At 41.4% G+C, this 288,358-nt stretch overlaps 3 protein-coding genes, 1 long non-coding RNA gene and 2 pseudogenes across 8 annotated transcripts; 1 reads left to right on the top strand and 5 right to left on the bottom strand.

Annotated features, from left to right (window-relative positions):
• Positions 1-38,556: 38,556 nt before the first annotated feature.
• On the bottom strand, positions 38,557-97,008 carry TRMT11 (tRNA methyltransferase 11 homolog). 3 transcript variants are annotated; one of them, XM_040965192.1, is made up of 14 exons: positions 96,903-96,992; positions 88,879-88,886; positions 88,060-88,081; positions 84,887-84,960; positions 82,083-82,164; positions 81,898-81,990; positions 81,530-81,664; positions 80,684-80,840; positions 71,854-71,934; positions 69,036-69,200; positions 67,077-67,149; positions 66,834-66,965; positions 57,497-57,617; positions 38,557-39,109 (listed from the first exon to the last, which is right to left on the bottom strand). In XM_040965192.1, the coding sequence occupies exons 1-14, from the start codon at positions 96,972-96,974 to the stop codon at positions 38,978-38,980; spliced, it is 1,347 nt and encodes a 448-aa protein (XP_040821126.1). In that variant the 5' UTR covers positions 96,975-96,992; the 3' UTR covers positions 38,557-38,977. The 3 variants fall into 3 exon arrangements, with proteins under 3 accessions (XP_040821126.1, XP_040821125.1, XP_040821127.1); XM_040965191.1 differs by lacking the exon at positions 88,879-88,886 and having other exon boundaries at positions 88,060-88,125; positions 96,903-97,008; XM_040965193.1 differs by lacking the exons at positions 38,557-39,109; positions 88,879-88,886 and adding an exon at positions 51,177-52,178 and having other exon boundaries at positions 88,060-88,125.
• Positions 97,009-101,703: 4,695 nt separating this feature from the next.
• HINT3 (histidine triad nucleotide binding protein 3) lies at positions 101,704-118,261 on the bottom strand. Its single transcript, XM_040965332.1, has 5 exons — positions 118,053-118,261; positions 111,654-111,771; positions 107,156-107,225; positions 105,317-105,443; positions 101,704-104,297 (listed from the first exon to the last, which is right to left on the bottom strand). Exons 1-5 carry the CDS (start codon positions 118,197-118,199, stop codon positions 104,265-104,267), a joined length of 495 nt encoding a protein of 164 aa, XP_040821266.1. The 5' UTR covers positions 118,200-118,261; the 3' UTR covers positions 101,704-104,264.
• A 1,146-nt stretch (positions 118,262-119,407) lies between these two features.
• LOC121146252 lies at positions 119,408-119,909 on the bottom strand (annotated as a pseudogene).
• A 22,898-nt stretch (positions 119,910-142,807) lies between these two features.
• On the bottom strand, positions 142,808-284,839 carry NCOA7 (nuclear receptor coactivator 7). 3 transcript variants are annotated; one of them, XM_040965697.1, is made up of 16 exons: positions 284,719-284,839; positions 262,688-262,797; positions 214,957-215,177; positions 200,435-200,514; positions 199,332-199,439; positions 194,476-194,589; positions 193,804-193,929; positions 188,755-188,939; positions 183,679-184,691; positions 182,971-183,139; positions 163,321-163,468; positions 153,004-153,129; positions 150,159-150,311; positions 146,033-146,128; positions 145,583-145,656; positions 142,808-144,908 (listed from the first exon to the last, which is right to left on the bottom strand). In XM_040965697.1, exons 2-16 carry the CDS (start codon positions 262,735-262,737, stop codon positions 144,773-144,775), a joined length of 2,799 nt encoding a protein of 932 aa, XP_040821631.1. In that variant the 5' UTR covers positions 262,738-262,797; positions 284,719-284,839; the 3' UTR covers positions 142,808-144,772. The 3 variants fall into 3 exon arrangements, with proteins under 3 accessions (XP_040821631.1, XP_040821630.1, XP_040821632.1); XM_040965696.1 differs by lacking the exon at positions 284,719-284,839 and adding an exon at positions 281,015-281,764 and having other exon boundaries at positions 183,679-184,724; XM_040965698.1 differs by lacking the exons at positions 163,321-163,468; positions 182,971-183,139; positions 183,679-184,691; ... (6 more) ...; positions 262,688-262,797; positions 284,719-284,839 and adding an exon at positions 154,818-155,216.
• LOC121146297 lies at positions 161,632-162,201 on the top strand (annotated as a pseudogene).
• On the bottom strand, positions 215,745-237,591 carry LOC121146298. The gene is made up of 3 exons (XR_005882172.1): positions 237,579-237,591; positions 234,979-234,983; positions 215,745-216,050 (listed from the first exon to the last, which is right to left on the bottom strand). It is a non-coding gene; the product is annotated as an uncharacterized LOC121146298 (long non-coding RNA).
• Positions 284,840-288,358: the final 3,519 nt, after the last annotated feature.

Genomic DNA, 288,358 nt, shown 5'->3' with positions numbered 1-288,358 from the left:
GCACCCACATGGGAGCTGGAAGAGGCTCCTGGCTCCCAGCTTCAGATCAGTCCAGTTCTGGCCATCACAGCCATTTGTGGGGTGAACCAATAGACATAATATTTCTGTGTGTGTGTCTCTCCCTGTCTCCCTCTCCAACTTTGACTTTCAAGTAAAATACATACATCTGTAACAGAAAAAAGTCTAAGCCAAGACTGCTTAACAGATGTTGTGTTCTGAGTATGCAGACCACTGTCAATTCAAACTTTCAACTGAAATGTCCAATCCTCACTTGTCACTTTCTTATGTGTTTATATGTTGAAGGAAAAAATCATCCCTACCAAGAAGAAAGAAAATCTATTACAAAACATCTTTTTAAAAAAGGAAACCTCATTCCTCAAGGTTCCCACCTTGAAGCATCCAATAACAATCTTTTATGCAGCCAGTAAGAGCAAAATTAATTTACCTTATTACCTGAGATCATTTTATGGGGAGGGATTTGGGGAACTTTTCCTTGGCCTTCTTATTTATCTCATTGAATTCTCCTGGACAATAATCATTCCTGTACATGCGCTGCCTTTCTGATGAAAGAAGACTTCTGCTCTCCAGATTAAGATTTCCAGTAAACGCTGAAAGAATCAGATGAAAGAAATGACAGAAGAAAGCAACGGGACTTGCTGGAGCCTCTTATCTCCCTCAGATGTCCACATGTCTTGTTTGATTTCCTAGTCACACTCTTCAAAGCCCAGATGTTGCCTATCTCAAATAGAGCAGGTAGGATGATGTGGTGATGACAACGCTAGAGCAAAGTCACTCTTCAGTTCAACATCAGACAGCTAAATGGCCGTTAGTTTTAAATTTAAAAATTGGCCCCAGCTGTACCAATTTCTTTTGGCTCCTTATTTAGAATATTAAATGAAGATGCATAATTAATCAGCCCACTAGAAGGAAAGTAAGCTAGTGTCATGTGATTTAGAGACCGAGGTTACGATGGTTTGGGTCACCAGAAAGTTATTGCATATCTTCTTTCAGACTTGTTTGGTGAAGTGTTAGGTTAAATAGGGCAACTTTGCCAAATCCCCCAAACACTCCACAGAGCTTGAATCTGCCTTTAGTTTCTATATCTTTATCGTGTCATAGCCAGAAAAAAACATTACGCAGATGTATTTGAGATATTTGCTGAACATTCTATCAACAAATAGTCTGAGTTTGATAGACATGTTAGAAATAGAGTTTTTTCTTGGTATTCTTGAAGACAATTTTTATATTTGCACTCCACAAATGGAAAGGATTAACTGTCAAGATTTAATCCATTTGGGGCCTGGTGAGGTAGCCTAGTGGTTACAGACCTCCATAGGCACCAGTTCTAATCCCAGCTGCACCACTTCCCATCCAGCTCCCCGCCTGTGGCCTCAGAAAGCCTTGAAACCCTGCAGCCATGTGGGAGACCCGGAAGAAGCTCTTGGCTCCTGGCTTTGGAGTGGCTCTGCTCTGGCTATATTGGCCACCTGGGGAGTGAACCAGCAGATGCATGATCTTTGTATCTCCTTCTCTCTATATATCTGCCTTTCCAATTAAAATAAATAAATCTTTTTTAAAATATTTAATCAATTTTAACTAAGAGAATAATCTCAAATTACTTATTATAAAGACATTACTAATGGTTGAACTAGGAGTAAGAGATAACTAAAGAACAGTAAATCTTTGCTTAGATGAACTCTGCATCACAAAAGTAGCAATTTTGCTATGTGAGTGTACAAGCTATAACTGTCAGTACCTTCTTATACGAATCATAGCTGTTCACATGTAAAACCAAAGGGACATAGGAAAGATTATTACAAGCTCTTTTCTTATAGCTGAGTATTACAGAAACCCAAGTGAACCTAACTTCAAACTAAAGGATGACCTGACGTGATGGCATAACTTGGGAAGTTAAGATCAAAACCAGCATTGCTTGATTCAAGTGTTCTTTCAATTCCATTCAGAAACTATCTCCTCTTGGCTCAATAGTCTTCTGGTTTGACATCAATTTCAAAAACATATTGGTATTATTTTGCCACAGCTCCTGGCATGACATGCCTATGCAGTTCCTGATGTTCAAAGAAGGACCCTTTTGATTCACAGATCTGTCTCTGATTGATCAGATATAGACATATGTCCAGCCCTGGATGAAAGGGAAAAGTTAAACCTTGTGAACTGAAGTTGGGAGACAGATAATTCTCCTGCCTCCTACTATAGCAGACAATAGATGTGCCCCACATATTGCCCTTCATTACCCTATTAATCTTAGCACCACGCTAAGCAGTCAGAAAATGATGTGTGACATTATAATACCAAGAATATTGTGGCAAAGCAAGTAGTGCTCACCAACAAAATGAGTGCATGTAAAATACATTTTTAGCTTTCCTGAAGCTGTATGTGACTAGATCTGTACAATACACTGAACCACAGTGACATGCGCCACTTCTTGACTAAGCAAGGTGCTTAAGAACAACATTATTTTTCCATCTTCTACCTTCACAGTACAAGAGATTTGGGAGGTCCTGTGATCCAGCTTGGATGGCTACAAGGCAAGGGAGAACTCCCTCAGAAACTGGACTTCACACAGGCAAAAAATATAAATGTAGGAGCCAGTGCAGTGGTGGAGCAAGCTAATCCTCCAGCCTGTGGCACCAGTATCCCATATGAGCACCAGTTCAGATCCCAGCTGCTCCACTTCCAATCCAATCTGTGCTTATGTCCTGGGAAATCAGTGGAGGATAATCCAAATCTGGGACTCTGTACCCACCCACATAGAGAACCCGAAGAAGAACCTGGCTCCCAAGCTTTGGATTAGATCAACTCTGGCCACTGCTGCCATTTGGGGAATGAGCCAGCAGATGGAGGACTACCTCTCCTCTCTATATAAAATCTGCCTTTCAATAAAAACAATCAAATCTTTAAGGACAAATAAAATGATAGATAAATGTGATGCATCAATGAGTATGATTTTCCTGTTGCAGCAGCTCAGGGCAATTACACTAACTGAAATACTCCTGTTTTTTCACAGCTCCTGCAAGAAAAATGAGAACAAATACAGATTTACTTAAGGATTTTTCCATAGTCATTTCCTCTCTGCCTTTGCAACATGGAAATGTGGAAGTCTTCTTTAATAAGAGAGTAAAATCAGTTTTTCAAAATGCCTTGCATATGTCTCCATAATTAATTTGTTAGCAAATATGTGTTTATTTTTTTACTGAAACTTAATTAACATTTAGGACTTGGCAACCAAAACCTGACTCCCTAAATAACATGTTCTGCAAATGTTAAAATGTTTTTCAGTCTTTATGAGAATTATTTTAAAATGTGATATTTCCATCAGCCATTTTTAATTAAACATCTTTTGCCAATGTAACACAACCATAGATAGCAATGATTTTCTGTACTTTAATAAATGAAGAAATAGACTGAATGAGAACTGCCCTTTGGATTTCTGTGACAGCTGTTCTTGAAAATAATTTGTTAAATATTTGCTCTTTTTTTAAAAATCTGAAGTCTGGGGCTGTTAGGAATCAGCTCATTGGAGATTCTGGCTCATTACATTCTTATTTATCTATAATACATTGAAATAATAAGTTGAGATATTGCCATATTATGTGCGCCTTTTTGTTCATTCAGAAGGCATGTAAAGGCATGCATATGTAAAAATATGTAAGGACACATACAAAATTAATTATTGAGAAAAAAGCAAAGAATGATGCATATTTTATACTAAACACATATAAAAACTGACATTGCTCAAGTATCAAAGGAATAAAATAACTCCCAGGCTTTAGTTCTTTTTTCTCTCCATTTAATGGCCCTCCTGTTAATTTTTCTTAGCTATAGGTAGTATTCAAAATATTTTAGCTTAGATCTCCCCAATCCTACCTAAAAAAGTCTATAACCTATGCATGCAGCAAACATCAGACTGCTACTATAAGAAAGAAAGTTTGTGTCCTGAAGTGAAAGGGATGGGACTGTGACAAAGCACAGGTTACTGGCGGTTGTGGTGAGGACCAAGTGCTACAATAGGAGCACAGAAGGAAGACACAACTGTCTTACCCCCAGGGACAACCTTGCTGAAAGCTTCAGCACGGAGGTCAGGGCTGATTTCTTTGAATTGGCTGATTTCATTCTTTTTGTCACCAAGCATGTTATGGGATCTATTTGGAGACACTGCAGATTATGAATCATTTTTTCAAAAAGACACGCCTTATCACTGACCATGTTCAACCCTATGTCTCATAGGGATAACTCATAGGGAGATGCATGGATGTGGTTTAAAATCACCTGTTTTCCAGCAGTTCATCTCAGGAAGCTGAGATACTACATTTTACATGGCTGTCATGGCAGACCGTCAGAAAACAGAGGAAAGCCATCGAGACAGCAGGTGGTAACACACAGGATGACCTGATGGACTCACTATGAACAACACTGCTCCTACCACACGTGCGGTTCAGGAGGTGTACCCTCTTCTCTTTCAGTGTACAATGGACTTTTGGAAAACCTAATGTGGCTGGGTTGGTGTAGATCTGCCACCACTAAGAACACACCACTTACAGATGATATTTTCTTGAGAGTGGCTCAGTAACACATTCAGTGAAAGGTGGTATATGTGTATAAGAAGAGTGCATATTTCATTCATTTCTCCGTGACAAAATGATTCCTTGGAAAACCACAAGAGATTTCATAACACATTCATTTTACATTGAGTCATTGTTATTCCCTTATCAATCTGCATCAAGCCACCAGATATTTTGTTTTCTTTTTGTTCACATATGTCCTTCGCGTTCTAAAACTCCTTAGGCAGAACAGGTTTCTTAGTGAAGATACTTATAGGGAGATCATCAACTCATATTAGTGCTGTGTTTTGGCTAACTCTTCTTCCAATCCAGCTAATGTGCATAATAGCTGAAGGAAATTTGAATGGCGAGTACCGATCATTCATGTAAGTGACATGAAAGGAGTTTCTGGTTCCTGGCTTTGATCTGCCCCAGCCCTGGATGTTGTAGGCACGTTTGGTGTGAACCAGCAAATGGAATTTTCTCTCTCTCATTTGTGTGCATCTCACTGTCACCTTACCTCTTCAAACTTTACAAATGAAATATATATATGCATATATATTCCTTCTATATATACATATGTTATATATAACATTCATGAAAGTTACTGTAATTGCAAGGATGAAATGGGAACTATTTTATACTTGTATCATATGACTTGCTCAATTACTAGGCATATTCATCACAGCTCTTTGCTTGCAGCCACTTGTGCCACAACCTCCAGCGAGTTGCAGGTCTGGGTTCTTATGTTAGATTTCCACAAAGAACTCCATAGTCCCAGCTCCTGGCTCACCACTCTCCACCTCCTGTGATCCCGTGCTGAGGCTGCACTGTTGTCAGTACAACCTTTCTCCCACTTCCGGTTGGAGCAGGTCCCAGGAATAGGGAGACACCAGGTGTCCTATATAGCTAGGTTGTTGGTGGTGTTGATCTTGCCAGAACCTATTGGCCATTAAGAGTGGGTGCCACATGAACCTATTTTGACCCGTACAATGCCATAGTCGATATTATTTTCCTGTGGGACCAGTGCAATCCAATGAACTCAGTGAGTTCTCACGAGGTCAGCACATGAGCAGTTCACTGTTGTCTCCTGCAGTCCTAAAGCTTTTGCCACAGTGTAAAAAATGGCACATGATGTGCCCCTACTATAGTTCTTGATCTGCTGGCCATCAGGTCTGAAAGCTACCCAGACCTGTCTTGGGTGGAACTTGTAGAATGCCACGTTGCTGCAGCTCACTGAGTCAAAAATGAGTTCACTCCTAGCTAAGTTTATGCTCAGTTCTTTCCTTTGCCTTTACCTCCTCGGGCAAAATGGTGCCCAGTTTGGCTCTAGGGGGCTGACTGGGCTGTGCAATCCACCCTATTCTCGCACTACCCGTCTGAGATCTGCTGCTCTGTCTCTGCTCCTGGTCAAATCAAACAGTCCAGCAGGATGGACAGTTCTTTGTCTGGGTTCACCACCCAAGATCCCAGTGAAAGTCCCTTCCCATCTGGTTGCTTGTGGAGTTCAGCTGCAGGTGGAATTCAGATCACCATTAGCTGAATGCTGCTGGGGCATCAGTCACTGCAACACCACACCATTGTTTTCGCTGCTTTCCTGTATCTGACAGTCTCCAGGTACCCCTCTGCTGTTGTTCTGTCCTCTCCTATTTTCTGGAATGTGTCCTCTCTGCTTCATCCTGATTAAATGTTTCTCTGTCCATTTAAACATGTCCTTACCCTATTCTGCCATCTTGATTATCTCTTTCATGTACTCTTTGAAATACAGAAAATAAAAAAGGGTCACATAATTTGTCAGAGGACTCCATTTGTCAACTAAAAAATCACTTATCCTAACATCCAAAAATTAAGAATTGGGTTATCAATATGCATTTGGTGTGTTAAGTTCAATGATTCTGATCCTATCTTACCAGAAAATATCATTCAATAGTCTTCATGAGCAGGGGGAAACTCCTGGAGAATACTCATTCATATAGACTCAAGCGGTACTCAGCTAGGGCTCAAAGTGTGTCTGCCTTGATAAAAGTTGCATTTCGATTTCCTTTGAGACCTATTGATGACTACACAGTAAATACTTCTATGGGACCACAGAGCTAACAAGCTACTGCTTGCAATCCTTGTCAGGGGAGCCAATGCTCTTCATGTAAGACTCCCCGTGCTAGAAACCCAAAAGTCCTGTTATTATCTGCAGCTTTGGTAAAGTCCAAGGAAAACTGAAGAAGGTTGTTCGTTTATTTACAACGTCTGATGCAGTCTTAAGTCACATTGCGATGGAATGCATGTTTGTGTCACCCCCCCAAATCCACATGTTGATGCCTACATCCTAAATGTGATGGTACTTGTAAGTGGGCTTTTTGAGGATAATTAATTCATAAGAGTAGCTCTCTCACGAATAGAATAAAGGATCCTTTTCATGAGGAAATTGAAAAAGCTGATTTCTGCCATCTGCTATGTGAAAACACAAAGAGAAGAGAGCCAAATGCAACCAGAAAGAGGGCCCTCACCAAAACTAAAGACATAAAGCTGTGTTGATTAAACTACCCAGCCTATGGTTACAAAAACCTAAACTTGGCTAGGACAGATACTAAATGCAACATTTCTGATTATTTTTATCTATCCAAAGGCTACTATTTCATGATTGAGCTTTAGCGACCAAGCTTAAATTTAGTTGATGCTTCAATTCAATAAGCATTTATTAATTACCTACCATTCTGAAGACTTTCTGTTAGGTGCTAGGGAGTGCACACACAAAAACACAGGCTTGCAATTTTCACATAAACCCAGTTTCAAACTATGGGGTCTAAAGAAAAGATCAGGCCACACTGTGCTCTGTCCAATGTGGTGCTTGTACTTGCATCAGAGGACCGGATTCTGAGGCACGTACTGCAAGGACCCTATGGTGAGGAACAGCATTGAGTCACCTGCAGAGCTCAGAGACAGAAAATCTCCACAAAGGTTTCAAGCAAACTGATCCTACCCACAATGTAAACAACCGTTTTATTAGCTGGAATCCCAATAACTGCTGTTCGATATCTCACACTGTAGGTTCCAAAGCCAGCATTGACAAAGTAACTCTAGATGACAGAAGACTCCAAGGAGCCTTCAGGTTACTTAGGCCGACTATCGGAAGTGTGTAGATCCCACCGAGCTATGGCTATAACAGACTCTCAAAATTTGGTGGCACCAGCAACTTTATCAACTGAGAAAGGGTTAGAAATACAAATGCCATGCCCAGTGTGGTGGCTTGGTAGGTGAAACCTCACCTTATATTTACCAGGATCCCATGTGTGCGCAGGTTCATGTCCTAGCTGCTCTACTTCCCTTCCAGCTCCCTGCCTGTATTCTGGGAAAGCAGTAGAGGATGGCCCAAAGTCTTGGGACCCTGCATTAATGTGGGAGACCCACAAGAAGCCCCTGGCTCCTGGCTTTGGATTGGCTCAGTTCTGGCCATTGTGGCCATAAGAAGTGAACCAGCAGACAGAAGATCTTTTTTTTCTGTCTCTCCTTCTCTCTGTAGATCAGATTCCAATAAAAATAAGTAAGTCTTTCAAAAGTGTAAACCTCAAGTATCATCCAACACCCACTAAATCAGGAACTCTACAACCTGTATTGTAATAAATTCTTCAGATGATTTTGACACTTACTGAAGTATAGACTCTTGATATACCATGGCATGGGAAGATTTTAGCTCAGCCTCGACTTTCTGAACCTGATCTGATGCTAATCTCCATAGTGAAGGCCAGTGACAATGTGTCTCTAATTCTGTATTCTCCTCCCTAACCCTTGGAAGTGTTTCATTTTAATTTCTGAGACAGAGAAAAATACAAAAACATTTTCCCCTCTCTAATGAGTATGCCAGCTTTTATTCTGAGAACCAGGCCTGCATTGAATTATCTGAAAAGATTGCAAAGATCTTCAGTATTCTACCAACATATGGCAAGTATGTCAATGCTTTATTTATTTATTTTTGGCTCTGCTTTACTGTGATTAAGTTACAGAAAACAATTCATAGCTTCTGTGGTTCTGAGCTGTGTGGACTTAGAAGATATCTATTACAAATGTCATAAATTCAAAGCCATTTGGTAAAATAAGATTTCAAGCAAGGACACAAATGTCAATGGCCCAAGTGGCTTACGATTAACACATGACATTGACTTTCCATAGTTTTTAAAGCTAATTAGGAAGATTTAGCAGCATCCAAAGGAAGTTCCCCCAGAGGAAACAGGGCTGCATGCAGTGATTAATGATAACCAGTTTCCACTCACAGTGGAAAACTACTAAACTCCCAAAATCCATGTATGGGCAAGGAGAATGACTGCTTTATTCTGGGGAAAAAAGAAAAGAAAAAAGAACTGATCAGAACTGAGGACAAAAATCAGGTCATACACGACACTTATTTGCCTACTTTCTCAACACATCTTTCATGATTAACTCTAATCGACTCACTCCAATCCCTCACTTGCCTTCTAGTTTCTTCTTCTACAATTCAAATCGCTGTGGTCCGTAAGACATAACATTCTGATGAATTACTATAGTATTTGGAAGGCAAGCCAGGCGGATTCTTCATTTAGTAGGTGTGTGGCATTGAGCAAGGGCTTAATGCCTGTAAACCTGTTTCCCATTTGTAAACATGTGGTAAGTAGTACTAGTAATACCATAGAATTGTTTTAAAGAGCAAATGAAATAACACATGGAAGATGCTTAGCACAATGCTTAAGTAAATGTTGAATAAACAGCATTATTATGTTGTCATTATTGTTGAAATTTGGTTTCTGTGTGACAGTGTCACAAACTAGAATGACAGTTCCTGGAGAACAGCTAGTAGGTCCCTTTAGGAGACCTTCTAGTAGGAAGGTGCTTAAGTCATCACTTGAGATACCTGCATTCCAGACCAAAATGCTTGGTTTACGTCCTCTTACACTTCTGAGCCAGCTTTCTGTTCATGTGTTCCCTGGAAGACAGCAGATGTTGGCCAAGTACTCAGAACACATTCACACACAAGCAGAGATTTGATTTGAGCTCCCAGGTCCTGGCTTCAGTCAGGCTTAGCACTGGCTAGTACAGGCCCTTGAGGAATAAATCTGTGGGAGGCAGCCACCTGTCCATCTATCTCTATGTTTCCCTGAACTCCTCTCTGCCCTTCAAAGAAGGAAAATACATTTTTTTTCGTAAAAAGAAAAGAGGATAAAAGGAGGGATTAGTTAAAAGTTTTCAAAATTATCCGATGGGGCTGATTGGTACAGTTACCTATATAATTTCATTTTCTTACTTAAATTTTCTGATCTGTATTCTGCTATCCCCCTCCTTTAGGATGAATGTAACATCTGAAAGTCCTTTTTTAATTCAAATTTGAGAAAGAGAATGGGAGCTAACACCAGGTACACGAGAGGGTGTAAGAGAAGGAAAACCACAGAGAGGAGTTATGGTCAAATGGCATGCATCCAGAGTTCTCTGAATTCTGAGCATGGTGAACCAGGGTCTTGATTCTAATATGGGAATTCCAGAGAGAAGGCCAAAGACATGGAATTACTCCAACCTTTACTGGAAAGTTCTTTTCCTTCGCTGCCTCCAGATATCAGTCTCTCTCGCATTTAGCTTGGGAGAACTGAGAAAAGGAAAGATCCATGGCTACCATTGAACGTCATCCATGCTTTTGGCTTTGACTGATTTATATGGTCCTGTGTTTATAGGAGCCTTTAATTGCCCCAGACACTTCACACAGGAATGATTGGAAAGTAACTACATCCCAACTAACCCCTCCATTGGACTTGTCAAATGTGAAGGTGATTCTAACAGTGCATTACCAACAGATCCTTCTTCATTTCAGTGAAACTAACAAGAAACCTCCTTCCTCTCATAGGAGCCACAGATAGCGCAAAAGCCAACCTCTCACTTCATGTCTATAAAATGACAGCCTCCAGCAACAATAGGGAAATTGTTCTTTAGAAATCTTCAATAACCAGGGAAGATGATGCTCCTGAATGCTGACAGAAACAAGATGACAAGTCCCAGACACAAGGACACTGCTGGCAGCAGCCGATGCAGTTGCCACTAATAAGCTGTCAACAAGGAGAGCTTGGATAACCAACAGCCTTGCAGGTTAATGATGGTCTCCAAGTTCTGGGCTGGACAAAGGTGTAATCCACTAAACCACTGATGCCAAATATAATTCCATGTTGAGGTTTTGTGGTTGTATTTGAGGATTTTACTGCATTGAAGAAAAGGAAAACTAAGAACAAAGACATCTAATGGTTGATTAATTTGGGGATATTTTCAGAATTCTCCTGGTGACCATAAAGTTAAAGCAAGGCATGGCCAATGGATGTGGAGGAGCCATAATGATCAGCAGGACCAGGGCTAAGCCAGGAGCCTGAAACTCCAGCCAGCTCTCCAAAATGGATGCTGGGGCCCATGCGCTCATGCCACCTTCTACTACTTCCAAGGTGCTGGACTACTTCCATGGAGTTGGACTGTTGGTGCAGCAGGTGGAACTCAAATGCTGGCCCATATGGGTATCCGTAATGCAGGCGGTAGTTAAACTCACTGTATGACAGTGACAGTCTCTTTCATTAAAATTAAATTCTAACAGACATTTGGCGGGGGTGGCAGGGAGGAGGAAGAAATTCACAAAGTAATTTAAAATTTTTGAAGGAAAAACAAAGTGAAGAACAATAACAATACCCTTAAATTTCAGGAAAAACACAGGTAGGAAAGAAAAGATAGAATGACTTGTTTTTAAAGGGATAAAACATTAAATTACATTCTAACATTACAGATGCTTTAAGGGGGAAGATTAGCCAATTGAGCCACTGCACCAGGTCCAATATACATGCATTTATGTATTGAACTTTGTGTGTCATATTTTTCTTTTTTTAAAGATTTATTTTTATTATTTTTTTTATTGGAAAGGTGGATATACAGAGAGGAGAGACAGAGAGGAAGATCTTCCGTCCGATGATTCACTCCCCAAGTGAGCGCAACGGCCGATGCTATGCCGATCCGAAGCCAGGAGCCTCTTCTGGGTCTCCCACATGGGTGCAGGGTCCCAAAGCTTTTTGGGCTGTCCTCGACTGCCTTCCCGGGCCACAGGCAGGGAGCTGGAAGGGAAGCGGGGCTGCCGGGATTAGAACTGGCGCCCATATGGGATCCTGGGCGTGCAAGGGAGGACCTTAACCACTGTGCCACCGTGCCGGGCCCAGTGTGTCATATTTTTCAAAACAATATTTACAAACTAAGAAGAAAGCTGGGAAGGAAGTTGCTAGGTTGTCTCCCAGCACTCCAGGCATTAACCACACACTCATGTTTCTGAGAGGAGCTGAGCATAACCCATGCCCTGGTCATTTGGGCAGATGGCATTCCAGCAAGTCTTATTTCTTGGCATATATGCCTGGCACACTGCCCCTCCCTCAGGGAAGGTCTACCAACCCCCTGTGGTTACCACCACGTCTAAGCAAGACAGGGCAGGGTTCTGACTGCGTGACTGTAAACATTATGGACTATGTGTGCTTCACCCTCCCAAATTCATAACCTGAAACTCCAAGCCCTACATGGGACAGGATTATAATGCGGAAGAAAGTGTGATCAAGATCATGAGCGTGAAGTCCCCATGGTGGGACAGGCTATTATGCTCTCTCTCCTGCTTATGGCAAGGAACACAAGAAAAACCATGTGAGGACACAGACCAGAAGAGCACCCTCACCGTAAGCCCTGCTCTGTTAGTACCCTCCTTCCAAGCACCCGGCCTGTAAAAGTGTGACAAGTCACGGTTTGTTGCTCAGAGCACTCAGCCTGTGGTGGTCCTGCATAACTGAGCCGATCCACCCAGGCTCACACATGGACAGCCCAGATCTGAAATTCCTCACTGTCAGGCAAGGGCAGGAAGAGGGGCCCAAAGCATGTGCTGGGCTGTACCTCACCCCTGGGCCTAGGGGCAATCACCAGCTTAGGTGCTGAGCCACAAAATGAGTTTTTCCCAGAGGGTTTCCTTGTTCACCTATTTCACATTCTGGGCCTGATCGTGGCAGTTTCTTCTAGCTCGCAAGCAAGAGCCTGAAACCTTAGTCTGTTTCCTTAAGAAGTCTATGCTTATCTAAATGGCTGTGCAGGCCCCAACACTGTCCCATGTCAGCAGGACCATCCCAACTGTATATATCTGAGCATCTGTCTGAGTTTGCCCTTTTGTGATCATGATAATTAGACAGCACAGGCACTATGCCCTGCCTCACACAGGTAAGGATCAGCTGCAGAGTAATCAAACAACTTGCCCTCTGCTGCACAGCTTAACCAAAACAGTAACATACTGTCACCTATTCAGTATAATCCACTGAGTCTTTACTGGCTACCAGGCACTGTCCCTGCTGCCTGATGGCATGGCCACACCATGGCTCTTCTCACAGGCCATAGGACTCTGCTTCCACTCCCACCGTGGGTGCTCATGCCCACGAGAGAAGAACAAGATCATGTGATCACTTGGCTCCTCCCATTACACCACTCCGGCTAACAAAGTCTCATCATAACAGGTAGTTTTGTTGTGCTGTTTATGAAATAACTTTTTATAAAGGCCATCATTCAGTTGTTTGGGTTTTCAGCACTCCTTCTCAGAATAAATGGTTTATATTTTTGCAGCTGGAGACCATCAGTGACCTGGGCCTGTAGAAGCCCCTGCATCCCTTGAGTCTCCCCTTTGGTGTCCCTTCTGTCCTTCACTGGAGGTTGCAGCCTCATACACATTGGCTGATGAGAATCTTGGGGATTAATCTGAGTGCTCCCAGACATACAGCATGCGCCCTGATGCTTCCTGGGGTCAGCCTTCACTTCCTAAACAGAAAGCAGTTTCTGTTCTAGTATCAAGGACTTACGGTGAGAGAGCTTTTATAGTTACTTTCAAATGTACTAACAAATATACAAAGCAAGAACTTTAAACAAATGATCAGGAGAAGGAGCAAGAGATAAAAACTCCTTTTAGGAAGCACAATCTACCCTCCCACTGATTTTTTTCATTTTTTATTATTTCGTGATCCGTTCCATAGGCTCTAGAATTTCCTTTATCCACATCTTTTTTAAGACTTATTTTTATTTATTTGAAAGTCACAGAAAGATGTAGGGAAGACATAGAGAGCCAAATATTTCATTTCCTGGTTCAATTTGCAAGAGGCTGTAATGACCGGGCCCTAGCCAGATGGAAGCAAGGAGCCAGGAGCTGCATTTGGGTTTCCCACAGTGGTATAGGAGCCAAAGGACATGGGTCGTTCTTCACTACTTTTTTAGGTACACTCACAGGGAGCTGAGTCAAAGGTGGAGAACCTGACACCTACATCGGATACCAGCATTGCAGGAAGTGGCTTAACTCATTATACCACAATGCTGGACACCAATGCCTTCTTTCTTTTTTCATTTTTTTTATTATAATTTATGATTCAGTTTCATAGACCCTTGGATTTCCCCTACCTCCTCCTCAAATCCTCTCCACACACACACACACACACACACACTGAGTTCTCCCATATCATTATAACAGCACAGTTCTTCATAAGCAGTCATAAGTCTATCATTATGAGCTGGCAGAGAGTCCAGCATCCCACTGTCAAGACACATTCAACAGTTTCACTGGGCGTCCGTCCTCGATCTGGAAGTAGAGATGCACACTTTGCCATATCCTCACATCTGGACATGACAGTCTCCACTACACAGTCAGTAAAATCCCCCGCACCAAGTGAAAAGCCACAACAAAATCAACAACAGGAAGCAAAACAGAAATTTACAATGCCATGAATTAAACAAACCTGCCCTACAAATGATACTTTAAGATGTTCTCTTGACAGAGAAGAGGAATAGCACCCATCAGAACCAAAGACAAATGTGAAGAACATTCCAATAAAAGAACAGAAGACTAAACCAATGAACAACTCATTGCTAAATGACAGGACCAAATTACCACCTATTTATGTTAACCTGAGTGTAAATGGCTTACACTAATCAATCGAATGTCATAGATTAGTAGACTGGAATAAAAACACAAAACCCATCCACTTGATGCCTACAGGAGATACACCTTACCAACAAAGATCAGTGGAAACTGTATCACATGAAATTGGTGTTTTTGTTTTTAGTTTCATTTCTTCAAAACACTTTTTTTCTTATTAAATTCTTCAGAGACTCATAGATCATACAGTAGCATCATTTTGTTCAAGAAGGTTCTTGATTACCATTTTCTCTTCTTCAGTGACACATTGTTATTCAGCAGCATGTTATTTAACTTCATGGCATTGTAAGTTTCTATTTTTTCTTCCTGTTGTTTTTGTTTTGTGGCTTTTCATTTAACAGGTTGTATAGTAATGAGGACTATCATTATCCAGTGCCATGCTGTTTACCTTCATGCCATTATAAATTTCCATTTTGCTTCCTGTTATTTTGTTGTAGCTCTCTCCCCTTCTTAGATCCCTTTCCCCCCACTGATGTCCTCTATATTATTATGATAATATAGTCTTTCATAAGCAGTCATAAGTCCATCATTCTGCTATTGAAATGGATACTGGCATTACAGGCACGGACAATGGCAGAGAGCCCAGCATCCTATTGTCAAGATATAGCTAACAGGGCCCGGCGCAGTGGCACAAGTGGTTAAGGTCCTCGCCTTGCATGCCCAGGATCCCATATGTTCTATCTCAGCAGCCCCGCTTCCCTTCCAGCTCCCTGCCTGTGGCCTTGGGACCCTGCACCCATGTGGGAGACCCGGAAGAGTCTCCTGGCTTCGGATTGGCATAGCATCAACCGTTGTGCTCACTTGCGGAGTGAATCATCGGACGGAAGATCTTCCTCTCTGTCTCTCCTCTCTGTATATCCGCCTTTCCAATAAAAAAAAAAATAAGAAGAATAAATCTTTAAAAAAAAAAAGATATAGCTAACAGTTTCATTGGGAGTCCATCTTTGATTTGGAAGTAGAGATCCATACTGCATTGTATCTTCACTTCTGGTTTTGCTACATCTCATGGATTTCAAGATTTTTGTATCTATTTTTATTTCTTCAAAGCTTTTTACTCTTATTAGATTGTTCACTGACTCATAGGTCATACAGTACTCTCCCACTTTTAAGGAAATATTGACCTTTAGGGAAGGATAACAGTAACCACCAATTTGAAGGGACAAGTGATCCATAAGGTCCGCTCCTTTTCCCATGTATCTGGGCTAATGGGCATGATTTTTTGGCCTACAGAAACCATGTTTCTGACTTGCTATTTGTTCTCAAAATAGAATTTACACTTTATGGTTTATGAAGTGCTTTCTCTTGCCAGAAGCCATCATGGCTTATTGAATACAGTTTCAAAAGACCATCTTTAATCTTTCAGCATGAGTTTCCCTAGACATCGAAGACAAGTCAATTTTTTTCTCTGAGAATGTCTTCCAGCTTCAGGATGCAGGCCAATCAAGAAATGCAATCGCCCAACTCATTCTGTAATGATTCCTCTATACTCAATTACAGAGACCCCAAATTCTGGGGCCACCCAGCAGCTGTGTATTAAAGTTACCCCACTTCCCGTTTTTGAGACTAGAAGTGTTAATTCCTATGAAAGGCTTTACAAGTTCTTCTAAAGGGTCTACAAAGCCCTGGTCTAATCTGTCATTTCAGATGGCACAAAGGCAGATTTTTCAGACAAGCTGCACTCAAATACACCAGCAGTCAAAGGTCCCAGATGCCTGTAGGTGTCCTTTCTCCTTTTGCTCATGCTCCCATGCTCACCTTTGCTCAGTCAGTGCCAGCACCCAGACATCTCCACCCGTTCCTCCCTCACTTCCCTTAGCTTTACAAATCCCCCACATCTCCTGACCTCCTCTCCAAAACTGTGCATGTCTCATTCTTCCTAACCCATATAGTGAAGATCATCAGCATGACACCTTCAGGAATATAAAATCAAACAATGTCCTAAGACACAGCCATGTCAGTGGCAGGGTCTTCATTCCCCAAAAGTGTCCCTTGGCCCACCCATCTGATCAGATTCCACATCACATTTCTCAGTCCTCTGCCTAGATTCCTGGTCTCCGTCCTTGAACAGACAAATGAAACATTCTAGTCCCGGACCTAGAAAGTTCATACCCCCATGTTTCCTTCGGCTTGGAGAGATTTACAACATCATCAAGGGTAAGAACTCAGAGTGGACACCCTTGCCACCCAAAGCCTGGCCCAAGGACCAGGGGAATCCAATTGCATTTCCAAGGAGGGGAATAGAGCACCTCGGGTCCCACCACCCACTTGTGTTTTCATGAGATCCCTGCAGGCTGTGTCTGCACATTCAAATTTGAGAGGCTCTGATCTAACAGACAGCAATGCCTGTTAGAATATAAAATTTATATAAATCCCTAACTGGAGGACATCTTTATAAAAATCAAACAGAACTACAAAAGACATCTTTTCTTAATTTAAGTTCTATTGAATTCAGTTAATTAAAAATAAATGCTAGTAAGACTTTTTCAAAATTCTCAGGAAATTTTGATATTTGTATACTTCTATTTGTCACAAGTGTTAGTCTAGATATCCAAATGATAACATATTTCCCATATCAATTTGCACCCAAAGCCTACTGAATCTCTACCATACTTTGATTTATTTGAAAGAATGACAAAGAAGGAGAGATGGAGATAGAAATGGATGAAGGGGAAAGAGTAAAAAAGACAGAGAGATCTTCCGTCCACTGCTTTATTTCCCAAATCGTCATAACCACCACCACTAGACCAGACCTATGGGTGACAGAGATCCAATTACTTGGGCCACCAACTGCTGCCTTCCCAGGCACGTTGGCAGGAAACTGGATCAGAAGCCAAATATCTGGGACTCAGATCAGCACTATAATATAGAATGTCAGTGTCATAAGGCAGTGGATTAATCTGATATGCCACAACACTGGCCCCTAAAAATCAATAAAACAAAAACCACCCAGAGATAACCACTGTAGGACGTTAGAATTATTTATTAACATGTGCCAGAAATTACAAAAGTATTCACATGGTACACATCTTTTGTCTATTATGAACAATGTTGAACAAATATTAATCTGTAGTATCACTTAATGTCTGAAGAATACTGATTATTTAGGATGTTAAATTAGTGAATGTTTCATCAGAGTCCAGTTCCATTTCTTTCCAAACGCTTATTGGAAACCTTATTGGAAATTATGTGTCAGTTATCTTTGGCGCTTGACCCAACTGATTTTTTTAAGGCTGTATTTTTAATTCATTGAAATAAATGTTATCACCATTAGTGGATTAAATCCATGTCTTCCATTTGGGTATAGGGAGTTATTACGACTGCCTTTCAGGGTATTCATTAACAGGAAACTGGAGTCAACAGAGCTAAGGATTGAACCCAGGTACTCTGAAATGATATGCAGACATCTTAAGCATAGGCCATATCCCTGCTCCATGGGGTTAATTTTAACTCATTTCAGAGGCACCAAGAAACCTTGAAGATTAAATTCATGTGTCTATATAATCTAAAACAGATACACTGAGACTATGCTGGAAGCTGCTACCAAAGGAAAATATGGACTGTCTGAACTTGGTGAATATTGATCTCCATTAGCCTTTTCACTGATACACAGATACACCAAAAAACCATAACAAAGTAAGGAAGAAAAATTACAAGAAATATTTGAACAATCTTAAAATCATTTCTACCTGACTACAAAACACAATTCATGCATTGAAACACAGAGCAAAGATATAATGATTCAGAAGTACCTTCCCTCAGAAAATTACTTTTTCAAAACATGAAAACATATTTAGAAGCTTTACTCAACTGGAATTCTTTGTTTTGAAGCAAGGGAAAAGGAAGAGCCAGTGTTGTGGCATGGTGGGTGTAGCCAACACCTGTGATGCTAGCATCCCGTATGAACAAAGGCTCAAGCACCTACTGTTTCACTTGCAATCCAGCTCCCTGTTAATACACCTAAAAGAACAGATGATGGGCAAGAACTTGAATCTCTGCATTCATATGGGAGACCCATATGGAATTCCAGGCTCCTGGTTTTGAACTGGTGCAACCGCTGTCATTGCAGCCATTTTGGGGAGTGAACCAATGGATGGAAGTACTCTCTTTTTCTCTCTCTCTCTGTCTTTCTCCCTGCAACATTGCATAATGCCAGCATCCCATATGGGTGTCAGTTCATGTTCCAGGTATTCTACTTCCAATCCAGCTCCTTGAGTGTGGGCTGGGAAGATGACTGAATGCTTTGGTCCTCTGCATCCACATGAGAGACCCAGAAGCTCCTGGCTTTTGGTTTCACATTGGCTCAGTTCCATCTGGTATGGACATTTGGGAAGTGAATCACCAGATGAAAAGTTGCATTTTCTTCTCTCTGCAACTCTGCCTTTTAAAAAAATTAAAGAAAAAAAATTTTTTTAAGAACACAGAATGGCATCAGAACAAAAAACTAAACAGCCAGATCTAGGTAAGACAGTGACCCAAAGTTTCCCACCTGGGTAACAACTGTTCCTCTGGATATTGTGAAGAAATGAGTATCAGTCTCAGTCGAAGAGCAACTGACTGGCCGGTCACATGCAAATTGTTGGCCAAGGGGAGAAGAGGACTTTGGTTGACAATCCCACCCAGCAATCTGCAGGCTTCAAACAAGAAAGGTGCCATTACCAACTGATGAAGAAGTATCTGAGCAAGCAACATCAACAGCTTTCATAATAGCCATTATTTTCTTCCAAAATTTATTTATTTATATGAAATGCAGATATATATGTGTGAAGAGAGAGGGTTCAATCTCAGCTGCCCTCAATGACCAGGGCTGGACCAGGCTGAGGCCAGGAGCAAGGAACATCACCAGGGTCTCCCACATGGTGACAAGCACACCAACAGCCCTGCCATCTTCAGCTGCTTTCCCAGTATATTAGCATGGAGCTGATCAGCATGAAGCAGAGTAACCAGTATCTAAACCACTGCTCTACTGCACAACATAGGCCTGTCTCTGTCACTATTTTCTAAAATTCCCATAGATTAACCACGGCTTAAGGAAACAGAAAGGATGTCAACATAGTCCTGTGTCAAACTGAATTGGTTACAGGTGACAAAAGCTGAAAGAATTGACGTATACTTAGTTCTGAGAATTGTCAAACAAGAAGAAAGGAAAGAAAGCAAGCCTGTAAATTCAAAACAGTGATTTACTGATAGGCCCAACAAATGGTTTCAGAGAAGGCAGGCCATTTTAGCTTAAATAAACAAACGATTAACCTTGATAACAAAAGTTTAAGATCTGTGTTAATGACTTCAGTCATCTTTCTTCTGTTAGCAGACAGTAATTGTAACATACAAATGGTATCATGTTTTGAGTTTGGGACTGTGCCATTCACAGAAACAAGCTAGGGCTCTTGCTCAATTTTGGCAGGTCCAGGAGACAGCCTGAGATTCTGCGTTTGTATCAAGCTTAGAGCAGTGATAATGATGATGATTGTGGTGGTGGTGGTGGTGGCAGTGGTGGTGGTTCACAAACACTGATCTGAATAGCAAAATGCTAAAAGAGCAAGCCTCCCCAACACCAAACAATTCAGGCCCCTTGCACCTGTGCTGCTGCTTTCCATGGAAGTTCCTCATTCAGCCACTGTGTTTTCTCCCATCCCTTCCAGGAGCAAGAAAATACTTTTTTGGCAGTTCTTAGGACAGATTGGTTAAAAAAAAAAAAAAAAAAGGTTGGGCTTGACCACTACTTGAGCTTTGCAGATTTCACTTATCCAAGGGACTGTACATCCCTTGTGCACATTCCTGAGCACAACAATGACACCAGGCATCTTTCCTGTCATCTGCAAGCAGAAAACAAGCAGTCTATGATGCTTCTCCAAGTCTGGAGAGATCCAGAAACCTGATCTATGGATTGATCCACAGTCCTTCCCCTGTCTGTCAGCAGAATTGGGGGATTCATCTCCCAATCAAAAGGGAAAAAGAGAAACTTGGAAACGAATCTGCTGTGGGTCTGTTGGCCAGAGCCCAGGCCCTGCCCTTACCTCTAGCAGTGACTGGCCACATCCTGTGAGCAGGGCCAACCCAGACTCGCTAGGTGCAGTGATGCTTTTGATCAGCACCCTGTCACAGAGGCACCGATGGACACAGCTGCTGCTGAATGACCTATTCTGTCTGGAGGGAGGCAGAGTTGACAATGCTCTTGGAGCACACTTGATCTAACTTGCTTGAAGGAGAGATGGGGGAGGGGAACTGTACAGTCCCTCTGGCATTTCACTTCTCTCAATGGACAGCTTGAGCCCAACAGTCAGTGATAAGATAAACGTAAAAGAAACACAAGATGCCAAGTTCTGAAGTGAAACATTATTTTTAGAGGCAGTAGGTAATGGAGTAGCACAATCGCTCCAGTTTTGCATGGGTTTGACCCAAGGCTCTGAAGAAGCACAATGGCACTTCAAACAGTCTACAAAAAAGGGAAATTTAAAGATGTTTACTTTGGTGCAAAAGTCCTCAAATCCACGTAGCTTTTCATCAGTAATCATTTTCCTTAAACTTTTCTGAAATATCCTCATAAAAACCCTGCAACCAGGTCTAAGCTAAGTCTACATCATGAAGAAGATAAAGATAGAACCTCAGAAGGGAAAAGCCACAATATTTTGAAATGCATCCTTAGGGTTTATCTGATCTTTCTCTGGTTCTTGATTGCCTTTGTCGATTTGTTTTCATTAGAACTGCCAGAGTGTGTGGGACTAAAGTGCATGCCGTGGTGCACAGAACAGTAGGTGCCCACATCTCCACTAAACACAATTCCTTCTTCCCTCCCTAGCGGGAACTTCTCTGAGTATTTTCTCTGAGCTATTTTGAACAAGTCAATAAGCAGTGCATGCCAATGGAAGCCTCAGTTTCCACACAGACACTGTGAACAGATACCAAGAGCAGTAAGATACTGGCCAGGATCCTTATCCCGCGGAAACCTACATGCTGGAGGAGATGGAAACTAAGAGCTATGGTAGAACGCAAAGGTCAGAGGCACACAACTCATCAGTCTGGGTTCAAATCCCACCTCCAGCACTACCTACCATGGGACCAGCACAGACTGCTTCACCTCTACAAAGTTTAGTTTTCTTGTTGGTGAAAGAAAATAACTCCTGCTGCACAAAATGGCCAACTAAAATTACATGGAAAGCTCTTGCGATAGGTTCATATATTGAAGATATTTAGTGTACACTAGGAATCAGCCTTGCATTTATTGTTGTCGACTGAATTCCCTGACAGCCTCAGCCTTCTGTCTAGTATATTACCATGCATTCTGCTGTTGATGAAGAGTGTCCTAGAAATTCCTTTCAGTGAAGTGATGCCTGCTCCCATTGTACTGACAGAGGAATAGCCTGAACAATATGATTTACTCTTTGTTTATATCATTCAAGGGAATTTTTACTGGCCAGGATCTTACAAAGGAACAAAACTTAAATGTCTAGCAACTAACCAACTTGAAGTAGAGCTATTATTGGTCCCATCTTTGGCCATCAACAGAGATAGTGTGCCAGTAAAAGAGCAAATAGCCATTCTTCAAGTCATTTTCCAGGCACATATGAACTAAAGGCACAGACCTGAGGCTGGTTCCTGAGTCTGCCCAAGGTATAGCATTGGAATCCACCAGCTTAGTTGCCTGCCTGCACCTCATCTTGGAGATAGCAATGAAGAAATGGAGCTGCCCAGCTAAGCTTGTCGATTCTTGTCTTCCCATCAGCAGAAATGCTCTCTAAAAGAAAGACAGGGAAGACGAATTAGACAATGAAGAGATCATCTGTTAGGCCACTCTGTGTGACTAAGGTTCCTTGTATCTACTGCTGAAGCCACTGAAATCACCTCACATGAGGATGATGGTTTTGGCTGACTGAAGGCCAGGGTGTGGATGATATGTTCAGTGTTTACTGGTGACTAATTGCTGCCCTGGTGGAAGCATCCTAACCATTTTAATCAAAACCAAGGCCATTACAAAGCACCTGATGTTAGTAAGCTTTAAAAAATTTATTGGGCCTAGGGCCCAGCACGGTGGCGCAGTGGTTAAGGTCCTCCCTTGCACGCCCCAGGATCCCATATGGGCGCCGGTTCTATCCCGGCAGCCCCGCTTCCCTTCCAGCTCCCTGCCTGTGGCCTGGGAAAGCAGTCGAGGATGGCCCAAAGCTTTGGGACCCTGCACCTGCGTGGGAGACCTGGAGGAGTCTCCCGGCTTCGGATCGGCATAGCATTGGCCGCTGCGCTCACTTAGGGAGTGACTCATTGGACGGAAGATCTTCCTCTCTGTCTCTCTTCTCTGAATATCCACCTTTCCAATAAAAAAAAAAATTATTGGGCCTGGCACAATGGCTCAATAACTAAAATCCTCACCATGCACATGCTGCAATCCCAAAAGCACTGGTACATGTCTCGGCTGCTCCACTTCCCATCCAGCTACCAACTTGTGGCCTGGGAAAGCAATAGAGGACTGCCCAAGGCCCTGGGACCCTGCATTTGCATTGGAGACCTAGAAGAAGCTTCTGGCTCCTGGCCTCATATTAGCTCTGCTCTGGCCATTTTAGCCACTTGGGGAGTGAACCAGCAGAGAGATGGTCTTTCTCTCTGTCTCTCCTTTCTCTGTAAATCTCCCTTTCCAATAAAAATATATAAATCTTCAAAAATTTTTATTTAACAAACTTGTTCAATAGTCAATATGATCCTCTAATAACTACAGTGCTGAGAAATCTGATTTATATTCAACATAAATCAAAAAATCAATAACCCCTTTCAATCAGTGCCTCTCCAAGCTTCTCCAGGGATCACCTAGCAGAATCAGTACATCCACTCAGATACCCACCCCATATGTACTTCACCAAAACATGTTCTTCACAAAATGAGACTTTTTCTCTAACTCAGAAGATAATTAACTTCAAAGATAATATATAAGAACTCTACTCTTGGCACCAGAAAGTCAAGGTGACCATGAAACCATCATAAGATGAAACCACCTCTGGAGTAACTTACATGTTCCAAGGGCCTAGGGACAAAAAGGCAAGGAAAGAACACAGCCACAAGGACTTCCTAACTTCACACTCTTCCGGAAACCCTGGGGCCTGACGTAGGTTGACTTGAAAAGAAACAAATGATATTCAAAACGAGTTGTTCTTTATGAATCTTCTGTGAATAAATGCCACTTTAAAAGTTAGAGGTCTATAAAAGACATTATATGGTCAGCAAACCTTTGATATGTTTGCAACAGAGTTCACTGAACAGAAGGACACAGGCTGCTTCCACAGTTACCATGCCAAGCAGAGGCAGTGGGAGCCTATCAGTGCTAGCATTAGACATAGCTGTTCTGGGGCCAGGTGCAGGCACCCAGAAGTGAAAGCCTGTGTTATCTCCATTCTTTGCTTCCTATCTTCTGGGGATAAAAAGGGCTCCAGCACCAGGCTATCAGGCCAGTTCCCCTTCACACACGCACATTCAACTGCGCATCACAGTCTGCATTCCTTCCCCAAGTACAACTTCCTCTGAAGTAAATGGCAGGCTCTGCCTCAAGGAGGAGAGTGATGTCAGTCCTGAATAACAGGACTGCGTTTTCTCCCAGCTCACATGCTTTGGCCATATCTTTACTTGATTGGAAACCACTCTACACACCAGAAAAGAATCAAGCAGACCAGGAAATAAAGCTCAGCTGACCCCAAGGTGGCTGACCAGACGGCTAGAAAAGGAGTTGCCTTTTTTTCTTTGCTGCTTAGGTATGGTCCTAGGAGAGGTCATTGCTTCTGGCTAGGCGACAGGAGAATTCAAGAGAAGAACTGAAAGCACACAAAAAAATAAATCTGCCTTTCATGTTTCCTTGTTGGGCACACAGCTTTGCGGTGGGAGCTGTGAAATCAAGGGAAAGGTCTGCTTCATGCTGGACAGCCCAGTTCCTTTCCTCGTCTGATGATTTAGCCTCTGAATTTTCCTTCCTTGGTTTCTATAGCCCTTAAAGAGGCTATAGTGCATTCCTACACATTACCTCATAGATTCTTATTCTGTGAAGAAAGAAAGCAAAAGGGAAATGATGGTTTGGTTTAAACAAGGAAAAGCAAGATAACTTCAAGGTTATGCTAGTAGGAGTGGTATGTGCCATCCAACCCCTGGTGCTTTATTCTTGCATTGCTCCACAGAAGTGTCGCAAGTAAGGCTTCACATTGGGACTACCCTGTACTGGCAGACGTGAAGCCAAACCGTCTGTGACAATGGTTGCCTGAGTGGCCCAAGGGGCAGGGGCGGGGAAGAGAAATACTTCATTGGGTATATACTTTTGAACCCTTTCGAGTGTTAAACCATGCACATTTATTGCCTATTCAAACTTTTTAAATTAAAATTTTTAAAACAGACTGGGGAACTTTATGGAACACTGAGGAAGCATGAAAGAGATGGCTGTGGAACTTTATAGGAGGAAATATGAACATTCAAAGAACACAACATAGGCATGCAAAGAAATAACACACGCTAAATTTTTCAATTCCCTTAAGATTGAACATAGCACCTCCGCCACCTCCTCCACTCTTTCCACCTCCATCAGCATCTCTTCCAGAGAACAGTGTATCAAAGTGATTCCATCTTGACATTTTATTGATCGTTTTTGCTTATTCCAGAGTCTGAGATTTAGGATAAATAGAATTTTTCAGTAACAACAGTAATTAGTTCAAAGACTATGGATAGCTTTTTAGCCTGAGATGAGACATACACCTTTAAATCATCTTTGTGCAGGAAGGGGTAGGTGGCTGGCACGTATAAGGTACACAGGAAATGGTAAAGAGGCAGTGGGAGAGCCGGGGGCAGCTGAGCAGCTGGGATGATTGTCTCATAAGAACTAGCAGATTCCATCCTGCCCTCCCTTTTGCCCTTAGTGATAATGGCCTTTAGAAGTCCCCAGCATATGGTCTTTCAAAAAAGGCTGGCTGCTCTTAGTGGGCAACTTCAAGGAAATGGGCATGAGAAGTGTTAGGGTTCTGAGAAGTTCCCAGTTCTTCCAGGCAGGGCTCAGAACCCAGCACAACGGGCCCTAAGGCCACAGTTCTGAAAGCAGCAACAGGCCTGGACTCACAATGCATTTTTTATTTATGACAGATTCCTTGAGGTTGATCAGTAAAACATCTTTACTGCCTATTGCAAGGATTTCAAAATCCTGACACTTCAACAGCTCATTTGTCTTGGAGGAGAGAAGCAGCTCCTTGAAACAGTGTTTGTATTTTCCCTTAGAGATAAGAGCAAACATGAGCTGGCAACTCCCAAGCTTTTTTTCATTGGCTGCTCTTCAGCAGGCCTGCCCTGTCGAGGCTGTGTGACAAGTGAAATCAATAAAAATCATCTCCTGTGTTGCAGGGCGCCAAGTTGAGCCTGCGCCTGGGCTTGGGAGCTCATATCTGGCAGTGAGAGTCAAGAGGTCTGCTACAGTTGTCTTCCCTCTTACCCTTGGTAACCGAGAGCCCATGGAGGCTTTACAGAAGAAGCTAAGTCTCCAAGGGGGTGATTGCTTTGCTTCTGGCAGTCATTAGCAAGTGATCCAACCCCGTCAGAAGAGGTCATTTCCCAAGATCTGGAGCAGGGCTGAAGCCATGAATCCCCTCCTGCTAGGAGCCCTTTGTCAAGTATGACAACCCAAGCCATCCTATTGAATGAAGGGAAATCTTTGGAGGAGCCTTGGCAACACCAGGGGTTGGGAACTCCCAAGGAGCAAGACTCTCCCAGGATGGGGGCCAGCACCCACAGCCAGGCCTTGGTGCCTTATGCCAGGGCCCTCGTGACCTCTCTAGCCTCATTTCTCCTCTTCACCCAATGCCTTTCACTCCAGGGCTCAGTAGCCCTGGAACTGTTACCCAGATGTGCTTTTGTCAGCTGCTGTTCTTTCTTCGTGGAATCCTCTCTAGCTCTCCTGACATCATCTGGCAACTTCCAGAACTTCTTTAAGTTTGGCAGAGGTCATCCCCCTTCCCTGACCCCATGCTATTACCAACTTATGTTGGAATTTGAAATAGAGGTTCTGTTACTATTTAGCCCAACAGGTTAGAAGACAATTACCTGTGAGAAAATGGCTTGTTCCCTGCAGTTCCTAAGAGCAGGGGGCAGGCTATGTCATGCAAGGCCATCCAGGGAACCCCTGGTGTCAGTCAGGAAGCAGCAGAGGTGAGGGAAAAATGTAGGAAAAGGCCTTCTTGTAATGAAAGAAGAGCCAAAGCAGAATAAGCAGGCACAGTATTAGCAAGTTTGAACAATGTCAATTATGGGGTGAAGGGGCCATCCCTGATTGCTCAAATCTGATGCTAGAATGACTAGGCCAGGGAAAAGATGGCTCAGAGTGTTAGACCTGGCTGGAGGACATGGTACAATGTGGAGGCTCTGCACTGTTAGTTTGCTTATGAAAGACCTTCAGAGAAAGCAAACCCTTTACTCTGTCTAGAAATTGACAGACCCTGGGAAGGGCAGGGTCTGCAATGCCTCAGGTGGTAAGATACTAAAAGCACCTGGCCGATGCAGTACCCCCGTGAGAGGAGTTAGGTAATTAGGTCCTTATCCTGGGATTTCTATGTGCAAAGCCAACTGAGCCAACTATGTATATTTTAGTTGACTATTACTTCATCTCTCACCAGTCTCACCTCCAGTCCATACGCCCACCAAGGAAAGGACTGTGTCTTACTGATCATTCAGAGTGGCAGATCAACAATGGGCTTCAAGGTCCAGCCGCAGATCCCAATACAGGAAGTGACAGCCCCAGGACTGAGCATCCTGGCCCTCCTACGCCAAAGGAGTGCAGGCCATGTCTTCCCCAGAGCCTGACTCACGACACATCACAGTTTTGTTCTTTTGCCTCAGGCGCCTGCTTAGAGTCATAAAAAGTCCTCACTCCGGGTTCACGTTGGAGGAAAAAAAAATCAAGGTTCTGCTCTTCTCAGGTTCTTGATCTCGTTCTCTAAAGTGAATAAAAAACCAAGCTAAATGTGCAAGATCAAAACCAAATTCCTACTCATTTCTTCCTCTCCAAAAGATAAGATGGTGGAGTTAAGTGTCAAGGGACCGACCTCACGACATTTCTGGCAGCATTTCAGTGTGAAGCTTTTAACTCGTCAGTTTAATCCAAATTAGTAGGAGCTTTTGGCTGGTCCACAGCTAGAAAGAGGTTGTCACAGACTCTGCCAAGTGCACAAGGGGGTCAGAGGGAAATTGGAATTTTTTTTGGCCCAACATTTTTTAATAAATGAAAAAACAAATAAAACTCCAGATTTAATTAAAGTTTTCCCCATATTCTGGCCTAACCCTGTAGTCTTTATGTTGTTACCCGAAAGGTATTCTTTGGTTAAATAAGAGAGAAAGGGAGGGGAAGTGTTTTTATAAAAAGGAGAGGAGAGGAAACCCTTTTGAGGGTTTTTTTTTTCCATTTCCTGAGTCTAACCAGCGGTGGCCTGCGTATGTGTTTAGGTTTTTCTTGGAGGTAATCGACAACAGCGTCTATAAGCTTGCCTCTGTGATATGACCCACTAACTTCCACAACAAATGGAGTGCATCCATCCACCCACTTCGAGCAGAAGCACATCATCCCGAAGCCAGTAGGGTTCTCAGCAGTCTGAGTGGTGCACCGGAGTCATTTCATCTTGTTAGTAATTCTAGTATAAGTTTCTTGTAATAAACTTAGAATTGCCTGATCCAGTCTCATGAGTATTGGATCATGTCAATTCTCTTTGCCAAATACACATATCATGCAGGAGGGGAAATGCCACAGACCTTACAGCTGAATTTAACTGCTTATTTGGCCCTTGCAAAGGTTCTTCTGCTCCTCACATAAGCAGTCATTGATTATCTGGCTTTAGGCTTACACACTCAGCAGCCTGTCATGCAGTTCTTCCTGCTTGAGCCATAGGCTTTACAGGGTCAGATCGCCCAGGCCTTAGCTTATCCTTTTCCACTATCTCCGCGGTGCCACCCACTGAGTTCCCCAGTTGGAGTTCCAGACATCATCCCTGACTCCTCCTTGTGCTTGTTTGTTCCGTTGTTAAGCCTTTCTTCAGTCAGTCCCCACTACACTGCTGTTCTCTCACCTGGACTCCTGCGTCAGCTTCTGACTGCTAATCCAGCTTCTGTTCTTATCACCCTCTGCTCCAAACCACTACACAACGACAGTGAGACCACAGCTGAGATATGGCATCCCCAGCGATAATCCAGAGGTAGCAGTGCCCCCGCCAACCTGGGGTAAGAGCAAAGTCCAGGGTATTCAAGCAGCAATGCAACATCTTTCCTGCCCCACATTCTACCTTACTTTGCTGCTTTGCCATCCACACTGCACCAGCTCTGAACGGCATGTGTGTCTGCACACAGTGCTGTTTCTAGGCATGGCTACTCTACCTCCTGTATCCTTACCACCTCCTTATCTTTCTATGACTTAAACTGACAAACTCCTCTATACCCTCATGATTTACTTTACAAGTACTCATTAACTTGAACTAATGCTTTTTTATGCAGTTTTCAAGAATAATGTTACCTTACTACAACCAAAAAAATATCCAATATTTCTAAGGCAATTCAGGCCACTTTTTCTAGAAACCATTCCCTGCACCCCAAAGTTAGCCTCACCTACATATGCCCACATGATTCCCTCTATAGTCATTGCATTGTGAGGATTCTCCATCCCCACAACCACTGAAGGGCCCGAGGCTCAACACATGATCTGACTCTGTAGTGCCAGTGTGGTTTCTACCATAGCAGTGCAGACCCCTGTTTGAGTAGCATGTCTTCTATGTGACCTGTTGTTCCATTCCCACTGCTGGTTCAGAGTCTCAGCTGCACTATCCACTTACCTCCTGGCCTGCATCTCACTGCCAGGCTCACCTTTCTAAAACATCACTACATGTTCTCAAATCTGTAGTCCATGCCTACCTTCCACAGTCTATGGTCAATAATTCAAATTCCTTTGAAGGGTAGTAAAAGTCTTTTCTAGTCTGACCCAACTTAGCCTTTTCAAAACTTGCTCCCACATCCTATACATGAGCCTTTCATCAATGAGCCTGATGTAGCCTGATGTAGCAACCATCCCCTGAGCTGGACTTGTACATCCCACATCTGGATTTTCCTGACACTACTCATATTGCTCACATTCACACAGTTACCCTGAAATGTACTTCTTCCCTCCATTAAACTAAACTCTTCTTTTAACCTCTAACAGTTCAGCTTAAGCATTACACTTTTTGTGACACATTTATTAAATATCCTGCTTTGTTGAAAATTCCCCTCCCTGCAAACTTCATTGAGGCCTCTCCTGGCATTTAATTCATCCTGCCATGTTCTAATGTGTCTCATCTCCTCATCTGGATTGTAAATTCTTTGGGATTATTTGAAATCATGTGTGGTACCACTGCTGACATCAAGCAAGCGCCATCAAACATTAAAACATGCATGCCAGGAAAAGGAAGAGCAGAACAACTAGTTCAGTAGTACATTTGTCATTAAAAGAACACACCAACCCTTTTTGGAATCTAAAGCAACCTGTACAGAGAGGCCTAGGATGTGAATATGATTTCGATGCATCTTTAAGGATTCATGTTTTTGCAACATTGGTCCTCACTGTGGTGATGTTGTGAATCTGTAAGAGGCAGGGCTGGACACAAGGCAATGAGGCTTTGGAGCATAGAGCGGGTAGTTACAGAAGAACAAGTCTGTCCCCTACATACCCTTTGGGCTTCCTATATCACGTGGCTTCTCCTTTTCACATGCAACCCTATCTGCCATTGTGCCCACTAACCATGATGCAGTGCAGTCAGAATGACCTCACCAGAGACTGTACTGATGGGATGTTCAGGCTCAAACTTAGCTTCCAAAACTATGAGCCAGTTTTCTGTATAAAGAATTCAGTCTCTATGTTTTGTTACAGCAAGGGAAAATGGACTGAAACAGAAAGAAAAGTACAGATAAAGATAGGTCAAGCACACCGAGTTAAAGTGGTCTTTTATTTAATTTTCATTTTTTAATTATTTTGTAAGATTCAGTGTGATTTGTAGATAAAATTCTAAGAATATAATGGCACCAGACTGTTTACAGCTCTCTCATGCATACTCCATTGGGAAACTTCCTGGCCTGAGATTCAAGCTACTAATAACCAACTGTCATGAATTGAAATCCCTTTTTCTTTAAAGACTTGGGTATTTGATAAAGAACAAAACACTGCTCTAATGTAGAGTTAACTTTGGTTTAATGTGCTAAGCCTTTCTGAGGAAGCTTGGTAAAAGATTGCCAGAGAAAACATATAACAAAAGTAGAGCAAAATTTCTAAAGCTAAAATTTCCAGATGTCTGTGGATGTAGAAAGTATGGAAACTCTATCAACTATCCTGAGTACTGGTCTATGGTTGAGTGGCTTTTGCAATAAAAAGGTATACCATGGTCATACCAAATGATACAGAAGGGCTAACACATGACACATATTAATTTCATTGGCAAAAGTGGTGTGGTTGGAGTCAACTGATGGGACTAGAATAGCAACACTGTAACCTAAGAAAGTGTCCATAGCAGTGACGCACAACCAATAGCTCAGGGAAGGGCAGGAACAAGGGGCAAGGAGAAATCAATCTGCCAGGAGCAGGAGAAGGCAACACCCTACACAGTGTGGTCTTCCTTAACACAAGGCAACGAAGTCAACTCTTGGCAGGAAATCTGGCACCAAATGGTAGCTTTCGCACCACAAGCAGAGTGCTTTACTTTGCACACCGTCTGTTAACAGTGAATGTGCTGCCAAGTCTGGTACAATAATCACTCCAGGTACTGAGATGGCAATCTAGATGCTGCTACCTCGATCTACAGTTTGGTTCTGCTAGTTCTCATCAGACAATAAGTCTTCTCAATGAGGATCTACATTAATGACTCAAACAGTTCCACCAGCTGCAATGATGTTTCTACTGTTTAAAAGTCCCAAGGAAGGGTGTCTTTAACTACACAGGCAGTTTTCCAATTGGCAGACAAAACCACACATTGTTAGAAACACCTTAACAGTCACTAAAGATGTAACAGTGTTTATCAAGGAAGGTACTGGCCAGAGCTATGAGTTCTGCCCACTAACCAAACTAACTATACCTATGTTTGGTTCTGCATACCTGGCACTGAGGGTGAACCACCATGGTAGCCCACTGAAACACCACTGTTTTTAGCTTAGGCAATTTATCTAAAAGGAAGTAAAAGAATCTCCTACATGCAACCTAAATACATTCTTAAACTCCCTCACAGTAAGCTTTCTGAATTGAGGATGCCATTGAGCCAGTGGCTTGGTTTAGGGCAAGGATTGAGGGATACAGTTTTCCTCAAAGGGATAACTACCATTTTTTCACGTAAACTGAAGATACCTTGGGCACGCAGTGTGGAGCAGGCTAAGCCTGTTGTATTCTTGCATGTAACAATTGTATTTGATAGGGCCCAGTACAATAGCTTGTCTTGCACACACCAGGATCCCATATGAATGCCAGTTCTAATCCCAGCAGCCCCACTTCCCATCCATCTCCCTGCTTGTGGCTTGGGAAAGCAGTTGAAGATGGCCCAAAGCCTTGGGACCCTGCACCCATGTGGGAGACCCAGAAGAATCTCCAAACTCCTGACTTCCGATCAGCTAAGCTCAGGCCATTACGACAACTTAGGGAGTCCAGAAGATCTTCCTCTCTGTCTTTCCTTCTCTCTGTATATGACTTTTCAATAAAAAAAAAAAGCTATTTGACAGAAGAGGCTTGTTGGCTCCTCCTCCATTGGTAACCATCAGTCTGATTAATCAACCCCAAATGGGATAATCCAGCTAGATGGTTCAGTTATGATAAGAGCTCAGTAGCATTCTAACAGTTGTTTTTCAGAAGGATGTGCCTAGAAGGGCATACTTGGTTAGTCCAGGTGTCTAAATGTTCTAATGTACTCTGGTTAGAGGCAGAAAAACCATCAGTTACGGAAGATTTTGTAGGTCAAAGGAACAAGTCTGCATGATCCTTTTGGCTATAGGATGCCATTCGACACTTACAAGACAGAAATATTCAAGCACATTGGTTGTCCATTCCCATAAACACTACACATGGAAAGAACAATATACTGAATTGGTTCCAAAGGTCATAATCAGAAGGTCATGTTAGCTTTCCATTTGCAACTCAAACCCATTGACTGAATTTAAATGCCCCCTTTTCTTCCAGGATGGGTAAGGCACTGTATTCAACAGCATCATTAGTTTGAGTTCTTGTTCGCACTAAACTATCCCATACTAGCTTATTGGGGTGAGTATATATCAGCATTGGTCCTCCTTTGGGATAAAGAGACCACAGACCTATCAACAATTTCTCCTTGAAGAAGCTTATGTCAGGAATAGCTACAGTGGGTTAAGTCACTTGGGACAATCATACTTCATACTTCAAGTGCCTGGTTAACTCTGAGCTACTCCATCTCTGATCCAGCTTCACACCAACATGCCTGGGAGGCAAGAGATAACGGCCCAACTATGTGGGTTCCTATCACCCACACAGGAGAACTATATGAAGTTCCTGGCTCCTGACTCTACCGTAACCTAGTTTTGGTTGTTGTGGGCATTTAGGGAACAAACTAGTAGGTGGAAGATTTTTGTTTGTATCTGTATCTACCTACTCTTCTGTCACCCTGTTTTTCAAATAAACTTTAGGAGTAGTAGGGAAGGGAAAATGAGGCAGGCATGGGATGAGGATTTTCAAACCACAGTATACCAAGGCTCAGTATCTATTTCAGCTTTGTGTAGGTCAGCTCTTTTAATATAAAAGGCTGACTATTGCTTTGCTTGCTGGGTAATGAGTAACCAATTTCTTTTATGAGACATGTGATCTTGGTCTACCTAAAGCAAGATCATCTGACAAGATCTATTTTTCGCTGTGGTGGCCCCTCTCACCCACCAGCCATGGACACACTGCTTTCAGACTGGAGCCAATAGTTCTGTGCCTTTTGGCTGACTCAAACAAACCAGCAACAACAAAAAGTTGTTCATATTAATCAGGAGCATCTGCTCCATTACTCAGAAATATCTCTCAAATTCTCACACAATTTTCACATAGAAAGTAGAACAGCTTTCTAAAGTGGTGGGGCCCACCGCAAGAATTTATCCAGAATTTGGCGGGGCGGGGAGATGTGTCAGTTTTTAAATATACATTAGGCCACTTTGTATGTTTCTATCAGCAATATGAACTCAGTCTAGCGAAGACCAAATAGTAGTCAATACTTCATTTCTGCCCATTTCCAGTATTATTTTCTGGAAGCCAAAGCTCCCCAAAAAGTAACCAAGACTCACTGGAAACTTAAACCTTTTTTCATCATCTATGAATGGGTCTGGTTGGCACGATAGTCCAATGGCAGTGCCCGGGATACACTACAGTTCGGCTAAACAAGCATTATGCGCCCTGTCATTGTATCTCCTAAGCAAAACAATTCGCCCAGCTTCTGCCTACAGAGGTCACAAACTTTGCTGTTTTGTGTGTGGTATGGGTATAGGTCTGTGTGACTATTATCCAGTCCACCCAAGACAGACATCAGTACTGCAACAGTGGCACACAGGCACCTGAAATTAATGGATACATGGCTAAGAAAACTTCTCTCCCCTTTCCAGAAAAGTTACCAAAACCAAAAACTCCATCTGGGTAGCTGTGTTTGAATCTACATCCTTTCTTGTCAGTAACATCAATCCCTCCTCATTAATAGAGCAGTTGAAGACTGTCTTACTAATTTAATGACAAAGCTGGTCAACTTGTCTGCTAGTTATTTCTATGGACTTGCTTCAATTTCTCTGATGGGCCACAAAGCCCTCATCCTCTTTCAGATGAGATTGAGCATGTTCAAGGTGGCATGGCCATAGACCCTCATCATCTTTCAGAAAGCTATGTCTCAACAGCCTATGCTCATTATCAAAGCTATCCCCATCTCAGATCTTACTCTTTTGAAATCTAAGCTAGTTTCACAGTGACAAGTTATGTCACAAAAACATTACTTATAGAATAGTAAACAGCATGAAAATCAGCTAGCTATTTTGATAAGTTCTCCCTTCTACTCAATTCTCAGAGAGGTGACAAGGGTAAGTCCACATGGATACACAAACACACAGTGAGTTGAAGGAACCCTAAGCTTAGAAAATCCAAACCTTTTATAATGAACAACAAGCATGTCTCTTGCTCTATCAGGAGGACAGTGTCTTTTAAGGCTGCATGCAAACTTGACTTCTGTTCTAAGAATTGGAAGGAAGGAGGAGGAGAGGAAAGGGTAAACATAATACTTATCACTATATCTTCAAAAGGATACTTTAGGATGCAGAAACTTAAGTGTCTCACTTACAGAGATAGAAGACACATATGAAGAATTTTCTTAACAGGTAGACAATCGTATCACCAACTTCTTCTGGTTTTGCTAAAGCACTCAGATTTGGGATAAAGCACACAGCCCACAATGTATATACAAATGTTAACGGACTCCTACAAGTTTCAAATTTCACCAATAGCAGCTCTGACCATTGGACTCCTAACACTGACTTGCAACACACTGCATAAAACACTTTGGCAGACCATTCCAACAGCATACAGCGCCATTTTTATTTTCATATTCTGTTGAGACTTTTTATTTTAATTTAGTCAACTTGAATCTTAAGACCAGCTAATCCTCATTTCTGGATGTCAGTCAAACAGTGTTCTTCTGATAAACCCTCAAGAGATTCAGGGAACCATGATTAAAGAAGAGATTTCAAAGTCACAGAGGTCAAAATAGATTCCTTTTTTGGCAATTCAGCTGGCATGATTGCAACATGATTATCTCATCAAGAACTTTCAAATTCTAGAACAAAAATATACAAAGCAAGTCCTAATATCCCAGAAACACCAGGGCTCATCACAGGCTTACAAGTTACATAAGGGGAGCTGGCTTATCTGAACACTCATCTATTAAACCCCATTTCGTTCCACAACACAGGCTTCTTAAGAGACTGCCATGACAATTGAAAATCCATCCGCTTAAGAACCTGACTACGATGGCTTATGAGCGAAGGGTAAGAGCCAAATTCCAGGTTGGCCACAGTTATGTCTAAATGTCAATGCACTTATCCCACACAGTGAAACATGTGAACAACCTGAGGCAGACCTCTTTTAAGGCAAAGGGTCAGGTTCCCTCGTCAGTGATCGTATCCCAAAGGACAGCCAGAAATGTGCTGTGTCTATGATTCTATGGCTTGATAGAATCACAGATATGTTTATCATTCCATTATGATTCTTTACACTCTAGACCTTATGTTCTGAAACCACTCTGTTTTAGAGAAGAGCTCAGTGTTTTAGGAAAGCACAAACACCATCAGTCTAGTGTTATTGTGTCCATGTGTATGTTCTGGATTAAGGCACTTTTTTTGTTTGGATTACAAACCACATTACTTGATAAATATCTGAGAAAAATGGGAGTGGGTGAGTTGGATATGAAAGTTGACTTCACTTATTCTATGAATACAATCCTTCTAAGAAAAAAAAAAGCCTTGCAAGTGTTTAGTTTTCTAAATAACTCTGTAATGGAGCAAAACCATATTCTTGCAAAAAAGAGCCAAGGTTTTATTTTGGTGTAATTTATTCTCTTTTGGTCAAACAGGTCAACAATAAGGTCATCAATTTCCTTGGCAACACCCACCTCCATTCCTATCCCCACACTGCATTAGTGAAATAATTTATGTACTGCTTTATCTACAAAGGATTTTTTTCCTAATAGAACTTTTAACATCATCTCAGTATCATTATGCTTTTTCAAGGGAGATTTATTAAAATGGTAGGGAAAGATGACCATTTCCCTAAAAAAATCACCTTCGATTTTCAACAAAGAAAACATTGTTTTATTCCAACATCTCTTTGGATAAGCAATACTTGATAATATATCCAACGTAAGATGTCAACAGTTCTTCTAGCACCAAATGACTAAGACCTTGTTTTAAAGAGCCAGGTTTGCTTACATTGGCATCTAGATAACATAGCTTTAACATCTAATTTCCTGATGTTAAAACTCTGCTCCTTTAATTTATATTATGAATATAACACATACCATCTTAAAAGCTATATAAATGTCTCCAAATTTTAATGTATATTTTTTCAGTCAAATAACCAGCAAAATGCATCTTGTGAAGTTAATTCATAATCCATTTTTCCCTACCAAACTTGAAGTGAGGCCTTGTCATTGTAATCACTATGTTTCTCAAACATGTAGGGAGTCTCAACATATTAAGTGACTTCTCCCAACAACAAGAGCAAAACAGTGGCAACACTGACTTACCTCCCAGAATTTAAACAGTCTGAAAATGTTTTATTGCTTAATCCTTTTATTTAAAGAGTTAGTCATAAGGAAGTTGGTGGCAGGCTGGCCCAAATCTGGATTACCCTGGGCAGGAAGTGGCTGGGAAAATTGTAACAGATTTTAAACTTTTTTTAATCTGCTGGCCACCTTGGCTAAACACACCAAGAACCACCTACTCCACTATTCCCTCCCAGATATACCAGTAAAAAAAGAAAAAAGAAAAAATGAATATGTACTTACCAGAATGGACAGGAATGAAGCCCTTCTGGCAAACTAACACCAAGGCAATCATTTGGATTTTATGGATAAGTCATATTTGCCAAAAACAAAATTACAGATTATGTCATATTATAAATACTAGAGAGACCAATGCAGGACCACCTAGGGTTTGCTCCCAGATTATACTTTAAGTTCAAACTACAGGACATCTGAAACACAGGCAATGTTGGTAGGTGATATCCCTGCTGGTAAGCTCCAAGAAACACACAGGCTCACATAGAAGCAAAGTAATCCTGAAAATGATCTGCTATGACTTACGCGGAAAGTAATAAGACCTCAATGCCAAAAAATAAAGGCTCTCTCTTTAGAAAGGGGAAATTTAGTGATTGGGCTCCTTTTCCATTTGAGTATCAACTTCACAACAATGATAGAAATTCACACTGCAAGCCTTTGACATTTTAGAAATGAGAAACTGAACTACTGATAAATATGAAAATAAGCCTCACAATAAGATTTAAAGCTCAGAAGAACTCAACTAATAGACATTTTTGGATTATGTTGGATAATTTCTAAGGACAAAGTGACTACAGATTTTTAGAACTATTGGGTCTAACTTTCTGACAAACCAAAAAGGGCTAAAATCTCATATTCCAACTAAGTAACAAGCTTGAAACTCACCCCCCATATAACCTCCAAAAAATTTTTAAATAAGTTGGTTTATGAAATACTGAAAGCAAATTGTCCTTGAATACTTTTTGATTTTCCCCAGTGTGCCACAAATCATATCCAGAAACCCAAACAAAACAATCACTGAAATGTTTGAGATCTGCTGCTGAAATCCAGAGCTTCAAGACTAGAGGGAGAAAGAGGCAAAAAAAAAGCCTGACCCCGGAGTCTTCTGAGCTCCAAAGACATGCAAGTTAATATTGTGAATTCATAAAAGCCAGCAGTAACACTAAAATAATACTAATAACATAAATAAAAATAGTCTGGTTAAACGGAGAGGCTGCACTTACTGCCACCCTGCTGAGGTACATCTGACCACCAAAAACAGGAAAGCTATTAGCATCCGGAATTAACGGGTAGAGTGGTTTTCAAACAAGATATTTTCATAATGGACACAATGCGAACTCAGCAAACTTTCTACTTGAAGAAAAATATAGCTTCTATTTCAAAGAGCACTGATTAGACCTAATACCATTAAGGAACCATCAGGGACTTGCGTTGTTACCGCTTTTAACTATCAGTTACTTTCTAAACCAGAAATTGTGGGTAGTTAACTTGACCGGCAGTCAAGGTTCAAGAATGCAGGAGCAAATCCAAGGTACAGAGGAGCTTCAGATGTGGACAGCCCTTCAGGAGTTTGGAATCTTCAAGATTGTCAGGTCCTAGCTCCTTTCAACACCACTATTATCGCTGTTATTACTTATTGTCTGGAACGCTGAACAAAATATCATGTCTGTCCCCCCACCCCCGGAAAGCACTGAACACCACATGATTTTTAAAAATCTCAGTAAGGTTTATTATTGGCAATGTAAATCAAATACAATAAAAACCCAAATTCATTTACTTCATGAATAAATTCTATCACTAATTATCTTGAAAACCGGCTGATATATGTAAAAAGTCAACAATATTAATTTCCTTTATAAATTGTCAAAAATACGACTATTTTGAATTTAACTACATTAATACTTAAAAGTACAAATATAAATTAAAATCCAAAAGATCTTACAATGCATACAACAAAATATTCAAAAACAACAATATTTTTGAAAGAGTTGCTTGCTTGGCAGCATTCGAATACACACTACAGGATTCTAAAACAGTACAGGTTTTCTGGACTCCACAGGAGAGTCCACATTCAGATTGTCTTTCCTATCAACACCTTAGTCCTTCTTCAGTCCAAATCTTCATGTTCACTCCTGACTTGTTTTTTCTTCCTTGGTAATTCTTTTCGTCACTCCACTGAAATACTTTTCACGGAAAGAATTATGGCCTTGATACAGGAGAAAATGCTCACTTAGCAGATGTGAATACTGGTCTCGGTTCTGGAAGATTGGAAAACACAAAAATAAAATAGCTGTTTGGATTTATTTTTCAAGTTAGCAGACACATTACTCTAAGCAAAATTCCACTGTCAGGTGCACATTTGCTATAATTTAAGCTGGAAATTCACCATCACTTTTCATCTGCAACAAGCACGGATGTTCATATCGTTTTGTCACCTTGGCGGCTCCCCCACAACAATCCCTTCTCCCCACCATCTAACGCTGACCCGAGGTCAAACATTTTCACTACCCAGAGAAGGCAGAGAGAATCAGGGCAAGATGGCACAGTCAAGATCAACTTTTGATTCTTAGCAAGTACTAAAATCATTTGTGGCCACTTCTAAGAATTATCAAGCAGGGAAGCTTTTGTGCAAGGAAAAGCTGTCTTCCAACAAATTAATTCATCTCTATCATGTCACATGGACACATAAAACTTTTTATGGGTTATAGCCACATTCAGTTAATAATCATACATTTCTGGTCACTCTAAATACAGCAGTAGGTGAACACACACTCTGAAGCGTCACAGGCAAACACAAACTAACGCTCAGTCCAGCATTCAGTGGATGGTAGAGATACCGATCTGTGCTAGAATGCCACAGATATTTTGGATTAGAAATCTGAAGGACAGACAGATTTTTTATTTTTTATCGAAATACCAGTTTGTCAGCCACATTTACTAACCATTCCGAACTGTGGAAAAAAAAAAAACTAACTAGACATAAAATTTCATTTTCTATATATTTTTGTAAAGTCATGTACAACAACATAAGGATTTATGGATTTTGCAAACAAGTATTGAGACCCAATCAGAAAATATAAAACCTAATATTTTATCCTGATTTCAGCATAGTAAGTGACTTTTTATTCTCCTGGAATACTCTCCTGATGTTACACAGGAGGTTTTCCATTTCTAATATCTTTAATACTCTTGCTTTGCACAGTGAAAAAAAGTGACAGACATATATGTAATGAGCTATAATGACCCTCAAACTATTTTTTGTATTTTCACCTATTCCTATCAGAAAAAGTGTTCATCATTTGCTTTGTACCTTAACACCAATAAAAGCTGCCAGACACAGCCAAAATAAATGTATGTTGACTCATCTGCTTATTTAGACACAAGTTTGCCACACATATTCTTAAAAAAGTATATAAACATCTAAATTATTAAAAATATTAAACATTCCCAAATTCATTTTATGGCATTAAGCATATTATATTTTCTGATTCCTGCAAGAACATGAAAACACCCCAAGGTTACTAACTTCAGGTCACATATAATCTCTAAAAAAATAAACTTTATGTACTTAATCTGTTGGCATTAAACTAGAGAGTGCTAAATGAAAGTATTTGCTGAATATTTCTTATGAGCCCAAAAGCATACTAAGCAATTTATATACATTATGAACTACTATTACCATTATTACTATTATTACTATTATTATCATTATTTTGCTATTAATACCATTTTAAAGATAAGGAATTATTTAAGAGAACAGGCCCAGGGTACCCAATTGGTAAGGGCAGAACTGAGTGTGGACACAGGTCTGTTCAACCCCAGGACTGTGTTCTTCCCTATAATGCAAAACAGCTTTTTCAGGCCAGTATATTCTTCCTCAACTCCAGATGTGGGGTAGCTCCTTGAATGAACACATAGTAGAACAAAACTTGGACGATCAAATTGCCTACCAAGAAACAGCTGGATATGAAGCATTAGTGGAAAGGATGCATTTCAGTGACATACAATTTTCATACAGGAGCACAGGGATGCTAAGGAGACTACAACCCCAGGAGGACCGTCCCCAAGACAACAGCAATGCAAAACAATGTGCTCACATCTACCCCAACGTGTTCATTTCAACGCTTATCAGAAGTCTGATAAGCACTGAGGGCACAGGAAAGGATGGGGCCTGTCATTAACCACTGCAGGCATTCATTGTGAATCGTATTCCTACATCAAATAGGGTCACAGGAAGAGCCATCCAGCTGCGTGAGCTTGTAATTACAGAATTGCTACACACTCAGAAGCCATGTCCAGAGGCGCTCATTTGGCATCAGCTCCCACCCAGTCACCAAAATCAGAAACTGGGTCAAGTCCCTCTTCTCACATTTGCTCAAAACTGATCTACTTCGCTCCACCTACACTTTCCTCATTTCACTTCTTTCGCTATTTCCAGCTGCCCTGCCTTCAGTGGTCCCTTCTCCAAGCTATTCTCCATACTGTAACTAAACCAAATCTAGTAAAATGCAAATGTGACATGCCAGTCCCCTGACTGAAGCCCAACTGAGTTCAAATTTTCCCCAATGTTCATTTTTTCCTGGCCCAGGGCAGTCATGTGGCGAATATACCACTGGAAGGAAGACACACACACACATACACACACACCCAAACACACACCCTTTCTCCCTCTTTATTGTTTTGATCCAAAGCAAGAAACCAAGGCAAGGTGAAGTGAGGGAAGAGAAAAGAGGGAAGAGGAGGGGAAAGAAGAGAGGAATGAAAACACCCATGATATTCTTTATCTGAAGAGTTTAGAACCACCAATTTCTTAGAACATAATAAATGCAACACAAGTCCAAAGCTCTAGAGACACGGCATCAGAAACATGTACCATTGGGAAAGCTTAGAAGTACCACTAATCCTAGAACTGTACCTTTGGGAGGAGTGGGGAGTATGGGTAGAATCCTATTTTCTTTATTTCCCCAGGACGTGGAGAAGAATGTGTGTGAAGGATTGGGATCCTGTGCTGGAATGCCCCCTTTCATAAGAAAGTGACCTGCCAAACAGAGCATTTGTTAAGAAAAACTCTTGGCTAAACCAAAAGCTTCCGATCCATTGTGCAGCCAGGGATCTGGCAAGCGCCCTGCCACCACCTTCGGCATAAGCTCTGCTTCAGCATGCGCCAGACACGCAGGGTCCTGCTACTATTTTCATTGAAGAGGGAAAGCCATGGTTCCCCAAATGTTCCTCAGCAAACTTTCAGTAATCTGATCTAACACACATCATCTCATACACAGCTCCATCCACATAAATGATATGCACTTAGGAACAATACCCTCTTAAAATACACTTAGTTCATATCTGATTTACTCTACATACATGCAGGATTTAGAATCTGCTACCTCAATGTTGAGGAAAACAAGCTTAACATGTTTCTCTTTTCACTCTACCTTTAGTTTGCCAGAGCTCACACTTGAGACGATGATACTCAACTCTACATATTTTTCATCTCCTCTTCACTACCCTTCTGTATTCACATTCCCTACTCATTTCAACCAGGAATATCAACAGATTTTTTTTTTCAACTCAGTATCTCCAAACCCTAAGTGTTTACTTAAGGAGAGAAGAGTAACTTTAAGAAAAACCATCTTCAATCTCTGAGTACGTCAAGCTTCCCCCACATGACTCCTAGTTTCTCTAACATCTTCCACTTTATCTACCACCATCAATCACACCACCTATGTATCATAAAACTTGAGTTCTGCCCAACTTTAGTAAGAAATACCTGCTGAAAAATAAAAATAACACAAAGAATTAGATAATGCCAAAACAGAAAATTAAAACAAAAGGGTTACAGGTCACCTTTCCCAAACTGCTTAGCTATTGGTAATAATTAAGGAGATGCGAATAAAATATATCAAGATTGATTATTCTTATCATTAAAAAATCAAGACTGTTTCTTTAGAAATATTCCTGCATGTTACCAATGGGTTTTTAATGGAAATATACAGCATTTATATTTATCATTTATCCTCATGAGACTATTAGCAATTGTAAATATCACAAAAATTACAAGATCCAGTTTAACAAAGGAAATACATATATGTTTTACATAATTATTAGATTGCATTCACCTTGTCATCTAAATTCTGTAGATAAGGAAACGTGGTTGGGAGAGCTAAAGTTACTTGGCAGAAGTCACACAACTAACAGGCAGCACTACCAGAACCACAGCCTAAATCGGATTTCAGAGCTTGTGCCATTTCCACCTTCCTTTTCTCTCTTTTTAAAGTAGAAATTGCATCAAAAACAATTGTTAGAGTTAATTTCCCACATGGTAGATTAGGGGGTCCTGCAAAATTCAGTGCGACACTGAGAGGACATTCACGCTGGACAGCAACGCTATGGTAGCACATACTGCAGATCTTAACTTTTAGACAGAACCCCTGTAAGCACTGTCCCACCTAACCAATTTTCTGTCCTATCAGTACTGTTTAATTCTAAATAGAAACCATTCCAGGAGGATTAACACATTTCCCAATGAAACCTAAGGAAGCCTTACAAATCTGATTCACTTTTATGTGTATACTACCCTCTGCTGGCCAGATTCAGCAACTCTTCTTTTTCATAATGTCTGGTATGGACACAAAGTGTTCGGCAGGGCACATCACACACCTGTAAGTCAGAAACGCTGCTTCCCCAGATGTTTGCAAGTCCTAGATTCACACAGACCAACCTGACCAGCATGGCCTCTCTCACTAGCGAGCATGAACATTTATTCATACTTTCGTCTTTTCAACAATGAGATGGCAATATACAAATAAAGATGCACATTTGTGATTCCAGGGTGTGTTACTAGCACTTGGGCCAATTAGCCCTGCAAAATTACTCTGTGGGCCAAGAAAGAAGTAGCATATACAACTTTTACTCTGGAGTGTAATAAGTTCTAACACTTAAAACTAACACTTGGGATAAAATGTAAGACACCCTGGGTTTCACCAGGAAAATGTGTGCATGTTTCTCACACTGAGCATCACAAACCACTCAGACTTTTATAGATGCTTCACTGAGGATGAGTTAAAATTATCTACCTAATTACTGCCATTATCTTTTATCATCTACTCCTGAAACAATGGGAAGGTGTTTTAATTTTCCATAATATTTTGATTCAGTAGTATTTTTGGTTTGCTTCTCATGAGGAATGAAGCCTAGAGATGAGGATTGAAATGGCTATGTCACACTAGTTTTTGAAGAATAATGTCAGGGTGATGGTAACATTCGATGAAATTTGAGCAAGACTTTCGGCTAGCTGTAACGATCTTCTCTTTCTTTTCCTTCAAATTGATGATCTAAATGGTGCATAGTATAACTGCTTTCCTTCTAAGAGGGCCCCAAATAATCATCGCAACAGTTAGTATTCATTTGATAAACATTTATTGCATGGTGAGCAAAACAGGGTCAGTGAACTCACACAGCCTTAGCACTGATGGGGAGACAGATGTTAAGCTATACCCAGCTGAGCCCAGACAAATAAGCTGTTTTGAGACAGGAGGTGACATCTAGGTGTAGATGTGCAGAGAAAGCTCAAGAATGGCCTCCCTATGGAAGTGAGATTTATCTGAAACATCTAAGATGAATTAAATTCATGCAAAGAAAGGAAGAAAACCACATTCCAGGTACAGAAAGCACGGTGTGACCTTTGAGAGAAAACAGAGCGGAGTCCATCCTGGAACCTAAAAGAAGATCCACATGGTGAAGGTGCCATGTACCAAGGGGATAGGGGTACAAAGCAAAACTGGGGAAGGGCCATGGACACACTGGGCTGGGCTATGGGCTAGGAAAAGGACTCTGTCTTTGAACCTAAATTTTACAGAAAGTCACAGGAGAATTTCATTATTTCCTTAGGCTCTGATAGATACCCTGGGCACTTACAGGAAATGGGAGAGAGAAATGCAGACGCAGCAGGGAAACCAGCTGGAAGAATCCTGTAGGAGCCCAAGAGAGCAGCACCACACCATGGTCCTTAGGATTTAGAAATTAAAAGGCATACAAAAATCTGCTATCCTGTCAGTGGTCACAGGCCAGAGTTCTGAAAAGTTTCCCTCGGCCTTACTATCCATTAATTCACTTGGACCTACAAAGTCTACCTTCCCTGAAAACTCCCACTTCCACGTTCCTTGGCTACGGTCTCATCCTCTTTGCATGGCTACTCCAGGAGTTGTATTGCCAATGTCAGATTATCTGTCCATGACTCAAATCCCCCTCCAAGTCAGAGAAAACTTGACCTTCATCAGTCATGAACTTTGGTCTCTCTCCTAACACACTTCATGGGCTTGTGCCCACCTGTGGGATGAACTTGCTATATACAGGGTTCTTCAAGACAGAGAATCCCCTCAGTTTCCTGGTTGTCTCCAGTCAGGCAGGTTTCTCGTGTGCACTACATCCCTGCCAGGCCTCTGCACCCGCTGAAGGTTCATGTCTTGCCTATCAAGGGACTGTCTCTCGGGTACGTATGCTCTAATGTTCACACAAGGCCAATGACTGCCACGGAATGCAACATGCTGGTGCAATGGCTTGTCTGCCCATTCTGATGTTCAAATTTGCTCAGATAAGGACTAAGCCTTATCCATCTGTGTAGTGAACACTAGATACAAATGATTCCAATAGAGCACATACTGAGTGAGGGAAGTCATGGATTTCCCCTTAGGGAATGTGCAATGAAGGCAGGAGGCAAAAATACAAAGGAGAAGTACACGGATGTAAAAACTGTGAATGACAGTACTCTCCCTTTCCGTTTCTTATACTACCTTTTCTAAAGTTTCAGCAGTTCTAAACCTCATACATTCATTCTTATTTACTCACCCTCAGGAAAAACACAGCCCTGTCTCAGCGGTAACATCACTCATTAGGTACTTGCTTAAGCCTAACATCTCATTTTTCAAACCCCTCCTGACCATGCTCAGACTAAGCCAAAATCCTTTCCTGGTGTCCTTTACAGCATGTGTTAACTTTATGGAATCCCCAAACCTTTAGTGAAGCTACCTAAGGCTAATCACCAATTTATAAAATTGCTGTTCGTCACAAATAAGGGATCTCCCCTTTCTAGGCAATGGAGTCCTAGAACTCTGCAGTCATGCGGCATGACACCAAATGGCTTCTTTTTAATTGTAGGTCAGATTTAAGCTGTCCTTTAGCTCACTGACAGTTCCTGATAATGAGATAATGATTTCTTCCACCTCACCAGTATTAACCTTAAGTCATTTATATTCTCCAAGTGACAGCAGTTTATATAAAACAGCAGTTTCATTGCAAACACTTGAATACAAATGGTTTACAAAACTTAAATCTGAGATAAGTGGAAACCCCAATGCTGTTGCCACAACAAAGGCCACCAACCTGGTGGTACTCATCTGGTGCTATCAGGAAAGACATCCAGACTCATAAACAGACTAAGCTGCAATCTATACTCCTAAAATAAGGTGTGAGGAAGAAGGCAAAGGGATGCAAGAGAAAAAACAGCACTTGGTTGACTTTCTCATAATCAGCAAAGTGGAATGAAATGTAAAGGACAGTGTTAACCAGAATGGCCTCAGTTCAGCCTCAGGGTAATTACCCATGTCTGGGTTTGTTTAAAAATCCTGCTCTTCTTATCAAAGTTCCCCACTGTTTTACATCTGGTATTGGACAGTAGCTATAGAAACCACTTGTGCTAAAGTTACACAACTATAAACAGCACTAGGCCATTTCCAAACCAAGGACAAGCAGGTCAAAAGTCTGGCATCCAATACGATTAAGAAAAACTTCTAGTACTATCCTCAATGGGAAATAGGTGAGAAATCTTTCTTTAAAGTAAGTTTTTACATACAATCTATTCTTTAAAAAAATATTGCATTACTTTGAAAACATTAATTGCCTAAAGGTCTATGGAAATATTTTAACATATATTTAAATCTTCATCTCTAGAGTTCTAAGTATGAGTGACAATTAACAATTGAACTTTGACATCTAGCATCCAACACATAATTTCTTAATTATAAAAAGGGCATTGTGAATATTCATACATAAGTAAGAATTAGCACTTTCTACATGATATCTACTAAAATCCACATAAAAGTAGAATCTCAAATATTACAAATAAACAGTGTAAAAATTAATAACTTCCATGCTGTATCTATTTCTTTAAATGGAAAAGATTCTTCCTTAAGCAATGAAAGATGTGTAACAGATTAAAACATGTACAAATATGTGCTTGCACACACTAATTCGGAGACCATTCTTCTCAAAGGTAAGTCTTTTAAATTTCCATAGTCCATTAAAAGAAACAGAAAAAAGCAATGTCATTATGTAAAGTTCAAAAACAAGCAAACTCAATTTGTTTAGGGATGAATGTAACAGTGCTAATATTACAAGGCAAGGCAAATTCCTGTTAACATCCTGGGAGGCGGTAGATGACGGTGTGATTTCCTGGGTCCCTGGCACCCACATGGGAAATCTGAATGGGTTTCTGGGCTCTTGGCTTTGGCCTGGCTCAGTCCTCAGTTGTGGGCATCTGGAAGTAAATCAGCAAGTAGATAAGGTCTATGTATCTATCTATCTATCTGGTTTTCAAATAAAAAGTTTTAGAAGTATCATAATGGTGGTTGCACCTGCAAAGGGAGGTATTTCTGAACAGAAGTGTTGCGTGGCATTATTCTGTCATCTTCATCTTGATGATGACTGAACAAACACGCATTTTGTAACTATTTGCTAAATGGTATTTTCATGTTTTAGGCAAAAAACAACATATGAAAAACTCAGGATTGGAATATTGCAAGGCCAGAGAATAAGAAGCAGATACAATGTCATGTTTGAAGTTGAAAAACACTGAACTGAAAAGACAGTTCTCAAATTACCATGGGTAAAATCCAGAAAAATAATTTAAAAAGTATAAAATGAAAAATATGTCCTTCTTTCAAGAATTACTAAAGAAGCACCAGAGGATAATACTGAGTCTACCTTGAGATTTCCCATTTCCTTAAACTTACACGTTAGGATCTCTGATTATTATTTACATTTTATAAATGACCTATGCCTATGATTCTATAACACCTGTACTTTAAAGACTGTTTTACTATCACAGCTTAAAAACACGAGCATTAGAGCCAGACCACGTGCTCTCGCGGCTTCAGGGAACTGCTTGTTTCTGCAAATAAAACAGTCACTAACCAGCACTCTGAGATGCAAGATTCAAAGATCTTAATTCATTGCCTTTCCCAGAAATGGTGAAGAACAGATCTTTTCCTTTTTCTTGGTACATCAGACACAATCATTCAAAAAAAAAAATTTGTTTGGCAAAATAATTTGAAATGTATTTTATTTACCAAAAAAGAAAAAGTGAAATTATGACCCCCTCTAACACTGAAATTGAAGAAAAAGGAAACACTATCAGCAAGAGCAAATTCCTTTGGAACTGTTCTAGTCCAGGTTTTTCAAAGACCTCAAACTACAACAATATTTGCAGACAACGCAATCCGCTCCCATCTGACTTCCTTTAAAAAATACATTTTTAAATGTTACTGTCCCATGCTACATTTTGACAGTCATGAATCCTGGTTAGTGTTAAGACCTAGCCGGGGCTTATGTCCAAGTGCCACAATTTACTCTGACTTGGTATCATTCTGTCTCATTTTTCCTTTAAACAAATGAGGTGTCACCTACACCTTACCAAAGGATACTTCTAATTTCTAATCTTTCAAAGGTATAATAAAAAAGCAAATCTACAATAATAGCAAGAGATAGGCAACCATCACAAAATATTTTGGGAGGTAAATCTAATCAAGAAGCTGCCTATGAAAAATATAGTATATACTATATTATACACTATATATATATGCTATATATACTATATTATATACTATATGTGCTATATATAGTATATGCTATATAACATATACATACTATATATGCTATAGTATATAGTATAGTATATATACAGCATATATATAGTATGTGTGTGTGTATATATATATATACTATATATACTATATAATGACGATAAAAACATTCTAATACAAGAAGCTGCATAGCATAAAAACTTTAAAGTTTCCTCTACTTCAGGGCATCCATAAGCCATGTTCTCAGGTGACCACAGAGTATATTCTCTCCTTTCCTTGTTTAAGAAACATTGTTATAACAGCAATGATTGCTTCTCTTTTTTCAGCTTCAAGACATTTCAGTTCTTTATTAAAACACTCAATTCGGGGCATACTTCATTCTGATATACAACTCGTCTTCTTCGTGTTACTAGACTGTCACTCAGCCCAAAACAAAAAAATCACATAAACTTTCATTATTTGCCACTTGACCTATTATTCCATCATTAATTCAACTGAGCCATACAAAATGACAACTGATCTATATGGCAGCAATTAGTCTAAATTGATATCATATGATATCTAGAGCTAAACATGCCTATACGTTAGTACTTCATAAATGACTAAAAGTTTATAGTAGCACATCAGGTAAACAAGTCACAAAGCAGGGAAATATCATTGCAATGTAATGGGCTACTTGTGACACACACATCTCCACCTGCTCCACTTTCAGTTCAGCCTCCTGCTTTCGTGCAAGAAAAAACAGCAGGTGATGGCCCAAATATTGGAACATGTGTCACTCACATGGGATACACTCTGCCATTCAAATAGACAAATCAATGATAAAAACATAAACAGTGCGCAGGTGGTTCCTTTGATACAATATTAACTTAAAATAGTTTTTTATATTTAAACCATTATCTATTAGAGAGCAGATTGCAATACATGAAAATTGTTTTAATTTCAAGGAGGACCCAGCACAATAGTTCATGGCTAACTCCTCACCTTGCAAGTGCTGAGATCCCATATAGGCATCAGTTCGTATCCCAGCAGCTCCACTTTCCATCCAGCGCCCTGCTTGTCGACTGGGAAAGCAGTAGAGGGTGGCTGAAAGCCTTGGGACACTGAACCTACATGGGAGATGCAGAAGCTTCTGGCTCCTGATGGGTTCAGCTCTATCCATTGCAGCAATTTGGGGAGTAAAACAATGGATGAAAGATCTTCATATCCTTCTTTCTGATAATAGATAAGTATATGATATATGTATATATATATATATATTTTTTTTTTTAAGAAAATCTTGAGAAATGTTACTCAGGGTGTGCTCCCATCTATCCACGAAGATTCTGGTAGAAAAGGTTATGTAAGGTGACGTTCATTTAACACAAAACAACTATAGTCTGATCTGCTCCAGAGAGCTCTAGTGATAAGCATTTTTATCCCATGAATTTTATCATTTTATAAAGATTTATTTATTTGTTTTGAAGCCAGCATTACACACACACACACACACACCTCCCTTCCATCCACTGGTTCCCCAGATGACTGCAATGGTCAAGAACAGACCAAGCTGAAGCCAGGAACCAAGAACTTCATTTGGATCTCCCATGTGGGTAGTAAGGACCCAAACTCTTGGGTCATATCTTCTGCTGCTTCTCCCAAGTCCTTAGTAGGAAACTGGATTGGACACCAGAACACAACAGTGCCCCTGAGGGACGCTGGCATTGCAGGCCATGACTTTATCTGCTATGTACCCTTGCCAGCCTGTATCTTACAAATTGCATAAGAAAATGAAAATTATAGGAGCAACCACTGTGATCACAATCCTACACAGCAACATAACTATATACTCTGTCAAGAGAAAAACTAAGTGGTAGTAAAATAAAGTGACACTCTATGGCAACTCCATGAGCAACACTAGCTAACCAGAACTAGACAAAAAGAGAAAATCTTTAAAAGCAACTAGTCATAGCCACTGGATAGTGTTTACCTTTTCATCTTGGCATATTCTAAAGACAGAAAAATGTACCAGAAGGGAAGTTCCATGATGCAGAGAAAAGGCACAGAATTTCCAGTGCAAACAGGGATTTCACCCTCAACTCTGCCACTTGGGTAAACTGGGACAAGCCTAGACCACCCCCACCTCAACTCTAATGTGGACAAACCAGTAAGAGCAAATGGTTAGGAAAGTTTTTTGAGCAACAAAGCACCATAAAGGCGCTAGTTTTGAGGCCAGCATTATGGCAGAGTGGATAAAGCAGCCAACTTCAACACCAGAGTCTCATTACTGTGCTGGCTCATGTTCTCTCTATTCCACTTCCGATCCAACTCCCAGCTATTGGCTGGGAAAGCAGCAAAAGATAGCCCCTGTGCTTAAATTTCTGCACTCAAGTGTGAGACTTATAAGAAGCTTCTGGCTCCTGGCTTAGGTTGTGGCCATTAAGAAAGCAAGCCAGCAGATGCAATATCTTTTTCTTTTAAAAAAAAAAAAAGTGCTACTTTTCACTCGGCTCGCAGAATCCCTCACCAGGAAATAAAAGTGGCTCTTCCTCTCAGGTATCTTCATGATTTTAACATATTAATCAACAATTTTCTTTAGCACTTATGCAAAGGTAAGCAAGTCTAAAAACTACAGCCAGAAACATAAAGATACAAAGTCTTATGAAATATCCATATTCTCTAGACACGTTAGTTATAACCTAGTTTTACATTTAAAAGGGGGAGATGGAGAATATAACAATATTATATGGTGGGCCTGGAGTTATACTGAAGTTAAAGCTAACAAATGAGAAATCAAGTACGAAGAGGCACAGTATGTAAAAGTGTAAAAATCCAAAATTAATAGTCTTCCACTGCCAAAGTCAACAGTGCTGCACAAGCCTGTGAATAATTTGTTAGACGCCTGTGAGAACTGTTTGACAATTTTATGTCATCACTTGTATTATAAAAGACTGGGATCTTGCTACAATTATATAAACTCCTCCCCACACAAACAGAAGGTAGAAATGAAGTAATTAATTATAACCCATACATGATTAATCTGACAAAGAATTTTTGGTTATAGTAAATTCTACACTAGTTAAACCCGATTAAATTTCATCATAGAAGAAAATGAAGGTCATCACAAAATGACTCAGACATTCAGCTTTTCCTGATTGTTTTTTAGCCCCTACTAATTAAAATATACAGTGACAGAGAAACTTCAGTCCATTGCTTCACTTCCAAAACGATGCAACAGTCATGTCTGAACCAGAACCAAATCCAGAAGAAGCCAGAAACTCCCTCCTGGACTACCGCATGAGTGGCAGAGGTCCAAGTACTCATACCAGCTTCCCTTGCCTTCCTAGGTACCTGAGCAGGAAGCTAGCTCAGAGGATCAGAAACAGAACAGTCAGAATTTGGGACAGCCCTATGGGACGTCAGCTTTGTAAGCAGTGACTTATGCTGTGGCACAAGGGCATCCCTTCTCTTTGTGTGTCTGTTTTTAATGAATCTGAAATGGAAAGGAGGATGTATAAAAGAACACCTAACAAAACTTGGAACTACCTAAAAAGGTTTAAAAATTCAATTGGATATCCCCACCCTCCTTCTATTGTCATATTAATAGAGGAATAAAATTCTCAAAAACCTACGTTTCCATAAGACATAAATAAATTTGTTTAGAGAAATATTGTAAATCAGGGTGGGGAGTTTGTACTAAATAAATTAGGAACTCAAGAGAAAGCAAATATGGAATTAGCCCATGATGTATCTTGATTTTCCAGTTTTTCCAATAAAATAGCACTAGCTGATTTATTACATGGTCCTATTAATCATGAAAGAACTTGTTCCTATATTTCTTGTTTCCATTTTTTTTTCTTTACAATTTACATGGGTTACACAATAAAGAATGCTGATGTCATTTACTTTGTTTTCTAATATCAAGATTTAAATTATAAAATCTTTGGGTAATACTTTTACTTCTTACATGTATTAGTTTTGCAGTAACAAATATTACTTAGTGTAATTATTATTATGAACCCTAATGTTTACATTAAATGCTATGATTTCTGAGAGTTGAAATATTACTATTTGAATTACCTAGTATCTCACTTCCTCTTGTATATATGTGTGCATTTATGTACATTATATATACATGATATATACATGATGTTCATATATATATGAAAATTAACTGACATGAAGAGGAGAAAAGAAGTATATTCTAACATGATTGTGCTTCAAAAAATTGACAGAGATGCATTACTTGGTGTACAGTAATACATGTTATATTCACCGAATTATACCCGCTATATAATAATATACCCGCTATATAATAATATACCCTTTTCCCTTCATGATCCTCACCATGAATCCTACATTAGGTCATATTAATATTCCTGATTTCAAACAGTATGCTATATATGGAATAGCTACTTATGAAACAAATACAATAAAATGTTAACAATTTTTTAAATAAAGTATTAAAATTTTTAGAGGTAAGCTTATTATTTTAGTGCAAAAAAACTTTTGAAAGCTATGCACATGAAGGGTCTCCTGAAAGTTTATGAAATATACAACTTATGAAAAAACTGAATGGATTCCAAATTTTATATCATAATAAACTGACCTTTAATTCAATTTTCCATGAACTTTTAGAAGTACCCTTGTCTGAAACAAGTCTTCTATTCCACAAGATAAATACAGGCAATGGTTAACATTACAATGTATGTTCTTCACTAAAATCCTTATGTCGAAGTTATAGCCTCTAGCATGTCAATATTTGAAGACAGGGCTTTTAAAGAGGTAATCATGATGAAATAAGACCATATGAGGGAGAGGTCCTAATCTAATAGGACTAGTTTCCTGACAAAAGGAAAAGACATTGACAAACAGATACACCAAGGGAAAGCCACGTGAAGACTCAGGCGGAGTGCATGCTCTGCAATCCAGCAAAGAAGGGCTCCCCGGAATCAACTCCCGCCAGCACCTGCATCTGGCACGGCCAGCCCCCAGAACTGTGAGACAATACTCTCTCCTGTTTCATCACCCAACCTGTGGTATTGCTACAGCAACCCAAAGAGACCAGCACAGTTAGTAAACTGAACAATAGATAAAGCAGGAAAAAGTCAAAATGCTGTGCAGGGGGCAAGCGTTCAGCCTAGCAGCTAAGACGTAGTGGCATGGCCATGTTCCACGCTAGAGTGTCTGGATTTGATTCCCAGCTCTGGCTCACACCTCCAGCTTTCTGCTGGCTCTGAGCAGCAAATCAGCAGGCAGAAATTCTATCTGTCTCTGTCTCTCTTCACCATACCTCCTCTTCTAAAATGCTTCATAAGCACATTAAAATTATTTTAAATTGTTAAAACTTATTATTTATTTGAAAGGCATAGAAAGAGAGACAATACTCAGAGATTTTCCTTTTCTGGTTCACTCCTTAAATGCCCATAAGAGCCAAACGATGGTCCAGGCCAAAGCCAGGAGATCAGAATACAAGCCGAGTTACCCACACAGATGGCGAAATCTCAACTGCTTCAGTCATCACCTGATACCTTCCAAGTATATGCAGAAGCATAAGCTAGAAACGGAGTTTAGACTCAAGCCCAGATACTGCAGTATAGAATGCAAATGTTCCAAACAGTATCTTACCACTGTATCAAGCATCTACCCTTACACTTACTTTAACTTTAAAAAATTGTATACTGAAGGCATGCAATGAACCTAACACTTAAGATGCCTTCATCCCATATCGAAGCATGCAGGTTTGATGCCTGTCTCCAGCTCCTAACACAAACCCTGTGAAGTAGCAATGATGGTTCAGGTGATTGGATTCCCACTGCCCAGAGGAGGGGTCTGAATATCATTTCTGGCTCCCACCTTTGTGAAAGGTGTGTGGGGAGTAAAGAAGCAGACAGAGTGCTCTCAAATTTAAATTGTACATATTTATTAATTCTTCATATAAAATCAAGATCTATAAAAATTCCCAATGTTGCCTTTTATGAAATGATGCCATAACTTAAGTACATAAAGTAATCTGAGTACACAAATATCAATTGTGATAACTTTTTCTCTAACCTATATCCAATTGGGGTTCTTTCATAACAACTCACCTGTATTTCTAAAGCATATAACTTAGTTTGTTACAGAAATGACAACTTTATTCTTACACTCATATCTCACTAGTTGAACCAGTATTTAATCAGAGTACATCTTGTTATAACAAATACAACTAGTATCAATGGCTCTAGCAGCACCATATACAGAGACAATTCAGTTGGCAGGCAGGGGTGGAATCACAGAGTTAGAACAAATTATCACATTAGCTAAAACATTAGCTAAAAAGTAGACAACAAATTACAGGTATTAGTCAGTGTATTTCAGAGCAGCAATGGCCAGTACTGTTTAAGAAACTAAGTTTGCAATGGATGTTAGGTAAGAAAGTCTTTACAATATACATGAATAAATATTGGTTATTTCAAAGCACCATTTCGGAAGGTGTCACTGTAGCAAATTATTTGGAAACCACTCCTGGAGTTTCCAAATCTATAATATTTACAGGTAAGCCAACATCCTTGGAAAAAGGATTTAATTTCTAAGAAAAAAAAAAAAAGCTTTTACCAAATAAGTAAACTGTGGTATAAAATGTAAACAGAAATGCCCAATTACATCATGTGAAGAAAAAAAAACTTACTATGAAGTAAAATCATTACTTAATATGAATATCTTTATTTAAAAGTATATCTAGTTGAACGAAGACAAAAATAGAACTCAAACATTCCATGTCATTTGAATTAAACTTCTAATATTTTTGCTTTAAAAATGACTACCACACTCTCACTTTAGCTACATTACACATACCAATACATCTATGTATATGTGTATATACACAATGGATACCATACGCTGTAGATATCAATCAACTACTTACACCCATGCACAGCAGAGCTTTTGGAAGCACCCTGATCTTTTTTATTATTCTTATTTCCCATTTTAGAATTGTGCAGGCATAGAGCTTCCTTCCTTTCCACACCGCATCCCCTTCTCTCTGCTTCCCATCCACCCGCCCACTGTCGCCTGAGTTTTGTAGTAAAACAGTCTATCAGGTATATCCTTGACTTCAACTTTCTGCTGTTTACGTGGGTCATGACACTGTTGGTACAGGCAACGGTAGTTGTCTACGTATATTTAGAAGTTTCACTAGGAGTCTAATTTTCAGTAGCAGAGATGCACTCTGAATTTTCTTGGATTCCTGGTACTCTGCTCTCCACTACAACCTTCATTTGTAAAATTGCAAGTGTGTGTGTGTATTTATCTTTACTTTTTGTTTTATATTTTCAAACGAGGTTGTCTTATATGATATTTGTCCTTTTGGAATTTGCTCATATCACTGGACATAATGGTCTCCAATTGGGACCATTTGGGGAAGCATCCTGATCTTACAGCCAAATTATTCATGGAACTTCTGATCATTACTAAGTGATATAACAGGTTCACTAAAACATTTTGCAAAATGAAATGACAAAAATGCAATATTTTAGGAAGAATCATTAAACAAATAAGGGTTAGAAGTGTATGGGAGGGGCCCAGCGGTGTGGCCTAGTGGCTAAAGTCCTCACCTTGAACGCCCCGGGATCTCATCTGGGTACTGGTTCTGATCCCAGCAGCTCCACTTCCCATCGAGCTCCCTGCTTGTGGCCTGGGAAGGCAGTCGAGGACAAGGACGGCACAAAGCCTTGGGACCCTGCACCCGTGTGGGATACCTGGAAGAAATTCCTGGATCCTGGCTTCAGATCAGCCTAGCATCAGCCGTTGACTCACTTGGAGAATGAAAAATCAGACAGAAGATCTTCCTCTCTGTCTCTCCTCCTCTCTGTATATCTGACTTTCCAATAAATAAATGAATCTTAAAAAAAAAAAAAGTGTATGGGAGAAATCATTTAAGTCAGTTTCACTGACAGCTGCTAGCATAAGCCAGGTATAAGGTAATATGACTTTAAATTAAAGGCAAATGGAAGTAACAGTGAAAGACAAAAAGAACCAAGTAAAATTACATATGTATGAAACACTAACAAATAGTTATTTTCATTACTATGAAAGAATCCTTAAGCTAAGGATTTGATGAAAACAAGTCAATTGCAGAGTATAGAGATAAGAATTGTAAAATCTTCAAATACTACCACCCTGCAATTTATAGCAAGGATGGGACCCATCTCAGTTTCGAGGACATATGGGAGAGCTTCCCAAGTCAGCTGAAATAGAGACCAAACAACATTCTGTAGACTCAAGTAAGCTCCACGATGAAGCATTATTCATCACTTCCGGACCTGATAGATGCATTACCTCTTCCTCTCAACTGTAAATGGGAGAGAGTGAGACAGGCACACACACACACAGCACCTGCTGATCCATAATAGGTGAGGGAGAAACTTCCTTTCTTCTCAAATAAAGTAACATTTTCTCTTCTTTACAGTCTGCAACCAAGTAGATTCTGCTTTGGGAGAAAAATGCTAACACACTGCTGATTTACTGACAGTCGTTTAGCTGAAGGAATGCTCTGCTCTGTAACTGAACTAGCAACAGCAGTGTCAAGTCAAGCTTGAGAGGTTCAGGCCAACTACTACCTCTGCTGAGTTTGTGCATCCTACTCTTCCCTCCAGCTCCAATCCCAAACAAATGTCACAAATCTCTTCAACTTCCTCTCTTCCAATACTCAACTGTAGGTTTTCAAAAGTCAAAAACTAACACTTTGAAACTCAATCACAGGAAAATTACTTAGAAATCTCTACCTTGGAATATTTCAGAATTTATGCTGAAAATACAAGGACAACCTACCTCATATTCCTTCACCTTCTCCATTGTGATCAAGCGCCTTGACGTGTGACTGGAAAGCTTCTGCTCACAGTTACTAATAAGTGTGAGGCAGGGGTGACAGGGCACCATGTCTTCTGTGTACCTGAAAAGAGAAGCTGTGTTAGAACTCTCGCCCACGCAGCCCAGACACAGGGCTATCCAGCATGCTGTGGGCCATCCTCCCATTACATGCTGTACCATTCATTCTATACATGCTAACCATCCATGAAGCCCACATCTATCTATATTTTTAAAATGCAAAATATTCTAATATAATGACGTCCAAAAGAAGTTTTGGGTTTTTTTTAGCTAAAGCAAAAGAAAAAAATGCAAATTTGTCTTGATGAAGACTACTCAAAATTTAAACCACAAAAAATAAGGTGACAACTGCACACCACACAGTTCCACAGGAGCAGATGAGGCATACAAAAGAACATGCTCCAACAACCCTTCGACATGACTGTCTTCCCAAAATATAAAGTCCAGGAGCATATGTACTTTTTCCCATGAAATGAAGTGCCCTGCAAAGTTTTAATGGCATCTTGAGACTTTTATTAAGCTTGCAAATACAGCACTAAAGCTATATAATAACATATAAATATAAAATTATACAAATAAAATACAACTAAAAAAAATCAGTTCTCTAATGACATTAACCAGGAGATAAAACTGACAACAGTAACAAGTCTATACAGCACGTATCCTATACATGAATACAAATGATGAGATGATATCAGGAAAGCAGAATAGTCAGGTACAATAATGAAGAACCAGAGCAGAAGAAACAGGAGGCAGACTTAGGGCAAACAGCTGTGGAGTAGAAAGTGGAAGAACGGGGCCAGGGAGGGCACTCATTAGATAAAACTACCTTGAAGAACATCGCGATGGGCAGTTCTTACTGTTCCTTTGCAAAGCCTTGTGCCCTTCTGGATACTATCTGCACATGTTTATTACTAGTTTATCCTGAAGCTCTCATCTAAAATGGGAAGTGTGATCAGTACCTCATCTACAGGTCTGGGACCTGAGCCAGCTGGTCTAGGGCATCCACTGCACTTAACTGCCACTCTGACTTCTCTAGTGCCCTTGGACCTTCCCCAAGCTCTTGCTCATTACCTCAAGCACATGTTCAAAGCCATCACCACCCACTTAACCAGAGCATCCACAATGTACTTGACCTCATTATCAGTGAAAAGAATTCTCTTGAAGGCATTCTCTGCCTTCTTCCCTGGAGTTTTCACAAGTAGTGACCATTGCAGACATCATCTAATAATTTTAATGTTCATTAGTAAGAAATGTACTTCTTTTGAACAGCAGTCAACTTCAAGTTTGGAATTTTTCTACAAAGCATAAATGAAGAAATATATTCTATCCCATCACTGAGACTAAAATAAAAAGTGAACACATAGAGGATGTAGTTTTGACCTTAAACTTAACAGCAGGGCCTGTGAATAACTGAAATATCTGTTAAACTTAGTAATTTAGTAAATTTAATAATTTTTAAAGGGAAAAAAAATATTCTTTATTTCGTGGTGGGATCGCCTTAAGCATTTTTATTTAAAATGTCACTTAAATATGTAAAGACATAAATTATATACAAATCCCTTATGCCTGTAAGCCTTATGTAACTATAAAGCTAAAAACAAATTTATAAAGCTAATCTAAAAGTATAAAGCCAATATAATTTTATTGAGCATTTGTAACATGAATGATGTTAAAATGCTCAAACTACGTTACCAGCATTTATCTGGCTTAACCACAAAATTTGTAAGCGTTACATTATCTTTCCATTTCATCTTTGATCTTGGGCATGAAGGAGCATCATTTGGATCAATGTACCTGAACTTGACTATAATGTGCAATTTTTATTTTTAATTTATTTTTTAATAATGAATACATGGTTTATCAGGGTAGGAAGGATCCAGGTTTAGGGAAAATTGGGTAAATTCACTGCTTCCAAATTTGCTACTTCTTCCAGTTGTTCCTGGGGGGAGGGGAGAAACAAATGGGAAATCCACTCATGACTTTACACGTGTCCCAGTACCTAGGGATGAGGAATTACTACCTCATATCAGCCCAGAATCTCAATGTGGACATATTTCAAGGGTTCTGTCCAAGTGGCTTGGACAGTTCAGAAACGCTGCGAATTTCACCGATCCAAGGATGATGTCATCCTCCCAATGTCCATTGGTTCCATTCACCGAGATTTTTTGCTGTCATCATTTGTTTGGGGTAGTTGTCCAGTTAGTTTCGTTCTTCTGTTACAACACCAAATGTGTTGCCATTCTCCTTTTATAATAGGACCTACATCTACTGCTCTACCTTTTTCATTAAGTAGGGCATATTCTTGCAGGCAAATCCTAATACCTGAGCAGCTGACCCAAGCATCACCAGATCCCCCACCCCTGGGGCTTACAAACTTGACATCCACCAAGCAGGCGGGCCCCAGGGCCCAGGACAGGAGACCCAAGTCCCACCAAATCCCCCACCTCTGGGGCTCATGAACTTGACACCCATCTAGTATGCAGGCCCTGGGACCCAGGTCAGGAGTCCCAACCCCCTCCACAGCTCCCCCACCCCCAGGATTCACAACACCAACACCCACCTACAAGGCGGATCCTAGGGTCTGGGCCAATTGACCACACACCACCAGCTCCCCTGTCCCCAGGGCTCAGTAACCCAGCCCCCACCACACAGGTGGGTCCCATGACCTGAGCCAAGCTACCTGAGCTCTGTCACATTTCCCAATCCCTGGGACTCAAGTACCCAGCCCTCACTGGGACCAGACTGGCATGACTCACCTCACCTCAGCATCCGCAGTCTTAATGTGCAGCCTGCCCTAACATAGCCTGCCCCCTCTTCCAGCTCCTGTTGGTGGGTGCTGCAGCCTGTCCCAGCCCAGCCTGAATTCTGTCCCAGTCCTAATGTGAACTGGCTGGTGTTGAGGCCCAATCTGGCTCCTGCCCTGGTTTCAGATCTGCCAGTGGGTATTATGTGCTGGCCCAAACTGGTCTGTCCCTAGATCTGACCCACACGTATGCCTGTGGGTACTATAATTTGCCAAGGTCTGGGCTGCTCCTTGCCTTTCTTCTTGCGCTCACCTGCAGGGGCTGCATCACAATGATTCCATTCTCCATTCTTCTCCTCCCAATGGCAGTTCTCACGCACATCAGCGGGTCACTGGCCCAGGTTGACTTTGTCCACCTCCTGTTCTGGCAAGAACAGTGGCCTTGCCCAAACAGCCACACCCATTCTGGTTCTTGTTGTTGGTTGCTGCAGTCCAGCACTACCTGGTCCACACCTAGACACAGCTTTCACATAGTTCAGCGGGAGTCAAGACCTAGTCTGGCCTATTCTACACCCAATCTGGCTCTCACAGTACCAGTGGGGGCTGCAATCAAGCCTAATCTGCTGCTCCAGCATCCCAGTGCACACCCACACCTGTGCAGTCTGTAGGCATGTACAGCCACACCTGCTGCTCTCAATCCTACTCTCATTCTCAGCTGTGAAAACCCCAACCCAGCTGGGGCACCCCCTTAACTCCCCAGCAAAGCCTAAACCCACCCGCAGACCCACTACTCTCACTCTTGTTCTCCCCTCCAACTTTGGCGTCAGTGCCCTACATATATACACAAGTCATGGACTTATCAATGAAAGTTCCTAACCTGGGCATAAAAACCACAGGTCATCTCCCACTGACACCTGTGCGATCCAATCATCCCTCTGTACATCAAGACCCTCTAACCGTGACAGTGAGTCCACAGGCGGCCCAAGGGGCTTCACCCAGTGCCTTTGGGGTCTGGGCCACCAACAATAGGCACCCGTGCAAGGTCAAAAAACCTAAGCTCCAGGATGAGGTGGTCCTGGAGGCCTGCTGAGCTCCCCTCCCTCTGCCAGGGGTCCAGTGTGCTCAGCTATACGTAGCTGTGCCAAGTGATTTTTATTTTTATAATTGAATCATACAACAGAATTTGCCTAAGAAATTAATTCAATACTAGGATTGAACACACACTGATTACACCAAAAACACAAAAATCTTAAAATTATCAGTATAAACGTACAATTTTCTATTAAACTTCTACTTATTCCTGATTCAATGAAAAGGTATATTTTCCAATATAACATAGCCAAACTAATCCTAAACTGCTTAATGTAGAAGATTATTATTTCAGAATTGCAGATAATATTAGATCAAATTTACTGATATTGTAATTTTTACAAGAGGAAAGATTGCAGATGACTCATACTGAAAAGTAAAAACCGTCGATTTCCCTAGCATAAACTAGAAATTACATTCATTAATAAGTCAACACAAATGATTAGTAATTCATCAAAAAACCACTTTACTAACGGAGGGAGAAGACAGAGAAGTCTAGTAGTAAACACCAGAGGTCCCAGCAATAACATCATGAAGCCAGATGTGAAGGAAGCCAACAGCAGAGCAGTGTTCCCAGGGCTGCCAGGCACTGAGTTCACGGGAATCTACCTTTTGGCAAAGCATCCAAGGCAAAAAAAATAATAAAAACTTTTTTTTCTACTTTTAAAAAATCTCCTTTAGTTATATGTATTTACAAATTCTAACTTGTTCAAAACTAATAAAATACAGAAATCACTGAAGAAACAGTCAGTTACTACTTCTAACGGTTTTTTTTTTTAAAGATTTATTTTTATTTTTATTGGAAAGGCGGATATACAGAGAGGAGAGACAGAGAGGAAGATCTTCCGTCCGATGATTCACTCCCCCAGCGGCCGCAACGGTCAATGCTATGCCAATCCGAAGCCAGGAGCCTCTTCCAGGTCCCCCATGTAGGTGCAGGGTCCCAAGTCTTTGGGCCGTCCTCGACTGCCTTCCCGGGCCACAGGCAGGGAGCTGGATGGGAAGCAGGGCTGCCGGGATTAGAACTGGCGCCCATATGGGATCCCGGGCGTGTAAGGCGAGGACTTTAACCACTGTGCCACTGCACCGGGCCCCTGAAGGTTTTTTTTAAAGGAATAAATAAAAGAACTCCAAAAGAAACTCTTGACCACTAGAACTTCAACTGCAATTGAACTAAGAACTACAAAATAGTGAATATGCTAGAAGTGAACAAAAATTAATCGTATTTCTAAGGCACACAGGAGCTAGTTTAAGAGATCTTCATGGATCAAATCTGGAAAAACAGCAAAAAATAAGAAATAAATTACAACCCAATGGATAATTCAGGAATCCATGACTTCACACTACTACAAATAAATAGGATATAAGTGAAAGTTCTTCATGCAGTGCCATCTTGTAAATGGTGAAGAAATAATAGAACAGAAAAATCATTTGGCAACCACCACAGTGGTGGCTGTCAACAGTGGAATTGTAAATGTGAGTAGCAGATGATGAACAACAAGATCCTGGTATACTCACAGGCTGTTTCCCATGTAATACTCATCAAAGAGGAAAAGGATGACTCAGAGTGAAGACACCTAACAGAGAACATCATGATCAGAAGATCAAGATTAGGACCCGGCACGATGGTGCAGTGGTTAAGGTCCTCGCCTTGCACGCCCGGAATCCCATATGGGCACCAGTTCTAATCCCGGCAGCCCCGCTTCCCTTCCAGCTCCCTGCCTGTGGCCCGGGAAAGCAGTCGAGGACGGCCCAAAGCTTTGGGACCCTGCACCTGCATGGGAGACCCCAAAGAAGCTCCTGGCTTCGGATTGGCTCAGCTCCGGCCGTTGCGGCTGCCGGGGAGTGAATCATCGGACGGAAGATCTTCCTCTCTGTCTCTCCTCTCTGTATATCCGCCTTTCCAATAAAAATAAAAAAAGAAATCTTTAAAAAAAAAAAAGAAGATCAAGATTAGCATAACCAGTAGATATAATCCATGTATTGCTCCAAAATGTGCCTCAAGGTGATCAGCTTTGTGGTATTCCTGCCAAGAATGCTTCACCTCAGTCTGGTCATAAAGGAACCATTAATCAACCCTGATCAAGGGTCAACTCTATAAAACTGCTGAGGACATAAAGGACAAGGAAAGAGTAAGGAAATATTTCATACTGAAATAGATGGACAAAACAAGACACATTAACACAGCGACTGATCCTGGATGTACTGCTACTGTTAACCTGAATGGGGCTGGTGACGTGGACAGCAATGCCGTTATCAACACTGATTTTCAGAGATGATGACCATGGAAGGGTACTTCCTTACACTGAGAAGTGCAATGGAGTATAAAGGACGGAAAGGACATCATTGCGGCAGCTTCTCTCCCAGAGTTACAAAGAGCGTTATTGGTAAGGGGTAAGAGAAGGAGGAAGAACACGAGGAGATTACATTAATATTTGGGGTAAACAATCTGGATGAGGACAGAGATGCAAGTTTTTGGGTACTGTATTTTTTGAGTACCCAATTTTTATAAATTTGAAATTATTCCCAAATAAATATCAACCCTAAAAGCTATTAAGACAAGGGCCCGGCGCGGTGGCGCAAGTGGTTAAGTCCTCGCCTAGCACGCCCGGGATCCCATATGGGCGCCGGTTCTAATCCCGGCAGCCCCGCTTCCCTTCCAGCTCCCTGCCTGTGGCCTGGGAAAGCAGTCGAGGACGGCCCAAAGCTTTGGGAACCTGCACCCGCGTGGGAGACCCGGAAGAGGCTCCTGGCTTCGGATCGGCATAGTATCGACCCGTTGCGGCTCACTTGGGGAGTGAATCATCGGACGGAAGATCTTCCTCTCTGTCTCTCCTCTCTGTATATCCGCCTTTCCAATAAAAAAAAATAATAAAAATAAATCTTAAAAAAAAAAAGCTATTAAGACAAAAAACAAGTAGCTTGCTACCAGAACCCGGTTTGTCTAAAAGACTGCTTTTGTATTGAAAAATACAATTAAGTTCTGCGAAATATTAATAAAATCTGACATGATACATATCAAAAATAGAGCAGGATGTTGAATAAGGAAAACTACAGCTAATTAGCATACAGTATGAGAAGAAGTTGTTTCGTTCTTTGGAATTAACTGTCCTCACTTCTAAAATGAAGAGGTTAAATGACATTATCAATGGCAGCCAAAAAAAACCCAATGTGGCATGAACACGTACCATTATCAGCTGATAAACAGATACAAGAATAAAGCTAGGCAATGGTATTTCTAAAACAACATTTGTAAAACAAATTTTAAAAAGTTTCCAATTGCCAGGAGCCTACTCAGAACCATGAAAATAAAGATAAGCCACCACTAATCCAAAATGGTTTTTTTATAATTGTTTTGTAAATATAGTAAGAAATAACCAAATTTTAAGATTGAAAACTATCTTACATATCTGAAGATCTCACATATTCAAAGACCCTGTCTTCCAATGATGATGTATACAGCTCCATTCCTATTTAATAATTACTAATAACATTCAACTCAGTTACATTAAACATAATTAGGGCTTAAAAAACATGTGTACTGGTGGGTAAAGCCCCCACCTGCAAAGCTAACATCCTATATGAGTGTAGGTTCCAGTTCTGGCTGCTCCACTTCTGATCCAGCTCCCTGCTAAGGCACCTACGAAAGCAGTGAAAGATGGCCCAAATGTTTGGGTCTGTGCCACCCACATGAGAGACCTGAATGAAGTTCCTGGCTCCAGCCTCCTGGCTTTGGACTTATTCGTCTCCAGCCGTTGTGGCCTCTTGGGGAGTGACCAGCAGATAGAAGATCATCTGCTCTTTCTCTCCTCTCTCGCTTTGTCAAGTACATGAATAAATATTCAAAACTAAATAAATAAAACAAAGCGCAACACACACAAAAAAAATAAAAATAATAATGTGTATTTTTGCCTAAGTCTTAGCCATTAAAAAGATTTATTGTGGGCCCGGTGTGGTGGCCTAGTAGCTAAAGTACATGCCTTGAACGTGCCAGGAGCCCACAGGGGTGTCAGGACCCCATAGGAACACCAGTTCGAATCCCAGCAGCACCACTCCCCATCTTGCTCCCTGCTTGTGGCCAGGGAATGCAGCAGAGGATGGCCCAAAGCATTGGCATTCTACACCCATGTGGTAGACCCAGAAGAGGCTCCTGGTTCCTGGCTTCATATCGGCGCAGCTCTGGCCATTGCAGTCACTTGGGGAGTAAACCATGGGACAGAGGGTCTTCCTCTCTGTCTTTCCTCCTTTCTATATATATCTGACTTTGCAATAAAAATAAAATCTTTAAATAAAAATGATCTATTGTATCACACGTTGTCATGACAGTAAGGTACCAGGAAAGGTGCTAAGTACAGGAGTTGGAAAATCTTTCCTACAAATGGGTCACAGAATATTTTAGATTCATAGAAACTTATGGGTTATACATGTTTCTCTAGCATATTTTTTTTTGTGTTTTAGCAACTCTGAAAAACTGGGGACAACATAGCTCAGCAAGTGAAGCCAGAACCTGTGCTGCCAGCATCCCACATAGGAGCATCAGTTCTGCTGCTGATCCAGCTCGCTGCTAATGTGCCTGGGACAGCAGCAGCAGATGACTCAGATAGGAGCCTTTGCCACCCATGGGCAGATCTGGATTGAGTTCCAGGCTCCAGGCTTCTGCTCGCCTCACACAGATGTGGCACTTGAGGAATGAATGTACAAAATCTCTTTGTCTCTTTCTCTGTTACTCTGCCTTTCAAATAACAGATGAGTACAGCTCTGGTCATTGTGGCAACTCTGCCTTCCAAACAAAATAAATTAAAAAAAATATATGAAGACAAGTCTAGCTCAGACACCTTAGAAAAACAGGCAGAACGGACCCACCATGGTAGCTTAGTGGCTAAAGTTCTCACCTGCATGCTGGGATCACATATGGATGCCAGTTCTAATCCGGGCAGCCACACTTCCCATCCAGCTCCCTGCTTGTGGCCTGGGAAAGTAGTCGAGGACGGCCCAAAGCTTTGGGAGCCTACACCCACATGGGAGTCCTGGAAGAGGCTCTTTCGGATCGGCACATCTCCGGCCGTTGCAGCCACTTGGGGAGTGAATCAATAGATGAAAGATCTTCCTCTCTGTCTCTCCTCCTCTCTGTATATCTGACTTTGCAATAAAAATAAAATAAATCTTAAAAAAATAAATAAAAGAAAAGAAGAAATACAGGCAGAGGCCTATATCTGGTCCACACACTCAGGGTTTGCCAGTGCCTGAAACAAAATACAATAGTCAAAGCAATTCAAACAGTAGGAGGAAGGGTGTATTTTCCTAGATAACTATTGGCAGACAAAGGCTACAAATACACATTACATAGGATACCCTTATTGCAATTAGAGGTAAAGAAAAAATTGTACTAGGTATGCAAATGTCAGAGAAAATGAATGAATTAAAACCAGAATTAAGATTACATACTCCGGTGTATACACTGGTAACCAATAGACTAGTCTTCCACCTAATACGAGGGTCTCAGCCGCAAAGTTTAACAGGTCAAAAAACATATCACTGAGATGGTAACTCAACGAAACAGGAACGTGGCTTTCTGGACTGTACAAAGACAAAATTAAAAAATCAGTAAAGAATTGTAAGATCGTATGAGTTAACTAGAAACATGAGTCTTCTGAAAGTAGTAAAACATTACATCTAAATTCTACTTACCATTTTTCTATTCCCTTTGGTATTTCCTTCTGTGAACCTGTTCTTCTGGTAGATTCTCTGATACCATATGGTGCTGAAGAGAAACAGGTAATATAGATAATCAAAAGTCACCAAATGACCAATGAAGGACAAGTAGACATAATGTGACTCCAAATGAGACATTCTGAAGACACAACATCAACCGTGCATTATTGCAACATGAGAATTTGTGTTTTCAAAAATGTCATTGTCAGAAAAGAAAGACAAAGGCTGGGCAAGTGTTACAAATTAAGGAAGCTGAAAAGATACCCTCACTAAATGAAACACCTGGGTCCTACCCTAGGGTAGGTATAATGGCCATTACTGGATCAATTGACACAACTATAGGATAAAATGTAACTTGAATTATTTCCTAAAATTGATAAAGGGCTCAGGCTCGCTAAGATTGTCTCTGTTCTTTTCTTAGGAAATACACACAGAAGGACAGGAATACAGGGCTACAACATCTGCTACTTAATCAGGAGAAAAAACTATGCATTTTATACACATACGCCAAGTGGAACAGCAAAATGTTAATATAAACTCACCCAACTATCTTAAATTATACTCAATGCCAGCATAGTATCTTAAAAATTTTCCTTTTGTTAGCATAGAAAGCAGCTATGCTACCAAAGAACTCAGGAGGGTTCAGACAGAGGGCTTAACTTCGACACTATTTACAGACTTACTGCCAAATACCAGAAAAAGCAGATCTATTCTTAGCTCAACTGCCTAACAAACCAAAATCTCACGAGGCATGGAAAATAAGTGCTCATGAACATTCCGGAAGCTCAGTGAGTTCACCAGTCCTGTGGCTTACAGCAACTCCGAATTTATTATACCTCTGCAAAGGAAATCTAAGGTTAAAAAAAAAAACCCCTACAAAACATGGAGAAATGTATGATACCTGAAATTTTACAGGACTTCTTTAGGTTTTACCTACCTACCTATCTGAAAAGCAGAGTGAAACCAAGAGGTGGGAAAAGAGCAAGCAACAAAGAGGTAACTTTCATCTGCTAGCTCACTCTGAAAAAACCTGCAGTAGCTGGAGGCTGGGCAGGCTGAAGGCAGGAATCAGGAACTCTAGCTCTCTCCCCTGTGTGTAGTAAGAACTCAAGTACCTGAGGAATCATCTGGTACATTAACAGGAAGTTGGATCTGAAGTAAAGGCAGGACTCAAACTCAGGCGCTACAATACAGGACTTAGGTATCTAAAGCAGCAAGTTGGGCCTGGCATTATAGTCTATTAGCTAAGTCCTTGCTTTGAATGTGCCAACATCCTATTCAAGCACTGGTTCTAATCCTGGCTGCCCTGCTTCCCACCCAACTCCCTGCTTGTGGCCTAGAAAAGCAGTCAAGGATGGTTCAAAGTCTTGGGACCCTGCACCCACATGGGAGACATGGAAGAAGCACCTGGCTCCTGGCTTCAGGCTGGCTAAGCTAGAGCCATTGCGGCCGCTTAGGGAGTGAATCAATGGACGGAAGATCTTTCTCTCTGTCTGTCCTCCTCCCTGTATATCTGACTTTCTAATAATAATAATAAAGCAGGTTAACCCAGTCAACCCAGGTTAACCCATCTTGCCCCACTATTCAAAGAAGTGATCATTGTGAATGACATTTTAGATTCAACTGATACACTAACGAACATTTATAGTTTATTAAAACAAATATAAGCCTCAACAAGCAAGCTAGAAGAGAAAATGGATACCAAGTTCATATATAAGTATATAAAAGAGGATAGCAACATCACACAGTAAAACCTTAACTACAAAATTGGAACCATGTCCAACATTAACAGATTTCTACTTTTTCCTAGGTGATGCTGTTAGGAGGGGGAGGACTACTAGCGCAAATTAGCATTTTGTCCATGTAGTGATAGATGTAAATGACTTTAGGAAACAGAATCTACCCAAATTTTCCATTGAAAAAAAAAAAGCTTACGATCAGTGATGATTGCATCAAAATACGTGCCCTTCCTCCAGGAAGGTTTAGACGCATCTGAAACCAGCACATCAAGGTAGTATTTCTCTAAGCCATACTGACGAAGATTTGCTCTAATGTTTTCATCTGGTCCTCTCCATTTCTGGTTTTTCCTACTAGCCTTTCCTGAAGACAAAGGAAAAGGAAGAAAGTATCAGATAATTCAACATCATTCTTATCTTCTGGAGTTTAACTCAATGTAATGTTTTAACTTATGCTAATCCATGGTTCCCAAATAATTCGTTTTCACATAAAATATTAATGTATGCACATAAATAAAATGTTTTTATTTCAACTTAGTATAAAAGCAGATTTGAACAGTAAAATGTACTGATAGGTAACTGGCCTTATTTCATCACCTTTCAAGTAAAATTGTTTTATACATATTCAGTAGTTTTTTTTACAAAGATGTCTTTATTTGAAAGGCAGGGTTATAGAGATAAAGAGGAAGACACACAGAGATATTTTCTAGACATTACTTCACTCCTCAAATGGCCTGTTTGGTGGAATGAGCACCTCAACAGAAAGACATTTAAGGAACAGTTGAAGGCCAGAATACACTTGATAGAATTCCAAATATAAGCTTAGGATGAATCTGTAAGAATAAGAGACATTTCTGCTAAGTTATATATGTTCATTGCATCCTCTATAGTTACACATACATATCTTTACACCTTTCTGTACTATGCACTGTGATCTACTTCACAATAAAAACAAAAGTTAAAAATGGAAACCATAGCATGACTCAACTACATGAAATGTAGAAGTCACAAAGAGGTGCAGAGAAAAGCAGTTAGGTCACCACAGCAAAAATAAGCACAGGGCCTTCATTAAACTGAGCTGGAAACATCAAGAAAGTCCTACAGATTCAAGCTGTGTAGCAAAGCAAAAGTTTCATGAGAGTCAAAGTTGCCAACTCACAGAAGCCTCATCATGTGATTTTTAACAGAACAGCAGACATGAGAACAGGAATACAATGGGCAGAATAGGTGCTGAGAGATAATGAAGAGTGGACACCAACTAAACATTAGATTCTTGAAAAGGAGGAAGAAATCAGCGGCAGCAAGTGGGCCCATTTAAGACTGGTGGAAATGGTTTTGTATTTTTAAACAGAAGAAACTTGAGACTCCTGCACAAAATAGCAGAGATCAGAGGCAAAGGAAACAGGGAACACACAGCAGTATCTTGGATAAGTACCGAAGAAACTCCACCTCAATCAGAAGTCTATGCCAATAGACCAAAGATTATAGCATAACTTCCTAAATATAACTTTCACAAATAAAAATTCAAATAAATTTTATAGGACAATTTCTTTGAAGCAGAGTCATTGCTTCTCCTAAAAGCAATTGGGGATAATTCTTCTTAGCAGTTTGTCTACTCTAGCATATTGCTCTAACATTCTTGTCAGCATGGTTGTGTAAACTTAATAAAATATAACTCATTTTCCTTCTAGTAACTTCCACTAAGTTTTTATAGCCAGAATAGGAAATAAGGTAGAACATCAGAGCAATACCTCAAATTTCTTCAGCAAAAGAAAATAAAGAATAATAAATTCTCACCTATGCAATAACACAATCAGTGTGGAACAAAAAAAAAAAAAAAGAGTTCTCCAAAGGCCAACTGATCAAGTTACAATAATGAAGAACAACACAAACACAAGCAATCTCAAAGTCATCCATGAATCTTGAAACTCTTCACGCCTTTCAGCCAAAAGAACCTTTTTGCAGTTTGATGCAACTCCATCCACTCACAGGTCACTAGCAAAGCTTTTAGAATTTATCACCTCACAGGCAAAGCAGATACTTGCGTCACGTGCCCCTCAGTGCAAGGCAGAATCTTTCAAGTTACTGTTACCGTTAATGTATTTTAAAGATGTCTTGGCCAGTTATAAAAATTAGAACACACCTATGATATCAGAAACTAGATACGAATGCAGTCTACTCCATGTGATCACTGGATAAATGGTGATAATCCTACATGTAAACTGTTTTATCGACACACACATGCTGGTTTACAAAATGGCTAGTCTTGCCCTTCTGCTTCTTCTCTCCCAACCCTTGAGTTCACAAATGCATAATTTGCTCTTTTTTTTTTAACTCTCTTACTAGGTCTACAAATACTTTTGAGACAGTATCTTTACCTTTTTTTAAAAAAGATTTATTTATTTTTATTCAAAAGTCAAATTTACAGAGAGAAGGAGGAAAGGCAGATAGCAAGATCTTCATGTTCCCCAAGTGGCCACAACGGCTGGAGCTGAGCCAAGCTGAAGCCAGGAGCCTGGAGCTTCTTCTGGGTCTCCCACGCGGGTGCAGGGTCCCAAGGCTTTGGGCCGTCCTCGACTGCTTTCCCAGGCCACAAGCAGGAAGGTGGATGGGAAGTGGAGCGGCTTGGATGCAAACTGGCACCCATGTGGGATTCCAGCGCATGCAAGGCAAGACTTTAGCCATTAAGCTCATATGCTGGACCCAATATCTTTTTCTTATTCACCCCTGCGCTCCCCAAGATCACACTGCACACAGAAGATCATGTCATTAAAAAATAAATAAATAAAAACATATATCCAGAGGGAAAAATGGGAAGTATTGGCATACTCCTCAGTCTAAATTGTGAAATACATAAAATTTGCTATGTTATAAAAAAGCAGACGCACAATACAATATCAAGTATTATTATACCATAATCTTGTATGTGAACATTAAAGTAATGTCACATAAAAATTACTCAAAGGCACATCTGGTATAACAGCAAAGACAATCCGATGTCTAAGATCTCTACTCACCCAAACCATGAACTGTGTTGTAGTCTATGTCAGTCCCACACACATATGCACCAAAATGAGCAGATGCTATCAGGAGGCCACCTGAAATGTCATACAAGTGTCTGTTAACTAGAAAGTCCCAGATTCTTATTTTGTATACTATTCAATTTGATCCGGAGTCTTGCAGCGGCTGCAGGGAGAGTACCATGAAATAACCCGCACTTTCCAATATTCGGCAAGCTTTAGTAATGAAAAAGAAAACCCCTAAGGTTATCCTCATGAAACAAGTCACAAAGCAAGAAACGTATGCATACATTCCTTTCAACAGCATTATTTAGGAAGCACTATCTTTTGTGATGAAAAGTATGTTAAGACATATTCATCATATTTCAAGAGGTCAGCACCGATGCAACTTGTTCCTTTCTTAAAAATGAGAATATAGGGGCAGACATTTGGCATAGCAGCCATGTCACCACTTGGAACATCTGCACCATATCAGAATATCCCGTCGTCTGATTTAATCCAGCTTCCTGTTATCGTGCATCCTGGGAGGATTCAAACACTGGGATCCCTCCCGGACCCTCATTTGGAAAACTCAGATTGAATTCTGGGCTCCTGGTTTCAATCTGGCTTAGCCCTGTCCACTGTGGGTATGTAGAAAGTGAAGGAGCAAACGCAAGATCTCATCAAAATAAAACAAAAACTAGTTCACGTTAAAAATACTGAATGAAAACTTAAGGATTTTTTACATAAATAATCTAAATTTAAATTATATCCTATTTTATATCCTATTTTAATAACTCTGGTAACAAATCTAACTATTACCTCTTGCTTTAAATCATAAATGTAAACATATTTACCGCCATTATCAAGTATACATAAAAACAGTACAACTATTTTTCCTACATAATTAGTGTGAAATCAATGTAAGAACAAATGCGCCAATAAAATTTGACTAAAATAAGGAATGTAACAGAATCAGTTCACAAATGAAGGAAATTACTAAAAATCATGAAAGTAATGAAACTCTAATTTGAAACTTTTAAGAAAAAAACTTCATAACGTTACACAGACTTTTAATGTTTGTACTTCTCATTAAATGTCACTGTTTCAAAATATTCAAAATAAAATACTTGCCAGGCTTGCCTAAACAGCTACACAGTCGAAAGCTCTAGCATCAGTCAAGCTGACCTCAGAAAGCTGTTTTTGGACCTCAGAGCATGCACACAGCTGAAAGAGGCAAAAAGAACTAGGGCTTTCTCCCTTACATTCTTCTGAAACATGTGGAATTAAGATGAGCAATGCCAACCGAGGCTCAAGACTACAAATGAAAGGTGTTCTTCCCATAAGTCCACAAAACACAGTCTGGTAAGGTACTTAAAAACATTTTTTTCACGAAGGCCCAGCGCAGTAGCCTAGTGGCTAAAGTCCTCACCTCACACGCATTGGGATCCCATATGAATGCCAGTTCTAATCCCAGCAGCCCCACTTCCCATCCAGCTTCCTGCTTGTAGCCTGGGAAGGCAGTTGAGGAAAGCCCAAAGCCTTGGGACCCTGCACCCGCGTGGGAGACCCAGAAGAGGCTCTGGACTCCTAGCTTCAGATTGGCTCAGTTCCAGCCATTGCAGCTGCTTGGGAGTGAAATCAATGGATGAAAGATCTTCCTCTCTGTCTTTCCTTCTCTCTGAAAATCTGACTTTCTGATAAAAATAAAATAAATCTTAAAAAAAAATTTTTTTTTCATGAAAATGACTAATTTTTGTATAAGGTGCTTGTGAATCCAAATCCTTGGTTCTCCTAAACTGACTATAAAAGTACTTACAGAGACTTGCAGTAGACGAAGCCCCATGTCTCTCAGAACAGCCCAGGCTTAGGGGAAAGCAGTGCGTGTGAGGACACGGAATACTCAGAAAATCTCTTCACCCAAATCACAAGGAATTGCTTCAATTCTGCCGGCGGAGGCAGATACTCACCTAGAAGAACTAGTTGTCAAAGGGAACAGAAAAGCTTTCCTGTGCTTCCTTAAACAGAACCTGATCCACTGGGATAGAGTGAGTTTTGAGAGGACCCAATTTACAGTACACTGCTGAAAGGAGACGAATAATCTGTTAGACTGCATGACTCCATGCCTTCTATGCTTTCAATTATTTAAGGTAAAATTATAATAAATTAGCCACTGTGAACTGTTCGTTGGGTAATCACTATGTATCACAAAACTACTCTTTAGGTTAGATGGAAGCATTTTTTAAATTTAGTTATATCTCAGGTACCGTTTTTGAGGAATGTTATTTGGTGGAAGAAGGATGCTAAGCCAGAGAGTGAAGTGCTGGAAAAGCACATAACAGCACACTATGTGATCTAGAAACTGACTCAATCTCTCATCACTTAAATATTATCCACTCTAAGATTAGGGTAGCATCTTATAAAGCAAAATATTTTATTCTACAGCGTGAAAACTAATGCTTCACCTTCAGACAGGTAGGAAAGCTTTGCAAATGGAAACGGTTTTGCTGAGAAAAAAAATCAGGAATAAATACTATATGTAAGTTATCCTGTTCTTAAAAAAAATTCTCTCAATCATTTATACTACCCATGTGAGCAAGGACAGAAGCTCTAAAAATAGAAGTCACAGTAAAAATGTGAGACTCAAGAAAATGAGAATTATGAAGAGGTATAGCAACAACGAGAAGCAAAAAATACCATGCAAACAAAGAGAACTACTTTCTCTTTCTACCCTCCCAGAACTAAAATGATCAGTTTCCCAACAGCAGGTGTCTGCATCTATTTGTGTGCAATGACAAAATTCCAGAAGTATCTATAGCCCCTCTCTCCTATGGGGTACCTTCCGACAGATGAGGACAGAAGCACACTGCCACCTCAGCCTTCTCAGTTTGGAGCAGCTGACTCAATTGAAAGCAAGGATGAAAAAGAACGAGAGCCATGTCTGCCAAGTTCTGTGCTATCTATAACAATCCACATATATGTGTGCTAGTTATTTACACTAAACAGGAAATAATGACTATAATTTTAGCCACAATTTCATTGCCTATTGTCATAATTTGACCCACTGTTGCAAATTCTGAATAACTTGGAAATTAAGACAAAGCAAAGACCAGAAACTGAGTTAATGCCCACATTCTTCATCACCATATATTAGTATAATCTCTCATCTTTCACCAGAAAGGCATCACATTTCTTGACAAAGTAATAACCCAGAATTAATAATGATGTTCATGACAGTTCACTGGACACTGTGTCCCAGGAGCTTCCTAGAAATAGCATATTATCACCTCACCTAATCCTCACAAGGTACTTACTAGGACCATTCTGCCAGTGTGGAAACTGAGATGCAAGCAAGTTAAGAACCATGCCCAAAGCCACAGAGTAACTGAGAAAGATTTAAACCTTGTGCTTTTGGTGCTTTTCCTTTGAGTTTGGAACCAAAAGAAGTAAACAAACATTAGCTTACCAAATAGAGAAATAAAACAACAGGTAGGAAGTAAACACATTATACCAGCAAAGCTATATACTCAGGTACAACACTCACTCAGGTGTACAACACTCACACATTCTGTTTTTCAGACACAGGGCTGCACCATGCCAGGAGTTCACTGGATTAATGCATAAACATACCAGAACAGCAGCACCTCCTGCTTACAGAGAGCTGATCCAATGGTATGTATTGCCCTTTTGGACAAATTACAATACAACCTTCAGAAAGTCTAAATAAAATGAGAATTGACATCTTTCCTAAAACACGAAGGAAAGTGAGTTTCTGCAGCTCCCAATGTCATTACCAACAACAGTAGCAAATTTCAAAATAAAAAAGGAAAGGTAATTATTTAGGCAGGAGGAAATTCGCAGGTTCCCGGAGGTTTCTCTACCCTAGTCTATGTACTTGATAAAATCATAACTTACAGGACTCACAGGGTGGCCGCACCTCGAAAACAACACACATTTCCAATTTTGCATCATTAAAATGGAAAAGAAATTAGTTATGCTTGAATTTTATAGTTGTTAACTGGTTCAACACAGTTTGTACAGTCTGAGAATAAAATGATACTCACTTTCTCCCTCATTTCCTTCCCTGGTCTCCCTCCCACCTCCCTTCCCTGCACCTTTCATTTGCATTGCAGTCAAAGGCTTAAACTTTTAAATTTTATCTATTTATTTGAAAGTATCACAGAAAGAGAAAGAGAAAGAGAGAGAGAGAGAGAAAGAGAAGAGAGAGGAGAGAGATCTTCCACTCTCTGGTTCACTACCCAAAGGGCCTCAAGGACAGGAGCTGCAAGCTTCTTCTGAGCTTCAACAGGGACAGTAGGGACCCCAATACTTGGGCCTCCTCCAGTGCGCCTCTCAATCCATTAGCAGGAAACTGGATTGAAAGTGGAATCACCAGGACTAGAACTGAAGCAATTACAGGATTCCAGAGTCTCTGGCAGAGGCCTTGCCAGCCATGCCATAACCCCAGTCTCAGGCTTAAATTTTAAAAAGATAAATTAATAATACTAAAAAGGACAGTGAAAGAAAACACATCATTAAACCCTTTGTGAAAACCTACAGCCACGGAGGGCACAGGCAGCCTCTTTTTTCAATGCTTCAAAAGGGATCTCCCAACCATGAGGCAAAAAGCAAACTGTTCTTAAGAACTGTATCTATCCACAAATTACTGGCTATGAACAATTTCAAAAAAGTATTACAACCAGACAGATATCTTAAAGCTATGCATCACATTATACAAATGTACATTTTTGCATAAAATTTGAAAAGATCTTCTAATTATCCAGTAATTGTTCTATAAGAAATGATCTACTGTAAGGAACTGCAGTAGGACAAACAGGATGTCCTTCTCAAGCCCAAGAAGGTCAGTGCCCCTGCACTGCTCTGAAGTCAACATTTCATAATATATCCAGTCTTATCAAGGGAAGGAAACTACCTAGACTGAAAGCTCTATTTATGCATTGGCCTATGTGTTTTGTATATTTTTTGAATATTTACTCTTATTTGAAAGGAAGATTTTGAACAAAGAGAAAGTCTTTCACCCACTGGTTCACTCCCCAGATATCTACATCAGCCAGAGCACTGAGCTGACCCTAAGCTGGGAGCCAGAACCTTCTTCTGAATCTTCCACACGGGTGCAGGATCCAAAAGACTTGAGCCGTCCTCCATCATTTCCCCATACTGTTGCAGAGAGTTAGATTTGAAGTAGAGCAGCGGGGACACAAACTAGCGTCCATATAGGATGCTGGTGCCACAGGACATCCTGTGTGTCACCTGCTGTGTAACCATTCGGCCCCCTGCTTTATTAGATTAATATATTAGTTAATAAATCACTGTTTTATATTAATGTATATATCTCAAGAAGCTCTCTTATCACAGAAAGCTGTTAAAATTCAAGATCAAAGCTAAGGATTAATAAAGGTACCACATTTGCAAAAAAGATTAACTCACATCATACAGGTGAATAAACTGCACATAGACTATACATAACAGTTGAAGAGTAAACCTACAAGCAGAAGAGAATACAAATGAATTCCTCTAAATTGGGTATAAGGAAATCTTTATTTATTTATGTATTTATTTATTTACCTTTATTTTATTTTTATTGGAAAGGCAAATCAGATTTATAGAAATGGAGATTCAGAAAGATCTTCCATCCACTGGTTCACTCCCCAAATGGCCACAACAAATAAAGCTGAGTTGATCTGAAGCCAGGTGCCTTTTCTGGGTCTCCCACATGAGCGCAGGGTCCCAAGGCTTTGGGTTGTCCTCTACTGCTTTCCCAGGCCACAGGCAGGGAGCTGGATGGAAAGTGGAGCAGCCGGGACACGAACCAGCACCCATACAGGATGCCGGTACATGCAAGGTGAGATCATTTAGCCATTGAGCCATCATGCCAGGGTAAGAAAATTTTTTAAATGGCAAAAAAAGTAATGGCTTTTTTGCTTTTGTAAATCAAAAGATAAATGTCAAGTAAGGAGAAAAATTTTTGTAACACACAGCACAGAGAGAGGGGACTAATCTTTAGCAAAGGAACAGGGCGGAGTCTCCATCGCAGCACAGTATGTTAGCCTCCACTTGTAATGCAAGCATTCTAGATCAGATCTGAGTTCTGGCTGCTCGGCTTCCTACCCAGCTTCTTGCTAACGTGCATGGGAAAGCAGTGACAATGGGGCACTCTAACCATGCAGCCCCTGGCTACCGGCTCCTGGCTTCAGCCTAGTTTAATCCTGACTCTTGTGGCTGTTTGGGGGGTGAACTAGTACATCTCTTCCTCTATCATTCTGTCTTTTGTGCAAATAAAAAATATATATATTTTTTAAAGATTTATTTTTATTATTTTTTTATTGGAAAGGTGGATATACAGAGAGGAGAGACAGAGAGGAAGATCTTCCATCCGATGATTCACTCCCCAAGTGAGCGCAACGGGCCGATACTATGCCGATCCGAAGCCAGGAGCCTCTTCCGGGTCTCCCACGCGGGTGCAGGGTCCCAAGGCTTTGGGCCGTCCTCGACTGCTTTCCCAGGCCACAGGCAGGGAGCTGGAAGGGAAGCGGGGCTGCCGGGATTAGAACCGGCGCCCATATGGGATCCCGGGCGTGCAAGGCGAGGACCTTAACCACTTGCGCCACCGCGCCGGGCCCAAAAAATATTTTTTTAAAGACAGAGCACTAAGAACCCTTTATTAAACCAGGCAAAAGACATGAAAGAAAATTCAAAAAAGATTATAAAAATTTCCCTCAAAGCACAAAGTTACTAGACTGTTTTGTAACAAAATAGAACTGAGGCATAAATTCAAAGAGGTATGTTTAAAATCCAAAAGCTAAACAATATAGTCTACTGGTGCAATTATTAGAGAACAGGGACCCACCTATATTGCTATCCAAAATACATAACAGCATAATGGAGAAGAATTTGGCAGTATCTTACAAAGCCAGATGTATCCTCTTCTGCCCAGAATGCTACTTCTAGGAATTTACCCTAGCTCTGTCTCAACAATATTACAGAGGTTATTCACTACAAGATATCAGAAAGTACCAATGTTCAAATACAAAACTTCAAATAAGTACACTACATGCACCTATGGGACAAACTGAAGAAAGAAAATAAAAACAGTATGCTTCAACTGACAGAAATACAGGTTGAGTAAATGTGTTGATAGTGATAGGAACCCAAATTTCTCACTGTGCAATAAAGTGCGCATAAACATGGAATAGCGACAAGCAAGAAAAAACTCTGTAAGGATACATCAAAACTTTTACTGTTACGTGCAAACCCACAATTTCTAAGATATGCAAAAATATGTATACACACCATATGTAGGAATATTTGTGCATGTATTTACAATCCTTGTAATAAGAGTTTGAGGAACTATTCACCTGGGTAACCAGACAAGAGAAACAGTTCGTGAATAGTTAGCTTTCTGATCTGAATTGAAAAAACAAACAATGTCAACAAATCCCAAGAATCTAGCTAAAAATAACTGAGCATGTGCAAATGTCTAAGAACTAATCTAATGGAAGTGATGGATTTAGATAAGGAACAGTGTTCACAGGGTCATACTGTGTCTCTTCACATATTGTTCAATAACAATAAGGGGTAAAAAGTATCACAGAGTGGGAAAATCAAACACAACCCAGACTGGCTGATCAAAATATTTCCAGTGGGGGTAAAGAGTCACATTGTGATATTCCGCCCTAAGATGTACACAAAATTATTGATGCAGCACTCCACCCAGGAATGTACAATCTACAGATTACCAGTAGAAAACATCAATAAACCACAAATGAAGAGCATGGAGATTGGCTGGTGAGTTAACAGTAATAAACAGAAAACAAGTCATCCATCAGTGACAAATCTTTTGACCCTTGATACTACCTCTTCCTGATCCTAAGGAGTTACACTCCTCAAGCTAGTTTATGGCATAAAGTTGGCTGGCAGATCCTAATGCAGAACTTGAGAGCATGAGTTCTTGAGCTGGACGAGTCAGAACCATCTCACCCTTGCACACTGCAAAAGTTCACATAAGGGTCACTTAAGCTGCCTGTGCAACATCTGTGAGAGGATTTTTTTAAGTCTCCATTTTAGTTGTAAAATATTAGACAGCAGAATTACAGTACATAGCTTGGTTCTTGCCAAACATTAGCTTTATACTAGCACAGATCACAGAACCACAATGGGTTGAGCCAAGACAAACCTAACCATGAGTTCTGTCTGGGAATAGGTAAGATGAAGAAAAGTGCAGCAGAGCAGGAAAATGTCTTCCCAGAATCAAAAGCAAGCTTGATGTTTTCAACTGGCAACAAGTTGGTTGAAGCCTTTCCAATTAAGGAGATACACAACCAGGTCACAGCCCCAGCAGCCAGATTCTAACCCAATGGTAGTCACTGCTCCTATTTTCACATTTCCTAACAAAGATCCACAAACCAAATCGAAGATACAGTTTTTACCCCATCTAAATTTATATTTTTCAGTTTAAGAAGAGGATCTTTGTTATGTTGTCTTTCAGCTATTCCTTCCTGCCAAAAGTTTTCCTATTTAAGTAAATTGGATAGTTTTACCACATTTGTAGAATGCACAGTATTGCAAGGTTTTCTGCTGAAAAAATATTAGATGTTTCCCTTTATTGGTTTGTTTGGAATGAAACACAAAAATTATGTCACCACAGTTTTGAAGTGACAGAACAATGAAATACTGGCTATTCCACAAAGATGTGGTTATCTCTTCAGCCATTATCCAATGACAATTGCAACATTATTCTGTCCAAGAAATCTTTTAGCAGAAACATTAGCACAGCTTTTATTAACATAAATAACCGATCTACAGTAGTTCATAGGTAAAATGAAAATACCTGTTCCAACAAATGGATCAAAGACAATATCATTTTCTTTCACTTTTCCATGATTGGCCATGATGAATGATAACCCAGCATCCATGCTTGTATTTCCAATAAAATGTCTCTTTTTGACACTGTATGATTCAATAAGCTCTCTCTGTCCATCTGCAATCTAGATCAGATTTTTTTTAATTAGGACAACCATACAGAACAAACTTAAGACAATCATTCACAATCAAACCAGTGTCTTGCTGATATGAACTTCTCTTTATATTGTTCTAAACTTGATCTACAAAAATAATGTAATCAAGTAGATATGGACAGATATTTCTGTTTAATGTTTTCCCCACTTACTGTGTCTTTTCAGACAAAAAGTAAGTTAAACTTGAATGTAATTATCACCTTTTTCTGCCCCTAACAGTAGCCTGTTAAGTAAGCCTCGACATACTCACTGTCGGCCTCCAGGCACTCACTGGGCAGAACTGCCTTACAGTGATGTCATTTCTTTGTAAGAGGGAAGTCCTAGAATGGAACTTCAGAAATGAAACCTGCCAACCATCACAGCACTCTGCCTTCCCTCCCATTTATTAAAACAAGCAAACAAAAAACCCAGGTTTTCTGGCAAGTCTTGTTTTAACATGCCTTTCTCCCCTGGTCCTGACATCTAACCAGTCTCTTGCACTTCACAGGAGTCCCTGTTGGGGATGGGAAGAGAGGAAAGGACCACCAATTTTAGTCCACATAATAGCTCTGACGTTTCATCTGCTTTAAAATTCTAAATATAAAGAATCAAACACAAAGGTCAAACTCTTAGTTTTTAAAGGAAACAAACTGAGATAGGTACAAAGAATACTTGCTTACCCATCTACCAAAATAAATATTCTGGGGAGTCTCAGGGATACAGTTTGGATCCAAGCCATAATCCTCCAAAACAGAGAATACATGCTGTGGCTTCTTCAAATCCACTTTTCCTTCAAATGGCAGAAATTCAAGTGCCTTAAAAAAACAATAATGCAAATGTCCTACAGAAATTCACAAGAAAAACCAGCTGATCTAATAACATCTATTTGGAAGTCTGGTATCTGTATTAAATAATGTAAAACATGAAAAGCACTCAGCACAATATGCACAAAGAAAGTACTTAGCACACTGTGCTACATATCATCAATGGCTACACTATAATAATCCTAAAGGGTGGGAAGAAGGGTTATTTTGCTAAATTCACTTACATCTATTCGCTTGATTTTTTCTTCTTGTGTCAATGTTTTATTAAATGTGTGAATCTTTATTTTATAAGTAGAGTCTGAATGTAGAAATGGAATCTAAAATAAAAACAAATAAATTTTTCTAAGTTTAGTTGTTTTCCTACAGAATATGCACATATGCCTACATAAAACCATGTTTCACTACGCACCATCTTCTCCACTGGGTAATTTTTAAGAGAACTGTACAGCTCCTCAGGAGATTTTCCATGACCCCAAAGTTCAAATATAGACCTAGGAAATAAATGATTGGTACTAACCTCAGTAATAAACTTAGTTCATGCAGTAATATGTAACAGCCATCTTACCAGTTCTTTATATCTGCCCCACTAGAAGCACTGACTATGCGCATTTCTGAGCAACAACTGACAAATAAGTGTGTGTATAGATACAGAAGTCTAACACAAGCACACTTAAACTTTACAAGAAAGGAGGAAAATTCAATTCGAATTTTCCTAAGTCTTCATGATTCTATTTATAGTTTTCACTTCATGTATTTGAGACAGAGCTTCCATCCATGATTTACTCCCCAGATGCTCACATTGACTGGGGCCAGACGCAGGAGCCAGGAGTGCAGGCCTTCCAAGTGAGTGGCAAAAGCCCAGTTCTGTGAGTGGTCACTGCTGCTGCCCAAGCTCTACGTCAGGAGCAGGCTGGATTCAAACTGAGGCACTCCGACGTGTGACGCAGGCATCTTAACTCCAGGTTAAACTCAGGTACACCCATCACAATTTTATACAAAAACAAACAATGTAACATACATATATGTACAAAACTACATATATTAGTGAAACAAGCAAAAAGCTGCAGAAAATTCAAATTTCCCATGTCCTCTGCATAACAACAGTGAAAAAGAACCATGCAAAATGTTCCTGTTAACCTATTAAGTGGTAACATTTAGTAACTTATTCAAAATGTTGAGATCTAACAAGATAATACACAAGAGTCTGCTCTACTCTTCCTTCTTTTTGTAGTACGGCCAAATACTTCATGCCAAAAATAAGCTTGTTAAAATTTACGGCTGGGTCTGGCACTATAGCTTAATGGCCAAATCCTAACTCTGCAACTGTTGGGATCCAATATGGGCACCAGTTCATATCCCAGATGCTCCATTTCCCATCTAGCTTCCTGCCTGTGACCTGGGAAAGCAGCAGAGAACGGCCAAAAGCCTTGGGACCGTGTGCCATGTGAAAGAACTGGAAGAAGCTCCTGGCTCCTGACTTCGGATTGGCTCAGCTCTGGCCATGGCGGCCACTGGGGGAGTAAACCAGAGGGCAAAAGTCCTTTCTCCTTGTTTCTCCTTTTCTCTGTGAATCTGCCTTTCCAATAAAAATAAATAAATCATTTTTAAAAAATCATTTTTTAAAAATTTACTGCCATTCCCTATTCCTCCGCAGGAAATTTTGAATTTAAGTTAGTTTTAAATCAGAGCTTATCAAATTTATTTTCATTTTATTACAATAAGATTGCAAATATTATCTTTGAAAAAATAAATGCCTCCTTGCTTTCTAGTAAGTTCACAGGCAGAATACAGTTACGATAGCACGCTTAGTCATCACTTCAGCTACATGAAATACTCAAGGAAAAGGCAACTGACAAAAGTTAAATATTAGGATTAATTTTACTATTAATCAGATATGTATCAGAATAATAATGTACAAACTCTTAGTGTTCAAATTGCTGTTTTATTGTTTAAATTATTTTAGTTATTTGAGAGGCAGAGAAAGAGAGAAAGCTCCCCTTCTAATGGTTTAACCCCTAAACACTCCCAATAGTCAGGTGCCTGAGGCCAGGAGCCATGAATTCATGCTTCATACACCAGGAGCAGAAAATCAACCCTTGAGCCATCACCCACTGCCTCCATGGTCTACGTAAGCAGGAAATCACAGGCAGGAGCTAGAGCCACAAGTCAAAGCCAACCTCTCCAACATGAAGCTTTAGTATTCCAACCACTGCCTTAAATACTAGGCCAAATACCTAGGCTCATGTAGCTATTTTAAACCAAAAATGATATAATTTTCAGATTCAGACGTCACAAATGGCCATTAGGCTAAGTTAAACTAGTAATTATTCAAGCTGTGTTCTTTAAATTATATTTTTATTTTCCAGCTATTTTAATTAATAAACAAGGCTCACTAACAAGCCTCAGTTCAGACTAGATTTAGCATTGTGGGCGACTGCTCAGTAAGATGATGTGAAACAACTATGAGGCCATGCATGGCCAATCCGTAATGCAACAATTACAAAGCATGCCACTAAGCATTGCTAGCCATGTCAACAAAAAGCTTCAAATTGCCATTAAATATGATTTCTAAGTTTTTTAAAAAATGCTTTTAGCAACCTAACAAAATGGAGAAAAAAGGCAACTAAATGACAAACTAAGCTGTTTCATATTTAACATGTTAGTGAAAAAACATGCTCAATTTTCAAAGGAAAGGAATAAAATGTCAATGACAAAATTTACAAATAATCAAAATAAACAATGAAAAATGTGATTATATTCATTTATAACAAGATATGATTGTCAGAATTCCTTTCTCTAATAAATAAAATGTATTTCATGGCAATTCCCACATTTTGTCACTTTATATTTCACCAATCGGTTTATTCAACCATCATATAAGGCACAGATTTAGATGTCTTGGTTATAATTAAGTGTGACATCATCAATCTTATGTAACATCTTAAACTATAATTCTGCTTAACACAGAACTATTTAAAAACAAAACAAAAGTTTTTACATTTCTCCCTCAGACTCTCACGCTGGTTCAGCAGGTATTTTCTCCTCTGTTCTTTCACTGTCCTCCAGTGGAAAAGCCCAGAACTACAAGCTAATCTCAGCGCTTCCTCCATGAAGGCTCCTTTTTTCTTCCAACACCGAAACAACAGTAAGACAAGGCACCCAGGAAATGTGAGGTGTACACGCATGCAGGAGAGCACGGAAAGTTTCTCTTACTTGGCGCACACTGTCCGCTTCATTAAGTTTCTTGCAATATCCTCAGAGGAAATGTTAAGGATCCAAAACGGAGACTGAAAGAAACAATACCCAACATATCTGAGTGGTTACACTGACTAAACTTCAATCAGTTAATATGAACAAATTCTTACTTGCTACCTTCATGTAAGGATACTTGATCTGAATACAACCAAGATAAAAAAACACTCCATTACTTAGGTTTTACAGGTAACATGTTAGGATAATAGAGTACAGTATCAGATCATTTTTATAAGTGACCCTCACAACTGACAACTACCAGTAAATAAAATCCAAGCTTATTCGATTTTAAGGTTAATTTTGCATCTTCCCTTTATGTAGTATGATATTATACAAAGTTTAATCTCAAAACTTCTTATTGTTACTAATCATTCTTATAAGACAATTATTATTATTATTGTTTACTTTCAAGTAATGCCCATACTCCTTAGTTACTAAATGATCTCTCTTCTTCTGGTAGCTGTAGCCACCTGAGGGGCCGGAGAGGGCAGCTTTGAAATAACTCTAATGGAAAGTCAGAGGGGACATTACTAAATTATCATTGACCTTTATTATTTTTATCACACAGTCTAAGGAAAAAAATCTTCTCAGGAGTTTTCCCAAGCCCCTATCAAACACAACATTACAGGTGCTGATGAATCCTTTGCCGGAACTCAACACAACCTAAACAGAACCCGAGTGCAGTCCACAACTCAACTCTCACCCAACTAGCAACACCACCTTCCTGCTTTGCTCTTCTCCTCCACAAGTGAAAGTCACTCAGGAATAAAAGTCCAACACCAGCAAACTTCCATCCTAAATTCTCTTATCTTTCCCTGGACATTCTTACCTTCCTGGTCTTCCTCCTCACATTATCCGTAATACTTTGAGAAAAAATCCAAAGAATTCAAACACGGAAAAAGATCGGCATCTTAATATTACTTGCCTTAAGAAAAACAAAAAGGCAACCTAAATGGATAACTTATGGAAGCAGCAAACAATATTGTACAACTATGTTAGTGATGAATCCTTGGGACCACAAGTGGAAAAAGTACCTCACAAAAACACTAGAGGGCAGAATGCCTAAATTACAACTTGTCAAAAAGGTTTTTGAATGATATTTTTTATTTTCTAAACTTCTTTTGCATACTGATAAAATGCTCACATAAAGCTGACAGACTCACAATTTTACACCACACACAATGTCAAAGTTTAAAAGATTCATGGAGGCCAGCACCATGGTGTGGTAGGCTAAGTCTCTGCCTGCAGTCCCAACATCCCTTATGGGTGCTAGTTCAATGCCTGGTTGCTCCATTTCCTATACTTAAGCTCCATGCTTATGACCTGGGAGAGCAGAAGAGAATAGGTCAAGTCCTTGAGCCCCTGAACCCAAAGACTCGGGAGACCTGCAAGAAGTTCCTGGCTTCTAGCTTCCAACCAGCCCACCTCTGGCCAATCCAGCCACTTGGACCAGCAGATGGAACATCTCTCTCCCATTCGCTCTCGCTCTCTTGCTCTCTCTCTCTTCTTTCTGTAATTCCACTTTTCAAATAAAAGTAAAACAAATCTTAAAATTAAATAAGAAAAGATCCATGATATAAACCTGAAATCCAACCAAATTCTAAATTTGAATCTAAATTCAAAGCTAAATTTGAGCATCCCTAACTCCAAACTCCAGGATCTGAAACATCTAAAATCTCATAGTGCTTACACGACGTTTATGTTGCAAGCAGGCAATTCCATCCCTGACCTTCTGCACGGCTCACAGGCAATAAAGGCGCCCTGAAGCACAGTGTAAAGTTACCCTCAAGCAGTGCACATTAGGTGTATGGGAAACATAAATCAACTTTGTGTCAGACTTAGCTTCAATGTCCAAACTACCTCATTATTTAAATATAGGTATTTCCAAACCACCAAAATCAAAATCTGAAACACTTTGGTCCCAAGCCTTTCATCTGACGGACACTCAATTTCTATACATCACCAAGAGAAGACAATCATTTTTTTCAGTGAAAAGACAAATTTACAAATTATGGCATAATTTTGAATTAAAACGAATGTCATCGGAAGAACAGCCAGGAGCTCAGTCCTCAGAAACAGAAGTACAGTAAACTTCCTTCGGGACTCGGGAGAGGAGCTTTCTCTGGTCCTTACTTAGTTCCAACTTTGAATCTCCACCCTTCCAGCAATGACCATCAGGGTTGCTCTGGAGCACCCCAAAAATTAGATCAGATAGATAGAGACCAATAAGGAAAGCTTAGAACAGACAGGAAACAGTCAGCTTGGACTCACATCTACTTTACTAGATGGGACACAAAGATCAGTTACTCCTCACTAAGGTAGTGAAGATTTCTCTGCACACCCCTCCTAAAACTGTTCTGAGCCTCAATCGTTAACATATGGCTTGTTAGACGTATAAGCCTGTTTGGACTATCCTAAAATTCACCAAGTTCAGTAAAAATCACACTTCAATACTATAAACTGCTAAATATAAACATGAAAACAGACACAAAACAGCTGAAGAGTACCCTATAACCATTTTAAGGTATATAGCACCTGGTTCTGTATAAACCAAAATTGAAATGTCAATGAAGCAGTCACAGGATGTGGTTAAGAACTTGCATTTTCTAACATACTGGTCACTCAATACCATGTCAATTAACTGCATGATGTTATAAATTGTTGTTAAAGTTGTGTAGTGGCTTTTCACTGGAGCGGATAATATTCTGCCAGCTCTACTTTCAGACCAGGGCTGGTTTCCCAATGAAACTGTTGAATTTATCTGGACAATAAGATGCTGGACTCCCTGCATGGTCCATGGCCACAATGAAGGAATCATGACTGGTTATGAACTGCACTACTGTAACAATATGGAGGAATCCAACACGGGGGGAGGGCTTTTTAGAGGGGTTGGGGGAACCCAGAGCCTATGAAACAGTGTCATAAAATGAAATTAAAAAAAAAAATGAAAATAAGTAAACAATAGGAATAAATATAAATTTCCAGCACCACAATTTTCTCAAATCACATTATTCCATTCTTTCTGGACAGAGCAAGTAATCACACAAATACAAATCTAAGATGGCCATTTATTCTCAAACACAAGGTTCTACCTATAAGTGTACCATATTGGGTTTAGTAAAAATCCAACTTACCTTCCCATAAGTTTCCTGACTGCTGGAGAAGTGGCCACCAAAAAGTGAAAGCAAAGACTTTATTTCCTATATTGAAAAGATCACAAAAGGAACACATTTTAACACAAGGAACCCAGCCTACTAGAAAGGCAGACCTAATATGATTTTTTTAAAAAGATTTATTTATTTTTATTGGAAAGGCAGATATTCAGAGAAGAGAGCTAGAGAGGAAGATCTTCCATCTGATGATTCACTCCCCCAAGTGGCCGCAATGGCTGGAGCTGAACCAATCCAAAGCCAGGAACCAGGAGCTTCTTCCGGGTCTCCCACGCGGGTGCAGGGTCCCAAAGCTTTGGGCCGTCCTCGACTGCTTTCCCAGGCCACAAGCAGGGAGCTGGATAGGAAGCAGGGCTGCTGGGATTAGCACCAGCGCCCATATGGGATCCCGGTACGTGCAAGGCAAGGACTTTAATCACTACGCTATCACATCGGGCCATAATATGATTTTAAAAATAAACAGAGTGGGCTGATAAGTTACTTGGGCCATTTACACTTCAACAGATAATTTTAACTCAGAGTCCCCCCCCCCCAAAAAAAAGAATGCTATTGTAACAACACAATCAAGTAATTTCTGAAAAATCCAAGCAACAGGAACATTGTTAAAAGGCTTAATCAGGAATTGCCCCAATTTTCAAAAAGAAAGAAACAATTTCAAATGAACAAATCTGACAATTATTTAAAATGCAATATTTAAAACAATTTTGGGATGTTTGTTAAACTAAGAAACATTACTGTGGATTCATGAAGCACAAGTTAATTTAGTTTCCTTTCTGAAGAGACCTACAGAACTAGAAAGAGAACCAACAAAACAGTTACTTCAAAGACACCATGCATAAAGTATTGCCATCAGTTGAATTAACACATACACATTCTTTAAAGCAATCACCATACTGATAAACACAGAATGACTCTACAAATTCTATGATTTGTGTCACTAATAAAGAATTCCCTTAAATAAAAGCAGCAAGTCAGTAGTCCGTGTGTTGAATGAAGCTTAGTAGAGCTCAGAGCCAGAGAGCCACAGTGCCACTGCCATGATCCTCCTGGTGCACTGCTACACCTGCTGCAAGGTCATGGGCAAGATGTGGGTACCCTAGCTGGAGCCACTGAGGGCCGAGTACCCCGAAGGGGACACCCTGGATGCCCTGGTCCTGAAGCACTACTGCTGCCGGTGCACACTGCTGCCGGTGCACGCTGCTGTTCCATGTGGACCTGATCAAGAAACTGCTCAACTACGCACCCCAAGAGAAGTGACCCTCCCCACCCCCGCCTGGCCCCCTGCTGCCTCCGGTCAGAGCCATCCATGTCCTGCCTGGAGCTCTCCCCGTGGTGGGTAAGGGGACACTGGTTCCCCATGGCCAGTGAGTCCCCTGAGTCACATGCTGCTCAATAAAATATTTGTAGAAACGTGTCTGCCTAACAGTCTTTAAGTGGACTAAGTCAGTGAGTGGAGTCTGCAGAGATTTCATCGTGACTGGAGTGGAAAGACTGGCAGCAATAGAAAACTGCTGAACTATCAAAACCACTTGAGCAGAACCCTTGGAGTATGCCCCACATCAGGAACCCTGGGCTCGTTGGGAAGCTGGGTGTGGCTTCTCCCCTTCTCTCTCACCCACTTTCCTCTAGCCCTTGGCCCTTCGTACCCTAATCAAAGATGTAAAAATTATCAAAAATAAAATGTATACAATTTTTTAAAAGAGAAAAAAAAAATAAAAGCAGCAGACCTTCACTCCAGCATGGAGGACATATAACAGCTGCTGCCACTCTCCTCCCAGCCAGAAGGCAAACTGTAACATCAGGGGCACAGTGGGCCACAAGCATCCTGGGGTCAGAATGTGACCCAAATCGACACCAATGGAGCAGCAGCTAGTTCTATTCTTATCATTGCTCTGCTTATGCAATAAACCACTGTCTCAAAACTTAGTATTTAAAAGGCTGGATTCAGTCTAGTCATACAGACAGACCAAGAATTAGCACAGACTATAAGTAATCAATAAAGGAACAGCTATTTTGCAGTGTGGATAACACACATCTCAATAGATGACATCACGAGTCTTGGGTGTCAGAGTAAGGCTTTTCTGATTTCCCAAATACTAGCTGAGTCACTGTCATGGTTCTAATACACTTTGAAGGAGCCCATCGAAGGTTAGGCCCCAGTGTGGTGGGATCAAGAGGTGGTGAAAGCTTTAAGAACTGGAGCTTCGTGACAAAAAGCTAGAGCTGCCCTCCTCTTGCCCTCCTGGTCTTACCCCAGGATCTCCTGCCCACACACTGCCACTGCCGTGAGGGCATCCATCACCAGGGTCCTCACCAGAGACAAAGCAGGTGCATCCCCGACCCTCCCAGCTTAACTCTCAGCCTGCAAAACTGTGGACTAAGGAAGCCTCTATTCTTTGTAAGTTCCCACAATGGCAAACAGATTCAGTGTTTTTTATATGAGAAATTTAACTCCTTTGACTCCAATTCCCTCATGTAACTTTCTGAGGTGAGAGAAGAACACAGGACCTAGACTATTAGCAAGGGAATGAGGATGATCACGCCTCAGATACACTGACTCCGCAGTCTGGCAGCACACAAGATGGGCAGAGATCTAATACAGTAAAAAAAATATATGAGGTTGAAGTTTCATGGTCTCATGGGATTTGGTGTTCATTCTATAGTAAAGTACACTGGGAAATTAACATTCCATTTACAACACCTGACTAAATCAAGCTGAATCATCCAAACTCATTGATCTGAATACACTGTAATAAACCAGCAATAGTAAGTTAGCCTCCACCTGAGGTGCCAGCATCCCATGTGGGTATCAGTTAATGTCCCAACAGTTCCACTTTTTGTCCAACAGCTCTCCTGGGCCTGTACCAGTCAGGCAAGAGACATGGGCACGTGGGCTTCAGTATAGGGCCCAGTCCCAGCCACTGTATCCAGCTAAAAAGTGATCCATTGGGTGTAAAATAACATCTTCTGTCTCTCCCTATCTCTCTGTAACTCTGTCTTTCTCTCACAAAAAAAAAAAGAAAGAAAAATGTTTTTTTAAAACAAATAAATAAAATAATTCAAATTTCTTATTTGAAAGGAAAACATTAAGAAATTAACTTACCTATTTGGGAAACAGCAAATGTAAGATTTTTATTCATTGGGTAGGGCTGGCGTCATGGCATAGTAGCTTAAGCATCTACCTATGGCACCAGCATCCTACATGGGTGTTGGTGTGTGTCCTGGCTACTCCATTTCCAATCAGTTTCTGCTAATGGCCCAAGTCTGTGGGCCCCCGCATCCATGTGAGACACCCAGGAGACGCTCCTGGCTCCTCATTGGCCCAGCTCTGGCCATGATAACTATGTGGGGAGTGAAGCAGAAAATGAAACTGCTCTATCATACCCACACTCGCTTGCTCTCCCTCTGTCCTTCCCTCTCTATAACTCTGCTTTTCAAATAAAAATAATTTTTTTAAATACTTTTATTCATCTAATGGCAAATACACTTTGCAGTTGAGACTCTTTCTGTAATAAGAAAAACTTATATTGAACACTGGACATGAAAACATGGCAAGATCTGGGATGTCTTGTAGCCACTTTTTCTTCCACTGAGACTGCTTGAGAACTGGCAATAAAACCAAGGTTCTAACCTTTACTTTTAGGGGAAGGCAGCTGCCAAGTGAAACTGGCCCTGATTAATTATCAAAAGTACAACTAGGTGTCTAGCCTAGGGTCTCAAGTTCTTGCCTTGAACGCTCCGGGATCCCAGCAGCCCCACTTCCCGTCCAGCTCCCTGCTTGTGGCCTGGGAAAGCAGTCCAGGATGGCCCAAAGCCTTGGGACCCTGCACCTGCGTGGGAAAGCCAGAAGAGGTTCTGGGCTCCTGGCTTCAGATTGGCTCAGCTCCAGCCATTGCAGCTCCTTGGGGAGTGAAGCAATGGATAAAAGATCTTCCTCTCTGTCTCTCTTCCTCTCCGTATATCTGACTTCCCTTGAAGAATGTCAAACTATGTAGTTAGGAACAAGAGCCAGCTTCCTGCTGAAAACAAACAAACAAGAAATCTAGAAATGCTGGACCTCTACCTTGAAGGCACAGAAACATGACAAGAATTATCTGGCCAAGATCCAGGAGAAGACCAAAATTCCACCAGGACTCCACTTTCTCTCTGTGACACTGACCAATTCCAAAAGCAGCTATGAAGGTAAATAAGCTATCTAGAGCTTACTGGAGCTAGAGAAAAAAAAGGAATACAGTGCCAACTATGACAAGGAAGGCAGCCCGATAACCGCCAGCCAGCCACCATACCCCTGAAGGATGCATGAATCCAACGGAAACAGAGCTTAATACCTGAAAATGAGTTCATTAGACACTGGATGGCCAATGCTCCCATGTGTGCCTAGCTTCTTCCAGAGAAGCACACTCCCCCTGGCCTCAGAGAACCTCCCCAGATGAATTTTAAAATGCCACATCTGGCACGATATTCTAAGTAAGAGGTACACATGGGAAGTCCACAAATGGGAGCGCACAGATGTAAAGAGTAAATACAAGCAACAAAGTCCACAAGCATGTCAGAAATCCAGAGGAACACTGACTATATAAAAATCAACAGATCGTAAGGCAAGGAATGGAATAGCCAAACCAGAGGCCAGGGAGCTCCAGGAGTTATAGGCCAAAGCAGAGAGATGAGGAGACATCATTCAGGAATGGAGGGGAGTCAGTGCCATCTGGAGAGCCAGGGGAAGGTGAGAGAACAAAGCAGGGAACCCCACAATAGTGGATTTCAAATGCCAAGCTCAAAGTTCTATCCTTGGCACAATGAGTATGTGTAACAGGACTCAGCTTTTGCAAGACTAAACAAGCACCAGGATAAATTACTAAGAAGAAACTAAAGGGGAAGAAAAAGGTAAAATGAGCAAGCATTAGGGATATTATCCTGGAGACGTAGCCTAACCATTCCCATCTCACTGCACTGCCTTGCAACATCTGCCCATCCTCCTTGCTCCCTCTGCTTCCATTCCAGGGTCAACCAAGTGCTACTTTTTATCTGATTCTCTGGATTATCTTTCTAAAACATGCACGATACTGTCAATTCTTGTCCAGCCTCTGTGCCCAGTACTGCAGCCTCCCACACCAAGCATATCTCTGTTAGCCTTGCACCTGTATTTGTTTTTCACAGAAGTGGTTTTCAGGACTCTTCACTCACAGGACATCTCCTACATTAAGACCTCATTAAACTGTTTCTCCCTGCACGAAACTCAAAGATGTAATGCTGAATCAATGCCCCAATCTTCCCCCATAACTCCTAAGAACGATGAGTAGAGCATGGCTGAAGAAAATCCCAGCCTCATGGCAGTTACCTCATCTCCCCTTTAGCTGATTTTCAGCATGGCTGTACCACCAATATTCCTCTCTACTCAACAGTTTGTCTTGTCCCCTGGCAATTTTCATTTCTCCATTTACTGTTCCTCTATCTCTGAAAAAAAAAAATCTGGGCTCAATCATTACCTACAATACAGACCCTCAAACACACCGTCTCATGCTGATTTTTCCTTTCTCACCCTGTTTAAGGACAAACATCCCTCATAGGCTTTTAAAGCCATTCTCCCCGACTCCCTAGCCTGGAAGGATATTCAGGATTAACTTCTACATATCTCAGTCCCCCCTTAACCTCAGATCCTTCTCAATTACCTAATCTCTTACTTTCACTTCCGACACTCTAGTTGCACTCTACCCTGGGTTGGCTCACTGGTTCGATCTAGTACCCTGCTTACACCTGGGAAAGCAGTAGATGATGGCCCAGGTATCTGTGTCCCTGCCAACCACTTGGGAGACCTGTATGGACTTCCAAATTCCCAGCTTCGCCCTGGCCCAGCCAGCCATTTGGGAAGTGAGCCAGTGGATGGAAGTGCTATCTATTTCTTTCTTTCTCTCTCTCTCTCACTCACTCTGCCTTTCACATACAAAGTAAACCTTTAAAAAACAATCTAGGGCCCGGCGCGGTGGCGCAAGTGATTAAAAGTCCTCGCCTTGCACGCCCGGGATCCCATATGGGCGCCGGTTCTGATCCCCGCTTCCCTTCCAGCTCCCTGCCTGTGGCCTGGGAAAGCAGTCGAGGACGGCCCAAAGCTTTGGGAACCTGCACCCGTGTGGGAGACCCGGAAGAGGCTCCTGGCTTCGGATCGGCATAGTATCGGCCCATTGCGCTCACTTGGGGAGTGAATCATCGGACGGAAGATCTTCCTCTCTGTCTCTCCTCTCTGTATATCTGCCTTTCCAATGAAAAAATAATAAAAATAAATCTTTAAAAAAAAAAATCTAGCCTGTCTCCCTTGCCTTATTTTCTAGGGATTAGTAAACCCAAGTAACCTAGCTTTCTCCACTAATGTTCTATATAACCGCCATAGCCAAATTCACAAAGCAATTTTCATCTAATTAAAGGTATCTGTAAACACTTCCCTCTTTTCTAACCAAAAACTACATGTATTCAACAATATCTATTGATTCCTGCTTCTTAAAACTTTTCCTGATTTCTTTATTCTGACACTTGCCTGTTTTTTTCACAGCCTCCTCTTTCTTTCCCTTAAAATTCAAAATTCAAAGACACTGAACTCAGTTCATTCAGCATCTCTGGACCCTGAGTTACAACTTCACATGCACAAGATTCCCAGAAATCCACTGCCCACGTGACCACGCTCTGTGCACAGGCTCACGTCCACTGCCCCTCATCATGTCCGCTCAACACACACGCACAAACTATAAACACCTGTGCTCCCCATCCTCAGCGCTCACGTACCATATCCACCCACAATCCAGCCGTGATGATCTTTTTCTGCCACAGAACATTTTTTGTGATGAATTGTATACATCTGGGTCCATCGCCCCAAAGCCCTTGTGGGGATTAACCTACAGGAGGCCAGGTTGGCTCCTAGCTCCTTTTCCACCCCGGGAAGAAGTGCCCATGAGTGCTTGCAGGTGGGTGTGGGGTTTCAGCTGCAGGGCTTGAGGAGGGCAGGGAGGCTGATTGGAGGAGGGATGGAGCCACAGGACCCCAAGGACCTGAAAAGCTGGGTTGGTGGGTCAGGGTCTTGACATCCAGACAGGTGCCTGCTTGTGTGGGTATCCACTATGCCAGCTATGGATGACTTTAGGGTCTCCGACATCCGAGAGGATCTCCTGCTCAGGCTCGTCCAGCTCCTCTGCTGGGCCGTAGCTATACACCGGGAGCAGGTAGTGAAGCTGATCCACCCGTTTCCTCTTTTGGATGGACATACATGGCCACTGCCATCACCACTCTGACCAGGTAATGAGGAAGAAGGGGCCCAGCACATAACCACTAAGGAGCCACTGCAGGCCTGAGGAGCACTGGGTGCTGTTGTGTTCTCATGGTATGGTCAGGTCGAAGGCCTGGTGGTCCACAAGGGCAGTGGGGCTGCGGGAGGGTGCAGCCCTGGTGCTCTTACCTCCCATTACTCTCCCAGTCCATTCTCTTACTGCTTGCCCAAGGTCAACTTTTAATCCAACAAGACAATACCAGCACACCCGTAGCTACTCTCTCAGTTCCAGGTCTTCTCCCTCTCAAATCGGCTCTCCTTGCTGCTTCAAATTAATTTCAAAAAATCAGATTCTGCATTGGTTTTCCCTAATCCATGATAGCTATCACACAGGGGTCCAAACCCCTGTAACATATACGAGCAGCACGGACTCGCTGGGTTTTGACTATTGCTTACAGCTTTTGTCTACACTCCTGAGGAATTGCACGTTTTTCAATTTTTTTGATTTATTTCATTTTCTATATGCCACGTGTTGATACCTTTCCTAATGGAGTATTAAGCCTGCGACTGGGAAGAGAAGTGAAAGTTTCCATTGTAAACATTAGAAAAAGAAAAGAAAAAAAAGAGGAGGGTAGGAGAGGAATGCCAGCAGGAGGCAGAGGGGAAAGTATGACTACGCTCCTAAATTAGTATTGTGAAATGAGTGAAATATGTTCACTGCATTTTATAAACAATTTTTTAAAAATATGGTCGGTTCTCTCCTCAGACCTCCTCAATAAGTTCCACTTCCAACCTCCAGTATATTCAATGTTTTGCCTTGCTGACCCCTTCTCTAAGTCCCCACCTCTCTCCTTTATCACTCTGTCAGTAACACCAGCAGCGTGCACTGCTAACTCGCTGATTTCTCTCCAAGGCCCTGCTGACACTACATCCTTTAGCTCTCGTGCCATGCTCTCTCGGAGCCCAGAAAGAGGCCAGCATCCGAAGCTCAGGTAGATTCCACTGTCCTCCTTTCTGCGCTCACATATCCCAGTCTCCTTCCTTGCGCTTACTCAAGGCACTTACTGTATAACCCGAAGCCCTTAGCCTCAACAGTCAACTGCTGGAGGCTCGGACTGTCCTAGCTATAGTGGGGACCGGCACGTTCTCTTGGAAGGACTAAAACTCGCTGTCCCACCTCTCCCTCCTCTGTGGAGCCCCTCCACCGAGCTCGCGCCACACACAGCGACACCTGAAACAAGACCGGGACGGACGCCCTTGGGCTCAGCCAGATGAAGGGGAGGACTCCCACCTGCACCTGCCGCTCACCGGCCTCGGTGTGCGTGCAGAGAAAGGCATGGCGTGCGCAGCAAGGTCCCCGGGGTGGATTCCACACTCCTATCACACTCCTCTGCCCACTGTCTCAAGCTTCCTCCGCTGCCCAAGGACTGAGGGCGCGTGGTCCGCCCCCCACCTGGAGGCAAGCCCTAAGCCTTTGCAGCTCGCCTCCGCTCTCACCCCAACCCGCACCGTGCAGTCGGCCGGTAGGAAACTGCAAAGCGCGTTGAGCACTCACAGGAAGGCGAAACTCCAGGTGCTCCTGCGCCAACAGCAGAAGATACTTGTTCAGGTTGCAGGACAGCGCCATTTCAGCCGCCACAGTGCGCCTGCGCGCCTCGCGCGAAGTCCCACCCCCTAACTCCCTTGGGAGAACCGAGTTTCCTCTAAGGCGGAGCCTGCAGACCGGAAACGGAAGTAGAATGAGGCTGGCCGCGTCCCGTAGATTCTCGTTCCGGGCGTCGCAGGTTGCACCGACGCCGGAGTGGCGGCTGTGAGGGCTGCTGCACATCTTGGTTGCCAGAAGTAGGTATAAAATGAAAGGTCTCAGCCACAGAGAGCGCCTGTGACAGATCTGTAGACAAATGAGAGGGTGCTGTGGCGTCCCGTGTGCGCGGCGGTTCGAGTCCCTGCTGCCCCGCTTCCGATCCAGCGCCCTGCCCATGGTTTGGCCCCTTCGCGCTCGTGGAAGACTTCGTGGCATCCTGGAAAGTGAACCAGTCGAGGAAAGATCTCTGTCCCTCACTGATTAATATTTCTCTCTCTCTTTTTTTTAATGGGGATTTTCTCTTCCCAAGTATTACTAGTAAAATGTACAGTTAGTGAAAGAAAAGAGGGGAAGACGACTTCTGGACAGTTTGGGAAATAGCGTTTTCTTGGAGCAAGTTCTGTAGGATTTGGAAAGTTCACAGGGAAGCATTCTTAAAGCAGTTGACATTTAGTGTAGTTCTGAAGTCTCCAGGGCGGTCTTATATAAGCATAATTCATAAAGAGAAATTGCACTGGCTGTTCTGTGTAAACAGGACACAAGAAGTCGGAATGCTCAGGCAACAGATCAGACTTAAGCAGCTGGAATTGATTTACGAGTGACCAAGCGCCTTGGGAATAGATTTCGGCTAAGTGTGATCTCCAATCCTGGAGCAGAGGACCAACCTGAAGCCCCAGATGCTACAAATGAAGCAGGTTCCACGCATAGAAAAATTAGGCTGAGGCTTCAACCTTCCCCCCTGGTGCTAATGCTGTTGCTATACAAATACGGTACTTAAAGGTGCTTTGCCTGATGGAGCAAGTGAGTGAGTTTGCAGAAGGCAGCCTAGACTAGAGTCTGCCAAGATTCCTTCTCTGGGCCAGTCTTGGTTCTCTATTTTGCCATACATCCAAAAGTTTGCACTCTTACTTAACTCCATGCCAAACAGGACCTCGCAACACCCTCAGCCACACTGCTCTAGGCTTTGCGGCTCAGCTATTTTCATCTTTGAATGGGACCCTATTTTTTACTTTCCTTAGGTAGATCTTGGGAGTCAGGGGCAAAATAAGATGATAGCACATTTGCCTCATTTGAACCAGATTTTTAACCCTCCAAACTCCTAAGCAAGTGATTTGCAAACATCACACATTCTCAAAACGCAGCTTGCCTTTTAATGCCTGTAAAAGCGCAGTTCCCAGCACTCCCCACATCTTGATCCTATTTGCTTCTAAGAAGGCAAGTTCTACACAGTAAAAACTTCAGTAGCAAAATTGCCCTCTGACCTCCTGTCCTTTACTTTCTCCCTGTAAGGCAAGCCGCAGACAGTACAATTTCTCTTGCCCAAGACACATTAAACAAATGGGAACACCTTTACCCAAAGGCAAGCCCATAACGGCAAAACCAAAAATAAAATGCTACTCCAGCCTTTTGCTGCCTTTCTGCTTGGAGTCACCTTTGAGGTCAAATTATAAGATACCCTCACACACAATCTGAAGGAATTCTGTACCTTACCTTAGAGGAAAAAATATGGTGCAGAGAAGCTAAGAAAGCCCAATAGATTTTGTTTGGATTCTCCAATCTATTGTTCTTAAATAGCACCTTTGTCCAATAAGGCTTCTTCAGAACTATCCATGCCTAAGCAGAGAAATGGATAGTTCACCCTGGGTTGTTGAATCTTCCCTCAGTAAATTCTTACATTATGGAAGTTCATGGTTAAATAAATGTCTTCTATTAATCTACAAATTGTCTGTTCATCTCAGCAAACCGTTGGAAGGCAAAGGGAAGGATTTTCTTTCACTCCTGTTACAGTACAGTCTCAGTTCCCCTAAGAGTGATTTTCTTGAGCATACACTTTAACAGGGCACAAAGGAGAGCGTTAATTCTGTAGGGCCCCGTTTCTCACACTGGCAGCACATTGCAGTTTCTTAAGGGTTTTTGTTGTTGCTGTTTCTAAAGACTGAGTCCTGCGATCTATCCCTAAAGAGCTAAATTTTTCTTGTATTGCCTGAACATTAAGTTTAAGAGCTCCCCAGTTGCCATTTTTTTAACATGAAGCCATACTTAAGAATCCCTCGGGGCAGTTCTCAAAGTGTGATCCTGAGAGGCAAAATTAATGTCTATCACCTGGAAACCATTTAGAAATGAAAAATCATGCCCTATTCCCCAAAGCCCGCTGAATCAGAAATTCTGGGGGTGGGGTCCTACTGTTTGTTTTAAAGAAGTCTGCCAAGTGATTCTGAAGCACACTAAAAATAAATTCCTATTAGGGGTTGGGCTGATGGCCTTGGAGGCGACCCAGGGACCACAGATAGATGTCATGTTTTGTCATCACCTTTGCCCACCTGTGGGGAATCTGGGATTAGTTCGCAAGTGTTTCTCTCAGGTGAAACTGTGACAAGAATATTCCCCTGTGACAAGCTAGATTGAGAATTAATCTTGAGAGAATCTCCTTAATGGAGAAAATATCTAGAATAAGCCTGCTTGAGTTATATGGATGTTTCCTGTGAGCTACACTTGCTGGCTAGAATCAAGGCCTCAGTGAAAGTTAAACTAAGTCTAGTGAGAAAAGAAATGTGTTCCAACAATAAGGAAAGCAGAGGGAAGGAGCAATATGGCAGAAGCTCTGTGTGCTTTCCCACGGTTGTATCCACTTGGTCTAGTTCATGGGTGAACAAATGGGGAACTCAAAGAGGTTTCACACTTTAAGTTATACTGGTCACGAAGACTGCCATGAAATACCTAATGTGAGGAAAATCCAGCTAATATGTAGACCTTCAGAATGAAAGTCATCTGAAATTGGGGTCTTGATCAGGCATTAGTTTATTATGGAAATATTTTAAACAGTCAAGTCTTAAAATACAGCATTTAACAAACAGTAATATAAATCAGTCTCTGGGCTAAGCTAATGGGGGTACACAGATAAATTTTAAAACAGATTCCCCCATCTCCAAAGAGATTAAAACTCCTGGCAAGTAATAGTTCTTGGTATCTTGTCTCAATTATATATAAGTTCTATGCTAGGAGAAGAAGCAAAATACCATGAACCAAAGTTGAAGAAACTAGACTTGCTACAGTTGGCAATGGGAGGTATCAGGGAAGCCTTCACAAAGAAAGTAACATCTCAGTTGGGCTTGAAGGGTAAACATTTTCAAACTTGTGTTTGGATTAGTAGTAAAATTGCTAGCACACTGAGTATAAGTGGAACAAATAGAGTTAAACTAGCTGTTGGAGTGTGTTGCCAGCAAATGGTGAGGTTTTCTGATGCAAGTCAATTGCATGGCCAATTCAGTAATTCACTCAGTAATTTAGAGAAGACTGATGGAGACTGGGTTACAGAAAGAACAACTGCAGGCTGAGAGCCCAGCAATGAGATTCTAGCAACAGGCAGGAAATGAGCATAAGCAGCAAGGCAGAGGGTTGGGGCTTTGAGAAGCAGGTTCCTTTAAGATGACGCCTTGATGCCAAAACTTTGCGTCTAATGGTAAAGTGTTCAGGAACTGCAAACCTGAGGGAACATTCTGGCACATGTGTTTGTGTTTATGTATATGTACATGTGTTGGGAACAGACTGTAGTGTGTGAAAACAAAAGCAGTGAGCTAGAAAACAATCACAATAATCTCACTGATAACAGCCTGGAGTGGTCAGACTCCTAGCACATTGTAAGGTATTGCTTACAGTATTTACCAATAAGCTGAGAATGGATAAGAAAAGTGAGCTGATGTCACTTATTTTATAGGTTTAGAAAATACAATATTTATGTTAATTATATTTGGTTTAGGTATTGGTTTAATTATTGCATGATTATGGATCCATCTCTGCGACCTTAAATAATCATCTGGTGAGGGCTTGCTTGTCTTTGTTGGTAAAATTGGACATTTTCATTAAGTAGATATAAATGGATCAAGTCCTTGTTATTTATTTGTATTCTTAGAAAAACTGACTCACAGGCAGTTAAATTAACATGTATCAGCTTCATTTTAGTGACTGTGTACTTGTTCTGAGTACATGCTAAGAAAATAATGCGAGTTGTAGGAATCAACTTTGTTGATGACTTTTGACATGAAAATCTACATTTATGAGTGTTAACATAATCAAAACAGGGTTTTTTTAATACAAGGACGACACATCTACCTCTCAAACAGTGCACCTTTCATACATATGGTAAACAATTTATCATGCACTCTTCATTTTCATCCGTTCTTAGTATTGTCTGAAGAGACTAGCAGGACAGGAAGTGGGTACAGTGACGAAGATGCCACTTGAGACACCCAGTTCCATAACAGAGTGCCTGGCTTCACATCCAGCTGCTTCCAGTTCCACAATGCCAGCTTCCTGCTAATGTCATCCTGGGAAGCAGAAGTGATCATTCAGATAGTTGAGAACTCCCAAATCTGTGCGAGACCCAAACTGAGATTCTGGCTTGTGGCTCTAGCATGGCCCAGCCTCGACAGCTTCAGGCATTTGGGGAATGAACCAGTAAATGGAAGATCTTTCTCTTTCTACCTTTCCAATAAAATGAAAATAAATAACTGAAAAAAAAAAAAAGAATCAAGAGAGGCAATACTTGACACAGTATTTTTTCCATCTTTATTTAGATTTCTTCTAGGTCAGTACATACTCTCTGAAATAATTCATTATAATTTTCTTACAGTTCCATAACTAATATCACAACATGCATAAATAGTGCCCTCAGTACTCCATGAAACTTTTCTAAGACAGGTTTTGAATAAGTTTGGATTAATGTTATAGACAGTGAGGGAATAACCAAACACTTGGATTACTGAAGAGACTAAGTGATTTTTAATTGTAGTAATTTGGTTAGGAGTCTTCATATGAGAAGACAGACCTCTACTAATTATGTAAGTTTCCCAGGACTTTACAACCAAGAAGAACTGCTCTCGTGAGAAGATATAAGCCAATATATTTTAATCAATCAGTTGATCCATTTTTAAGAGATTCCTTAAACAGCTTGTTATTATAATTACATTGTGATATATAATTAATTATAACAAGTTCATACAGTAAAACACACAGATACTGCCTATGTTGAAATTTGCTTTTCTGAAGCTGGTCATATTTTAAGTGATTTCTAGAAATTTGTAAGTTTTTGTTGGTGCTCAGTGAACTATTTCATAAAGCTTACCGAAAAACCTATAAATCTAACTTTGATACTCTGTATCACTATCTCTGATTTCCTCTCAACCTCCGATGAACAAACTCAAATTGGGACATCCATGTCAACCGCAAAGTAAATAACAGTGGAAGCCGAGCTCGAGGCACCCAGGGCAACGTCACGTGGGCTTCTCAGCCTGCACTGACCCTGCACACACCACTGAGTTGGGTCTTGAATGCTCACATTTACTTTCCACTTTAGTGACATTACAGCCCTTAGCAATCTAAACTTAACCCACTGATTTTTGTCCCCTTTATCAGCAGTTAAAAGTAGATGGTCCTTCTCATGACTTTATTTTCTGATTTTGGTATCAGGTACATGTTAAATGCTCAATTAGTATTTGATGAATAATTAATTCAGTCAACCAACTAAATAATATAGATGTCAGATATTATTACCAAGCATTAAATGTATTTCATCTCACATAAAGTGATTTTTAATAGAAAGTTAAATACAATGAGCAGTCTTAACCTTTTTCTGGCAATGCTTTCGATCCTATTTTCATTTATGTTCACTAGCACAATGTAGGACCTGCTCTGCATTTCCATTAACTGCTGTAACTGTAGATTGGCACCAAAAGACAAATCAAGCATGCCTCATGAAATATCAACATTAACATCATGTCATTAAAATAAAATGTCTCATCAAGCACATATATCTACTTCCAAATCTGTTATTTTTCATGATAAATTAGAATAAAAAGCTAGCTATTTTTATTCCAATTTTATTTTGTTACCAAAAAAATTCCGATAAGCAACAGCTTTAACACAATTTTTCCAGCTTTAACACAATAATAGAATAACTTCATATTTCTTTCTCCTTTATTATGTTCTTACAAGTAAAACTCCATTACACTGAATTCTTTTTGCCAGATTGATTGCAGATTTCTGTTAGAAATTGTATAACTTAAGTTCCCATTTAGTCATGGTTTCATTTGCCCCAGTCATCGAAGATCCAAAAATATCACATAAGAAATTCCAGAAATAAACAATTCATAACCTTAAAATTGTGTGCTGAGCTAAGCAACACAATTAAATCTTCGGCCACCCCCTGACACTCTGCCTGGAAGGCTCTGTGCAGTGTATCCACACTGTATGTGCTACCTGTTTATTCATCACACAATCTCATTTAACAGATCAGCTGTCACCTGTCACAGCACTAATGTTCCAGTTGCCTTTGTCTTACTCGATAACAGCCCCAAAGGCAAACCACAATATTTCCACATTGTATCATTATAATTATTCTGCTTTATTATTAACTATTGGTCATTTCTTTCTGAGAACAAATTAGACTTTATCATATATATGTGCAGCTTCAGTGATTCACAGCTTTCCAGTTCCAGTTCCAGGTCTTCCACTGGTAATCTTGAATGTATACCCCATAAGTAAGGCAGGACTGCTGAATATGCATCAGATAGCTTTCAGAACTAGTTTATCAAAGATAGTAAGTTTTAGGAAGTAAACGCACCTGAAGCATGAGTAAAAAGTGGCTCAGATAACAGTTTTCATCAGTACAATCAGAGAATCTTATGTAGAATTAAATTCTTTATTTTGAAAATTTGTCAAGAAATTACCAATTTCTATCTTTCATAGTAATAAAATTCCAATAAATTATAAGTTTTTGTTAGAAATAAATCACCCACTGCAGCTGACTCATAAGAAATGAAAAATATTTGAACAATTTAAAAAACAATTTTTGCTTAAATGAACCTGCTTCAAATTGGAGTTTAACTGTAGCATGTAACACATAAAATCCTTAGTCAACATTACAACAAAGAAGTCAGCGACCAAGTAGTCATATAACTGTGTCACAGATATCAAGAAACATAATCAGTCAAGATTTACGGTGACTCAGTGCCACTCATAAAACCCGACAAACCTTACAATTGCAATTAGTCTTCCGCAGCCAGAATATTAGTTCATACTGAGCCAAGAGTTAGAACATCTTCACTGTGGAACTTGTTATGTTCTTAACTTTTCAATCAAAGAATCAGCCTGCAATGAAAAAATTAATAGCTCTAGATAAAATAGCCTGTATTAAATAGTTTTCCTAGAATTTTATAATAATAAGCCACCAAAGATAGTTATTATTTTCCTGAAATTATCTTACAAAAAATCTGAATATACTAGTTTTATAAACAATAGTACAGGTATATTGTATAAAATAAGCAGAATGTTACCTACTTGGTATTTTCATTAAACTTTTTCAATAAGAAACAAATACTAAGAGTTTTTAAAAGTAACATCGGTATATAGAAGATTTATCTTCATAGCAGTAAATGGGGGAAAAAAAGCCAATCTGAAATATTTACTGTGCAAGTCCAACTATATAACATTGTGTAAAAAGCAGAACTTTGGAGACGTCAGAAAGATCAGTGGTTCCCAGGTGGTAGAGGGAAGGGAGGCATGACAGGATGAGCTCAGAGGGTTTTCTGGACAGAGAAACTGCATGCTACTGTAACAGGAGGTACAGGCTGTTGTACAGGTCACACCATAGCTGTGTAACACTCACAGTGGACTGTGAGCTGTGAGTAGTAACAATGTATCCAGGTGGAGTTACTATAACAACTGTTCCACTGTGCAGGATGTGACAGTGCAAAAAAGGTGTTTTGTGGGGTCAGAGTTATGTGGAAATTCTATATTTTCCACATAATTTTGATATGAATCTTAATCTCTGTAGCAAGTTTTATTTTATAAAGTAAACTGAAGTTGCTGAGTTACATCATTTCAGAGACTCTTTCTCAATCATCCATTATAATCTGAAACATGATATATAAGCGACTTTAGAATTTCTTCTATATGTTATTGTTGACCTTTTTCAGTGTCTCAAAATGTACATTGATCAGTCCCACATTGAAGAGGAGTTCAAATTCCCAGGTGGAATCATTAAGAAATCTTAGAATTTTACTTATTCATGATTTTCAACTCTGAGAGCTCTAAATGCCCAGAAAATAAAAATAAAATGGACAAATGTTTTAATGTGTTTATATACCAGGTATAAAATGAATACTTACTGTAATAAACCAATAGGAATTAACTCTATAAACCAGCTTTGATAAGAAGCCAAACTGACTGACCGGTGCCAGAACATGGAGGTGCAAGTGAGAAATGGAACAGAATGGTGGCATATGGAATCCCATCCTAAAACAGAAAAATAAAAGATGATTGGCATACAAATGCTAAAGTAATTTAAAATTACTGTCCAGATTAAAGCACACAAATACTTGAGGCATCCAAAAGAGGCAACCCTAGGTGGGCAGATTAGCACCCATGTTTCACTTTAGAGTATGCACTCAGTTCCTGTTATGTTGAAATACATGGTTGCATCTACGGCCATACTACCCTGAACACGCCCGATATCATCTAAAATACATGGTTGGAAGTCTAGTTGGGCTGACTGAGGCCAAGCATGTCTGTATCAACAACCAAAGCCTATAAATATCTGCTCAAGCTAGGAGTGAGTGGGAGTGTGCGAAGAAGGTAAGGGGAGGTGCTATCCTACAGCAGCCCTCTGAGACCAACACTGCAGAGTCAGCCTCGCAGTACATCCTGCCTCCAGTTCCCGGATGAAGAGACTAGTTGCCAGAATGAGCTCAGTGGTTAATTCATTTTAAAGATGAAAAGCCAAGGTCCGAAATTTAAGACTTTCACTGGTCACAGAGTAGTAAAACTTGGAATAAAACTCTTGACTCCATGATGAGTGCTCATGCTAACAAGTATTCCTATGATTGTGAAGCGAGTGTGCAGCTTCGGGCAAAGATTCTTAGATTCCTTCAATTCCCTGTCATCACATGTGGATGACACTTCACAATTTCACAAGATTTTCACACACATGAAGTCAAGCTCTCATTTGAGTGTGCGAGTAGGCATGGCAGGCATTACCTTGGACGTTAAATGACAAAGCAACACAGCTAGCCTTAATCACAGTACACAATATTAGCATTCAGGTCTGTTTTGAATTCTGGTTAGTATGTGTTAAAAGGGTGGCCAGCAGTGTTGTGCAGTGGGTTAAGCTTACAGCACTGGCGTCCCACAGCAGAGCACTGGTTGGAGTCCTACTTGCTCCACTTCTGATCTAGTTTCCTGCTAATGGGCCTACAGGAAATAGTGCAAGATGGCATGTGTATTTGGGTTCTTGTCACTCATTTGGAGGCCAAATAGCTTTGGCCTGGCCTACAGTGAGCCAGTGGATGGAAGATTTTTTTCTCTTGCTCACTTTTGTTCTTTCTGTCTCCCTCTCCCCCTCCCTCCTCCTTGGTCTATGTGACTCTGCCTAGCAAATAAATAAATCACCACCCCAAAAAAGAACTTTTCAACATAATCTTCACTATAGCTACCTTGGTGCCTTGATACTGCTTGGGTCACACAAAGCAAAATTAGAAATTTTTAAAGAAGGAATCTATCACTTGGATTAATTAAAACAGTTCACAAATTTAACATTATATAACCTTGTTCAAACGTTGGTCCATGCCAGAGTTCACTTCAGCAGGCAGGCAATGAAGTCAAGCTAATTTTATGCTAGAAGTAGAACAGTGTGTAGTTCACACACAGATTTATTTAAGAAAATTCACTTACATGGCTTTGTAGACATGCATACATTGAGCAAAGAAAAAGCAGACTTGCTACCTCCCCTCCATTGCTTCAATCAATGTGTATGCTAAATGTGTAAGTGAAGATTTTTGGAAAATGTGAAACAGGAGAGGAAGACATTTCATTAAATTTATACTACCAATGAGTTATTTTCTCACTTTCAGGAAAACCACACTTAAAACCATGTGCTGCCTCTGCTTCCATTTTGCCATGAAGAAATACCACTTCAGAAAACATTGCCTTCTATCTGAAAGTATACCTACCTCACATCTGTGAAGTCCGTGAAATTATTCCTTTCAAGAATGGCTTTTCCAACAGCTACCATGCTCTCAACTATGAAAAGGAAAGAAATATTATGCAAGAGAAAACATAAAATTCACTACATTAAGTTAATTGGTAGAGTTCTGGCCAATAGTCTTACCAAATGGGTAAACATTTAAAGGTACATCAATAACTTTCAACTAACAATTGAAATGAAAGTTCACATTAAGCCCGAGTGCAACATAACCCCCACAAATACTACACGGAATCTGACTTTGGATAGCTACCGAGTGAGAAAATAGCCATCACACTGTGTCAGATATGAATCACATGGAGACCAAATAATTAAACAGAAATTGTCTACATCAAGAAAAGAACATGCTCATTGTAGCACTATTCCTACTAGCCAAGATATGCAATCAACTTTAGCGCCTGTCAATGCATGAATGGGTAAGAAATTATGGAGTGTTTGTGTGTACGTATGTATAAATATATAGATATGCAGATGTGGTATTTAAAAATTCAACTCATGGAAGCAGAGAATACAAAATGGTTATCAAAGATTTAGATTGAAGGGTGCAAAATTTCAGTTACGAAGAAGGAATAAATTCCAGAGATTACTGTACAACATGGTGACTATTAGTAACAACGTATCCGCTGTATTCTGGGAAAATCACGAACAGACTTGAAGTGTTCCTGCCCCCGCCACACACACACAGGGATCAAAGTAAGGCACATATTGATCAGCTCAGTCTAGTCACCTCACAGATATCCATGTTGCAAAACAACAGATTGTGTCAATCTAACTTTTTTTAAGAAAAGTTGGGAAAAAATGTTAATGTGTCTTAAAGGCTAAATTAGAGATACCCTGTCATTTAAGTCAGACCAGCCTTTACTAGCCAGACATTTCCATAATGCCTTTGGTTACAAAGTGTAGCTACCTAATCACCTTTCTTCCCTTACTGCTTTTTGGCCTGCAAAGGGGAAGAAGCCTCATCATTAGAACACTCTAACAACTGGCATCCTGAAAGCACACGGCCAAACTCAAGGATTCTTCATTCAAAAGGCAGGGAGACAGAGGAAGAGGGAAGGGAAAAAAAGGAAAGAAAGGAGGGAGCGATGAATCTTCCATCTGCTGGTTCACTCCCAAATGCTTTCAACAGCCAGGGCTAGGCCAGGCCAAAACAAGGAATTTGTTCCATCTGGGTCTCCCAAGTCCTGTAGGTGTGATGGACTCAAGTGCTTGGGCCACCGTCCGTTAGCTGGAAGGTGGATCAGAAATGCAGCAGCTAGGACATGAATCAGCTCATCAAACTAGATGCCAGGGTGACAAGCAGTTCCTTAACCCACTGTGCCACAATATTGGCCCCAAGATTGTATCTTTTTCTTTAAAATATTGTCAAGATTCTATGTAGGTGAGAAATTATATGAGTGCTTAAGAAATAATTTAACAGGGCCCGGTGGCGTGGCCTAGCGGCTAAAGTCTTCGCCTTGAACGCACCAGGATCCCATATGGGCACCGGTTCTAATCCTGGCAGCCCCACTTCCCATCCAGCTCCCTGCTTGTGGCCTGGGAAAGCAGTTGAGGACGGCCCAAAGCTTTGGGACCTTGCACCCATGTGGGATACCCGGAAGAAATTCCTGGATCCTAGCTTCGGATCTGCGCAGTACCGGCCGTTGTGCTCACCTGGGGAGTGAATCATCGGACGGAAGATCTTCCTCTCTGTCTCTCCTCCTCCATGTATATCTGACTTTCCAATAACTAAATAAATTAAAAAAAATAATTTAACAGGTAGCAGATTATATTCATATTTAATATATGCAAAAACAATTATAAAAGTGTTACCAAATTTCTTACATAGAAAATCTACATGAACTTACATGAGATTAACTTTAAATAGGCTGTGATTATTAAAGATGTGGACTAATATATCCCCAGAGTACCCACCAAAGAAAAGATAAGACTAGCAAAAAAAAAAAAAGTAACAGATAAAGTGAAATACAAAAAAATACATTTGTGGGGCTGGCACTGTGGTGTAGTAAGCTAAGCCACTGCATGCGGCACTGGCATCCCTTATAGGAGCCAGTTCATGTCCCAGCTGCTCCACGTGGCCTGGGAAAACAGTGAAGGATAGTTCAAGCCTTCAGACCCTGTACTCCCATGGAAAACTTACAAAAAGCTCCTGGATCTTGGCTTCAGATTGATCAAACTATGGGTATTGTGGCCACTGGGATCCCATATGGATGCCAGTTCATATCCCAACTGCTCCACTTCCCATTCAACTCCCTGCTTCTGGCCTAGGAAAGCAGCACATGACCCAAGGCCTTGGGACCCTCCACACATGTGGGAAGCCTAGGGCAGACTCCTGGCTCCTGGCTTCGGATCAGCTCAGCTCCCACCATTGTGGCCACTTGGAGAGTGAAGCAGCAGATGGATGATCTTTCTCCTCTACTCTATAAATCTGCCTTTCCAATAAAATTAATCTTAAAAAAAAAAAATCATCTGTATTCCCCAGCTGGATTTCAAAAAAGAAAGATACTTTAAAACATTTCAAGATATATCAGTGAAAGAAATACTGAACATGAGTGTCATAGTGCTTTTGTTTAGAAAATTTAATAATTAAGCCAAATCACTGTTAATATGCCCTAATTTTCTACAAAATACAAAGAATTGCAACTGGAATATGTAACTATGTCAATATGTTTTGGAGGGCTGAATGTCTAACAATTACTTATGCAGTTAGCAAAATATGGACCACGGAGCCAAAGAAAAATGCTAAGAAAGAATGAATAAAGCAACGCAAAAATATATTTCTGCCCTTATAAATTTATATATAAATATCATTTATTTGAATATAAAGACAAAATAAAGACACCTGAGACAAATAGAACAATAAGAAATTTGGAGTAACTAATGTTACACAGAACTAAAGTATTTTTAGGGACAAAGAGGGATGCTTTATAATAAATAAAAATTGCCAATTTATTGAGAAGACATGACCAATATAACTGGAAATACACGTAAAATCAGAACAATAAATGAATTAAAATCTATCTTCTCTATTTGATTGTTATATAGTCCTTACTTCTACCTTTTTTGTGCGTATTTTACATTAATTTCCTCAACATTTTCTAGTATCTTAAAACTAAAGTCACAGGGTTTAAACTTCCTTTTCCATTTAAGAGCACTTAAAGCTATAAATCTCCCTGATCATATTACTTTAGATCATTTTTACATTATGTTTTTGTTACCATTCCAAAATATTTTCCTTTTTATTATTTATTTATTTATTTGGAAGTCAGAGCCACAAATAAAGGCAGAGACAGATATCTTGATCAGTTGGCTCACTGCCCAGTTAGCAGCATCTCCAAGGCTGGGCCAGCTGAAGCCAGGAGCTTCACACCACTTTCCCACATGGATGACAGGAGCCCAAGTACTTTTACCATCTTCCACTATGTTTCCCAGGCCATTAGCAGGGAGCTGGATCAGAAGTGGAGCAGCCAGGACATGAACCAGAGATCCTAACACGGCAAGTGGAGGCTTCACCTAATGCCACAATCCTAGCCCCTCAAAATATTTTCTTCTTCATTTATTTAGGAATTAGTTGAAAGGTATGAATTTTAAAACATTTAAAATTTTATTTTCTAATTTAACATCATCTTCAGAGAACATAATAAGTGCCAGTCATTTGAAATGTGTTTCATTTTATTGTTGAGAATATGGTCTACCTTGGGGAATATTTACTCTCAAAAAATGTATAAATTCTGCAGTTAGGAGAATTCTAGGAATGTTTATAGTCACTGGATTTGATAGTATTATTGAGTTCCTCCAAATGCAGGTAATTCCTCTAAACTCAGATTACATAAAAATTGACTGCAACAAGACAAACATTTAGTATATAAATATAAAAATATAAAGAGGCTTATGTTCACCTTTAAAAGTTCTACCAGGGGTGGGCCAGCAATGTTAGGGTTCTGTCTATAGCAATGGCATCTGACATGGGCAGGGATTCATGTCCTGGCTGCTCCACATCCACTCCAGCTCCCTGCTAACCCACCTGACAAAGCAGCGAAAGATACACCTATATACTGGCCCCTGAACCCACATGGCTGCTGGCTTCGGCCCTGCCCACCCTCAGACAGTATGGCCATCTGGGGAGTGAACCAGCAGATTGAAGATCTCTCTCTCTCTCTCTGTGTAACTTTTCAAATTTTTTAAAGATTAAAAAAATTATTTCTAATTATATTTCTAATTCATTAGAATTATATTACTAATCCATTTTGTTTATATGAAGTGAACACATTTTATGTATTTCACAATACACATTTAGGAGCACAGTGATACATTTTTCAGAAAAAAAAATAAATAAAAATCCACCATAATTTCCCAATTGTGTAGGCTACCTTAAAGCACTGACCAAATTACTCCCAGACAGTGGTGACAAAGGCTGTCAGAGGCTGCGTGAAGCAGAGTCATGAAGAATACTGCCATCATCTTACCCAACTCTACGTGATCTTTCTTCAGCTCCTTACAATTTCCAAGATGCTTCTTTGGCACCACAAGATAATGATGAGGCGCTGCTGGCCTGATATCTCTGAAGCAAACGAGGTCCTTGTTCTAAAGGGAAACACATTCGTGTGTGAGTGAATTAAAAATAATTAATGCTATGTTAGCATTACCCATCCCACCCATCTCAACCTGCTAAGGGAAATGGTTCTGATCTCAAAACAAGGCCCTATTGGGCAGCTGCGTACACACAAGCGTTCGCTTCTTTCATGAGATATTCGGTCATTCCACAGAGCTACATACATCATTTCAGGAAAACTACTGTGAACAACTTCCATTAAAATTTCATTACCAGCAATCCCAAAGGACTTTTTCATTTCTCCATCCTCAATCTAAGCTGATGTTTTTCCACTCTTACAACATGCTTTTCAAGGTTTGACCACAGAATCACAGCAATACTGTACCCTTTTTGCATGTATTTTCTTCCAAGTGGCATTATTTTTCATTATAAGATATAATCTAGCATCTATAGACTCAGGGTTTATATATTTTTTTAAGTTCTTTAAAGCAACTATATATAAATTATTTCTAATTTTTTTACCACTTAGCATTTTTTAAAACTCTGAAATGCTCAAACTCTAATTTATGCACATGTCCAATCCGTTACACAAAGGACATCTATATCCTGGCTTACATGATTCCATACAGTAATGTGCAGGAAAATGAAGACAGCGGTGCTTAAATACTTGAATGAGCATTTCAGTTTTGAATCTCAAAAGAAAAACTGATTCTAAGTGATATATTCAGTATATTATACTAAAAGTATAAAGTTAAAACAGAAGCCAGTGTTATGGTGCTGTGGGTCAAGCTGTCCTTTGCAATACCAGCATCCCATTATCAGAGTGCAGGATTGAGTCCCAGCTGTTCTACTTCCTACCCACCTCCCTACTAATGCACCTGCGAAGGCAGCAGATGGTGGCCACATATTGAGTTCCTACGATCCACTTGGGAGACTGAGATGAAGTTCCTGGCTCCTGGTTTGGCCTGTCCAAGATCTGGCTTTTGTGGCCATTTAGGAAGTGAACAAATAGATGGAAAATTCCTCCTGGTAGAGAATATGTCTTGATCAGGATTAGCTGGAGCTACATAGTTGAATTCTGCCTCCAAATGGAATGAATGCAACTTTATATTAAAGAAGTCAGTCTCAAGGATAACAGGGGGAAAGTTCCTAAAAATCTGCTGCCTTGGGCCTGGCACTGTAGCCTAGAGGCTAAATCCTCTCCCTGCATCCACCAGGAGTCCAAATGTGCACTGATTCCTATCACGACGGCCACACTTCCCATCCAGTTCCCTGCTTGTGGTCTGGGAAGGCAGTCGGGATCAGCCGAGGACCTTGGGAACTTGCACCTACACGGGAGACCCAGGGGAGGATGCAGCCACCTGGCTTCAGATCGGCTTGGCTCCAGCCATTGCTGCTGCTTGGGGAGTGAATCGGTGGAGAGAGGATCTTCCTCTCTGCCTCTCCTCTGTCTGTGTGTCTGACTTTCCTATAAAAATAAATTTTAAAAAAATTTAAAGGAATGAAGTACATTTCTCTATATACTTTTTTTGAGGCACAGAAACTCTTTATTGCCACAGCAAGCAAGTGCAACTCGTCCCACCTCACCAACAACTTTAAGTCATAAAAATGCAGATTTCACACAATAAAATATAACTCAATTTGGTAAGAAATGGTCTCCTGGACTATACCGGCTGTGATACTGAGGTAACCAATTGACCTTGTTCAGTGAATTCACCTCTAACACAATGGAAAAATCAACTAGTTATAACATCCAATTCATATATCCAATTCAAATAAAAATATATATCATTTGCTTTAATGTGTAGCAAGTTTAATACATTAGTGTTTATAAAATAAAAAATCTATTCTACTGAAATTCTTCTTGTGCTTCTTCCTTATCGCATGGCTTGAAACACAAGAAAAGTATGGTACTTAAGGAAACCTATTTATGGATTTCAAGATGCAGCTTGTGGGTCCCTAAAAGATGGATAAATATTAGCCGGAAGACAATTGCATCTTCAAAAATTGTTACTTATTAAATCTACAAACTTGAATTGAGACACAATTAAAAGAAAAAACTACATTCCTTCCATGATATATTCCTAAGTACCAAGCAAATTAGCAAGGAACAGGAGAGTGGTGAATCCATCTTTTGTGTAGGAGCAGGAACACAGACATACCCAAGTGTATTTACACACAATGAAAGGATAAGCCAAGCATGATTCTCAAAACTTCTTGTGGAGGAAGAGACACCAAGTATACTCTGCTTTACAGATTCAATTATGAAAATGTACATAGATAGACTCATGTTTGAACTTAGAAAAAAGGATCACTCAACATTAAAACAAACTGAAGCAATGTCATATCAGAAGAGTAACAACCCAAAGAAAAGAATGATTTCAAGTGACTTTAAAACACAGAATTTTGACTATCCATTCCTGGTGACATTCACCAATGATGTGCAACCACTGTTCTCAGTATAGACCCCAGGAAGGCCTGGCCAGTGGGAGCACGCCACGCCACGCCACACCATGCCACGCCACACCACACTCAGCCAGGGAGTCGAACACAGAGGAAGCCTGCAGGACGAGGCCACACATGTATCGGCCTCCTGACAGAACAGCAGCGCATCTTGGGTATTCAGACACCTTCCACTGACAGGCACGCATTTCCCATTTTGTTCCTCAAGCTCTTCTCATTGCCACCCTCACCGGGAACCTGCTTAGTTTCTTTTTTTTTTTTTTCTTCTTCTTCTTCTAGTTATCTCTTTCCCATGACATTTTGCACAGATACGTGGTCCACTGTCCATGTCCTATACAGTGATTACATTTCTTAAGCATAAAAAAGTAAACACAGTCACTGTGTGGACAAATCAAAACATCAAACACACAAATTAAATAAAGTGACTAATTCACTTTTAACCTGATTAATCTTTAACATGTGTCTCTCATCTTCAGCCAAGAAGAAAGCTGAGACACGAGTTTGAACCACCCCGTCCTCTCCCTGTTAAACATTTTTAGACAAGCTCTCCACAACCATTAATGCCTATTTCCTACTATTTTGTTTCTTAGAATGGTGAATGCAGAAAATTTAATTTAAAAGCAGTGTCTATGAATCTAACAAATACTTGACTCTGCAAAATTTTAAGTCAGATTTGACACCTCTAAATCCTGATTTTAGATTTAGTAAAATGGGGCCTGAATGAAGAGGCAAGGCCAGGCCCCTGGGGCCACAGATCAGGGCCCAGCGGCCAGCTCCGCCCACACACGACAAGCAGACTCAGTCCTCCACCTGTGACAGCTCCTGAACTCCACGTTCTCCCCTCAGCACAGATTCCAGCCTATTACTAAAGTCACTCTTACTGTAAATTCTTGAATTACAATGAAGACAGAATCCCTGCATGTTAGTGACACCCACACAGCAAGACCCAACCCTGGGTCAACACAACCATCTGCCTTGTCTGGACCCCGACTTATGTCTGTCTCACCACTATGCGGCCCTTAAAGAAAATCCCTGGGAGCAAGCGCTGTGGCAGAGTAGGTGAAGCTGTGGCCTGTTACACCAGCATCCCACATGAGCACCAGTTCACATCCTGGCTGCTCCATTTCCAGTATATTCCCTGCTTATGCACCTAAACAATGGAAGATCACCCATGCGCTTGTGCCCATGCCACCCACAAGGAGACAGGGCTAGGGCTCCTGCTTCGGCCTTGCCCAGCCTGGCTGCTGCCGTCACCTTCCCTTCCAACCAAATAAAATATTTGCTTACTTTGAGGAAAGAGACAGAGAGAGGGAGGCAGAAATCACAAATCTGCTGCCTCCTGCCTGAGCTTTCTCAACTAGCTAGTGCTAGGCCCAGACACAAGCCAGATGCCAGAAGCTTCAGGTAGGCCTCTCGCATGGGTGCCATGCACCAGCAGGTGCTGCAGCCTGGCCCGGCCTCCTCCCAGCTTCAGCCCCTGCATGTGTCAGGTGGGTTCCTGTCAGTTGAGTTCTATGGCCCAGCTTGTCTCGGCCTCTCACAACTCCCAGCCCTCCCGTGCAAACCAGTGGGTGCTGCTGCTCTGCTTCTGACCGAGCTCCCTGCTAACCTGCCTGGGAAGGCGGCAGGCGAGGGATCAAATCCTTGAGCTTTTGCTACCCACAAAGGAGACCAGACTGAAGTTCCAGAGCCCCGGTCTCACGCAGAGCACTGCAGCAATTTATGGAGAGAACCAGTGGATGGAAAATCTGTGTCCCTCTCGCTGTAACTCTGCCTTTCAAATCAATCAATCAATAAATCGTTTTAAAAAGAAGAGAGAGAGAAAATATCCTGAACTCCATCTGACCCTCCTCCCTGCCCCGCCACCCCTGTTTGCCCAGCCCCTCTCCTGGCCTCTGGAGCAGTTTTGTCTAGCTTTCCACATCCAAACAGCTATACAGTCCTTCCTCTGCATCCTTTAAGGCTGTGCCCAATTCTCCTTACTGCCTTGCTTGCTAGATCTAGGCTCCAGGAGGCCAGAGGTTGTGGCACAGCGGGCTTTTCTGCCGTCTGCCGAAGCCTCCACTAGTACTGGCACATGGATGTGCAAACACCGAGTGAGCCCATGAGCTTCCTTCTTTCCAGCGAAAAAGCTGGACGTGAACTAGATTTATTTATTTGAAAGAGTGACAGAGAAAGAGAAGACAGGGAGATCTTCCATCTGCTGGTTCACTCCAAGTGCCCACCACAACCCAGGCTGAGCGGAGCTAATGCCAGGAGCCAGGAGTGCTCCCGAGAGGGCTGCAGAAGCTCCAGCACCCGCTCCTCGCAGGAACACTAGCAGGATGCTGGAGCAGCCAGGACGGAAACTGCCCTTCTGCCATGAGCAGCCGCTTCCCCAGCAGTCCCTGCCTGCCTGAGTCCTGCGCCCCTCCCCTGAGGGCCTCCTCCCCTCCCCTGAGGGCCTCCTCCCCTGAGGGCCTCCTCCCCTCCCCTGAGGGCCTCCGCCCCTCCCCTGAGGGCCTCCTGCCCTCGGGACTCCATCACACCACATCTCTTACACCCTGCAGTGTTTGGAAGGGCATTCCCCTGACGCCAGAGTCCTGGCGAGTTGTCTCCATGGGCTGTTCCACTCCTTGGGCCACGGGTCCGTCTCAGGCACCGGAACCACCTGTGCTCACCACCACACCGCAACTGCTCTCCTCAAGGTCCACCGCCATCACCTTGGGGACAAAACCCGTCCTGATCTCACATGGCCTGTCCACAAGCACGTACAAGGTCATCCCACCCAGCTTTGGGGGTTAGAGCTCTAGACAACTCCAACTCCGTTCATCTTGGCGCAAGTTTTGTTTTTTCTTCCCTTTGCAGGTCCTCCTCCCTTGCGCGCCTTTGGCACGGCAGTGTTTGAGCGCTCTGTGCATCCCCCCTTCCACGTCCCACTCCACAGCCTCAAGCGATTCCTATCTTGCCCAGTTCCCTCTGTAAACTCAGTTGCCGTCATCTGCACAGGAGATGCTGATCTCACCGCGGAGAGCCAGACTACGCGCCCAGTTCATCCACTTGCTTCAGCTAGCTCAGTCTCAGAAGGACCAGCGCCGGCTCCTCCGTCGCTGCTTCCCACCCCTGGCCACCAGGGCACAGCCCGAGGTCCCAATCTTAATGACCAGATGCCACCACTCTCAACAGACTCTCGCCAGAGCTCAGCTCCCACCTGTCCCCATCTCCATTCTCCCCACTCTTCGTCAGGGCTCTGACCCCAGCACTTGTACCGCTGGGGCGGGTAAGCCCGTCGTGGGAGGCTGTCCTGTGCGCGGGACAGTGACAGAAACCCTAGACACCCCTCATTCGGGGCCAGTCGCTCCCCAGCTCCCCCGCACACACCCAGTTTCCATCAGAAGTACGTCTTTGTCACGGATTCACTCCAAAAAGTTGTTTCTTTCGGGAAGAAAAATAGAACCAGTAAAATCCAGCACGTACTAGCTTATCTGTTTTAAAGCACTCGGGCAAAGTCCCGGGGCTCTGAACCGTCCCCGGTCCCTACTGCCAACATTTCAGCAGACCGCAGGGCTGATGAAGCAACACCTGGACCTCAGACCCACACAGGGCCAGTCTGACAGCTCCTCACACGTTCCAGGATTTGTTTTGTAATAGTATTCACGACAGTCATCAAAACCCGTACGGGGCGGGGATTCGTGCGGCCGACGCAGAGGCCCCCGGGGGCTGGCTGTGGCCAGGGCCCCTCGCCCCCGGCTCGTCCGGCGAGGCCCAGCAGCGGGGGCCGCGCGCCTGTCCGCCTCGCCCGGCCCGCAGACGGCTCTGCAGACCCGGCCAGGCCCGAGCCAAGTCGGCCCCGGCCGCGAGCGCCGCCCACCTCGCAGTGCAGCAGCTCCGTGTTCGCGTCCTGCTGCGCGGCGATGCGACAAAACACGCACTTGCTGTCGTAGTCCTTGGGTGCCTTCGTGGAAGACACTTGAGGTTCCGCCGTGGCCGCCGCCTCACACTCGGGAGTTGGCTCCATCCCGCTGCCGCCCGGCTGCTCGGCTGCTCGGCTGCCAAAGCGCCGCGCCCGACCGAGGACAGTTTCTCGGCCTACGCAGGTCCCGCCTCCAGCACCTCCTCGCTTTCACCACGAGGGAGCGCCCCTCGCCTGGAAATGGACGCACGGCATGTTCCATTTCCAAATGGACGCACCATGTCAGCCAACGGGTGGTGGGGCCTTGACTCCGGGAGCCACTAGGTGGCGAACGAGGGCATGTCTTAGGGTTCGCTGGCCGCGAATCTGCCTCGTTGGTTAATGACGCAAGACGTACGCTGAGATAAGGCAGAGCGTAGTGACGTCACTGGGGTACCGAGCTTAGAGCGTTGAGTATTCCGAACTCCCTGTCTTCCCTCCCACCACATTTTAATTATTTTACAGTGTGACTTTTTTTTTTTAATAAATAGGTTTTAAGACAGTGACTAATTTATAGAGGCATGTTTCAGCGTAGATCACATTTGGTACTTCCTGTATGCATTTTCAATCACAATAATTAGCGTAAACTCAAGACGTCCAAAACTTGAATTTGACATCTCTGTTTACATTTTATTATTGTTGAAGGTATCTGCTAAATCAGAATTGAGGCCTTAGGGCAGGTGTTTACCCAGACCCCAGTCCAGAACTGAGAGGCCCAAGAAAGCAGGTGCCTACTGCCCACGTGGGCATCCGGACTGAATGCCCAGCCTTGGTCCCTGCGGACATTTTAGGACAGAATTTGCAGATAGGAGAGCTTATGTGTGTGTTTGTGTCCCTCTTTGCTTCCCTCTCTCCCCACCCCCCGATTTGCATACTGTCAAAGAAAGCGCAGAAAGTCGCCTGGCAGTGCTCATAGCCAAGCAGAGTGGCTTCCTGTTGATCACTGAAATATTTCAGAAATGTGCTGCCAGTGTGCCCTGGTGCCTCACCGTGCCCAGTGCCATAACCCGTATGCTACTTGTTTTCTTGACACAAACAGAAAGAGACTTTCCTGTTGCTGCACAGCTAACTGCTAATGAGAGAATTAAGATAAAGCTTTTTCTGTTCCCAGAACCTAAGCCTTTGTAAAATAGAACTCCCTTTCTTCCCCTTTTATTTTTTATTCTTTTATACTCCGATCTTTTTTATTCTTTTATATATATTCTTTATATATATAAAGAATATTCTTTTATTCTTTTTATATATATTTTTATATATATTCTTTTTTTATTCTTTTATACTCCAAGCTGATGTGCTAATTTACGTTTTCCACCAACTCTGGGAGCTGAAACCTGCACAGACTTTGCAATCTTGCTTAGGTGCTGCCTTTGTAGGAGCCTTAGCAGCAGCCATTGCTGCCTTTTTAGACAACCGTGTAGCCTTTAGGGCCTCCTTGGCAGTGCTGATAGCTTGTTCTGGTTGAGCCTTCCTAACTTCAGGCTTCTGATTTCTCTTGGCCATGATATCAGCAAGAGATGCACCAGTGATGGCTCTCTGGAATTTGACTGCACGACGAGTGCTTTTCTTTTGAATTTCTTCTGACTGCCCCTTTTTATGTTTCCTTCAGTAGAGGACAGTCCAATTTATCTGCCGCAGATTCCTCTTGGAAAGAAACGCACACTCGCATTTTGCGTTAAGAAACTGGAAAACCTTCCCATTGGTCCCAGCGTAGCGTCTCCCGTGTCCGGGATAGATCTTGTACCCACTGAAACTGCAGAATTCAACCTTCATGGCGGCGGCTCCTGTTGAAATTTTATTTGAAAGGAGTTGAGAAACAGATACCGTCCATGCACGGTTTCACATCCCAAGCGACCGTAACTGCTGCGGCTGCGCCAACCAGCAGCAAGGAGCCTGTGAATCGACCCAGGTCTCCTCCTTTGAAGGGAATAAAAAAAGCTTGAGAGAGAAAAAGACAGAATCTTCCATCCACTTCTTCACTCCACCTAATGGCTGCAGGGGCCAAAGCTGGACCAGGTGGGAGCCAGGAGCTTCTTCCAGGAAACCCACATGGGTGCAGGCCATTAAGAGGGATTTATATCAGAGTAGAGCAGGTGGGACACAAACCAATCCCCAGTTGGGATACTGGTATCACTGGGGGCAGTTTTGTCTGCCATACCACACCTGACAAACTTTAGTTTCTACAATAACATGCCTTGTGACGTCCTGGTTGGCTTTTCCTCATTCTCCTTTGCCTGTCCTGTTGGTTGACTTTGGTCCTAGGTTCTCTTGAGTTGCACTCTTCTGATGATCTCACGTAGTCCATATATTTGCCAGTGAATTCCAAATGAAAATGTGTAGGGTAGAATTCTTTCCTGAAACGATGAGGGCTCGTCCTTGATTGCCCTGCCATAAGTTGCTACTATTTCTCAGTTGAAAATAAACCTGTTCTGTTAACTATTTAGGACAAACTTGAAATTATACCGGACGCTGCTTTTCACCCCTCATGCCCAGTTACTCAGGAGACTCTGAAAAGTGCACCCAGCGTCAGATGGTATCCCCAATAAGCCACCATTGTCCCCTATACGAATGTTTCAATAGCCCTCTACTTGAACTCTCACGTTTAAGCCCACCCTCCAAGCCCATATTACTGTTTGGTCTCAACACAGCACCTAGAAAACCAACATAATAAAGTTCCTCATGTTGCTGGGCTTCCCAAGAGCAGGCATGTGATGGGGTGGAGCGGGGTGGGGCTCGTTGGGTCGTCCCAGGGACCTGACCATATACTGTGAGAAGCCATGCTGGAATTCAGCTCCGCTACAGATGTTTATGTACCAAGAGTTTCTGCAGTTCTCAAGTCTTGGTTACCATGCTACACTCTGAGGGTCCTTGCATCCTGTCCTCTCACCCCTGTCCCCCATCATTCCCCCTTTACCTTGCTGTATTCTTTCCACCCTCTATGTGTGTCAATGTGGGTATTTAGTATTTGGTAGTAATGTGTATTTCAGTACTACAAATTTAATCAACTTTGGTCATTAGCATCTGCTTCATCCCCATGGAATGGAATATCAGCAGGAATTTTCATTTTTGTGTCTTTTTTTTTTTTCACGAATGTGTCACCAAGGACTGTATATTGAAACTTAGGTTCAGAGAACAGTCCAGGGCAGCCCCAACATTTTTAGTCTAAAAACTGCAAGGCTGAAGCTGTCGCTCACCTTGGGGGAAGAGCAAGTAACTAGGGAAAGTCAGGTATTTGGATCTGGGTTCATTTGAGATATTATTTTCATCTGTTTAGGCTAAGCTTACTAATAGCAATTCCAAAATTGGCAATACTTTGAAGCAATAAGGTTTATTTCTTGTGCCCATCTGTGTCCATTATAGGTCAGCTGTGGCTCTGTGGACATGTCTCATGACCTAGATAGAACAGAAGCCACTGTCTGGATTGTCTGTGGTGTCGGGACAGAGGGAGGAGAGAACACAGCGGAGCACATGGCAGGTCTTAAGCCATCTTCTCAGCAATGACTCATTCGTGTCACTGGCTTGGTAAAGCAAGTCACATGACTTACCCTAGCATCAGCAGAATAGTGTAGATGGAATCCTAGCAGTGGGAACGGCAGCAGATACTGTGAACAATAAAGCAGTGTGTTGAATTTGAAGCATCGGGGACATTGGCAGTTGGACATTTGAGCTTGAAGGTCAAGAAAGAAGTCTATGCTGGAGATTTCAATCTTAGATTCCTCCGCATACAGAATGTAACCCTTCATGATGTTACAGGAGATCTCCAGAGGAGCAAGTAGATATAGGGAAAAAGGTTCCAAGGCATTTTGAAATTAGAGAACTGGGAAATGTTCAAGCGTGACAGAAAGAGCACAGGGTGCTCAGACACTTCTACCAGCAGTGTCCTGGAGGCGAGACAGCTTGTTTCCAGTAGGAGGCAGTGATCTGTGAAAGCTGCTGGCAAGCTGGCCAGGAGAGGGCTGGGAGTGGCGGCCACTGGAAAAGCCAGTGAAGCAGCTCTGGTGTTGGGGCTGCAGAGAAAGCCTGATCCAGCTGGCTTTCCAATAGGTTGATAGTAAAGGGATTTAAAGCAGCAAATAGAAACAGATCACACATTATTCATGGAAAAAAAATGAAACAACGAGGATCAGAGAGCATGAGCTCCACTGGAACAGACCAAGAGTAGGCGACAGAATGACAGAGCAGAGGGACTGTTACCAAGTATCGCTCAGGTTCACCTACTTAAAAGATGTTATACTCACAGTCTTTGGAACTGCAACTTTGTTACATTTCAAATGCCTATACCCACGCTTCCCTCTCCATGCATTATATTCTCGTGTGGTGATGAGTTCTATTGGTGTGTGCTGTTTTATATCCTACACCAGGATACACGCTTTCTAGATGCTGCAGTGGTTCCCTGTAGTAGTCCCTTTGGAATGCAAGTTCTCTGTGGGTGGAGCAGTTTTTTAAAAAATTGTAACATCCAGCTTAATTGCCACACAGTAGACAATGGAAAAACTGAGTGAGTGAATGGACGGATGTGCTTTACACAAAGAAAACGAAAGGTGAAATCCCATGTTCTCTATGGGAGCACTGGCACTGCTGGCATAGCTGCTGCTACTGTCCTTCCAAGTTCAATTTTTCTTCCTTTTTTAAAAAGATTTATTTATTTGTACTACAAAGTCAGATATACATAGGAGGACAGAAAGGAAGATCTTCTGTCCGGTGATTCACTCCCCAAGTGACCGCAACGGCCGATGCTGGCTGGGCTGATCCAAAGTCAGGAGCCAGGAACTTCCTCCAGGTCTCCCAAGCAGGTGTAGGGTCCCAAGGCTTTGGGCCATCCTCAACTGCTTTCCCAGGCCACAAGCAGGGAGCTGGATGGGAAGTGGAACTGCTGGGATTAGCTCATATGGGATCCTGGCGCTTTCAAGGCGAATACTTTAGCTGCTAGGGCACTGTTCTGGGCCCTCAATTTCTCTTGTTGTTCGTTTTCATTTTTCTCCCTGACCCCAAGTGAGTAGTTGCCTTTTTTTCTGATTGTTTCAGATGCCAGACAAAAGAGTTTCTGGAAGCTTCCATGAATGTAAGAGGATTCACTGGGCTAATAACCAAATCCAATACAATCTAAATCCTTTGTCTAAAGCCCCCGGTGCAGCTACCCTCCGCAGGAAGCTGCCACCCGAGTGGATACCTTGGAAAGGGGGCAATGGAACTTTCTGATATGAGGAAATTAGCTCATAAAGTTGCAACAACTGGCCAACATTTCAGGGGGGGAAACAAATCTTTTTTTCATAGCATGCTCCCCCCAAAAAGCCTGCTGATTAATGATGTAAGTAGAAAAACATGAGGCAAAAGAATTGTTACAGGTTTTTTTGATGTACGTGAAAATTTTATCTTGGGTGGTAAGGAAAAGACTTAAGTGACTAAAATGGATATTACAAAAATAAATCAGTGGCAGACATAAAATTAAACATTTTAAAGTATCCATAAATGTCAAAAGCTACATTGTGAAAGACAAAGGGAACTAGGTGAATAAGACTGTTGGCAGCATCCATGAGAAAGGGGATTAGTCATCCTAACCTAGGAAGAGATTATAACCGCACAACCAGAAAAAGATAAAAGCCCCAGTAGAAAAATAAGCAGCTGAGGTGAAAGTTATTCATCAAAAGAAAAAGTGTGGTCAATACCGACAAGGAAAACATATCCAGCCTTAGTATGAGCCCAAGGGTGGTCAAGTTACATAATCAAAACATTTTCCACTGTCAATTTGGCAAAAATGCTTTAGCAGTCAGTACTGTCATGGTGTAGATAAATAGATATTCTCCTATACAATTGAAATGATGCATCCTAAATTCTTAAAGATCTGTTGCCAGCCATATCTGTATGTACTGACTACATGCCATACCCAAAATGGCGCCGGCCAGAGAGGCTAGATCTTGGTGCCTGGTGGATAGTCACGTAGCTTTGGCAGTACCACGCATGCGCCTAACGCATGCGCAGTGAGCTGCGGCGCGGCAGGCACGTAAACACTGGGACTGACGAATCCAGTCGCCCAGAACCCTGCGTAATCATGACGCCGACCTATCATCGGCGGAGGCGGGGCCAGACAGCACATAAGAGTAGAAGCCTGCCGGGATTCACGCTTCCTTCCTCATGTTAGTGTGCACAATAAATTTTACCGCAGGAGACTTCACACGCGTCTGCGTCTTATTGCTGGGCGGTAAGACACGTGGGCGCGACAACTGGTGCCGAGAACCCGGGACCTGGAGGGAGCCTCCCGTTCAAAACGGGATGGAGTCAGAACTGCGGCCATAAAACAGGTAAGGAGCTCTGAGAGGGAGAACTTTCGGGTGACTAGGAGCATAAATCGGAGGTATATGAGCCGCCGCTTCTGGTTATAGACATGGGCGCACAGGTCTCTCTGGTGAAATTTTTGCAGATGGTTTATGCCCCGCATAAGGGAGCGGTCAGAGAGAGTGACGAAGCCCTTCAGTCTGCCCAGGATAGTCTCTCAGAAACAGAGCGGGAGAGGAGAACCGGTTTGAAGCAAAAAATAAAGGTGAAACTTAAAGCAGTATCTTCCTCATCAAGTTCGGAGACTTCCGACGCTGAGGAAGGGTATAAGTGGGATAGGCGCTTAGAACGTAAACCTGCAGGAAATAGACAAGGATTAGAAAAGGAGAAGAAAGATAATGACGGTGCTATTGCGCCGGCCACGCGCGGCCCATGGCCTCAGGACTCTGGAGCCATTTCATCAATGGCTCCTCCTCCTGTGACGCCATCAGCCCCGCCCATGAGTTATGGTGCCGGCTCTTCCTTCATCGATGCAGCCGCGCGCCGGGAACTTCAAGATATGTTCCCCGTCTTAGAAGAAGAAAGGGAAAGAGTTCACAGACAGGTAGATGCAGCATTAGTGCGAGAATTGGCCATGTCTGTAAAGCAATACGGTCTTCATGCCAATTACACTTTGTCCCTGTTAGAACGTATGGGGGGAATGAATATGACTCCCTCTGATTGGCAATTTGTGGTGAAGGCTGTTCTCCCTAACATCGGATCATATCTAAATTGGAAGAGCCTATGGCAAGAGCTTTTGGCTGAGACCGCCCGCGCAAATCAACAGCGTGGCGGTGATTCTTTGACCTGGACTTATAATATGCTTTCCGGACAAGGCCAATACTCTGATGATCAAAATAGATATCCATGGCCAGTGTATACCCAGATCTCTACTGCAGCTATAAAGGCTTGGAAGGCCCTTTCACTTAAAGGGCAAGAGAAACTGGGCATTACACAGGTTAAGCAGGAGCCAGATGAGCCCTTTGCTGATTTTGTGGCACGCGTAATGCAGGCCGTGGAAAGGACCTTTGGAGAGGGAGATCAGAACACTAAAATGGAAGAGCAGATAATTTGGGAGCAGTGTAATGCAGAATGTAGAGCCCTACTCAAGGATCGTAAGTCCAAGGGAATTTCAGATTGGCTAAAGGTTTGTAGGGATACAGGAGGCCCCTTAACAGCTCATGGACTAGCAGCCGCCATTTTGAGGTCTAATCATAGGGAGAGAACATCACCTGTGTGCTTTCAGTGTGGTAAACCAGGACATATGAAAAGGGAATGCCGTGCAGGGCCCGTTACTTTGGATTCATTCTCAGGTTTCTCAGATTAAGTCTATTCAATGGTATCCATCTGCGATCGCGTCAATAGTGTTTAAAGGATTAAAATTAGCCTTAATTCATTTTGGGCGTCATCCGGACCGCATAATAGTCCCCTATACTGTTCAGCAATTACAAGTGCTGAGTGGGTGTAGCAATGAGTGGTCCATCTTAATGTTTATCTATCAGGGAATTTTTGATAATCATTTTCCAAGGCATCCATTACTACAATTTTTACAGCGACATCCTGTGGTTTTTCCGATAAGAACCAGTGCCTGTCCTCTCCCTGGTGCTCTTACAATTTTTACTGACGGTTCCTCGACAGGAGCCGGAGCCTTAGTTGCCGGAGATACTGTGATAAAAAAGACCTTTGCGACGGTTTCTCCTCAGAGGGTAGAATGCCATATGGTGCTTTTTGCCTTACAAACCTTTCTAGAACCTTTGAATATTGTTTCTGATTCTCAATATGTAGTTAATGCAGTGAATGTTTTGGAGGCCGCTGGCTCTATTTCAGGGTCCGGCCCGGTGGCGGATCTCTTTAAACAAATTCAACAGGCCATCTGGCATAGAAGCCACCCCTTTTATATAACCCATATCCGAGCTCATTCAGGTTTACCAGGGCCATTAGCTCGAGGGAATGCTCTTGCCGATGCCGCCACCAGAACCCAAATCATGATTATGATGGTGTCTCCACCATCCTCAGGGGAGAAAGCCCGCCAGTTTCATTCACAATTTCATGTTTCAGCCCAGACCCTCAGACTCCGATTTGGGATCACTAGAAAGGAAGCGCGCCAGATAGTTCTTGATTGCCCTGCCTGCTGCGAATTTAGACCTGCTTCACATGAGGGGGTCAATCCCAGGGGATTGAGACCCAATCAATTGTGGCAGATGGATGTGACGCACGTCCCATCCTTTGGGAGGAACCAATTTGTTCATGTATCCGTGGACTCTTTTTCTGGTGTGCTCTTTGCATCAGTTCTAACTGGGGAGAAGGCCATCCATGTAATCCAACATTGCTTAGAAGCATGGGCCGCATGGGGTAAACCTGAGTGTATTAAGACTGATAATGGCCCCGCCTATACTTCAGCCAAATTTCGTGATTTTTGCATGAAGATGGGCGTTAAATTAGTGACTGGCATCCCTTATAATCCACAAGGTCAGGGGATAATCGAACGTGCTCATCGCTCTATTAAGGAATTGTTGCAAAAACAAAAAACCACCTGGGAATCACTTGGCCTCGCCAGTCAGAGCCCTCGGGCCACTCTAGCCCTGGCTCTCTTCACCATCAATTTTTTACAGCTGGATGAGAAAGGCCTCAGTGCTGCAGATCGTCATTCCCTCAAGACGGCGCAAGAGCAATCTTGGGTCAAGTGGAAGGATGTTCTGGAGTCCAAATGGAAGGGCCCAGACCCAGTTATTAGGCAGGCTCGAGGAGCCATTTGTGTGTTTCCACAGGACGCCCCAGTTCCGGTTTGGGTTCCAGCTCGATTGACTCGTTCCTGTCCATCACCGCCTTCTGACGTTTCTGCAACTGCTGGAGCGCTTGCACGAGGATCTGACTTGGGGAGGATTCATGCAGACCCGCAATCAGAAACTCCTCCTACAATCCCACAGGACAATGGTGCCCCGCCCAGTGCAAACACGGCTGATGGTGCAACTAATGGTCTGTATGGCGCTTGTGAGGATCGTGATTGCTGAGCCACGATGAGGAGTTTTGAGTGTTTTTCCATGACCCTTACCGGTCGCCCACTCAGCCCGAGTGTTTCCTTGATTTTTCTTCTTTGGATTTGCCTTTTCTCCCTTATGATGATATTAAGGAGAATATGAGTAATTTTTATTCTCCCTACAGGACACGCTTTGTTTTCAAGCGTCTCCTGAGAATTTTAGTGTCAAGGTTTATGTGTTACTTCTATTCCTTTTCAAAATGTTTCAATGGCTGCTAATCTTTCTTGCCAGCTTTCTTCCTATCTTTTAGGAAATTGGACGAGAGAATTTGATATTTTACAGTCGGAGTTGAGAATTGCCATTGTCCAGATTAATTCTACACGGGTGGATCCTGTTGTTGCTGAAACCCTGGCCACTTGGATTTGGAACATCACTTCCCATATTAAGGAATGGGTGGGAGTGGTTGTGCTAATTCTGCTCTTATGTGCAGGCTGTGCCTTATGCCTTTTTTTGCCTGTGTCGTTTGAGACACCGCGCTCAGCGAGATTGTGTGACAATACATCAAGCCCTACTAGCCATGCAGTATGGTGACTCCCCCATGGTATGGTTGAGCATGCTTCAACAGGCTTAGTTAAGAGCATGGACATCATGGCTCCTGCACCTCAGGTCATTATGGCATTGCACTGAGTTCGAGCATGATGCATAATGCACCTGACTAGCCCTTGCACCTCGCAGGTCTTATCCATTGCACGCGAGAGGGTAGTCAATCTTATAACTAACTTGTCGAGACATTGCTCTACAACCACCGCGGTTGTAGCCCATGACGGGTAAGATAGACCCAGACAATTATCGGTCTAAGACAGGGACTACGTCAAGCCACGCAGCCTCCCTATGACGGATCGTGCGCCTTGAGTCTACAACCTAAGACAGGCCCATACCAGCTTATTTTTCTATTGTATAAGAAGGAGGGAGATGTTGCCAGCCATATCTGTATGTACTGACTACATGCCGTACCCAAAATGGCGCCGGCCAGAGAGGCTAGATCTTGGTGCCTGGTGGATAGTCACGTAGCTTTGGCAGTACCACGCATGCGCCTAACGCATGCGCAGTGAGCTGCGGCGCGGCAGGCACGTAAACACTGGGACTGACGAATCCAGTCGCCCAGAACCCTGCGTAATCATGACGCCGACCTATCATCGGCGGAGGCGGGGCCAGACAGCACATAAGAGTAGAAGCCTGCCGGGATTCACGCTTCCTTCCTCATGTTAGTGTGCACAATAAATTTTACCGCAGGAGACTTCACACGCGTCTGCGTCTTATTGCTGGGCGGTAAGACACGTGGGCGCGACAAAGATCAAAGGAAAAGTTTCAGGAGAGAGGATGAGAGAAGCACACTGAGGGGAAAGAGCTTTGTTAGAGCTGAAGACAGGAAATAAGGGACAACCCGGGGCCTCCTGACACTTCCTGTGTAACTGACAAGGAAGATATAATGGAGAAAAAATGGAAGTAATCAGAAGAGAACAGACTCCTTCCAAATTGATGACTCATATACTTGAACTTTATGACTGTTAGGAAAGATAAACAGCTGGTACTCACATCAAAGCTAGTTCCTCCACATGCACTAGGTCCCATCCCCCTCGTGCCCACTCAAGGGCATCACTGCAGAAATCCGCCTTTGGGTAGCCCATTTTATTCTTCTTCCTGAAATCATTACCACCCAGCTACAAACATGCTATCATTTTCCGACCTTAAAAAAATCAATTTCAAAACCTGTGTTCAGAATCAGAGCCTATTTGATAGTATTTGTTGTTGTACAATTCCCTTTCTGCAGTTTTGGCCTAAACTTACTCTCTTTAGAGGTTGCAGTCCACAGATTGCTCTGGGAGAAGGTAAGTTACCACATGGCCAAACTCAAGGCCAACGCTCAGTCCTCCCCCTAGCTCTCAGCAGCATCCGACACATTTTATCATTCTGACCTTTGTGCACCTTTTCTGTGTGTTACCAGGTCACTCCCTCCGTGGTTTCTTCCCTCCTAAATTTTCTCTCACCTTCTTTTATAACTCCCCCTCGCAGCATCCGAACGTCACAGTCCTCAGTGCTCAGTCTTCACGCTCCTGGTTTTGTTCAGTCTCCGTGGGCTATATACCCTTGACCCCCATGCTTCTAGCTCTGCTCATACCCTTCTCCAAGTCAGAATCCAGTTGCATACTTGATGTGTTCAGTCAGGGCTCCACAGGTTGGACGACTCACCTCTCCAAACACTGTATTCATAGACTTCTGATTGCACCTGCTGTCAAGCTAATTCTTGAAGCTGAAGATTATGCCATTTTTCTGTTCAAAACCTCCATCCCTATCTGCAGAGTGATTAAAGAACTTATCCAACACCATTCCATTAGTGACACAGCTGAAATGCAAAGTGAAGTTGCTGACTGAACCTGTGTTCCTAACCACTGTGCTGGGACCATGTGTATATAAAAGAGGTCGTAAGTGGCATGTCTGATATGACTTCATATTTAAATATGCCTAAGAATTTGGAAGCCAATGGCTTGGGAGGCACCACTGGCACTGTGATTGCTAGAGAAATAAATCAGAGCCTGATGTCCCCTTTGTGTTTATCTGGATAGCATTTTACATCTCCCACAAAAGACATACATGTTTTCTCATTAAAAACCATAGCAAATTTTTAACAGTGAAGGCTTCAGATATGTTTTTCTTTAATAATTGTTTTATAAATAATCTTCATAATTTCTGACTTGTTCTGCCATGGCGTCAAAAATTACAGGGCAATTTCTGATACAGTGCCATCTTTCTTTCCATCCTACAGTAATACGTAGAAAGTGTGCTGGTTGCACTATTCAAACCTGCTAAAGTGTTCTCTTTTCAAAATAGACAATCCCTCTCCACTCCTAGCGATCTCATGAATATGATTACAGAGACCTCCCATGGATTATATTTAGTGTATTAGTGGAGTTTTGCTTGTTTTTTTTTTTTTTTTTGCTATCTTACCAGTGTTTCAAGAGTATTAGCTGTTCTCAAAGATTAAAATACATTTCTCCCTGCTTTAAGAAAAACAATTAAAACTGAAATTAGCTAATGTTCCCGGTATTAACTATTGCATCTGCTGACCTCCATCTGTGGGAATGAGGATGGAAAGTGGAAAGGTCTTAGCAAAGGAAGGGAGGCAGGACGGGTATGTATGTGATTGTTAAGCTGTTTAACTTAGAGCTATCCTGGAAGCAACATTGGCAGGTGGTCCAAAATCTAGATTTATAGCTCTTTGAGCTTTTTGGGACTTTAAGAGAAGTCTTGATCAGTTGTTTTAAAGCATAAATTATAAATCATTTGTAATGGAGGAAAAGATGAAACAAAACTCCCACATTGCTGTTATTGCCCTGATGAATTATTTGTTTGCTTGTCTAAAAAATATAAGGCAGATACTTCTGCTGTTTTAAACTTTATTGAGAGACAGACAAAGAAATCTCATCCATTGGTTCACTCCCCAAATGCCCAGCTAGGCTGGGATGGAGTAGAGAACTCCACTTGGATCTCCCGGGGGAGGGGGGCTGATAGGGGTCCAGTTACTTCAGCCACAACAGCTGCATTAGCAGGAAGCCGGAGTGAGCAAGGCAAGGATGTCAAGCCAGGCTTTGAGACAGGACCAAAGTCCGACCAACACCCACCATGACACTCCAGCTTTCTTTTTTATTATTATACTTATCTAGTTTTCATTGGAAAGTCAGATATGCAAAGAGAGGATATACAGAGAAAGAAAGATCTGTCTGCTGGTTTATTCCCCAAGTGGCCCCAATAGCCAGAGTTGAGCCGATCTGAAGACAGGTGCCTGGAGCTTCTTCTAGGTACAGGGTCCCAAGGCTTTGGGCCATCCTCGGCTGCTTTCCCAGGCTACAAGCAGGGAGCTGGATGGGAAGTGGAGCAGCAGGGATATGAACTAGTGCCCATATGGGATCCAGGCACATGCAAAGCAAGGATTTAGCCACTAAGCTACAGCACTGGCCCTCAGCTTTTTGATATTTTGATTTCTTAAAAGCCCAGTCCCTCATATGAAGCACAGAAAGTAATTCTATTTTCTTAAAAAATAATGGGGAATCCTCCAGAGGACTCCTGCAGGGGAGGAAGTTCACAGGACAGCAATGAATTGGAGATCATTATGCTAAAGGAAATGAGCCAATCCCAAAAGGTCAGATACCGCATGTTTGCTCTATAAGATAACTTCCACCAAAATCGCAACGCTAATATGGTTGTGTTGCTCATCTTCTTATGGAGTGGCTGTTTCTTGTTTAAATTTGCAGTTTTGTAGTGTCTAATCTAATTATTTTTGCTATAAATCTTTTCACATTTCCTAGATATTTGTATCTCTCCCAATACATTCTTGTGATTCATTAACTGATTATTCATAAGAGATGGATTGCTTGTAAACACTTGAGATTGTAAATGTCCATTTTGACACTGTTTGAGGGTCTAGTTTGTAATTGTAATTCCTTCAGCGCTACAACAGTCATGCACTAACACCTATTCCTACAAGATTACACTTGATTCCCATTTTCATTGTGATCCTTTTTTTTTTTTGTAGCATGTTTGTTAACTTCATGTTTATGAAAATGTATTATTTTCACCCAGTCGTGGACGGTGCTCCCTGATTCTGTATTTAAGGGATAGATAATGGAAGCGTAGCAGGGACTTATATTCAGACATGGAGACAAAGTGCTGTGTGTCTCTATGCATACAGACCACAGATGGACTCCCAGTGCAAGAACTGAACACATCCTAACAGTAGGATGATGCACTCTGACATTGTCCATGCCTACATTGTTGGGAAACACTTTAATAGCAGCATGATGGACTTGTGAATGTTCGTGAAAGACGTTCATTGTAAAACTAGAAGGGATATTACTCCGGGTGGAGGGGGAAGGGCTTTGGGGGAGGGCACAGGCAACCCCAGAGGCTATGGAACTATATCATAAAACAAAAAATATATATTTTTAAGTTTTCAAATTGGAAAGTCAGATATACAGAGAGGAGGAGAGACAGAGAAAGAACTTCTTGGGCCATCCTCGACTGCTTTCCCAGGCCACAAAGCAGGGAGCTGAATGGGAAGAAGGGCTGCTAGGACATGAACCGGCACCCATATGGGATCCCAACATGTGCAAGGCGAGGGCCTTAACCACTAGGCTACTATGCTGGGCCCAAAATAAAATATTTTTAAATGTGAAAAAAAAAATAATCGGGAACAAGGTATACCTAAATCTTGTACTTCTGATAAAGAATTCAGTAGTAATGAAAATGACTAACTAGTATCACAGTGATTCTAACATACCTTTAGCAATTTATAATTTCCTAAGACACTTTGTATAAATTAATTAATTTGATTCTGATGAAAATTTGGAGATGATGTTATTACCCCTATTTTTAAAATGGAGAAAATAGGGTAAGAAAAAAATGAATTGGTCCATTCAGGATATTTTTTAAAGTATTATTTATTTAAAAAAGAGAAAGACACAGAAAGCCAGAGAGAATCCTTCTGCTGATTCACTTCCCAGACGGCTTCCTGCAATGGCCAGCACTGCATGAGGCCAAAACCAGGAGCCAGGGATTTTAGCCAGATCCTCCATATAGGTGGCAGGGGCCCCTAATGCTTGGGCCATACTCCTCAGTGTGAGAAAAGCAACTTTTCTCAGGTCATTAGCAGGAAGCTGGATTGGAAGTGTAACAGCCAGGATGTGAACTGGCACACATACACGATGCTGGCATCATAGGCACTGGCTTTATCCCGTATGCCACAATGCTGACTTTATCCAGCATCAGTTATTTGGTAGGTGAGAGAGGGGTCTATCTCCCAACCCTTTTAGTAGTGCAATAGTCAGTTTGTGCCCCTCAAAATAACAGGAAACATCTATGAGGTCCAACGGCTTCCAACATTTTAAATTAATGTCAGTTTCCTTATCAAATTCACTTGTAAATGTTTTCTCGTAATCGCAAGACCAGTCCTGCTCAATCACACACTCCATTCTTGTTCTTATTAGTTACTTTAAAGTTACAGTTTCTTTTTACTCATACCCAAACTGTCCCAGGCCCATTTTCTCACCCCCTGTTGACCTCCTTTGATACTGTTTCCACAGTAAAAACCACAATTTCGTTGTAAGTCCTCCACATCCTCTAACCTCCTAGAGTCTTATCTTCTTGGCATTCACTGAAACTTGGCTTTTCCCCAAAGGCATCATTTCCCTTGAGGCTTGACAAGCAAAAGCTGCTTGTTCCTCCCACCTGCCTACATGCTGAGAGATCTGGAAGCAGTGTTAGCATTCTGCTCACTTTTAACTGCCACTTTCAGGTGATTCTATTCTACCTGCTCCCCACCCTCTGCCTTCATTCGAGTATCATGCCAGAGCATGCAGCATAATCATCACCATCTACTTCTAGATCATTCCCTTGGAGTCAGAGAGAGATTCAGCACCTGGCTCACAAATGCTGCCAAACTCCTATTGCCATGATCTCAGAAACTTCAGCATCTGACTCACATAGCCCTTTGTCTCTAATCCTCCTTAACCCAACCATGCCTGTTGCATAATCCTTAGGTGATGTTTACCCAGATTTTCTGAAAACCTGAACTTCAAACTCTCTTCACACCTCTGGATGCTCCTTCTGCAAGGCCTTTTGTACTCTTCTGAATTGCTAGTCATTTCTGCTCTTGAGAGTTGTTCGTTCAACTCTTTCACCCATTGTCCAATCTTCACTTCCTTCCCTTCCCTTCCCAGCCTACCCCCAATGCCCATAAACTCTGTGCAAAGCATGTGGGTCCCCACAACACCCTCTCTCTAGACTTCTATGCATGGCTTCAAGAGTTAACCTGCCTCAAGTCACAGTCCATTTCTACCACTTATTAATGATTCCTCCTTGAAAAAGTCTGATTTTTTCAAGGCTTCCATTTTCTCATTTGGAAAATAATAATAGCAATGCATATTTCATGATTATCACAAGTTATATATGACCCCATCTGCAAAGCAAAACACAAACTAACAAAAATTCTTTTTTACTCTCCCTAGATACCAGAAGTTTAATGGAAACTCTTGATAAAATACATTTGTAGAGCTTGAGACCTCCTGCTCTCATTGTTAACTGTTCGCTTCACAAGAAGTACAAGGCCATGGGATTAACTGATTCACGTCTGTGATTCTTAGGATAGGAGCAGGAGGATATTATGTGACTTATCCCACAAAAAGCTTAGAAACAAGCAAAAGACATGAAGAGATAGCTCACAAACAAATATATGATGGCTAAAAAGAAGATGCTCTTCCTCATTAGTAATCAGAGAAATGCACATCACAAATCAGATAACGTCTCACACACTTGAGACTGGCAAAACTAACAATATCAGATGTTGGGCAAGGTAATCTGAGGGGCATGTAAATCATTTAGTCACTTTGTGAACCAGGGTGGTGCAATCTGATTAAGCCAAACATTGATATACTATGAAAGCAAGAAATAATAAGCAACTGTATCCCTTTACAGGAGAATGGATAAAGAGGTGTGGAATGGTATGTTCATTCAAAGGAATATTGAACACAGACGCACATATACACACAAATGAAATATAACTACAATAATAACATCAATGTATCTTCAAAGCAATAGTGAAGGAAAGGGAAGAGAGTGAATCTGAAAAGTACATTAAGATAGCACTATAGAGTATAAGGACTCTGTGCACAGATTAACCTATTTGATTCTCATAACATCTACGTGAGGTAGATACTATTACTCTTATTTTACAGATGAGGAAACTGAAGCAAGGAAGTAACTTACGCAAAAACAAAAATAAGTGGCACCAACATTTGTTGCAACTCACAGCATCAGATACTGCCTGCTTTGCTTAACTAATTTATGAAAAGTTATCTTTATAAATCAATACTATGAGTCAGCATGGGAGAATCTAGTTAAATCTCATGACTTACTCTCTTCTGCAAATTCCATCACTTAAGTACAAACTTAGTTCACAGTTTGAGATTCATTTAAATGGTCTTTTGGGGCACATGTAGCAGTTTAAAGTACTCAACTTGAATGTGCCAGGATTCCATATGGTCGCTGGTTCTAACCCTGGGGGCCATGCTTCCCATCAGCTCCCTGCTTGTGGCCTGGGAAAGCAGTTGAGGACGGCCCAAAGCTTTGGGTTCCTGCACCCTTGTGGGAGACCTGGAAGAAGCTCCTGGCTTGAGATTGGCTCAGCTCTAGCCATTGAGGTCACTTGGGGAGTGAATCAAAGGATGGAAGATCTTCCTCTCTGATTCTCCTCCTCTCTGTATATCTGTATTTCCAATAAAAATAAATAAATCTTTTTTTTTAAATGGTCTTTTGAATCATTTCCAAGTATCGCTTCTGGAAATCCAGAAAGTGCTTAGGACCCTGAGGTCCTAGAACTTCATTTCAGTTCCTCCCTTTTATTTATTTAAATCAGAATGCTAATAACTAGGAGAAAATCCAGGAATGTGCATCACAGGAGTAACCATTCCCCAGGAGCTTCTCCCTAGCCTGCTTTCATTTACATTCCTAAAACCCACAGGGAAGAAATTCAGCAGGTGGAGAGGGAGTCCTATCCTTCCAGCAGTACCTTGAGTATCTCATGGCGGATGCCTGCAGTCAGCACTGTGTAGAGGCAGGGTGGGAGAGCTAGGATTCCCCTCGCTATGTGTTAGTTCCAGCTCTGTGACTGAGTTGGGGGAACATTGGCAGATCCATTAACGACTTTGGAGTTCATTACTTCCAGGTCAGCACTTGAGTTGTGCTGAGCTGAACAAGCTTTTATTAATGTCTTTCAAGAGCACTGCATCTCACCAGGCCCAGGGAATATAAAAACTAACAGAACAGAGGTAGTCATAGCACAGCTCACTGCCCGTCAGGAGCTTTATTTCTAGAATTGGTCTTGGTCCCTGAGATGATTAAGCAGGATGAGGATAGCTGGTTGGGCAGACAGTGTAAAGACTTCACAGCACTTGTGTGGGTAAAGGTCGGCTCTGGGGTCACTCATAAAGTTCTTTGATTCAAGAAAATTCTCTACATGCTCTGAACAGTCAATTTCCTCCCATCTATAATAGAGATAATAAATCTTTGTTTTGAGGATCACATAAAATAATTCAAATTAATGCCTGCAAAAAGGAGAGTGGATTTTGTTTTTAAAAAGTGTTACTTGTTCCTCTCATACTCCATCCTTACACACAAAAAGTGTTCCTTAGCAAGGCATTGAGGCAAACTCTGTAGATCCAGAAAGAAATCTGTCAACCTTGTTTAGCATTAGTTTATCCACTAGATGATGTTACTCAAGGTGAACATTGGGTGCTGCCTTAAGACTCTTTCCAAAGACACTGGCATGTATTCAAAGGAGATTAGAGAGCAGTGCAAAGCGAAGTTGATGTTGATGAAGTTTTTGTTGTTATTGTTTTTGTTTTTAAGATTTATTTTTATTGGAAAGTCAGAAATACAGAGAGGAGAGACAGAGAGAAAGACCTATCTGTTGATTCACTCCCCAAGTGGCCGCAACAGTCACAGCTGAACTGATCTGAAGTCAGGTGCCTGGAGCTTCCTTTGGGTCTCCCAGCAGGTGCAGAGTCCCAAGGCTTTGGCCATCCTCTACTGTTTTCCCAGGTCACAAGCAGGAAGCTGGATGGGAAGTGGGGCCACTGGGACACAAACCAGCAACCATATGGGATCACCAATGCATACAAGGTGAGGACTTTAGCCACTAGGCTACCACACCTGGCCCAGGGAAGTTGTTTTTAAGTGTGCTGGTTTAAGAGGAGTATATCAAGACTAAATAAGAGGGAACATTATTTAGATTAGGTGAAAGAAAGCATCGATATTATAATTTTGGAAGGTGGTTATGTGTGAAGTGACAATGCAGAATAAATATGACAAACTAAAAATATGTTTTGGAAGTCATAAAAGAAATGACTGGCAAATTAGAAGCCAATGACATAATAATGTCACATTTCAAAAAATTCTCATGTATGAAAAACCATTTAAAAATAAGCTGACATATACATGACAAAAGGCTAATTTTGCAAATATAAAAGGATACTTGCAAATTGATAAGAGTAATATAACAGAAAAATACACAAACGGAAAACCATTCAGGAAAAATGTTCATAAATTGGCAATACATGTAGAAAGTACATCCATGCTAAACAATAAAAATAATAGATATTTGAGCAAATAACAAAGAAATGGCATAGTATATACCATATATTAGCAAATATATATAATAAATAAAATAAAAAGAATTGATATAGTGTATGGTATAGTAAAGTATATGGGTATAGTATAGTATAGTATTAAGTAAGAGTGTGCAAAAACTATGCTTATATATAGTTGGTATAAACAAGCACAACTTTGTTACTAATTTTTTAGGGAGATTGGTTGGATGGAGACAGGACTTGCCCAGGCCAGAGCTAAGAGCCAGGAACATCATCCAGATCTCCCATATTGGTGCCAAGAACGTGACCACTTCAGAAACCACCAACTGCTTCCCAGAGTCAGCCTTAGCAGAAAGCTGAAGTCAAGAATCAAAGTCAGGGGTCAAACCTGCTACTCTGATGGGGGAAATGGACTTCTTAAGTGCTGCACCAAAACCATTCACTCCTAAGGAAACCTTTAATGATTAATTCATAGTATCTTCTAAAGTAAAAAACAAACAAAAAAACAAAATGTACCATTGACTCCTTGATAAAAATTATTCTGCAAACACAATATATAAACACACAAAGTTCTAGATACAATATTGTTCATTAAGAATTGGTTGTGATAGATTTTAAAAAGTCCATTTGTGGGCTGGCCAATGGTTCAACTGCATAATCTTTCATCTGCAAATACCGGCCTCCCACTTGGCTGTTCCACTTCCTATCCAGCTCCCTGTTTAAGGCCTGAGAAAGTGGTGAAGGATGGCCCAAAGCCATGGAGGGCTGCACCCACACAAGAAGAACCTCCTGGTTCCTAGCTTTGGATCAGCTTTGCTCTGTTGTGGCCATTGGATAGAAGAAATTTCTATGCTCCCTGTAAATCTGCCTTTCCAATAAAAATCAACACATCTTTAAAAAGTCCATTAATGAAGAACTGTTTAAACAATGAGTCACATGATAAAAAATGAATTATCTGTATTTTCTGATATAAAATATTTAAGCTATATTATTAAAAAGGCAAACTGAGGCTACTGTTTGGCACACCCATACTGATTAATAGTTTGGATCACACTCCATCTCCATTTCCAATCCAGCTTTTGTGAATATTCCTGGGAAGTAGCCCAAAATTGTGCAAGTCCCGAGTTCCTTCTCACACCGGAAACCCCAGTGGCTGAGTTCCAGGCTCCTGGATTTGGCCTGGTCTAGCCTCAACTCTAGGGGGCACTTGGGAAGTGAAGCATGGAAAGGGGCCTCTCTCTCTCTCTGCTGGTCACTCTTTCAAACACTTTTACAAAAACTTTATAAAAATTTTTTAAAAAAAAAGGAACATTAAAGCTATCTGACAAGCAAATGAGACCCATTACGTGTAAAAACAGAAGGAATCCCTTGTTAGTGCTTCAAATATACCAGGTACTATTTTGAGTGCTTTTATAATTACAGTGTTGAGATGTCTATAACTATACCATTAAAGATAAGGAAAACAAAATACAAATGTGTTAAATAGCCAAAAATTTCATTGTTAATAAGCTGTAGATCTCACATTAGAACCCAGGAATTGCATCGTTAGCAAATTCATACTTTAACTCCTATGCTTTGCCACTTCTTGAGGTTTTAAAAGTTTTGAGCTCATTTGGTTTGCATCCAAGCTACGCTACTTAAGATTCAGCTTGCTATTAACATGACTAGAACTGCACTGGAAGATGGCCCAAATGTTTGGGTTCCTGCCATCCATCGTGGTTCCTGGCTTTGGTCTGGCATATCTCAAGCCATTGTAGTCATGAGTGAATCAGCAGTGAAACTGTTCCCCTCCCACTCTTTATAATTCATCTTTCAAATAATCTTTTTTTTTTCTTTTTTCTTTTTAAAGTTTTGACCTCTACTCTAGTTATCTAACTGTATTTCTTTCTAAAAGGAATCAATGCTATAGGCCTGGAACTCTTCCTTGGTACTCTTCCAACTCAAATCTACCCATTTTTCTGGCCTTTTGGAGGATCTGCTAAGGAAAAAGGGAGCTACAAGGGAGCAAGACTGAGTCTTATTGGTTACCGAGCCATGACAACTCTCGAGGTCAACACAGTTTTCTCTCTCTCTCTCTAGTAGGAAGAAAATTTTTGTCAATTGGAGTCTTTAAAGCTGGAAGCATAGGATCTTGTCCCAAGCACAAGACAGTGAGATACAGCTAAGGAGGAACTACTGTGGCTGATTCAAGGCTAAACTGACAGGCTCAGTTCTAATGTTTTCAAAATGTCAGGATAAGGGATGAGTTGGGCTGCAGAGGCCCAAGAAGCCATGCCTTATCACCTAAGCTTGTCAAATGTGACTGTTTATCCTGTGGGTGTTTTTTGTTGAACAGTTTTCTCAAGGGGCATGTCCAGTCAGTTAAGACTTACATTTTATAATACCACAAGGGAAGGGTTAGATCCAACTGTGGGCTTTTGTTCGCAGGTGACCAGGATACTAAGGCATTCTCCCTCCTATGACTTTTGGCTGCCTTTCATTCTAACAGGTTGATATTGAAAACTTTCTCCATGTGTCAATAGGTTCTCTGTGTGTAAATGTGGCAATCTTTGTACCCGCCTCGCAATCTGGGAAAGGAAGACTGGTCATCAAATAGCACCACAAGAGGTATTCTAAAGGGCCCCATTATTCCTGATGGTTTTGTAGAATTCTGTGTTAAGTATAGTGTTCATTTTCTCTCCTGTGATCCTTTTCATAAACTGTAGATAGGTAAGTGGTAAGGGTCATGACATGCCTCCAACGTTACCATAAGCAGTAGAACATCTAGTGTAAGAATGAAACATTTAATGACAGCTGTGAGACATCCCTGAGCATTTGGAGAGGTTTCACTACCCTTGGTTAGAAATAGGAATCAGTCATCCTATAGGAATTCAAGTTTTCAATATGGAAACCATCTATGGAATACAGTTTCCTGGTTGCTTTAAAAGGTGACTACCCTAGGGCCCGGTGGCGTGGCCTAGTGGCAAAAGTCCTCACCTTGAACGTGCCGGGATCCCATATGGGCGCCAGTTCCAATCCCGGCAGCTCCACTTCCCATCCAGCTCCCTGCCTGTGGCCTGGGAAAGCAGTCGAGGATGGCCCAAAGCCTTGGGACCCTGCACCTGTGTGGGACACCCGGAAGAAATTCCTGGATCCTGGCTTCGGAGCAGCATAGCATCGGCCGTTGCTGTCACTTAGAGAGTGAATCATTGGACAGAAGATCTTCCTCTCTGTCTCTATTCCTCTCTGTATAACTGACTTTCCAATAAAATAAATAAATCTTAAAAAAAAAGGGTGACTACCCTAATAGTAGGAATTTCAGGTGGTGCCAGGCTGAGTGAAAACAGGTAATGAATGATAGACAAATAAAAATTGCAGTCTAAATACAGCATAAAAATAGTAAGATTTGGTAGTAATATCTTGATATAATGATGTGCTATTTAACAAGATAAATTAAATAGGAAATTTAGCTTTTTCATCCCTCAAGGCAAATTTCAAGTGTTGAATATTAGTATGAAAGCTGGTGGCTTTCTTAAAGGACAACTAATGGAACATTTCCACAATCATAGAATGTTGCAATGGACAGTGCTAGTCTAAAAAATAAAAAAGGTCTCTCAAGATATTATCTCAAAACACATCATCTTGATGGCTGAATAGTCCTACCAAGGAGCTCCTGTATAATTTTTTTATTATTAATTATATTGCATTATGTGACACAGTTTTATAGATACTGGGGCCCCCCTTCAAACCCTCCCCCCATAGTGGATTCCTCCACCTTGTTGCATTGCTCCTGTATAATTTTTATCTTGAACCACTAGTGAGTTGAAACAAAAGATGAGGGAGTAAAACCTTAAATTTAAATTGTAAAATTTACACTAAGTAAAACCTTGGTGTAATTGTGAAGTTTAACTTTCTCATTAAAGATACCTTGCATTAGGGGCTCAATGGATAAAGGTCATAGGCAAGGATGTGGGAACAGACACTGTGATGGCCAATTCAGGCCTTGCCCTGGATGAGAAGTCTGTGACTTGATAGTGCAGAAGGAAATGGTCAAAGGCACTTTTGATACCTGCACAGGGAGTGTGGTTCTTCTGACATGCTTGTTGGCTTCTGACCCCTTTACCTTTCTCTGATTAAACCATCAAAATAGGTGAAGCATCTTACAAGGAACATGAACACAACACTTCCTTTGGACTTGAAAGATCCTCAATACTTTCCTCAAAAGGGCAGCATGTCTTTGATTACTTCTCTGTTACAGTTACCGACAACTGTAAAAAAATTCAAAGAAATGGAAGTTAAATTAAGGGCAGTCATAATTTTCACACTAGTTCTGGGAATCCCTACGTACTTACAACATGAGGTGCACCGAAAGCATTTTCAAAAGAGTCTGAAGAAATACTTGGTTGCATTCCCCCTTCCAAGTCCTGTGATGGAGACTTAAGCACTGAAACAGTAAGTAGTAGTAAAAATTGCTTGGTACCTTCATCTTTAGGAGTTAAGGGACAAAATGCCAAAAAAATCTAATTAGAGGATAAAAGATCCCCCTGCAAGGAAACTAGGAAGTAGGCTGAGACAGATGTTAGAAAGAAACCACTGTGCTTAGAACAGCCAGGAGGGTTAAGAACTGACAAACTGGCCTGATGCTATGGCTCAGTGGCTAAATCCTTGCCTTGCAATTACCAGGATCCCATATGGTCGCAGATTCGTGTCCTGGCTATTCCACTTCCCATCCAGCTCCCTGCTTGTGGTTTGGGAAAGCAGCAGAGGATGAACCAAAGCCTTGGGACCCTGCACCCACATGGGAGACCCAGAGGAAGCTCTTGGCTCCTGGCTTCAGATAAGCTCAGCTCCGGCCGTTGGGGGACACTTGGGGAGTGAACCAGAGGATAGAAGATCTTTCTATTGCTTCTTTTCTCCATAAATCTGCCTTCCCAATAAAAATAACTAAAATTTTAAAATAAAAATAGGAAAAAAATGAAAAGAACTGAGAACCTGGTAGGTAGCGCAAGATTTGTCTGGAGTAACAATAACAAAAATAATTTCCACAAACTGATGGAATGAAGAGGGAGTTTCCAGGATGACAATGGGAACATTAGTGCTAGAACTTGTTTAATTTCAGATATTTCATCACCATCTTACAAAAATAAAAACTCTAGCACTCAATTAAATGTCTGATAAGTAAATCCTACAGAAAGAAAAAAAATCACACTGAGTGCATAAATTCCTTTATTGAAAATATTGGGATAGCACTGCATTACATATAGTCAGTATCCATTAATGAAAGATCACACATTTCTGATTGGACAATACTGTTTTAAACAGAGAACATAGCATCTAAATATGCTCTCCCGAGTATAGTATCATGGACTAAACTAGATAAGAGTAAACTGTATGCAAAATGACCATTTCTGTTTATTAATAGCATATGGTTGCAAATGGTAAATATGATCATCATGAAACATTCTTGTGGTATCTCACGCCAACATATTATAACAAACAGATGAAAGTTAAACTGCCAATAATGTTGTTAATCAAGAGTTCTCAAGAGAACTTGGGTGAATGGTATACCCAGACTACAGATTTAAAATTTGGAAGCATTCATTTAAACTTGCATGGATTGCAAAGGGAGTAGAATAATTGTTGCTCTGACATTTACTCACTGTAATATTTGTTGGTTCCCTTATACATAATCTAAAACTGAAGGGTAACCTAAAATAGAAGAAAAATTTAAAGGAAATATTCTAAGAAAATTTTAAATGCAAATGCATAAATAGTACTTGTTACTAATTGTTCCTTTTAAAGATCAATGGGGAGATAATTTATGACAGTCCAGTTTTCAGCTTTGGCTATTATTTGTAATTTTTTTTCCATAAGCAGTCTTTGGCTTTCAGAAAAGTTTGGCAATCAACAATATCGGTTAGATTTTTAACAAGGCTTTATTATAATTTTAATAAAAGTTTTAATGATGAGAAAATTGGGCTGGTATTTAAAACAGATTTTCTTTTTTTTATTTCAAATTTTGTCATGAATACATTTCGTTACATTGCTTTCTTTCAAATAAAAAAAATCTAAAAACTAAGATAATTGGTCCAATCTGACATTTTTCATTTGATTTTTTAAAAATGCAGAAATTAAAACACCCAATCCCTTTTAAAATAGAGGCCTGCTCATTAATGTAAACTTAGGGAAAGCTGTGCAAAAAATACTACGAAAATAAAGTTTTTGCTATTAACACACATGATTTTTCAAGAAGCAAAACACTGTTTCCAAAGGAGGGTTTGTTCTAACTCTAGGTTAATAAAGGTATACATTTTATAAATATCAACTTACGACTATGAAAAATGGTACATTCTTCTTGACACAAATATGCTCAGGGCTGAGTAACTAAAAACGTACCTTTGAATGGCTAACTCAAAAACAGTTGTATAATATGACAAATCAATGAACATGGGTGTTGAGTTTTCCAAAGTTCAGCATTATATATTCATATATGGATATTTACACACACACGCTACTGATGGCCTATCACCCTAAACAATCAGGGCAAAGAAAAATTCAATATAAAACTATATAAATCAAACAGATTTGTTTCCCATACATAGCATAAAATGTATACATTTCTTTATTTCAATAGGACATATTAAAAGAAAAAATATGCAAATTATAGACAAAGTACTAGAAATAATAAATAAATAAAAAAAACTATTCACCTTAAGTGCTATGTACTTTCAATTTTTCTGAATGAGACAAAACTTTTCCATGGCAAACAATATCTGTACATTTTGGTAATGAAAATTATGTTGATAAATACACAAGGCATGTATATATTTCCAATAGCATCTTTTTTTTCACAGTTACCAAAAATAAAAGTTGCATTAACGCATACAACTATAAAGACTCTGATTCCTCACTTTATGAATTGGAAGTAAGTTGAGTATGAAGTCTTTCAACAGTCTAGACTTCAACTTTCCTTCTACAGTGCTTGCCCTCCAACACATTTTTTTCAGAATCTTTCTGCAGGGTGATCATGCTACGAGATGACGGCAGAAAGAATGTATTATGTTGGGATGGGGCAGCCTGAGCTGGGATGTCGTCTTCCAGCCAGCATTAGGAGGGCAAAGCAAACCCAGGCTTTTGAATGTTTTGTTTAAGGCAGTCTTTCGAGTTGAGAATCTCATTCAAATGTCCATACCTCCAGGTCCTGAACTATGAAGTCTTCCTTTTTAGAAAGAATATCATTATTGAAAGTGCTGCAAGAGTTGCTTCGTCCATGGTATAAATCAGCATCTAGCCACAAACCAAATCGCCCCCTGAAAAGTTAAAAAAAAAAAAAAACAACCTGAAAACATTTCTATTCTATGTTGAACTTGTAACACCCTTCCTTGCCCCAACTTCTTTCCTTTACACCACAGACAAAACTCTAAACTATTTGTAAAACACAGGGTACATTGCCTTTGTTTTCTTCAAACTGCGTGTCTTTCCTAAAAGACAAGTGGTAGCAGTTGCTCATTTAGGCACATGAATTTTACCTGTAGTTCTTTGTGTCAATGTTAAGTCACGTGTTTAGCACAGTCTAGCTAAAAGTCATCTGACACTAACTACATGGCAGTAAAATAACAATAGCAATAACAGGGACTGGCGTGGTGGCCTAGTAGCTAAAGTCCTCGCCTTGAATAACCGGGATCAGGTATGGGCGCCGGTTCCAATCCCGGCAGCTCTGCTTCCCATCCAGCTCCCTGCTTATGGCCTGCAAGGCAGTTCGAGGACAGCGCAAAGCTTTGGGACCCTACACCTGTGTGGGAGACCCAGAGGAAGTTCCTGGCTCCTGGCTCCTGATTGGCATAGCACTGGCCATTGCGCTTACTTGGGGAGTGAATCATCGGATGGAAGATCTTCCTCTCTGTTTCTCCTCCTCTCTGTATATCTTTGTAATAAAAATAAAAATAAATCTTTAAAAAAATAGCAATAACCACCACCACCTTACCCTCCACCACCAAGTTCTAAAGAACTTATGTCTCCGTTGATGAAATATGAGTTTTCTCCACTCCACTTAAAGACCTAGGGACAGAAACACAAAACAGAGAACAAACATTTTAACCTGGAGACATTAGTGAAGAGTGAATGTAGAGTGAACCTCTATATGGAAGGGAATCACTCAGTTGACTGAAGTAACTCCTAAGTGCCAGAGGTGGCTCACCCTGGAATGCAGTCCCCATGCACTTTCAATTACAGGCCCTGTCTGGGTGCCAAACTGAGCAACATCCAAGGCCTCATAAGCTGTTCGTGTGTTATAGTCCCAGAGTGCTAACTAAGCTGGTGGGAGTCCAGAAGATGCTATAGGACAACTGCTGCCCTCAGAGTCACCCCCTCCCCAACCCACCTCCCTGGTGACACTGTGACACTGAAAAGTTGGCTATCTCCCCCAACTCAGTACCTTGAAATTAGGGCTAAATGTGTAGAGAAAAGTTTCGCCTGTGCCGTAATAGTGGTCACTGAACTTGAAAGGATGAGTAGCATATGCTCCAAAAATCTATCAGAGAAAGACAGAAATGTTACTGACTTTCAGACCAAGACTTCTTATATTTTCAGAAGTATTTTCAACACATTCTTGTTCTGCCATCTCATAATTTGTCTTCTGGTAAAGATTTTTTTTTCTAACTAAACTGAAGCGCTTAAGTAAATTAAAGAATCAATATAATATCCCCAATTTTAACTGAGTCTGAAGTGGCCGACTTTTGCAAGGAAAATTCATCAGACAAAATTCAGAGAACCTGCTTGTTGAAGACCAATGTCTTGGCCCAGATTTAGAAGAATGCCAAACTCAAACATTGAATCCACTTTTTTCTTTTTAAAAGTGAATACAAACAACAAAGGCAACAGTAAATAACAAGATGCAGAAGTGACTGCTTGGGAGAACTCTTTTCATTTCTTATGTTTTATAAGAGAAAAGAAAATTCATTATTTTTTTACCATATATTTTGGATTCGCTTATAACATCTTCCTTTATAACATTGTTATAAGGAAATCCAAAAATCCAAATACTTATTAAAACCAGATCTTTAAAATGATTGATCCACTGTATCCCAGCATGTAATGTGAAAACTTAAAAAGAAAAACAAACAACCTCTCTGACACTAGGGATTTAGATAAGTTTAAGTCAATGTTTCCTCCCCCTTTTTGGAAAGAAGATTCTAGTCACCTAAAGACTAGTTGTCAGACTACACATGCCCACCGCCCCAGCTGCCTACCTTCCTTTTCAGTCCTGATGAAGTACTGAGGATTCTAAATAATTATATTCCTTATTAGCTGAGACTTCCTGGACATTGTGCAAATCAGTTGAAACATTTTGGTTGGATGAAACTAATGAATTAGGCTAACATGTTAGCCTGAAGTACTGTGATTGTATCCAAAATATCCATTGTCTTTTACTCTATTATTTGGAAGCAAATAACAGACAACATCATGTGTATAATGGTATTGTTTGGCATAAAACATGTAAGAATGAAATGTATTTAGCAAAGTCAGGACAAAGAAATGCATAAGAATAAATTACAACAACCAAAAATGATAGTTAATTCAAGAAGATTTGTAAGTGTATATTTGTTCTCCTTTCTTCACTTTCTTTTGTAGATATAAGATTACATAAGGTATATAATACATTTACTATGGCCAATTGTTTTGGTTTTTAGTATACACAGATGTGAATACGTAAAGCAACATCACAAAAAATGGAAAGATGTGACAGGGCAATATAGGGGTATTATTTCTCTACCTCATTGGAATTGAGTATAAATCAGGCATTACTAAATATCCGGCAATGGCTCTATTTTCTTCAGAAAGGCCTAGCTGTACTCTCTGTATAAAGGGGTAGGTTGACCAGTCTAGAAAGTTTATCCTACGCTGGGGAAGGTGCTCATTAGTTGTCTCTTCTGATTCTGGTAAACTATATTGTCTACAGGTTAGCCTGTTGCCTTCATGGTTTCTTCTTCATTGTCTGCCAGCAGCACTTTGATGATTTCCTAGGGTGCTCTGAACCTCCTTACACAAACGTGAAAAAGTTAGTTCCTCTGTGTCTTAAGGCTTGCTTCTTGGAAGCCACTGCTGGACAATGGCTTTCTTTCCTTGGAGAAAAAAAAGTCTTTGTGAGCAGGCCAACAGGGAGAGATAGTAGCCTCTGGTCTTGGCTTACCTCCTGTTGGTCTTCCTGTATGTATCTCAAGCCCACCTTGTCTCCTGCACTTGAACAGATCTGGACTGAGGAAGAGATCCTCTTACCACTAGACTGGCCTAGACATTAAACCTCTGAAACCCAGACCTTGGGCAGGGGCCAAGAAGTGCTGGGGACCTGCATCTAGACAGAGATACACCACAGCTAACTGGAAGCTGGAGAAACAGGGAACCCCATCATTAGACACTCCTGCCTGGAGTGGAGTTGCTGGCAGTCTGAGCTGGGGGTTGGGAAGGGAAAGAAGATTGTGCCTCAGAATATCACTGTTAATTATTGAGTTTTATAAGATATTTTTGAAGAAATATTTCTTCACTTGCTATATGCCCTTAGGCCAACTTTCAGACTTTCAGCTGTTGTTTTCAGAACCTTCGTCAGTTACAATTCTTTCTCTGGGACTGATTCTGCAGAACTTCTAACTGATGCCATTCTTCATGTGTAATATTTTTACACCAGAATTTCATTTGAATTCATTTGCAGGAACATTTACAGGTGCTGTTCTGTCATGTTTCTAAACACAGCAAAGCCCCATTCTTTCCCTAGGGCTGAGTGGGGTGGAGAAAGCAGAGTTAGTGTCCAGGTGTTCTGAAACAATACAAGTGCTCTAGGGTGCATGAATCAGTGAGACTCCACCCCTAACACACAGTGGAGCCTTCACTTACAGGCCTCTTGCAGGCAGCTGCTGACAGGCAGCTTGGTGAAACTACTCCATCAGCACCTGCAGTGTGAACAATTCCCCCCCCCCCAACCAAAGTTGTTATCTTGATATCTGTGATGGGCAAGGGTTATGTGGGTGTTCTAAGACAACATGGCCATATTACATTCAAGACATAGCATCCAACTTCCCAAATACTCCACCAAATTTTACTTTTTATCTTGTTTCTACCCAGTATTCAGTATGAACTGCTATCAAACAAAATGCTATCAATTAGGAAATAATAAGAGTAACACTAAGAGCAGTTCAACTCCTCCCTGCAAATCTCAAGCTACTGTCATTTCTGCACAAAGTCACAAAAATGCCCATTAAGACAGACAAGGTCTGGCTGGCATTGTGGGTCAATGTGTTAAGTCATTGCTATTGATCCAGCACAGCACATGGAGTGCTTTCCAATAAAAAATAATAAATTTTAAAAACAAAATCAAATGAATGTTGAATAAAAATCCACTTCAGTATCAGTAAGAAGAAAAGAATAGCATCCACATCTTAGACTCCTAAAGAATTTTATTTTTTATTGGAAAGGCAGATATATAGAAAGAATGAACCATCTGAACCAGATGCTGAATGAACCATCTGCTAGTTCACTTCCCAAGTGCTGCAATGGCCAGAGGTAAGCTGATTCAAAGCAGGAGCTTCTTCTGGGTCTCCCACGCGATTGCAGGTTCTCAAGGCCCTGGGCCATCTTCAACTGCTTTCCCAGGCCACAAGCAGGGAGATGGATGGGAAGTGGGGCCGCCAAGACATAAACTGGTTCCCACATGGGATCCCAGTGCATGCAAGGGGAGGGTTTAGCCACTAGGCTATTGTGTCAGGCCAAAGAGTTTCTTCTAATTGTAACACAGATCAAATTGAGATGAATGAAGAACACATGTGAATAAGGCAATCTACTGATACAAGAGCTTGGTAAGGTAGTAAATGAAGGAAACCTGGACAGATTCATTCCATTCACTGTGTAATGTGAGGGAAGAGGTAAGAACATAGATTGCAGTAGGGTGGTAACAGCTAGATTTGTCCAGTGGGCTTCTCCAAGAAACCCAACTTGACCAGAAGTGAGAGTCAAGTTAGAAAAGGTGAAATACACTCCCTGCTGTTTTTCAACAGCTGGGCCTTCTGAGCATGGCACACACCATAGCCTTACTGACTGACCCTCACAACTGTTACCCAGGCAAGGTTTGCTGAAGATGTTAGCCACACAAAGAAAGCTACACTATTGCACCAAAATGTATTTCTGCAACTATCTTGAAATTGAAATTTGACTTTTCCAGATTTAGCTTGCCAAATATTATTTTGGTTTCCAAATCTGTGGTAAGCTCAGCAAAAATAAATCTTTAGAATGAGACTATATTTGGAAATATGCTCTGTTTTTCCATTTACAAGTGACCTAAGTAGAGGCAGGATGATATAAAAAAGATTTACTGCAAAATACCTTAACAAAGTTAAAGGAAAACAAAACAAAACAAAACAAAAATAGATGAAGGAACTATGGCAGAATCATGCCAACTGTGGCATCTGGGTGATGGGACTTCATTGTATTCATTCATTATATTGGTCTCTCTACTATTGGGCGAACTAGAAAATCACATTTAAAACATTTTTGATGAATGGAGCAGGCCTCACCTGATTATCCATATCTTTGATGACCAACAGGACAGGGCTATCCAGTGATGCTGATTTCCGATACAGCGTCTTCAGGCTGGTTCCGTGTTCTAGTGTACTATAGGCTAGTCTCCAGGGGTACCCTTGCACCCTTGCTGGAAGGCGCCGGGCCAGCTGCAGGTCCAAACAAGGAGATGTAAGCAGACGGCCGACCCACAAATCACTCACCAAATACAGGCAGAACACAAATGCCTGTGTTTCAAACTCAAAATCAGACACTTACATGCCATTCCCCTTTATTGAGGCAACTATTTGCCACTCTACAAGCAGAGAAAATCACAGCTGGACGGCTTTTCCCAGACAGTGACTCTACCAGAAGATGCTGTGCCCGGAGGGGTCTCACTCTAGGGTTGACATGCCTCTGTACTTTGAAGATACAGACTGAAGTGGGTAAGAGATACGTACTAGGCACACTCCAACCTGATTTCTACCAAACTGTTCAGACAGGGAGGAGTGTTGAAAAAGCTCATGGAAAATGCTCGTTATTATTCAATTCCAACTGCTATGAACTTTTTAAAGTTTGCTCACATTTCTCCAATTGGCTATCCCTTCTTCCTCTCAGATTTATTTATTTGATATACACGGTTAACACACACACAGAGAAACAAAGGGAGAGAGATGTCTTCCATTCACTGTTCACTCCCTAAATGGTCACAGTGGCCAAGACCGGGAGAGGTAGCAGCTGTGAAGCAGGGAATCCATCTGGGCCTCTCCCAGTGGGGGCAGGTGCCCCAGCACTCAGGCCATAACCTGCTGCCTTCCCAGGCACACAAACGGGGAGCTGGAGAGGAAACAGAGTGTCCAGGACTCAAATTGGCACCCGAATTGGATGCCCAGTGTTGTGGGCAGTGGCTTAACTGGTTGTGCCACTATGCCAGTCCCTGCAATTATTCTACATTTTCATTAGCTCAGAGATACTACTGACAGCTGCAGCTTCCTACTCAAGTGCAAGTAAGAGAACAGGTGTTTTTATCTGAGTCTGTCCTCAGGGCAACTATGTCTTTCAGTTATATCAAGGATTTTTTTTCCTTCTTTTTAAAAATTTTTATTTTTGATGATTTTTATATAGTTAATGAGGGTGATTAGGGTCAAGGGCTACAGGAAGGTTGGTGAGATCACATTTCAACTTTTTCTTTCCTTCTTGTATCTGGGAGAAGAGGGAAGACAAAGAGAGAAGCCACACCCAGCTTCCCAAATGCCTCTGCACCCCAGGATGGAGGGTAGCCACCTGACAGCACCCTAGGGTCCCTAAGGTGGAGAGCATGCTCTGAGGTCCTGCACATTAGGTTTCGATAGTTCAACAGTTCCAAATTACTGCCGATCTCGCCACTCCAAGCATGATGAAATCTCTCCAGAATCCACTGCATATCAGTATTTATACTAAGCAAGTCTGCTATAGATACAAATAATGTGTATTTCTTTAAAAATATTACTCAGAGGCTAATGCAATATTCAAAATAGCTCTAGAGCAGACATGAACCCCATCTCTGTAAGTGGTTGGTGAAGTTTGTTGGCTTTCCTTGGGCCTTTTCTGACTCATTTTTAAAATTACGGCTTGGAAACTGGATTGCCTATGGTTTGTGAAATTCTGGTTTCTAAGATAACTATTGAAGGAAGTGCAAAAGATTGAAAGGATTCTTTATTAAGTATGTAAGTGCATTACAAAGGGCAAGCACTTGGCCTAGTAGGTAAGATGACTACATCTCCTAACAGAAGGTCTGGGGTGGATTCCTGCCTCCAGCTCCTGTTTCCTTTTAATGCAGATCCTGAAAAGCAGTGCTTATAGCTCATATAACTGGGGCTCCACCACCCACATGAGAGACCTGGATTTAATTCCTGGCTCTCAGATAGAGCACGGGGGCAGGCATCCGAGAGTGAACCAGTCGATGGGATCTGTGTGTGTGTGTGTGTGTGTGTGTGTGTGTGTGTGTGTGTGTGTGTGTGTGTACATGTGCGTGTGTGCATGTACATGTGTGTAACATGATGCCTCTCAATATAAATGTAGAACTTAGAGTGACAAATTTTCATAAACACAGAAAGAAATTACAAAGAAACAAGTGCTTTTCACAGACCAAGTAAAATATACCTGCAATGTAAGTGAAAGCCATTAGAACCCTGCGGGAATCACTGCTGTAATTCTGGGTCTGTGTTAAGTACATAAGGGCTATGGTAGGACAGGAATAAGAATTTATGGTATGAAAAGACATTTCTATTGGTCCAACAGGAGGATGTTAGAGTCTGACAGCCTAATCCTCCCAAGAAGGAGATAAGAAAGGAAGATTGCTATAACGTTTCTCAATACTTGTCTTTTGGTTTCCATTTGTGGGAAAATGAAAGAGAAAGAAAGAGAGAGAGAGAGAGAGAGAGAGAGAGAGAGAGAGAGAGAGAGAGAGAGAGTTGTTATATTGGTTTATTCTCTAAATGGCCACAACAGGCACAGTTGGGCTGGGCCAAATCCAGGAATCTTGACCTCTATTTGGTCTCCTACCTGGGTGGTAGGGACCCACGCAGTTGAATCATCTACTGTCTTTCCAGGTACCCAAGCAGGGAGTTGGATAGAAAGTGGAGTAATAGGGACTTAAATATGGGATGCTCTTGCATGTGAGATGCCAGAGTACCAAGCAGTGTCTTAATCCACCGTGCCACAATGTGTGCCCCTGCTGGCAACTTTTCAGAAATAGAAAAGGGGATGTAGCCCTTGCGAAGGCTGTTGGCATTCCTCTCTTTCACCTGATTCAAGCTTCATTCCAAGTCAGAACAAGCACAGGCAGGGATGGAACATGCTTTGAAGGCCAGGGAAACACACCTGTTCTATGTGCATGTTCTCCAGGAGAGCGCTGTGGGGCTGCAGGATGGGCAGCACCTCCTCGTCCGCATCTTCATAGTAGCTACACGTGCTCTTCCTGCGCTTTGCCTCCTCAACAGTGATGATCTGCACAGAGAAAACAACCACAGAGCTTCTTCCAACTGTTAAAAGTCCCTCAGAGAACCCATGCAAAAGGTTCGATAGCACAAAATAAACTGAACAAGACTCTAGGGAAGTGACTGTTTTTTATCTTCCCATACCCCAGCTCAGAAAATGTAATTTGTTTTAGTGGCAGGCAGAGATAACAGCTCAGGTTGGATCAGGCCAAAGCTAGGAGCTGCAACCCCTTGTGGATCTCCTACAGAGGTGGCAGGTCTCAACTACTTGAGCCTTCACCCTCTGTCTCCTAGGGTGCACATTAAGAAGCTAGAATCAGGGGCAGAGCCAGGATTCCAATGCTGGCACTTTGATATGGGGTGCAGGCACTCCAAGCAGCATGTTAACCAGGGCACCAAACACCTATTCCAGAAAGAACTCATTTTTCCAATTTCAGAATGAATGCAGAGTTTAAGACACTGCAGCTGAAGCCCTTAATACACAGAAGTCATGAGTACTGCAGTTTTATTCTTGCTGTAGATTGCTCAGTGCTTGAGAACTGTATATAACTCCATAATTAATGGATACCCTATATTTTTCTCCTGCATCTATATTTGAGTTGTCAAGGAAATAAAGAGATCATTCAATGAGTAATTCTTCTATAAATAAGAAGTTCGGAGGAGATAAGGACAGTTCTTAAGGCTCCTGGCATTTTATCTCACGGCTGTACACATAGCAACCAACTCTGACAGAAATAATGAATGATTACAGCTATCAGGAGCAACCACAGAAGCACCATGAAGCTTTACTTTAAATTACAGCAAATTATGATTTTTTATGTACAGATAAGAGATGATCAAAGTATTCTTCCGTCTTTCAAACTGAGAAACATTATGCTGTTCACAATGTTGTTGATTGGTATGAACCATACTTGGGAACCACAAAGTCAGTTTCACCTTAAATCCATCTTCATGATAACCTAGCTTTAGGATATAATGTAGTATTTTATTTTCACCTATTTGCATGCTTTTAATTCACTTTCATCTACTATGGTCTCTTTCATGATGATTCCTAGATAAAGGCATCCTTTCTTTTTAATACTCTGACTACCACAAAATCTATGACTACAAGTCAGCATGTTATAGCACAAAAATCCAACTTTTGCCTCCTCTACAATTCTAAATGCATCGCTGAAGGAATTATTTTGAAACTGAGGGGAAATACATCTTAAAACTACTTCACCAATATTCCTGAGAAGCCAGTACTAGTGACTTCTGTATTACAGAGAAAAAACATGCAAGTTGCATCAGTGTAAATTGTCAGATGATACACCTGGTGAAATATAAAAACTACCACTTGTAGATTTACAGGAAAGGAAATCAGCTGTTACATTTTATTATCTCCTGAAGGAATACATACCACAGAGAAAACATTATCAAAAGAACAGAGAGCCGGTATTTTAAATGTCTGAAACAACACACAGAGTGGGAAGATTACATTTACCACAGGTACAAAATGAGACTGCAGGGTGAAAACAATCAAACACAGATTTCTAACTTGAAAGGGAAAGGGCAATCACCACACACCTGGCTGTGCGATGAATCAACACCTGCTGTGGGCGAAATGTCAGCACAATCCCATTTAACTCAAAGGAATTTCAAAACAACTCTGCGTATTCTAAGCCCAGCGTTAGCCCTTAAGATCACACTCCAACATACCTTCACAAAAGGCTCCTGGTCAGGTCTGGCACAATAGAAAATCTGGATGTCCAACGGTACCCTTCTGCCCCGCATGCTGAGAAGGGACAGCTTGCTGTCTGAGTGTGCAGCAGCTCTGCTCTGTCTCCACACCACGGTTACTTACAGCTACGCTGAGCTACAACTGCTCTTTCAGTATCTAGTTTCCTGCACGGCTGAGTTTCTGTTTTCCTTAGGAGAGGGTTCAACATTTCTACAGGAACACGCCCAAATTAGGATTGAGAACATACCCACTTCCTGTCAGGCATCTCTGCGATACTGTAAAATGACACTTTCACCTTTACAACGGTGCTTTCCCAACGGTTCAATCAAACCCCATTGTTGTTTTGTTCTCCCTCTTTTTTCTTCTTATGTTTTACTTTCTGTCTGTTGATGAACTTCCTTTTGCTAGCTCTCTTCAGTTTTTCTTCTCCCCAGCCCCACTGTTAACTTTAAACCTGCATTTTAGATACAACATGCACTCCATGGCATTAGTCCAAATAGTCAAGGAAAGATGAAAAGGATCATTTAAATGAGATAAGTTCTTTAAAGTGAGAACAATGAATTTCACTCCAATGCCATGTTAGATCTGTTGGCTGTGAGCTGAATGAACCAAAAAAAAATGAGAGCACATCTGCTTTCTGTGATGTAACTTTACATAACAGCTGGCAGAGTAACACTGAGCCATTTACATTGTACGATTGGTCTTCATGAGGGTAAGCATGGCGAGTCTCTACTCCTTAAATCAAATGTCACAGGTTGGAAAGATGGCCACTGTGTCGATTTTTGTCATTTTTTCTCTGACTCTCCCAGGATCTGAAGTAGCTACTGGTCTCAGGAGCTATGAAGGGATTCAGGGGCTTACTGCACAGCTCATTCTGGGAGGCCAGTCAAAAAGAGGACTCCCTGGCCAATCAGTGATGACCCCTGGTCAGCCGAAACTGGCTCAAGACCCTGGAGCCTAATCCTTGGGATTCTGTGCCAATGAAATCATTTCTTTTAAGGCCCTAGCACTTCACAAAATATTTTGGTTAATTTATTTTTGAGAGAGAGAGAGAGAGAGAAAGTTCCCTCCCATCTGCTGGGTCCCTCCTCAAATGCTCACAATAGCTGGGGCTGGACCAGGCTGATGAAAGCCAGGAACTCAGTGTTGGTCTCTCGTGTGGGTGTCAGGGACACAAACATTGGACATCCCCTGCTGCCTCCCAGACTGTCCATCCGTGGGAGGCTAGAATCAGAAGTGGACCTTGACTCAGACCCAGGGACTGTGATATGGGATCAAGCGCATCATAAGCAGCAACTCTACTGCTGTGTCAAGTACTTGCCTCCATTTTTTTTTCTTTTGTAATTTGAGAGAAAAGAGACTGAGACATAGCTACCATCTGCTGGTTCACTCCCCCAAATGATGCAATAGCCAGTAAGGCTACAGCTTGGTATCAAAGTCAGGTACACTGGTGTGAGGTCTACGCATCTTTATTGGAGAAATACTTGTTCCTCTTAACAAATAACTTTATTTTTTTATTCAGGACTGCTTCTTCTTTTTATTTATTTTAGTTATTTGGAAGGTGGAGTTGGAAGAGCCAGAAAAAGAGAAAGCGAATCTTCCATCTCCTGGTAGACTACCCAAAAGGTTACAATGGCCAACGCTGGGCCAGACTGAAGTCAGGAGCCAGGAGCTTCTTCTAAATCTCCCAGGTGGGAGCAGGATCACAAGTGGAGCAGCTGGGACTCCAACTGGTACCTGTAATGGGGTACAGCCTATGGCTTTACCTGTTAGGTCACAGTGCCAGTCCCAGGGCTTCCTATCTGATTGTGAGAGCCTAGTGCTTTGCCAGGCACAAAGAAGTTAAGCAGTCCACAGTCTCCACTAAGTGTGAAGAGATAGTATAGAAACTTAAATTAAATGATGTTCCTCATGGTATACAAATGCTGAAGTTCTTGTAAACCCTCAAAGGTGGCTGAAACTATCTGTGGAGCTTTGAGTTGGGTTACTGATAAGGGGCTTCAGTTTGAGAGTTAACGGTGGAGTTTGGAGGAAGGCTAGATGCAGAGATGAGTTCTAGGGTTTCCAAGGCTGCAGAAGGGGGGGCAAGGAACACAATCGAGATGAATGGGGCTAGGGAGGGAGCAAGAGGAGAGAGAGAGTAAGGAAATTTGATGTCCTGAAGTGTTTAGAATTTATCCTTTGGTCTGTGTTTCTAAAACATGGCTATTCTTCAAAATCATCTTGGAGCTATGCAAAATGTAGAATCTGCAATTCCTCCTCCAGACCTACTCCATCAAAGTCATTGGTGGTAAGGAATGAAGTTCCCATCTACATGGGAGACTGGGATACAGTTCCTGGTTCCTGGCTTTGGCCTGGCCCAGCCTGGGTGGTTATGGCACCTAGGGATTGAACCAGCAGATGGTATAAGTGAGTGAGTGAGTGAGTGTGTGTGTGTGTGTGTGTGTGTGTGTGTGTGTGTGTGGTGTTGCTGTCCCTTTCAAAGAAATACTTTTTTTTAAAAAAAAATCCCTGAGTGATTTTTCTAGTGAAATGTTGTTCAGATATATGTTCTGCTAAAGGCAAAGGAACGGTTGTTGGGGGGAGGGCTGAAGGTTTTTAGCCCGGAGTATATGAGCTTACTTGTGTATTTAAGGGACACCTTAAACAGAGAGCGAACTACCAAAATAAGACCTAATGATATAACGAAGGAAACAGAAATCATTAAATGGTATTGGGGAAAAAAGTTCACTATTCAATATGTCATCTGCCTCTACCATGTTTTGGGTGGGGCACAGGTCCTCCTCCTCTAACCACAGAGCAGGAGAAATGCTGTGACAAGATATTGCCTTCAAGATAATGCTAAGAGCCTGCTACTGCATTGGAGGGAGCTGGGCCGCCATTCTTCCCCTGGTTGTATTATTAGATTCTGTCTGCTGTTGTGGAGAGAAAGCAGAGATAAGGCTGCTTGACAGTACAATCAACTGACTCCAGGCATCTTTTCCTTGTATGTGTCACAGGTATTGGTGAGGTCACTAGGAGCTGAGAACAGGACAGTCACTTGTTTTCTCCTTTGCCATCTTCCTGCTTCCACTTACTCTATTTCAGTTTTGGAAACTTGTCCCAAAGACATACTTACTCAACAGTATGTCCCCATACTCCCTCGCGTCAGGTCCAGAAGTAGACCTTTCTCCCTGTGCCTGTTTCATTATCTCCTCTTCTGGTGTTGGTACATGTCACCTCCTCTCCTACTTGGACTGATAGTCCAGTCTGATTAGTGAAACAGGCTTAAGAGGTCTGCTTTGGCTCAAGGTATTCGGGCCTAATCAGGAAGGGATGAAGGTGTTTATTGATCTGTACCTTTTTTCCGAAATTTGGCGCATCTAGGGTTGAGAGCCTACAATCTAAGTAGAAACACACACACACACACACACACACACACACACACACACACACACACACACACCTTTTCCTACTGCTTCCTTTGTGCCCATATATCTTGGAGCCCTCTGGGCAGGGATGCTAGTGTAAGGCAAAGCTTGCTGTTCCTGTATCCATTGGCTAAATCATCTTTACCTCTTGGAGATTTTCAGCAGGGCCCATGGGGGCATCTTTGAGCTCCAAAGTAGCAGCTTAGGATAAAAGTGGTATGTGATAGAGGCAGATGTGGGATCAGTAGTATAAGCCTTGATAGCTGATTAGCTTAACTAAGGAAGATACAACAAATGAAATGACAGTGAAACTGATTAGGCATACCACAAGAAGCCAGCAGAGTTGATTTAGAAAGATAACCAGAGATCAGAGGAAAGAAAATTGAAAGTTAAGGAAGAGGAAGCCTGATGGACAACCTTACATATCTTCAGTGATCTCCAAACAGGAACTCACGCATGATGGGGAGAAAAAAAAAACACAACACATGGAAACAGGCAAATGCTTGGGCAACATATTACAGAGCTATGAACAAGGGACCCCAGGAAAATAGGAGAAGTAACTTTGTCTGAAAGTACCACAGAAATAGCAAATGAGCCAGATCCTGAAGATGATAGTACTTTGCCATAGAAAGCTCTGTGCATGCACAGACACATTCAGGGTGGGAGGGAGGGAGCAAAAATAGGAAGAGTGAATGTAAACATGCGTGACAAAGCACGCATTCCAGAAGGGATTAGATCTGGAGGCAGGCCTCTTTACCCTGGGTCATTTTAGGCAGACAGGGCTCTTAGAAGAATCCAAATGCTACTTGATGAATCTAACACAGGGCAGAGGGTATAGCTGTAAACGTCATCCCTGCTGCCTGCCATCCGGGGCCACCACACATGGATGAGATCAGACTCCCATGGGACCTGCAGTACCAGACAGTCTCCATAGCTGCATTTCTTCCATATCCCATGCATTTCCCTTCACTATTAGGCAGCCATTCCTTTCTGCTTCACAGAGAATGGAAGCTGTCAAATAAGAAATGCCATGATTTACCACCACCAAGTCTATGCTTCATCCTCTTTGTTTTTTCTTCCCCTTAACCCCTTTGTCTTTTCTGATTGCCAATCACCATAATCCTTGCCCCATATAACCAGCAAATTCTCAGGGACCGCTGTGCTGGTTATCTTATCTATTCTCCTTCTTCCCTTTTCTTCCCCACCACCTCTTCTACCACCTCTCACGTCCAGAATGTCAAAGCTTCTCTTCAAGAGGGAAACCCTCCCACCACCTCCCCTCTTCTGCTTTTGGCATGTTATCTCATTTCTCCTCCCCATAAGGAAATAGCAACTCTTTGTTTACATTCACTGGGTCCCCTTACTCTCTCTTTACTGGTTCTCTGAATCACCAGGATCTAAATTTTGACCCTGCCACTTCGATGAAATTGCTTTTGTCTAAGTTACAAACTACTTTCTTTGGCTTTAAAACCCACCCCCGGTCATATTCACTGTACTTATCTTTCGACTCCCCCACCTCACTAGTCATTTTTGACCAGTGACTTCCCTTGTAGAGAAGCATCTTCTGAGACACAGATTCCCTTGCTTTCCCTCGCCCTCCTCCCCTTTTGCAACTGCCCCCTCTTGGTCACCCTGAAAGACCGCTTGCTTTCTTTGACCCTTTCTGAGACTGACTTCCTTCAAGTTTCTTTTCTGAGGTTTGTTTTCACTCCATTGTATACTCTCTCCTTGGATGACCTCATCTACATCCATAAGTGCATTTTTGTTAAAGATTTTGATAAGGGTGTCTTCAAATCCTTTTTGTGAGTTTCAGTCTTGCTTGACTCTTGAATATTCCAAAGGTACAGATTTAAACCAAAACAGAGAGATATTCCTGCTGAATCGAATCCTCCTGCTGCTTTTTGAGGGAGTTCACTCAAGTCCCCACTCTAAAAACCAACGGAAAGACAATCTTGACATCTTCCTGCTTCTCTCATCAACTTCCAATGTCCTATGTATGACAGCTTCTCCCTATCTTCTGGAGGTTCCTGGTGAGCTCCAATCCCACAGATGCTCTTTCTGCCCCTGAGGACTCCATCGGCCATGAAGCTTTCAGGGTTGTTCAACTCTGTTCTAGATCTCCCTGACCTATGTGCCTCTGTGTGCTTCTCCACGTTCAAAACCATTAGGTCCTTTTCAAGATCTGCTTCTCCCTCCACCCCCAGCCTCACTTCTTGCCACTCCCTCAGCTTTGTACACTATGTTGTATGCCCAGTAAATTTTTTGAATCACCAAATGTCCATGCTTTTCCTTTGCCATTTTCTCTGATCAACACAATCTGTTTCTTGTTTCAGTCTATGTAGACTAATTTCTGACTTAAATTAAGATCACTGCTTCCAGGAAGTGTTACCTAATAGCCCTGACTAGACCAGGATGACTAAGTAATTACTGTAATTATAAGTAATATTGTGAAATAGGTAAGGTTCTTGGCACCTTACCTATTGCCTTACATTAATCAATTTTTCTAAATTCTTTGATGTGAAATTCTACTGATCTCATCCATTGTTTTGCGTAGGATAACAAAAATTATCAAGAGTTCAAATTTTGTCTATTATTTTGTCAGCCCATTTTAAAGGGACTTTCCCATAGTATTCAAATAATCATTTCAAGTACAATTGATTTGGCTGTGGCATGAGGTCAGGAATTCAATGCAGGTCTCTGACATGGGTGATAGCACCCCAATTATTTACGCAATCACTATTGTCTACCATAGTGAGCAGTATTAAGAGGCTGGAGTCAGAAGCCTGGAGTCAGGGTACTGAATTCATTCACTGTAATACTGAAAGCAAGCATCATAATTAGCAGGCCAAACACCTGGTCCAACAAAGACAGGAAACAGACTTACCAGTCAGGAGGAGCACAGGCATTATGTTGCCTGTCTCATCTCCTCTGGACGATAGAAAAAGGTAGCAAAATACAACCTGTCAGACAAAATCAGCCCATTATCTGATTCTGTTTGACACAGATGTTAAAAAACATCTCCAATATTTTTGAAAATAGTGTCACAAAATTATTTAAAAAAACTTGATTAAAAATTCAAAAACAGTACTATTTTGAGACATTCAATAAAGGTATGCAAAGTAACACAACCATGCTTACTCATGTATGTGCTTTCCAGGACTGCTTCTGCTCTCTAACGACAGAGGTGAATAGTTACAACTAGATTATAAGGGTCATCAGAGCAAAAATATTTAATATCTGGCCCTTTGAAAAAAATATGCTGCCTCTTCTGGATAGAGGTGGTAGATTCATATCACTTTCTGGAGACTGGATGAATCTGGAAGTGATCCCAGAGGATCTGGTTGTAACTCAGGACCCTGGTGGTCGATGCAGGCCCAGGACCATGGGCTAGATTCCTTTTAAGATGGAGCAGCCCAAGAAACAGACTGTTCCTACAACAGTGGAGAGAGACTTTGAAGTGGAGAACAGGAAATGGCAAAAGCTGAAAGAGCAGATCAGGAAGCTGCAGAAGGACATGAAGAAGAGGCCTGATGCTGACCTGGCCATGTCAATGTTGGATCTACCCTGCAATCCTGTCCGTGAACAAAACCAGAACTTCTAGACATGGTGACAGCCCTGGACACAGCCTTGAAGTAGATGGATACCTTCAGCAATGAAGAGATCAATAACACCCCAGATTGTGACTGAATCCTTAATAAAGGTTGACAGCATGTTCTCAAGCTTCAACATGGCCATGAAGTGACAGGAACAGATCTTATAGGCCAAGGTGGAGAAGTACAAGGGAAAGGACAAGATGGAGCCAATGCAGGATGACTTCACAGCCAAGAACAAGCAGCTCCTAGATGAGGTTCAACAATGTCACAGTTGCCACCTTGACTTCTTCCTGCTCAGTTTCAAGTCTCTGATCTGGGAACAGGTGGTGTAGTATTCAGAAATGTCTAAGATTTTCTGAGACCAGTCAGACCACTTGGTCAAGCAGCAGGATCAGGAGAATATGACCAGACCATGCGACCTTGGAACCCTCTCCATCATGGTACATGATGGTACATGATGGAGACCCTTCCCTTGGAAGACTCCTGGGACATGTCTGCCTCCATGGTCTTTGCCCTTTCTGGGCACAAGTTTGCGCCTTCCAGCCCATCAGCTGTGAAAAGCATAGCACCCATGGCTGGACAGAGTGGCCACTGCTCTACCTTGCCAGCTCTTTGCCCTGAGGTTCTATTTCCTTTGAGACTATTTCCCCACCCACAGGTTGGCACAGGTCAGCCCTCTAGGAGAAGCCAGGAGCTTTCTGTGCAGCACCATCCCAGGTCCATCCTTGTCAAGCAGCAGGAATAATCCTGAATCAACCCTTGAAAGGGTGCGGGTGACATCTGTTCCCATGGCAGGGATATCTACCTTGGGAAGCTCCCAAATGGCGTGTTCCCCGGCCCCTTGCTGCCTCTTTATTTCAAAGCCATTTGTAGGACAGGCATGCAATGCTGCTCTGACCAAGGGGAGACCAGTGGTGCCCTGCAGCTTCTGGCAGCCCCTCCCTCAGCCTTGCAGTACCACAGAGGCTGCTTCAAGAGCAGGTCTGGGATGTACATTTAATCCCGTGTAACTGGGATTCAATCCAATGTTAATTCCCCCAACAGTGTCCCATCAGACCCCAGGTCTCCAAACAAGAACAGAAGATTTGTCTCTCATCCGAAATTTGGAATTGTATTTTTCAAGTGATTTCCAATATATGTGTGTGCGTGTGTGTGTGTGTGTGTGTGTGTGTGTGTGTGTATTTTTTTTTAAGTTGCTGAAAGTTTGAAAGAAGGCATGGAGCCTGGAGCAAGGATACAGTGGCTGTGTTTAGTGAGATCAGGATAAACTGCGGGGAAGTGTACACACTAGTGGTGGTGTTATCCTCCTGCCACACACGATTAGCTCTAAGCTGAGAAATGAAGTCATCTTGCTCTGGAATATCATAAGGACCCATGAGTTACTCCAACAGGGAGCTACCTGGAGTCGGAACAGGAAGTCGTTTCAATGATACTGTGCTGATAAGAACACTACAGCCTAGGCCCACCTAAGTACTCACCTCCCAACTCTTGGTGGTTGGTTCACTGAAGAAGTTATCAATCATATTCAGCTCCTCCTTTTCCACTACGACAAAGCCTTGTTCCTTGGCATCTTTCCCATAGACGTCAGGAGACCATTGGACAAAGAACGTGTACAAATGATCCACCCTGAAAAACACATTCATGACAGGCATCAACTCCCACTCTGCCTCTCTGGCAGGCACTAGCAAGGACAAACGTTTCTACAATTCCGTTTGGCAAACCCATTTGCTTACTGGGAAATTCCCTTCTGTCAAGATTCCCTGAGTAGCTTCTAAACTCAGGAAAATAAGAGCCAACAAATGAAAACAGGATCCACATGCACTGGGAAATTGTCAAAACTGTCTTTCAACTTCAGGGAAAGATCAATAGATGGAACCAGAACACTAACTCAAAAACGAGGAAATATTTACACCAAATATGTGTTCATTATTGAATCTTCATTTATTGGACACTTCTGTTCATGAAAAAAAAAGCAGACACTGAAGTTCCAGCTGAGAACAAAGATATACAACACTCTAGTGGGTCTTTATGTAGATCAGAATACTACCGTACTGTCATTTTAATAAAACTTTTTCATATCTAGAAAGTATCAGGAGAATTTACTGGCTCTTTTTGTTAATATTAGAAAAAAGCATTAGGCCAGGCATTTGTGCAATTATTAAAATACTGCGTATGACACCTGTACCCCATATCACAATGCTGGTTTGAGTACTTCTGATTCTCATTCAGCTTCCTGTGAACACACATGTTGTGAGGTACCAGGTCATGGCTCAAGTAGTGGGATTCCTGCCACACATGTGAGAGACTGGGTTGAGAGTACTTGGCTCTTAGCTTTGGCCCACCCCAGCCTGGTTACGGACATTTGGGGGATGAACCAAGCAGATAGAAGGTTTCACATGCTCGCTCCCTTCCTCCCTCTTTTCCTCCCTCCCTCTGCACCCCTTGCCCCATAAAGTAAAAATAATTTTTTTAAAAGGCATCTAATTTCTCTTGCCTAGAGGTACATATGGGTTTTTTTTTTGCCCTGTAATAGCAGCCAAGACACAATTGTTATATACAACATTGTACAATACACACTTACAGTGTCACTTACGTTCTGTTCATTTTTAATGGCTATTTTTCATGGCATTAATAATTGCATTTAGCTTTTATGTCTGTGCCAGGACTGTTTTTGTGTCTTTGATTATATTAATCATGTTCATGTTTTTGATATTAATATCAACCCTGCTTGTCCCAATATTTTCCAGCTTGAATGTTTATACAGTCTATGCCTTTTACCATCTTTTGAATTAATGCTTCAAGATCAACTCCAGAAAAGGCATTACTGAGCCAAAGGCATGATTTTATAATTCCTGATTCATCCTGCCAAAATGACTGAAAAAATGGTTACTTTAACATCAGTGTTATAGTTTGTTTCTAAGTTTTGTTACACCATTGTTTACATTTGTTTTAATATGTAAGGCTACTGGATATAAGATTTATCTGACTCACTGCACATTTCTTTGCATGTCAGGAGCTGTTTCCTTCTTGGTTGGAGCTATTCCTTTGTGAACTTGTTCTTTGTGGTTTATGGCATCAATATTTTTTTTTGTCAGTTTGTGGGAGCCTTTATATTGCGTAAGCATTAACCACCTTCATGAGTTTCCAAGTCATTTCTCTTTATGTATTAATCACATTTCCTCCCTTCATCCTACTATAGAATTACAAATTTCATGTATTTTAGAGATATGTTTCCTTTTAGATTTTTTTCTTTAAAACACGTAGTCAACCACAACCAAGTGTTAATGATTGGATAATATTTCTATTAGAGCTAAATATAGATGCCGATATGTGCTGTGAATATACACAGATATAATAATGCTTCAGTGCAACTAGCACTGCCACCCAGTTTGGTCAACCATCAGCACTGATGTTGCTGTGAAGACATTTTTAGATAAGACTAACATCTATATCACCAAACTTGGGAGTTTCCTAGCTCCTTTCCCAGAACGTGTTCAAGCTTAACCCAATCAATCAAGGTTTGAAGACAGACAATGATCCTTAGAAGACAGAATTATGGTGAGTTTGTTCGATGACATCAGCTCTCTCCTGGCCTGGCTTGTGTATTTCACACTCATCAGCCCCTACGATTCCACTAGCCAATCCCTTCTTCTCTGTAAAGAGGCACATCCTATTCGTTCTCTTTTCAGAGAGCCTTGACTAGCACAATGGATGACTCTGAAAAGGTACGTGAGAAATTGATCAATATGCTTACCTCTGAGGAACAGACTGGCATAGCGAAAGACACTTATAACATATAGATCTACCTTTAAACTATTTTAATTTTTGAAATAGGAGGTACATTTATATGGCTCAAACTTGAAAATTATATTTTTGCAAGGTCTGTAACAGGAAGTTTCCTTCTAAAAGCCTTGCCTATCTCACAAATAAAAGTGATAACTTTATCTTTGCCTGTATTTGCCATGTTTACTTTTTTTTCACTTAGCAATATACCCTAGATCTGTTTGTACACACAGCTTTCTCCCTCTTCGTGGCTACAACGTACTTTGCTATGTGGACTTTCCATTGTTTATGTAAGCATCCTCTGATACCTGGATTATTTCCAAGATTGTGCTATAAAACACAGTGCTAGGATCAATTAATATCCCAAGTGAATTATGTTGCATGTGTACATAGACAGCTGTAGGATAGCATTCCCAGAACTGGAATTGCATCATCATAGAACAAGTCATTTATAATTTTGATGCACAGTGCTATGCTGTCTTGTATAGCGGTTATTAATATTTTAATCTTCCCATCACCCTATCAAAAATTAACTAAGACAACATGAAATAAATCACTATTACAGAAATGTCTGATACTTTGTGTAGATGCAAAATTGTGTAGAGAGATACTACACAACTGTAGCTCTTTTACTTTTTTCCGACACTTAAAAATTGAATCCATCTTAAGAGTATTTGGAGAGGAGAGGCAAATATGCATCATTCTAACTTACAGAAAAGGAGACATTTACTATGCATAGGTTCATATCAGAAAATATTCAAACGTGAAAACCACAAGTCAGTTCCTGATCACTTGTTGGGTGTCTTATTGAGAGAATACAGCAAAGCATGCCCTAACACCTGGGATCCAGTCTGTGCTATGAACTAGGCCTCGGTGTTGCTAGGCACTGACCTGCATTCACACCTGAGTCCTGGTGTTTTCCTACTGGTGATCAACATTTTCACAGAATGGAAAAATCATGTAAGGCCTCTCTATGATGGTAACAAAGACAAAAATAATACCATTCTAATCACAACTGAATACAAACAAATCATAAGTATTCTCTGGCTACAAAAAGATGCCAACATCCTTTGAATCTAGAGAGTACTGATAGCCATGATTATTTTTAAATCAATGACAGTACTAGTGCCTAATATTCCTGCTTCTAGAATTCATTAATAATACAATCACAGAATCACCCTTGCTTTAAGACATTCCCTCCAGAACAAAGTCATGTTTCCTTAAGCCTTCTCCTAAGTCACTTAGCTCAAACCCAAATCCTGAATCTCCTCACTCAGAGTTTCTTACTGAGCTGGCCCATGGTGGCCCACAGAATGGGTTGTCCCACATTGTCACAGATCAACTTAATGCACTCAACTACAGGGTTCTCCTTGATGGTCTGTGGCAAAGGCACACTGCTTCTTTGATGATCTTTCCTGGGCACTGCCCTGGTTCCATGAGCTCACCTTCCAGGGTATCAGAGTATGAGGAATACTGGATGACATTTAGTTCACCTACCTCTTCTTAGACATTAAGGACTGAAGGCTTGGAAGTCACCCATCAGTATCACAGCAGAAATAGATCTCAGGGTATACTGAATAGCTCTCTTTTCTGTACTTGTTTTCTGAACCATTTCCCAGATAATGTCCTAGTTATGATGCAATACACATCTATAACTACTTTTTTTAAGATTTCTTTTTTTAAAAAAAGATTTATTTATTTATTGGAAAATCAGATATACAGAGAGGAAGAGAGACAAAGAGGGAGATCTTTCATGCATTGATTCACTCCCCAAGTGAGTGCAATGGCCGATTCTATGCCGATCCGAAGCCAGGATCCAGGAACTTCTTCCGGGTATCCCACACGAGCTGCCAGGCCCGATTTATTTATTTTCATTGCAAAGCCAGATATACAGAAAGGAGGAGAGACAGAGAGGAAGATCTTCGGTCCGATGATTCATTCCCCAAGTAACCACAACGGCACGTGCAGCACTGATCTGAAGCCAGAAGGCAGGAACTTCCAGGTCTCCCATGCCAGAACAGGGTCCCAAGGCTTTGGGTTGTCCTTGACTGTATTCCCAGGCCACAAGCAGGGAGCTGGATAGGAATTGGGGCTGCTGGGGATTAGAACTGGTGCCTATATGGGATCCCAGTGCATTCAATGTGAGGGCTTTAGCTGCTAGGCCATTGTACCGGGCCCTATACCTACTTTTGACCTACATTTTAATACATTTATTTATGTGAAAGGCAGAGTTACAGAGAGAATGGGACACACACACACATGGAACGGGCAGTCACATGTATTTTTCTGTCTTCCTGTTTGTTTCCCAAATGGGCCAGGCTGAAACCAAGAGCTTAGCACTCCATCCAATCTCCAACCTGAATGGCAGGGACTCAAGTACTTGTACCTGGCGTGCTAATGTACCCTGGGCTGCTTTCCCAGGTACACTAGCAGAGACTTGGACTGGAAGCGCAGCAGCCAAGACTCAAACTATTGTTGCGATACTGGATGCTGGCTGGCATCACAGGCAGTGGGTCAATGTGGTATACCACAATGTCATTCCCTGGGCCCACTTTCCATAAAGCTTCGCTCATTTGCCCTCTCATACATTATTCTCCTGGAGGAAGTTGTTACTGTTAAGAACATTCAATGAAGAACCAAATATTCAAGAAATGAATGCTAAGGGTTCACATTCTCAAACATTCCTGTGCAAAATTTCAAGGAAATGAGAGATGAGTCACATTGTTGACAGTCAATCAAGACATTTAAGGGGAGAAATCTTTCATAGTTGCTACCCATCACTTTTGTGTTTGTTGACAAGAGTACTAGTTTTCTGTGCAACTCTACACATGCAAAGCAGGTAGACGTGTTACTGCAGAGGAAGTTACATCTTCTTGATGAAGACAACTTGTTCCTGTAACACACTGGAAGGGCAGATGGAGAGGTAGGGCAGAAACAAGGATAATTTTTATAACATCTAAGATTTCCTGAGAAAGACCAAGGGCTTAGATCCTTGGAAATTGGGCATTTCTGGAGTCTCCCTACTGAATTAAGAGGTTCTAACAGATATCAGTACTCTGGAAAAAGATATACCTCTTCTCCAGCCCATCACTGGCAATGGGCAACTCCTCCAGAAGGACTGTACAGTAGTTTGGGCAAGCCACGATGATTTCAGGAGCAGATAAATTTTGGCCTGGTGTGCTGCTGGTGCAAGAATGCAGGCCCAGCCCCTGATGCTGTGTGCATACTATGGAAGGAAAAGGCTGTGTGTGTGTGTGTAGCCATAACAAGTACAGATGGGTAGATGGTCAGCTCTGGCATAAAGTACTTTAGCCCACTGGCATCATTCTTCCTAGGAGAAATAGCTCAGCTCAGCCCAGGGCAGGAATTTGGGTAACTGGGTTGAGTTATGCCAAGTCTGCCTTTTTGAGATCTACAGGTTTTCAATGAGTAGTAAATCATGGTTCTGGGTTTGCTATGCGCAGTGCGGCTCATGGTACAGCAGCCAAAGTGGGTAAAGAAGAGTCAAGGTCAGCCCTTGGCAGTAAGCAAGCACTACGCTTCTTACACTACAGGAGGAAAAAGTCCCTACAGAAAGGGAAATGTATTCTCAAATTATCACACAATGGAGGCTCTGAGCCATAAAACATCCCAGCACGAATCAGAAAAGCACCCTTACTTTAACCAATGATGATGAAAAACAACATAGTAGCTACTTATAAAGACTGTGAGTCCCTTCCCCCGAAGACCAAGTGCTGAAGCAAGGCTTATTGTTCACCACTTAAAGAAAAGGAAACTGAGTCTCAGCAACACTGAGTAATGTAACCAAACACTCCATCCCTGGAAATGTTCCAGGCCTTCCAAGCTGACTACCTCTCTTAAAGAAACAATGCCAGGGCTTGAGTAATGGCTCTGCTCCTGACTCAGTCCCCTGATAATGTACTTGAGAAAGTAGCAGAAGATGGTCCAGGTACTTGGAACCCTACCTCCAACAAGGGAGACCCAAATGAAGTTCCAGGCTCCTGGCTTGAGCCTGGTTCAACCTTGGACAATGCAATAATTTAGGGAGTAAACCAACAAATGGAAGATCTGTTTCTCCTTCTCTCTCTAACTTTCTTCATGAAAAAAAATTTTAATATTTTATTTATTTTTATTGGAAAGTCAGATATACAGAGAGGAGAAACACAGAGGAAGAGCTTCCATCTATTGATTCACTCCCCAAGTGGCCCACAAGACCTGGAGCTGAACCAATCTGAAGCCAGGAGCCAGGAGCTCTTCTGGGTCTCCTACATAGGTTCAAGCTCCCAAGGCTTTGGGCCCCGACTGCTTTCCTAGGCCAAAGACAGGGAGCGGGATGGGAAGAGAGGCTGCCAGGATGTGAACCGGTGCCCATATGGAATGCCAGCATGTGCAAAGCAAGGATTTTAGCCACTAGGCTACCATGCAAGGCCCCAAAACGTGATGGACTGTAAAGGGGAATGGCTACATTTCTGGTCCCTGTGTTAAGTCAGAGGACTCACCCCAGCATGAGTCAACCGCTTCCTTAGGTTTGAGGTCTATTAATGACACTGAAGTAACATTGTTGATGATGAGCGTTCTCTTGCTCTTTAGAGCACATTCTGCCCTGTCTTGACTCTGTTTTGCTTCTATAGCTTCCAACTCTGGGCCCATGGCTGCTCTGTCTTCCAAGCCTCAGCCAGTGAGCATTGTGCTTTGTGTTTGGGGAACATGGGTGCAGGTACCCTGAGTGGCTTCCTTCCTCCATGCGCAGAGGGCTCTGCCTCTGAAGCTGACAGTCACCTCAAGTCTCAGGAAGCCTCAAAGGAGGTGAGCTGGGGATGCTCAAAGCTGTGTCCTGCCACGAGGCACCCCAATGGGGAATGGACATGGGGTGCTGCATATCCCTACTCCCTTGTGCAATAACAGTCTCCTGCCTAAGGTTCCACCATTCTCTCAAGGGTTACATCATTGCCAATGTGGGAACTGAAGAGGAATGAGAGATTCAAGTCGTCTGTTCCAAGGACAAAAGTAAAATTCATTTGGAATTAATTTTCTTACATAAGTTCACAGGCCTCTGGAGACTATATAGCAGGAATCCAGGTCCATGTTTCCAACTCTAATTTTGCTAAAATTCTCTATCCTTTGTTTATGCTATTTTTATGATTTGAAATGACTTCATTTTTGTTTCCTTTCTAGGCTACAGTTGTGTTATGTTTATTTAACCTAACTCTTGAAATGGTTTTCTCTGGTTAACTGGGCTTTCCAAGTGGTTAGTTTCCAGAACTTAGACCTCAAGTCCTGTCCCGCTGACCTTCACCTTGCGTACTCCTCCTCCTCATCAGTTGCTGAGCTCCCATCTGGACCTCTGCTCCTGCACTTTCTCTCAATTCGTCCTGAATGCCCACTCTTGCAGGGTCATCTTTCCATCTCTGTTGAAGCCCATGGATGTGATCCATCTGGTCTCATCCTTCCAATCACCCTCTTAGGGAAACACACACACATGCTCCAGTCCTCCCCCCACATCAGTCATGCTGCCAACTCCTATTTCAGGATGATGAATGTTGCTGTGTTGGCTTATTCATTATTAACGGACTGAACATAAGTCAACGCTCCCTAGTGCTAGCCAGGAAAAACCCTCGGTGCATTGCTGGGCTCATTCCCTTTTCTCTGACACTGAGGCTGTTCCCAACCTCCATGCTCACAAGTCCTACCATCTCCAGCCTCCTGCTGGTCTCTCCCTGCCAAATGATATCTGTTATTTATACTCCACCTACCCCATTTTTTAATTTCCCCATCTCCATCTTGATCCATAAGCCTGCTTTCATTTTTGTATTTTTATTTTAAATAAAAATATTACTTCTTGCTGAATTTCTTTCCCATCCTTCACTTTCACTGTTAACACTCGGGTTAACATATCTTCTGACTCTTTTTCAGTCATAGATTCATCTACGATGATTTAATTCATCATTTAGTATGTCTTTTGCTAAAGCAGGCCTGGCTCTGATACATTCTAGTAGGAGGAAGTTTCTAAATCTTATTTTATTTTCCTTTACCACTTTACTGAAGCTGATTGTCTCAAATGTCACCAGAATTGGTTATAATTTGCTGGACTTGGGAGGAGCTACTGATGACCGATTCAGCAGCACCTCAGGGATTTGCCCTGTGGTCTGGGATTCCTGAAAGTCTCTGGGCCTCTGCTGCCTTCTTGGGTTTCTGGCTGAGTCAAAACAATTACCAGAAATGACAGCCCCTCTTGACTGCAATCTGTTCTGAGTCAATGGGCCATAGTGTCTTCCTCTCTCTCTCATTCATTCATACACACATACGCAAGCAGAGAAACAGGATAAGTACTGGGTCAGGCCATGGGAAATGTTAATCTTTAAGAAAGCAGAAGTAGGGGTTTTACTGGGTTTTAATACAATCTATCCAAAGAAAACTCAGCATACCAACTAAACACACTTATATAGTCTAAAGTACGGCAGCATGACTATGGTTAACAATCATGTATTGGATATAGTACTTCCACCTTACTTTTGTAGTGTTCCCAGACCTGCAATGGATGCCTAAAATTTTAGGTTGTTCCAAACCCCACATTGGGAGGGTCTTCAAAAAGTTCACAAGCAACGCATCTCATGAAAAAACTATGCATTGTTTTAATTTTTCACCAAAATTAACACCTCTAATTCCATTTTTCTACAAACTTCTGTTTTAGCAAGAAAGCTCCTCTGACAATCTCTGCTGAAAGCAATGGCTGTAGTTCTAAAAACGGTCAATCAAAAGTCAGTAAAAAAGTAAAACCTTACATTAAGACCAAAGCTAGAGGCCTTGGGCTGGCAGCTCATAGCCTGAACTCAGCAGCAGAAGTGTTCTTTTGGTCTTATTATTATTATTTAAATTTAACAGTGGCCATTACTGAACCACAAGAGTTGACAAGCATAACCCACATTTCAGCCTCCCTTGAAAAAGGGAGCATCAGGCCCATGTTCCCACACAGCACACAGCAGCTGTTCCTCGAACAGGTCTCTCTGCTGAACCCTGTTTCTAGGTCTCCCTCATCCCCACTGCCCAGCATGACCCCTGCAGGCCTTTAGGTATACAACACAGTATTAGGTTTCAAAACCCCAGTGGATACCTGGAACCAGAAAAAGAAGTAAACCTGTATGAGCAAGGACCATGTTTTTGCTTAAACGTGCATACCTATGACAAAGTTTAATTCATAAATCAGGCACAGTAACAGATCAACAATAATTACAAGCACTTACGTAAAACAATGATTACAATAAAAGTTAGATGAAGTGCTGTCTCTCTAAATATCTTACTGTATTCTACTTACAGACTGCAGTTAATGGAAGCTGCAGAGAGCAACACAGTAGACAGAGGGGTAGCTGTAATTACTGTGTCTGCATACTTACTCCCAAACACTGTGTGCAGCACCCAAGGGCACGGATTAGTCACGGGAACTGGATGCGTGCCCCACACTACCCTCCAAGGTGCTGGGACTCACTTCACCAGAAATCACAGCTACCACTGTGAAGAACTCCCTTAAAAAGAACACTGGTTTTCTAAGAGCCTAGATGTGGTTTTAAACTCAATGATTAATTCAAGGCATCTGCAAATGCTGTTACTGGAGTCACTGAAAGGTGGCTGCTTAATAAAGCATTTCAGGAAAATGGTAAATTTCTAGAACTGGAAGGTGATGAAACAAAAGGAAAACAAAAGGAAAGTGGACAGGAGAGAAATGAAAACATTTTTTTCTTCAAACAAATTAAATATATATCTATTTAATATATATTTATATATGTATACAAATATATAAAGCTAATGACACCTTCACCTTAAAGTACCACAATCAGACAACAGTAAGATATAATGGTGTTTGATAAGTAAAATCCACAGGGTTTGTATTCTGAAACTTATCTAATTTGGCTAACTAGAACCCAAGTTGTTCCAGAAAGTACTTAAAAGAACGTTCAAAACCACTGTCTTGTTGCTACTGAACACCATTAGATTCTAACTTAGCTCTGATTCCACTAAAAGTAAGGTGACTTCTGAACAGAAAATTCTTCTTTAATTGTGGTTAAAGATTCCGGGTTAGAAAACTGGGTTGGCTTGCGATTGCTTTAATTCGTTCTTGATTCTCCAGCACAGTGGAACGGGGAGCATTTTCTCAGTCTTTAGGTGGATCTTTGACATGTGGACATTTTTCCTACTGCAAAATTTTCCTGTGGTTTTGAGCAAACAGAATGTAACTATGTAACAGGATTATATAAATTCAATTTTTGCTTTCGCATATTTTCTGAACATTACATATAAAATCTATATGTTTTAGTTATAAGGAATACCTATCAGTTTATCAGACTACAGGTTCATTTTCTCATGTATCCACTCAACTTTCATTTAGAAAGATTTACTACTTCTAGATTCTTTCCTGTTTATACACATTTAAGAGTATAGTAGGGTGTGGTGCAACAGCCTAGTGGCTAAATCTAGTGTTGCGATGCAACAATCAGGGTCCCTTATGGGCATTGGTTCGTGTCCTAGCTGCTCCACTTCCCATCCAGCTCCCTGCCTGTGGCCTGGGAAAGCAGTGGAGGACAGTCAAACCCTTGGGACCCTGTGCCCAGGAGATCTGGAGGAAGCTCCTGGATCCTGGCTTCGGATTAGTTCAGTACCAACTGTTTTGGTCAGTTGGGGAGTGAATTAGTGAACAGAGGACCTTTCTTGATCTCTCCTTCTCTTTGTAAATCTGCCTATATAATAAAAATAAATAAAATCTTTTAAAAAATGAGTGTAATAAGTACCATGAGAGAGCTGGGAAGACAGTGAAGATGCACCTAACCCAGACAGGGAAGTCTCCTAGAGGATACACTAAACTACCAAGTATGCTTGCGTGAGGTGTACGTGAAGAAGGAAGTCAGGCTTCGAATAAAATTATCTGTTAAATCAGAGACACATTTCTTAGAGTTGAAATATGGTCAGTAGCCCACAGAACGGTTACAATGGAAAAAAATGAATATGGGAGATGTTGAATATATAAACTGAATGACCAATCCAGGGAGGGACCTGAAAAGCAGGATTCTGCCCATACTTTTTAGATACTGAATGCTGACAGCATCATTTGCTCTAAAGGGGAGTAAAGGGGCAGTTGCAGACACAGTAGCCGGGATAAAGCTGGTCAATCTAAGTATTTTGATTGAAGGATTATCCAAATGTTGAGGATTAGTGAGTATCCTTTGTAAGGGCATGCAGAAAGTTCTAGAATGAAGATAGCTGGAAATGAATGATTGGCATACAAGAGAACTGTTATCAATAGGTGTAGAAAAAAAAAGAGGGACATTGTAGGGTTTACATTTGAACACAAAGCAGCAGAAGAAAAAATATGGGAAGGAACAGTAGAGAAAAGGAAAGAAGGTATAGAAGACATAGGGATGGCAATTAATGATGCTAAAATTGATGGAATATTTAATTAAGTCAATGACAAAATAATGCCCTTTGGCTAATCATAATATGGAAGATGCCACAGATTCTAGGATCCTACCAAAGGCAAAGAATATTTAAGAAAGATGTGAGACATATAGTATGTTTGAAGGCTCCTAGATAGTCTTATTACAAAGTAAGTTTGACAAGTGGTGGACTTGATTAACTCCATATACCTTCCTATATGTCAAACAGAATATATTTTTTCCCAGACTTCCATCTCCAATATGTCTAAATTCAGAAACTAAGACTGTTCCTATATGCGGAAAAGCAGCACACTCTCCATTCCATCCCCTGTACTTACATGCTGTCCACCAGACAAGGTAGGTTGGGAAATTACTTTTTTAATCCAGGGAGCAATCAATATAGAATTTTTTGTTTATTTGAGAAGAAAATAATTTCTCAGGTAGAAGACAGAGCTCAAGAACCTTTAAAAGAGGTGCCAAATTAGAAGGGTTTTAGATTTATTTGGCAAGGTTCAAACAAAGTGAACAGTGTCAGGAAAAACACAGGTTCAAGCAGATTAAGTAGCTCAGAGGAAAGGCCAGTCTCCAAGGGCTGTTAAAAATAAACAGGATGTGGGACCGGCACAATAGCCTAATGGCTAAAGTCCTCCTCTTGAACATGCCAGGATCCCATATGGGCACCGGTTCTAATCCCGGCAACCCTGCTTCCCACCCAACTCCCTGCCTGTGGCCTGGGAATGCAGTCGAGGACGGCCCAAAGCTTTGGGACCCTGCACCCGTGGGGAGAACCGGAAGAGGATCCTGGCTTTGGACTGGCTCAGCTCCAGCTATTGCTGGTCACTTGTGGAGTGAATCAGTAGACCAAAGATCTTCCTCTCTGTATAATTGCCTTTCCAATAAAAATAAATAAATCTTAAAAAAAAACAGGAAGCTTATTACTTAGTTCTTATTTTTTGTTTTAAATTTGAAAGGCAGAGTTACAGAGAAAAAGGGAGGGAGCAGAAGGTAAAGGGCGAGGAGTACAGAAGCCAGGGAGAGAGGGAGAGACCGAGGGTTGGCATGAGCTCAACTGTCTACCCCTGTTTTACTGACAAGGAGCCATGATGGTTGGGACTGGGCCAGATGGAAGCCAGGAACTTGTGGTTCTCCACAAGTGCAGGGGCCCCAGTATTTCGGCCATATTCTACTGTTTTTCCCAGACATATCAGCAGGGGACTGGATTGGAAATGGAGCAGCCAGGATTTGAGCTGATGTTGATGTCACAGGCAGTGGCTCAATTCGCTTACACACTAACACTGGCCCCAGCATTTAGTTCTGAAAGCTGAAGAGATTTTTGTGCAAAATGGCAAGATCAAATTCCTTTCTTTCAGAAGATTACTGTAGCTGTAAATTACACCATAAAGATATTTTTGTAAGTTATTTTATTTTTCTGAGTTACACCATGACGATATTTTTGTGCAAAATAGCAAGATCAAATTCCTTTCTTTCAGAAGATTACTGTAGCTGTAAATTACACCTTTTCAAGGGAGGAATTAGAGGACAGAAAATTGTATTTCAGGTCCAAGGTGGTGTGTTCACAATGACAGCAACAAAAAATGAAGTACCTGGATCTTATATTAGCTTTGCAGGAACTTTTTTTTTTTTTTTTTTGCTTTGTCCAGGTCACCACTATAGTGCATAAAAGTTTACTGGAATAATGAGCCAATGAAGAACTGGTGTGCTACTGTGTGAAAACTTCTAATGTCAAAAATAAAAGCAAATACAGTAAGGAAATTTCAATCATGTTTTGAATCGCCATACAATGTTCTGACTGTATCACCTCAATTCAATTCACGAGTGACATCAACTGATGACTGGACAAAGAAACATGGTATACATATATAATAGAATCCTACACAGTCATAAAAAGGAATGAAACTGTCTTTTGCTACAAAATGGATGCAACTGGAAGCCACTGTGCTCAGTGAAATAAGCTAGTTACAAAAAGATACATACCACATGTTTTCTCTGATATGTGGCAGCTAATACAGAACACATAAAAAAACAGAAGGAATGAAATGGTCACTTTGTGACAGGATTGTCACTTTTAGTGGATGTGGTCCTACTACCTGTTGAATATTATGATTACTGGCAAATTAAGCCTGCAAATATAGAGTGGATTAAATCTATGTCTGTGCAAATACAAGTGGAGTCCAGTCTCTACAAATCTCACTAACTGATTATTTAGCATGGATTAAACATTTATGCATGGCCTAGCAAATCTACATAATTCCTGGTACTTATGATTTTTATCCCATTTACTTAAAAGCAGAATAATATAAAATGAACTGACTGCAACACATTTCACAGATTAAGAGACCATGGATAACAGTTTTAATTTGAAGAGGAATTATTGGTTCTTCCCAACAACACAAATAATCTCTTGGTATTAGGAAAGAAAAAAGGGAAAGGGACAAATTTGATATTTTCTTAAATAAAAAAATGGATAAAATCTATAGAATACAATCACACATGAGAGAAATTTCAAAATGGAAAAATGAAATTAAAAGGTAAGTTCAGAGTTAGACATCTGGCCCAGGTGTTGAATTGTTGGCTGGAATGTCCACATCACATGATGGAGCGCCTGGTGTGTTCCCTGATTCTTTTTCCAGAGTCCAGCTATCATGAATTCTGGGAGATAGTAGCAATGCCTCAAACAGTTACATCCTTCCCACATAAGTGCAAGTTCTGAACTGAGTTATCAGCTCCTGGTTAGGATCACAGCAACAGGAGACACTCGGTAAAGGAACCAACAGATAGGAAATATATTCGTTTGTCTGTCTGTCTCTCTCTCTGCACTGTTCTCTGTCTCTGTTTCTCATTTTTTAAAAATATGCCTTCTGATGCAAAGAAAAAAAAACCCACGAAAATTTATTTTGTAATACACATTTTCTAAGACCTTCAGGAAGATATTTCATATGAATGAATCTTCAAAATTTTTGTGCCAAAATAAACTTATCTTGTAATTCATTTTACAGATGTCTTGAACTATTCTCATATTAAGTCTCTAGAAAGTGCTAGCATCTATTTTCAATAACTTCTCTTAAGTTATTTAGGGCAGGGTTCCAGTCTTATCTGAAATTAGTCCAGTGTGTGCCAGGAAGCATGTATTTTATAACTGTCCAATTATTATCTAATTGCTTAATAATCACAGTTCCATTTTTTTCAAATCAACAATTTGATATTTATATTGTTATTTATAATTTATATTTTATTTTATAAATATTTTGTTTATGCTTAATAATTTAAAATTATTTTTAAAGATGATGGAGTAGCTTATTTAATAATTCGTATTCCCTAAAACTTTTCATTCAATTTTCCTGATGCTCAGACCCGTCATTTCTATGATTCTGCAAACAGAAGTCTTCATGCTGCTTTCAGGGCTGCAGCCAGCAGTGTGGATGGCCTGGAGTAAGAACTGATGCAAAATGAAGCCACAAATATAAATGCTGGTCATAACACCAACAACCTTAACGCTTACAGTACCCTATCCGTTTAGCATTACATTGCAGATGACACCATGTTTTTCACAGGAATGGTTTGTTTTTATAGACCCCAAACATGGATTGATTAACAAGGAAGTCTAAAAAGGTTTCAATAAATTCTGAACAAAAAAAGAGGTTTTCAGAAGTCTGAGTTTAACAAGGAAACAATGTATATGCAAATAAATAAATATTGTGAACATAATCAAATACAATAAAGCCTTAAGTAGTCAAATCTCTAAATTATTTAGCTATTTTGGCTCATAATCAGTTTTGGAATGGTATAGTAACATATGCCCAGGTCTAATATCTTATCAGTTGTTCTCAGTATGAAGCAATTGACCTTGTTCTTGGAAAAGATGTTGCAAGGTCTGTGGATACTGTTGCTTGTTACAACTGATGAAGTGCTACTGCCAGCTGGTGCATGGCGGCCACAAGTGCCACTAAACATGCAACCTAGGATGTCAGTGTGAAGGCTGTGAAGAACTTTACAAGACTATTAGACACAGTGGATTGGTCAGCGTTAAGTTGCCACTTGGGATACCTGCATCTTGTATCAAAGTGCCTAGCTGAGTTCTGCCTCCACTTCCAATTCAGCTTTCTGGTAGTGCACCTGGGAGGCAGCAGATGATGGTTCAGATGCCAGGCTTCCCGCAACCCATATGGAAGACCTGCATGATGTTACTGGCTCCTGGTTTCAGCTTGGCCTAGCCCCAGCTGTCGCAGTGATTTGAGGAGTGAGTCAGAGGATAGACGTCTCTCTGCCTATGAGCAGGAAGGAACTGAGAGAGGGAAGGTGGAGGAAGCAATGGTTTATAGTCAATGTTTAAATTAGTACCAAAGTAAAAGTAGGAAAGGCTGGGATCTCTTCAGGTGCGTAAGCGGAGTTATGGAAACTTTGCAAATCTACCAGACACAAAGTGGTCCTCCTAAGCTGACACAAGCACAATGGAGACAGGGAAGTTTCAAGGTTGCCATGCACTTAATCCTCAGTGAATCTGAATTTGTTCACATCAGCATACAGGTATGCCCCAAAAAACTGCCCGCTTCCTTGGAAAGGTCTTAGGTAGATCTTCGGACCATTTCTATCAAGAAAAATAAGACGATTTTGTATTTAGGCAGTTTTGAACTACTTAGAATTTCTAATAGCTATCATCTACAATTGAGAAATGGAGGTCAGTGTTGGGACTTGATAGGTTAACTGCCACTGGCTATACCACTATGTCATGTCAGAACACAGGCCCCAGTCCTGGCTGCTCTGCTTCCCATCAGGCTCCCTGTTCATGTGCTTGGAAAAGCAGAAGAGGAGGGTTCAAGTCCTTGGACACCTGCACACATGTAGGAAACAGAAGAAGCTCCAGGCTACTGGCTGTACCTTGGTCCAGTCCTGGCCATTGCAGCCATCTGTAAAGTGAACCAGCAAAAGGAAGTTTATCTTTCTCTGTCCTCTCTGTCAGTAACTCTGCCTTTCAACTAAATAAATAAATACATATTTTAAAAATATTAGAAAAAAAATATTAGGGAAGAATTGAGGGCATTTGTGCTTGAATCAAAATTGTTTTCTTGTAGCCAGGTGTTCAGTGTAGTTGAGTGAGTTGAAGAGACCTGTTTAAGGATAGTAGGTGTCACACATCCATCAGGCCTACAAGACGACACTGAGATTTACCAATACAGTCAACCCACAGGTGGCTTCACTTGCTGCCAAAATGCCAGTGCATACTGGAATACATGGAATAGAAGGGCAGATTCAGTCACAGGCAGGCAAGGAATCTACAAGTTATCAGCGTGAGAAAAGCAACCCACACTACTACAACTTCGTTTCCCAGAAGGACAACTGCTGAGCTTATACTGAGAAGAACTGCACAAATTTAACCTAAAATCAACTAATTTCACACTGTGTACTGTGAGGTATTGGTGGGAATTAGCTATAGTATTGTTCCATTTGTCTCTTTTTAAACTAAAATGTGAATTCCTTTTGAGCAAGACAACATGAAAATACATAAAGGGACAATTACCACAAAATTCTTAACCTCTACATAAAAAAAATCTATTATCATCAATACAATGTGATATAATATCTGTAAAAAAACTACTTGCTAATTAGTAAGTCATTAAAGATTGAAAAGCAAATATTCCAGGTATTTGCAGATAAAAGACAAATGAGTCATAGGCACTATAAAATAAAGTATAATGAAATCAACAAGTGACCTGCTTTCTAAAACTCACAAGGAGCACTTGTATAAGAGATGAAAGACAAGTACTATTTCAGCATTAAGCATTTCTTCTGGGTGAAAGAATGACAGTAAAATGATTCCACTATGAGAACGCTCCAATTATTCCACTACAGTCCTAGGAGCACATGGTTCCATTAAAGATAACAACATTGAGAAAGTTTTCTTAACAATAATACCATTTCCCAGAAAAAAAGAAGATAACTCGGATGGTAACTTTTCTGATAGAGAAAAAAGTTTACAATAACCTATACTGTGTTAAAAGATTCAGTGTTTTGTTTTCTTAGATTATTCTGAGTTAACCACAATCTGTAAGGTACTGTGTAGCTGTGAAATGCTAATTCTACAACTTCCATTTCCACAGGGCTTAGGGAACTGACATTACTTCTATTAAACTTCTTAAAACAATGGAAAAAGACACATACTTATTGCCCCTTTCTCTAGTATCCAGGGTTTAAGTTTTCAATGAGACATTTTGGGATGCAGATAGTTAAGGCAATATTTACAAGCATTATACATAAGAAGAATATAGTGTAAGTTTAACATCCATATTGCCATGGATTTGCTTTTAAGACAAGGAGAAACTATTAGCAAATTAAGTAACGAAAACCCTGTTATTTTTCACAGCAAATGTAATTTGTTAAAATGAGATAAATCTCTCGGTGGGAATTATCATTCTGGGTAATCATCACCAGAAGGTATGTTCTGGCTTGGAATTTAATGTGCTTTATGAGAATTCCAGCTAAGGATGCTTGCTGGGTGCCTTTGTTCTTGGCAGGTAGGCCAGCCAAAAGCTTGGCCCAAATGATGTTAAATGACCAGTTGGGAAAATGTAATTATGAGTGAGTATAATCATTTGAAAAACTAATTGCATGGCTTCAGTAAAGTTGTTTTAATTTTATCATAGATTAAAGAGAATTTTTTTTTTTCTAAAAAGAGTACTTTCTAATTATTTTACTATGAAGGCATCGTCAATAATGGGCTGCTGAGTACTTTGTGTGCCACTAGCCCTGTTATCTAAGATGACATAGCCAGTAATACCTCTTCAATAATTCGAAATATGAATCCTCTGTACTCCCATGGTTCAGAGTAGTCAACATTATGGTAAAGAACAGAGTTAACCGGCAAGTTCACCAGTAGTCAAATCAATCAACAACATTTGGCATATATGATACACACAAAGGAATATTAGCCAAAGAAGATAATGACACTCTGTCCCCTGTAGCAGTATGGCTGCATCTGTAGGACATTACGTTAAGTGAAATAAACCAGGCATAGCAAGACAAGTACCACAACGTCTCACTACTAGTGGAATCCAGAAGTAGCAAGCTCATAAAAGTGGAGTTGAGGTTACCAGAGGTTGGGAAGGGCAGAGGGTAGGCAGAGTTCAGTTATTCTGGACAAAAGTACCATTACAGAGGAAGAGCAAGTTCTGGTGCTCCATAGCAAAGTGGAGTGTCTTAATCCACAATTCTTTATTGTCTATGTCAAAACAGCAAGAGGGAATTTTCAATGTTCCCAACACAAATATACACAATATGTGATATGTTCATTATTCTGATTTGATCACTGCAGGTTCTACACATGTATCAAGGTATCATATTGTATCTCATAGGTATGTATAATTATTATGCTTCATTTGAAGAAAGAAAAACGCACAAATCTTTTACAGGGGCACAGCCCATCAATCCTGCCAGGGAAGAACAGGTCACATTTCTCAAGCCACTGAACTCAGGCACTCCCTCCATAAAGCCACAGAAAGTTTAGTTCCTTAGATTAAAAGCACTTCAAAAATTACAGCCATATCCCCTTCATGGCACTTTAGAGGATTTGGATCTGTTCCACAATGTTCCTTATATTCTCAATGAAATGGCACTTACCATTTCTGGCTTTTGAGAACACGTAAATCTTCCTTTATCTGAACATCAGCTGAGTAGACTGTTATGATGAATGTGGTTTAGTACATAGTAACTGATAACGATCTCATATTTGCTATTTTACAACCACCACTGAGGAAAAGGCACTCAAGCAGGATCCTGCTAGAGAGTCTAAAACCCATCATTAAGAGGAAAGTCTTACTCGAGAAAGTAATTAAGCATTTTAAGAAGAAGAAGAGCAAAATGCAGCTCAAACTTGGCTGGCTGACAGTTTCTGTTTCAGCCCATACACACCTCTCCCGGGGAACAGCAAACCAGTACTCTGGCTGCTTCCTTCGTTTGCCATACTGCTGGACCATGGCTGCAGTGTGGGTCGCAAAAGACTTTCTCATTGGTTTTCCCACTTTGATGCACAGAAACATGGGCGGGCTCTTGCTTTTTTCTTCTTTTGATGGAAGTATATCTGAATCACACAGGAAAAAAAAATCTTCCTCAACATCAATAATACTGGTGACAGGAAAATATTGTAACTTACAAGGAGTATGTGTAGTGTTTAATCCCCCTCTTAATGATGGAAAGTGAAAGCCTATGGAAGGAATACCATAAACACTGCATCACCATGGAAACACGTGAGACAACCAACCCAACAGTAAATGATGGAGCATTGCGACAATCCACAAGAACATGTAATAGTGAATGGTACAATTTAGTTTTATACTAAAAGCAAAATCAAAGTTATCTGAAAAATTTTTTAAATGAACAATTATTTTAAAAGACATGAAGAATTTGACATCATAGTTCAGTTTCCAAAAGACACCCTTTCTTGCTATTTTTTCCCAATTAATGGTATCAATGAAGATATATTCTGTTGAAAAATAATTATTTGCAATTAATTAAATTTAAAATAAAGAAAAATAATTCTCAAACAATTGTACTAACTTTGGTATTATTTGTAAAAGTTTTAGAAAAGCAACATGAAGACATTAAAGAAAAGCAGCTTACCTTCAATGGGTACTTGAATTCTCTTTAACAGCCATAACTGAATTTCAGATTTATTATCAGTTTGTGCACCTTGACAGCTATTGTCCAGAGCAACTTCCAAAGAGGTGTCAAGAGATTCTTTATTCACATTTTCTTCTGTGGAAGGGTCCAGTTTCAGTGGAAGTGGCCCTTTCTCTCTGATCCAGCTTTTATCTGTCTCTTTATTACTCTCAGCTGAGAGATCGCCTGCCTGGGGAAGAGTACTACTAAGGGTGATGTCTATTCCTGATGGTTCAAGGCTTTTGCCATCACTTAATTCTGCCTTCTGCAAATGGTCAGATAATTGTGGCCCTTCTTTATTTTTATTTAGGTAATACTCAATGAGTTTAACTTTATCGAGGTCTTCGTGAATGTTCAATGTATTTTCCATCTGGCTCTCTGGAGATCCAGACTGCTTGTCTACTTCTGGCATTATATCTTGCTTCTCACATGTTTCTAAATCTAGGGCCCCCTTTAGTTCTGCATCACTCTCTGTTCCTGAAAAGTTCAAGGCTGACTGCACCTGCATTTCCACAGCAGAATGGATTAGTGGTGATTCAGCTTTCTTTTGTTCTGCTGGGTCAAGAGAAAGGCACTCCTTTGAGGGGTCTCTTTTGTTCATTCCACTCTCAGTTTGAGAAGAAAGTTCTTCCAGGTCAACAAAATCATCATCTTCCCCTACAAGGGAGTTTTCTTTGGTCACAGATTGAAATGTGGTTTGAGTGTCAGAAGGTTTCTTGGCGAGCTTTGTCATTGTGGGAGACCCACTGGTGGTCTCCCTACAAGATTCCAGTTTCTTTAATTTCCCTGACATGTAGTCATCTGAGGACTTCGTAGGTGAGTATTCTGTTGACTTTTCCAAAGATTCTGTTGATCTGAAATCTGACATAATGGTTCTCTCTCCATTCTGCTGTCGTTTTTCCTTGCTGATGGATTTAAACTTACTGAATGGATTGATATCCTTCTCTGAAGCCAGGTCTTCCCACTCTCCAGGCCTGTACAGAGGACAAAGATCCTGAGGTAGGTCACTGTTGGGGGAGAAATGGTGGATGCACATGGAATGTTAAAAATGAAACAAAAAACAAAATGGAGGAAAGCCAAAACAAACAAACAAACAAACAAAAAACCACAAAAACTTAATCAAAAAGCAAAATACAAATAAACCACAACTTAAAATATATGTCTATTTGATGTCAGGATAAGAATGTGAAATCAACAAATAGACTTCAAAGTGAAACAGAAGTCAACTAAGGAAAATGAATGAATGATAAGGGCTGCATATCCTATTGCAGACACGCGGATGGTTGTGGAAGTTGTATATGAATGGAGATGTTATTAGTGAGATCTTTATTTTTCAGAAAGGAAAACACAAAGGAGATGAAATGCTTTCATAGCAAAAACTCAATATCCTTAAACATTCAAAGCTACTATTTGTACTAAATAGGAAACAACTACATTAATTCTGAATATCTCGTTGACTTACTTGCACTACATAAAGTGACAGATCTTGGGCCTGGTGCAGTGGCCTAGCAGCTAAAGTCCTCACCTTGAATGCGCCAGGATCCCATATGGGTGTCAGTTCTAATCCCAGCAGCCCCACTTCCCATCCAGCTCCCTGCTTGTGGCCTGGGAAAGCAGTCGAGGACAGCACTAAGCCTTGGGACCCTGCACTTGCATGGGAGACCTAGAGGAAGCTTCTGGCTCCTGGCTTCAGATCGACACAGCACTGGTCGTGTTTACTTGGGGAGTGAATCATCAGATGGAAGATCTTCCTCTCTATCTCTCCTCCTCTCTGTATATCTGACATTGCAATAAAAGTGAATAAATCTTAAAAAAAAAAAGTGACAGATCTTGAGCACCAATTTCAGGCTTCTTGACTTAGAACTTGATGCTTTCAATAACTGACACCCTGCTCTTAATGAAAGAGTTGCAAGAGAGATGTAAACCACAGAGATGGTATACACAGCATAGATATATAGTAGTAGCTCCATTTCACAGTCTAAAAATGTACTGAAAAGTAAACCTTCTCAAAAAGCTCTTATTTATAATATGTTTAAGTTTATTAACATCTTTTGTAATAATATTTTGCTTCATGGCAGTAGGGCAAATGGTTTTTCAGCTGAAATCTATTATCTTTAGATGCAGTCAATTTTTTTTAAATTTATTTGAAAGAAATATAGGAACATCTCATCTCCTGGTTCACTCTCAAATGCCTGCAACGGCCAGGGTTAGGGGCCAGAAACTAAAACATGTCTACCACACAGACACCCAACTACTTAGTCATAACCTGTTGCCTTCCGGGGTAAGCATCAGCATGAAGTAGGAATTGGGAGCAAAGTCAGAACTCAATCCAGGCACCTGCTGCAGGACAGGGATAACCCAAGTGACGTCACAACTACTGAGGCAACCTGTCTCCAGGTGTTCTTCTTAATGGATACGTCACTATCTAGATCTGATTTACATAAAAATGTTGACAAATGTGTTCCTAAGTTTAAAATAAGTGGACAAAAACACACACTTTACAACCTCTAACTAGAAATATGTTACATAATGCCACATTTCTATTTACCAACCCTACTAGTAGGCCAGTGTGGAGCTAAAATATATAAAAATCATTTTCAAAAACATTTTAATATCACTAATATTTTCTAAAAAGGTTGGGTCAATTTTAGGTGCTTTATTTTATCCTGGTTTGGAACAAATTATGACAATAAAACAAAAAAAAAAACCATTAAGTAACTCTTCAGTTACAAGAAGATTGTCTACCTCAAGTTATTTTATAAACTAGTTGAATGGAATGCCCTTGCATTTTTTCAGCAGGAAACAAAAGCCTACCTACATGTCAAGGCCTGTTACATGTATTCAAAAGCCTCTTTAATTCATAACCCACTTCCATTCAATAAGCATTCAGTGAGTCCTTAAGTGCCACTTTCTAAAATATGGGTGTGAATCACTGAACACAATGTTACATTCAGAAAAATTTTCATTGAAAGATACATCTTTCCATTACTAAGAAGAATGCTTAATAACTCAAGCAGAAGATGTGCAACAGTACTACTTTACCGGAAGCCATCCACTGACAAAATAAACAAATAAATAAATGCCCCTGCTGTTTGGCCACCCACTTCCAAACTTAATTGTATCTTAACAATGTCCTACTCTTCCCTCTTGTTGCAGAGAACTTGGCATTTATTCCTGCTCTTTCACTTCCTGGCCTGCTGTTCCTCTCAGAGTCCCGGGCAGGTGGACATTCACTCACATGAGTCCTCATGGAATGCTCTGTGCACTACTGCGCTCACAAGGCCATTTAATTAGTACTTTGTTCAGGTGTCTGCTGCACCCATTAGAATGCAAGTTCCTCAATGGTCACCTTGTTTCATATTCATGGTATGAATGACACATGCACTAAGATACAACAGAAGCTGCACTCGCATAGACAAAAATATTCACACAGAGCAATGAGCAGAGTTTCAGATTATAAGCTGCAAGTTCAAATATGACAACCTGTGCTTAGCCAGTGTTTCCCAAGAGTTTGTAGCAGTGCTACAAGCTGAGCAATGCCACTAACTCCATTGACAGCAGAGGAAACAGAAGCACAGTACTGAGGGGCCCATGCAGGTCAGAGTCATAAGAGGCAGTAGAGGTAGGGAAAGTCAGGCTGGGTGGCTCCAGTCCTACTCATCACATACTGTTGCCCAACCTGCTATCACCTCATAGAGCTCTTACACGGACTGCCTGGGCAGCAGAACTAGGACCCCAGCCTCATGTCTGCATCTTTGGGAAAGCTTCCACACTTGGATTTCAGTAAGGACTAAGAGGAGCCGCGGCTAAGGACTGTAGGCAGCCAGGGAGCCTGCCGTTACACACAGCTGTAGACGCTGTATCTTGGGTTTGTTTCCTGACTACTCCCTTTTCTTTCTCTACCTCCCTTTTTCTTTCTAACAATCCTAAGAGCTGTTTCCATCTGCATGGTGAGGGCCTTCTGCCTTGCCTCTACCTTCCTAATCATTTCCTATTACTAAGTGCACATTTAGTGATTATTCCCATGATGGACATTCATAGAGAAACAGACACACTGATAACACGGCATTCCAAATCATGTTGATCCTGTAAGTTAATATTCCCCATCCTGCTTAACTTTTTTCACTGAGAGAGCATTTCCCTCTTTAAAAAAAATAAACTCAGCTCCATAGAAAAACAGTAATCAGCATTAAAGGAATATTCATCTATGGTTCAGATTTAATAAAAAAAAAAAAGAAAGAAAGAAAGAAAGAAAGAAAAGGAATCACTATGGAAGGCAGTCGGGTGGTAATGGTTACCACAGTGCTTACTCAAACCTGTCTTCTGCATTTGGGAGATGACCTCTTCCAGCATTCAGAGGAACATTGCTCCGAGAAGGAGGATGTATTAAGTTCCTGCTCACCAGATTAAAATTCTTTACAAGAAACCTCATTTCTTTCATAAGCTCATTAAGAACACGTATTGTGCAGCCACCATTGTGGTGCAGCATGTTAAGCCACTGCTTATCACACCTGCATCCCGTACTGGAGTACTGGTTTGAGTCCTGTGTGCTATGCTTCCAATCTAGCCAGCTGCTAATGCACCTGGAAAGGCAACAGAAGATGGCCTGAGTACTTGGGCCCTGTCATCCATTTGGGAGCCCAGGATGCAGCTTCATACTCTCGGCTTCGGCCTGGCCCAGACCCACTGTGTGGAGATGGGGAAGTGAGCCAGTGAATGGAGGCTCACTCTCTCTTTCAAATGAACAAATAAGTAATCTTTAAAAAATCAAAAGGACATGCGCTGAATTTTGGAAAACAAGGCAAATACTATCTTAAATGCTGGCTTTCATGGTTTTGACCTTTAACCTTTCTATGTTAAACTCTTCGCCATCATATGCTTCACCGATTCCACCTCTCCTTTTCTGTTCTCTTCAGTGCATAAATTACCCAGCTTCAAAATCACCTCCACACGAATGCTCAGCCCTGCTAATGCACTCAGTTTCTAACTCTCCTCACACCTCCCCATGTTAACCGGCGAACAAAGGAAGTGCCTTACGATGGCAGTGCATCTTTGATCTTCATGTGGGAAATGTCGTTGTAGAGGGCAATGGAAACGACCTCTTCCATGGGGCAGATGAGACCATACTCCTCACATCCATTCTCAATAACCAGCGGATCAGACTTGTGTGGGTCAAACATGATGTTGTTAGGAGTGACAATCATGACACCTCCAACCACTCCCTGCAGATGAGAGGAACAGCACAGAATCACTTCAGGCAGAAATACTTCTAGCCCCCAAAGCCACAGCTTTCACTCCTGGTGCTCTTCTATGAGACTGTGAACCTCGGCATCCTTAGTGACAACCATATCCCCATGATGAGGGCTGGTAAGACAGGCTGTATCAATGCCATGTTGGGTGGGGAGGTGGAGACAGGACTTACTTTATGTGGCAGCCTACTGAGCCTGCTTCCAGCACAGCCACTACAGCAGCATAGCTGTAGTATTATTCTGCTTCCCACGGGCATGTCTCAGATCTCAAGTGACTAGGCTGCAAAATGAGAGCTTCGGAGCTCACTCAGCAAGTGCTTGCCCTTGTGCTGGCTAAGAGTCACAGCACCAGAGAATAATCTCAGCATTTTCCTCTAGAATGTTGAAAAGCCCATATGTAAAAAGATTTAATATATATTTGAAAATGACATTTATGCAGCCAAACGAGTATAGCTGAGCATAAGAATTAAAACAGGGCCCAGCAAAATGGCTCAATTGGCCAATCCTCCCCTTGCAAAGAGTCAGGATTCCACAGACACACCGATTTGTATCTCAGCTGCTCTATTTCCCATTCAGCTCCCTGACTGTGGCATGGGGATAGAAGGTGCAGTGGAAAATGGCCCAAAGTCTTGGGACCATGTACCCACTTGGGAAACCTGTAAGAAGCTCTTGGCTCCTGACTTCAATCAGTTCAGCTCTGGCCATTGCAATTCTTTAAGAAGTGAACCATCAGATAGATTATCTTTATCTCTGTCTCTCCTTTTGCTTTTCCAATAAAAATAAATAAATCTTTAAAAATACAATTAAAAGCAAAAAAAAAAAAAAAAGTAGGAGATTTCTAGGATGTGTGGGGTCTGAGGCTTGGGCAGATTACATTATAGATGTCAGTAGCCAGAGAGTATCAGCTACTAGGGGCATGCAGCAGGATGTAATTGGTTTCCTTTTGGTAAATAATTTGTTTTGATACTCTTAATGAGTAACAATTATCTCTATAAAATGTTCTCCGTTCAAGCTCCAATTGTTCTTATTTATGAAACTCATAATTGCACATCAATAACATTTTCCTATGATCTGCAAGCTGACAGAAAGCCTCTTCTGTGAACACAAGCTCATAAGACAAGCCCTTCTTCAGAGGCTCACTGAAATTTGGATTTGTTATATGTAAAAAAAAAAAAAAAAAAAGGTAATACTAAGAGGATTAAACTGCTGATGCTGGTGTGGCATTGGAGCACTGGTTCGAGTCCCAACTGCTCTACTTCTAGTCCAACTCCCTGATAATGTGCCAGGAAAAGCAGTGGAAGAGGGTTCAAGTATTTGGGATCCTGTACTCATATGGGAGATGTGGATGAAGCTCCTGGCTCCTGGCTTCATCCTGGCCCAACCCTAGATTTTGCAGCTATTTAGGGAGTGAATCAGTGGATGGATGAACTCTTTCTCTGTCTTTCAAATCAATCAATCAATATTTTTTTTAAAATTCAGCAACCAAAGTGCTAGAATTTTAATACTAGAATTGCTAGCATCAACCACATAAGTTGAAGAATTAAAATTTCCGCATTATGTGATAAGCCCTTCACACAAATCATCTTTTCATGGCCTAGTCCTATTAGAGTTGGCCTGAATTCACACACATGTTTCAGTCCCAAGGGGATGGGGTGTGGGGAGGAAGCAGAGAAAGGCCCCAGCTAGTGTGGTATACCCATGGGCTGGACCTGGGGTCTCACACATGCACTTGTGTCCCAGGTGAGTGGAGAGGTAAGGTCCCAGACTTGTACGCATGCCAGAGGACAGAGTCTATGATCTTGGTTCTCTGGTGGGCAGGTGGAGCTCCAGGCCAGCATGCCACCTCACCAGAAGACTGGGGTTCGGAAGTCCTGGCTGGAGAACCCAGGAGCTCCCAGGCACAGGGACTATGGACTGCTCAGGGAAGGAGGTATGAGAATATGAGGGAGGTAGAACTGCTGAGGGAGTTTGTTGCAGGTGAGGAATGACTTCCGGGGTATTTCCACCAACAAGGCCGCTGAACCTGCAGGTAAGCAAGGGGACTGAAACTGAGCAACTTGGAGAGGAGAAGCTGGAGGACCTTTCTGGGTCAGAGTAATGCATCCACCCAAGTGGGAGTCCTGAGTTGGGCCAGTTAGCATCGACCACTACTGACTACCCCCCACTGGGGCACACAAAAGCTAGAGCTGGGGGCCTGTCTGGCAAGGATACATCACAGTAGCCAGAAGTGAGTGTAGGGTCATGTTAGGCTGGGCCATGTCACTAAGCAGCACATGAGAGAACCAGGTCTGGGGTAGATTCTGTGGGGCATATGTGGGCCCATCCCTGTGGAAGTGCAATTTTTGCTGGTTTACTTAAAGAGCTGGAGGTGGTGACGGGCTGGGTTAGGTTAGATCATGGAACCCTCTGACTCATGGGTACTGGGATTGGAAATAGGTCAGACTGATCCAAGCTGTAGCATCCCAGGTGCACCTAAGAATAGGGTGTGTGGTGGGCCAGGCTGCAACATCCACCAGCTCATACAAAGGCAAGCATGGAGGGGGCAGACTATGCTGGTTAAGGACATAGCATCTTTTAGCACAGTGAGAGCTGGGTCTGAGAGTGGACCTTGTGGGGGAACTTGTGAAACTGCCCTGGTAGGCCACTGCTCCCACTGGTGAACATATGACTAAGGCCAGGCTATTGGTCAGGCCAAACAAAGCAACTCCAGCCATCAGCAAGAATGTGGGTTGGTTCTGGAGAGGGGCAACTGGGAAGGGGCGGGCCAACCTTAGCTCACTGGCATGTACAGGAGTAGGGCTGGAATGTGGGTCATACCAGGCTAAGCTATCACACCTACCAGTTTGCATGAGCCAGGGATGGCAGCAGACTGGGATGAACTAGGCTGTAGGACTTAACAGAGAGAGTTGGGACTGGGGACAGACCAGGACAGGTCAGGCTGCAGCAACCAACAGCAAAGACCAAGGCAGGGAATTGGTTATACCAAACTGGGTCAGAACAACCACTGGCATGCATAGGATCTGTGACTGGAAACAAGCTGGTTAGGGAGCTAAGGGGACACCACCCCAGCTGGGTTGTGGTTCCCAGGGCAGAGTGTGAGAGCTGGAATAGGGGCAGCAACCTGGGCTGGACATGATTGCAGTGTCCCTCAGCATGGGTGTGGACTGGGTCTGGGGAGTGCCAGACTGACTGGGTTAGACTCCAGCACCCGCTGTACTCATGAGAGCCAGGGAGGGTATGGGATGGGTTGGGCTAGGTCTTGGCACCTGCTGAACCATATGAAAGCTGTGTCAGAGCATGGATCAGGTTTGGCTGGGCTGTAGCACCCAACAGTGAGAAGCAGAATGGGCTGATTGGGCAAGGCCACTGTTCCTGCCACGACAGGATGCAAACTAAGTAAGCTAAGGACCCACTGGTATACATGAGATCTGCCACTGGGAGGAGACCTGATACAGTAGCTTGGGGAACTCCTCTTCATGATGCAATCCCTGCAGGTGAGTGCAAGAAACAAGGTTGAGAGCAGCCCAGACCAAGCCATGTTATGGTATCCACTGGCACACATGTAGGTCAAGTCCAGGGGTGGTTAGGCTGGGTCAGTTCATAACACTCACAGGCAGATCTATGAGGCAGGACAAGGTGCAGGACAGGTCAGGTCTGGCTAGCAACACCAGTCAGTTCACATCAGGGCCAGGACTGGGCGCTGCCTGGGCTGGGATAGGCTGCAAAATCTACCAGCATCAGCTGAAACTGGGGGCAGATCAGGCTGGGCCAGGCTACAGCATCCACTGGCAAATGCTGAAATCAAGCAGGCCATGCCAGACTGGGCTGTAGCATCCACCAGCATATGTGAGACCTGGGAGAGGGGGTGCAAGCCCGGTAGAAGGGCTGCAGGGGATCCCATGCTGGGCCACTGCTCCTTCTGGCAAGCATAAAAACCAGGATCGGGGGCAGAGCAGGCCAGGCAGGGCTACAACTCCCATTGGCCTGCATTTTAACTGGATTATGGGGAGAGCCAGGCTGGGCTAATCAACTGTTCCCACTGGTGCATGCATAGGTCAGAGTAAGAACAGGCTGCCTGGGCTTTGCTGCAGCATCAGCTGGCAAGTGCTGGGACTGGGAGCAAATCCTGTCAAGCTAAACTGTAGAAGCACTTGTCGAGTGCAAGATCTGGGACTGGGAGTGGGCCCAGTAGGGAAACTGTTGGCACCTCTCTGATGGGTTGCAATTTCCACTTGTGAGTCTGGGGGTAGACTGGTTAGACAGGCAGTGGCACCCACTGGCATGAGTGTGGGCTGGATAGTGGAGTCAGTTGGGTTTAGCTATGCTTCAGCACCCACTAATGTGTATCAAAGTTGAATGGGACATAGGAAAACTGGACCAGTCTGCTGCATATGCTGGCAAGCGCAAAAACCAGGGCTGGGGGCAGGCCTAGTAGGGATTATCGAATCAGCAATTATCAGTAGCATTTCAGAACTGTCAAGACCACCTAAGCAGAACCCTCAGAGCATGCTCCACATCAGGGACCCTGGGATGACATCGGGCGGCCATTCCCCAATCCTGGGTACTGAGTTCAGTGAGTCTAACTGCAGCTTCACTATAAAATATGCACAATATAGTACTAAGAACTGAAAGATTTAAAAACAAACTCTGTGTCACAGAGACTCACACTTATGTCCAATGATGAGGATTCTCTCAAAAAGGAAAATGGTCACTTGGTAAATATTTAGCCACAATTTTAGGTGAGATATTTTAGCACGGACTCCTTTCCATTAAGTTATAATAACTCCTTAGCTTTCCTTAAGTTCCAAGGAAACAAGATACACACATCACTACATACCTTTCCATCTGTGAAGTAGCGACAATTCATTTTGAGAAATTTCACGACACCTGGCTCATCTTCTTCAGAAGTAGATGACAAAACCCTTTCAATGGGCTTCAAGGCCTTTCTTGCTATGTCAGCATCCTTACAGAAGCAGAAATTTCCAAAATCAAATACAGATACCTACTTTCAAAACAAATTATGCATATAAGCCAGCTCGTGCAAGTTCTATACAAGTATACCAAGAAAAGTATGTTAACTTGAAAATAGTGTTTTATCCCTCAAAAATAACAACAAATAGAATATATGTATGCAAACTAAATCAAGACTTTTAAAAATGGTATATGTATAAGTTAATAAAGATGCCCATTAAATCTTTTAATAATATAACCAAATTAGACTTTTGATGCACATGTTCTAGAAAAAGGCAGACTACAAATGACCCACCCATCTCACCAGGAGGTCAGCACAACAGTTTTAAACAAGCCATGCTTTTACACCTTGGGAACCTTAAAGTTGAAGGTTTCTCTTACAGAAAATGCATTGTCCCAACTAATGACAAATTACCTAACCTTACCCCTTTGGGAAAATTTCAGTTAAAGTCTTGCAAAACTATAAATATACAACATGTTGAATTATTCAACTCGCAAAAAAAAATCTGTCAGGGCATGAACTGCATAACATACATACTGGTAGTTTATCATATTCTGCATCTGATGATGACGGAGAGACAGTAGCACCAGGACTGGATGATGATAGCCTTAAGGTACTAGATGGAAAGTTGGCATCTGGCACAAAAAGGACCTGAAAACAGGAAAGAGGAGCTGAGTGAGTATCAAGAATCAACAAACCATCAGTCAGTCTTTAGAGGGCTATACACTCTGCCCAGCATCCTGCTCAGTGCATGACTGAGATCTAGTTGGCTTTCATGAAATTCATAATACTAATGTGCACACCTTAATCCAATAAATGGTACTGAGCAATGAGTGTGATTAAAATGTATAGAGCACACCTGTACACACTGCAAGAAACAGCGTAAGATGAGTGAAGAGTCTGGACAGGTCCTGTAGAGCAAGTGAGTTTGGGTAAGGTTTTGAAAGTAAGTGGGAACTGGATAACAGGGAGGAAGAGTGTGGTAGAGAAGGAACGAATGTGCCAGGAAGCAGAAGACACAGAGGCAAGGCATGATTCTAAACATCCCAGCTGTGTGGATTAAGGGAGTCCCAGAACAAATTCAAGCTTGCTACTTCTGGGTTAGCCCTCAGTGCTAAAACAGTAAGGTCCTTACATGGCAATCTGTACAAAGTCATATTAGCAACAGAAATCCAATACTTTCTGTTCTATCCATGTCTGGGTTATCTAAAGGCGAAAAACAAACAAACAAAACAAAACAGAAGAAAAACTTTAAATTAAAAAGCCTCCAAGACTGTCATAGGATAATCTCTCTCTACAGAATATTTTGGTTGTTGAAAGTTATTACAACACTGTCATTCAATTCTCCTTAATGACGTGCTACATTTGGGCATATATCAAATATAATCCTAAAATGATAAGCATGAATGCTATAAAACAGAATCCATAGCAGTTAATCACTAATAAATTATTATTATTTAGTGTCTCATGGAGGTATTTTTGTTTTATTTGTTCAGACTTTACTTGAATCTAAGAAAACGAGGAAATAGCAAAAAAATTGGGAAAAATCAAAGTCAAAGAAATATATGATAGACTGTTTCTTAAAATAAATGCTCCAAAATTATGAAACCTCTTGAGATGCGTGCTGGAAAGTTAGGTTCTACATAACCAATGCAAAGAACTTGACATCATTAATTATCAACATCTATTTTCTGTAAGATAAAAACTTTTTCAGGAATAATGAGATTCTGTGGAATCTAATCAGAACGAATGCTCAAGATTCAATGGTTTATCGTTAATGCAGACTAACAATAATAACTTGTGTTGGAGGACTCTTCTATGACATCTTCAATAATGGCGAAAGACGAAACAGAGTTCTACAAGAGTAGTTTGCAAAGGATTAAAACTGCGTGTCTGCATAAACAATTCCTTTACATTCCATAGCTGAACTAGAGAAAGGAATGGATGGCACTTCTTACCAGCAATTCACCAAACACATTATTTTTTCACATCACAACTCTGAAAAGGTGTCAAGCAACTCAGATTGGCATTCTACTGGATGACAAATACTAAACATTGAATCAAAGGTCTAGCTGTGATTAACAGCTCACTGTATTACACACAGAAGAGGCATGAGAAGGCTTGGAAGCTCAGCCACAACATGTGTGACCTCAACGGGGAAGTAGACATGGAATATGGGCTGAGGTGACGTTTTCCCTGCCTTTAAAAAACAGTTACGGATTTACTCTAACAACAAATGAAAATTTTAGAAGCTAAAGTGGTAATTATTTTTGGCATAAAAAAAGTTATAATAACTCGAAAATGACAGCTTTTTAATGATTTTTTTTTAAACAAACCTTACTGAAAGGCAGAGTCACAGAGAAAAGGAGAGACTGAGAAGCCTCTTCCATTGCTGATTCATGCCCCAAATGGCCATAGGGTCAGAGCTGAGCCCATCTGATGCCAGGAACCAAAAGCCTCCTCTGAATCTCCCACACAGGTACAGGCACATAGGGACACAGGCTGTCCTCTGCTGCTCTCCCAGGTCATAAGCAGGGAGCTGGATCAGAAGTGGAGTAGCTAGGACGTGAACTGTTGCCCATATGGGATGCTGGTGCCACAGGCAGAGGCTTATACTACTACAACACAGTGCCAGCCCCTTGCAAGCAAATTTTTTTCTTTTTTGAGAACAACTTTTAAGCATGGGTAGCTAAGGTATCCATGAAAATTAAAGCACCCTAAAAGCATACATTCTCAGGATAACATTTGAGTGCTCAAGATAAACCATCTGGCAGAAGTATATTTTTTGTTCGTATCTACAAAATTTAAGTATCAGAATTCACAGCCTAACTGAGGATTTTCGGAAAAAAAACCTTATGCCTCCATTATTTAAAAAAATACTTCTCTAATCTTGGCTTTTGCCTTCTGAAGTAACAAACCAACCTAGAGCAACATTTCAGCCCTGGTGACCTCTGAAAAATCATTCTCATAGGTGGGCACTGACCCAGCCACACCAGTTTTCTCTCTACCTTATGGTGGACTTCACACAAATCTTTTGAAGGGTCTGTAGTTTTCTAACACCAGAGCAGACCAAGCTTGGTGTTATCAGATCTACTGAGATGAGAGGGCTACCACACTCCCTCCTCCAGCTCTAAGCACCAGGACACAGCACTGAAACCTAAAAGGTCACCTACAGTTGTAAAGCCACAAGTCTCAGACTCTTTTCTTTTCTTTTCTTTTCTTTTCTTTTCTTTTCTTTTCTTTTCTTTTCTTTTCTTTTCTTTTCTTTTCTTTTCTTTTCTTCTTTTCTTTTTTCTTTTCTTTTCCTTTTTCTTTTTCTTTTTCTTTTCTATCTTTCTTTCTCTCTCTCTTTCTCTCTTTCTTTCTCTTTTTCTTTCTCTCTCTTTCTCTCTAATCCCTCCTTCTTTGTCAGCAGAAAGCATGAATACAGACGTCCTGGGAAAACTAATAGCATGTATCTGCTTAGTTCTACAACTGAAGACCACAATAAAAATGGGAGGGAACATCTGAGATAACGTGGCCTAATCCCTAATTTCAGAGATCAGGAAACTGAAACTTAAAAACGAAATGAAGTGAGATAACCAAGTCACAAAGATAAATTTCGAGACCAAATGGAAATGAAACTTTCAAAGTCCCATTTCAGGATTTTTTTTTTCATAAACTATTACAATAGACTAGGCCAAACAGCCCGGATACTCCTATTGACTATCAGACCTTAGTATAGTAATAATCACCTCTGAATGGCTTATAAAGAATCACCCTAAATTATTTTGCCTAGATTGCTATACTGACAGCCACTTAATTAGCACATGCAAGCATATTCTTTGTTATAGCTCAGCTACATACTATGCAGCAATTTTGTGGATTATGAAATAAGGACAACAATGAAAGAGACAAAAACTTATCTGCCTTCTTAAGAGATCAAAATTTGTTAATTTTTGAAAAGTTTTTTTTTTTAAGATTCATTTATTTTTATTGGAAAGACAGATATACAGAGAGGAGGAGAGACAGACAGGAAGCTCTTATATCCGATAATTCACTCCCCAAGTGGCCGCAACGGATGGAGCTGAGCCAATCTGAAGCCAGGAGCTTCTTCTGGGTCTCCCACATAGGTGCAGGGTCCCAAAGCTTTGGGCTGTCCTCTACTGCTTCTCAGGCCACAGGCAGGAAGCTGCATGGGAAGAGGGGCCGCCAGAAGTAGAACTGGTGCCCATATGGATCATTGGACGGAAGATCTTCTTCTCTGTCTCTCCTCCTCTCTGTATATCTGACTTTGCAATCAAAACAAAATAAATCTTAAAAAAAATAAAAAGGAGCAATATTGGGTTAGTGTTGCAGCACAGGAATTAAGCTGCCATCTGTGATGTTAGATTCCATTTTGGAGCACTGGTTCAAGTTTTGGCTGATCCACTTTCTATCCCTACTAATGTGCCTGGGAATGCAGCAGAAGGCGGCCCAAGTATTTGTACCCCATCCTCCAAATAGGAGACCCAGAGTTCCAGGTGGCTTTGGCCTGGCCTAGCCTCAACCAATGTGCCATTTGGGTGTGAACCAATGGACAGATCTCTGTTTCTCATTCTCTCCCAATCTGTCTTTCTAATAAATAGAAGGATTTTTTTTTTTGAGTAGCAATATCTATCCTCAAAGAATGAAATGTCACTAAAATGTACATGTAAGATGCACTAGTAAGTTAGCAAGGAAACCAAAATGTGCTCATGACTACCAAGTACTTCAGAGTTAGGTACAAACACAGGGTCTCAACTAAGTTCCTTTAATGAGTATGCCATTTACATTTATTAAGAATATTTTATTATATAGAAAGTACTCAACATAAGTTTACTTGATTAGGAAAATGTTCAATTTGTCAATTTCACTCAGTTTAATAAATAAAATTTAAAAGTTGGGGAAAAAAATGGTGACCATTTGTTGATGGCCCTGCTAAATGTCCCCGTCTTTGGCAGGTTTGCCCATTTTCCCCCATAATATCAAGATGACAAAAAATGACAAAAATTTTGCCAACTTTTATATAAAATGATGGTCATAATACACCATAGAAGAGGGGACTAAATTGAGACTTTGAATTCTGAATTAAATATTTCAAGAATATCTATTATATCTGACAGAAGGGAAACGTCACATTAATTTACACTTTCTTTAGATGTCCTAGGAAACATTCATTAACTACTGTTATAATAAACTGTCAATTATTTGCAGTGAGTTCATTTCTGAGCATTTCACAAGTACTAGGTTTCTTCGAGAATTCTTGAATCAAAAGGAGAAGACACTGAGATAATACACACTATCACTAATGATAATTTGATGACAATAATGGTCACGCATTAAAAATGGAAAGAAAAAATGTGTAAAGTTATATTCAACAAGGAAATAGATACCTGGCCTGGAACAATGGTATGTGTGAAAAGTTTATTCAGTTCCACTAATTTGTTGGGAGTGATGTTAAACTTTAGTGCTATGGAGTTTAGGGTATCCTGGCTTCCAGCCTAGAATAATCAAACAGAATATTAGAAAACAAGATTCAACATGCATGAAAGAAACAGCAATTTTAATAGACAACATTAACCCAGAATTAAACCCATAGGCCCCCACAGAACCAAAATTCACCAACTCAATTTGCCTTAGACTAATCAAAGTTATAGATTACAGTGAAAACAGTTTCAAAGTGTTTCTAGACAAAGTTAGGATATAAACATACTTGGAACTTCACAAAGTCATAAAACTGTGCATCAAGTTTTAACTCCATGGTACAAGCAGGGAAGTGAGTACACACCACACAGTGTACTGTAGTAAATGCACACATCACAGTGCTAGTCACCTACTCATTCAACAGGTTCCTAGCCTACATTAGGCAAGATGTCATGAAGATGATCAACAAAAACTGGCCCATTCGCTCCTGGATATATGAATTGAAAGCCCAAAATAACATTCAGAATAATGAATCAACAATGCTAAACTGAGATAAATAATGTGAAGGAACATGATTCGATGAGAGTATAAAGTGAAGTGATCTAGCCCAACTTTCTGGATGGTCACTTGGAGAGTGAAGAGAAGACATCAAAGATAAAGGTGTGGCTTATGCAAAAGAATGGATTATGCAGCCAGCACTTCTTCAAAAAGCAGCAAGCATAGGAGACGAAGGAGATGTGGTGAGTTTTATCCTTGCTCCAGCTTTAGAAAAGGGACATGGAGCAAAGAAGGAAAGCAACACCTGTTGAACCCAGCAGATGAGCCCTAGGCAACCCTGACAATCGATGGGGTGACAGCCAGATCACGCTCATACCCTTAAATCATTGCTTCCTATAAACTTCTCCAGGAAGAAAACATGAAGGGAAAGAAATGATCAAGAACGGGCCTTAAGGAACTTCACCATTTAGTGGACACCAAGAAAAAATTCAGTGAAAGAGAGGAATGTGTAAAGAAGAAACAGGCTAAATCTAATAATATTAACAAACATTCGTATTATCCTAGTTTTACTTACTGTGTATTCAGTGGTACCATGGGGCTTCTGAACCACCATCTTCTTCTCCTTTTTGTCATGTGTTTTGTTTTGATTGTCATCTGAAAAATAAATTGTAGGCAAATAAATGATTTCATTTTCAGAAACTGAGGAAACTATGAATATACACTACGTGAAAACTCGCCTTCAAATTGAGTAGAACACAAAAAGAAAAACAGACTAAAGACGAAATAGAACGTTACCATAAAAGCATGCTATTTATCCATGAATACCTCCATATGAATAATGCTAATTGCAATTAAGTAATATAAAAGAAAACAGTAAGGTCATGTAATGTTTGAAAGCGATTAAAATAGTTTAAATATAATATGTTATGATGATAAATTTGGAATGAAACCAATATACACATGACATAAATGCTGTCTTTTGGGCCCAGCATGGTAGCCTAGTGGCTAAATCCTTGTCTTGCATCTACTGGAAGCCCATGTGGACACTTGTCTGTGTTGTGGCTGCTCCACTTCCCCTTCAGCTTGTGGCCTGGGAAAGCAGCAGAGAATGGCCCTAGGTCTTAGGATCTTGCACTCAGGTGGAAGATCCGGGAAGAAGTTCCAGGCTCCTGGCTTCAGATTGGCTCGGCTCTGGCTGTTGCAGACACTTGGAGATTAAACCAACAGATGAAAGACCTTTGTCTCTGTATCTCCTTCTCCCTGTAAGTCTGACTTTCCAATTAAAACAAGTTTTAAAAAAACAACAACAAACGCTGCCTTATGTCATCAGCACAGTCCTTTTAGAAGGTAGCTTCGCAACTGATATGTTGGTCATAAAAATGTTCATTCTCTCAGTCAAGAATTGTTCTCTTAGGAATTTATCCTAAGGACAAATTCAAAATAATTGAAATGTTATGTGCTCTCACATATGGTTATTATTATATTACTTACAGTAATGAAAGCTTGGAAAGACATCTATGTCTTAAGTTGGAGCACAGATATGTACTGTTTTTATAGCTCAAAGATGTTCAACCATTGCCAGCTGCATATGATTAAATCTTTTATGGTCAAAACCATCATATATTAGTTCATATACTCAACATTATGGAAATATACTGCCCTGATGTAAAATTGAATTGACAAAAATTAAATTAACTATGAATAGATGCCCCCAGCATCTATGTGAACAGAAAAGTATAAATTAAAATCAGGTATCATTTTACAACAAAATTAAGTTGGACTGCTCCCTTTTTAATCCTTTTACATATGTATTACTGAATAAATACATCAGTCATAATCCCAATCAGACACATTAAGCTGGCACAACAATGGTGATACTGATATGATGAAGAAGATAGTGGTTTCAAATACTATTTCCATGTATGCCACTTCAAGTTCAATTCATTACTGACTCAACTTGGTTCTTTAATGTTGCCTCTTAAGAGTAATGCCTGAGCTTATTACCAGTTTTCATCCAAATCCACTGCAAAACGGGGTAATTCTGGTATTGTCTTTTGGCTCAGAACCTCTCTATTCTGAAAGTCTTGTGAGAGGACATTGAGAGGAATAGTGAGGTATACTCACCATGATGGTGGAGAAAAGGAGAAAGCAAAAAGTTGAACCATTCTAGTAATGCTACTCGGGAAGAAAACTAGTTCAATCATTCCAGCAAATTATAAACCATTTTCACGCAGCAATGTAACTTGCAGATGTGTGTTCTCTGCCAGCAGGTATACACTGCGTGTACCCTAAGTAGGTGGCCTGACAATGCACTCTAGAGGTCAGCAGTGGGCTAGCAGGTCAGTACAAAGTAGTCCAGGTGCTCTGGGATTCTAGGCCATTAGAAATTTACACAGCAGTAAGTTTATACCAAGAGAAACAGATTGAGACGTAGAGTTGAGATGTAGAGTATCATTTATGTACATTTGAAACAAGTAAACAGAAAACAATCATAACCACTTCACAAGGCCATATAAACACAAACATCGACACTCACTGAACACATTGGAATGACATTTGGTGGGAGAGAGAAACAAGAGGAAGGAACAGAGATAAAGGAAAGTTTACGAACAACTCACAAGGAACCCTGGCCTAACCGGTAAGAGCATGCCATGATCCCAAAAGTTCCATTTGCTCAGCCCTGTACATCTGAGACCTTACAACACACATGTCCACTAAGAAATGTCATCAACAATATCATGCCATCTACACAACACAGGGACACTGCGGGAGAACTGTACAACAATACAGGAGCATGAATATTCATTAAGTGTTTCTTTTACACTGTTTAAAATTAAAAAAACAAGAGAAAAAATAAATTACATAATAGCCACCTTAACCTAAAAATCGTGTTCTAGGTATTTCTATGCTCGATTCAGATACATTTGAAGACACTAAAAATTCTTCAACATTTATATTAAAAAAAAAAATGACCTCCCCACCTTCAGGCAGTTGTCCTGAAATTGTTTCAGGAAGATGGGACCAATTACCATAGCTTTAGATAAAAAATACAAAACCTGGCTTGCATAGTTCTTGGCAAGTAAACAATGAAATGTTAATAAGATTGGTTTTTCCTTCTAAAGAATCAGGAAAAAAATTCTTGCTTTTGCTTCATCTGCATGGAAGGTGGATAGTGCAGGCTAATATTCCTTGATACACTATTCCACGAACTGCTTTGGCATTATGTGACACAGTCTTCACTCATTTTCATTGCTCACCTCCTCTTTGTTGCACACTTTGACCACAGTGTCATCATAGACATCTTTCAATGTGACTTTCAGAACAGTCACTGAATATCCTCTTGTCAATTATTCATATGTCTAAAGCCTTCCTTCATCCCTCTGTGGTAGCTTCTGGCCCAATACCTCCAGAAACTGTATGTGGTTGTCTCTGGTTTCAAAGCAGAGTGCCATTATAAGCCAACATCTCACAATCATTTACTTATTGTCCAACCATACTGGCCGCTGGCTCAACCTTTCACAATAATCTTAACTGTATAAACACAAATTAATACAAAAATTATTTTCCTTTGGCATGAATGAGTAGGCTAGCAAAATGTCAAACATGTAACATTACTCAAACAAAAGGTTTTCCCTCCAGAGTCAAATATCTGATGATCCTTCAGGTGAGACCACACAATACCCATTTATGAATGTCTTGTGCCTAACCAATAGCTGGTGGACATGGCTGAATGAAATTTCCAGTACACATCAATGAGCCTGACAGGTTTGATTGTGGGCAACACTCTTTACGAATACCACATCATGCCAAGCAAGTTACAGGCATGATCCAAGCCAAAATTTGAACATTGTGCTTTACACACCAGAAGTGGAAGCTCAATAGAAAAAACCTAGATGCAAATGATAAATTCTGAGAATCCAGCAACTTATAAATCATCGTAGCACAAGGTGAAGTATCACACTGCTTCTTAAATGTTTCTGCAATGAGTTTTTTCTTTTTAAAAACAATGTAAAGCTATTTATGGACCACTGTTCACCAATATTTATAATAAATCAAACATATACAGTTGGATAATATTCTGATTACTATAAAGTTATTGTTTTTCCTGGCAGCCCTGCAGTGAGTTGGAAAGATGACCACCTGTGTGTGTCTCACTAGGTCAAGTCCTGCATGTCTTACTAAGATGTGCAGCAGATACTTCACCAAGCACTGGGGAGCCAGGAAGGAACATGAGCTGTCCTGGGCAAGGACCACCCTGCTGTGCCTTAGGATGGGGGGAGGGGAGAAGCGACAGGAGATCCAAATCCAATGCTTTAGGTAGGGACCACAAATATCTCCCAGTGACACTGACACCGGCACTTCTGGCCTCCTCAAAGCCTTTTATATACACCCAAACACTGATTCTCCCTCTGTTTATAGGAATCTGAGGCCAATAACGTGCAAGTATCTACTTCCTGGGGGAGAAAGTGGCAGGCCTTCCTTAAAAGCCAGCCCCAGGTTAAGAACTGAAACTCCTACTTTGTCACCGCTGAAACAGTCTTCAGAGCCACATTTTCCCATTCATCAAAGAAGTATCTTATTAACAAAATCCCCAGAGGAATAAAATATAGGCTCTTCAGTTTTTAGCTTGTTTCATTCTGCAAATATCCTAGAGGTGACAGCTGGAATACAGAGTAGGAACCAGCTAGCCATGTTAACTTTCAACCAGGTGCACAATGGTTTGCTGTCTCAAAGTCCTGCCCTGTAAGAAAAGGCTCTTGGTTCCAGAAAAGATACAAGCTTCTTGAAAAACAACTTCTCTCTCTCCAGTACTGAAACTAAAGGAAGGTGAAATCTAGCAGTGTACCTGGGCAAGGAATGGCATTAAGGTCAATGTAAAGGACCCCATGTGGCAGTGATCCATTAAGTGAGTTTTCATAGCCAACACAAAAGAAAAGCTGAAGTTTCAGGACAGAACTAAAGGCAAGCTTATGTCTGAGGAATAGAAGGAAGTATGGCTGACATAAGAGGTGTGTAGGGAGGGGAGAAGCAATTCAAAGGTTAGCAAAATGAATGTGAGATCACAGAAGCCATAGAAGAAGTTAAAGGAAAGCACTATTGATACTGTCAAATGCTGTGCATAAGCCAAGAGATAAAAACCTAGAAAATGGATAGCCAGAGGTCAGAGAGTTTCGGAAAGTGGAAGTAGTTCAAGACAGATGGCATTAACCATATCACAAGAGCAGGGGTAGGGTGAACATAAAATTAGAGACCAAAAGATTGTAAATTTGGAAGAGTTATTACCTTGGCAAACAAAGTTTCAAAGTGAATGTTAAGACACAACACACCATGATCATTTGTTCATAGGTGGGGTCTCTACATAGGAGTGGCAGGAAGGAATAAGCAAATACACTGCTGAAACAGCCCCGGAGGGATTTAAGAGGCCCGGTGAAAGGAGAACCTATTCCCTATGATGAAAACTGATAGAGTTGGCTGCAATGATTGAATGGCATCAACCATAAAATCAGGCCTTTTGCAACTCCTTTAGATTACTAAACAGCTTTACAACCCAATATAGGGATCAAAATGATCTAGGCTCAGGGACTGGCTTTGTGGCACAGCAAGTGAAGCTGTAACCTGCATTGTCAGCATCCTGTATGAGTGCCAGTACAAGTCCTGGCTGCTCCACTTCCTATCTACTCCCTCAAAGTAGCCCAGGAAAAGCAGCCAAAGTGACCCAAGTTCTCTTAAATCCCTGCCTCTCATGTAGGAAACCAAGAAGAAGCTCCTGGCTTTGGCTTGGTCTACTGCTAGCCACTGTAGTCATCTGAGGAGTGAACTAGTGAATAGAAGCTTTCTGTCTCTGTCCTTCTCTCTTTCAAAATGAATACATAAATCTTTTTTTTTTTAAATAAAGTAGGCTCGACTATTAACTCTGATACATTTGCATAGCTATGTGATGTTAGGCAAGTTACCAGAAATTTCTATGTTAGTTTTCTCAAGTGTTTAATGAAGAACTATCAATGTTGTTGAGAAAATGAGATAAAAACAAGGTTAATTTCTGTGCCAAGGAAAAAGTTAGTGCTTAAAAAATGTTATTAGTAGTAGTAGTAATGCCATTAATATATACAATCCAAATGGAGTAGTGTGTTAAAAGAATTATAAACCATGAGCAAAAGATGCCATTCCAGAAATGCAGCAGTAATAGGCCATCACAACTGGCTTAAAAGAAAAATTTCAGTTAATCACTTTTGATACAGTGACTCCCAAATTTTGATGAAATTAAGAGGCCACATTGTAGCCACAGACTAGAGAACTGAGTGAAATTTCTTTATATGACGAATGCAGTCTTTGATGCACATTAGAAATACTTCTGAAGAAGCAATGTAGTCAAAATACATATAAATCAACAGCAACTTCAGGGGGAAAAAATAACCGTATAACATCACTGCCAGGTGAGCAGTAATTGGCTCATTTCCTAAATTCAAGGCAACCGGGGCAGTGATGAGGCCCCCCACACCCTGCTGTGTGGAAGGCGGACCCCTGTGGAACAGTGAGAAATCAGGTGCTGCACGCGTCCTTTCTCCTTCACTCTCTCCGAAGCACCTATTTGCCAGCAGCAATTCAGTGACCCTTCTCAGGCTTTTGGGCATGGTGGTGACCACTTTGTCAAACCGCTGAACAGTGGCTCACCCAATATCACACGAGCCGAAAACACAAATATTTAAACTCAGAAAGAAAATATTTGGCAGTGGAAATGAATGCAGAAACACCACAAGTACAAAGATATCTTGCAAACCCCAAAGACAGGAACAGAATTCCTGCCAGTCATGGGAAAACGCCTTTCACAGCTCTGACAGGAGGCTGCCACTGCATTGGAATGCACTGTGGGGACCTGGCCGTTCAGCCGTGGTCTGGAGTAATTCTTCTAAGTTTGCCTGAAGCACACCTGTGTAACTTGACATGCGCTCTTATAGAAAACCAAAACAAACATTAAGAACAAAAGAAGCAAAATACCAGCCAATTTCAATATCATTACAAGTTTCTATCATGTTTTATATTTGACTTTGTTTTGGAATTTCTAAACAAAGCAAAGCACAGAAGTTTCAAATGCTTAAGAGAGAGCAGTGAAAATCTGATTATTAGCTATAAATTTTCTTCTACCATGAATAATCAACATTATCATGAAAATGTAAAAAATTCACAAAGTTGTTCAGTTAGGTGGCCAGATATAACAATCTTATAGAAGTGTACGTGAAAAAGTCCCAACCATACTGGTATCAAACTATATAATATCTAGGAATAAACATAACAAAACATTGCAAAGATGTGCATAAAAAAAGTTAAACGTGTTACTAAAACAAATGAAAATTTGAATAAAACAATATACATTGCTCCAAATAGGAAAATCTCACCCTTGTGGATATTTCCCTTTTTCTTCAACTTAATGTTAAACTTAAAAAATGCTACTTAAAAGCTTTCAGAAGGGACAGTTGCCAAATTGACAAACACATTATGTATAAGCACAGGTACCTGAAAATGTCTAAAATGCTTTTAAATGATACATGATAGCACACTGTACTGATAAATTAAGGTACAGCAATCATAATACTGTAGTGACATAATTTTAAAAACATAATAAATAAGAGTACAATTAAAAATGACAAAAGTTAGAGCAGAAAGGTGCTTGATGACATGGTTACATCCCTTATGAGATTGTCTTGGTTTGCATCCTGACCCACTTACAGCTTCCTGCTAATGCACTTCCTGAGCAGCAGCAGGTAATGGCTAAGGTAGGCTAGACATCAAGAATGAATTCCCACTTCCTGGCTTGGGTCTGGGCCAGCCTGTGCTGCTTCAGGGTCTGCAGCATGAACTCACACATGAGAGGTCAGTTGTTTCTCTCTCTCTTTCTCTCTCTCTCTTCTCTCTCTCTCTCTCTCTCTCCCTCCCTCCCTCCCTCCCTCACTCCCTCTGTCTCTCCCTCTCTTCTGCCTTTCAAATAAACAAGTAACACATAGGAAGAGGCTGGCTTTCCCCTTAAAAATCATGGGAAAGGGAAGGTTTTGGTAGAGACAGATGGCAAAGGGCAGTACTGCTCTGCCCCTTTTTCTGTGTGCACTCATATCATGTCCCTCATTTTGGCAAGGGACAACATTGCTTAGTGGTTTCCCAGTGTATGAAATAGGGTACAAGTAACTGTAAATAATACGTAAGACAATTCAGGGGTCCTGGCATTGCGAAACACAGGGTAGAGCTAACAACTACAATAGCAACATCATATACAGACACCAGTTTGCATCCTGACTGCTCTACTTCTGATCCAATTCCCTACTAACAGCATAGAAAAAGCAGCACTAAACTTGCAAAACAGAACAGTTTTTGCATTTGTAAGATGGCCTACTATCTTCCAGAGTAGGGGCCAGTACAATGGTGCAGCAGACTGATCCTCTACCCTATGATGCTGGCATTCTATCTGGATGCCAGTTTGTGTCTCAGCTGTTCCACTTCTGATCCAGCTCTGTGCTGTGGCATGAGACACAATAACAAGTCCCCTTACTACTTTTATCCTAATGATTTTAATTTTTTTCTTTCTCAAGTCTTTTAAAGCCATTCTGCTTAAAAAGAAATAAGCAGAGCTCAACATGATGGCTCAACAGGCTAATCCTCCACCCTGGAGCACTGGCAAACTATACAGGCACCAGCAAACTATACGGGCACCAGTCCATATGTCCTGGCTGTATCACTTCTTACTAAAAATAAATCTTAAAAAAACAAAAAGATACACAGAGAGGATATTCCATCCAATGATTCACTCCCCAAGCAGTCACAACAACTGGAGCTGAGCTAATCTGAAGCCAGGAGCCTAGAGCTTCTTCTGGGTCTCCCTCATGGGAACAGGGTCCTAAGGCTTTAGGCTGTCCTCGACTGCTTCCCCAGGCCACAAGCAGGGAGTTGGATGGGAAGTGGGACTGCCAGGATTAGAACTGGTGCCCACTGAGGATCCTGGGGCATTCAAGGTGAGGACTTTAGCTGCTAGGCTACCGTGTTTGGCCCAGGTTGCCCTAGTTCTAATCCAGCTCTCTGTTGAAATCAACAGAGAATGGCCCATGTCTTTAGGACTCTGTGCTCAAGGGGGAAATTTGGAGGAGACTCCTCACCACCTTGGCTCAGTATAACTCTGGCCATTATGACGATATGGATAGAACAGTTTTCTCTGTGTCTCTCCTTCTCTCTGAGTAAAATCTTCCTTCCAAGTAAAAATAATAATAAATCTTTTTAAAAAATGTTCTGAGGCTGGCACAATGGCTCAATCGGCTAATCCTGCACCTGCAAACACTCGGATTCCACATTTGAAAGAATATAGTAAGGTACGGTGCAATGGCCCAGTGGCTAAAACTTCGCTTTGCAATCACCAGGATCCCATATGGGCGCTGGATTGTGTTCCAGCTGCTCCACTTCCCATTCAGCTCCCTGCTTGTTACCTGGGAAAGCAGTCAAAGACTTCCCAAAGTGTTGGGACCTTGTATCTGCCCCATCAGGAGACCTGGAAGAAGTTCCTGGCTCCTGGTTTGGATCAGCTCAGTCCCAGCTGCTGCAGACAATGAGGGAGCAAATCAAAAGATGAAAGATCTTTGTCTTTCCTTCTCTTTATAATCTGCTTTTTGAATAAAAATAAATAAATATTGAGAGAAGTTCTTGATATCTTCTTTCTACATTTAAGCGCATTTTAATACTCTATTCTCTGATTCAATGAAATCTAAAGTCCCAAAATGATCAATACTTTTTTGTAGAAGTGCAACACCTTTATGCATTTGTGGTTTCATTCATTTATTTTTGGAAATTAATTTAACAAAGTAGCATAACCTTGTTTTCTGAATTTCCTGTGAAATAAAAACATGACAGAAAAGAGACCTTCACTGCTGTGGTTAAAGTGGGAAGGCAGCCGTTGCTGGCATAAATTTGCAGTCTGGTATTTTCATGCTGTTGTGAAAACCAAAAATCCACAAGGAAAAAGTGGAGAGTTTCATTGTTATTTTTGAATATTTCTTTTTAAATCGCTAGACAAAAATATTATATGAAATGATAACTATGAACATTAAATATTAATGAAAAGTAAAATTCATTCTTCAGATTCTGAATTTTCCATAAACAGACCTTAAAACTATAATAATCGCAGAACTAGTCATGCTGTTATTTGAGTCCTTTATACCTGTTATAATGGCTAATCAAGTCTAATTCTCTAAAGATTTCTACTATGCTAGTCAGAATTCTTGTTCTTATCATTTTATATTAAATATTTTAATCAGCATAATATTTTTGGCTCTTCTTCCTTATAAAATGCATCTCTTTCTTCCAATCTCATACCTCCATGGCTGTGTGAAGAACCTCCCCACAATGAAACGTCATTTGTATTTGTAAAATTTCTGTTCTTATCTTCATTTTCTTAGAAGCAAAGGTTATGCATTATTCTTTTTTTTAAAAAAAAAAAAGATTTTATTATTTTTATTGAAAGGCGGATATACAAGGAGGAGAGACAGAGAGGAAGATCTTCCGTCTGATGATTCATTCCCCAAGTGAGCGCAACAGCCGATGCTATGTCAATCCGAAGCCAGGAGCCTCTTCTGGGTCTCCCACGTGGGTACAGGTTCCCAAAGCTTTGGGCAGTCCTGGACTGCTTTCCCGGGCCACAGGCAGGGAGCTGGAAGGGAAGCAGGGCTGCCGGAATAGAACCGGCGCCCATATGGGATCCACTTGCGCCACCGCACCGGGCCCGGTTATGCATTATTCTAAGATGAACAAACACTCCTTTAATAACAGTGCATTGTGATATAATTCATGCCAATTTAACATATTTTGATGCTATAAAATTATCTTTTAATATCTTTTAAAACATACTCATTTGAAATTTAACTTAGTAGCTAATTTTGAAACACGTATTATGACACATTACCAAACTATTCCTTATGTTTACATTTACAGAATAAGTTAAAATGAGCTCTATATAGTAGCCAGTACAAATGTAAGCACAGAAGGGTTGACTTTCCTTATTCTTAAAACTGGTTTGTTTGTTTGTTTGAATGCTTATTGCATGCCAAGTGCTGTCGGTAAGAGATGGATCTAGATTCAGCCGACGCCATCTGCCGTAATATAATTACTGCACTTCCGTTTTCCTACTCGCTTCTCACAAGCAAAACAGAACATTTATAGAATCAACACAACGTTGTTACAATTAGGCAATCTAGTGACTCAATCTTTTCATTATATCTTTTACCAGTATCTTAACTATTGTATTCTTCTAAGTATTGGAAGGCAGCAATGAATTATTGCCACTTGTGAAACAGATAATCCAGTTCAAAAATAAAAGTATTATTTCATCAAAACATACCTCCTCAGATCAGGAACATATGTGACAGACTGGATACCGACAGAAAGTAGGAATTTTACCTGCCTAATGCAGGCACTACCCTATATCTACATAATGTTCTTTTCTCACACCTTTGCTTGAGATCTGTGTATTATTCTGCTTTATGATTGCTATTAGTAACTATACAGGGACTCCTTGCAATGGCCTAGTGGCAAAATCTTCACCTTGCATGTGTCGGGATCCCATAGAGGCACCAGTTCGTGTCCTAGCTTCTCCACTTCCCATCCAGCTCCCTATTTGTGGCCTGAGAAAGCAGTAAAGGATGACCCAAAGCCTTGAATCCCTACATCCATGTAGGAGATGTGGAGGAAGCTCCTGGGTTTGGAATGGCTCAGCTCCAGCCATTGCAGCCATAATGAACCAACAGATGGAAGCTTTTTCTCTCTGTCTCTACTTCTCTGTGTAAATCTTTCAAATAAATAAATAAATCTAAGTTCCTTGAAATTTCTGTATCTAGAGAAGACACCAACCGATACCCTGTTTTTGCTGTTCATGCCTCACTGTTTGTTGGTCATTCTTTTCAGTCTGACTCCCTGCGTGATCCTCTTAGCATATTTTTGCCTATGTGCATTTCATACTTCACACCTATAAATAATAATTTACAGGCTTTTTTCCTGAAAACTAGGTCCCCTTAGACAAACACTCTTGGTACCCCCAAAATCTCCACAAATACAAACTTATTGATCACCCTTCTTCTTGAGTTGCCCAGACTGTCAGTTCTCACGCTTTTCTTTTCATCCCTTAGATACTGAATTAATCAGAAAAGATGTTATTTCTATAAGCAGAAACTCTACTCAGAGGGGGAAAAATAGTTCAGCTCTCTAACATATCTGCCATAACTATTCTGAGAGAAGATGACAAAATATCACCTCTATATCTAAGAGTTTTTATTTAACACTATGCTTGGTTTCTTAATTGATGTGTTTCTAATTATTTGGTTAAGATATTGTGGCATTAACTGTTAAACCATCCACTTAGCAAATATTCACTATACATTTTAAAATTATAGGGCCCTGCTCAGTAGCCTAGTGGCTAAATGCCCGCCTTGCACATGCCAGGATCCCACATGTGTGCTGGTTCACTGTACCCACATGAGAAACCCAAAGAAAGCTCCTGGCTCCTGGCTTCAGATCAGCTCAGCTCTGGCCATTGCAGCCACTTGTGGAGTAAACCAGCAGATGGAAGGTTTTTCTCTCTTTCTCTCCTTTTCTCTGTAAATCTGATTAATAAAATAAATCTTAAAATAAATGAAAATATGTAATATGAAACATATAAGTGGGGATCTCCTGCTGATCTCACAGGAAAGATCCCTGCTGAGAGTAACAGAACATGAATCAACAAAGCCTCTCGGTGGTCCCTTTTCCAGCCACATCAGCACAGCCTACTGTCCTCGTCTCAGGTGCATCATGGAGATGCCCCCAAACTTCCCCACTAAATACAGGATGAAGTCCAAATCTTCAGTGGGTCAACAACATTTTCACTTTTCTTGTCTTTCCTTCCCTGGAGGTCAGAGTCCTTCTGAGCAGCATCAACCTGGAGCTGCCCTGACTCCTGGCTGGAGGCCTCAGGCTCCACCTAGTGGTGCAGAATGGCATCCTGGGATGGGAACAGGGACTCCTGCAGGCCAGACCCGGTTGAGGTCCTGCAGACATGCCAAGAATGGGTAAATGGAATTCACAGACTCAACCCTACAGTTCTACTATCTAAGCGTTAGATTGACATGAAGGAACGTCCCCAATCTCCAAACCAATTGTCATCATTACCATTCTAGAAATAGGGTGGCAAGGTAAAGTGGCAGCATCTCTCCTGCTGTATTCAAATAAAATTACAGGATAATTCTGGCTAGTAACTGCTTGTCATCTACATCCTTGTAGAATTTCTATGAAATTCATTTAAAATAATATTTATTGATCTAAGTATCACATCCACTGTTCAACACAAATTTTTAAAGTCGCTGTATGCCATAGACACTACATGAAGCTACTCATACTCAGCCTGTACTCAGGGAGTCAAATGAATCTACAACAATGCAGAAAAGAAGTCTATCCTAGGTAATGTTAGGAGGTCTTCCCTGGAAAAATAATAGTTGAGCTGATTTTGTAAAGCGAAGGTAGACATAAAGAACCAAGGGTATTGTTTTTGGCTCAATGCTACATACGCGATAGAAGACACTGAAAAACTTATATAAAAAGAAATAATTTATAAAGGAAGATGAATAAAGCATTCCCCCTTAACTCTCTTCTTCTTTTTAGCAATAAGGAATAATAATCAACACTATACTTTAAAACAAAGTTTATTAATCATAAAAAACATTTCAATAGATTGACAGTTACAATGTCTTACAAGATACTAAATGGCTTGAGATGAAAAGCATGCGTTAAGTTATGCAATATATTTTTAATCTTAACCAATTGCAATGCTACAAGCCATATGTTCTCTGCTTCAGATATCTATCACTGTTGCAGCAATATCAACAAAGCAGCATTTACTACCACCTCCACGACAGCCCACTTTACCAGGGATGAGTGTTGTTAGAAAAATACATCAAATGAGGAGACAAGATATGCCTTTCAGTAAGTCTGGGACTAACTGGGACCAAGTTTACGGTCCTTCAGAAGAAGCCTTCTATTTGGGTAAGATGACATCGCATACATGACATCTATATTATATTCTCAGGGATCTCCCTCAGTTTCCTCTTTCTTTGCTTAGCAATTTTGAGAACACTCTAATGTCTGCAGCACACCAGGTTCTGACACCTGATAGCCTTTATTTGTAATTTCTTTGGAAAATACTCCAGGCCTATCTGATAGAACAACAGGCATGAGGTGGATGACCCAAGCAAAGATAGATAGGCCACTTCTGTTAAGGAAGGTTTAAAAGCAGTAACTATTGTGAACTATTTGGTACAACTGACTTGTTTTGAGATTTAACTAAAACTCTCCACAGTCCTGTTTTTGAACTGACTGATACTAGGCTATGTCTGCTCCGATTTCTGTTGCCTAGCTGATGCCAAAAACTACAAGCATTTCTATCAGCATTGCAGGATATGCATGCACACATCAACACTAGTCTCTCTCAGGCCCAGCGAGGTAGCCTAGTGGTTAAAGTCCTCGCCTTGCATGCACCAGGATCCCATATGAATGCCAGTTCGTGCCCCGGTGGCCCCACTTCTCACCCAGCTCCCTGCTTGTGGCTTTCGTAAACAGTGGAGGACAGCCCAAAACCTTGGGACCCTGCACGCATGTGGGAGACTTGAAGGAAGCTCCTGGCTCCTGGCTTCAGATCGGCTGAGCTCCGACCTTTGCAGCCTCTTGGGGAGTGAATCAATGGACTGAAGAACTCTGTCTTTCGTCCTCTCTGTATATAAGACTTTCCAATAAAAATTAAAAAAAAAAAAAAAAGAATTGTCTCTCTCATACAACAAGACCATACACTAGAAACATGCTCATCGGCACACAATACGTGCTAAGCACAGTGCTAGGTGGCAGGAACACAGTGTTAAATGAGCCACAGCAATAATCAATTGTTTTCTTTTCACATAAGATTATATATATAAAGGATGTGGGACATGCAATGATAGCTCCAGAAACTGTTATTGTTATGATGATGATGATCACCATTTATAAATGTCCTCCAAAAATCATCACATTTGTAAAATGACAATGTTATGCAGTGCCATTAATACTCACCAATGCTGTAATAGCGCTTTAGTTCTGTACGCCTGATTTCCTTTAACGGATTATTTTTCCTCTTCTTTTTCTCATCAGTGCCATATTCCTCTTCCACAGCAATGCTGCACTTGTCTTGATCTAAGCTTACTGTGGCAGCATCTTCTTTCCCAGAGTGAGTTCTGGATACTATCGCTGAAGCTGTCTCTGCATTTTGTTTGGCTTGCTTTTTCTTTTTCAATCTAGCAACAAGAAAAAAAAAAGGGAAATACTGCAGAAATGATATGCTAATAGGAATCATATTTATCTCATGCTTTGGGGCTTTGAAAACTAATTAATTGCTACAGCCTACACTTTATTGTTAATTATACTAATATTCTTCTAATATTGTTAATTATACCTCCTTATTTTTTTTCTTTTCTGATCACTTTAAAATTCTTAAGTCAAGACTCTAGGCTTTTCTTCAATTTTATATCCTCAACATTACCTCTCAGTATATGATGCTTTCAGCCGAAAGGGGAAACAAAGTTCTTTTATAAGGTTACTAAGTGTGGAATATTTTAAAAGTCTACATATACTATCACCCACCTGTAGCACCATGTCTTGATAGTTACATTAAAGAAGGGAAACAGTGGCACCTGTGTCATGGTGCAGCAAGTTAAACCACAATTTGTGAAACCGGCATCTCCAATTGGTTTGTGTCCTGGTTACTCCACACAGATGCAATTTCCTGGTAACATGCCTGGGAGGGCAGTCAATGATGATCTGAGAGCTTGCACGCCTACCATGCATACAGGAGCCCAGGAAGGAGGTCCTGGCTACTGGCTTCACCCTGGCCCATGCCCAGTTGTGTGGGGGTAATTTAGGTAGTAAACCAATGAATGAAAGCACTCTGTCCTTCAGATAAGTGAAACACAAAAGAAACGGAAAAAGTGCTTCTGGTGTTTTGTGTTCGGTTGATGGGTAAGCACATCTGTACAAATGAGTCCTTCCTATCTGGCTCCCACACTGCATAAAGCTTTGACAAGATATGAAACGGTTTGAAGCTGAGCAATTCTGTTCCTTAAAACATATGACAGGTGTAGTACAGAAAGCGCATTTCCTGAGATGGAAAACTCTGTAACGATATGGGATAATCACTATGATTACTAATATATTAGCTGAGATGCTAGTTAACATACATGATGGGTCTCACATCTTTCCTCTTGAGTCAAAGATGTTGAAGAGATAAGTTTGTCCTAATTCACTGAAACCCAGAAACTTCAAATATTCCCCACCTGATGTACTACTGTAACTGATATGACACTGTATTGTTAGTCCTTTTTGCAAATGTTTTTGACTCAGCACAATGCAAATTATTTGAGACCAAGGACCTTGACCTCTCATTCATAGAGCACTGTGATCACACATAAACATATTTTAGTTATATTTAATTTTAATTCACCACATACCTAGAAGGTATCTAGTAATGAGCTTCCTCTTAAGCATTTCTACTTAGTCTGCTCTCTTGAGCACCTGCACAATTTGTTTTTGGGTAATGGGTATGAAAACATTTGGGGGAAAAAATTACGGTGACTATATACAACTGATGGAGACAAATATTCAACATTTACAAAGAGCTTCAGAAACACAACAGCAAAAACAAACAACCCTATTAAGAAACCAGCAAAGGAAATGAGCAGGCATTTTCCAAAAGATCAAATTCAAATGGCTAGTAGACACATGAAAAAACGCTCATGTTCCCTAGCTATTAGGGAAACGCAAATAAAAACCACATTGAGGTTCAACCTAACTCCAGTGAGAATGACTTACATACAGAAATCAACTAACAATACCTGCTGTCATGGATATGGGAGAAAAAAAAAAAACCTACCCTATTCCACTGTTGTTGAGTCTAGACCAGCATAGTCACTATGGAAGTCAGTATGGAGAATGCTAAGTAAAAATTCATCTACCTTGTAACACCAGCTATCCTATCCCTGGGAATATATCCAAATGAAGTGAAACATACACATGAGAAAGTGATTTGCAACCCTGTATTTATACAGGGTTATTAATCATCAATTGGTACAACCCATGATAGTGAAGACATGAAAGCAATCCAGACACTTGTCAAAAGAGGAATGGATAAAAAACTATGGTGTATCTACTCTGTGGAATACTATTCAGCCACTAAAAAGAATGAGATTTTACTATTTGCAACCAAATCATTCCAAATGGAGACAATATGCTCAGTGAAATAAGTCCCCAAGGATCAAATATCACATGTACTCTCTAATGGTGGACAATCTTCATGTAAAATACAAAACAAATAGATATACAAGTTAAAATCTATATACATATATTCTCATATGAACTGTAATGTGTTCAATGAACTGTAGAATGGAGACTAGCGTACTAGAAAGTGGAGACATGGTGCAGTGTGCATCTCTACTTCCAAATAAAAGGAGGGCTCCTAATGAAACAGTTAAACATACCTTGACTACGATACTAGATGTTCTACCTGTACCTATACAATGCTATGGTAGATTTAAATAATATCATGGAAGATGGGGGGGGGGGAATTGGGAAGGAAGGATGAGAGATGGAGACAAGAATCTCTATACTTATAAAGATGCTACTTGTATCATAGCAAATAATAATAATGAGTTGACCACAGGATAATACATGAATAAAGTTTTATCTCATGCTGTTTTACACTGATATAGTGGGCAAATTAATCTGACCATCTTTAGAAGTCCTTCCCCAAGGCTTTGACCTGAGGAGAACATTAACCTCAGACTACAAATCCAATTCTTCCGCACAAACTTCCTCATATACTAAAAGCTGAAAATTTTATTTCTTTATCTAATAGGGTCCTTTATTAGGACCAAGATAATATAAATCAACATATAAGCAGAAATAGTAAAATATCCCCTAATGCAATCATATAATTGTAAAAGAAGCATGAAAGAATATATGACAATCTCTAATCCCACCTTTCTACAAGATATTTCAGTAGGGGCTAGCATTATTGGGCAGTGAGTGAAGCCACTGCTAGTGACACTGCATTCAATATCTGAATGCCTGTTAGTGTCCCAACTGCTTTCTTCTGATCCAGCTCCCTGTTAACGCACTTGAGAAGTAGGAAGGCAGCAAAAAAGTGATCCAAGTACTTGGACCCCCACCAGCCATGTAGGAGACCTGAATAGATTTCCAGGTGCCTGGCTTCAGACTGGCACATACACAGTTGTTTGTGGCCCTTTAGGGGGAGCAAACCAGCAGATGAAAGATCTCTCTCCCTTTCTCCCTCTTTCTTTGTGCCTCTGCCTTTCAAATAAATAGGTAAATATATTTTTTTAAGAAAATATACTCCAACAAAGCTGAACACTGAGCAGCCAGGTTCTTAGATTTCCATTGGCTAATAAGCAAACATGTGGCCTAGGAGAAAAGAGAAACAGAAAAAGTCATGCATGAATATAATCACCAGGTCTTTTAGCTTCGTATTTAAACTATTTTTTTTATCACAAACCGAATGGCATGAGATTCATTAAAGGGCCTCAGAGAAACACGCTTGTATCTTCTATCATCAGATGCCAACAATGCGAGCCAGACAATGCTCTCACAGCACAAACGTTATCAGAGTAAGAGTTGAAGCTAAAATTAATGTGCATTAGTGAGATACCAAACACATACTGTGTGTGTGTGCGCGTGTGAGGGGTTTGCCTGTACAAGGAAATGATCCTTGTTCCTGAAATGCAGGCTGTGTGCGTGGGTTGACTGGATTCCAGTGCATCGGCTAATCAAAAATCTGCTTGACAAGAATCTTGAGGCCCCCACATTAAAAAGGCTTCCTTTAGGAAGAAGGGAGATGTCAAAAAGGAGTTTGTCACTGCCAGAGAGATGGTGCTGCTTAACCTTCTGAATTTTTCCACCTTAACTTGATTTGAATGTCCTCATTTCACTGTCCCCTAGATAATTAAGTTTACTGAGATCTAGGGCATGTGTGTTGGTGAACAGCAGCACTGTGTGGGGACATCTCATTAGAGACTGATTTTCACACATGGAAGCAACAAAATGGGATGCATTGTTTTGTTCGTTTTCCCCCTTTCCCACACAGACCATTATTGTCAACACACACAGCTAAACAGCTGCTACTTCTGAGAAAAATGCCAGAAAAACAGCAACACCAAGTTTGTTTGACAGAAAACAGAGGACCCTTCAGTACTTGGGAAATTCTGTAATCAGCAGCATCTTCTGTAAGTACTCCGAGACCATGTCTCTCCAGAGGTGATGAGCAAAACGAGAACATTCTGATCTCATAGCTGGAAATGAGCCATGTGTTCTGAAAGATGTCTACGAAGTTTTTCCTCCCAAGCACAGACACCGATTTTGACCACCAAGGCAAAGCAAGGATGGACCTGAGAAAAGTGGGCTACGGCCATCCTTAACCTAAAGTCCTTTTTTTCCACACTAAGAAAATCTCACAATAGGAATTTGTAGCCACCTCATTCAGTGACAGGTAAACTGGGGAAAACATACATGTAACTTGCAGAGAAATGAACTCTACTTATTTCATCCACGTTTTTTGAATGACTCTAAATGCGTATTTTCACATTGGGGGCTGAAAGAATATTTGGTAAATCATATAAAACAGATTATTCACTGACAAATAATGACAGATTCATCATCTGATCTCCAGAAATACAATGAAAAAAATTCTATATTTTTGATATGCTGCATTTGTGTTTCCTTAAGACAGGTCACAAATACATAAAACAAGTACATATTCATTCAACCCCTTCCCAAATCCTGTCAGTTCTCTCTCCTAAATATCTCACTCTTAAATTCACCTTTAGTTCTTAATCTCACTCTCATTACCCAGGTTGGGCTCTCCTCATCTCTCTGCCTGGATTATATATTACTATATGCTTGGAGTACATATCGCTATTTGTTGTATTATAAAAATACATATATATTACTATATTCCTGGAGTATATATTACTATTTGTTTTGTTGCAGAAATACATGTTCATACTAGATAATTTTTAAAATGTGTAACAGATTTTTAACAAGGTTCAGATGCACTGGCAATGCTAAGAAGCTAGTTAGCACTGTTCTGAGTAGTAACACCAAAGGCGGAAGCAAAACATGTGCCCTTTCTTCTCCGGCAGAATGAGGCAGGCATGGGGCTCAGGACAGGAGTCAGAGCTTATTCAACACCATAACAGAATGTGACAGAACTTTTGCTCTTCTACAACATCCTGGATTTATTATATTAAATTAAATAATGGTAATACCTGTAGAATCTATGCAGATTTTACTCTTCTCCTTACCAGAGTCCCAACCCAGAGTTGGCAGAGAAACTGCCGACGAATCACTTTCAGTGGCTCAAGAAAGACCGTTTTTCCTCTCAAGTTTTTCCTGTATTCAGGGAAATGATTTCAGGGCACAGGCTGTACTGTAGCCACAGCCTTGAGCAAATTCCTTTTTGAGGTCCCTTCCTTACTGGGGGTCACCACAGAAAAGCCCCAACTAGGAGCCGCATCATGGCATAACATGTAAAGCCACCACGTGCAGTGCCTGCTGGCACCCCTACGTGGGCACCACTGCTGCTCCACTTGGGCTCCAGCTCCCTGCTGACAGCCTAAAAAGAGCAGTGAGAGATAGTCTAAGCACCTGAGCTTCTGTCATTCATGTGGGTCACCTCAGTGAAGCTCCTGCCTCCCATCTACAGCCTGAACCAGCAGTTGCACAATCAGGCTCTCTCTCCCTTTCTTCCCTCTGTAGCTCTGACATTCAAATAAATGAACAAGGGGAAGGTGGGAAATTGGGTGGGCCTTCTCCCTTAATACCCACCTTTAAACATGAAGGAAACAATATGGAAAAAAATACTAGTTTTACCCACTTTCCTGTAGCCCTTGAAACTTTTTAAATAATAAAAAATATTTTTAAAAATATTAAAAAAATAAACAATGTAGAAATAAAAAAAACAAATAAATGAACAAAGCTAAACAAAAATTAAAAAAAAAAAAAAGGAACAGAAGATTCATGAAGGCAAGCAATGCTGTCCTCCAGGGCCTATTCATGGCACCCATTACCAATTAAATAAATATTTCCTGAATGAGTGAAAAAGCCTATGTTCTGGATTTGCTGAGATATGCTTTCCTACAGGGATGCCCACTTCACAGCTTTCTCTGCTAAGTAGCACGCTCTCAAAAATAAACTCTGAATTCCTAATTTACATATATTTTAAAAGAAAAAATAGCTACATGTAATTAAAAATAAATCACAGAATTACAAAATTAATATAAATAAACATTTCTATGTCATAGATCCCAGTGTTCAGCATGGCAGTGCCCAAGAAAGTAGTCACTAGCCAGTCACCGTTAGTTTTTACATTAAGTAAAATTATTAAAGTCAGCCTTTCAGTTATCAAAAACACATTTGAACAGTTCAAATGATTCATTTTGACAGGTCATGTACTGGACAGCGTACATACAGAAAATCAGTATTATCACAGAGTATATTGGGCAATACTGACCTAGAGTTATTGTTAGTCCTATTAGCAAATCACTAGAAAGAAGGGCATAGAAATAATATTTCAAACTCAATTTGTGGGCCTAGTGTGATTGCTCAGTGGCTAAATCCTCGCTTTAAATGCACCAGGATCCCATACGGATGCCAGTTCGTATCCTGGCTGCTCCACTTTTCTTTCAACTCCCCACTTGTGGCCTGGGAAACTAGTAGAGGATGGTCCAAAGCCTTGGGACTCTGCATCCATGTGGGAGACCCAGAAGAAGCTCCTGGTTCCTGGCTCTGGACTGAGCTCAGCTCTGGCTGTTGCAGCTACGTTGGGGAGTGAACCAGAAGAGAGAAGATCTTTGTCTCTTCTTCTCTCTGTAAAATCTGCCTTTCCAATAAAAGTAAATAAATCTTAAAAAAAAAAAAAAACTCAATTTGTATAGTACACATCTACAAAGATACACTGAGAACTGGAAAAATGAGTTTCCAGAAAAGGAGCTATTACCTGGGGGTAAAAGAAGCCAGGCAATCAGAAAAACTACTTGTTTTCTGATATGAGACAGCCTACAGGCAAAGTACAGAATAAACAGATGGGTAGGTAAGCAAGCATACACATACCTTCTCACCTGCAGAATGAAGACCAATCTACTGGGAAGTGAAGATAGGTTGCAGTAAACATCTCTACCCTCAATGAAACATTTGAATATACCTGGACAGCATGATACCATATTTTCCACATTGCCTAGACTTACAATGCCATGATACACTTAAGTAGAATAATATTGGACTTTGGATTGTTACTGAAGGACTACACTACTGTGATATGAGGAACATATGAAGGAACAAGAAAAAGGGGAAAGAGGAATGGGAAATGGAAGGAGAAATCCCTGTATCTACAAAACTGCATCATGGAAAATTATCATAATAATCAAAGGAACTTAAATTTTAAAAAAAAAATCCTACCTTCTCAAGATACCTTTTGAATTTTACACCATCTAAAAATATGTATTTAATAATCTAAAAAATAAATAGCCTTTAAGTTTCCTTCCTAGTGAAGAATACTGTAACAAAAAAGTTTTGCCAAATTTTTAAAACTTAAGTTTTTACTTTTTGAAAGAGCAATTATCTTAAAAAAGAGCTTTCTTTTTATGTCGATTACTGAGTTAACTAGGAAATCGGGCACCATACAATGCATTACACAAATGTTACCCTATTCTACTGAAAGCCCACTGACATAGGAAGTTTTACCCTTATTTTACAGTTAACAAAAGGAAGGCTGAGAAATAGAGCCATTTCCCCAGGTCACGGGGCAGGGTTGAGCTGCGCAACAGGAATTCACAAACAGGTTGGAGCCATTTCCCTGGGTCTCCCAGTCCTGCCTCTTTCAAAAGTATCTATGGCTTATATATTTACCTTGACTTAAAGTGACCTAAACAGTAGAAACTCTATGACTGACATGAGGGTGTTTAGCCTGACAATGCAATGGGCTTCTCGGAATATGCACTAACAGGAAGGTGTGAATTCAGATTTGCGTTCTGGCCTTGGCTCTCTGTAACCACCACTGTGACCTTCCTAGGAAATCGGATACACTCTCTGGGACTTCTAAGTAAACAAAACCAAGGGGCTGACAGGATTTTCTAGGTCCTATCTGGCTCTAGCAGTTTATACTTGGCTGAGAAGATCAGGAAATGTGCTAAAGCTGTTTCAATGTTTAAAAAAACTTTTTTTTAAATCCAAACTAAACCTTCCCAAGAGTCTTGTACTTCCCCGTGTTTTCCTCCAAGTCTCACATCTGATTGCAGTTTCTTTCCAAGACAGAGCTGCCAGAGCAGGGAATGCTCCGGAGCCAAGGCAGAACACTACTCATATACAAAACCCACCACCAGAGCCATAGCCCCTCCACCACCACCAAATGCTACTCTTACAACTTGGGGTTAAGAGCTTTAGGAAGAAAGCTGAAAAATTATCCAGGCATTTACATTGGTGATAAGATGCCTGTGTCCTTCATCATAGTATTTAGGTTTGATGTCTGGTTCTACTCCTAATTCCAGCTGCTGCTCTTGCAGACCTGGTATGGTCCAAGTCCAGGGGTTCCTACCACTCCATGGAAGACAGGATTGAATTACCAGGTTCCCAGTCTCTGCCCAGCTCAGTCAAGGCCACTGCAGTTTTCAGGTGAGTAAACCAGGTTCTATGTTTTCTAGTTTAATTATTTATTTTAAAATGTTAAAACTGACCAGTCCCGAGGGCAGTATAGCTCTTTAAACTGCTTCTATAAGTTTTTTTACTTTCTGTTTTTGATTTTGTTTTATGACTTTTCATGTAAGGGAATGTATAGTAACTGTATAACAGAGACTGTCACATCCAGATGTGAAGATACAATGCAGGGTGCATCTCTACTTCCAAATCAAAGATGGATGCCCAATGAAGCTGTTAACTATATCTTGCTACTAGGATACAGAATTGTCTGCCATTGTCTGTACCTGCAGTGTCAGGATACAGTTAAAGAGCAGAATAATGGACTTCGTTCTGTTTATGAAGGACTATACTATTGTAATAATATAGGGGAAATCAGTGCAGGGAAGGGATTTTGGGTTGGGGGTAAGGTAATCCCAGAACCTGTAGAATTGTATCATAAAATAAAAAATAAAAATATTAATTTTTTGAAAGATTTAAAAGATAAAATTGCCTCTGTAGGAAAAAAAAGTTCTAGCATTAAAAGATATAGATATCATGAAATACCAAAAAAAAGAGTATTATAGTGTAATCTCATTTCCGTGGGAAAAAAACATAAGACAAACCTTTAACCCCAAAGTAACAGCAATGTACAGAAAGAGATACAGAGATACATATACACAGGATTTGTGGATGTACAGGGACAAATGGTGGGTCAGTGGAAAGAACAAGAGAACTTTTTAAAAACATAATTAGAGGCTGGATTTGGGGTTGTTAAGTATATAATACTGTGAAGTATAGACATACTCAGTAAACAAGAAAAAGGTGTCTGCAGCTATGGCAACATTTTTCTAAAGATGTCATTCAGTGATTTATTCTTTCTCTGGAACCTGGCTACTACAGTGAATTCTTGGACTGCAGACAAAGCCTCTCCCTGTCCCAAACAGAGCTGGCTTACTTCGGGGGAACCTTCTTTCCAGATCTTGTTCTTGCCTCGTGAGCCTACAACCTGGTCACTGCACTATTCTGACCTGCATAGTTTTGGCTGTTTTTTCCAATTTGATCTCATCATGACATCATGACATTTCCTACCAGTGGACTCAGGGCAGCGGGTGCTACAAAATGGAGTGAGCTCAGTGTGAAGAAACACTTTGGCTTGAACTATATTTTGTACTTGGGGGGTGCATCTTTAGGTAAGCTACTAACTCCAAATTTCAGCATCTTTGTACTTGAAATAATCTCACGTGGTTAAGATGTGCACAGAAAGCTTGTTACTAATAAATACAGCTTATGTTTGGTTCACACAACAGCTCAGCAAGCGGGAGTTACCAGTTTGCTGTGCTGCTGCTAATATTCTTGCAGATTTCTAAGCAAATATGTAATTCAGAGAATATATAACACAACATACAAAACACAAGAAAGAAGATATCTGATAAATCCCAGATGCTAATACAAATTCTTCTCCTCACGAAAAAATATTAACTTTATTTAGCTCTGCTATGGAATGTCATCACCAGGACAAAGCTATTTATTATATCTGGAAGAACATCAGCTCTTGTAATCAGTTTTACTTGATGATGTTGTACATACAGGATGACTTTTCAGTTTCTACTGCAAACCCTTATTTGTGAAATGCCAAGTAACAGGAAACTTGGAAAACATCCATCAACACACACACACACACACACACACACACACACACACACACACACCCTCACTCATTGAAAACTGTTGAAATCGTGGTCAAATCAAAATAAAAAGGTATGAATGGTTACTGGAAAGATCTACAGATGCACTTAATTCTAGTATATTCCTTTTTTTGTGCACTGGTTTTGCAGAGCACATACAGAAAACGAAAGCAATTCTTTAGCTTTGAGTTCAATAATTAGTGATATATTTTTAGATATAATTAGATATATATTTTCATACCGGTACACATACACATAACAAAAATCCTTTTGGCTTCAAGGAGAACCACATCCAAATAAACACCACTAAAACAATGCCAAGTAGGAGCAAGCAAGAAAAAGCCAATTCCCCTTTTCTAGGATTTCCTTGTGTTACTAAAGTAGTGATGGGCTCAGATAATTTTAGGCTCCTCAAATAACCAAAGTGCAAGTGCCAGAAACAAAAGTAAAAAAATAATAATAACTTAATAAGTTATAACTTGTTCAGTCGTGCATTGAGTGGGTTCACATTGGACAATTCAGGGAACTTTGATTCTTCCCACTACCATCACCACAATACCAGGATTACTGTGAAACAGGCACACAACAGAAGAACAGTCTAAAGATGGTGCGCTTGCATTAGTGAGATGAGACAGGCTGTTACACATATACATTGCCCCATATGGCAGTTCGGTTCCCTTTTCTATGTCAGGCTGATGAATTACAACGGAAAAGTTATACAGACAACAGTCGCCTGCACCTCAGCTAGAGGAAGCAGAGCAGCCAAGAGAACTTGCTGAAGCTAATCAGAGCACTGTGTTGCATGAAAAATAATAAGCAACGTCCTGTAAATACAATATTTAAATATTAAGAATGCTCCAGAAAAAGCTGACAAACATAACAATGCAGAAGATAACAAAACATGTCGAGACATGGCAAAAGCATTTAGTGTCTCCATGAGACACCAGAAGCAGCTGAACTCATTGTGTCATTAATACCAGCCCTCCCAAAGCTTTTTGAAGTGCCCAAACACAGTTAAACTAACTGGCTGTGATAGCTGCCTCTGGCTGCCATAGTAAATTCCCACAAACCTGGTGACAGGAACCAGCACAGGTCTTTACAGTTCCAAAGGTCAGAAGGCCGAAGTCTGTTTCACCAAGCTGAGATGCTCCCCTAAAGGGTGGCTTCCTCAACCTCCTTAGCCTTGAAAGTTGCACTCCACCTTCCAAGCCAGCAGCATGTCACCTAGTTTTAAGGTCACACTGCCTTCAACAGATGCATCTCCCTCCTCTGTCTCTCAAATGGACACCTGTAACTGTACCCAGCACCCAATCAGCTAACCCAAAATAATCTTCCTATCTCAAGACCCTTACATTAATCACATCAGCTAGGGTGCTCACTCTTGGGATTAGGATCTATTTATCTCAGGCGGCCATGTTTTAGCCTACTGCTCTGGCAGATTTAGCTTCTGGGTTATGAACCATGGTAAACTGAGCATCATACCACTAGCAACCAGCCAGGTCTTAGTGTCCACGTGCAAACCACTACTGTGTGTATGCCATGTGCTGTCCACACTCCTAGAAAATGTTCACTCCAGCAACTGGGGAGAAAACATATTTCAAAAGGCAAATGACATTCACTCAACATGGCCCTGATGGCCCAGCCTACAGTGAACGTATAACAGACACAAGTTTGGTTGTATCTGACTCTTCAAGACAGGCTCTTGGAGGTGGGGACACAAGAAGGAAAATGCATCAGGCAGGATCTGTGCTGACAGTTTTGTAAGTGAAACAAAGTTGACAGACAGCAGGGATGTGCTAAAAGAAAACAATCAGAAAATTAAAATATGTTATAGCTAAATTTCTCTGTTTTAAAATTTTAAAAATTGTGTTAGATACACATATACTTGTGTTTAAAAAAAAATTTTTTTTTTGCAAATTCAGATATACAGAGAGGATGATAGACAGAAAGGAAGATATTCCATCATCTGTTGACTCACTCCCTAAGCAGCTGCAACAGTTGGAGCTGAGCCAATCCAAAGCCAGGAACCCAGAGCCTCTTCCGGGTCTCTCACATGGTGCAGGTTCCAAAGCTTTGGGCCTTCCTCTACTGCTTTCTAAGGCTATAAGCAGGGAGCTGGATGGAAAGTGGGGCCACCGGAATTAGAACTGGTGCTTATATGAGATCCTGGTGTGTATGAGGCAAGGACTTTAGCTGCTAGGCTACTGCACTGGGCCCTATACTTGCCTTTTTATGATAAAGACGTACAAGGGTGATAAACTAAAAAAAAAAAAAAGAAACCTTAAAATTCATCCTGTCATAATAGATACATTCAAAAAAGTCAAATATGAGCTATGAAAATTTGAAAACTATATTAATAGATTCCATCAATTTACTTCATTTATATCCAATATGGTCACTCAATGTCACAGAGGTATTTTTCCAACTTATATATGCTGGCCATTTGCTTGGAAAGGGACACATCTGAAAAAGAACATTCATGAGTAGGAGGTTTGATACAATCTACCTTGAAATTGCTACTTTTTTTTAAAGAATGAATTATTTTTAATTCATTTTTATTGCAGAATCAGATATATATAGAGCAGAGAGACAGAGGAAGATCTTCCATCTGATGATTCACTCCCCAAGTGAGCGCAATGGCCAGAGGTAAGCTGATTCAAAGTAGGAGCTTCCTCCCAGTCTGGAGCTGCTAAGATTAGAACCAGCGCCCATATGGGATCCCAGCACATTCAAGGTGAGGACTTTAGGCGCTAGGTTATTGCACCGGGCCCTGAAATTGCTGCTTTCTAAAGTTAATGTAGAACTCTGAGATTAAGGGGATTCACTGACATGTAAAAGTGAAAGCTAAAGAGTTTTTGTTCGTTTGTTTGTGTTAAAAAAAGTCCTGTCCTCGCTTTCCTGTTCTTTGAGGGATGTCTTGCCAAGGTGACTGACCATTCATCACATGACAGTGTTGAACAGACTCTTTAAAAAGCGTCATCAGTGGTCAACACTCCAATTGCACCAGCTTGCTCTCCAGTGATCACAAAGGACAACTGTCATACCATGAACAACTAGTATTTGGTCTTTGTTGCTGTTCCTGGCACAAACCACCCTAAAGCAGTTGGGATCTTCCAAAGACAAGGGTTTGTATTCTAATGAGAAGACCTTCAGCTGGGGATGAGGGGACTTGCCTGGGAGCTGGGCATGGCAGGGCTGGTCGTGGGCAAAGCCAGTTCAAGATTGGAAGCGTGGAACTTTCATTCCTACCCTCCAGCCCGCACTTCTGGAGAAGGGAGAGTGCCCTGTAGATTGAGTGGCATCACCAACAGCCAAGGCTTTCATTATATCTGCATAATGGCACCTTTTTAAGACCCTTAGGGGCAAGAATTGGCTTTGGGAAGTTTCCACCCTGGGGTGCAGCCTGGGAGCTCAGCACCAGCCCTGCAGTTAATGAACTGAAGTGCTAGAGAGTCAGAGAGCAGGAATGTCTTAGTTCTGCCAGAGAACCAAGACACAGCACTGCAGAGAACAATGCGGAACTGTGACTGCGAGGACTTGGGAGGCGGGGCTGGGGGTGAGGGCGGAGCGAGGTGGAATAATGAGCACTTAATATGGTGACACCTCTGATCAAATCTGGATTTCAAGCTAACCCTGAAGAAGGGGGAGCTGTAGCTCTGATCTGCAGCTTTACCTGGCAACCAGGAGCTGCAACCTCCCTCTGAAGGGCACGTGTGCTCCAAGTCACTTCCAGGCCTTTCCTTCCCCGTGGTGTACCCAGCGCTGGAGGCCGGCAGCCACCACCTATCAGGCACTTCTTTTGTTTTTGTTTTTTAAGATTTTATTTCTGCTAAAAAGTCAGATATAGAGAGAGGAGGAAACACAGAAAGGAAGATCCTCCTTCCAATGTTTCACTCTCTAACCAGCCACAATGTCCAAAGCTGCACCTATCCAAAGCCAGGAACCCGGAGCCTCTTCCAGGTCTCCCACATGGGTGCAGGGTCCCGAAGCCTTGGGCCAGCATCGATTGCCTTCCCAGGCCACAAGCAGGGAGCTGGGTGGGAAATGGGGACACTGGGATTAGAACTGATGCCCATATGGGATCTTGGTGCATGTTAGGCAAGGACTTTAGACACTAGGCTACTGCGCTGGGCCCTATCATGTACTTCTGTTTGTCACTGGTTACTCTTCACATTTTCTGCTCCCAACGGGGCAGTTTTATTCTTGGTTCTCATCTAGGAGCACCAGACGGCTACAATCCTACACTACATGGAGTGGTCTATGGCAATCTTTCTCTGAGTCATGTATTGACGTCATGCCTTCTCATTTCACCAACATTTGATACAATAAACTGTTTCTGTAGATGTTATTAAAGATAATACCATTACTTTTTTTTTAGCATTGCCCATATGAAGTCCACTGGAACTACAGAGTTGAAGGTGATGGTGGAATTTGTCACTTGAAGAAGTGGTATAGGTTCTACTCGTGAAGAAGAAAACCAGAGCAAAGTGCTGAGTCACCCAGCCAACCAACACCACTCAACTTAATATCTTGAATTTTTTTTTTTGTAACAATTTACGCTTTGCATGTTCCTTGGTCCAGGTATTTGGTTTTTAAATAGTTTTTGCTGACTTCTTAAATTAGAACAATAAAGAAAAAATATACTAACCTATAGGTGGAATAATTTCAGCCTTGTTCCTTGTACTGCTTCCCAAGAAAAACTGCAAGTTTTCTGTTTTCCTTTCCCTGGATCTGGCGTAACACCAAAGGGATAAATGAATCACAAGAAACAGGGACTTGTGGAAGAACACACAGCAAGAAACAGAAGGAAGAAAAAGAGAAAAGTAAGGACATGAGGAGAAGCACTGGTGTCGGGAAGAGCCTCTGCTGAGTTCTCAGGAAGGAACCATGACTCAGGGCAGGGAAATGGCAGACGCACAGAGTAGGGGAAAGACGAAAAATTCCACCACATTGCATGATTGATCCCGTGTTGGCTGCTTTTTGAGAATTAAAGTAAATAGCTTAACTATTTTCTATTATACTTGCTTCAATGACTATTGGGATTAGACCAAAATAAGGTTTTAACACATGCAGGATATTTTTTTTTTAAGGTGTCCCAGCATGGAACCATGAAAAGATGGGAAAGCAATGAGAAAATGAACAAACCTTAATCCAGGAAAGATACAGCAAGCAGAAGGTACGGTAACTATGTAAAATTGCATGAATTGATATAATCCTTGAATTTACTCCTATGACATAGGATGAAATAAATGAACACCTCATGCTTACAATGAGAGGAAGCAATGTGAGGTGTTTTGAAATGGACAGCTATTGTAAGACTGAACAATTCACCACCACTCAGACATATGCCTGCTTTTCCCCCATATAAAAAGGACTGAGACTGGAGAATCAAGATGGCAGAATAGGGTAAGGACACATTTAAACGGATGGAGAAACATTTAGTCAGAATGAAGCAGAGGGACACATTCCAGGAAATAGGAAAGGACAGAACAACAGCAGAGGAGTACCTGACAGACAGAAAAACAAAGGAAACAATGGTGTGGTGTTGCAATGACTGATTATTAGCAGCATGCAGCTAATGGCCATCTCCAGCAAGCAGGTGGGAAGGGACTTTCGCTGGGAGCTCAGGAGGTGAGCCCAGACAAAGAACTGCCCGTCCTGCTGGTCTGTTTCATTTGACCAGGAGCAGAAACAGAGCAGCAGATCCCAGAGGGGCAGTGCAGGGATAAGGTGGATTTCACGGCCCAATCCACCCGCTAGAGCTGAATTGGGCGCCATTTTGCTCAAGGAGCCAAAGGCAAAGGAAAGGATTGAGCATACACTGAGCTGGGAGTGAGCTCATTTCTGACTCAGTGAACTGCAACAGTGTGGCATCCTACAGGCTCCAAGGCAGTTCTGGGTAACCCTCAGACCTGACCGCCAGCAGATCAAGAACTCTAGTAGTGGCACAACATCTAGTAGTGGCAGCATCATTTTCTTCAAAACGCTTCTTGACTTTTTTTTACAATTCTTCAGCAACACATTAGTCATTCAGTAGCATGTTATTTAACTTCATGGTGTTGTTAATTTCTTTTCTTTTCCTGTTGTTGATTTTGTTTTGTGGTTTTTCATTTAAGGGGATGTATAGTAGCTGTCTAATGGAGACTCTCATATATATTAACATGTTATTTAACTTCATGGTGTTGTTAATTTCTTTTCTCTTCCTGTTCTTGAGTTTGTTTTGTGGCTTTTCATTTAAGAGAATGTATAGTAACTGTGTAATGGAGACTGTCATATCCAGATGTGAGGATGCAATGCAGTATGCATCTCTACTTCCAGACAAAAATGGACTTCCAATGAAACTGTTTACTGTATCTTGACAATAGGATGCTGGACTCTCTACCACTGTCCATGCCCACAATGATGGACTTATTACTGTGTATGAAGAAGTATACTTTCGACTTTAGTAATGATATAGGGGGGATTGAAAAGGGGATAAGGGAAATGCCAGGAACCTATGGAACTGTATCATAAAATAATAATAATAATAAATAAATAAAAGATTAAAAAAACAGAACTGAGATTTCCTTTTGTGATCTCTTCTGCACAGTGAATGTCATTTGGCTCACAGAGGGAAACCAATTTCATTACTAGCCATTAGCTGAGAAATCAACCATCCTTTCTGGCAATAGTTTTCATATCCATTGCACTTTTTTGAGATGTTTTTAAATATTCTTGATAAAAGGTAAGGTAATTTCTCACAGACTTGCACTTGTTTATGTAGTTTCAAATGTTATGCTCTCAGAAATTTCTCTCAATTTTAATACACATTATAAAACTCTCTTAACCATTTATAATATTACAGTCATTCAAACTTTCTGTGGGTTTCCTGGGGACTGCATTAAGCCATAAGAAAACTTAGCTGGACCTTATTCTGGCGGAGTTTTTTAAAAGGCTTCTGAAGAAAACTAATGGAACTATAACATTTCATCAGATGTGGATATAAATATATTTTCCAACTATTAAAGACAGGAATGCCTCACTGCCATTTATCTTACAGCAAAGAGTCCTAAATATCCTGAGAACGAAGACCCTCATAAGAGATCAGGGAAGGGCTGATCACCACCAGGGCACCTACATGCCGTATCAGAGTACCAGGGCGCAAGTCCCAGCTCTTCTCCAATCAACAATTTGGCTAATGGGCATCACAGAAGGCAGTAGGTGATAGCTCAAGTACCAGGGTCTTTGCCATCCACTTGGGAGGGCAAAAGGATCCTATTATGGAAATCTGCATAAGAAGTAAGGATGCTTACACCTGGTGCAGTAGCCTAATAGCTAAAGCCCCCACTTTGCACATGCTAGGACCCCATATGGGCACCAGTCCTGGTGGTCCCACTTCCCATACCAGCTCCCTGCTTGTGGCCTGGGAGAGTAGTAGAGGACAACTCAAAGCCTTAGGACCCTGCACCCATGTGGAAGACCCAGAAGATGCTCCTGGCTCCTGGTTTCAGATTAGCTCAGCTCTGGCCTTTGCGGCCACTTGAGCAGTGAGTCATCGGATGAAAGATCTTCCTCTCTGTGGCTCTTCTCTCCGTATATCTGACTTTCCAATAAAAATTTTAAAAAGAAAAAAAAAAGGATGCTTTACATGAACCCACCCTAAAATATCAATTGGCTGCACTGAATTGCACTTAGGAAAGTGGAAACTTTTTTTTTATATAATAAAATGGATGCCTGCTGTATGCTAAAGTTATTAGATCATGGACTTTTTCACCCTGAATTATTAAGGGACTTTTAGGATTTTACAGCAAGCTATTTACTTCTTTTTAGATCATGAAAAAGGTGCAAGCTTAAAACATAGTTGGTTTGCTGAAAGAGAAATGAGATGAAAATACAACTCTGCTAAGAGAAAACTTTTGTGACTTATACATACTGATGATCCAGTAATTATGAGTAGATAACCTGCCAAAACTAGGTAACTACAGTGAGCATTTAGCCTTGTAGGTAAGATACCTTCACACCACATCAGAATACCTGGGTTCAATTCAGAACTCTGGCTCCCAACAGCAGACTCCTGCTTTTCCAGACCCTAGTAAGTTCCTGCCACCCATGAGAAGGTCTGGATTGTATTTTTGGCTCCTGCCTTCAGCTCTAGCCCCAGCCAAGCCCAGTCACTGTAGACATTCACAGAGTCAATTAGTAGATGAAAGGGCTTGCTCTCTTTTTCTCTCTCAAAATAATAATCCAGTCTTCGTGAAACTTTTTGGAATTTTCTTATATAGTTGAGAAATATATAGTAAATCTGTCCTTATTCATTTTATTGCTATTTAATAAGTATTATTTGTACTTATTCTAGTGATGACTTCAGATACACAAATAAGCGTTTCCTAAAAAACTAAACATCTGTGATTACTAAAAAAAAAAAAAGCAAAAGAAGCCACCCACATATTTCTTTTAATATGCTCCTACTCTGTATCAAAGTACAACTTATTTTCAAAGATTATCACTTTCTGATAAACCTACGTACCAAATGCTTTTGCATACACTATGGTTCTTAAAAGATAGTAGGCCTTGTTAGTTTAATGTGACAATTTTGTAAAGATCTATTATTTCTCAGAGAAAACAATTCTGTAGAACCCACAAAAAGGAAGGAAGAGATAGAGGAGTGAAGGAACATTCATACAGCAGCAGCCAATCTGTAATTTCTCTCCAGGAAGAAGCTAGCAGGACCTGAGCTTGGCGGAGAAGGGACACTCAGTGACATGCCTTAAAGCAATTCCTTTCATTAGAATAGCCTGCCTCTGTGGGAAGTGCCCACAGCAATGGTGGAGGGAGTAGACAGAACATACGACCCCTTAATTCAGTCAGGGTGTCTCCATCTTGACTGAAACCACCACCACCACCACCACTTGTTTCTTCTAAGAATTTTGGTTGGCTGCTCAACTGTTTTATGTGCATACGTATACGTGTGATCTTCATTCCATGCTCACTTGTCTCCGGTTTTGACTTTCCCTAATTTCCCATCTTCACCTGAATGAAATTATACCACATAAATCAATTAAAATATGTGACCTCAAAAGATCAAATCACCAAGTGTCTATGGCCAACAATTTTACTTCATGGCCACACGTACTGAAGCAGAAGTTTTATTTTGAAAAAGGGCTGTTTCCGTAGGCAGAGTTACTATAAGTTAGAAAATAATTTATATAAGATTCAAGGGGGGGCAGAAAAAATCTATTCTGAACTTCCAGAGAGAAACTGAAATCAGTAACATAATTTTCAAATAAGGAAGATATGGCAGAGGAGAAGGCGGCTCAGAAACCATGCTCTGACAGCTCTGTAATGGCATCCCACACATCTGAAATCGGCCCAGCCACGGCTGTGCAACACAGCAAGGCAGACTGAGACCTGAGCCCTCCTTCCTGAGAGCTGTCAAAAACCTCCCACTGCAGCGGCATTTCCCTAAGAGTTTCACTCTTGAGTGGGTATAAATTTTGAGTGGTCCACCAGCCACAGCTGACATAAAAACCATCTATTGGCATCCTGGGTAGTCAAGGTACTCATGGCTCTAACTCAAGACTCTTTACTGAACAATTAAAAGGGAAACTAGTTAAAAACCTATTGTTTGTGGCCTCTGGACGCATTCCTTCTGTCCTAGTACAAAATCAATCCTTGGTAACAACCAGTCAACCGGTACATGCTCTCTGCCTGGTGAGTAATAAAAGAGCACTTGCTTGGTTGATCCCTTTACTGGTTTTAAAGAAAAAAAAAATTACAGTATTTGGTGATCCTTGTTAGGATGGATGAAGCCAATAAAAATCTAAACTGGCAAGATTAGTCAGATATAACCAAATGGCAGAAAAATCATGTTTTTAGCCCTTGTTTATACTCATGTGGAACTGAGGTCTTCCTACATTTTACCTGTTGAATATTATGGTTAGAGATGAATTAAGACTCTGAATATACAGTGGATTAAAAGTATGTCTTTGCAAAAGCTTAAAAAGAAGAGGCAGGGATGGAGAGGACTGACAGGGCAGGGTAAGAGAAATGTGATTGTCTTCTTTAAACCATACCTACCCAATGCAGGAAATGTGTTCTCTTTATATTAATGACAAATTTAAAGAAAATAAAGATAAAAAAGAGAAGGATCAAAATCATCTGGAAGAACTTTTCAGACACACAGACAAGAGATCAGAAGAAACCTGAATTGATTTCCTAGGGTCTTTGAAGTTCTGAATGGAATTTTGTGAATTTGGGTTGCCGGTGTTTTGCTCTTACCTTCCAGTTGAAGACTGTGACAGTCAATCAAAAGGAAGCTGTGTAAGTAAACAGTAGATATTGTGAAAGAATGGACCTAAACACTCAGCTTCTCCCCAAACAGTGGAAGGAAGCACTCTAGGGACCAGTCACATGTAAATTCTGTGCAATTTCACATGTCCCTGCTCTGGCCCATGCTCTTGCCTGGAATTCTCCTCCTGTCTTCATGGTAAATTAGTACTCACATATCCAGACAGCTCAATGTCACTTTTTTTATATACATTATCATGTCCAGGTCCTCTGAACAGCTAGCTCTTCTGCCCTATGCCCACAACACTCGGCATCTTGGTCCCAGAACTTGTCCACTGCTACTACCATGTAGGGATTCTGTTATTATATCAGACCATGCATCCCTACAAATTTTTGCTAAAAAGAAGGTTAAAAGAGTCCAATCTCACGGTCAGAGAATAAAAAGGAAATGGCTTAAGAGAGATGAATGTTTTTCCAAAACAAATTCTGTCAACTACATCACAAATGAGCCTGTTGAACAGACAAAGGGGAAAACAACAACTCAAGAAATAAATATGCCCCAGTGACCTCATGTTTTCCATGGGAAATGGAAGGGATGGCTAGAAGGCACATATAAGGCAGAAACAAAAGCAGAAAAGCACATGACAGAAACCTGTGAGGACAAAAGTGGAAGACAAAAGCAGAAGCAGAATAAAAAGAAGGTTGCACGCAATGCAAAGGAAAACTAGACAGGAAATTTTAGGAATACTGAGAGAAGGAACAGGATACAAAAGGCAGGGTACAAAAGGCTTACTGTCAACAGCACAATGAGTGAAGTAACATAAAGGAAAATAGATCAAATTGTGCAGCCCTAATCCCATTCTGCAGGTCTATCAAAGAGAATAAACAAAAAACTAAACAGGACAAGACACACTGGCTAGGAAAAAAATAAAATCCAGGAGGTTGCTAGTCTTACATAAAGCAAACCTCTGAGTTGTGGAACCACTGCTAATAAGTCCTGGAGAATTCTAGGAGAGAAGCGTCAAAGTGGAAAACAATACATCTGATCTTCAGAGAAAAACTAGAAACCACAAAAAATGGCACATTAATTGCATGCAGCAATACGCCCCATGAGCCATGCTCAGTAAATTGTGCATCGTGGCCCTGCACAGACATCATTGCCTACACCCTTAAGGTTAGTATTCTCGGGGCCTGGCATGGTGGCTTAGTGGCCAAGGTCCTTTCTTGAACGTGCCCCGGGATCCCATATGGGCTCCTGGAGGCTCCACTTCCCATCCAGCTCCCTGCTTGTGGCCTAGGAAAGCAGTCAAGAACGGCCCAAAGCCTTGGAACCCTGCCCCTGCGTGGGAGATCCGGGGAGAGCTTGAGCTTGGTCGTTGTGGTCACTTGGGGAGTGAATCATCAAACAGAAGATCTTCCTCTCTGTCTCTCCTCCTCTATATATCTGACTTGGCAATAAAAAAATAAATAAATCTTTTAAAAAAGATTAGTATTCTTCATTCAAATAAACATGGTTCATTGAGACTCACCTATAATAGCATTACTTTAATTTATTAAAATATAGTCAGTTTATTTAAAAAAAAAGTATCAGGAGAAAAATGTTCACAGCATCTGGATATTCTAATGCATAACACCATAGATCTGTTTCTTCAAATAATATGCAAAAACTCTACCTGGTAAAATGAAATAGTTAGGAATTCTCATGCTATCTATGGATATTCACATAAACTACAAAGAGTTTATAGGTCTTTGCTAACAATTACAGAATAAAAAGCTGAAATTTTGAATTTTTATAATTTTTAATTTCCACTATAAAATTTCTAAATCAGTTTTTTTTCCATTCAAAATATTACAACTAAACTTTGTTATGGGACAGAAATATTTTAATTATGTTTAGAGATTAATATGGAGGTAGTAGTTAAAAACAAAAGTTTTGGAGCTTGATACAAGGTAGAAAAAAACCCTGGCTCCATTACTTGCTAACCATGTACCATGGAGGAATTAAACCACTCTGGTGTTTTGTCTGTGAAAATTTGCAAACCAGGACCAGCATTGAGACACAGCGGATTATGTTGCCATGTGTGACCTTGGCATTCAATACTGCATGCTGTTTTTAGTTCAGCTCCCAAATAATGTAACAGCTCCAAATAATGTAATGGCCTAGGTACTTGGGCTCTGGCCCCTCACCATGTGGGAGACCCAAGGTAGATTTCCTAGCTGCCGGTTTCAGCCTGATCCAGCTCTGGCTGTTGTGGCCACGTGCAGAATGCAAGATTTTTTCTCTCTCTCTTTGATACTCCACAATGCCAGAGCTGAGCCAATCCAAAGCCAGGAGCTTCTTCTGGGTCTCCTAGGTGGGTGCAGGGGTTCAAGCATTTGGGCCGTCCTGTACTGCTTTCCCAGACCACAAGCAAGGAGCTGGATGGGAAGTGGAGCAGCCAGGACACGAACCATTGTCTATATGGGATCCCGGCAAGTGCAAGGCGAAGATTTAGCTACCAGGCTATTGCACCGGGCCCGCAAATCTTTTTAAAAATAAAATAAAACTGAAGAAAACTAGCAACATATACTTCAATGGATTGGTCTGAGAATTCACTGTTGTATTTGTGCACGGTGCAACCAGTATACATAAGTAGAACTTCACACTATAGTATGGGCCCAACACTACCAGGGCACTCAGCACTTCCTATGCTAACATCCTGTGACATTACATGGTGGCCACTCCTCAATCTGACTTCCCTGAAGGATGCTTGTCAATGGATCACTGTCATTACTGGGCAAGCATGTCCTAAGGGCTCCCACAGCCTTATAAACATACCCTGTCTTAATCCTCACAATTCCCTACTGCCAACACTTCAATAGTTGGCTTTCCTAACCAGTTAAATTCCCAAAAGAACTAGCTAGAAGCTTGGTCATCCCATTTTTCCTTCTTACTCACATCTAACTGGCTTCTTCAATGCACTCAACCTGCTTGTATTCAATCCTTAGCACCTCCAAGTGGCCAAAGACAATGAACATGTTTCAGTCTTCACCTTGGTTTATCTCTCAGCTACTTTCATTCTCTTCTTGCTGAAACACTCGAGTCTGTTGGATGCTCTGATTCCATCTCTTTTGAACTTCAGCCTAGTATTTCTCTTTCTTGCGTGCCATACCCCTTAGTTCCATCCTTTTTTTCCATATACTCATTCCTTTTATATTATTCTCCTTTCCTACAACTAGGGCCAACAACTCTTAAGTTGCCATCTTGTCCCCAGCCATCACTATTCCCACTCCAGATTCACACCCCTGGGACAACACATCAGCACCTCAAACTCACTTCCAAGATTAAACGTACTGACAAACGAAAAAGCTAGTTTCTAGTTTTTCCCATCATAACATCTCTGTGTATCTAGTTGTTTAATATGCACCTGTCCATGAACACCAAGGCCCTGCATGACCTGCCTCAGCCTACCTCTTCACCCTTTCTTGTGCAGTTCTCTCTAAAATGCACTCTGCTCAAGACTCAGGGCTGCTTTGTGGATTCATGAACAGCCAATTCTTCTGTCATCTTAAGACTTTTCATGTAAGTTTTTCTCTTTATGTGCTGTCTAATAATCACCTTATTTCCTCTCTCAAACCCCTTTCCCAAAAACAGATTACCTGGTGAACTCATTAAATGTGTCACTAAATGATCCCAGGTAGGAGCATTACATGACGCATAAAGGCCACTTTTCTCCAGAGGTCTTTCATAAGTCTCACTCTTGCCTAAAGTAGATACATTTCCTGCAATTTTCTTTCATAACATCCTGTTATTTTCCCTCACAGCCAAAAAAACAAAAAAGTAATTTAGAATGTCTAATGTATTTATAGGTTTTCTTTCCTTAACGTCTTTGTGGTGTTAAGAAAAACCCTCTCCCTACTAACAAGGACCACACTGTTTTCACAACTTAGCAGGTGTGGCCATATAATGTCTACCTGAGGGGCAGGTGATGGCTGCATTTCTCTCCATGGTGTGCCTGATGCTACATTATGATTAACTAAAAGAATGGGAAGGATTCACGTATCCAGCTGAGTCTGAAACTGTTCAATCCAAACTGGCTATTTAAAGCTAGAAAAAGATTCCACTTTGTATTAAAAAATAAATAAGAAGGCGATAAAGATTATATATATTAGGTTGATGCTATATAAAATAATATAGCTGAGTTATCTATGACAATGTAATTTCTTATAATTATACCCCAAGACTATATTTGTGTGTTTATAAATTTTTTTATATATTTTAAAAATCCATATGATGTTATGAAAGCAAAACAGGTTCTACATTTCCACTCATGAATGGGGGCAGGTAAATCATTTTTACACTTAAAATCTATCTACTCTTTGAAAATCATCCCCATATTACATAAGCTTAAAGTTGAGGTAAGACAAAATAATTTTATCTGATTATCAAGTGAAAGCAGTTATTAAGAACAGCAAAAGTAAATACTATCTTAAAAAAAGTTACTGATAGTGAATCGAAGTTTGCAAAGTCTCAAGTGACCTCACCAGCATCTGCTTCAATTACCTTCTCCAAATGCAATAACAAAATTACCATTCTGCTTTCTGCTGTGCTAATAAAGTTAATCTAAAATAACAAAACGCATCTGCTTTATATTCTGTATCATGCAAAAGTCAAAAGCAAAGCCCCTTCTCACTAGAATTGTGAAGCATGCCCATCATGGCTGTCACAGTCAACAGTAATGTGTTCTCACACACCCAGGAGGAGTTAATGCAATGACTAATGACTCAGCTCAATCACCTAAGACAGATTTGATTTAAATCACTTCACCTATGCCAAATTGGGCTCAATCAATTCTGCACCCACTCTGCTTTGCATACAGATGTGTCCTTGAAAACACACATGCAAATTTTACATTAAAAAGCCAGGGTAATTTAGGAATATAATTTTTTGTTTAGAAACAAAAAAACATGAATAACTGGTTTCTAATTTTATTGCTTCATAAATTCAAAAGATCACATTTTGACCATCATTTCTTCAAGCACTGCATAAGTAAACTAATAAACATCAATTTTAACGTGCATTAGGACAATTCACATTTAAATTTTCCTTCATATTCCCCATGCTGAATATTTTTACCTCAGAGTGTTCAAACTATATTTCTCACTTCACACCTATCTCAGATCAATCAGTTGCATGTGTTTCATAAAAGTTTTTTCATTCATTCATTCATTTGAAAGGGAGGGGGAATACCTGAGAGCTATGAGCACTGGAATCAGAGGAAGGAATGAGGGGGAGGGAGGGAATCTTCCATTCATCTGGTTCATGGTTTACACCCCAAAAGACTGCAACAGCCAGAGCTGAGCCAGGCTGAAGCCAAGACCCAGGAACTTAATCAATGCAGGTTCCTCATATGGCTGGCAGTGTCAGCTATTAGAGTCAGCACGTGCTGCTTCCCAGGATGCAGATTAGCAGGAAACTGGAATTAAAAGTAGAGCTTGAATTTGAATCCAGGCACTCCAATATGGATGTGGATGTCCTAAGCTTCATTATATCTATGGGGTCTATATCTGCTCTAAGCAACAGAATTACTGAGAAAAGATGAATTTCCCACTCTCCACTACCTGCCGCCTCAGGGGATCTTATATTCTTTCTTGCTTTGGGAAGCACAGAAAGTTCTCCAGTTCAACTAAATTCTCTTTCATATATATATATTATAAATATATATATATATATATATATAAGATTTTTTTTATCAGAAAGGCATATTTACAGAGAAGGAGAGACAAAAAGATCTTCCACCTGCTGGTTCATTCCCCATGTGGCCTCAATGGGTGGAGCTGAGCTGATCCAAAGCCAGGAGCCAGAGCGGAGCAGCCAGAACACTATCCAGTGCCCATATAGGATCCCAGTGAGTGCAAGGTGAGGGATTTAGCCACTGAGCCATCATTCTGGGCCTTCCTTTCATACACTTGATCTTAACCAAAAGGCCGAGAAGCAATGGGCTTACTTATGTCTTGAGCATTCAAATTTGTTTTTTTTAAGATTTATTTTATTTTTATTGGAAAGTCAGATATACAGAGAGGAGAGACAGAGAGGAAGATCTTCTGTTTGATGATTCGCTCCCCAAATGACTGCAACAGCCGGTGCTGTGCCGATCCAAAGTCAGGAGCCAGGAACTTCTTCCAGGTCTCCCACACCAGCACAGAGTCCCAAGGCTTTGGGCTGTCATCAACTGCTTTCTCAGGCCACAAGCAGGGAGGTGGATGGGAAGTAGAGCTGCCGGGATTAGAACCGGTGTCCACATGGGATCTCAGTGTTTTCAAGGCGAGGACTTTAGCCACTAGGTTATGCCTCCAGGCCCGAACATTCAAATTTGTATTCCACACTTTTGATATGTCTGACTTTGCCTTGTCTGATACCGAATGACATTTGCAAATGCTATAACAATCTGTCTTGCAAGGTCTCTTTTATATCTGGCCCCTTATCCTTTTCATTACCATTGAGTGCAAGATGCAAAAACTGAAAACAGGTTGGCAATAGTCACAAAAATGGGCATAGAAAAAAAAGTCCTAATCATTTCGTTTATGCAAACTTTATTTCAAATAGAAGTAAACAAAGGAAAAGAGTAGTAAAATTGTGAAGGAATGTTTTAGTGGTTCAAACACCCGGTCATCCTGTTTACCAGCGTGTGTAAGCTGAGAGAGCTATTACAGTCTTCAACTCAAAATCTACAATGAAACAAAGGAAGTATGTCCACATCCCAAAAATATATGCTCAGCAGACTATAGCTGTTTTTTTTCTTGTTGTTGGTATGTGGGGATATTCAGGGTTTCCTAGGTAGAGCACTTTGTGGAGCAAGTCTCTGAAAACCAAAAGATGCCACATTTTATCATTTTATTGTTTAGTAACTCTCGCTTACTACCACAATGAGACCCATTAGAATCTGTAGCATGCAACTCAACATAGCTTAATGTAGAGTGTGGGCTGTGAGGTCAGGCACACCTGGCTGAGAACTGGATTTGTCACCACATAGTTAAGTGGCCTTGGGCAAGTTACATACCTACAAGACTTAGCACTGTGTCTGTAATGAAGATAACAAGACCTACTTCATGGAATTAGGAGATTACATGACAACGCACATCAGTCTCTGTTATACCATTGATGTGGTACACAATGAATAAACAGGGCTAGATCCTGTGAGGAAAATGAAGAACAACTGACAATAAATAACAGACACATAAGGAAAGATATTAGATGCATCCCAGTACAAATTGTGTTTTGGCCCCTAAGTGACAGGAGGCATCTGGAAGTCTAGCAACGCAGCCAAAGTTCTAACAGAAAAAAGAGTAAAACATGCACAGAAAAATCAAAGCACACTAAAGACAGAAGGGTAGGAACGTGTCCAATTGTGCAGAATCTCAAATACAGCAGAGGTTGGGACACAGAAGTGACAAATCTTAACTCTGCCTGGAAACACTAACCTGGCAAGATGCATGGGAAGCCAGGCCGCTCAAACTTGACTTAGAGAGTAGACGGGGTGAAGACAATTTGTCAGAATTTTCAGATGTCAGTTTCCAGGGAAGAAAAGCAACAGCTGAACTTTAAGTGTGAGCACTGAAGCCTCAGAGCTATGACACAATGCCATTTTTGGCTCAGATCCGCCTTCCTCTTGCTGAAAGGTCTCTGCAGCAGCAATAGGAAAAGGTGTTGCGTGCAGACATAGCTTAGCTGGCATGGCTGATAACAAAAATTCCATGGAAGTGGACAAGACGGCTTTGCTCGGCAAGCATGTATTCTCAGTTGATGGACCTAGTGCTGATGGATTTCGTTCCTGGAGAGCCCTCTTCTGCTTACAGATGGTCTTCTCTTGTTTCTTTTTTCTAAAATATTGATTTATTTTTATTGGAAAGTAAAATTTACAAAGGAGGAGAGGCAGAGAGGAAGATCTTCCATCCAATGATTCACTCTCCAAGTGACCGCAACAGCAGCAGCTGAGCTATTCCGAAGTCAGGCGTCTCCTCCAGGTCTCCCCCTCGCAAGTGCAGGGTTCCAAATCTTTGGGTCGCCCTCAACTGCTTTCCCAGGATACAAGTAGGGAGTTGGATGGGAAGTGGGGCGGCTGGGATTAGAACTGGAACCCATACGGCAGCGCGGCGTGTTCAAGGCTAGGACTTTAGCTGTTAGGCTACCGCGCTGAGCCCACAGATGGCCTTCTTCTTGTGGTCTCTTCCCATGGGAGACAGAAAGAGGTCACCTTTCCTGTGTCTCTCTTATAAGGGTGCTGATTTATCTGAAGAACTCTATCCTTGGGATCTAATTACCACCCACAGATCTAGCTGCTAATACAATTACACGGCAGACTTCAGGTTTCTACACATAAATTTTAGGGGAATGGGAACCTGAATGTTCAGTCGATAACGATGTGACAAAAGCTGTCCCAAGCCAAGAGTGACAAGTTTAAATACAAATTTAGGCACTAGTTCAGATGAAATCATCCTCAACCATAGAGAAAAATAAGAAAGCTACTCAAATCCCTTCTGTTTCCTCAGGCTCTTATGTCTTAAGATGTGAAGTCCTGGGTCTTTCACTGAGAGCAGTGCCTGGATCACGCATATTGGAAAGTTTCAGGGGCTATATTAATACTTTGAAATTTACAAAACATGTGTACATGTATATTTATTCTTACTTTTTCTCATTTACTCATCTATTTGTCCTTATTTATAGGGCATGACTTTAGACTGAAATTCATAAGTCCTAATTTTAAAAAGTACTTACATTTTAATGTCTTTGAATTTCTCAATCTTATAAAGTAGATAGTATTATTATCAGAGAAAATAAAACTATACCCAAAGGCCCAAAGCTAATACACAGTTCCAAAGAGAAGATACTCACTGGTGGTTCAAAAACAAAAGTGGTCCAGGCCTCATAAATGCAGTCACTCATCTGGGGTTTTGCTACAATTGTATTGGTCTCCATCTAGGATCTGGCATATCCAAATCAGTTGGTGACTTCAGGTTACACTGAAACATGCTTGTCACTTACTCTTTGAAATTATCCTAACAGTCTAAGGACACTGTACTGTGGGAAGGATATTTACAGAACAGGCACTTCAGGCATAGCTGCTTCTAGGCAATTGGCTAATGTATTAGATCAATATTTTTCAAAGAAATTCCTATTTTAATGATAAAAGATAACTTCACTGTCAGAATATTAAGTAGCAAAGACTCTTCAAAATCAATGAGTCATTTGTGATCACGGTTCACAATAAAAAATCATTTTGTGATTCAATTTGTGCATACTTACAAATGTTTAAAATTTTAACAATTACTTTTTATTACTATATACAAAACACACTGATATTTTCTACTTCAGCCTATTTTAGTCCAATATGATCTATTCTGTTCTAATCCATTTAAAAAATCCTGAGTGCTGGCACAGTGGTTCAACTGGCTAATCCTCCACCTCTAAGCTCCGACATCCCATATGGGCACAGGTTTATGCCCCAGCTGCTCTGATTCCCATCCAGCTGCCTGCTTATGGGCTGGGAAGCAGTGGAGGATAGACCAGGCCTTGGGACCCTGCACCCTTATAGGAGATCCAGAGGAAGCTCCTGGCTCCTAGCTTTGGATCAGCTCAGGGGAGTAGACCAGTGGAAGGAAAATCTTTGTCTCTTCTTCTCTCTGTAAATGTGCCTTTCCAATAAAATAAATAAATAAATAAATCTTAAAACAAAAAAATCCCGGTTCCCCTGGACCATGCCCAATGGATTTTAACCTGTAACCTGGAAAATGATACTCTACATGGAAGGAAATCAATTTACTCTGCCTATTCCTTTAAAATTGAACAAAATATAATGTTTAATGGCTGAATGTGTATAAGCTCTTACTTTAATCTCTAGAAAAAAGTTAATAATTTTCTGGAAACATGAGAAAATCAAACTTGAGCATGGACGCTTTTGTAAATAATGCATGATAAGCAATGTAAATGTTCCCTGGAGAGTCTTAATCTGAACTTCACTGAGGAAATACAAAAAATAAGCCTTAAGCAACTTTACAGCTCAGGAAAGAGTTTAAACAAAAACAATATTGTCAAAGCACTAGCCATTTTTTGGTAAGAAGTAGTTTTGAAATAATCTTTTTTAGATTAACAAAGCTGTTAAATCCTGAAAATTTTGGCAGTGATAAAAGCTGAGACTCACAAACTATTTATATCCTACCTCAAAGAAACTGTTAAATACTCCTGGACTGTCAGGTAGTCAGCACGTTTCTAACATTTGTGGCATGCCAACTGCTATCACACACAGAAGGAGATCTTATTCCTGCGTGGTCCCTATGAATACATAAACAAATAAGCAAGGACTATGAAGGTCATGGTAGAGAGAATTCTTGGACATGACTATTATGGCTACAATCACACAAAGTCATCCAGAATGGTTCTCTAAACTAAAATCTATAGAGTTCACAGTAAAGTCAATTAAAAATTCTAGTACTAAGGCTATTTACAGTCTTTCTTATTTATTATGATGCTAATCATGTGTTCTAACCTTCCTTTGAGACAAAGTCAAATTGTTTCATGTGATATAAACCGAGATCGTGCAAAATCAAGAAAAAATCAGAGTTGCAGATAGGACAAAACAGGATTCAAGGTTCAGGATCACCATTATAAGGCTAAGTGATTGCAGGCAAACCCTTAAGCTCCCAAACAATAAATCAGTCATCTGCATTTACATCCACTGGTGTGGTCACAGTGAGGAATGTTTGGGCAAGCCCTTTGTAATGTACTAACAAATGGGAGCAGGTGCTATGGCACAGCTGGTTAAGCCACAACTTTGGGACTCCTGAATCCCATGTTGGAGTGCTTAGGATGCAGTTTTATCTCTGCTTCTAACAGAGCTTCCTGCTAATGAAGTGAATGCTAAGTCAGCACATGATGCTCAATTATTTGGGTCTCTGCTGCCCATGTGGGAGACCCAGATAAGAGTCCCTGGCTCAGCTTCGTTCTGGCAGACCCAACTGTTACTCACTTCGGAGAATCAGGAGATAGATACCGTCTGCCTGCTTCTCTCTTCCACTCCCTTCCTTACTCTCTCCCTCCCCCTAACCCTGGCTTTCAAATAAATAAAGATGTTTTAAGAAATTATAAAATGTGCCAACACTTTTCGTTAGTGTTAACTTATTAAAAGCAGTAGGCACGGTGAAGTTCACAGAATAAAATCACCAACTATTAATGGTACAAAGTTAACATACTCTAAACACTTAAAACTGATCTACTTGCTTTTTAAATCTCAACACAACTAAAACCGATCTTAGGTCCAACATATTGGTAATATGTTTCTCCTCAAATTTCAGACATATTAAGAATGGCCAAACCTTCTCTAAAGGCCTTTGGCCAGCAATTTAAAAAAAAAAAAAAAACAATCTACAGACTGTTCACTAAAGAAAGGGCAAGAGTTCACATCATACCACTCTACCCACGTGGTATACTCATGCTCGCAACAGGCGTACCAGCAAGAGACAGTTCTTTCCCAGTGTTCAAAGGCTGCCTCTGTGAGGCTGGAGGCAGAGAACACACCCTGACATCCACAACCACCAGGGTAATCAGTCATCCAGGCCTATCCAAGTGATACTTTCACAGGATCTCAGGGCAATGAATAACCTGGACACACTGATAAAGCTGCAGACATTCACCCTTCCCTGGCTTCTCTGCCCACATGCCATTTCTAGGCCTCACCTCTCCTGGAACTACGGATAGTACATAAATTAGAAATACAAAGCATCTTAGCATTGCTTTCTTCATTGTCCCACCCAAGCAGTGAACAGAGGGTGAGGAATACAGACACACAGGGGCCATGCTCAGGGGATACCTGTCCTCTGAGTCTGCCCACGGGATGCCAGAAAGCAAGCAGGTACTGAGGAGGCCAAGAGTCGGAGTGCCAGAGCAATGGAAGCACAGAACCAAGAGAGCAAGACCCTCCCAATTAGGAGCCTTCATGGGGGCTTGTGAGGGGTGTGGTTACACAACAGTGCAATAGTGCCCCCAATCAGGTGATAGGTGAGAGTCACAGGTGGGCAGGAGAGAACACCTAGGTGGTAGAGGAGTGACTTCCAAGTTCATGACCCTAAACTAGCCACCTACCTCACCACACCCAGAGCCATAGTCCTTAGCACCATGTTCTTCCCAGACCAAAGTGTGGGTACAGAGACTTTTTGCAAAGATCACATAGCAAGATCTCATTTCTAGAATCAGCATGTGTCTACTTCCTGTCAGTCTGTGCATTCTGGGAGCAACAGTGATGGCTCAAGCACTTGGATTCCTCCTACTCATGTGAGAGACATTGATTGCACTGGCTTGGTCTGTGCCCATTCCCAGCAATTGTGGGAATTCTCCCAGCAGATGGGAGAATATGTACTCAAAAGTTGATAGTGAGGGGCTATCTCGTACCACTCCTTGTGTTGCTAGTATCCTATATTGGGGTGCTGATCTGAGTCTTGGATCTTCTACTTCTGAATCAGTTTTCTGCTAACGATTCTTGGGAAAGAGGCAGAAGATAGCCCAAGGACTTGGGTTCCTGCTAACCCTATAAGGCTGGGAAGGAGTTCTTGTCTCCTGGCTTCACCTGACCCAGACCTGGCTGTTAGCAGCTATTTGGGGAATAAACCAATAGACAGAAGATCTCTTTCTCCCTTTCAATCTGTTGCTCTGGTTTTAAAATAAATGTATCATTACAAAATATGGTAATTGGGGCCATTGTAATGTAATGGATTAAGTCACAACCTGTCATGCCAGAATCCCACAAGGGTGCCAGTTCTAGTCTTGGTTGTTCAACTTCCAGTTTAGTTCCCTGCTAACGTGTCTGGAAAAGCAGCAGAAGATGGCCCAAGTACTTAGAGCCATGCTCCCACATGAGAAACCAGAAAGCAGCTCCTGGCTTTAGGCCTGGCTGAGCACTAGTTTGTTAGAAACATTTGGGAAGTGATACAAGGGATCTCTTTCTATCTCCCTTATTCTCTGTAACTCTGCCTTTCAAGTAAATAAAACTAAAATTTTAAATAGAGGTTTATTTATTTGAAGACAGAGCTACAGGGAGAAAAAAATCTTCCATTTGTTGGTTCACACCCTGGTTTGGCACCTGGCAAAGGCTATGCCATGCTGCTGGGCCCTAGTACTTGCTATCTTTTTTTTTTTTAAAAATACTCTTACTTAGTTGGTCAAAGTACAAAGGGTCAAGGGTTACAGGAAACTGGGTAAGATCATTGTTTCCACATTAATATCACCATTTTTTCAATGTATCTGGGGTCAGGGGAGAAAAAAAGGGGTTGGGGAGAAACAAAGCCCCACCCAACTTCGCACCCATCGCAGGTCCCCGATGTGAGGCAAGCTGCGAGGGTCCTGCTCATGCAGTTTTGATAGTTCAACAGTTCTGAATTGCTGCCAATCTTGCTATTTCAATTGCGATGAAATCTATTCCAAATCCACTGGCTGGCATAGTCTCTTCATGGTTGGGGTTCTGAGAACAGTCAGTAGTTCAGTTGGAATGTTCTCCAAAGAACTTCATCTGAGGTTATCTCAGATCTGATTCGTGTGTTTGCCAGTTCAGGGTCCGGCACAGTCCATCACATCAATCAGCTTATGCACATGCTGATCCTTGCAATTGCTGGGTCAGTTCTGTTTCCAGTCCTGTCTTCCATGAGAACACCCATTGGGGGTGTTGCAGTCAAGCCTGATCCTGCCCACTTCATACTCGGCTCTCACACAAACCAGTGGGAGCTGCAGGCTTGTTGGGGCGACTCCCCATAACTCCCTCCAGGCCTGCCCCTACCCTGGTTCCCATGCATGCCAGTATGTACCGCAGACTTGCCCAGTCTGTCCCACCTCCCATTTAGCTCTCGTACATCTCAATGGGCATTGAAGTCTAGTTCAACCCAACCAACCCTACTTTCCAACCCACACATATACTGGTAGGTGCCTTTCTGTCTAGCCACCCCTCCCCCTGTCCTGGTTTTCATACTCTCCAGTGGGGGTGGTAACCCAAGAGGGAGGTGCCCACTATTTTCCTCCTGGGCCACTCCCACTCCGGGATTATGCACTCTCCAGGTGGTTCTAGAGATTAACTTGACAGAATAAGTTACCAATGCCAGCCTCTGCCAGCTGATACTACTGCAAAGCCCAACCAACCCTCACCCACTCTAATTTTTGCTTGCACCACTCTGAACAGTCAGCCCAACCTGGCTTTTTCCTGATCTAGCTCACATGAGGCCCACAGGTATTGCAGCCCTACCTGGTCTGGTCTGCCCCCATCCCAACTCATGCTCTCTAGTGGGAGTGGTTGTCCAGCAGTGGGGCCCACATTCTGCCCTGCTGGCTTTGCCTCCTCCCCTGCTGGTTCTCATGTGTGCTATTTGGGTGCTGTGGCCACATCTGGTATGGCTCACCTTACCTTTGTATTCTGTAATGTGCACTAGTTTGTGTCGCGACCAACCTGGCCCGACGCACACTATTCTGGTGCTCGGATTCAGCAGCAGGTGATGTGAACTGGTTCAGCCTGATTCACCCCCGACCTATATCAAATGTGTGCCAATGGCTATCTTTCTCTGGCCTGGTCTGGGTTGCTCCCTATCATGGTTCCTGCGCTCACCACAGGGACTGTGTCGCAACAAAGAAGTTTCCCAAGTTCCTCCATCAGAACCCCTCCCTGTGCCAGATCTTGCACATACTGGTGGTTCCATGGGCCAGCCTTCCTTGCTGGCCTTTAACCCATTCTGGTTCTTATTGTTGGATGTTTCAGCCCAGCCAAGGCTTCTCCATACCCAGACACTGCTCACACAAAGTTCAGTAGAGGCAGAGAACTAGCCTAGTCCGTCCTACATCTACCCGGGTTCTCCAGAAGGGTGCTGGAGTCCAGCCCAGCTCGGTGTGCCCAGCCCCAGTCCACACTTGTGCCAAGGGAGATTGCAGCCATATCCAGACCAGAATGCAGCCACCACTCTGGCCCCTGCACTCTCCCATGGGAACCCCAACCCAGCAAGGGTGTACTCTCATAGTTCCCCAACCGAGCCTATTCCCAGTCCTAGATTATGCGAGTGCCAGTGGTTGCTCTGAGCCAGCTTGGCATAGCCTCTCACACCTGTCCTGGCCTTCGCCTTTGATACTGTGGCCTAGTATCCCTGGCTCATGCAGACCAGTCGGTGTAAAAGCCTAGTTCAGCATGACCTGTGCTCCATCCTGATTTCTGTTCTTCCTTGTGTGTTCAGGTTTGCTTGGCCCTTCCTGCTCCGCCCCTTCTAGTTGCAGCTCGGCCCACCCCACATCCTATTTTAGGATGCACCTTCGAGTGCTGCTGCCTTGACCTCCCTAGACTGTTGTCGGTTCCTTTACCTGTAAGTGATGGCAGGTTCCATGATCATACCTATCTCAGCCCATCACCACCCCAGCTCAGGAGCTAACCTGTGGGATTTGTATTTCCACAGGGTTGGGCCCACACTTACCCCACAGAATCTACCCCAGGACCTAGTTCTCTTGCATGCTGGTTAGTGTCTTGATCCTACCAAGTGTGACCAGTCCACTGTTCCACCACTCAGCCAGGTACTGGTACCTAGCCCTGCCAGAGAGGACCCCATCCATAGCTTTGGTGTGAACCGGTGTGTGGCAGTCAGTGATGCTCTATGCTAGCAGCCCATCTCAGGATTCTTAATTGGGCTGGTGAATCAGTCTGGCCCAAATTGATCTTATGGACACCCCCCTCCAAAAAACCAGGTGTCAGTCCCCAGGCTTACCAGAAAGTGACCCTGTTACTGGGAATCACCCAGAATTCATCTCTTACCTGCACTCACATTGGCCTTATTCATGTGTGTCCCTAGGTAGCAATTACATATCCTAAAAACTCCAGAGTTCACCACTGGGCGGCCAGCAGGCACTTTGGCCCAAGTTCCCAGGACTGGGTCCGGCCTGGCCTGGAGCACCCTCCACAGCCGCCACACTGCAGGGAGCTGCTTTTGCCCCAGCCCCATGGCCTGATCCCCTCCCAAACTAGTCCTGCCGCAAGATGCTAGCGCCAGGGCGGAGCTCTCCCCAAGTTGTTTTACAATGTACAAATTGATGTGGGTTGCCAGGACTCAACCCAACCTGTGAAGAAAGCAGATCAGCCAAGCTGTGTTCTACAGGCCCCTCTCTGCCATCAAGGTGTCATCCAGCCCTGGACAACACAGCAGAGCCTGTGTTCTGATTGGAGAAGAACAGGGTCAGGCTCAAATCCTGCTTTGCTTACCTACTGCATCATCTCGATGAAGTATTCAACTCCCTTAAGTCCAAATTTTCTTAGCAATCAAATCGTACTTGAGTGTTAAAATTAGCTATTTAGTGTAAATATAATCTAGATCCATCTTCATAAGCCTATGTCACAGTAAGACATACACAGAAAGGACAGTACTTACAGTGAATGCTGAGGTAAGATAAACATCATACAAATGGTGATCAGGATAGGTCCCTGGGCACCCAATGCCTGCCTGGCCACTCCGACGGCTGGGAGGCTCCTTATCTCCATGAGACCTGTTTGAGACTTCATAGGATGCCGAGCAATAACAGTGGTGAGGTACTGATTCCCAGTCATTTGTATAAAAGCCATGGTATAGTGCCAACACATCATTACATTTGCCTCATTAAGGTGGGTTCCAACTTTTAAACAACAGGATGCCTTTGGTTCATTAAGGTCCTAGTGATTATATACTATATAATTCAGTTTTTAACATTTTGCAGAACATAGCTATTCTCCTAATAAATTAGCTTTGGGAAAGTGTATGATTTCAATTGAGACTGCTGTCATGCTCTCAGATCTGACTACCAGCTCAAGGGATGCGACTATACGGATTATGTGAGAAGCTACAGGTGAATTTAGAAGGCTAGGAATGGTGTGTTATTAAAGGAATGCTGGGGGGAGTAGGCATTGTGGTATCGCATGTTACATTGTTATCCATGGTGTTACACAGCCATTTGAGGCCTGAGTCAGTGGATGGAAGATTCTCTCCCTTTCTCTCTTGACAACTCTCCTTCTGTAACTATACCTTTCAAATAAGTAAATCTTTTTTTTTATAAGGAATATCTGAATAACCACTGTGCCAGACATTCTTTGTTCCATTAGCTCAAGCTTCCCAATTATCTTGGTTTGGTTGTATTTGAAAAGTTACATGATTTACTAATCATGCTTTAAAAAAATAATAATAAAATATGCAGTTGAATGAGTTCAATCTGCAAATCCTCTTCCTTGAACAAGACAATGAGGAACCAGTAGCTCAGCTCTAGTCCTCCCTGTGGTATCCCATTTGAGCTACTGCTTCTCCCTGTTTTTAGCTACACTGCTGCCTTCTTCAAAACCACTTTGTTCTCCAGTTGTAGGCAACCGCCTAGGTTGCCTCATACCTAGTCAAGCGTTGCACTGCTGGGAGAAAAGCAGTCAGTATCTGCCAAACATTCAAGGCCAGCTTAATTCCAAATGTGTGTTAACTATACCAGTACGCCAGTATAGTTGCCTAGTCTATATGTGGGGAAGGCAAGGAATGCCAGGCTGGGACATACCATCCAAGCCCCCAGATCTGCAGGCCAGGAACGGGGTATCTACAGACTGCCCAGAGAAGAGATTCTGGGGACAAACAGGAGTAGAAGAGCTGAGAGCATGTTTGACAGGGGAGGAATGACTTCTGGGATCATGCATGGACTAAGCCACTGCAGTCACAGATAAGTGAGGGAGCGGAGATGGAGTGGTTTAAAGAGGAGTGAAACCTGGTTCAAGATCTGGTTCAGGCGAAAGCACACGACCACATGGGAGACCTGGGCTTGGCTAAATAGCATCACCAGCCACCCACTGGCATGTGCAAAAGCTGGGGCTGGGGAGAATGCATGACTGGGCTAGGCTGTGGTACCTGCCTATGAGTGTGCAAGCAGGGGTGGGCCACGTCAGGCTGGGACAGAGCACCTACCACAATGCAAGAGAACTGGATCTGGGGGCAGTTTATGTAGGGGAATTGTGGACTCATTTCTGTGGGACTATAGTACCTGACAGTTTACTAAGAGAGCTTGGGGTAGTGATGGGCTGAGCCAGGTTGGACCACAGAACTCCAGCCAGACAGCAGGAGCTGGGGCCAGGAGGAAGCTTGGGCAGGGCCAGATTGCAGAACCTGCCAGCACATGCAAAGGCTGGGACTGTGGGCAGACCATGCACCTGCTGGCACAATGAAATCCGGGACTGGCAGCAGGCCTAGAAGGATAACTTGGGAAACTACCCTAGTAAAGCAAGAGCTGGGGCTGGGAAAAACAAGAGCTGGGGCTGAGGGCAGGCCAGGCAAGACTATAGCTTTCATCAATGTTTTTGTGGACTGGCTCTGGAGACAGGCCAGGCTGGACTCAGTTGAAGCACCCATGGGCATGCATGAGAGTGAGGACATGGTCTGGGTCATGCCTGTTTGGGCTAGGCTGCAGTATCCACCAGACAGAGCTGAGACTGTGAAAAACCATGCCAGGATAGGTTAAAGTACCCATCAGCACACCTAACACCCAGGGACAGGAACGGGCCTAGTAAGAGGAACTCTGGGGACTCCCTCACTGGCTACAGCTCCCACTGGTGAGTGCAAGAGATAGGACTGTGGGTGGACTAGCCTAGGCAAGGTTGCAATACCCACTGGCATGTGTGTGTGTACTAGATCTGGGGGCGGGCCAGACTGGACTAGGCTCCAGCACTTGCTGGAGATCGTGAGAACCAGAATGGGTATGGGACAGGTCAAGTAAGGCTGTGGCACCTGCCCAGTCTCATCAGAGCAGGGGATGAAGAGGGAAGACTGGCTGGGCTAGGTTGTAGTACCCATCAGTGAGTGTCAGAATGGGTACAGGCCAGTTAGGCTAGGTCACAGTAGCCACCAGTAAGTGACAGGACTGGGGTCCAGCCATGTCAATCTGGGTAGCAGCACTCTCGAGCAGCAAATGTTAAGATCTTTGCTTGGGGCAGCACTAGTAGAAAACTTGGGGAACCCCCTTGTTAGGCCAAAATTCCAGCTAGCAAGTACAAGAGCTGGGGCTGAGGTAGGCCTGGCTAGATTGCAGCACCCAATGGCATACGTTTGGACTAGGTCTGGGAGTGAGCTGGGCTGGGCCAGTTCACAATACACACTGGCATAAACAAATGCCAGGACAGGGTATAGGTCAGGCCAGGTTGGACTGCAACACCCACCAGTTCACAAGAGGATTAGGCTGGGAGTGGGCCAGGCTGGTCTAGGCTGCTGTACCCTCTGGCAAAAGCTGTGACTGAGCCAGGCTGCACCATCTGGAGATGGCCCATCTCAGATTGGGCTGCAGCACCTGCTGGAATGGGTAAGATCCAGGACTAAGAGCAGGTCTGGTAGGGGAACCCACAGCTCCCCTGCTGGGCTTTATTGCTTCCAAAGATGAGTGTGAGACCAGGGACTGGGTCTGAGGCAGGCTTGCAACACCTGCTGGCAAATGTTGGGACTGGGTGAAAGTCTTGTCAGCATGAAAGTCTTGTGCCCCATGGCAGGCACAAGAGCCAGGGCCTGGAATAGGCCTGGAAAGGGGACTGTGGGCACTACCTGTTGGGCTGTACTTCCACTGGTAAGCATGAAAGCCAAGCTGAGGGTAGGCCAGGCAAGTTAAGGCAGCAACACCCATCAGCATACTTGGTCAGATATGGAGGTGGAGTGGCAGCACCCATGGGTATGCAAAAGGATCAGATGGGATGTGGAACAGACCAGGTAAGGCCATAGCACACGCCAGCACACACAAAAACTGGGGATGGTGGTGGACCTGCTGGAGGTTATTTGGGGGTCACCCCAACTAGGTTGTGATACCCACTGTTTGCGTATTACACAATGTGTGGTGAACTGGGCTAGGCTGGACTAGACCACCATACCTGTTGGTACGCATAAGAGATGGGGTGAGGGCAAAACTGACCAGGCAGCTATATCCACCAATATATGTGCATTGACTGCTATAGGTAATGGACCAAATCTGACCCTACACTAGCTGGCTCACACAAGAGTCAAGTCTGAGGTCACCCCAGATGAGGTTTCTTCAGGGATTCCCTAGCTAGACTGCTGGATTCAAATCCCAGTCACAGGAAAAAATTGTAAGAAGTGTGGTTCAACCTTAGAGTGCTTATATTGAGACTGGGCCTTCTCAGCTACTGATGCCTGTTCAGTGGACAGCATGCCCAGATACACATGGGGGATATTAACAGCCATGTATGCCAACAAAGGACATCAAATGCCTCATCAGATGTTGGGAAACAGAAAGGTTGGACAATTCTGGCTAAGCTTTGCAGCAAGTGTCTAGATCTATAGATGCACACTGAGGTGGATTTGGTAAGCGAACAGATCTTGGAAAGACCTTCTCAACTCTGGTGCAAAGAAGCTGACAATGCCTCAGAACTCTCAAAATCATTCAAGCAACACCCTCAGAACATCATTTCCCATTTCAGGGTACCTAAGATGTCATCAAGTTCCCCATCCCTGGGTGCTGATGTAGTTAGACCGCAAGGAGTGGACTCCTCCCGTCCCTTAATCTCGCTGCAGACTAGGAGAACAGAAAGGAAAGAACTGAAACATTTGTCCACCCACCTTCCTCCATACCTTGACCCTACCCGCTCCAATTAGAGGCCTACATGGGAAACAGTTATAACTTCCTCTCAGTTAGGTACACTACATTTAAAAAAGAAAACATTCTGTTAGTGGGTCATTCTCAGACATATTTAGCCTTAAAGATTTGAAATGTACAAAAGAAGTTTAGTAAACTTGTCCAAAGTACACACAGGAAGGATTTTCAAACATTAGGTGTTGTTCTGGTAGGTCAGAGGAGAGGCTGGCCAGAGGCTGGGGATACGAGTGTGGAGGGATGCGGGGAACAGGGACAGTAGCTAAAGCAGGTGCTATATTCCACATTCTTCAGCACTGAGACACTACCAGAGGTGGCAGGGCTCATGGCGTGCAACATGCAGGGGGTGGTAAGAGCAGAGAGGATGTGGGAGAGGCAGTTCTGCTTCTCTAGATAACCAGTCATGGGAGCCAAGAAGTCTAGGAGGCAGGAGCAACAGGAGGCAGAATCTACTGCGGATTCAGTCAGTCTACCGACTGGCCCTTCCACACCTTATCAGAGGCATTCCTCTCCTATGTGGGTTAACTACAAATGTATTTTTGGTGCCTTTAGTTAACCACTGATTCTAAAAAAAAAAAAAAAAACACTCTTCCAAAGAATTTTCAAGCACATATATAAAAAGCATAGAGGGCTTACATGAAAAATCACAAAAGTCGAATCATATCAAATGAATGTGGGGGCAAACAGGCCCCATATAGTACCAACAGAGAAAGACCTGCATTCCAACCACAAGTATGAGGAAGAGAAAAAAGGGTCTTAATGATACCCAGAGAAAGATCAACAGAACAGAAAGCTGAATCTATCCAAATGAATGAGTTTTTATTTATTCTTCAACATCTGTCAGGGATCACAGAATTAACATACTGCTCTTGTATACACATTGCAAAAACATGGGAAATTTCTCGTGAATCATTTCTGAATGTATACAAAATGACACTGGAACTCCTGAAAACTTCCAGCTCCAAGCTGAGAAGATCCTGAAAATGAACCAGTACTTCCTGCTCCCTCCAAGAGAATCTGTCTGGGAGTAACACTGACCCACTCCAGTGTGCTCACTTTTATGGCAGTATTTCAAGGTAAGTTATGACGAAGGAAGGACTGAGTGACCCTCAAATCACTACATATTTATCCCAATGTAAAAATATCATCTCTTGAATTTACTTTGCTGTTTATACTCAGAGAGTGCTATCAACACAAAGGAGTTTTGGTAACAGATGTTTACCCAACAGTCATACCATGTTTAGGAAACTTGATGATATCACACAAAGATGGCCATTTAACTACTGGGGAGGGGACAGGGAAGGAGGAAGCAGCAAGCTGAAAGGCAGGTTTAGGGTTCCAAGGACACCACTGGGGTAGCAGGCAGAACCTTAGCATGAACCTTTGCCTTGGTTTCTTTTGACAGCCAGACATCATTTTTGTCAGGTGGTGTGACTTCGAAGAAAACGGCGAGGTCCTCATCTGAGTCTGATTTTGCCTTCCTCTTCAGGCACCTTGCTTTGATAGCCTTGAAGTCCCTAATCCAGAGAAATCTCCGGGTTTTCAGATAGTCACTTTCAGGTGACATCTGTTTGTAATTCCTTTCCATGGTGACAGCACACTTTTGTCAGAAGGCATTTGAAAAGATGTGTAATGGTATCTGACTCTCTTCTGATGATGGGTTTGGGAAAGTAGATTTTGTTCTGTTTTTTGCTTTTAACAGCTTGACCCTTTCTGGCTGTCATACAGATAAACTATAGTTCTGTTCTTCCCCCCCCCCCCCCTCTCTTTTTCTCTCTCTCATTCACTCTCCACTTGTCACTTTCAAATAACAAGTCGGGTTGAATACAGTTGATTCCACAGCTCTGTAACTGATTCATGGCAGTGCCCAGAAGGTCACACCTAAGCACTTTGGGTATGTTTTTGTTTTTCTTCACTTAATATTTTTCTGAAGAAGTTAAGGTATACACTAGAATCAAATTTCACATATCAAAGTGAGAAAACTGTGGGTACTCCTTTAGTTTTGGTCATGCTCTCAATTTAAGTGTACCCCTTATTCTATATTTCAGGGCAGGAATAACTTCAACCAGAGTTTTAACATTGAGTATGTAGCTTCTAACATACTATCAGTTATCGCTAATTTTGGAATCACTTTGGATTCAGACTGAAAAGGCACATTCAGCTTTTAAAAATGCCTTTCAAATAAAATAAAAAACCAACAAAAAAAAGGACAGAGTAGGAAAAATATTTGCATGCCACATAAACACTAAAAAATTAATATTGATAACAATGCATTCTCTAAATTCAACAGTAAGAATAATGAACAATTTTATAAGAAAAAGAGCATTTCACTGAAGAGATTTCACTGAATTCAGGAAATATCCAAATGCCTAATTATCCCATGAAATATTTAACTTCATTAATTGAAAAAACTCAAATTGAAACCTTGATGAAATATCACTATGCAGTTATCAGAATCACTAAAATTCAAAAATCGTGCAGACCAGTATTGTGGCCAAGCTGCAACTCCTGAATATTTATCCCAAAGAGATGAAAGCTAATGTCCAAATAAAAGCTCAGACAGACGATTTGAGCAGCTTTGTTTATGACTGCTCAAGTTAAAAACAACCCCGATACTCTTTCATGAGTAAATGACTAAAAGCTGTAATAGCTCTCTTTCTCACTCTTCATGCAGATATAAAAAAGAAGAAATGCTTTTCCAAGAGAAAAGAGCCTTGAGTAGGGAGTTTTAGATCTCATCTAGTCTACAATATAATGGCCAGCCAGCCAGCCAGGAGAAAATTCACTTTGCAAACAGCAGTATGTCTTCACAAGCACACTTGAAAGGTAAGTCTTTCAACTCCTTGTGAACCAACTGAAGATTTCAAATACCTCTTCAAAAAGAAACACGCTTTGTTTTTGTCATATCAAGGCTGCTGCACTTTAAGGCACATGTGGTTTACACACCTCTTCTCTTGATGCTCTCTGGAAGCTGCTATTGGCCAAGATAACTCCTTAACGAGTTCTCCTGCTTTAATATAAAAGATCCTGGCCTGTCACATGAAGCTAATTTGAAAAACTTAATCATTGCCTTAGGTAACCTAACCAACTGGCCAACTTTTACAGAAAATGTTCAAGTTGTGGACAATTAATAGGCCTCCCAATATATGTTGATAGATGGCTGGCACTGCGGCATAGTACGCTAAGCCCCTGCCTGGGACAACAGCATCCCATATGGGTGCCAGTTCCTATCTCAGCTATTCCACTTCTGATACAATCCCCTACTTATGACCTGAGAAAGCAGTGGGGTATGACTCAAGTCCTTGGGCCCCTACACCCATGTGTGAGACCTGGAGGAGGCCTCTGGCACTTGGCTTCTGATTGGCTCAGCTCTGACCATTATAGCCATTTGGGGAGTGAACCAGTAGATGAAAGGTCACGTTTTCTGCCTCTCCTACTTTCTGTAAATTTCTCTTTTCAAATAAAAATAAAATATTTTTAAAGAAATGCACATATATGCTGATAGAATAAGGAGGAGAACATGCAGTTAAACTATTACCTCTAAACATTAGTATGTCCACTGAGAGCGATACCAAAAATCTACAATCAATCTAGATGATTTTATAATCTATACAGAGTCAATTTACCAATATCCACTATTTGGGAAACAACAAAATATATTCTTCCCTACTCAATGAGATTCTACTTACAATTTGTTTTTATCATACTAATTGATAAAGCTGCCTGTTTCAGGATCTGAAAGCTTTCTAGAGTAATTATGACATGAAGGGTTGGGGAGCGGCATCTATCGCCAGTGACTGAAAATTCTTCAGCTCATGAAATGGATCCATTAGTTGAGATGGGAAGAGATTTCCAAACCCAGGGGAGCCAAGGTCCATACTCCTGATCAGCGGGAAAAAGACAGGATGAATCTACATCCTTCAACACTCCACTGGAATTAAAAGCTAGAAATCTCTGAAAGGGGATTGATATGGGATGAGGGAGGTAGCTAGATTAGGGCTATAAACTGGAAGTCAAACCTTCACCTTAGCCCTATGTAATTCCCATCCACCCACCTGTCAATCAAATGACCCCTCCCCAGGATATGCCTGTCCTAACCTGGGGATGGTAACATGTAACACTCCCCTCTGTAAGCTTATAAGAACCTCAGCAGTTGGGGGCGAGGAGGGGTGTCACTCTTCCCATGGATAGAGAAGAGCAGGGTACTCAATTTTGTCTCTCCCCTTCCAGGCCTGTTCTGTTCTTGAGCATCACCCGCATGTTTCTGTGATTTCCCCACCTTTTAAATAAACTTTATATAAAAATAAGCCTCTGTGATAGATCCATCAAAGGCTACTGAGCAATAAGAAAAAAGAAACCACTGATACATGTAACAGCTTGAACACATCAAGGGAATTGTGCCAAGTAAAAACAGACAGCTGCCAAAAATTACATAGTATATGATCCACTTCTGTGATATTTTAAAATAACAAATTACAGAAATTTAGGGTAACAGGTGTGTGTGGGGATTAGCTATGAAATGTGAGATTCTTTTTGTAGAATTGTTCTATACCTTGGTTGTGGGGATATATACACATATCTGTATATGTGATAAAATTTTATACAACTGAATGCAAACACAGGCATTGCAACTACTTGAAAACCTGGTGAAATATTAATAGGGTTGGTGACTTACACAGTCACCAATTATGTAACAGTCTTATAAATGTTAGTTCTAGGGTCCATTGGCTAAAGGACACAGGTGGCTACCTATTCCCTACAACTATACCTGGGTCTACAATTATCTCAACATAAAATTACATGGTTCTCATTTATCCCATTTAAAACAAAATTACTTGAAAACCAGAGTCAGAGAAAGAAGGAGATCTTCCATCTGTTGGTTCAATCCCCAAATGATCAAAATGATCAGGCCTAGGACAGATGAGATCATGAAGACTCAAATCAGCTCCTTCATGCGATTCTAGCACGGCAGCTTAATGTGCTGTATTACATTCCTGTGTAATGTTTCATCTGCCAAATGCCTAATGTCTTCCTTCCATAATCTTGTTATTGAGTCCTAATAGCAGATCACATTTCACTGCAACCAATAATTTAACTCATGCTTTTCAGGACCACTGTTGTGGTACCCCCTGGTATGTAGGCATCCCATATCTGAGTGCAGGAGTTCTGGTTTTGGGTTCCAGCTATCTACTTCCAATCCAGCTCCCAACAAACGTGTGGAGGAAAACAGTGGAAGATGGCTCAGACGTAGTGCCAGTTTCTGGGTTTCTGACTGTCCCAGGCTTGACCAATTTAACCATTTCTCCTTCTCTCTCTTTTTCTCTTTTTCTCTCTCTGGTGTGTGTGTGTGTGTGTATGTGTCCATCTCTGTCTCTCTGCCTTCCAAAAATCCCTCTTCATGATTTATCATTCATTCTTAACTGGAGCATATCTTGGGAGAGAATTGACAAACTTTTAAATACCTCAACAGCAAAACAAATATAAAGTAACTTATGTCAGATATTTATCTTAAATCTAAATAATAAAGTATTTATATAGTAGATCCTTAAATGGTTTCCTTACTCATCCTATTAACTATAAAATTCAGCAAGATTTCTGGATACATATATCAATGATGATAACATCAAAAAACACCGGATAAGTTCCAAAGATTATATTTACAAACAGGAAATGATCTTAAAGGACCACCCACTGAGGAATGGCGATGGAACAAGGTTAAATTCAGAACTGAATATTAATAAGTATTTCAACTTAAGAGACCACAATAATCATTCTACAAAATGCAATGTTCTCTGAATATGAAAAGCTTCCATTGATCAAAATAATGTATACATGTTTAATGTGTCATTTATTTCATTATCATTAGTGAGTCATTGCCACAAAGATATTTAAGCCTATACACAAGAATCAATCGCATGCTAGACTGCTTCTATGCAGACAATGCTGGAAGCACATATGCTGGAAAAGATTAAGCCTTAAAAGTGACACAAATTCCAATGACTTCATTTTCCCAAATCTTTCTAACTCCAAAAGCACTTTGCTGTAATGGACTCCCCACAAGGTGGCAAGCATAGATTTTTAGTTATGTATTAAACCAATTAAACTACAGTACAGCAGGAACCATGCATGTAAGATTTAAAATCCATGGTAAGCTGCACATGGCATCCAGAGTAAACTGGTCAGTTTGTACTAACTGCCACAAATATTTTTAATTATGTGAATAAAGTGCTACTCAGCCTGTCTGAGTAGCATTGACCTGGGAGAACTATCAAAGAAAGAGAAGAACCAAGTGCTACAAAACCCTGTATTATCCCTCTAGCATATGTAAGAAAAAGCATAAAGCAAAATATTTTGAACACTTACTGATCACCTACTTTGTGTATGAAGTCACAAAACGCAAACAGGCAAGTAGTACTTGCTGACAGAGTTTTAATAACTATGTAAGCATTTTCTAAAATAATAGATACAATTTTGCAAAGTTCATGCTTACCTAGCAAAATAACTTTGTTTCCGTTCCTTCTTTTCTTCCTTGGTATCCATAATACACAATCAAAGTGCAAAGTATTTGTAAAAGTCCTTTTTGATCACCGAGTCATAACCCTGTAACAAAAAATAGCAAATTGTAATTTCAGTAGTTTATAAAAAACAAAGCAAAAGACAAACCTTCACTATGAAACATGGTCATAGGAGTCAAACACAAAATGCAAATGTTTGTGAGAGACAGAGAGGGGAAAAAACTACATTGAAATACAGATGTTAAACTAAAGGGGCTGATGAAAACCACAACTAAAGTGTTCTCCTCACATTAACAACTATCTCAAAATATATAAAAATGAAACTTCGTTGGCTTCAGACAACTATAGGCTAGCTATGTAGGTGCTATTTTTAAAGTGTTCTTGAATTCATAATTCATCTTTATTCACAAAATTAAAAACAATTGTGGCAGACAACTATGCAAAATGGTTCACTCAAGTGTTTTATAGGAATGTCCATTCTTTAAAAGTAATTGCAGTATTCTGCTCCATTTTAGGAAGCAACTAGCAAGTAAAGCCAACTTGAGCAAATGTGGAAATGAAAGTTCAGAGGCCCAGGAGGCGACTCCTCAGAAAGGCTCCACTCACCTCCCACGCCCCCCAGCCTGCCCACCTACGCTTGCAGCAGAGCTTTAGATCTATAATAAAAGGTTGACTCCACATCAATCTTCCTCAAATATGTTTATCACATGCTCTCCTGTTCAAAAATTTCCACGAACTGCTCACTGCCTGACTTGCAAATCTGCAGCTTCTGTATTACCATTCCTGGAATCTGTCCTTGCACTCTGAAGCAAAAAAGACCCTCACCAATCATATGGTGAAAAAAAGGGCGGGAGGGGGGGAAACAAAGGCTATTCATCCATCAAAATTACTTGCTACTATACTTTAATCACTTTAATTCAGTAAATAATGTGGTCCACAAGACATACTGCATGAAAAGTACCACAATAACTACTGAAGACGAAGGGTAAATGAGACATATTTGCTTTCATGAATTTATTGGCTTGTGAGGGCTGACTCTGAGGTTTTCAACACAACGGGATGGATGTGTGTTACAGAGATGGGACTGGGTCTTGAGTGCCTGTAGGAAGAACACTCAATCAGCTCAATGTAGCTCTTCAGCCACATATGCATTATAAAACACCATGTTGTATATGACAAACATGAACAATTTTTAACCTGTGAGTTAAAATAAATTTTTTGAGAAGTATGCAGCCTCGTGCAGGAACCATCTCACACATGCCTTGCATATACCAAGGTTCTTAGGATGAAGCAAGGTCAAGTTTGACCAAAAATCAAGAGCAAAAAAGTTCTCTGCTGCTCCAACATAATGGCATGAAATGAGAATAAGGACTAGGAAACATTAGGGTTACGGAAGACCTTCTGTGCCATCTAAAGCACTTGACCTTAATGCTTGCCATGAGTCCTGTTTGGCCCACGCCTTCATTGGATTGTCAGACATCATGAAGTGATCACCTTGAACCCAATACCAATATCTGCAGCAACCAGTAGCAAAATGATTGAAACTGGTTCACATGGTGAAAACCAATTTTCTTCTTTGTAATATACATAAGAGGAAGCCACCAAAGCATTTCACATTAGGGTTTGTAGTATAAGGAGGTTGTAGAGGTAGTAAAAGACCTTGGGAACAGCAGAAACAGGGAGGATACTGAACTAGTTGAGAAGAACTCCAAACCAGCACAGAAATAGCTGATACAGAAAAGGGGGGTGGGGTTGGATGAATTCAAGCAGCACAAGGCAAATGAGATGGTGACTCATTGAATGTAGACAACACAGAAGAGGAAGCAATGAGAATGTCCCTTCCCCCTTCCCAATTTCTGCTTCAGTGGTTGATGGGTCAGGACTTCAAAGGACAAAATATGCAGGACGAAGGCAGGCTGTATGTGGGAGAAGAAAGGAGAGATCACTTTGGGACATGCCGCCTTTTAGAATAGTCAGCCAGGGAACATTTATCAGATCTTTGATCACATGGAAAGCACAGAAGAGCTGTGAGGGTTACAGAAACAGAATTCAGAGTTCTTGGCATATGGTTATAATCAGCAAGAAGGAAAATAGTTCAGCAATATGTGGATGAGATCATCCTGGAGGCATGACAACTACGTGTAAGGCACTCTATAGAAGTAACTGGGACACGGTCTCAACCTAGTTAATATCCCTGTCATGGCCTCTTCCCTGAAGGAGTTCGTCATTCAGCGGGGAAAATAAGACGTGCCAATAACTAAAATGTTGTGTAGTCAGAACTTGCAGCTTTCCAGTGAGCAGTCCAGAGGACCCAGAAGGCAAGAGGTTTTGGTTGAGGTGCTAAAGAGTTTCAGCAGGTAAAAAAGAGCATCTCAGAACAAGACATCAACACCTGGAAAACAGAACGAAAGGGGCAAGGTAAACTCAGTCAAGGACCATCTCCTGAAACGCAGTGATATTGGCTCAAGTAATTGGTTGCTGCCACTCCACACTGAAGAATGGATTCAGTTCCTGCTCTCAGCTTCGACCTAGCCTAGGTACTGCACTGTACTGGCTAGTGAGTCAGTACAGAGGAGCTTCCTTTTTCTCTCTGCCTCGCAAAGAAGCACATAAATATGATTTAAATATAACAGTATGTTTGATCCCCCAAATATTGCAATCCAGTTCATACTTTTTAACATCATGTATATTCATGTATTTAAAATTATTTTTCTCCAAAATCAACATGATTCCATTTTCCACGAACTCTTTAAAGCAGCCTTGTACTGTGGGAAAAGTAATTTCATTTAGCCTCCTAAGCTCCAAATCCCTTCAAATACCAACATGTTTCATACTCCCCTTTTACTTCTCTATATAGAAGTGGGCAGAACACATGTAAAGCAGTTAAACACGTTTGACAATAATGTCAGTTATATGGCACACTGATATAAGTCCATAACAATTAAATTAAACAATTAAATTAAGAATTGAGGGTGCAGATTCATGCCAGCTTTCTTCAAAGGCCACAGAAAACTAGAATCCCAAACCCTCTTTCCTTTCCTTGGCTAGGTGGTTCCTTTCCTCCGTGTACACAAATGCAATGATCTGTTTATTAAGTTTCCCCTCATGAATAGAAATGAGGTCATAACAATATAGCTGGAATTTTTTTTATATGACAAGCTGAGCCAGGAACTAGCACTTGCTTCCAGCAGAAAAATACTGACAAAATAAAACACTAGAGAAAAAGATTAAATGATCCAAGAACTGACATCTGGTCCTGCTGTAAAGTTTTTTCATTTTTCAATATTCTATTTATTTGGTAAATGAAAAATATTCTCCTCTTGCCTCCTTTTAAGTTTCTGAGAATTTTTATATTTCTTTAAGCAAGACAGTCCTTTCGGGTCTAAACCCTCCCCTCAGATGCACCGGAAAGAGCTCAGCACAGAACATTATGAAAACGCATTGCAGAGCTACACACAGCAGCCTTCAGGCTTTCGGAAAGCTTCAGAGCCCCTTAAATCAATCTCTAATAGGAACTACACTCCCATCAGACATGGAGATAATGGGCTTCTTAAAAGCCTTTCGCTCATGTAGTGTTGCCTTAGTGTTGCCATCGCATCAATACACTCTAGACCCACACACACTGGCTGGATGCACCTGCTACACTGATAGTGTGCGGCAGCCCAGAAAGGATTTTATGAGGAAGCACACAATGAATGGCCCATCTAAATATTTCTTTCTGCAATCTTGAATCAGAATACTCAACTGAAAGCTAAACTCAGTTCACTATTCACAACAAAATGGTAGATAACAATCTTTTTCTCCTAGGAGCCTTACTAAAGCCAAAGCGTTTGTATTTCCAGCAAGGTGTTCCCTGTGTAGGCCATGGTACCTTTTAGAGGGAACTACAGAACAAACCTGGCAGAAACGGTCTATGAACATCAAACTTGCATGACCCTGCACATCACAGGGTGATTTTTAAGTTCACATCCTTGAGCACTCAGATATGACCAGTCAGGTCTAGAAAAACAGCAGTGTGTCCACAATGCCCACTAGCTGTTTTCCCAACAACATGTTTTCTAATATACAAATAAAAACATGGACAAAATACTCACAGTGGTTTGGTCATACTAAGGCTAGCCACTCAAGGAACAGGTCCGTTTGTACCTTTTCACGTAGACATTTCCTCATGGAAAATACTTATACTTGTACAAAAACATATCTCAAAGCCAGACTGTCAATCTACACAAAGGGTGGCTATTCAAATTTCAGTGTTAACCAAGGCTAGAAGCTTGAGAAGCTTGAAAAGACCAACATAGAATCAGAAACGATCAAGTGCCACAAAGCTTATATGGTGAGAGCCATTGGAGACCACACCCCCAGATAAACAGGCATATCTCACAAAAACAAAGCAACAACAAAAACAAAAAAACAAAAAGTTATGCCTGAAGCACAATGATGATTAGAAACCTGACACTTGGGATGAAGTCTTCAGAGGCAAATTACTGAAGAACTTGGCAACTCTTAATTCCTTGATTTTCTGCTTAGGGAACTCAAATTTGACTTGAAAGGGTTAAACAAATGTGAGTTTCAGTGTTCTTTTTCCTGATTGGGTCATATAAAAATTTCTAGACACTCCAGGTTAGATAGATCATTCTATAAGTTCCTTTTGAAAAAAAAAAAAATCCAAAGGAAATTTCTAAAAAGTCATTGGCAGGCCAGTGAAGTGTCAAAGATGTAAGAAAGTCAGACCTTGAAAACAGGCAAATGCACTTTAATTTTCAGCAAAAGCTAGAAGGAAGGTTGTGCAAACCACAACCTACAGGGTATCATGTATATCCCCAGGAAAACTTCAGAAATTTGAGTAAAAGAAGGGTGGTAAGGATTTAGAAGGAGTCGTCAACTCTGAAGTCCAAGTGTCCCCAGGAAGTGAACTACTCAGCACAAGTCGAAAAAAAAAGAAAAATTGACCCCTTTTGGAAAGAGCTATCACGGACTCAACACTCTGCTGCTGACAGAGGTGACAACACGTGCTGGCCAGGAAGCTCAGAAAGAACAAGAAACTGCAACCCAAGGACTAGTGGAGTGAGAAGTGGTGAGCACTCTGAAACCACAGGCAGGTACAAAGAATCACAGACACAGAGGGGAGCAGCTCTGTCCCCAAGGGAAAGACCTTCAGGGAAATGCCACCAGTGAGGCAGGGGAACAGGGATTTCCCCACGGGGAATATGCATGAACATGACCCCTAAGGCAGAAGGAGCGTGGGCAGCCCAGGGAGGGAGAGTGGGGTGGTCAGGCTGAGGGCAGAGCCCTGCTGCAGTAGGAATGGGTGCCCAGGGCCTTCTTGCTTTGTCACACTACACTGACCTAACTCCTTGGCTTAGGTGACTCTTCAGGAAAAAGTGGTAAACACAGGGGGAGTGCACTTCTAATGTATCTCATCAGTTTCTCTAGATTTGCTTGTGAATAAAACGGAGAATCAAGAGGTGGATGTGTGGGTGGAGGCTTCTGTGATTAGCTGGGTAAAGGGACTCAGTGAACCACTGTACCAAGAGGAAAGCACCGGATGACTAACTTCACGAAGCCAACATTGGTTTCAACCTGGAGGGCAGATGTTCCCGGGTGGAAATGGGATCCTTCTCTTAAACCCTGTCTTCTCAGCTTGCATGAAAATCTAGTGCTTCCTTCTGGGCCCTTTACAAGAGCAAACTGAATTCTGCGTAGGAGCCTCAGGGTTTGAGGAGACTTCAGCTGAGCTGGCAAAGCGTCACTGGTTATTGGGTGGAATCTGCCTCAAGTGAATCAGGTTCCACAGAATCTCTGGTGCTGCAGAAAGCAGCTTATTTAGCCAAAGTACTGGTTTAGTAGGCTAAGCTTCCACCTCCAGGGCCAACATCCCATACGGGCACTGGTTTGCATCCCTGCTGTACCGCTACCAACCCAGGTTCCTACGTATGCCCTAGGAAAGCAGTAGAGGCTGGCTCAAAGCCTTAGGAACCTGAACCCATGTGGGTGACCAAGAAAAAGTTCCAAAAGAAGCTCCTACCTCCTGGCTTGGGATCAGCTCAGCTCCAGCAGTTCAGTCATTTGAGCAGTGAACCAGCAAATAATAGTGCTGTCTCTTTCTCTCCCCTCTCCCTCCCTCCCACTGTAACTCTTTTTCCAATAACATTTTCTTAAAAACTGCTAAAAATTGATTGCTATATTAGAGAATGCATTCAATAGAAGAAAAATTGTTTATAAAATTTTTATTAAACCCAATTAAAAATACTACAGCTGAGTACAAAAAATTGACTTTATAATCAATGAAAATATATTTTTAAAATTATCAAAATTACAAATTCTGATTCTCTGTATTTACAAATTCAAATTTCTATAATTAATTTGATGAGAGACTATATGTATGTGTGTATGTGTATTTATTTATTTATTTATTTATTGCAAAGGCAGATATACAGAGAGGAGGATAGACAGAGAGAAAGATCTTCCATCCACTGATTCATTTCCCAAGTGACCGTAATGCCTGGAGCTGAGCCAATTCAAAGCCAGGAGCCAGGAACTTCTTCCAGGTCTCCCACATGGGTGCAGGGTCCCAGGGCTTTGGGCTGTCCTCAACTGCTTTCCCAGGCCACAAGCAGGAAGCTGGATGGGAAGCAGGGCTGCCGGAATTAGAACCGGTGCCCATATGGGATTCCGGTGCATATAAGGCGAGAACTTTAACTACTATGCTATCATGCCGGGCCCAAAGATTCATTTTTATTGGAGGAGAGACAGAGAAGATCTTCTGTCTGCTGATTGCCACCCCTCCCAAGCGACCACAACAGAAGTTGAGCCAATCCAAAGCCAGGAGCCAGGAGCCTCTTCTGGGTCTCCTAAGTGGGTGGTGGGTGCCAAGGCTTTGGCCCATTCTCCACTGCTTTCCCAGGTCACAAGCAGGGAGCTGGAAAGGAAACGGGGTCGCCAACATTAAAACTGGTGCAAGGACTTCAGCCACTACGCTACCACAACAGGCCTGAGAGACTATATTTTGAAACATTAGGAAAAAATTACCAGTTGTTAAAGGAAACAATCTCCAGAACAATTGGAAACATAGCATTACTTCTGCTCTTAAATTTTAAGGGGTCACTGATTTAATTTAGTGAATTAAGGAAATGTGTTCTCCAGTTAAGCTCTTTAAAACTCATGGGCCAGCATGCTAAGCCTTTCTCTGTGGTAACAGCACCCCATAAATGTGCCAGTTTGAATCCTGGCAGCTCCAATCCAGCTCCCTGCAAATGGCGTGGGAAGGCAGTGAAACATGGCCCAAGGCCTTGGGACCCTGCCCACAGGTAGGAGAAGCTCCTGGCTCCTGGCTTCAGACCAGTCCAGTTCTGACCAATGCATCCATCCGAGGAGTGAATGAGTGGAAGGAAGACCTACATCTCTCCTTCTCCATTTATATAACTTACCTTTCAAACAATAAATAAATCCTTTAAAATCTAATCGGTTCAACTCGTATTTCACATTTTAAATTTGAAAGACAGAGCTATACTCTTATCTTCCATTGTGCTGACTCCTTTAATTTCCCAAATGGTCACAACGGCTGAGGCTGGGTACAGGATGAAGTCAGAAGCCTAGAACTCCATTCAAGTCTCCCACATGGGGGCAAGAGCCAAAGCATTCGGACCATCTTCTACTGCATTCTGAGGCTCAGCAGAGGGGAGCTGAAAAGGAAGTGGAAAATCCAAGGAGTCAAACCAGCACTCAAGTGGAGAGTCGGCTCTCGGACAGTCGCTTAACCCACCCTGGTCCTTCAACAGATACTTCACAAAGGCACAGACAAGTTCACTGTTGTGAACTTGGTTACAGCTGCCCTAACACAGATCAAGGTTTACACCATAAAGCATAGCTGAGCAAGAAAGCTGGTCTCCAACCTCATTCTTTTTCTGAACTGCGTTAATGTCCATTATTAACACTACCCACTTAGGGCCACACAGAGCTGATCGCGCCAACTCTATTCATTCATGGCTCTTTGACCCTGAATGGATTCGTTAATCTTTACAAACTTCAGACTCGTTATCTGAAAATTTTAAGGATATTAACTATTCACACAATCATAAAGGGGAAAAAAATGTGTCTCCACTGGGTGAGAAATCTGTTTCCTATAATCTATCTTATCACTTGGTCCACCTGACCTCTTAGTTCCCTATGTAGTTTTTCCTTTGGGGGAGACTCAAAACCAGCTCTCCAGGTGTAGTGACAATAGGAGTTCACGAATGTTTGGATTTGCTGAAAGCTCAGAGGTTTGATTTTTCTATTTCACGGGTTACCAGACACTCAGATTTAAATCTCTATTCGTGCCTTTTTTTTTTTTACAGATAAAGGGAACCAAGGATTAGGCGAACAGGGTAACTTGCACAAGGTTACCTACACTGCAGGTAGCACAATCTGGATTTTAACCAGGTCTGTCTCGCTTCTGTTGCTCTGCCTTCACAAAGAGAGAGGGAGAGACAGAGAGGTCTTCTACCCCATGCCTTCAACAGCCAACACTGAGCAGGCCAGCCCGGATGCAGGAACTCTATCCAGACCTCCCAGGATGCACTTCTGCAAGAAGCTGGAGAGACAGCAGAAGCAGGGTTCAAACCCAGGAATCTCATGCAGTAGCTTAACTCACTGCCTCACAATACCTGCCCTAAAACTTTCTAATTTATGGCCCTGCATGGTGAGAAAGCAAGCTTACCCTCTGCTTCCGGTACTGGCATCTCATGCAGGCGCTGATTTCTGTCGTGGCTGCTTCACTCCCTGCTGCTAGTCTGAGAAAGCAGAGGAAGATGACTCAAGGCCATGGGCCCTGCACCCATGTAGGAGACCCAGAAGCTCCTGACGCTATAAAAATCTGCCTTCCAAATTAAAATAAATTTTTAAAAAGAAGGAAAGTTTCTAGTTTGAAATATCAGTTTGCCCACAGGGCAAACTTTTCATCTTGATGGTCTCTCTCAGTGTATGCAGTACCCGCCCTCATTCTCCACCAGTGTACTCTTGTCACATTTATGCAGGAGGCATGGCACAGCACTTAGCGGGGGGGTGGGGGGGATTGGAGGGGGAGAACAGAGGTGTCAAATGTCTTGAAATGCACAGGACATCCAAGAAAATCAAGCACTGTCTCTTGTACTTCAAAATTCCATAACTTCTGTAGGATCTAAATGACTATCTTTTGGGACAGTCTAACAGAGTTGTTATGCCTACTTCTACTAAGTATTATTATTTGATGGGTGCTAGCAATTTGATTGATCTGAAATAATAAAATTAAAGAAAAAATCAATTATACATAATGGGTAAAATACGTTTAAAAAACAAATGGAGGGCCTGGTGCTGTAGCCTAGCAGCTAAAGTCCTAGCCTAGCACGTGCTGGGATCCATATGGGTGCTGGTTCGTATCCTGGTGGCCCCACTTTCCATCCAGCTCTCTTGTTTGTGGCCTGGGAAAGCAGTCAGGGATGGCCCAAGGCCTTGGGACCCTGCACCTGTGTGGGAGACCTGGAAAAAGCTCCTGGTCCTGACTCCTGGTTTGGGAGTGGCTCGGCTCAGCCACTGCAGCCACTTGGGGAATGAATCAGTGGATGGAGAACTTCCTCTGTTTCTTCTCCTCTACATACCTGACTTTGCAATAAAAATAAATAAATCTTTAAAATTTTTTTAAGAAAGAAAGGATGTGAAATAAAAAGCATGTTACACAGAGAAAGTTATACTGAGAAGAAAGGGTCTAGGTCACAGACGCCAATATGATTAGGGAAGGCGTGAAAATAATCACTCATTCAAAATCAACAGACCTACACATCAACAATCATGTTTGTAAATTATAAACAGTTTTATCCTGAATAAAAATGTGCTCTGTCGGATCACACTGTAGAAAACAGCAATTCTATTGCTTTCTGCCACCAATGTCTTGGGCAACAATGAGAGGTGCTTCCATGAGCACAGTGTTAAGTGAAGTATACATACAGATTTGGGCTCAGGAAAAGACAAAGTAAAACGCTATCTTCAGAGCAGGAACTAGGTTTGAAGGGAAACTGATGCAGCAACATGGGTACTATGACCAGTTCTTGGGAAAAAAAATTACATACCTGGTATCCAACTATAATTTTCTAAAGACTTGGTTAAGAAACTGACTCCATGATTTAAGTGTGCTTTTCTTCTAAAGGTTTACTGAGTGGCTTAATTTATGAAAGTTCTTAAGAAAATCACTTGGGTAGATAGGGCTATTTGCATTCCTACCCTTGTTATAAGGAAAACCATATTCTTTGTTACACAACTTTGTGGAACTCTGCACTAGTACATACAGTGGTACATCTCCACTCAATTTGCCACATGACTTGATTTATCCAAAAGATGATGAAAATTAACCAGGTTACCTACTTTGACTTGATGTACTAACAGACATGAGAAGTTCTCTGCTTTCCACCCAAAGAGCATGTTCCAGGTAGCTAGTTTCTTTCTTTGGCTTAAGTGCTAGGATAAGGACATATGGAACAAAGCTGAACCCTGCTTCAACTTTGCACTCAGCTCTGTCAAGCCCAGCCTGCCAAACTCAGCCAAGAAAAGCCAAACCACAGTCGATCCTCACATCCATAAAATGAAATAAATACTTGTAGATGGAAACCACTGAGGTTTTGACGCTGTTAGGCAGCATTATCGTAACAAAAATGCTCAATAGACCCTTGGAAACATCTTGATTGACAAATAACCCACAGTACATATTACTCAAGAATTCTCCCCAGGCTTATGATACCAAAGGTCAGAGACATAAGCAGAATGGCACACAAATAGCCAAGGAAGCTTCCTTTTCTGCATTTATCATTTATCCCAAGATGGATTTGTATGGCAAAGTGTCAACTAAAAAGGAATTATTTGATACCTTATACATTGTCTTGGTTACTCATTGATATAATTTTATAGATACTATGCATTGACTTGGATTATGTCATCCCCCTCCAAAGAAGGCATAGAAGTCATAATCCTTGGTACCCCAGAACTTGGCCTGATTTAGAAACAGGATCACTAAGTTCTCATCAGTTAAGATGAGGTCATAATGAAATGTAGAAGCTACCAATCCAATGCTGGGCATACTTATAAAAAGTTGGCTGTGTAGAGACAGACACTCAAGAGATAATGCTGGAGGAAGACAGAGGCAGAGCTTGGGGTAATGTAGTTGCAAGCCAAGGATTACCAGGAAAGCCCCAAAAGGCAGAAAGAGGCAAGAAAGGAATTTTCTGCATGTTTCTAGAAGGAACTTGTATGGTTTTCTAATTAGTTGTTTGTTATACCCACATTGCTTCCAATCAGACCATTAGGTCTTTAAGTGTGAAGAATGTATTTTCTGGTATCTTCACACATCAGGTGAACACATCACACTTTCTTGTTTCGACTGGACTAAAACGCACACTTCATAAGCTAACTTCAGGTTATGGAATAATAAGGTCATGGCTTGTATTCGCATTAGTGGTACTTGGGTACTGAAAGATATTTTATTGTGAAGGCATGGTTAGAGAGAGGGGGAGAAAGCAGACATAGAGACATCTTCCATTCATTGTCACTCCCCCAAATGACCACAAGGGCAGGGAATGCGCCAGACCAAAGCCAGAAGACTGAAACTCCATCTGGGTCTCCGAGCATGAGTGGCAAGGGTCCAAGAACTCGGGCTATCCTACCCACTGCTTACCCAACCACATCATCAGGGAGCAGCCACTTAGACTCAAGCTACACCCACATGAGATATCAATGTAGGTGGCAGCTTAACCCAGTTGCCACTTTCTAAAGTCATACTTCCCCAGTATAAAAAAATAACATAAAATCCTACTTTTTAATATACAAAAGTATGTTTTCTGCATCAATGCATTTAAGACACACTCAAGGAAAACTAGAAGTCATGACCAGATACAGACATTCTTCCTTCACACTCTGGAAACCACTAACGTGTACTATGAAAGCAGCTGTGTGAAAAACTTACAGATGTATAAAATGCCAGTATATTTATTAATCTCAAATATTCTCTGGCAGAACTCAATATTCTCTGTAACTCAAAGAAGCAGTATTTTATACTTGATGGTAAAGCTGTTCTTGGAACTAGGTTTAGTATGCATATTATTAGGTCTCTACTGCCAATATCTTTTGTATCACTAATGTTCTCAGTAACTGAACCCTTTACTTTTCATATTTTTTAGCAGTGAAATTTTTATCAGATCCTCAAACATGTATCTATAATACCGAGAGAACCAAACCCAGGTGATAATTTGACCTTGAAAAGGGACAGAGATGTGAAAAAGAGTGAGCTAAAAAAACTCAAAAATCATGTCAAAAAATGTAACCAACAATTCATAAACAATTTTCCTGTGTTCCATGTGCATGTAGTGGACATTGTTGTACTACAAACTCAGGGACATGCAGTAATGTAGAACACACTCCTATACAGTTATTACAACAGCTGAACAACAAAGCAAGCCAAAATTCAGTTTATCTGTGGTACAAACATCTGAGTGCCAAAAGAACCAAAATCTTGATAAGATAGATGGCTTGCAAAGTATTCATGAACTATCAGGCTGCTATGGAAGACTGACTTTAAAGAAAGAAATATGGAAGGAAATTTCAGGTAGGGAGAGCTGCAAATGGTTAGGATGCAGGAATTAACTTCCTACATGCGTGGGATTCCTGAGCAATCTCATCCCACCCAGAGCACCAAGGTCACCAGAGTGGGAATAGAGGGCAATCCTCCCTGTGCAAAATATGCCAAGGATATGGTGCCATTGTCACCAACAGATTCCTCTGCCTTAAACTTCCAAGGCTCACTTCATGTGGTCAATTTACACTTGGAGAAATATCTGGGTGCTGATCTATACATGAGCAAGACAAATGCAAGAAAATACCAAGCAGGGCATGGTGCCACAGTGGATCAAGTTACTGCTTAGGATGTCTGTATACCGTATCAAAACATCTGGTTCAAGTCCAGAATCCTCTACTGCTGATCCAGCTCCCTGTTAATGTGCCTTTGGAAGGCAACAGAGGATGGCCCGAGCACTTGGGTTTCTGTATCCACAAAAGACACCTACACCATTCTTAGCTGTTGTGGGCATCTGAGTAATAAATCAAGAGATTAAATCTCTTTTTCTTTTTCTAGAAATTGCCCTTCCCCCAACCCCTCTTTTCCAAACCATCTTTCAAATGAATAAATAAAACTTTAAAAGGAAAATACCAAGCCCACTGCAACAGCCTAGTGACTAAACCTTTCCCTTGTACGCACCAGGCTATCATATGCATGTTAGTTCATATCCCCACTACTCCACTTCCATTCCAGCTCCCTGCTTGTGGCTTGGTTAAGCAGTAGAGGATGGCCTAATTCCCTGGCACCCTGCACCCACTTGGGAGACCCAGAAGACACTCAAGGTTTCTGGTGTCAGACAGCTCAGCAATGGTCATTGTGGCCACTTGGGCAATGAACCAGCAGATGGAAGATTTTTCTCTCTATCTCTCCTCCTCTCTGTAAAAGTCTGACTTTGCAATAAGAAAAGAAAAAAAAGAAAGAAAGAAAAGAAAAGAAAAGAAAAGAAAAGAAAAAGAAAAAGAAAAAGAGAGGAAAACACCATGCAGTAATGTGTGAGGGAAGATACTGAAGAAGTGAAAGGTTAGTAGATTTGCAAAGAGGAAGAGAAAGTAAAATACGTCAAAAGGACTATGCATTTGGTAAAGAAATTTCAATAAAAGCCAGTACTGTTGGTATAGCCGGTAAAGTCGCCACCTACAACATGAGTATCCCATCCCATATCTCCTGGCTGCTTTGCTTCCAATCCAGCTCCTTGCTAATAGTCTGGGAAAAGCAGCAGCTAGTCCAAATGTCTGAGCTCTTGCCACCCACAAGGCAGCCCCAGATGAGCTCCTGGCTCCCGGCTTTGGCATGGCTTGGTCTTGGTTGTTGAGAACCATCTGGGGAATGAACTGACAGATGGAAGATCTGTCTGTCTCCCTTTCCCTCTCTGGAACTCTTGATTTTTAAATAAATCAAGATGAGAGACACCAAGAATGTAAGAATTCCAATAATTTTAACAACTATTCATTATAATGACTAAAAATGTGAAAAGGGAAAATGTAAATGACCTTAAACCTCAACAATGGAGAAACAGCTATCATTCTGTGACTTTCCAGTTGTCTGCTATGCAAATGTACCTTACAATTAAATCTGGTCCTTTTTATACATATGACACGTTATTCAACTCTTATCTGTATCTTCCATGTGACTAGCTATTGCTTGATACCATTACTTCAATGGCTAAATATCTTATCATACATGTATTTTATCACTAAAAAAAAAAAAAAAAAGACTCCCTTATTGGATTTTTCTCAAATTTTCACAATAACTCCCTTGACAAAAACTAATACCTCAGAGTTACTTACTCTGTACCAAGCAGGATGTAGTAGGTATTTCACCTAATCTCCTATGCTATGTAGAAGGCATTTTTACCTTCCCTCAAAGATGAGAAAATTCAGGATGTGGAGAAATTAATTGTAGCCTAAATTCACACAGGTAAATGGTGGATCAGGACACCAGGCTAGCAACTGGCTGAAACATCCCTGTTCTTACCTCTTTCTTAAGGATTTATTCATTTATTGGAAAGAAGGAGAGGACACAGAAATCAATTCCATCCACCTGTTCACTCCCCAATTTCAACAATGGCCACAACTAGGCCAGACCAAAGCCAGGAACCAGAAGCTGCTTCCAGGAGCCCAGGCACTTGAGCCATCCTCTGCCACTTGTCTGAGGCCATTACCAGGGAGTGGACAGGTGGATGGAGACTTTGTTCATATACAGCAGGAGAGGGGAGGCTCTTAGGCAATGACCCAGTATTTTCACTGCTACTCAGGGCATCTCTCAATTCCTGATGTCAACATATCTGGGGAAAGAAGTAAGTAAATCTGCAACAATACGGTAAGAATTACAAGAGTAAAATGAGAGATTCTTAGGCATTTCATACCTGCAGAACTGTCTCATGAATTATTCCAAATCTACAAGGTATACCTGGTTAGTTATTACAATAATCCACCAGTCAGAAATTTCACATGAATAGTGCTAAGCAAACACTATTAAACTTTCTTAAAATCATCTGTTAATAAGTTATCAAAAGCAAATGACCTCAAATACTTCTAATTTCTGGAATTGGAATTAAAATCATCTCATTTACCTACTCAGGAATCACTTCTTGGGACAGACCACACCGTGCAGATGGCTCATGCCAGCATCAAAATTAGTTTCTTAAGAGCAAACTTTTTCCTATTAGATTCCTAAACTACTGATATCATTTCTGGAAGCTCAAACCATATGCACCAACTACAGAGGAATACTCAGGTTTAGAGGAAGAGAAGCCACACTCCCTGCCATCGCCTACGACCACATCACCCTGAACGCGCCTGATCTCAAAAGTTTACACTCTCAAATGTAGGACACTTGTTTTTGGTAGGAGAAAATTAATCAGGAATATGAAGCAACTACTTCTAAGAATACGAAACGGATAGAGTAACACAGTATCTTACAACACGAAATGTCTTCTACAGTTTGGTAGTAAGAGAAAACCCTTGCGTCATTCAATTAGCCACAGTGAGATTTACTGTCTCACAAATGGAAACATCCAGACTATGTCATTTATTATCTTGGTCTTCCTTGTGATAATCACGCACATGTGAATTGAAGCCATGTACACTAGAATGAGAACAAAGAAGGGAAAAATTGTAATTCCAGCAAAGTAAAACTTTCAGGTTATTAAAGTCACCACGCTCTATTTATGTGAGGTGTGTGTTATTTACATCAATACATGACAATAAATGACATGAAGGCTTACGTGATTAAACCAATTATTTGACCTCTTGATAAGCAGTTCCATGGATGTGATCGCCAAGCCTATCAATTCCCTGAAATTATATTTTGTCTCTTACTTGTGCATTTTTCCTCCAACAGAGAATTCAGTGTCTACCAATTTAACAGAGGATTTAAAAAAAATTATGAGTGCTTTGTTAGTCTGCCCCAAAACAAAACACCTAAATCAAAATGTTTTCTTATGTGATATTAATGCAATCCCAGGTCTAAATTTGGTTGTTACAAGGGCAAGTCTAGGAGAGGAAAGACATGTGCCTCATTTTTGTTTTCTTACAAAGGTGAGGTTTTGGAAAATTTTAGTATCAAACAGAAAAAGAATGTGAAGAAAAATAATTAAATGTGCATCCAGAACACTAGACTAAAATATTTGACAACTAGATATAATGAGAATTTGATTTTCCACAAATCTTAAATGGAAATTTATCATTAATCATTCTTACTCTTCAGAAATATGAGATTTTTAAGTCAAAATCAACTATTATGCTAAAAAAAAAAAACCCACAATTTTTCTATTTATGCAGAATGCCTGTTCTCAGTATGGAAGCCTACCTGAGATAGCAAATTACCTGAAGAACTTCCAGGCCTTTATGAATTGTCCAGGAGGAAACACCCAGACTGATGTGGCTTGCTAATGAAAATAGGACACAGCGTTCCAAATTGAGGAACCAGCATGAAGCAGCACATGTAAATGGGAAACTGCAATTGCTTTAATAAGGATAAGCACAAACTCTTAGGTCCATGAATGAGAATGTGTAAGTGGGGAGGGGGAGAAGAGGGAGGAGCAGGTGATGCACTTTGAACTTCCATCAGAGTTTTTAAAAGAACACAAAATGGAGGAAGGAGGTTTAACTAGAAATGACTATAGGTCAAATGCACGCCAGGGAGAGGCAGGGGACAGAAGATGAACTGCTCACGGCCCTGGAGGCCAGGTGCAGATGTGTGGATTCTTTTCTGTGCTGTGGTGGAAACCCTTCAGAAGGTCTGAAGAGGAAGTTCAGAAGCAGCCAGGCTGAAGGGCAGAGGAAAGCATGTGGACATGAACAACAGGACGAGGTATCTGAGTAGCCAAACAAGGTGGAGGAAGGGAATGGAAGAGGCAATGACAGGATGACAGGCATGGGTACGAGATGAATAGCAGGCTCCGTGTTCCTCGTTGCCTATATATGTATAAAGGCACCAGTATAGTGGAAGGGTCTCAAGGAGCTGATAGCGCTAGTGGCCAGTGATCAGGAGACTTGGAGATGGGGGAGGGAGTGGGAGAGGGGGGAGGGGACCAGCTAGAGATGACAGAGAGTCTTCTCTGGTATTCTCATTTGTACTTGTTAAGTCCTCCCTGTGAAAGCAGTGCCTATTCTAAAAACAAATTTAATATGGGGAGGCAGGTAGAAGAGGGAGAAATCCCTATTCCTACAAAACTATCACACAAAATAACCAAAAAAAAAAAAACCCTAAAAATACATACATAAATAAAAAGACATGGAAGTTATCAGAATGAGACCCCACTATACTAAAAATCTGCCCAAGCATCTCTTCAAGCTCCCTGGTATGGTTCTTGTGAATTCAGATCTTCTCTACAACCTATGCCCCGAGACTGCGTCAACCCCTGCACCCTGAGAAGGGCCAATCTCTCTACTGACCTGGGTTGATAAACATCTAACTTAACTAGACATCACAGAGATGTCAATTAGGATTTAGCTGGCAAAATTCCACCAACTGAAAAGTTGTCAAATACGCAAGGAAGAGACTCTGCTAAGCAACTCAGGAGGCTCAGTCTCTTTAATTTCATGGCAAATAACGGCTCAGAGAAGAGCCACGCATGAGTCACTGGCTGAAGAGGAGGCTTCCAAACCAGTCGTGAGTGTGAACCTACTTCAGCGTGACTTTTAAGTAAGACTTGATTTCTTTGTTATCAGAAGTTCCAAATAGTCCAATACACCATACAAAGCAAATTTGCAACAAACAACTGGTTTACACTGAATGGCTTCACCAATTTCAAATTAGTAATGACCAGATATATACATTTAATAGTGAAAAATAAATAGAATATTGTTTTACAAAACTATTTAACATTGTTCTCCATGTGACTATATATACAATGGCACTTTTAAAAGTTTATGAAAACAGAATTAAAAGTTCACACATATGCAAAAAAAAAATGGAAATCCATGCAAGGTTTTATTCATAATACACACTTCCATGAACTTTCAGAATGCCCCTTTGCAGGCATGAATTTTAACATTTTTTTGTACCAAAATAAACTTCCTTTAACTGTATTTTCCAGGAACTTTTTAAACTTCTCTTGTATTTGTATGTACAATCTCAGTATACTCACATTACTTGTAGAAAAACATACTTAATATAACCAATAAAATCTATTCATCAGAAACAAACCATGTTCAAAGATCAATTCAGCCATGTTTTCACTTACTTGACTTTATGTTTCATCTTGTTCTACAAAGATTGTGGATTGGCTTAAAATAATTCAGTAGAATGGAAAAACATAACTAGATAAAAATCAGAAGAGAAGCAGAACAGAAGCTTGAGACCAAAGAGAAAGTGAGAGCATCAACATTAATATACAGGTTGTTTATGGTTATTCAAATCGAGTTGTAAATTTCCTGGTTACCAAATGAGAAAGGGAAATATAATCAGTAATTTGTTTAGCAATTTTCATGATCAAAAAGACACACACTTATTAACTGTCACAGCAAAGGAAAATTTTTCTTTGGCATCTACAACTAAATGAAAGTTATTACATGGGTCTTTCAGCAGGAACCTTAAAAGATTCCATGACCTTCACTATTATCTTTCAGAGTAGTGTTCTTTGGACTGTCTTGCTTAACAATTCCACAGTGGTAGAACAATGGGAGTGTAAAGGATAAAAAAAAAACAAGGGTAATCAAAGTGCACAGCTTCTGCAGATGAGGCTATTCTGGCACTGGAGAAGAAGGGGTAGGTTCCTGAATCTCTGTTCAGTACAGCCTCTGTAAACAGCAATTCTCTCAATTAAGCTTCTGATCAAATTTACAGACAATTCATATTCCCTAATCTGTGCAGAAGCAAAGACATTTTGTAGCATTGTACTGTATATCCCCTATACTTGAGATCTAAGGATATATTGATTTTCTTCATATGTGATGAAGAATATGCAACCATAAAAATTTTAATTTCAGCATATGTCAGTTGAATAGATCTTGCTGAAATTTTAGGCTCAGATTTCTTAATAGGCCGGAAAATGACATTTAGCAAGGAAAAGACAGAAGTTTCCAAAGCAAAACCTTAAGGAAAATACAGAAAGATAAATGGGGTTTTAGAATTGCCCTCCAGCACAGTAGCCTAGCAGCTAAAGTCCCACCTGAGAAAGCAGTCAAAGATGGCCCAAAGCCTTGGGACCCTGCACCCGAGTGAGTGACCTGGAAGAGGCTCCTGGCTCCAGATCGTCTCAGCTCTGGCTGTTGTGGCCACTTGGAGAGTGAATCTTCCTCTCCATCTCTCCTGCTCTCTGTATATCCAACTTTTCAAATAAAATAAATCTTAAAAAGAAACAAACAAAAAAAAAAAAGAATTGCTCTCTGGCAGTTATGTGGAGGTGGGATACTGGAGACTCATGAGGCGGGCCCACCCAAGGCAGTAAGTCATCCTCCCAGAGACATGTGGTACCACTGAATGCAGGACACAGGCAAGGGAAAACGGCCCATTCCATGGTGAGGCTAGCAGACAAGTCTTCCCTCACTGTGACTCTAAGGCCTGAACTGTTCACAGTTCAACTAGAATTGGTCTAACACGAAAATAAAAGTTTTTAAGCAATGAAGTAAAAAGAGTTGACTGCTACCACAGGAGAGCTCTTCTGAAAAGTGAGCAAGAAAGAAAAACATGAATCAACCACTCAATACCCTTGATTACAAATTTGTCCTGTAAAATACATCATCTTTACTACACAGAGAATTTCTGCTTTGTCTTAATAAGTCAAAACAAACTGGATTTTTCTCATCCACTGCTGGATCTTTCGTTTTAGCATTACTTTGTACACAAAAGGATTGTATCCTCATTCATCTGAGGAAGACACTAGGTTTGAGAAGCAACAACATACTGTGTGTGGCTTACCATATTCTGCGAAAATATGTCTAAATAATACGTAACTGAGGTGGCTTCCCATTACATGCAAACATAAGTCTGGATGATATGTAGTGGGGATGGTAAAAAAAAAATGTATTAAAATTGCAGAAAATAATAAATAATGGGACCACTCCCAGAAAATTTTGTTAAGCAGAGATTGGAAAGAAGTTAATACGGACTCATACAAGTGATGTGGCAGGAAAACAAAGGTGAAATCCAAATGAGAAATGCCATTGTGTAAAAAGGCAAATGCAATGCAATGCAGTTTCCTTGATATTTTCTACAAAATAACATAGCATTTCAAAGCAGCAAGACCCTGTATTTTGGCAATGCTTCATTGTACAACCACTCAAGCTGTCAAACTTGAAAAACGGATATACTTATCTAAATACTGAGGAAAAGACAATTAGAAAATCGGATTCCTACCACATTTTTAATGACTCAGGAATCACTGACACTTTAAATGGCTTATTTTACCTATACCTGTAATCAAATACTTTATAATTAGACCACACCATAACAACTCAACCATAAAACAAGTTAATATGTGATTCATTAACCAAACCACTGTGCCCTCTTAAGTGACTGAGAATTTTCTTTAAAACATGAATTTGCACTTTCTAAACTCTGAGAGTTTAAGTGGATTTGATCACCAATGAGACTGGAAAATTTGCAAGCTCAGACATGAAATTAGGACTTGGAGACAATTACCTCATTTAATAACATATTCCAGAAGGATAGCTTGGTCCTAAAAATGGCAGCATTGAAATCTACATGCTAAAATAAGTGTGCCAATTTATACGAAGTAGCAATTTTTTAAACCCAGATAAGTCTCATTGCCATAGAAAAAACACGAGCAATCTTCAGAAAGTTCATGGAAGATGGAATTAATTTAGGCGCAAAAAATTCTGGAGTGCATACACATATTTTTCATAATACACATTTTCCATGACCTATTAAACAACATCCTCATACACTCTAAATTGTTTCTAGATGAAGCTTGCAACACAGTATCTCCAATCAACAAATCACAAATGAGATCCTACAGTGCACCGGATGCAGATTACAGGATGGGAAGGGGAAGATGATTCGGTCCCTTGGAGTTTTTTGCTGACTGATTTCTTCAAAACTCCAAACACAAACATTTTCCAACCCTCTAAACCTGACTGATTAATAAAAAAAAAAAAAATTAAAATCATAGTCTAGGAAGAGATCATCTTGTCAAAGAGTTCTGTTTTTTTAACTTTCTACCGGAGGAGAAAAAAAATTCCTCATTCAACACCAGTTTCTGGAAAACACAAACAAATCCCTGCGGCCGAGCTGGAGCGGAGTGGAGCTGAGCACCACCTCCTCAGCCAGCTGACCCAGCGCATCCCTGCAGCACAGCCTGATCCACACCTGTACCCAACTTCGCCCGCCAGCACCGCCCTGCTCCCAGCCTCGGGCTCCTAACCAAGGCGGCGCAAGAACGCTGCAGCCTCACCCATCTCCCACAAAATTCGACTTCTAGAAGGACTTTCTTCACGTTGGCCCTAGAGCGTAGTCTGGAAAGCTCTGCACTATCACTGTTTTCTGCCATCCAGCTAGCTCTGAAATCCACACAGAAATCCACAGCGACTTCTACCTGGAGCTAACAACGCTTTGCCTGTCTACCTGTCTGGGCTGAAAAGGCAAGAAGCAGCCATCTGCCAATTCAGGCGGAAAATCACAGGGAGGTATTTCCACCTGAGCAGCCGAAATGCCAAGGTCCCCTCTACCAAGGAACCGCCACCACCCTATCCTCCTCAGCCAGCACTCCAAGCGCCGGCCGAGGAAGGGTCAAGCTCTCCTTCGCCCCGTCCGGTCTCCAGAGCAGGGCAACAGGGGCTGCTCTCCAGCGCCATTAACACACCTCCGGGGGCTCCCCCGAGCCCAGCGGGAGGCCAGTTTGGCCGGTCCAGGGCCCCTCGCCCCGGCCTCTCCCGACAACACCAGCCGCGGGCGGTAGCGACCTTCGGCCCCGCCCCACCCACCTACCTACAGGGCGGGGGTGCCTGCTCCTCGGGTCGCAGTAAAGGGGGTCGGGCATACGCATTTCTTGGAGCGGTGGCCTTTGCCGCTGGACGCGGAGAAGCGCATCCTCTCCGGTGGGTGGAAGGAGGGGCTGGGAGAGGACCGTACGCTGAGGAGGAGCGACGGGAGGAGGCAGGAGCGCGGAGCGCGCGCCCGCGGAGCCCCGCGTCCGCGCTGCAGCTGCCGGGACGCCTCCGGCCTCGCCCCACACGCGGCGCCTAGCCGCCCTGCAGCTGCGCCCGCCGTTAGAGCATCGGCCGCGACGGCTCCTGGCCGGGCCGAAGGCGGGGAGTTGCAGTGGCGCGACGCGTTTGCAAACGCCCGCCTTTAGCCCCGCCCGGTGCGCGCCACGCTCTGCGCCTCTCCTCTGCGGCGGGGGCCGGAGAGCTCGGTGGCCTGGCGCGGAGGCTCGGGCTGCAGCTGCGGCATGCTCCCTGCCCCCCGCCGAAAAACTCCCAGCTGGGGGGCCAGGTGCCCTGGCCACCCCTTAATCGCTTCTATCCTGGCGGCCTCGGCACAACCCTGCCCCGGCCTTCGGCTCCGCCCTGGAGATCTGCGCGCACGGCCTCCGCAGGCCGCGGCCCTTTGTGACGCCTCCTAAGAGCGTGCTTGCTGCCAGCCGCTAGACCTTGCAAGGGTCTACTTACCTCGCCCCCGGCTTCAGCCTCTACAACCGGCTCGCCTTGGTTCGCACCCTTGGGGAAGTCAGGCCCTGAAAATAGACCTGGGACTCAAGCGTCTCCCGGAGTCCTCGAACCCCTTGAGCTCTCTTTCCAGCGCGGGGACCGCTGGCCACAATGAATTCATCCTTCTGTCCCTTCCGGCGTTGCGCTGAGCGAAGGGGCCCACCATCTCCGCCCCCTCCCGTCCCCGTGCAAAATCCAGGATGCTGCCAAATTGCAATCATACGGCAATAGGAATGCAACCTCGGGGCCCTCCAGCTGGCTCTTGGCAGGGGCCCGAGAGAAGCTAGGGGAGGTTTCCTTCAGCAGCCGGGCCCCTGTCTGAGCTTCCCAGCCCCGCTTGGATGCAGTTCCCTCTGCAATTCTCTAACCAGCACTGCATGATACCTAGGGGATCTGACCAAGCAGTTCGACGTTAGAAACGTCAACAGCAAAAAATTCTCAAGGAAGAGCCCGGGGCTCTTCTGATGCCATTGTGCCCGAGGCCTTTGCACAGATAACTGCGTGTACCCTGGGCTGTTGATTATGCTGCCACGGCCTCGCTGGGAGGCAGAACAAAGAACTAAACAGCGGCGGCTTTGGGAGTTCAGCTGCCTCTGGTTTTGTGACCATAGCTTCTACCTCTGAAATAACCTCCACATTCTGCAAGAGATCTAAATTGAGCCCTCAGGTTTAAAATGTGTCCGTTTGTCTTGAACATGGAGGATGAGGGATTCTCCTTTGTATCTGTAGGCCTTGTGTTATGTGGAAATCATTTAGCATTTACAAAAGAAACATGGTTTCTAAAATATCAAGAGCTGGTTTCCTTGTAGCATGGTTGCAGATCTCCACAGAAGCTGAGTGCTTTCGCATTTCTGTGATGAACTCTCTTGTGATTTTGAAATCTAGGGTCCATAAACATCAGGCAAAAGAAAAACATATGCTGCAGCAGGTCCAAATTGTAATAAAATAAACAAAGGTGTAGAGATGCATTGTTTTCACCAAATTCCAAGCTGAGTGAGGAACAAGGAACTTTTTTTTAAAAGGTTTATTTATTTTTATTACAAAGTCAGGTATACAGAGAGGAGGAGAGACAGAGAAGAAGATCTTCCATCAGATGATTCACTCCCCAAGTGAGCACAACGGCCAGGATCCAGAAACTTCTTCCAGGTCTCCCACACCAGCCCAGAGTCCCAAGGCTTTGGGCTGTCCTCAACTGCTTTTGCATGCCACAAGCAGGGAGCTGGATGGGAAGTGGAGCTGCCGGGATTAGAACCGGTGCCTATATGGGATCCTGGGGCATTCAAGGTGAGGACTTAAGCCTCTAGGCCAATGTGCTGGGCCAGCTCAGAACGAGGAACGTTTTAGGAGCCACACTGGGCTGGATTAGGAAACACCAGCACTTGACCTGGCTGTGTCTCCAGTCTGTGACCTAGAGTTCCACTTTATTTTAAATACAGATGTCTGTTAGTCTTGGCGTTTTGTCCAAAATCCAGAATCTTTTGGTTATAAGAATGCATATGTGCATGTGATGTGAAGAGGATAAACGCAGTAGGTCAGTAAGGGAATATCTGACAGTTGCTTACTCTTTCCAAATTAGGAAATGTTGAAGGTAGGTTCTAGGTTTCTGGGTTTCACTACTTCCCACCTTCCATTACCATTACCAGGAGCACCTGTTTTGTTTTTAAGGCCCCTGTGTTGTGTTAAGCAAATTTGAGGGTTTGGCTGTGACTCAGCCCACATTCCACCTGAGAGTGCCTTGTCCCCCTAGATTTCAACTTTCTGCTAATGCACCCCTGGAGAGGAAGCCTAGAATACATGGTCATTATCTCCCATGTGGAACATCTGAGTTGACTTCTGGGCTCCTGGATCAGCCATGACTGTCACAGGTGTTTGGGGGATGAACCAGGTGTTGCAAGAATCTCTTTTTCTTTCTCTATCACTCTGCTTTTCAAATTTTTTCCTAAAAAAATCAATTTAGTATGCACCAATTTAGTAAAAAGAAATTAAGTAGTTATTTTTGTATTAGAAAAATATTTTATTTTTATTTTTATTGCAAAGTCAAATATACAGAGAGGAGGAGAGACAGGAAGATCTTCAAGCAGCACCCATATGGAATCCCCGCACATTCAAGATGAAGACTTTAGCCACTAGGCCACTGTGCCAGGCCCAGAAAAAAACATTTTACAAGTAGTGAGTATCAATCATAGAATGTCAGTGTTTTGGAAGCATTGCAAATAACAACTATATTCATGAACTCTTCAGGGGCCAAACTATTCCCTATCACAGTGAAATTCCAATGCAATACAAATGTATGCTCCCAGCTTGGAGATGAAATTTCCTCTTTAAAGATTCTTCACTTATTCTTTCTCTTAAGCAGTAGTGAATGGTTCACCAAAATTCTATAGAAAAATCAGGAAGTAAAAGTATTTCTTTACTGTCTAAATTAGTGGTGTCCCATGTGATACTGTACTGTCCCCATTGGCTACATTTGGCCATTTAATTTGACCTAAATGCAATTTAAAATATAGGTCTTCCACATTTCATTGCTGCAAAGCCACACTTGGCTAGTGACTCTACTTTCAGACAATACAGAATAGAACATCTCCAACACCTAGTATTATGACAATTCTTTTAGTATTCTTTTAGAATGGAAGCTCAACTTTTATTTAGGAGAAAATATATAACACACAAGGTAATGGGAAAGTTTAGTATAGTACATATCTAACCTCATTAGAAGTATACTTTGTTAAGTGTGGTAATCTTTAGAAATCAAGCCCTGTCTTCAGACTACAGTGCCACCAAGTGCTGACCAGGGCTTTCTCCCTCTCGGGGAGAATGGCAACAGTATCAACTTTACAGGCTAGATATAGACAATAGATGAGATAATCCATGAACAGTGCTTAATGTCTAGAATATGATCATCAAGAAAATTTACCTGT

Source organism: Ochotona curzoniae, unplaced genomic scaffold (assembly GCF_017591425.1).
Source record: "Ochotona curzoniae isolate NIBS_2020 unplaced genomic scaffold, NIBS_Ocur_1.0 scaffold_3890, whole genome shotgun sequence".
Taxonomy (NCBI): Eukaryota; Metazoa; Chordata; class Mammalia; order Lagomorpha; family Ochotonidae; genus Ochotona; species Ochotona curzoniae.
The sequence above is the reverse complement of the archived record's forward strand: the minus strand, read 5'-3'. Positions and strand labels throughout refer to the sequence as shown.

Coding starts and splice junctions, on each gene's coding strand:
- HINT3 (XM_040965332.1), bottom strand. CDS start 118,199: ATGGAGCCAACTCCCGAGTGTGAGGCGGCGGCCACGGCGGAACCTCAA. Junction 111,772..118,052: donor CGGAGCTGCTGCACTGCGAG/GTGGGCGGCGCT, acceptor GTTTCCCTTTAG/AACAAGGACCTCGTTTGCTT. Junction 105,444..107,155: donor ACGGACTTCACAGATGTGAG/GTAGGTATACTT, acceptor TTTCTGTTTTAG/GATGGGATTCCATATGCCAC.
- NCOA7 (XM_040965696.1), bottom strand. CDS start 262,737: ATGGATACCAAGGAAGAAAAGAAGGAACGGAAACAAAGTTATTTTGCT. Junction 163,469..182,970: donor TTTGCTGTTCCCCGGGAGAG/GTGTGTATGGGC, acceptor TGTGTTTTTCAG/GGTGGATCATTTGTACACGT. Junction 153,130..163,320: donor CAACCACCAAGAGTTGGGAG/GTGAGTACTTAG, acceptor TTCTCTGTGCAG/ATCATCACTGTTGAGGAGGC.
- TRMT11 (XM_040965191.1), bottom strand. CDS start 96,974: ATGGCGCTGTCCTGCAACCTGAACAAGTATCTTCTGCTGTTGGCGCAG. Junction 81,991..82,082: donor ATTACCCAGTGGAGAAGATG/GTGCGTAGTGAA, acceptor TTTTTATTTTAG/ATTCCATTTCTACATTCAGA. Junction 66,966..67,076: donor CCAAAGGGAATAGAAAAATG/GTAAGTAGAATT, acceptor GTCTTTGTACAG/TCCAGAAAGCCACGTTCCTG.